The sequence below is a fragment of the Bemisia tabaci genome, chromosome 5 (genome assembly GCF_918797505.1).
Source record: "Bemisia tabaci chromosome 5, PGI_BMITA_v3".
NCBI classification, from domain to species: Eukaryota; Metazoa; Arthropoda; class Insecta; order Hemiptera; family Aleyrodidae; genus Bemisia; species Bemisia tabaci.
In genome coordinates this window covers 28,409,107-28,692,785 of record NC_092797.1, presented here as the reverse complement: position 1 = coordinate 28,692,785, position 283,679 = coordinate 28,409,107, and the positions used below count along the sequence as shown (strand labels likewise).

The following is a 283,679-nucleotide window of genomic DNA, read 5'->3' as shown; positions in this document are numbered from 1 at the left end:
ATACATTTATCTCCAGAAATATCGAATCGATTTTTCTTTTTTTCTTCTGCTGAGTTGTGTATTTTACACCTCGGAAAATCGGAAATTATGGTCAATTTTTCATAGTTCGAATTTCGGATTTCGCTGGCCAGGTTGTACAGACCTACGTCACAGGGTAAACAAACCTCAAGATGCAAATACCTCCTTTTTTTTCTCTATGTAGGTATAGGACTTTTCGCGTGGCTGCTCGACGGTTTGTTAATCTGTGGAGGTTAAGCTACACTCACGCGTCGCAAGCAACCTGGCGCGTCTGCTTCTTGCTACTGCGAGCGCGCCTTCATTTCCTCCCGCACGCAACAAGGACAACCGCGATGATAAAGAATTCCATTCGGCGAAATCGAGCCGAGAGCAGGCACCACGAGTATATACATATGGGATATTTTAGTGATGGGTGGGATTTTATTTAAAATTCCTATGAATCCTAGGTTTAGTATTTACTGTAGTAAACAATTATCAATTATTCCATCACTTCTTCGGATTATTTATTTTTAATCAATCTATATTCATGTGAAGTGTAGCTCATCTGCATTTTTCTTTCCCTGGAACCTAAATGTATATTATGAATTTGAATCCATCAGAAACTAAGTCAGTCAAAATCAAATTTAACTACATACGAAGTGAAAACGATTTGTACTTCGCAAATCAAAGTGATAGTTAAAGCAACCAAACTGTGTCAGAAATGTTCCCAAATTACTGGGTAAGGCTTTTATCAGCTCATCATCTGATCCAATAATTTTAATTTTGGCATTTCATTCGGCATGTCGCCGCACGACTTCTATGATACTCAAAGTCTCACATATATAATTTGAAAGGGGGGGTCTGGGGGGGCGGCGCCCCCTCAGCAGGTAGCTTTTGCTACTTGTTTGATCAACTACTGCCACTTGATAATTTTTTGCACCGGAAATCGTAGGGATTATAAAGGGGTTCAACGCTGATCAAATTACAGCTTTTTTGATTTGATGTTTGTTTTGACTTTTTGAGGACAATATGGTGGAAAAATTTTACTGTTTTGTTACTACTTTTCGGTGAAAATCAAGCTTGCAACGATAATTTCATATCATTTTACAAGGGTTTTTAGTGAAGAAGTGTTACTATTGTTGCACCACTGCTGTGACTTTTACTTTTATACAAATTTGTTTCGTTTGGAAGTTGATGCCAAAATATGCCGCACCCTGTTATCACTCCATGATTTTGGTTTTTTTCGAGCCAAAAATGAAAGAATACCAGTGTACACATCTCCAAATTGTGCATGTCCGTGGCTAGCACGGAAAAAAGTTTTTTTTTATCATCACCAATCTGGTGTTGCAGCACTTTTATTAGAAAATAGTCGGTGCTATGAAATTCACTTTTCACCTTTGCTTTTATCAAAATAGGCATTTTTTGCTTTAAAACTATTATCGATAATTCTTGTTTGTCAGCTGAATTGTTTATTATTCCTCTCAGGATCCCGACTGTACACAAAAAAATTTCATTAAAGATGCATCATTTGGAGAAAAATGCTGCCTTTACAAAATTTATTATGTAAATTATCCTGAATTTGAGCAGCAATAGTCTTTTTTTAAGTCGAATCAACAAATGAAAGAGTGCAGCTCATATACTTTAACAAAATTTAACAATATATCTCCAAGACTGAGTCAAATGCAACTTACCTTTTCATGCTACGCAATGAGCTTGTTCAGTAATTTTTAATTCTTGCATTTTTGAAAACTAGAGAGTGCACACAGTTCACAGGAATTTTCCTCGATTTTTTGAGCAATATTTACTCGTGAAATACGAGTTCAAAGTTCCATATTTTGAGCTCCCATTTAAACGCGCGTCGCTCGGGTACTCCAAGATGGCGTCCATTCTATCCGTCCGGGAAAATTCCTGTGAACTATGTGCACTCTCTAGTTTTCAAAAATGCAAGGATGGACCACTAGACAAGGTATGAATTTAAGCAATCTGATACATGTTCCTAAACCAAAATTTCACGTAGAACACGATTCGCGCAACGAAAATTACTGAAACTAACTCCTAACGAAGATATTAAAGTTTTTATTTCACACTGGTTACGAGGAATTTCAACTGCCCCCTCACAAGAAACTCAAAGCTCTACGTGAGTCAAATCGCGCACTACAACGGTTTCAGCAAGCTTCTCAATCGAGCAATGTTCATTTCCAGCCATGTGTTATTCAAACTACAAGCAATTTGCTATAGCTGAGCCGAAGCGTCAAGATTGAGGATGCCAGATTTTTATATCGCAGAGATTGTAATGATAACGTTTAGCGTGCGATGTGAATCATGTAGAGCATTGAGTTTTCATGAGCGGATGGTTTGAATTCACGCATCAAGAATCATTAAATATCTTCGTAAGGAGTTGATATCGGTAATTTTTGTTGTACGCATCGTGTTTTACGTAAAATTTTGGTTAAGGAACAAGTATCAGAATGGTGAAATTCGTACCTTGTCTAGTGGTCCACTACGAATTACTAAACAAGCTCATTAAGATCCACTGATTATATCGAAGTAAACAAGATCAATTTTGCAATACCTTAGCAGTGATACGTGATTCGCATGTGGCAGAAAGGAACCAATTATGAAATCGTGAATAGTTCATCTTCGTCCACAAGAAAAAAAAATTGCTTAGATTAGTAAATTTTTTGTTTCCCTACCAAGAAGTATCTAATTATAAAGAAAAGAGATCGTGTAAATCTTATTTCTGTATTTACCTTTATATTTATAAAGCAAAGGAGAGGTCGCACGATTTTGAAAACACTGTACAAAACTATCCTTCAATCACTTGCTTCTTACAAGCATCGAATGCTATAGGACACACGGAGAAATTTTGGTGCCACACTGAGAAGAGAAGAGTTTTAAAGACCCTTTTGCTTAGAGTTCCACTGGACCAAATTGGAAGCTATGCACCTGGTGCATTAGGAAGTTGAGAGTAGGGGCTTTGCGATATTTTTCATCAATTGTTTCTGTTAATGTACATATCTATTTTAGTTTATTACTTATATAACAGGTAAACTTACTTTATAAACAACTTTTGTATTTTCTGTTGAAGATGACAGTATTCTTATATTGTACAGCATTTTTAATTGATTGTTTTTAAATTAGAAAGTTTATCATAAAATATTGGTTTAATCAATCAAAAAACGTACATTTGTTTAATTCTGATAACTGTGAAATTCAATTAATTGATCGAAAAGTCACCTCGTGATTTCCCCATGTCATTTATGAGGTCCTTTAAACTCAATTGAAAATTTAAAACTTGCATGACATTTAGAATAGGTGACAAGTTTCTTCAGATTTTAAAAATTCCTGATTAATCCAAGATATTGGACTTAAAATTATTTTTCATAAGTCACGTCATTATCTTAAAGCAAAAGGGATGTAACTATATTTTTTCTGTTTCAAGATATCATAAAGAAGTTGTCTGGTGGTCCTACTGCTTTTCATGATTTTGCATGTGACATTGGATATTGCTAGTGATTGTTTTCACCAGAACAGAGCCCTTCCTAGCATTTTGAGAATGTTCGCAGCTTTCTTTTTCTTTAAATATAAGTTAAAATCCCTCTGCTCCAAACCCTATATTTGAAGCAGATTCCAAGTGTCATTAGAACCATAATTATAGCTGATGAAAAGTTTTGGGAAGATAGGAAACTTCAAGGTCTCATACTTGAGTGCAAATTGTCTATTCCAGGTTTCTCTTCGCATTTAAAGTGTGACTGTGGAGAATAAAATTATTAGGTAACAAGTTAATAGTCAGTGTAGAAGTAGCTATTCCAGTAAGAGGTTTTGCAAGATAAAACTGTAATTTTCATTAAAGGTGTCTGATTGTTTTGGTTAGATTTGTTATAAAAAATCGGTTTTATCTACTAAGGAGAGAAATAAAAATCACAGACTAAACCAAGTACAAACAACAATTTTAATTTTAATAAATAAATTGGCAAGATTACTGTTACAAAAGAAAGAAAATCATGAGGACATTCACTTACATTGATAGAAAAAAAGAACATAGGTTGGGACTATCAATTATATGGTTGCCAGAAACTGATTACTTAACAATTATGACTAAAATGCATTTGAGCCTTAAACACTGGATTTAAGAGTGAAGAATCTTTTATTGGTTGAGTTTGGGCGGGTTAGTCCATTTAAGATTTCATTTTGCTGTTACCGCTACTTTTTTTACAAAACCAACCCAGTGGCATGGTGTTTTGTACATCATTCCTCATGAAAATTTTGCGCTGAATCCGAATCCGTGCTTAAATTGCAGGAATTTTCTTTTTTTATAGCTCAAATTTGATCTGAAATGCTGAATTTGTCATTACCGTAACCTGTTACAGGTCGAAAGTCTCAACTTTATCGTTGAATTCAAGCAAATACATATATATACAAAGTCACAGGCTTCTGAAATCAAATATGGCTTCAGCATACTTTGAATTGATAATTCTTTTTTTTTAGAGCTATATTTTCCTCTAAGTCTTCGAAAAAATTGCTATCTTGTGCTTGTTACTGGATTTGGTGTCATTACCGTAACTCCTTGTTCTGGAGCAAATTTCGGCTGCTTGGCGGCAGAACCAGCTCGAACTTACATTCGTTGATGTTTGTGTTGGAAGGAGGACCCATGGTGAGTAGCTCTCTATTTTTTACTTAATCATACAGTAATATTCGTTCAATTTACAGTGATGAATTGAGTTTTGTCCAACTCTCAGCTGCCATTACCGTTACCATATAAAAATCCACCAAGGATTGAAGATATCATCAAACCTACTTCATTTATGAACGCATGGCATTCAACCAACCCCAAATATGAAATCTCACCTTCCTACAACAAGCCCATGTCTCCTTTTGGCGCGAAATTTGAATGTTTCTCATTACCGTAACTTCCACCCAGACCGTCTAGGGTGTACGGTAATGATGCAAGAGTTTCAGTTATGACCAACTATCTTTTTTAATGAATCTATAGCGGCCTTTTTAAGTTTTTTAGGAATAATTTCAGTTGCTTGAGATTACCTTGAAATATATCTCTGTCTTTTCCTTGTCCACAGACGTTTTAATTGGAGAAAAATGTCAACTGAAAGTCAGTCAGTTTAAATCAGCACAAGAAAATGGCCCATCAGATACCACCAGCAATACCGTCTCGTCCTGCCCAGAAAGTACATCAATACGATCCGAGATAGTCTTATACTATTTATTGCTAGTTTTGCTAGTTAAAAGTTCTATTTTCTCTTGACTATTATTATGATTATTTTGTTTGGAGATCTCACTAGAGATATTTTTGTTTACGTTACCTACATTTCTTCTCAAAGAAATTTTCTCTTTAGCATATAGGTGGTTAAATAAAGTCCTATTTTTCCTCTATTATAATTATTTTGTTTAGTGATCTCATTAGAGATACTTGTTTAATGTGAAATTGGTTGATTTCTACCATTTCTTTGACTATTTATTTATTTCAAATGATTTGGTTTGGTAATTTTTTCGAATTTTTGTACTGCTTTAATACAATGTTTCTTTAGAAATCAGTGCTTTTTTCCTTCAGCCTTGAGATCCTACCCCATAAGGCCGTCATGCATAACAATAAATCATTACCGTATACTTACAGTCATTACTGCTACTATTCATCATTACCGTAACCCGCTTATTTTTCTTGCAAAAAAATTGGAAAAAAGCTGTAAATTTACAATTTAGGGGGAAATTACAAAATATAAGTTTAGCTCTTTATAAAAAAATCTTTACATGCAACCTCATCCTTTTCTCTCGAATGTAGGGCAATTTAGAACTTAAAAAAAACAAAAAATTCCGAATTTGACATTGAAATTTGTTTAAATAAAAGTTTTAATCATAACTTATCCAAATATTTGTATTTATTTTGAACTATCAGACTTTAAACTAAACAAAAAAAATAAAAAAGATCAGTTTCCACTTCTTTTGCGTGTGCGGGACTAACAAAATAAATAGGTTACGGTAATGATGAGTTTTTTCAAAAATTCTCAAAAATCACAAGAAATAAAAAAAATGGTGCCGAAAAGAGCTATGCCACTGTCCAATAATTATTCTGAGGGGTTCAAAGGTCCCAAAAAATATCATATACAAGTCACTTACTGACTTCCAACTGCTGTGAAAGTCTGATTCTGAAAATGAAATCTTAAATGGACTGACCCGGGCAAGAATGTATTAATTTACCCATATCTAGAAATATGGTTGTGATAACAGTAAATGGGAATTTACAGAGAAAAAAGTCGATGACCCCACTTCAAGAAAGCATGTTTTGTTGCCAAAGATTTCCGACAAGGTAACGGGGACCGTACTTGAGCTCTGGTGGCTGGAACGGTGACTGTTCTAATTTTTTCCATGATAGCTTTTGAGAACAATCTATGAATGACTCACATGGATGTCATAAGTGCAGTCTTAAATGCAGATATGAAGAATGAGGTCTATGAGTAACTGCTAGAGAATGCACCAGAGATTATTACAGGGCTTACAACACTTTAAAAGTTTGTAAGGCTATAACAGGGACCTAAATGTTGGCATGTATGACCGTTCACATAAGTAAGCCATTGATAGAAAACAGATGCACATAGTTACAAGTTGATCTTTGTTTTTACTTCAAACACTTTAATTTTAATCCATGTTAATGAATACTTGTCATGTTACGAATGTTAAGCTACAGCTGAGATTATAACAGAAAGTTTATTCAGAGAGGTTAAAATGGTATTTCTTGATATGGGAGACAAGATCAAATTTCTTGGATTTGAAATTCCTTGAACAACGGATATTGATAAGAGTCCCCTCGGGGTTCTTGTTGGCTCACACCTGGGTGTGCTGGGTCTCACAGGCTAAGCGAACTACTTCGGTAAATACCTGCTTTCCCATTGGCCTTTGAGAACTCGGTACAACCAGGCAGCGGATTGGGCTCTTGAGCCCCCTGGATGCCCAGACGCCAAAGGTCATAATCCAAGAAATGAGCCCAAGGGCTTGTTAGACTGTTTGGGGAAGCGACCCAGTGCTTCATAAACCCAAGTGCTTAACAATGCTGACAGCTTTGAGCCTGCAGGAACTCGTAATGGATATGGACGACGTTACAATTTTAAAGAGCATCACTCGGGGAGATGCTCACCTCGGTGCGGGTAAAACCCACAATAGGTCCCTGACACGGTAAAATTCTGTAGAAGCAGCATCCAAGGTTGAGGCACTAGCGTCCTCCAACCTTTATTCAATTGCCGCCACCCCAAAAACGGACAACTAACTGAGAGGAGTGTCGAGGGCTGTGTCATTGGTGACATGGCTGGCGCCCTCGAGCTCCTAACCGACAGGGTCGCCACCCTGGTGGTTGAGGAGCTAGTAAAGCTCACCAGTGGCGCAGTCGAGGGGATGTAAAGACCACGGCGGAAGGTCTTTCAGGAACCGCCTTAACAAGAAGGTGGCTGATTACCGAGCCTCCTGTAGATCAGGAGAAGCAGCTGTTCATGAGGCAAAGCTTATTAATGCAATTTTCTCCCTCAAGAAGAAAGAAAACATGCCTAGATCTATGACACATATTTTTTTTTAACGAGATTTGGTCACAAGAAATCAATTGGTGCAGCAAAGGGTTTGACTCACAGACATAAAGAGATTAATTATGTCAAGGCGGCTCTGTTGAAATGTCTCCTTCATGTTTTTACCGATTCATTTCCATAGCTCCAATTTCTTTCATAAAGTATTTCGTTTCATTATGAATACAATGACCAGGCACAAAAATGAATGCAAATTGCGCAGAGAACGTTTTTTTTTTTAAAATTAAGCATGGAATAAAATCAAAATTAAATGCTTGCTCTGGGACGAATCCTGCTTGAAATTTGCTGCTTTTGTCCCCATCCTCATCTTAATCCTGTGAATCCAGGCCGTTTTCAACCACATCTCCTCCCATTGCAGCAGAACTCGAACACAGGCCTTCTATGCTGTCAGTGCGTCGTTTATTCATGTCTTGGGTTCACCTTTGACATTCCATAAAATCACCATTTACCTCTTTCAGGCTCCTATAAAAACAAAAAAGTCGAAACCGTTCTCCATTAGCTTATGCAAAAAATCATGAGAGATTCTTCTTAATTGTTTGAAGCTTGTGTTCATATATTAGCAAAGAGAAAAAGATAAAAAAGAAGGCTTAAGGGCTTAGTTTTTACGTACAATATTAACGAAGATATCGCCCTTTGGAAAACAGGTGTTCGGCGTTATTCACCACTGTTGTATACACTATGGATTCTTTCACCTTTGGTTCATCAATATATGATACACACATTAGCAACTGCTTGCGCCACTTAAGACACGGATAAACCTTGGGTGGAAGAAACTGCAGTATGCATCACTACGGTGGATGCCTTCATACACTGTATTTTCTGAGGGATCATGTCTCCGTCAGTATTGATTGTGAAAATTTAGTGCTTAGACAGATCTTGTAATTTTTTGCTAATCTTTAATCTGAGTTCAATACTTTAATCTGAGTTTCAATACAATTCTAAGACTGACACAACTGGGCCATTCTCTTATAAATTATTTTAATCATGATTATGATCTCACCATGTCAGAGTTTGGTTTTTTAGGGTGCAATGAGTTGATGAAGTATTACACCATGGGATTCTTGTATCAAATTCTCAATAACTGTATTAATTCTCCTGATTTGCTAAGTTATGTTGTCCTTAGAGTTCCAGTATGAATAACCACGAACTGTTCTGAATTATTTGGTTTGAGTAAGATAACTGAGTTCAAGTTATCGTATTTTTTCTTCTATTTGTTCTATTGTTCTATTTTCTTTCTACTTCTATTTATTGTCATTTGTTATAGCTTGGCAATGGGCCTGTTGCAAATTGTTGCTAGAGCAAAAATAAGAGTTGTTACTCATAGGAAGTGTCTCAAAAATCACAATGAGCGCATCGGCTAAGTCTAAAATGCACTCTTTAGTTCACAATTTGTAAAAGAAATTTGCGTTTTTTTCGAACTTCCTGCTTCAAAAACGATACCACGCACAGGTAAACATTTCGTTAGAGGAGCCATTCCATCCAATCCCTGCTTACAAGGATACTACGCAATATTCAACACAGCCAACGCCAATTCGCCAGAACACTTGTGACGGGACGATGATTCTAGCCACTTAATAACAGTCGGCGTGTTTACGTTCGCATTTTTCTCGCATTGATAGATATCCGCCTTGATTGACCTGGTGTTTTCCTCAACTTGCACACGGAAGCGTCAGCCATGTTGAGCAGGGATTGAATGGAACGACTCTTCTAACGAAATGTTCACCTGTGCTGTGGTATCCTTTTTGAAGGGGGAATCTTAAAAAAACACAAATTTCTTACCCAGATTGTGAAGTTAGGAGTACACTTCAGAGTTTGCCAATGCGCTCATCGTGATTTTTGAGACATTATCTATGAGGAGCAACTCTTATTTTTGCTCTACCAAAATTTTGCAACAGGGCCATTGTCTCCCTGAAACAATAGATCTTGTTTTTTTGTCAATTTTTTGTTTTGAGGTTTTAGGTAAGGCCAAAATTACCTTATTTAGCTTCTATTCTCGTTTTGTATTAGACTTTGTTATTTTTGCCCTGATGTTGTTTTCTTGTGTATTTTCATTGTTTCTTTGAAGAGTGAATGAATTTTTCCATGGGTTGTGGAAATACATAAATAAATACAAAAATAGACACCGAATAAGAGCCTCTACTTACATGAATGATACTTGTAAAGCCAGCAATTTGTGAAGCATTCCGTTCAGTCTGATGAATCATAATCTAAAGACACAAGAGAATTAGAAACAGCACTACTGTTCGGCTTCTTTTCTTCACAAGATGAGATGGGGCGTTTAGAGATAGGCTTCTTAACACCAACTTTGACTTTAGAGCAATTTGGAGAGGAGAAGTTCAGATTGTTCACTTTTGTTCTCACTTCAGCTCGCTTTTGTATTGCACCTGAAAATATGAGAAGCAAAAGTTACTATTTGAACAGCACACACGAACTTATGACAAGGAAGCTAAGCAGTTCATAAAGCAATTTTAGAATTTCAAACTTGGATTGCAGCCTCCCATCTGATATGAAATCTTGGTGAAAGAAGAAAAATATTGTCCTAATTTAGGACAATAGTCTTTTTTCTCTTCTCAATCCATTGACAACAGCAGCTATTTCGGGTGAATTTACCTATCTTGAGGTTCTATGATATTGAAAAATACATTCGCATTTTTCTCGCATTGATAGATATCCGCCTTGATTGACCTTGTGCTCTCCTCAACTTGCGTGCGGAAGCGTCAGCCATGTTGAGCAGGAATTGAATGGAACAACTCCTCTGACGAAATGATCATCTGTGCCGTAGTATCTTTCTTGAAGGGGGAGTCTTAAAAAACGAAAATTTCTTACCCAGATTGTGAAGTTAGGAGTACATTTCAGAGTTTGCCGATGCTCTCATCGTGATTTTTGAGACATTATCTGTGAGGAACAACTCTTATTTTTGCTCTAGCAAAAGTTTGCGACGGGCCCATTAGGTTGGACTGGGTTATGTGAAGTAAGGTTAAGGAAAGGTAGGCTTAATTAAGGTCGCATTACAGTCAGGTGGATTATAGTTGAATAAGGTGAGATATAGGAGAATGTTTCTTGAATAAGAATACAATTCAAGAGATATCAAAAGTAGAGTATACAGTTTTGTTACTTCCATGATCATTGACGCTATGATCAACATTCCGTAGGAAACGGTATGTGTATTTTTTGACTGAACATGATGTTGACAGTTGTTGACACCGTGCTATGTGATCTACATTTGTATCATGATTTCACAACTTACTCTTAGAGGGCTTCCGAGCTAACAAAGATGCAAGTTTCACATCATCTTCATGTTCAGGAACCAGAGATATATTCAAGGATGACTTAGCCAATAAATTGCTGTCCAAAATTTCCTTGGCTTTTAGTTGTTTCTTACTTTTCTGAAAGAAGAGGGAGGATAAATTCAGACATGTGCCAAAAACTTACTGAAAACAATCAATCTTCTTATGAAAAGAGCAATAGAAGACAATTGAAGTACACTGGAAATAAAATCATTATCATTACCATTAATAACAACTAGGACTGGTAACGAAGGAAATAAAATATTAATATTGAAACAATTGAACATGGATTGATTTCATGATACATCACTTACGAGCACCAAGCATTGCATAGTGCCCAGGAGTGGCTGAAGAAACTTTTGAATACAGAGTGAGTTTTAAGAACATCACTGTCTGAAATTGACAAGTTTGCAGTCGATGATGAGAACTTAGGAATAAAGGTTTCAATCTTGCACAGATACAAACGGCCTACTAAAATAAAGGTTGGGGAGTATGTGCAAAGAGAATGGATAAATTAACCATGTAATCAAATGGACAAGCCTGACTATGCAGTTCTTTCCGATACCTCACTCCCCATATAAGCCTGCAGATAACCCGCACCCTAGATTTTGAGAGGGTCAAAAGAAACAAAAAAATTCCTTGTAACATACAAGCACCCACAGTGATCTGTTTCGCTCGCATTGTCAAGTGGTCCCTGATAAGTATGCAATTTCCGTGAGTGTCCAAGATAACCCTCACTCTGATTTTCAATCTTGGAAATCGGGAAAAAGGTGCGGGTTGTCTGCGGGCGTATACAGTACCTTAAAATCTGCATGTAAAGGAGCACAATTATAGGATTAACTTTTTATGAAGTTTTAAAAAATTGAATTTAATGAGTATTTATGATGAATGAGAAACGCAAGACATTCAGGGAGCTAAAAATGTAGTGATCTCTTGGTCATTGTGTTCTTTCATTGGCGAGCAGACTGCCTGGAGGAGAAGAAACAATAAATAAAAAAGGATTGATTTCAAAGACCCACTTCCTAATAGGCCACCAAAAGTTTGACAATTATAGATGCCAAAATATCATCATCGGGAGAATATTCCTTGTTTGTAATCTGCTCCTCTGTTGTCTTTTAATCCTTCCATAATACAAAAGAAGAAACACGTCCACCGGTTTGCACACTCCCTCAACTACAGACGAGTTGAAACATACTTCCTGTAGCAGAGACTCCTCAAAATAAATAAAATCAGAATTCTTCAGTGCTTGGAGCCCTCCTCCAATGCAAGGATATGCCTAATTTCTATCATGAATATACCAGCATTATAATTCATATCCTCATCCAAGATACTTTGCACTTTACGGTGAGGATAGGAATTGCAATTCTGATATTTTCATGACAGAAAGTTGGGGGGGGAGGGGGGGGGCCTCAAAGTGTTCACAAGGTGTCATCAAGACCAATTTATATAGGTCCATCATTTCCGAAGATAAGTTTTGGAACTCTACTGTGCAGTAACGTAGAGCTGGCTGTTTTCATTGCTGGAAATTTAAACAGAATGTATTTCTCATGGGAGCAGCCAATGTGACAATTGTGACATCACACTGGCTGCAGCCGAGTGAAAGCCGAGAGGGGGAGTGGATCTCAAGGAGATGCACAATGACTAACCAGTATGGATTGGCCTTGGGTGTCATTATTTATCAGCGCCTGGTTTGTGGAGTCTCCATTGACTGGTAAAGGAAGGTTAAGAATAAATGATGGTTGATTTTTTAAAAAAAAAACAAAGTGACAGGAAGATTAGACATACCCTAAATTGTGCTCTCATGGCTTGATTGGCAGCAAAATCATCCTTCCACACTTTAGTTTGCCTATGCAAGAGTTTAGATAGTGCTGGTGCTGCTTTTTTTGCTGAGTTTGTATCATTAACACCATGCTCTAACTTGAACATTGCATCATCAAAGAGTCTACGACTGGTTGCTTTATCCTCAGGTACAATTTGTTCATTTTGTTTAGGATCCCATCGATTTTCTTGTCGCCTTGCTCCACTCACAATGATGTAATCCAAATTCTAGGGAATAAAAACCATTATTAAGCATTCCATAAAAAGATTCCAACAATGTTCTGCCTTCTCCAGGAGTCATAGGACGAAAATCGGGCATTGGCGCCTCAGAATTGGGGGAGGGGGAGGAGGGAGGCTGTGCCATTCAGGTGGATAGGAACGTTAATGCACCTCATCAATTTTTTCACACTATTGACCACAAATCAGCTCTCTGTACACACCATTTGAAGTGCAGCATCATAGCCAAAGACTGAGAAGATTCGAGGATGGGACAGAGCCACGGAGTGAAACAGCACAGTGTTCGAAAAAGTTGATTAGGCTTAAATAAAAGTTTAAAGAGGTAAAAAGGCTCCTGAAATTTTAGAGGGAAGGCAGAGCTTTTCCATCTTAACTTTGGTTTACTGGTGAGTGCTTTCTTTTTTTTCCTATTCAAAGGGCTTTTGAAGGTACGTCATTCAGAAAGACCAATTTGAAATGGATGCAAAATTCCATAAAGTGATATTGGCTTGGTTCATTATTTAAATTTCATGAAGAAAAACTGGAATTTTACTCTCATTCCATTTTATTGTTAATAATATTAACTTTGACTAGACTTTTAAGATACTTTTAAGATACATTTTTCATTGCTTTTACACATTTCTTTTTCTCGCCTCTGAACTAAAAGTATTTTCTCCAGGTCAGTTAGCCCACTGCAATAAAATGTATTTACAAGAATGAGAAGAGTGAAATGCAGTCTTTACATTTAAAATGTTCATTGGGAGGTTTAGTTTGTGTAGTCATTGTTTCAAGAATAAAGATCGCACTTTCTTTAGAACACATACGAGGGTCATCCAAAAAGTAAGTTTCCCTACCTTGTATTACCTGAAAAAAAAGAGATAAATTAAATCGGTAAAAAGACACATATTAGGCATACTCTAAGCTTTAAAACAAGTCCAGGTTTTGAAAATCTGTAAAAGGGTTCGCAAAAAAAGTTAATTTTACTCAGACAACCTCCTGTCGCCGCATGCCTACCTTCCGGGTCAGGATGCGCGGAGAGTCGATTATTTCAGACTCGGGCATTCGCCTCTAAACATCACATCAAAAAGGAATTTAAAAGTTTTCATTGAGTCTGTCTTACCTTTCTTTTTGAGGTAGGCTCCACATCTCTTTTGACATTTCTGGTATCATTAAAGTAGCTTTTTGATGCCGTCTGTGTAAAAGCTCTCGCCTTGGCTCCAAACCAGTCATCGACTGCGATCTGTACCTCTGAATCGGTTAGCAATCGCTTTTCATCGTAGAAGTTTTTCCGCTCGGGAACAGATGAAAGTCACATAACGCTAAGTTAAGAGAGAATGGAGGATTGGGGAAAATATCTCGGCGCAAAGCAACTGATTTGGAAGTGCAGATCGCTGTCAATGACATGGTTTCGGAGTCAAGGCGAGAGCTTCTGCGCGGAGGGCATGAAGAAGCTGCTGTAACGATACCAAAAACGTCAAAATGATGTGGGGCCTACCTCAAAAAGAAAGGAAAGGTAAGGTAATGCGCCGAGATATTTTCCCCAATCCTCCATACTCTCTTAACTTAGCGTTACGTGACTTTCATCTGTTCCCGAGCGGAAAAACTTCTACGATGAAAAGCGATTGCTAACCGATTCAGAGGTACAGATCGCAGTCGATGACTGGTTTGGAGCCAAGGCGAGAGCTTTTACACAGACGGCATCAAAAAGCTACTTTAATGATACCAGAAATGTCAAAAGAGATGTGGAGCCTACCTCAAAAAGAAAGGTAAGACAGACTCAATGAAAACTTTTAAATTCCTTTTTGATGTGATGTTTAGAGGCGAATGCCCGAGTCTGAAATAATCGACTCTCCGCGCATCCTGACCCGGAAGGTAGGCATGCGGCGACAGGAGGTTGTCTGAGTAAAATTAACTTTTTTTGCGAACCCTTTTACAGATTTTCAAAACCTGGACTTGTTTTAAAGCTTAGAGTATGCCTAATATGTGTCTTTTTACCGATTTAATTTATCTCTTTTTTTTCAGGTAATACAAGGTAGGGAAACTTACTTTTTGGATGATCCTCGTATTATTGGTTCAAGTTCAAAAATAAAAATATGCAGTTTTTGAAGGAAAACTGGCATTCATTTTTTTTTTGAAATTTCTGAAGATTCTTCTTTGCCTTACAAAATATAAGATTCCCCAGGGTCAAATAGCTCACGTTATCAGAAAAATTAAGCAAGTGACATTCTGGAAATCTCCAATGACAGCTCTAGGTGAGTGGAAAATTCGGTAGCCCTATTTTACACTGCTCATGAGATAAGTTTCAAAAATTACTTTTTACATTGGAATCAATGAAGCCAACGCACAGTTTTACCTTGATATCTCAAGATGAATAAAGGATTTTGGGATTCTAATAAATACATAAGGATATTTTGAAAACGTTTCAGATAGTAAGAGTGGTGGTTTTTTTTCCCCCTTTCAAAAAACTAAGTAGATGAGTAAAAATTAAATCACCACAATCAAGATTCATGACTTCATCTTTTATCAGCAATATAATATCTAAAATAGGTACCTCCATAATACTTACACCAGGGTCAGTCTTAATCTCAAAGTGATTATCACAGAGATGACACTTCATACGAAATTGATAGACTGGGGTGGAGTAATACATTCCAACTTTTTTCTTTTCAGCATTGTACCTGGACAAAGAGGAAAAATAATGATTGGATATATTTCCTGGAGCTGTCAAATTATCCTGAAATAGCTCATGTGAGGGGCCTAGAGGACAAGGCGTATAAATGCAGTTTTTGAGAAATTGAGTTATTAGTGATTTCAAGTAAATTAGTCTTAATACATATTCCGTGAAAAATTTGTTCCCAAATTCCAATTTTAAGCATCAAAGAGTCACTTTTAACTTTCTCTCCGCCATATGGATCCATGTAATTTTGAAACTTCTAGCACGTATTTTTCAAAATAGCAAATACTGCTTTTATACGCCTTGTCCACCATGCCCCTCATATTAAATATTTCTGAAACCTATTGAATTCAGCCATAAACATACTTTGAGGCTTGAGAAAGAGCCGGTTTCTGGTTCTTCAGTTTTAGAGACGAACATTTCAATTGATTCCGACAGATTTCTTAACTGTGATAATTACCATAAGGTGACTAGAATAAACGGTACAATTCCTCCAACTTAAGGTTAGCTAAAAAGGGGTTGTTCCAAAAATGACAATTTTGTCCCCCCCCCCCCTTCAGTTTTCTGCAACACTTAGCATATATGTTAGGATAGGTGTCTATAATGGCTGGGGCGAATTTCAGCCCCCGCGACTACTTACAGGGGGGCCAAGTTCCTATTTTTCCAAAACAAAAAACAGAAAGAACATGAAGAAAAAAAAAAAAAATCCCCAGAACAGTTTGCCAGTAAGTGTGGCAGTTTGTGTTAGAAAAAGTAAAAATATATTTTTACAAGAATATTCATAATGTATTGATGTTCGTATCATGTATCCTTGTCACAATTCGATTTTTTAAGTTTGAAACTGTAACGTTTTGCCTGTGACAACCCTGGCTTCCCGCCCCAAATTCAAAGTTTGACAGGTCGGTAGTTCCGACTACCTCAGCCAATAGCCTGGCGGAGGGAGTCGGAACTACAACGAGTCATTCTTCCCACTTGACTGGTGACTGTTCATGTCGCGTTCCCCGTACCCTTGCTTAAAATGTGAGTATTTTCAGTTGAAAGGCACCCCTCTTGAGGTGGTATTTGTTATTCCCCCTAGAATGTGAGTTGTGGTGGCTGGCTGGCCATAAAACCATCAAACTTCATTTTTTCTTCTCTCCTGAACTCATGGGTCAGACCAACGTCGATGGCCTACCCCACGCATTTCCCATTTTCTCCCTTTTTGTTTGTTGAGTCTCGTTACGCTTTAAAACCAGAAACAAAGTAGAGTTCTGAAAAAAATAGGGACTTTGCCAGCAACCCCCCTCCCCCCATGCTCCTTCCTCCTCACTATCATTGCTTAGGCATTAAAGTGGGGACCTCATCTTCTTATGATTTATAATGACCCAAATTATTCCTGTAAATCTTCAAATTCTTGCTTAAAATGGCCGATTTCTTGCCTTTTTGGACAGATCAGAAGGAGAATGGAGCTTAGCTTAAATGAAGAATGAGACAAAATAATATAAAAGGAAGGATTCATGGACAGCATTCATTAGCTAGCATTCATATTCTCTGACAGTACATTCTGAAAGTGAATTTTTCTCACCTAACACCCATTCCGATGTGATTTTTACATCCTTCACACCAAATGTTGTAAGGCATTTCAAATCTGATAATGATGATGCCCAAATGTATTTTCCTGGCTCTTTCTCGAAGTGCATGCGTGCCTCGAAATTTGTTGAGCCCCCCGACTGAGGGATCATAGTCGGGCGGGTAGTATTTGTTGGTTCCCTTACGTTCTCCCATTCTGCTACTTCAACCTGAAATGAAAAAAATTGATGATGTAAATATAAGACAATGATATTTACAACAGGGAGCATTACGAATCTCAAAATTATTTCTGTTCATATTATATAATTTACTTGACCTAAAAATTATGAATGAAATCCAAACGCTAGGAAAGGAGTTCTGTAGTGAAACTTTAAAACAATAAGGATGGATGTCAGCCATTGAAATAATATTGACAAGATTTTGTAATGCTCTGAATTTAGAAATTGATTGCACATAATTACATTGGATTCCATCCACATAAGGTGCTTGCAGGCCTATCTTATCAAGCTTCAAAATATGCTGAAGCCAATCAAGGCCTGCAGCCTGTCATAGCTGAAAACGACCAATTGATTACATGAGATCACTTAAGATGAACTTTCCTAAAATGTACCATCTTCACACTCTAATCAAGTTCTTCAGGGTTTCGAACAGTTTTCCAGTTTGAGTTTGGAATAAGTGTACCTGAGCACATAGCCGCGATGATCGCCCAAAGTTCGTAAGGGAAAACCCAGAGCCGAGGGAATGGGTATTCATAAGTACATCGCAAACCGATTAGCGCCTAGTTCGCTCCTCGATTGTGAACTGTGTGCGGATGCAGAAAATGTATTGAATACGGGTTGAGGATAAGGAACTCTGCCTTACGCATAAGCTATTGTCCTTTTTTATCTAAAAATTCAAAATCTGCCGAGACCTTCTACCTAATCGATGCGATATATCTTGTACCAGTTCGACCACATCACTTCAGCTTGACCAATCACCTTAGGGTCGTTACCATGGGAGCCTTCACATTCTGGGATGCAGCAAGCTAAGAAGCCTCCGCTCCTTCTCTTAGTGTACCATTCATAAGACTAAGAAGGCTGTAAACAAATATATTCAATTTGGAGCTACAGTCATTAATCAGAGAGAGAAATATGTAGGTACCCACTAAATTTTGCCTAAAAGAAAGTTCAACGGCATCAAATACAAATTTACTGCGGGAGAAAAGGGGAGTATAAAAATTGAGGCGGAAGATAGAATGCTATTGATCCACTTACTTCTTCACTAAACTTCCGAAGATCAGTGAGTTGGATGATTTTCAGAGTACCTGACAAAAAGCTAACTGGCCAACAGAGACAGTTTAGTTTCTAAAAGCCTGCAATGTAATAATTCGATACCATCAGAGTTTCTTGCCACAGAATACGATGAAACTTAGGAGTAGGACAATATATATGCCTTTGGGACTGAAATTGATACAGATGTGTGAGGAAAGGAAAACCGAGAGAATCAGACAACAAAATAACACCAATTATTACCCGACCCAAGAACCCAACATAACTGACATAACCTAACCCTCACCCAACCTTGCGCTTGCTGAGTAAACCGACTAATCTGTGAGTAAACCAGAGACAAGTAAACATGGCAAGGCAGCCATCTTGAAGATATCCTGTGACGTAGAAAAGTACACGGACTGGCGCGCTGTTCAAAAAAAAGTACATTTCTGCCGTGATAGAGAATATAGAGTGAGAGCCCATTTATGCACGCGATTCGTGTCGCCGTGTCGCCGGCGGCAGTTGTCGCCGCGACGTTTTTTTGAATCGCGCGATCTATATTTTTGTCGCCGCGGCACCTTTTTTCTGCCGCCGCGACACCGTTTTTCTGGAGCGCAAAAGGTCCAAAACACGTGCTCTAGAAGTTCAATTCCAAGCGGCGATCGCCGGAACTTGTCGCGCGCATAAATGCGCTCATATGACTCCGTGTAGTTACAAACCGCGGGCGGCAGGAAATCGCCGGGCGGTTTCTAACTACAAGCGACATGATCTAGAAATCGCCGCGGCAGTTTTGCCGCCGCAATTTGCTGTCGCGCGCATAAACGGCTCCATAGCTTCCCGTGTTGTTTGAAATCGCGCGATTCGTTGTCGCCGGCGACACGGCGACAAAAATCGCGTGCATAAATGGGCTCTAAGAGAGCCGTAAGTGCAAAAATGAAGTTTTGAGGATATGGGCCTAGAAGCTTCTGAGTGGAACATTTTATTAAAAGAAGCCTCCGTCCTTTGTCAAATCGCAACCAATCATTCTATAGACTCTTACAAATCATTTGGGGGATTAAAACTCCACCGATTTTATTTTAAAGTACATGAAAAAGGTAAAATTCAGTTTCATGTTAGGTTAGTATTTGGCAAGACAGCCGTAAGTGCTATCTTCTACGTGCTTTTGTGGTAGCGTGTTGGACACACAAAAAACACATTTTCAGGTTAGAAATTGGCAGATGAGATGAGGGCGGCATTCTTCTTGAAAGCACTAGTCCGGGTTCTTATGTTCCAAAAAAGCTTCTCGTGGAACGGAAAGTGATGCAAGTGTGGAAAATATCTTCATCTCTTCATTTCGATGCGTAAAAAAAGAATTTCGATGTTGTCAGGCTCAATTTTGCGTCTAACCCCCCAAAATCAAGATGGCGGCCAAAATGGGGGCTCGGGGGTGGAAATTATGGATTATGTTTATGGTATCATGATTGGAGTCCATTCTACCATAATTTAGGTCGTAAAATCCGAATTTGAGGTCCAAAATATTCTCCAACCCAAAAAGATGCCCCAAATCCAAGATGGCCGCCAACATTTCCATGATAGGGTCAAAACTGCGATAGGTATGTATAAGTGCCAAGTAGGGTGTCCTTGGTAGGGTTCTTTGGGTCGTAGATTTCACCTATGACATTAAAAACTTACCACGGATCCATTAAAGCCCAAAAAAATCAAAATGGCGACCAAAACAGCTGCCGTTGCGCAGTGAAATATTTTGTTGAAGCAAATATCGTCGAATGAGATGTCGCTGTACAGGTTTTTTGGGTCGTAGATTCCAAAAATGAAGTCCAAATAACAAAATAAGCTAATAGAAGTTCTCTAAAAGCCAAAATGGCGGCCATAATGGCTGCCGCCTAGGCATTGAGAGCGTTTGAACACGTATAATATACCTGATATATACACTGTTGATTCAGTTCATTTATATTTTTGGGGGAATATCCTAAAATTGAAAATAGAAGTTATCGGAAGACCAACTTTGGAGATATCTGATTGCAATTTAAGTAAATTGAATGACATATCTTGAGGCAAGACCTTATCATTAGTCTTTGGAAAGGTAATGATGTAGGTATTCACTTACCTTCTTCCCCGTTACATTCAGTTTATCACGACGAGAATCTTCCATCTCGGAGACGAAAATAAGAAAGTATTAAATTGAAAAATACGAAAACTGCATGGTAGAGTAATTGAAATAAAAGCTGTTGCTGAGAAATAGGTAAGTAAATGAAGGGACTCCACTTAGTTTGAACTAGTTCTTAGTATGTAAATCGAGCTAGGAGAATCTAAAACTGTCATTTCACCTCTATTTAGTAGTTGTGACCAAACGAACATTTTAATTGTTCCTTCCGTTGACAGTTTTAGTCCAAAATAATAATTTTGTTTTGAAATCTTGCAAAACGAATTACCGTTTGAATACGTTAGGATCACGCCAAATACGCTCGTTTAAACGGCGTTTTCAAAACTTCTTGGTTTTGGAGTAAGGAATTCGCGAAAATTTTGCCGGTTTTAAACTTTGACCCCCCGCCGCGTCTCCCCAAAATTTTTGGGGGGCTTGAAACTTTGAATACATACTACGGCACAGGTGAACATTTTGTTAGAGGAGTCGTTCCATTGTCCGCAATATTCATTATAGCCGACGCTAATCCGCCAAAACGCGTGTGATGGGACGAGATAACACCTGACCAGGATGAGACCAGATATCAAATCGACGTGTTTACGTTCATATTTTCCTCGCCTGCCTTGCTTGACCTTGAACACTCGTCGAATTACGCGCGGAACTGCGGAAGCGTCGGCCATGATGAATATTGCCGACGACGGAACGACTCTTCTAACAAAATGTTCACCTGTGCCGTACTATCGTTTTTGAAGTGAGAAGCTCAAAAAAACGCAAATTTCTTACGCAGATTGTGAAGTTATGAGTGCATTTCAGACTTTGCCGATGCGCTCATCGTGATTTTTTTTTAGATACTTTCTATGAGTAACAACTCTAATTTTTGCTCTAGCAAAAGTTTGCAACAGGCCCATTGCAAGAAAAGGTAGAAAAATTTAAGATGATTCGTCACGCTCTCATCGTGATTTTTTTTTAGATACTTTCTATGCGTAACAACTCTAATTTTTGCTCTTGCAAAAGTTTGCAACAGGCCCATTGCAAGAAAAGGTAGAAAAATTTAAGATGATTCGTCACGCTCTCAGACGTGGTCGAACTAGCATGCGATATTTCATAATCGATTAATTTAAAAGTCTCGGCAGATTTTGAATTTTTATCCAAAACAAGGACGATAGCCCCGGCGCGTAAACTTAAAGAATCATTTTAAACAAAAAAATTAGAAACATTCAGAGAAATGAAAGCAGAATCCTTTGGGAAAAACCTCGCGTTCGATACAGTTCGATTTCTATATCGAATGCGAAGTTTTTTTCTAAACAGAATTCTGCTTCTATTTCTCTGAATTTTTCCAATTTTTTCTTTAAAATGATTCTGTGGGCTCGAGCGCAGGGGCTGTCGTCCGCCTTTTGGCTAAAACTTCAAAATCTGCCGAGATATTTTACTCAATCGATGCGATACATCGCATGCCAGTTTCACCACGTCAAAGAGCTTGACGAATCACCTTAAAGAAGAGGCAAACTAGATATTAAAGCGGTAAACTGTTTTCAAACTGTTTTGAAAGAAGATTAACTCAGAAGATACACAAATAAGTGGATATAATCTTTATTCAATTTCATAACATATTTGCAGGGACGAATATTGACATTTTTCTTATCAATATTTATATTTATTGTATTGATGATTGTACATATGAGACTTCATTATACAAAAATTAAAAAAATCAGGTGCACATTGAAGCTTATTTCTTCCGTTCCATCGGAAAACCAATTTTGGTTGTTAGCAACATTTATGACAGGTCCTCTCCTCCATATCCTCTAAAAATATTATGCATAAAGTAATAAAGGGGGATACCAATAATTAGGAAACCAATTTGTAGATATGACACAGTAGGGAAGAGAATGGTAATTTGGGCTGTGGGGCTCAATGGATCATTTGAGACATTATCCCGCCTAAGAGGGATTCTTCCGTTTGCCAGCGTAGAAAGTTGGAAATACTTGTATTCTTCCAAAAAAATGGGGAAGTGACGTCATAGGCATCAGTTGTTTTTCTTTTGGAGCCACTACTTGCGGAGTCATCCAATTCGGTTGAAAACGGACGATTTTCTCAGGAAAAGTTTGTTCATATTGATAAGTACTCACTTTGGATCCTTGTGCTGTAAATTGTTTTAAAAAGTAGACTTATTTTCCTACATTTTGGTCTTTGGAAACGTAAAAAAGAATAATTTTGGAGCCTCTGCAGCATGATGTGAAAATCATAACCTTTTGGGGGCTAAATAATTCTTTTTTTGGAGGTGTAAATGAGCCACTGACCAAGGTAGGGTTTTAAGTGATTCTCTGAATTTCATTTGTTTTCTGCAGAGATCTAAAGAGGTATCATGACTAGGTCGTCTAAAGGGAGAGGGAGGTACCAAGAATTCTAAGAAAAACTCTTTTAGAAGCTATAAAGTTGCATTATGATCAAGGACTCAGCATGGAAAAATTGTTTAAACCTTCCAAAATTATTATTAAAGCCTCTAAAGGCAATTTCATAACTGTTACCAGAAAAGTGGGTTCTATTCTCCTTGTTATTCTGAATTTCTAAATATTCTTAAGCTCACTTTCATTAATCACTCCTTTCATATTAACCAAGAGTCATCATTGTTCATGTATCTATTTATTCCACGGCGCTGAACCTACCAGACCTCTATCAGACCAGCCACTGACTAACATGCCAGGGCATGCCTGACACCAGCCAAGTGTCTGGGCCGCCAACCGCAGTACATATAATACAACCACCGCTCTAGCGCTGCGGATCCATTACCCTCAAACTCCCAATCAGGCTTATATCTTTAACCGTTGAATCGCCTAAAGCAGCCCGGAACTTCACGACCAGTCTTTTTAATCATATTATATTTCTATCGTGTGTGTAACTCTTTTAGAGTGCCGCCTAGCACAAATTACATTATATTTCATTAGCAACTTCGACTTATTCTCATTGCTACCTTTCCTGCTTTTTATTCACATCGATATATATCGAATCAATATTTTTATTGACATTTATTTGGCGCAGTCGGTAGGATTCGCGAAAGGTCCCTTTGAGTGCGGTCCTTCTCCGTATTAACGGTTTACTCGCGAATCACCAAACTTTCTGGGCCGCCGCCCCGAGTTATACAAAGGACAAAACGATCCTGTTATTGTAAGTACCCTGCGATACTCTGCAGTGATTTAAATAACTTTTTGTCAAGTGACCACATTTATCCTGATCATCCTACCTTAGATTTTAGAAAAGTAAACGTCTAAAAACTGGTAAACATGGCCCAGAACAACCAAGGGGTTCTCCAACCTCCTCGCTTTAATCCACCTGTAGTAGCAGCACAGGGACAGAACTTACCGAAATTAAAGAGCATACACTTGAATACCATACCCGCATTTCATGGCGACCCCCAGCGTTTGTTAGAGTTTATAAAAATATGTGGAAAACTTCAAGAACACTTTGGAGACCGCGTTAATCCTCACAACTATCAAAACCAACTACTCATAACCAGTTTCCTAGCCAAAGTATTGGGAGATTGTAAAGTCCAGATAAGTAACGTTCCCATTGAAACCTGGGACGACTTGAAAGCCGCTTTCTTGGAAGCTTATAGTGATAAAAGAGATTCCTTTACCCTGACTCATGAATTAGCCAAAACGCGGCAGCAACCATCCGAAAATGCTTTTAACTTTCTGGCAGAATTTCGGTATCCAACTCCACCTTGTTTACATTGGAAGGTTAGGGATCCACGGCGGAGAAGCCATTCAGTGGTACCAACTTAACATGTTTTTCACTAGGGCGCGGGAGATTCGAACGCGGGACAATGACACCTGTCACCGCCTTCTTAATTGTTGATAAATTGATTGTTTTGTGAGGTTGCATCGCCGTAGGTGTTTTTCTTCCCATCGCCTTGGGTGTTTGTCTCCCAAGATTCCATTACGTAATTATTTGTGGATCTAATTTCCGTGTTTTCTTAATTGAGATTCGTTTTGATATGCGAAATGCCGTGTACTTTTCGCGAAATTCTCCGTTTAGAAACTTTACCTAAAGTAGATTATATTAAAGGATTGCAGCGGTTTGGTTTAGTATCAAAAGATGTTTTAAATCCAAAAAGCCGTAATTCTATGCAGCTCAAGCCGAAAAATGACCTTTCTGACGGGTTCGCTTGGCGCTGTAATCGCTCAGGGTGCAAGGTAGTCCGATCTCTTCGGAACGGCACGTGGTGTTCTAAATCTAAATTAACTCTCCGGGAAATAATGCTTTCAACCTACATGTGGTGCAGAAAATACACGCAACAGCTAGTTATCCACGAGACAGGAATTCGCTCCGAAGCTGTCGTTAATCGCTTCAATTTCTGTGGAGAAGTTTCCACCGAAATTGTTGGCCGGGAAAAAGTGGTTCTTGGTGGACCGGGCCGTATCGTCCAAATTGATGAGAGGATGTTTGGAAAGCGCAAGTACAATCGTGGGTCCCGGAAGAAAATCCGCCAATGGGTTTTTAGTGGGATCGAGAATGATTCTAATAAGTGTTTTCTAGTCAAAGTCGATGAAAGAGATGCGCGCACTCTTGTCGCCTTGATTAAGAAGTTCATCCTCCCTGGAACCACTATTTATATTGATTGCCGGAAAGCTTACGACAGATTGAAGGAGAAGGGCTACGAGCATCTTACCGTCAATCATTCCGTCACTTTTGTGGATGGAGAGGTCCACACAAATAAGATTGAGGGGTTGTGGCGTCACGTCAAAAGAAGTTTCCCCCAATGTCGGCGGACCAAGGATTTGCTCGACTCGTACTTGTCGGAATTCATGTGGCGACGCTTGAGAAGTGACAGACCGTGTATCTTTGAGGCATTCCTCCTCGACGCAGCTAAAGTTTACGTTCCGTACGGATAGTCTTGACTTGTGTATTTCTTGCTTTTTAGAATATAACAAAATATTTTTCCTTATAAATGTGTTTTTTTTCACCAAAATGGGGTGTGGGGTGAAAAAAGAAAATCGAGTGTTTTTAACGCCGGATGCAAGTATAATGCCTATCCAAAGAAAGGCAAAAGCCACAGCGTCTTATGCGATATCTCAAGCAATTGCTAAAGAAAATGATGAGGCAGAACGGTTTTGTGGAGTACTCTATGCATCAGATGACTCCCTAAAAGATGCCAACTACACCAGCCCTTCAACTTCAGATTCGAATTTGGATCCATTATCTCCTGTAGCTTCTTCTCCAAATGTAAGTACCTATTCCTCAGAAATTATTTTGAATCATTCCTTGTAATTTATAATGAAGAATGCATTGCGTTGTTTGGCTTTTTTGGTTAGATCGTCCTCAGATCCAGTGCTCTTACCCCCAAGCCGTAGGTCACTCCCTTCATCTTTCTGCACCTCCGACTCTTAAGCCTGATCTTCTTTTTTACCATTCACTCATCAGAATTTTTACTGAACCAGTTTGAGAAAGTCACGCGTATTTTATTTTTTGACCTCAAGAGTAGAAACGTCGAAGTGCGTGCAACCTGCCCCTGCGAAACTTGTTTCAATATTCCGGCTCCGATTACATTTGAGACCTTGGGTAGAACTAAACCAGACTCCTCGCTTGGATTTTGTTGCACCCGATGTCTGTAATACTATAATTATCTGTCAGAAGTTAAAATCAGCCCGTACTCCGAATTAATTTTTGGTTCTCCCCTTTCTAATAATGATAGACATAGGTTAGGTTCGGTAGATCTTCTAACCGTAATCTGAAACCAAAATTTTTGCGTGTGTTGCAGTTACCTACGTACCGTCTTACGTGAAGGTCGAAGATTTGAGCCACCGGTTAAGCATAGATATTTACGCTTTGAACGCAAAAAATGGCGTGTCCCCGTGGGTGGTCTGCAAAGAGGAACACCCGTTTCATTTCGATGTTTTGCAGATTTTGAATTCGTCCGTGGTCGAGGGCAATGCGGCATCAGAAACGGTGACATATTTCTATAATATTAAAAAAAATTTCATTACTGGTTGGTATGGTCAAAGAACTGCACACCAGTACGTCGCATTTTATTGTTGTTTCCCTTTGTTCAACGAGGAAGTAACCTTACAGAGACGCAAAGAATCATGTCAATCAACGAAGCCCTCCAGAAGTTTGATGCCGCCGCTCGATAGGAACCTTCTAAATTTCACTGAATGGAGCCACACGCGTTAATTGCCTTTCGTCATATATTCCAACTGGGAATGTTTGCTGAAACCGGTGAAAGCGGGCTCAAGGGCTGTGAGAAACGCCTATCAGGCACACAAATCGTACGCATTCGGATTTTTGGTGGTGAATGGCGATGAAGGATCTGAAGGCCCGCTCCGATTCAACGTCAGGCCCGACTGTGACTCTGTGTATTCCAGATGGCTCCTCGTCGAGGCGGAAAAAGTGGCGCGATTCTACGCCGTACGTCATCCCAAGTCAACGCCCACGCCCGAGGAGCAGGCGCGGTTCGAAGCGGCAACCGCGTGCTACATGTGCGGCGGTCCCTTCTGGGGGACAATGGTCAGGGGCGAAACCCGAAGGTTCGCGATCACGATCATTTGCAGCCCCCTCGCCTCAGCAACTTCTTATGTGCTTCTTGCTACAAATGTAACGTCAATTGGCGAGTACCCGATTTTTTACCAGGTTTCCATCACGGAATGCGCAGAGATAATAGCGATTCAAGCGCTTCTCGACGGTGAGATACAATTGAAACGGGACCGAAAAATCGCGAACGAGAAGAAGAGCGCGGAGCAACGGCTTAAAAATATCGACGAACATCCTGTTGGCGCCCCTGCGCCCTGAAAATATCGAACATCGAAATCGCTAAACGATTTATCGCTAGGCGCGGAAATCCTTGTTTGATCATGTTCGATAATGGCACGAATTTCGTCGGCGCGGCCAACGTATTCGCTCGGATTATGAAATCAGCTGATCCTGCCTCACAGGAATTTTTTTTGAAAAATAATATTCGGTTTGAGAATATCCCGCCCTCCAATCCTACCAGTGGAGGCCTGTGGGAAGCCGCCGTTAAGAGTATGAAATCGCATTTGAAACGAACCATCGGAAATGAGAGACTTTACGCCGCGGAATTCATAACATTGATATGTCGCATCGAAGCGATGATGAATTCGCGCCCTCTCACCCCTATGTCATCAGACCCTAATGACTTTCGCCCTCTGACGCCCGGTCATTTCCTCATTGGCCGCCCGTTGTGCTGCCCTCCGGAACCGATTTATTTCGATCAAGACATGTCTCGCCTCCGCCGTTGGAAGCTTGTGAATGGAATGTTTCAAGCAATCTGGCGGCGATGGAGCGTCGAATACATGCACACTCTCCAGCCTCGCGGCAAATGGGTCAAAGAGGCCCCGAACTTAGAAGTAGGAACTTTGGTCCTCATTAAAGATGACAATTTACCTCCCCTAGAATGGAAGCTTGGCCGCGTGTTAGATGTTTACCCTGGTAAGGACAAGCGCGTTCGAGTAGCTTCGGTGAAAACCATTTCCGGAACTTACGAGCGCCTGGTCCTAAAACTTTATCCCTTGCCTCGGCAAGAATGACCCCTAAAAGGACCCACATCTTATGTTTCAGCAGTGTTGCCCCCAGCAAGTATGAGCAACACTCCCTCCCCTTCAGCGTGGGACAAGATGAAGGAAGAGCTTCTTCGCATCCCCTCACCCCACCCTCTTGCGAGCTTAGAGGACTCAGCCTCTCACACCACCAGCCCTCCCACGACGCCCTTCCCTGATCGCCCTGTCACCCCTCCTCCAGATTTTCGGGATGTAGTCCATCCCCCTTCGCCCCCTCGACCAGGCCCTCCACCCCCCGCAACCACTTATCGGCAATTTCGCTGCATGGTCTGCGGAGAGGTCGGGCACATCACCTTCCGATGTGGCCACTTCGCGCCCCTCACCCCCCAGGAACGTTGGTCCTTAGTCAGGCGGGAAGGCAGATGCGCTAACTGCCTCAGCGCGCAACACGCCGACGGCGTTTGCGCGAGCAAAAAACGATGCGCCCAATGTGGCAGAGCGCATCACACAATGTTGCACCTCCCTGATGGGCACTTTGCTCCTTCCTCGAGCGGCCCCCACCCCCTTTCGCAATACCCGTTTGTGGAAAGGTGTAGAAACATGAAACGGCCGGCCCCCCTGTGCCAATCGCCGCCAGATCATGAGCTTTTTCGGAGACGGCGCCCGAACCGAATTCCAGCGGGGTACGAGGCCCCCTCCCCGATGCCCGGGCTTCCGCGATTCCCGCCACCCTCTCCGGCTCTCCCTCCTTACGGCCATGCACCTATGCCGCGGATGGAGGAGCCGCTAATCCCTTGCTCACCAGTCCATCCACAGTCTCCGCCACCAGCCAACCCGTGGTGGTCGGAAGACCCGCTACACGAATTTGGTTTTGAGCGGTTCTTCCCTCGGACCCCCCCCCCCCTCCGGCGCCATCCCCTCTGCCGTCAGTGTACGAGGTGGACCCGGGCACCCCCCCCCCCTCCGGAGCATTTGTGGAACCGCCACATCACCGATTGGGAGGAATTTGACCCATTCACCCCCCGACGATTTCGCCCTCCAATTCCACCACACCTAATCACTTTCAGCCCCCCTGGCTCCCCTGTCATCCAGTTAGAGCCTGAGGAAGTGGTCGAGGTCAGACCCCGTGGCCGCGGTTTTCCGGCATATGAGTCACCGCCGCCCAACCGCCCATCATACCGGCCCGGACCTTCGGACTCCCGGGAACGTCTCAGGACCCTCGCCCGCGGTAGCGAGGCCATCCGGCTGCGCGAGTCTTCCCGCGCCCGTTTCTCTTACGTCCTCATCCGGCGTGGTTAGTTTCAGCCAGCGCGTTGGCGCCAGTCCAATTTGGTCGCCCTTGTACTTTGTTTCACTGTTTGTTTTTTTTTTTTTTGCACCCCGTGTTTCTAATCGCCCTTGTAATTCATTCAATCGTAATACGCTTGCGTTTCTTAGTCGCCCTTTTTGTACCACTCATGTTTCGGCTGCGTACCGCCCCTTTGCCTCCCTTAAAAGACCTTGGTATCGCGGCCAGGAACCGAGTTTCCTCATGACTTCGCCTAAAGTGAAGTATTGTATCCTGTCTTTCAGAATGGAGCCCCTGCCACCAATAGAAGCTTGGGACCAGGAGGAGCCTCGCCCTCTCTCGCCCAGATCATCCCCGATCTGTCCATTTTGTGGCCCTTGCCACTCCCTTGGAGAGTGCCCCCAATTCATCAGGCTCTCCCCTGCCAACCGTTTATCCATTGTTCTTGGTAACGGTCTGTGTATCAATTGCTTGGCCCACCCTGCCGCCGTTCTCACACCCCCGCCCCATTTCAGATTTCTCTAAGTTCAAATTCTTAGGCCCCAAATATACAGTCCACTCAATTTATTTATATCGGAATCTGGCCCCAATATCGATTGTATCCTTCGATTTTATAGCGGCCCAAACACATCCGAAATTGAAAAATGAATTTGATACAGACGGCTCTAGCTGCGAGTTTGTTCCATCTTGATAAAAGGTTTGAACGGGCTTGGATTTAATTAAGACCAGCATTTCTGCCAGCACCAAAGGGTCTTTCATTTCTTTCTCTGTGCACGCAATTTTTCCGACAAGCGCCTTTCGTGCGAGCGTTTATCGAGCTGAACGCCGAGTTGCGACGAGCGGCAAAACACAAAAACGAAGTACAGCAGTATACGAATTTCGGAAACATCATTTTTGGGAAAACGATACAGAGTAAAAGGAACCATATTTCGTTGAAATTGGTGACGACAGAAGATAGTTTCAACAGTTGGTTAACGGTCAAACATTTAAACAAGCGACTGTACAGGGGGAGAATCTTGTGTTAGTGCAAATGCATACCGCGAGCGTTAAACTGGACACAGCGATATTTATCGGCGCCACTGTTCTAGGACCATTCGAAAACAGTTTGGTATGACTGGTATTATGGGTATTTAAAACCAAAGTTTCCGTCAATCAGACTTTGCTACGTTGATACTGATAGTAGCCTCGTTTGTATACGCGGGGAATCAGTATACGAAGCGATGAAGTTCGACGCTAAAAAATTTGATTTCAGCAACTATCCGAAAAAGTGACAGAAGGAAGGCGAGAGGGGATCCTGGCATTCCCCGAAGGAGGAGGCCAGGACACTCTCGCAGCTACCCCGAGGCGAGATACACGAGCCTTATTTCTTTGCTCCCGACTTGATTCTGCTCCGTTCCACTATCCATATTTTGATTTTTTAATATTTTTTTTGTCCCGATTTCGTTCATATATCTTTTTTCTGATTTTTGTCCATCTCTCTATCCATATTATACCGTATTTTACCGCATTTTCGGATTTCATATTTTCTTTTGCCATTCACCCCTCTTAGAGATTTTCTTTCCCCATTTGCTCATCACAAATTTGGTGTCAGGTGTGGGGTGATTAAGTATAATAATCACCCAGAGGCGAATCCGTGCCCACCTGTGCCTTAGTGCAACCGCGCCGCGATTTCTTTTCCTTGACCACTGGGGACATACAGTGAAGGGTTGGCCGAAACTGACTGAAGTGCTCCAGCTAGGACGACACCATCCCAGGAAATCGCTCTACCACCAACTAACTCTGCCAACCTGCGAGCGAGGAAAAGGGAGGAGAACGCCAAGCCGCTCGGGCAAACTCCTAGGTGCCAGACCGTTCGACCTCTACCATCAGAATGACTTACAGCCTTCGCCAGCTACTTGACTACCTAACCATCGAGTAACTAACACACATGGAACCGGATATGGCAAATGAATCGATATTAATTGTTCAATTGGTGGAGTTATTTTCAACAAAAAATACCCTCCAACCCAGACAATTAATAGAGGCTTTCGAAGACATCGTATACGCAGATACAAAGTGGATAGAGATATAGGAATTGCAAACGAGATTTCCGATTGGTATGAGGATCCCTTCCCTAGCGAGGAGCCTGTGAGAACAGAAATCGAAAGTCTGAAAATCCACTCATTTTTAACCACTCTAGTCTACGGCTTAGACGATGGTTATTTTTACCAAGACGAAGAGGAGGATTAGGACTGTCCACGAAGAAATTGCAGAACTTAGTTCTTAGAAATAATCAGATTTCGCTAAGTGATTTCAATTTTTCAACGTATAGCTCATGTGTATATAGTCGAATTCCCGTAATTTATTTCTTTATTGTAGGAATCATACAAACTTGTAACCCGGTCTCCGGACATATAATTTGAATATGCGCGGTTTGGTCCCTCCAGTCCCAGGGCACGTTGATTGGTCTCTCTCTACTGGCTGTCGGCCAGTGGGGAGAGGGCAATTGGCATTGCCTGGGGAGTGGGGGGCCCGGCCGCCATTAGTCTTTTGCCATCTCCTTAGGAGACTTCACGTAAGTTTTTTCATCATCCTTTTGAAAGGGTGGGGCTTCGGCCCCATCTAGTGTCTTTGTCCTCAATCATGTGCTTCAGGGTCCTTCCGCTATTTGAACTCTAAAAACCTACTCGTGTTCACTTTATCCACCTGTTTTCATTCTCTATCTCGTTTGAGGCTTACGGGCCCCGGCTTCAAACTTTCACAAAATAGGAGATAAAGATTTTTTCTGTCGAAGTTATGCTACGAGATGGTTCAGGATTTAGGTACTTCAATACCCGGCCAAGCCTACACGATACTCTGTACATAAACTCGCCTTATTTACTGTACCATGCGGGAAAAGTTACTTTTAATATGGCAGAAATAACGGGCAGAATTTTGCGGGGCACCCTGTGGATACCACGGCTAATCCGAGCTGAACCAGTATTACTACACGTTGCAGCCAAACTAGTGGGAGATAAGTGGACGATATTTCGGCCAGCATTCATCACCGAAAACAGCCAACTATCACCGAAAAACTGCGAACAGGAGTGGGACACGTATTTCTGCACGGAAGTCCACTTGACACCAACCAAATTGGAACCCTTGTACGATACTTATGTGTATGAACATGGGATAGTGGTGATAAATGAACACCAGATTGCAAACTCAAAAACAGCGGAGAATAGCACACTAACAAAGGTAATTGGCCCAGCAGTATGCTCGTCATCTGAAAGCGCGTTGGTGGTCATCGAAAACGACGACGGCGATGAGGCGTATTGACACGTGCCGATAATTTTGAAAAAAATAAAAAAAACTTTTCACACGTGGTATGCCAAACGATTGGAAAAGAGAATTTGGTTGAGATCTTTCGGTGGCTCCGAAATCATTATCGTTAATTTAGAGAATGAGTGCTACGATTGCCCCGCTCTCAGATATCTTGTCGATGAGCGGAGTTGTCTAATTAATCGCAACTTGTTACTCTACTTGATACTTGCTACGCGCAACGCTCTATCTTCCGAGAAAGAAGAAAATGTGATTGTTATCGACGACGACAACGACGAGCATAGCCCACGGCGCATGCCGCCTTCCGCTCCGATCAAACAACAACGGATTTACACATCGGTTCCCAAGCCTTTGGTGCACGCGACTTCGTATTGTTTGAGCCCGTCCAAATTGCTGTTGATCGGGTTGGACTAGCAGATCGTACCGGGTGAAAATTCATCTGATGAAAATCGGTACGTCCAGAAACGCAGTTGTCCTCACTCGCGACGACTGGAGTTTCATGAAATCGAAGATAACGGAGATCGACGCGTATTTCAAAGAAGGAGACAATAACGGCACTCTCATGCCGTCCGCATAGCCTGCCGGAACGCTGCAGATACTCATGACCAATCGACTCAGCTTCCATAAATGTCTCACGTTCGCTCAAAACGCCTTCTTGCAGATAATCCTTCAGGCACCGACTTGGAAAAATCTCACGCTTTTGGTGCTGATTCTGGCCGCTCACTTCAATCACTCGGACAGCATAGTGAAATATTTCTTCGTAAACAGTGACAAAGCCGTTCGAGACGACGGCGGTGACGAATCTGTACACAGAGCATCCGCAGCAGCAGCTGCTTTCATCGAATGTTCGAAGATTTTGATTGAAACCAAACTTTATTTACAAAATGTTCGATGAATGTAATTGTGAATGTAAATGTAAATTGTAATTGTAATTGTAAATGTTCGAGGTTATGGCAATAAAAACGTCGAATGGATGGGTCCTTACGGTTCCCAAACAAGGAATCATATCAATCGCCAGCAAAAATCAAGAGCCAAAGCACATCTGCGTCACAGGAGCAGTTCTCATCTCTGAAGCAAACGACTGCACCATTATGAAGAAACATCTAAAAATATACCCTGAAGAACACACCACAATAAAATTTTCTGGAGACTCTGGAACAGTAAAAATTCCCGAAATGATAAACAATACCGAATCACAAGCAGTTTCGAACACTAAACTTCACAGATCCTAACTAAACGAAAGCAAATAGAACTGAAGCACAAGAAAATGTTATGGCTCCTGGGTAAGCGTTCCAAATTAAAATTAAACAACAAAATTCTTCTCTAAAAATCCATGATAAGGCCAATCTGGGCATACGGCAGTCAGATGTGGGCCTGCGCAGCAAACTCCAATTTAAATCAAATCGAAATAACCCAAAATAAAATCTTGCGCCAAATGACTGGGGCCAGATGGTACGAGCGTAATAGTTTTCTTTGCCATTAACAGTCACGGATTTTTCTATTTTACTCCAATTAACTCTATTCAAAGTAGTTTCTGTTATCTCTATCTATCCATGTAGAAGCAGAGTATTTACATTTAGTATATAAGATACATTTAAGACTTAAAAGACCATATAGGTCTAGAGTTACATTTTGTACATCGTTATTTTGATTACACGAATAAAAAAATAAAAAAAAAACCAAACTTGACTTCACAGCTCAACCGGAACTTGCATCTCACTTAGATCAACTACTAACGAGGGAGAAGTCTGTACCGTTGGAAGAATTTATGGCAGAAATTAATAGCTTTAAAAGTTCCCCATTAATAGGAACAAACACATTAATTCAAGGAGGACTGAGTATCAGCAGTGTTATAACGACAGGCGCAATCGGATACCTAGCGTATCACATATTAGATATGCGCACGGACGCGGAAGAAAATGTAAAATCTCCGGACCGAGCGGCGTCGCCCGTCGATTTCGTCGCGACTCAAGCTCTGATGGACGACGAAATAGCTTTGAACACCGAAAAAAAAGCAGTTTCGGAGAAAAAAATCAGGGAACAGAGAATACAAAAAGTGGGAGAGCATCCGATTTCGAAAATGCTCATAGACCTGATATCGTTCGCACCGGGCTAGGACCTCTTCCGAGAGTGATAGAGCGCCTGACACTTATGATTGCAGCGGACCCAGAATTCTATGGAGCCCTGATGGATCCGGACCAGAAGAACATGACGAAAATATGGAGAGGATGGCAACTGATGATGAGGAAATTGAAGCGCGATGGAAAGAACCTCATAGACTGTGATTGGACGGATTTGAGGACCGTAATAATAAAAGATGCCTTTTACACGACATATATCAATACGGAGCTAGGGGATCCGATGAAGTCCGTATTCTGCGATCTCTGGCTAAACTTAGATCAGCCGTGTGCTACGTTGCAACCCACGGGAGGTACGTGCACGCCGTCCACCTCTGTGAATATGTCAACAGCAGGTGTTACATCACAAAAATTATCAGACGAGAACTTGGAAAGTGGGTTTCTAGCAAGTGTATTGCAACAAAATCAATCAACCGAAAAGGATAGAGTAATCTGTCAATATATTTCACATCAAGAGGGCGGTGCCCAATTAAAGTTGCTAACAGCCGGGGAGATTGGCTACAAAACGGCGAAGATTGAGATTTTTCCCTTCAATCAAATCGTAATGGAGGAACGCATGAACTGGTGGCGGACGGCGAAAATCCGAGCTCTCATTGATACAACCTAACACAACCGAACATACTATCATACAAGTAGCAAACCGTGTATGAATTTTTAAAAAAAACCGTTCTATAGCACATTTCAGAGGAAAAATAGTGCCACTCATAGGTGCGCGTTGTACCCATTAATGCGAAGCACTCATAAAGCGTAAAATTATGTGTGAAATTAAAGACAACTTAGTTAAGTTCTTAGATTATTATGTCATCCGTAATAGTAGTTTAGTAATTTAGCTGTTAGTATATAGTTCTTTTTGATTAAATAGTAAGTAGAAATTTATGGAGAAACAATTTTTTTTCTTCTCAATAAAGGAGCAAAGAGCAAGGAACCAATGGATCAATGTTATTTAGAGTACGGGGGAAAATAGATTAATAACCTCTCACATACTTCCCTCCACACGTTACTATAAACAGCGTTCTCAGCTACTCAGATTATTCGCTGCCGCAACAGTTTTTACTTGAAAGCGCCAAGCAAGGAGTAAAGTCTTCAAAATTTTCATCAGTGCTACTAATACCACATGCAAACTACATCATTCCATTTCTTCGTCAAAATGTCATGTTCAGAAAGTGCCATAATTCGCAAAATGATGGGAGAAGACGACGTAGATTGGTCAACATTTCCAGAGTGCAACGAGCCCCCCCAAAAAAACAGATAGTGTGTTTTTCAACAGTTCCCTATCGGGAAACCCCGAAAAATTAGATAATGCCGGAACAAAAAAGCGTATCTCGCTTTGCGATTCCCAACAAAGACGTCAAACATACGAAGAGTCTATTATTTATGAAGAAAACATCTGGGATATGCTAACTCCATTTGCGGGAAGTGAGGAAACCAAAAATCAAGCTTCAAATTCACCAAAGTCTATGCAACAGTCTTCACCACACACAACCATACGGGAAGAGCCACCGGTGTGGAAACAAATCAAGATAAATGTCGACAATAACAACATTAAATCTTACAGTCAGCTTCTACAGAGTCATAGGAAGAAGAGAGCGCAGGACGATACCTTCCCAGACTTTGTAAAAGCAAAGAAAGATCGAACAGAGTGTTTTGAAAAACTGAAAATACCCGAAAACTTTCTCACACCAGAACTTCGGGCTACAATCACCAAATCGGCCGAAACAGCCATCACACGAAACTTTCATCCACAACTGAAATTCCACCCGGTAGACTACAATATCACCATACTGCCTGCGTGTCCGAGTAACGTTCCAGCTCCAAAACGAAAAAGGCGCCAAGGGAAGGGAGCAAGGCAAAGAGCTCAAGAAAAACAACTAGAAAAATTAAAGGCAAAAGTAGGAGAAAAATATATTGAGGATTTTCTGTAATTAATTTTAAATTTCACGTACCGCACTAATCTCTTTCAAATTATAATTCTCATTGAATCCAATTATGGGCAGAAAATTCTTAATTCAATTCACATTGATTCTTAATCAACCTAAAAATTAAATCTGATATCATAATTATAATGTATAAATCCACAATCCAGGTATGTCAGTACTTCAACAGAGAAGTCCGAGGGATGTGGCAGATCAGGCGCGAGATATTCTGTGAGATCTGGACTCAAAGCAAGGGGAGCTCACTCTTGGCCAGAGGATTTCAGGTCACGATAGTATTGCTCAAGTTCGCGGAATTTTCGAATTTTCAATTTCCGTGCAATTGGATCGTAGTATTAAATCCTATATTGTTAATGTGGGCAGAGCTCAACGGGGATCTCCCGTACCTGACTGCAGCGTTTGCAAAATATAATAAATAATAAATATAATAAAATATAATATAATATAATGTAATATAATATAATAAATTCCTTTTTTTTGTGTTTCTCTGAAATTTAAGTAAAAAACATAGATAATCTTAGTTAAATTTGTGGCGTCCACGCCACACAGGCCACGCTCCTGAGCGTGGCTCACGAGTTGGCAACTACGCGCCCCGCCAAGCGCCGCGCGGAGCCTTTTCCCGGAAGGTTCTCGAGCCTTCCTGCATTGTTCCACCACCGCTGCGCGCTCCCGCATCTCGGCGCCTCTGGACTCTTATAGGATCCTTCTGACCCATATATATGCCACCGGCCCGACCGGCCAGAGTCAGTCTCGCATCTTTCACCTTTGCAGCTAGTTTCGTAGATTATAGTGCTGTTGTTCTTTTAGTGTTCTTTTAGTGTTCTTTTGGTGTTCGAATAAATATTCTCACACCGATCCACGCGCGTCTTATTTCCTTCGTCCCCCACACTGGTGACCCTCGACGTGATCTTGTTTCCCCCCGTTCCGTGAAATATAATGGCTACCGACGGGGACCCCCAGCCGACCAACGTCATACTCTCCGCCGACCAGTTCGCCGCCGTCCAACGTGTGACACTCCGCCCCATACCTATGCAGCCCGAGGACCCGGAGCTTTGGTTCGACTTACTAGAGCAACAGTTCGCCCTCCACAACATCACCTCGGAACGCACGAGATTTATCCACGCCAGCACACTCCTGGAGGGACGTTTCGCGCAGGAAGTGAAGGACATCATACGGAACCCGCCCGCGGACACTCCTTACACCACACTCCGACGTGAGCTTATCAGTCGTCCCTCCATCTCCGAAGCGCAGCGCATCCGTCAGCTTCTCGGCCAGGAGGACCTCAACGGCCGCTCCCCGTCACAGTTCCTGCGGCACCTCCGCTCCCTCGCCGGATCACTCAGCATCCCGGATTCCATTCTGCGGAATTTATGGCTCCAGCGTCTCCCGCCACAGACACAGGCCATCCTCCAAGGGCATAAAAATCAGCCACTTGACGAGCTCGCCAGCATCGCAGATGGCATCATGGACGTGTTCCCGCAGCCATCCGTCCCCGCAGTGCACGCCTGTTCCAGCACGCCACGCGCCACTTCTACTACCAGTCAACTCGCCGACATCGACGAACTCCAACGAAAGCTCGAAGCATTGATGACCTACTGCAAGCACATTTGCCAGTCACGGCCCCGCCACCGCTCGCCGTGCAGAGACCTATCTCCGCACCGCGGTTACCGCGACGACACACCACGCCACCGCTACCGGGACGACGACACGCCGCGCGGCTATTATCCTGCCCGCGACTACTACCAACCACGTGAGTACTCCCGCGGCGCATCTCCGTCCAGGGACCGCTACCGAGACCAGCCCTCCGAGCGTCCACCCAACCGCTACCGCTCGCCACCCAGACCTCGACGCCCCCTCCTCGAGCCGAAAGATGGGGCCTGTTTCTACCACACAAACTTCGGCGATGATGCTCGCAACTGCACCCAGCCCTGCAATTACCAGTTAAACTCCACCGGCAGCCGTTAAGGGCGGCGACCGACTGCCCCCCGCTCTCCAGCCGCCTTTGCGTCGTCGATCGAACAACGCAGCACCGCTTCCTCGTTGACACTGGTTCCGACGTCTGTTGTTTTCCACGCCGACTTCTCAAAGGGAAATTCACCCCCTCCTCCTACGAACTCAACGCAGCCAACAATTCTAGCATTCGCACTTATGGCCTCCTGCCATTCACGCTTAACCTGGGCCTTCGCCGCGATTTGACCTGGCGATTCATAATCGCCGACGTCGCGATGCCCATCATCGGTTCCGATTTTCTCGCACACTACAACCTGTTGGTAGACTGCCGTAATCACCGCCTCGTAGACGCGCTGACCAGTCTCCAAATTTCGGGCTTATCCGCAAACATAAACCAACTCAGTGTCAAAACGCTCAGTCAAGATCTCAACAACGAATACGAAATACTTCTGGCAGAATTTCCTGAACTCACTCGCCCCGCAGGGACGCCACGCGAGATCCGCCACTCGACGCAGCACTTCATCCGGACCAAACCTGGCCCGCCGGTGTCCTGCCGCCCACGGCGCCTCGATCCTGAGAGGCTCAACATCGCCAAACAAGAGTTCGACATTATGGTCCGTGACGGTACGGCTCGCCGCTCTGACAGTCCCTGGTCGTCCCCCCTCCACCTCGTCCCCAAGAAAGAAAAAGGCAGCTGGCGGCCCTGCGGCGACTACCGCGCCCTCAACGCACGCACTATCCCGGACCGCTACCCTGTCCGCCACATCCACGACTTCTCCAACAACCTTCGAGGCTGCACCGTTTTCTCCAAGATTGACCTCGTCAAGGCATATACTCAAATCCCCGTCTATCCACCGGACATCAAGAAAACAGCCATCACCACGCCGTTCGGCCTCTTTGAGTTCCCGTACATGACATTCGGTCTCCGCAACGCCGGTCAGACCTTCCAGCGCTTCATGGACGGAGTCCTCTCGGACCTGGATTTTTGCTTCCCGTATATTGACGACATCTTGGTTTTCTCCCGCAACCACGCCGAGCACAAAAAACACCTCCGTATCCTGTTCCGACGTTTGGCCGAGTACGGAATCCTCGTCAACATCAAAAAGTGCGTGTTCGGCGCCGCCTCAGTCTCCTTCCTAGGCTACCAGGTCTCCGCCGAAGGCATCCAGGCCCTCCCAGACCGTATCAAGGCCCTACAGGACTACCCACCTCCAGCAACCGCACGTGGCTTACGCCGCTTCCTCGGAATGATCAATTTCTATCGCCGTTTTCTTCCCAAGGCGGCCGAGTACCAGGCACCACTTAGCTCCGCACTAGCCGGCCTACGCGGCAATCAGCCCATCAACTGGACCCCGGACTTACAAGAAACTTTCAACAGTCATTTCTCAAACATGCTTAACTCTCAATGGGCAAAAATCAGCACGAGTGTACAAAATTCCCGCGTTATCTCCGCAGCAGTTTACATAGCAACGTAAATTTATTTCATGCAAGTGCGAGTAGATTTCATCATTCGGTTAGTAAAAAAGTTTTTTTTAAATTGTGGAAATTGAGGAGTTAGGGGGAAAAACGGCCTGAGTCGGCTCAGGCCATTTTTCCGGGGAATGTTTTTTCTAACTCAGCATATTCTCATTAGTATGTGTACAAAACTTCACTACCGTACATCGAAAACTGAGCAAGGTACGGTATATATTGTACGCGCGGGTCGACCATAACCTTAAAAAACAAAGACAAGTTGTTTATGTTTAACTCTGGAACACTCACAGTTGCAAGTAGCTTTCATAAGACCTCAAAAATATAGGGGCGACTTGAGCTACTTATATGAGTTTTCGATGGGAGTAACATCGGATAAGGCGCAAGGGCGGTGGTGGTTATGGAAGGCAAATGGCCACGCAAGGTAACAAGAAGAAACCTAACTGCAGCCTTCACACGGGGGCACCTTTCATATTTTTTTAAAGATCGGGGAATGTCGAAAGCTTGAATCTGATCCAATTTGACGGATCCTCAAACGCATCCCTACCTTCAAGAAAGAAATTCATGAGAATCGGCCAAATAGATCTCTAGATCTCACTGGAATAAGACATTGCTTCTCTCTTAATTATAAATAACCAAATGATAGATCAGAGGGGTTACTCGTATATTATTTGGCTCAAAACACTCTCACACAAATTTTTTTCCTTTGTGAACTTTTCAGGATACAAGAGAAATGCGATAATGTTTTGCCAAGTCTGTTGCCACCTTATGAATATTGTTTCATTTCAACAATATAACATCCTTATTGATACAAATAATGGCTTGGAATTTTGGCCTGATGCTCTTGACAGAAGTAGAAAGCGTTTAGCACTAAAAGCTAGAAATCTGTGCATTTGACCCCAAGTCGGTTTTTTTGCTCTAAGTATGTACTAAAAGATTTGAATTTTCTCCTTTAGACACATTTTGCCGTATTTCATCACATTTGTTATTAAAGATTATAAAAATTGTCATCACTCCATTTGTGCTTGGTCTACTGATACGATTGAATTGTGATTATTACAGATAGGTAGAGATAATTTTAAAGATAGTGTTCAAGAGTTGTGAATATTTAAGATGATTACATAAATCAATGTTGCTTCACAAATCAGTTTGCTTTCCAATTGCTCCTAACACTGATTAAATCTCTTAATACATTTTTTGTTTGTTGGAGATGTAGAGCATTAAAAATCAAAATATGTGGATTCTGTTTAAGATAAACCAATCATATCCCTCTGCTAATTCAGATACCATGGCTGTTACACAACCGAGCAGATGAGAGGGGTACAGCTACTTGCAACTGAGTCTTTTACGGTAGTGCGATAAAGATTTAAAGTACATGTTTCCACTTTCGCTCTCTGTGAATGAAACATGGATATTATTATGGATGAATTATTATTATGAACTTCAGAACAACGCATCAATAAACTACTTGACAAGTGCTAGCTGCTTTAATGTAAAACAGCTTTTATACACCAAAAAATAGTAATGAAAGGAATGGAATTAGACCTCATCACGTTTGTAAAATAAAAAATCTTAGTTTTTACATTTAGAATAGTATCAGGACATGCTCTCCTTTGGGATGGTACAGAATTCACTTAGCCCTGAATAGAATTTAGTGTATGTTTTTCATTTTAATTTTTTAACTGCTTACCTTGTTACAATAGATGAACGCAAAAACAATTTTCTGGGCAGACTTAGAACAAAAGTTGCAATTTCAAATTGGGAGAGTGAATATCTGCAGAACAGGGGGACTTGGATGACAGCAAGGTCCAAGGTATTGAAATGCCTTCAAAAATTAAATTACATAAATTTTTGTAGGACTCCGAACATGTGAAATTGTTTCAGGAGATACATTGTTTTTTCTCTCAAAGTTTCAAGTTCGAGAGAAAAGGATTCTTTGTATTGAGAGGTATTTTTATTTTTAGTTGCAACAATGTTGTGCAAATAACAATTCCAACTCATACATCTGTTCAGAGGTAAACATTAAGAGGACCTCTTTGCAGAAAACTGGGAAAAAACTAGTTACCAGAATGGGCACAGGAACTTTAAGATTCAGGCTTCTAATGATTGTCTTCCTCCACACTCTTGGATTGCTTTTTCCGTTTTGCAGCTTCATGTAACTGTCTAAGGACTTTGGTTTCATAGTCAGAGTCTAAAACTATAGAATCAGAAGTATTTTTTCTCTCCTCCTGAAAAAAATAAAGCGATTAGACAAGAAAAAAAAGAAAAAAAATCCAATTGAAAAAGTTGAAGAAAACTGAGAGGATTTTAGAAAGGTAAAAAGACTACTGCATAGCCACTTTGAGAAACTAAAAATACATTTTTGCCCTAAATTTAAAACTGACGCCAGGGCAAACAATTTCTGAATGCCTAGTTGACCAGATACATATGTTTCTTTAGAGGTGACTTTCTTTCTTTGATTTAAATTTACTTCACCAAAGTTGAGAAATTGGGCAAAAACTGCTAAAAATGCACTTTTTGTATAATTTGACAACTTGGGAAAACTATAGTCAAATTTAAAATTGATTTTGGCGAGAAAAAGTATGATAAATTCCCTTTATTAACAACGTTCTACATTTTCTAACACCAAAATTACAATTTGTCTTAGTTAGTAGATACGATAAATGGACAAAAAAGACAGTTTTGCAACATTGGCAACTTTTCCTCTCCGCGCACTCCCCCTAATTTTCAAAGGGGGCTAAAATTTTGCCTAGGCGTCAGGGACACCTACCACAACATCTGTGCAGAGTTTGGATTAAATCCAAAGGAGAGCCAAAATTGGCATTTTTGGAACAACCTCTCAAATATTGAAAGATTGTTAAATGAATTTGCCTACATACCTTTTTTCACAAGTATTGATGAGCAGATTTTGCAATGCAATAAGGAATATCTATATGAAATAGGACAGGAAAAGGCGGGGACAAGGCCAGAAAACACGATAATTTACAAAACAGGGGACGTTTCAACCAGTCTCCCAGTCATCAACCGTTAAAAAATAAAAAATGAAAAAAAATAAAAGCTAAAAAACAATGTGACCCGCCCCTGGTCATGGCAGTCACAAGATTTAAAAAATAACAAGTAGAAACTGATACATTAAATGAGCAAATCATTAAAGAGCACAAAAACCCCAGTGCAAGATATAGATAAATGTACACTATGGCAGCCTGAGAACATAGATATAAAATAGGACAGGAAGGAATATCTACTGTTTCATTTTCAAATCGCAACGTAAATGTCAAATATAGCAAAACGATCCAAAAATGTAATTTTACTTTTGATGAGAGATTGATTTAAAATGCTCAAAATATGAATTTTCAGACTCTGAGCTTAAGAGTTTGAGTCTGATGTACAACTGCCTTAAAGCTCCTGCGGACTGATTATTGAAATTAATAGACAACGCAATAGACAAAGGAGACAAAGGGAGAATGGTTCAGTTCTATCAATTGAGATGAGTGGTTCTTCCAGACTAAGGCGGGAAACGATGGACTAACTGTGGGGTCTCCTGTCAGTTGCCCATAGTTAGCCTATTGCTTACCTCCTTTGTCCATTGCAACCAATTGCCTTAACCATTAGGATTACTTCATTTTCTCTTCGTCCTCCATGTCTTTAGCTTTGTTTATCAATTTCAATGATCAGCCCAATAGAGAGACACGAATAGATTCATTTAAATTTATTCTTTGAAAAATTTACATGAAGGATATTTCTTTAATTATAAAAGTAGATGAAGAATGTAAATACATACCTTATCAGTAAAAGTCCTGTTTGGCTGTGAAGGGAAAAGGGGGAAAGTCCGATTACTATTACCATTGCACATGGATGGAAATAAACTAGATGATTTAGATATGGACTGTGTTGAGCTGCTTTTTTTACTGCTTTGGCTTGAGATGCCAGACATGGATGGAAAGAGATTGGATGAATTTGAAGGTAGGTTGTCAAAACTGACATTTGAATTTGATGATGTAGAGAAAAGACCACTTGAAGAGTCACCACATGATTTCTCAAAACTAATATTCTCACTAGGGTTAAAATTCGTCGACTCTCTTGGTTGAGGATTCGGATTCCCTTCTAGCCAAGAGACCTTCAAAGGATTTGTTGGTAACCCTTTCTCAAATTGCTCTGCTTTGATCTGAAATAGGAACAGAAATGCCAAACTGGTGAAGATTTGAGGGTTGACAAATTAGGTCATCTCAAAAAAAAAATATGTTGATTTCAAACCTTGAAAGGTTTTAAACCTTCATATTAAGCCTCTAAAATCAAAATTTACAGATGCAATAGGAATAGTTTAGGGTCTTTACACATAGTTCATTATTTAAAATAAAAATTAAGAGCATGAATGTACAATCCTGGGAAATATCAAGTTTTCCTTCTCATCAAAAATGAAAGAATTTTAAAAAAAATATCTTCAATTGGACGGAGTTAAACTGAAAGGAACCAAGCCACATCGGGATCGAACCGAGAAAAAGAGGCTTAAAGTTTAGCTCCTGCACAAGACTCAATGTAAAAGTTAAACTTCAAGTTCAATTTCTGCAAAATTTGCTCCAACAAAAACTTTGAATTTTTGGCGATAGATAGTAGAGCAGTGGTTGAGTTCAAAACCACTCATAACTTAATTTTTTCCAAAATGTGGGTTGGTTCCTTTCTGCTTAACTCAGTCCAATTCTTCTATGAAATACAGACTGCAAGAGGAGAACTAAACGCTGAGTAAAAATAAGGCAGGTTTTGATTTGATCACAGCACAAGTTGAGGGGAAATTAATAATGGGGCCAAAATGAATGAAAATAGGAGGTTAATAAATAAATTATGTTGACGATATCGAAGCAAGTGCTGGAAAAGATGAAAGGGTGCATTTACAGCAAGTGAATTTTGAAAATTAGTAGGAGGTCTCTACTATTTTTTTTTTTTTTTTTTTGAAAAGGTGTGTACAAAAATGCCCGTTCCTTTGTGTCATAAAAAATCTGCTCATAAGGAAATGAAAATCCTGCTGCAACAATCAAATCACCTCATTGATACAATTGGTGTTGATTTTAATGCTGATTTTCTTTGCATTCTGATCAATTGTCTTAATGGTTGGTTATTTACAAGTCATCTGTTCTGAAGTTTTTAGAGTTTGCATTAATTTTTCCAAACAAGTATAAACTGAAGAAAAAAAAAAAAAAACGGACAATAAGAAAAGAACTTACAGCAGAACTGGATTTGGCGAATTCAAGAAGTGCACTACCTTTTTTCTTCATCGATACTACTAAAACGGAAACTTCTCCATACTGAAACAGAGAGCAAAATGCATGAAAGAGAACTGTAAACTAGAAATAAAACAAGATAGTGAAAGTCAAAAAATAAAAGAAAGACTTAAAGAGGGAGGATTGATGTTTTAGCTTATAGAAAACCATTGAATACACAGCAAAATCAGACAGTGTTGGAGATTTTAAAGTGATAGATCATTGTTTATCATTTACAACAGTTGATGCCGGTGGGGAGGCGTGAATGATCAATTATCAATATTTCCCAATTTGTAGCTATGATAAAGAATCGATTATGAAGATGTTAGTTGTAAACACACTGTTTATCAATCCTTTTTCATGGGTTTGAATGGCAGATCAATTGATAAATCGTAAAGCACATCACGCCACTGGTATAAGCAAGTTGTACAAAAAAAAAGGGCGAAAGAAGAGTAACTCAAGCACAATGATGAAAGTTCACAACTTTTATAAACAAAAAAAAAAGTATAAAAGATTTCTCAATGGAGCTATCAAAAGCCAGCAAACCAAAGACTTAGCGACACATGCAGGAGAGAGCATTGCCAACCTGCATTGCTGAATTGACCACTAGACAAGGTGCGAATTAAAGCATTATAATATATGTTTTTACATCAAAGTTTCAAATACAACACGATTTGGACAAAGAATATTACTGAGAGTATATTATTAGAAAGATATTAAAATTTTTCAATGCATAGTTTTAGACTTCCTGCTCATAGAAAAAACAATAATCTACTTAAGTTAAATAGCACACTAAACATTACCATGACAGTCTTTGCAGTACGAAAATACTACAACCTCAATCTCGGCGCATCAGCTTAGCTATTGCACGTTATTTACTTTTTGAAAAACACGTTTTGAGGAAGAGGCACTTCTTGATTGAGAAGCTTGTTAAAACCATTGTAGTGCGCAATTTGATTTTTGGATTTGAATCGACTCCTGTGTTTCTTACCGGCTGGAAATTAAAATTTTTCGTGACCAATGCTGAATAAAAACGTTAATATGTCGGTTTGGATTTAATATTAGTTATTTTAATCGCACGAATCATGTTTTACAAGAAATTTTAAAGAGGAACTTACATCAGAATGCTTAAATTCATACCCTGTCTGAAGGTCCATTGCAATAGACATATCATATCTCACACACACTTGTTCTTTTGAAATTTGTATGCTTTCACACAAAATTATATGAGAAACAGTTGTCAGCATTATATAAGCTTCAATTTTAATGATAAGAGTCTTTCATAAAATATTCAGAGAATAAAAGTCACTTGTCACTGTGACGACTGGTTGTACCTAGAAGGTTTCTCAAAAAGTCAGCCTTACCTTTGAGAAAATTTTCAATAACTTCTCGTAATCGTAGCCACCATTTTCAGATTCATGTTTGTCAACATGCCACTTGACTTTTAGGCGATATCTAGCTGGGTTTTCATTATACTCAGTTGCTCTATTGGCAGTTTCTAACTCCACTTGCTTTTGAACAAACGCTATTTCTTCAGCCAACTGTTTTGACCCCTCTTCTTGTAAACGTTTGATTTCAGCCTGTGAAAGAGATGAAATTGAAAATGATAGTCTTCCATTCATATAATTCTTTGGTACAGAGAAAGACTAGAAATTACAGCATGATTTAGAAGTTTACATGATAAGATTACTTTGAAATTTTTGTAAGACTTTTTGCAGGATATTTTTTGTTATGATTTAAAGGGCCAGCAAAAAGAAAAGAAGAAGAAATGGGGGCACTGAAATTATTGCATTCTTTCATTCCTCCCAAATATTTTTCTTAAGAGGTTTTTCTATCAATGCTCATGGTTCATAGAAGCAAAAAAAAAGAAGAAGTACAGTTCATTTCAATATTTACTATGTATTTCTGAAAATCAAAAAAGGGTCTGCCATCTCATAGAGACATTTCAAGCACGTTCAAACTCGTTTTGTCCACTCTTCATGATGCAAGTCATTTTGCAGAGACATTAAGAATCATATCCTATATTTTTTTAAAATACAGTACTAGGAAACTAGGAAATCCAAACCTGGAGTTTTTCTTCATCTGTTCTTAGATCATACGCTTTGTATCCACTTGCTTTGAGATTGGCTTCTTTTTCACGCGCTTCTAGGTCTTCTTTTAATTTCTTTCTTTTAGAATCAAGCTCTTGGGTGCGCAGTTTCGCGGCAGCTTTTGCATTCAACACTCTGTCATATGCAGCCTGAAATCATTTAGCAGAAAAAAATTATACTTTTGACCTGAATGTTGTCCGAGGAGAAATGGGAAACCAGTCTACGGATACCTATCTTGATGAAACTCAGTGGCGTGTGGTCCTGGTAGGGAAAACAAGCACTGCTCGCCTTGAGTTTTCAGAGGGGCAGTTCGCACGGAGTCAAAGCGACACACCGCTTGAATGCAGCTCGCTTCTCTTGGCTCCTGATTGCACCGTACTACTCTCTCATTTCCTCTTTCCACTGAGGTGGAGATTACTTCAAATTCCATGACATGGATCTACATGGTTCTGAAAGATGCAGTCTCAATCCTGATTTAAATGCCAAGAGGTGGTACTTTTGGAAACTTCTATGATTCAAAACACATGTAATGCTCCAGGACTGGGACTTCTAAATCAATACCCTTGATAAGTGGGAAATTGGGAGACACAGTTAAGCAGCCCCTCCTCTGATGATCAAAAATAAAAACGTGACAAAGCAAGGAATAAGACCATATTTTATCTAACCATTTCATAAGATTTTTTCCCTGAAATTGAATAAAAAAATATTGCAGTAGATTTAAGCGTAACAATATTCCAGAAAGTTTTCATGGAGAGGGAGCTACTGTAGACTCCTCCCCAGATGGCGTTCGCTACAGCTTGCCATATCACTAAACCCAAAGAATACCACTAGGGAAACTGGGGAAAGATTTATTGCGGTAAACAAGGCTGAGTTGATATTTTAAAACTGTAGATTTCCTGGTGGTCTATGATTCTAGTAATAGAAAGATATCTTTAGCAAAACATGAAAGTAAAGAATATATATGTAAAATAGCATACAAAAAGACTTACCCGAGCTGATTCATCTAACAAGAGCTCTAGAGCCTTTGACAAGTTATGAAAAAGTTTCGCAGCCTCAGGATTGTCAGGATTCTTATCAGGATGACATTTCAGAGCCTTCTTGCGATATGCTTTCTTTATCTGTAAAAAAAAAAAAAAAATACAAGTGAGCAAAGGAAAAGAGAGAAGAAATAATATAGGTAACTGTGTGCCTCAGCATTTCTTCAAACTACTGAAGGGGTTGGTGAAAAATGGATACAGTGAAATCATCTTGAAGTATTTGAAAATAAAAAATGTTTACCGGAGGTTTTATTTCTAGAGAGAGTTTAAATTAAAATTACGTCCTTCCAATGCTTTGAACTTCCAGGGAAATTCAAATGAAAGGGAAAGAAAAGTGGTAAGTAAGTTAAGGGATGTTCAAATGAAGGAAAAATGAACAGACTAGTGAGGAGATACATCCGCAGTTTAAAAAGCCACTAGTGACACTAAAGAGCAACTAATAAAAGGAGTTCTCCATCAAAATGACTAGAGATTTTGTGTATCTTGGTCGGCCTCCTAGGGTATAGTGGTTGTAGCCCTGGCCCTCCCACTAAGAGGTCTTGGGTTTGATTCTGGGCCAGGTGACCGTAGTTTGATGGTCTCAGGCAATGGTTACCTAGGGCTGGGGTAATAAGCATGGGATTAGCCGACAGAATACTTAAAAATGGTTAAAGAAAAAAATCTTTGTACAGCATGCGCTTTTTCTCACATCCGTAATTGAGAGCTGAACTATAGGTGTAAGAACCTTAGGACAGAATCACCCTCTATTAAAAGATATGACTACCCAACATGTTTTAATTGCCATTTCAACTGCATTCTTACTGCCGGGAAAGTGTAACAAATGAACGTATTATTTTCTGACCTCTTGAGTTGTAGCGGATTGCAGCACCTCCAATATGCCATACACATCCAAATCCATGGTGAGTGAAATAAATTTCGGGAAAGTTAACTGATAAAAACTCCAATGAAGCTCGGTGAATAAGTTGACAACTTTGGAATTAGTGGTTGAGCTGGAAAATAAACACTAGAAGATAAAATCTTTACAAAAATTACCTATCCTAACTGATCCATGAACCTAACCATATTCCTAACGTCTTTTTCTTTTTCTTTCATGACCTAACCTAATTCTGAGCGTAAACAAACGTAAATGTGAGTTTCACCGTTTCACCACACGAGAGCGCTAGGGCAAATACAATTCTGTCTTGGCGGCATTTTTTGAAAAGACAGAGAGGTATCGATTGCCCGCAATATGCCATCACAGTTTCGCAAGAAAATTATAGTTGAAAAATACAATGCTTACTTTGAAAATCGCGTGGTTTTTTACGATACGTCATGTTGCATTAGCATACTTTTTCTCTTTTTTTTATCATTTGCAATTTCCGTCTTCTGATAGAGTAAACAAACCTATTTATCGAAACACGATATTGAACTTTCCAATAATGTAAGTAATTCAAAGCCTTTGGAAAAGATGGAATAGTTTTAGAACCATGCGTGGTTTGGTGTTCGATGCTCATATCAGATAGCTCGGAAATATTACATCAGCCCTAGTAACTATTTGTATAGGTAATGGTCGAGGGGTCTAATTTTGAATACCTACGTTGAGTTACCGTTCTTAAACGATGACAGTTGAAAAAACAATAATTCGTCACCTTCCGGCCTAAGTATTAAAAGCGCTATGCGAGGTTTTAAAATTATCGCCGCCATTTTGTTTTTTTTTTACAGAGAAATTGTTGGTTGAATCTGTTTGAAAATTTCATTGAATTTTAGGGGCAGCCCAAAGAAAATTCAGTGAAATTTTTGGACGCTCCGTTGAACAATTTTTCTGTAAAAAAAATAAAATGGCGGCGGAAATTTTTAAACGTCCCATAGCGCTTTTGATGCTTTGGCCGGAAGGTGACGAATTACAACTTATTGAAGTGGGTACGCAATTTTGTAATTTTGATTGTTTCATTGCCACTGATAATTGGTTTCTATACCAAGCTCCAAGGCTGGATTTAGGGGGTGGCCATGTAGGCCGCGGCCCATGGCGGCAAATTTTGCAATTTTTTTAAATGTAGGCATAAAAAAATATCGGATTCAGAAATAAAATTACAAACGAGGAGAGGCGAAAAAAATCTTCACTTCTTGAGAGTATAGTAAATACTAATTTTGTCGTCTTTCGGTAATGGAAGGCCTTGTCTCCACGGGACGTTTCCATGGGATTTGTCTCAAGTTAGAATCGCAAGAATGAAACTTCCGGGATTTTTCCCAGTTACCGTCTCCACGGGACGGGGCTCAAGGGCTCATACAGTCCTGCGACTAGTCTGCGCGGGAAGATAAATTAGTTAAAGTCGAGTATTTAACTGGGATTAAAATAATAATTACACTCAATCAACAATTAGACACATATTATTTTAACGAAACAAACATGAACAATGGAGTAATCAACAAAATATCGCACAATTCGTTTTCATTTCTTCTTCCTCTCTCAGTGGGTCCTTGGGGTACAAGCACCAAGCTTGGTACCTACTGGGAAAAATATTGATTAACTCAATATTTTTCCCAACTTCGTAAATGGGATTTTTCCCAGGGACAAATCCCGTGAAACATCCCGTGGAGACAAGGCCTAAGAGACATCACCTTTAATTAGTCGAGTAAAGATAGGAATTAAACATGCAATTTGGCCTGGAACGGCGCGGCGCAGAGAGCAATGATGACGAGGACTTGAGATGAAAAGGAGAAGCCCTCGACGCGGCGGTCGGCATGTAACACATATCAGCGCCTACAAGACCGCGTGAATACTTCACGCATTGCGTCAAACATAATGCGTTTAGCAACAGTCGGTGTGAAACGCATAGCGCCTACAAGACTGCAGAAATGCTTCACGCATTGCGTCATCAAACACAGTGCGGTCAGTTTGTTCTTTCATACTTTTTTCGTTCATTTCTTATAAATGGAAGGCCTTGTCCACACACAGATAGGTTTACGGAACTTAACTTTCGCGCAAAGTTCCGTGAACTTTTTCTAGTAATGTTTACAGGGCTTCGCAAAAAATGTGTCCAACACGAGTAAACGCGTCTTATGCACCCCTCCCTGCTGCACGTTCACGTGATGGTTTTTTATTGATGTGTCAAACCAAATGAATGGGAGGGGGGGGGGGGGGAGCAAAATACAGGCGGCCCATGGGCGGCAAGTATACTGCCGTGATAGCGAAGAGAGCCGTAAGTGCAAAAATGAAGTTTTGAAAAAACGGGCTCAGAAGCTTCTGACAAGAACATTTTATTGAAAGGAGCTTCCGTTCTTTGTCAAATTGCCACTAATCGTCCGGGAGACTCTTAGAAATCGTATGGATGATTAAAAATCGACTGATTTTATTTCCATTACTTAAAAGTTAAGGGTATTTTTCATTTTCATGCTAGGTTATTGTTAGGCAAGACAGCCGTAAGTGCTATCTACTGCATGCTTTCGTGGTTGCGTTTTGGACGCACAACAAACACATTTTCAGGTTAGAAATTGGCAGAAGAGGGCGGCACTTCACTGGAAAGCACTGTTTTCATTGGCTCTCATGCATCTACGGCTGTCTTGAAAAAAACTATGTCAGTTTATGTGCACTTACGGCTTTTTCATACGTCTCGTTTTCATTAAATTAGAATGAATTTTGCTGTTTTAGCTGTCTCACTAATTTCATCTTAAAGAGTTTAGACGAATTTTGAAGAAAACTCGATTTCGAAAATTTTACACCCACGGCTCTCTTCGCTATCACGGCAGAGTAGGTAAATCCGGCTTGCGATTGAGGTGTCTTAAAATTTCTCCCTCTCCTACATTATAATCATGTTGCGAGGTGTCAAATTTTCTGTTTTCCACCTTTAATTCCTGCTCGCTTGTACTCTACTGCCGTGCTAAGGAAGAACGCCGCATGAGCATTCGAGAGTTACCAAATTTCCTTCTGTAAAATGTTTATTTTTGAGGAAAATTATGAATATTTTTCCTTGAAATTTTCAGACACATTACCTCAAATTACAAACAAAATTTCCCGAGAAAGTGTCGGAAAAATATTCAAAAATTTTCCGGAAAATTAGTGATTTGCCAGAGGAAATTTGGCAACGCCTGAAGCCTCATACGGCGTTTTTCCTTAGCACGGCAGTCTACTCCCGAGGAATGTTCTCCGCTTACGCGTCACTCGTTTCACCCTGGCTATTGAATAGCGATGCACACTCCTGCAGTAATCACTTCACGTTTATCCATTTTTTAATTAAGGAAGAGAAAACCAGGTTAATATTCATTGACATTGGAGATGACGTCATTCACAGTGTGTTACAAAGAACGCTAGCCCCATCAACTAATGTCCGATGCAGGCAATTTTGGCTAACAGATATACTGACGAGTAATTTTTTACTTTTGCCAATGGGTCACTATTTACTGTGAACGAATTTTGACTTGCGAATTCATTTATTCAAAGTTCAATGACGCGTAGAACACGATACGCACATTGAAAACGCGAAAAAGTAACTCAATAACCCAGAAATACGCGGTTCAAATCGCTCAACTTATCCGCAAACTTTAAAACGCCCCGGCGACTACCGTCAAATGTCTCTCTACTCATCGTATGTGAGAACAATACTGAAGTCGAAATTAAATCTTTAGAATTAATAAATCGAATATCATTTATATTATCTGTTGTAAACAAGCAGAGGGCCGGATTAAGGGGGTGGCTATATGGGCCACGGCCCATGGCGGCAAATTCAGGGGGCGGCAAATTTTGCAATGTTTTTAAATGTAGGTATAAAAAAAATCGGATTCAGAAACAAAAATAATCAATGAGAAAAGGGAACAAAATCTCTCTTTCCTGAGAGTCGAAAGGTTGGATTTTTTTAGCCAACGTGCGTAAAAAATTCAGCTTAAAGCTGAAATCTCATTCCTGAGAGTATAGTAATTTCTAATTTTGTCGTTTTTCGGTGATACAAGAGACAGCATCTTTAATTAGTCGAGGCGAAAGAGGAACTAAACACGCAATTTCGCCCAGGCCCGCCACATCCCATCTCGGGCCCTGGCACCAGTTTTAACGTCCGGGCCCCAAGCACGGAGGAAGGAGGGGTCCGAGGGGCATCCCCCGAGAAATTTTAGAATTTACATGACTAATCGGCCGCACTTTGAAGCTTCTATAAAGAATTATTCCATCAATTTCTGCGGAATAATTATGTTTTTTTTTTTTCCTACTTTCAGCATGAAATACTTGCGAATTGTTGCATTCAAAACATCTGAAAATTTTTTATTTTTTTTTGGGGGGGGGCATATGATACTATTCTCAGTTCTAAGAGGGCCAGGCCCCCTGGACTCCCCCTTCGTTTGTCTATGGCAAATAGACATGGAATTGTATAGAATTTGTATAGAAATGGAAACAAAATATAATGAACTATGAAAAACGATTATTCCGATAGCGGAACTTGGCTGTTTTGAAAACGCCTTCAAATGCGGCGTGATACCTCACTCATTCCAGAGAGTTCAAATAGTTGTATCATTGCGCCGTATGAATGTGACGGAAGATTTAAATGGAAATAGCCTCCATGCACGCTGGACGTGTCGATTTCCTTTGACATTTTAGCAGTAGTGAATGCATAGCTGAAGTGCGCTTCAGCTAGAATTGTATTTACAAATGGGTGTTTTTTCTACGAGGATTAAAAATAAACAAGTGGTAGAAAATATAACAAAAGAATATGAACTATGCAAAACGATAATCCAGGCATCGGAACTTGGCTGATTTGAAAACGCCTTCAAATGCGGCGTGATACCTCTCACATTGCGGAGAGTTCGAATAGTTGTATCATTGCGCCGCATAAATGTGACGGAAAGATTTAAATGGAAATAGCCTCCATGCAAGCTGGACGTGTCGATTTCCTCTGAAATGTTTGCAGTGGTGAATGCACCCAAGTGCGCTTCAGCTAGAATTGTATTTAGCAAACGGGTGGTTTTTCTACGAGGATTAAAAATAAACAAGTGGTGGAGAGTATAACACAAGAATATGAACTGTGCAAAACGATAATCCGGGTATCAGAACTTGGCTCCTTTGAAAACGCCTTCAATTGCGGCGTGATACCTCCGCATTCCGGAGAGTTCAAATAGTTGTATCATTGCGCATTAGAAATGCGACGGAAGATTTAGATGGAGATAGCCTTCATGCACGCTGGCCTTTTCGATTTCCGTTAACATTTTTGCAGTTATAAATGAGCTTAAGTGCGCTTCAGATAGAATTGTATTTAGCAAATGGGTGGTGTTTATAGGAGGATTATAATTAAAGAAGTGGTTAGGAATTGAAACAAAAGAATATGAACTATGCAAAAGGATAATTCGGGTATCGGAACTTGGCTGTTTTTCAAACACCTTCAAATGCGGCGTGATACCGTTCCGGAGAGTTCAAATAGTTGTATCATTGCGCCGTATGAGTAAGAAGGAAGATTTAAATGGAAATAGCCTTCATGCAGGCTCGCCACATCCCATCTCGGGCCCTGGTACCTGTTTTAAGGTCCAGGAGGCCCCAAGCCCGGAGTGGGGGGGTGGTCCGAGGGGCATCCCCCGATAAATTTTAGAATTTTTACGACTAATCGGACGCATTTTGAAGCTTCCATGAAGAATTTTTCCATCAATTTCTGCGGAATAATTATGTTTTTTTTTTTTTTTTTTTTTTTTTTTTTTTTTTTTTTTATACTTTCAGCACAAAATACTTGCGAATTGTTGCATTCAAAACATCTGGAAAATTTTTATTTTTTTTCCGGGGGGGGGGGGCATATGATACTTTTTTCAGTTCTACGAGGGCCAGGCCCCCCTGGACTCCCCCTTCGTTTGTCTATGGCAAGGGAGTTGAGCCATGAGCCATTGAAGTCGAGGATGCCCAGAGTGGAGACCCTTAGCATCTGACGACGGAAGAAAATGAAACGCAGTTACTAAAAATATCCCTCTGTACTGAAAATCTTGAAAATAGATAGAAATTTTCCAAGAAGTATGCTTCTTTGAAAATTTCAGAAGAATTCTACGGTGCCCCAGCGTGTTTCTGAAAATCTATTCACCTTTTGCGAAATTTTTAGGGTAGATTTTTCACTTTTTCTTACGAAACAAGGGTTGCATGTGAATTCGTAGTGGTTTTTCACGGGTAACACGGGCCCCGGTACCAGGGACCCAGTATCCCCCCCTTGTGGCGGGCCTGATTTGGCCTGGAGCTCAGCGCAGAGAGGAATGATGACGGGGACTTGAGATGAAAAGGACAAGCCCTTGGCGCGGCGCGGCAATCGGCATGTAACACATGTTAGCGCCTACTAGACTGCATGAATACTTCACGCATTGTGCCAAACACAAAGCGATCAGCGCGGCGGCGCAGCGGCGGAAGTTAAAATTATTAAACTACATTTATGTTTGTTCTTTGATAATTTTTTGGCTCATTTCTTATAGATGGAGGACTTTGTTCACACAGATATAAGTAGGTTTACGGAACTTGACTTTCGCGCAAAGTTCCGTGAAATTTTGCTAGCAGTGTTGACAGGGCTTTCCCAAAAAATGTATCCAACATCGAGTAGGTAAACGTATCTTACGCACCCCTCCCCCTCCGGCACGTTCACTTGATGGTTTTTATTGATGTTTCAAAACGAATGAGGAGGGGGCGGCAAAATGCAGGCGGCCCATGGGCGGCAAGTGGGCAAGTCCGGCCCAATTATTAACAATTATTCCCCATTGAAATACGTTTTATTGTAACGATCATCAGTGGAAAATGAGAGAAGATTGCGATTTGATCACGACAGTACATCACCACTGTTAGTTTCTCGCCATTATCGGGTGCGCGTTTGAAATGTCTCGCAGTTTTTGGATTTTTCAAAAGCGGTTTTCTCCGCGATTTCGGCTCCTTAAAAGTGCGAAAACATCACTACATTATCTACTCGCCTAGTGCTTTCAGAATATTAAATGAAATAAACAAGGTTTAGTGACCCATTTCGAGGATCCAACAATCAAAAAATGATTCTGTGATCAGTAAACTGGTACATTGCTCCATTTAAGCAGATTGAAATATTCGTGATGCAGGTGATTAGGAATGCAAATAAGGGTGGCCTAAACCCTTAAGGGAACGTGAGGGTGACTGTGCCAATAACTTAAATGATTCGCCCACGAATCTCCGTGACTTCCAATATTTTTAATGGATGTTTGATTGTGTTGGCTGGTTTGCCGTCAAATTAGGAGTAGTGTGAATCGGAACGATTAAACTGACTGATAGCGGTAGCTCCGCCTTCTTAAAGCACGCGGAGCGGAGGCAACTATATGAAATGCAGCTTTGAGTTGTACCTTTCCGAACAGCCATGTGCTCCCGATGCGATCAAAATTACTTCTTGTTTGACCTCCTTCTCCTAGGAGGAAAGTAGAAGGGCCGCCAGTGTATCATAGAAACGAATCAGAGGACTTTTAGAGGGTACAGGAGAAATTAATCCGTAGTCCAAATAATTAAAAGTAATCCGGTAATTAATCCGAGGGGACAAGTCCGTAATTTTTAAACACGGAAAAACTCTTTAGAAACGTTTAAAGCATGCGAATTAGTGCTACAGATAATAATATGTGAAATCGTTAGTTTTTTTGTTCGTTTTTTACTTAACAATATCACTTTGCCTTCAACAAGTTTTTTTTATCACTTTGTTTTCGTAAATTTAACAAAATCTTCATGTAAATTTTTACTTTTGTATTTCGCATATTTTTCAGAGAATTTTCCGTTCTGTACCATCAATGTAAACGGTTCTTAGAATTCATCAAACTTTGATGATAATTTTTTTCACGTCTTTGTCGCTACTATAATATTGAAATCAGTAGCGACACACCCCATTGGCAGCGTAGAGCGGTGCATTGCAAGGTTACGCCTCCCGCCATCGCGCCTTCAATTTTGCAGATGCAACACGGACATCCATCAAGCACGAAAAGTCGTATCTCTGAGCCGTGATCAACACGCATCCTTTCCCTTGCTCGATTTTCACTTTGTGTTGGTTCCTTTTATCTTATTTGTGGTTCTGCTTCGAAGGCTACCACGCGAGCAACACATAGCCGCAGATGAGAGAGACGTAATTGGGCCTTGTTTTTTACTTTTCTCCCGAATTTGAGTGACACCTCATTGTTAGCATTGCCAGTTTACGTCTCTCATCGATCGAATTCCATTGTGGTTCGATGTATCGTTTGGTTTAAAACAGCAGACCGTAACTTCAAACAAAAATTTTAGGATCTAAGTTGGAAAAGCTGAAAATGGGAAAATTCCTTACACTTAACTCCACTCTTCATGGCCATTTCGTACTCATAAGTAGGTATCAAAAATGTATCACCAAAAACCGCTCCTTCAGATTAGGTACTCAATTGGCTATCGAGGCTATGTTTACATGTTGCACTAATCGATATCGATACAATCTTACCTGTTTGATGTATCAAATACGACCCGACACTCGTCTCTGATGTTGACCACGGTGTCACTTAATTAATTTTGAGTTTTGATGCACTGAGGTCTCTTCCCCAAGAGACGACCACGATCACATATTGTGAAAACTAATCAAATTATCGTGTGCATCAAAAACCTTTTTCTGTAATTTTATCAAAATTATGCGTGAAGATTCTGAAAAATATCGCCGCCTATTCTAATTCTCAGCGCACGTGTTCCGGTTCCTTCATAATTAGACGTCCTGGCGAAGCACGATGCGTCTGGGAAGATTTAGGTCCTCCCCGATTGCATGCATGTCATTCGATTATTTAAATATCAAAAGTGTGCGTATGGCTGCTCAAAAATATGCAGAATTTGTTCTGTTGTCCCGTGAAATAATGTGTGAGCACTTACCTACAACTAGAGTCCCTTTCTACTGAGAGTCAAGACAATTTGAATCCATTTCTGATTGGTTCCCGTATTTTAGGCCTTCACAGTGTCACAAACGGGAATAAAGATTACAGTTTCACCGATTGCAAAGATCATAATCTGGAATGGACCGGGGAATCACGGGTTCGGCAAGGAACAAACGGAATGAGGGAAGGAACGAAGAAAGGAATTCGAGAATGGGCCGATCAAAGATTACGAAAAACGTTCAATTTCTGTAATCTTTATTCCCGTTTGTGACTCCATGAAGGGTGTTGTCTTGACTCTCAGTATAAAGGGACTCTACCTACAACGTCCTCAGACTCCGCCGACGGAAGTCAATGCTCTCGACCTTTGAATGAGGTAACTGAACTTGATAAGCCGGGGAGAAAAGACCGAGGATCGATGGATCAAGTTCACGTTCCCTTTGAAATTCATTTTCACGCGGATGAAAAGTCTAGTCACCGGCTAGTACAACCAAAGCTTTTATCAACTTACTTGTTACTTCAAATACACCTCTAAGTTCTCGGAAAAGTCTGCTCCTGTTTATTTCAGTAAAACTCCTCACGAATCAGAATAGAAACGCACGATCTTAAAGCGTCCAGCCCACCTACAAACTAGGGGCCTCAAAGAGGCTCATCGATGGAACTGTTGACTGTTGCCTTTCAAAGATCGTCGGGCCGACGATCTTTGAGGGTAACCGATGTGTTCGGGATACATCACAGATCAGATCTTGAAATTTTCAAGGCATTCCGTGCCGAAATGGCTGAGAAATAGAAGAATTAGTGCCAGTTTGAGAGCCCCAGTTTGTACGTGGGCTGGATTCTTTGTTCATTTATCTGCATTTGAAAGAAGAAGAAGGAGAAGGGGAAGAAGAAGAAGAAAAAGGTGATTTCTTGAACCAGTGAGATCTGGAGATCGATCAGGCGGATTCTCACGAAATTTTTTCTCGAGTGTGTAGTATGCTTCTGAGGATTTGTCAAATTTGATCAAATTCGAGTTTTGGAAATCCCTCGATTGTTCAAAAAAAAGATAGGTTTCGTTTACGTTAATGTGCTGGTTACACGCTCAAATTTCCATCAATTCCGATCAAATAGTGACTGGTGCGCACCATCTACCATCAAATTTCTGCGGCCTGCACATTCATTTGGTTTCTGTCAACTCCTTACCTTGGACTTTACGCAGGAACTTTAGGCGGACTTCCCTTATCCCAAGTAGCAGTGATCGCGATAAATAGCGATTTTATCGGTTGATTATCGCGATCATATCGGTGGCAATTTATCGCAATATTATTGAATAAAAAATTGCGATTTATGGCAATTAAATCGCTATGCATCGCAATTTCCTGTTCAATAAAATCGCGATCAATTTTCGTCGATAAAATCGAGATTAAATCGCCAAATGTCGCGATTTTTGTTGCGATAATATCGCGATAAATTGCCGGGCGATAAAATCGCAATTTTATTGCAACAAGATCGAGGATAATCGCTCAGATGTTGATGATCTTAGCGATTTTATCGCCGACAAAATCGCAACAAATCGCGATTTTTCCGTTGAAAAATGCTACTGGGTACTTCATCACTGATTCGTTTTTCATTAACTCAGCTCACTGGTGCTCCGATTCAATGATCCTGAAGCAATCAGTAACGTATGAATTATCTGCTACCAAGTTTGGGTCTCTTTCGTCGCATTTCTGACTGGACTTTCTTCTAACTCCTCGGCGAAACAAAAATTACAAATATTTGAGATGAGCGCTCAAAGTGACCACGAAACGAATGTTTCGCATTCGTTAGCATTCTTAGATCAGAGAGGGTAGGCCCTACCCTACCCGGTAGGGGCCGCATTCCACATTTTAGGACGGCAACTTTGTCACATATTAAAAAAATGTATAGCCTTATTCAGAAAAATTACAATGTCGCGGTGAGAATCATTTATGGTTTACTTCATCGGCAAATTATTCAACGCTGGGATTAAGATTCGGAACAAGAAAAACAAGTAATGCACCCTTGCCTAGTGTCAAACTCCAATGTGAGGAGCATTGCACAAATTCCATTTTAACTCCCAAATGCAACTATTCGGGCTCTATGGATGTCCGTGTTGCATATGCACAAAAGCAAAGGCGTTTTGATAGTGCGGAATGAGACAATTTCATTTTAACTCCAGATGCAACTATTCGGGCTCTATGGATGTCCGCGTTGCATATGCACAAAAGCAAAGGCGTTTTGATAGTGTGGAATGAAACAATTTCATTGTAACTTCTGGATGCAACTATTCGGGCTCTATGGATGTCCGCGTTGCATACGCATGAAAGTGAAGGCGTTTTGACGGTCCAGTCACTCACCGCTTCACCCGCGGCGCGGCGGATTCAACAACGAGCTTCCCTGAAAATACTGCGAGGATCCAAAATATGGAAGAGAGCTTTCAATTTTTCCTTTATACCTACATTGAGGAAATCTCCTAAGCACGAGTAGTTTCATTCAGGGGTAGAATGTGACTATCTTTTTTGTGCTTTAGCTTTGATGTCGCGATGTCCAAGCATGATTAATGGAACAACCATTCATTCCTAAGAGATGCCTTTGAAGTATAAGTGAAAAATTGAAGGCACTCTGTCATTTCTGTAGGTAGAGTGGCCAACTCATAATGCCCGAAACTTGAATCAGTGCGTCAGGAAAATATGCAATCGTTTGACCTAGATTGTAATTATTATGAACCATACGTAGCATCTCTATCTATCCGAATTTGGCGTTAAGTTTGGACGTCATCATAAGTTCTTTGACCCTCTAAATTTTCATTTTTTGTCACATTCCGTTCCACCGCGCTACTGGGCCGATTTCCATGATTTTTGCGGTTATCAACAGGCGACAGTCTCTAGATGAGTCCGCTTTTTTAGTTTTGAAAAAATGTGACCAATGTTATTTTTATATTACGTGATAAAGTTCTGACACCCCCTCCCCTTATTTGAACAATGTAAATGTTTATTTTTTGTCACAGTTCGTTCTAAAGATTTACCGAGCCGATTTTTCCGATTTTTGCGGCTATCGATAGGAGATTCCCGTTCTACGCGTTGATTAACCCGCGGGGACCCGCGAAGCGCCTTCTGGGGGTTGGGCTACATAGCGGCCAGAGGGTGTACTATACACTGAAAAAAAATTTTCCGTGTTTTTACCAAGTTCCGTTGGTACCTTTACCATCTCACTTTTTTACCAATTATTGGTAATTTTACCGAGACAGACTGGTAAGCTTACCTAAAAACCGGTATTTTTACTGTTTTTTCAGGTAAGAATACCACTTTTATTGGTAATCAATTCCCGGTAACTTTGCCATTTTATCTCGGTAATTCTACCAAAGTCGATAAGAAATATTGGCGTTTTTACCAAAGTCCAGTAAAATTACCGAGAAAGCTCAATAATTTTACCGAGATTTCTCGATAAAATTACCGATTCCATAAATGGTAATTTTACCAAGAAAAAACTGGGATCAAATAGAACCCTGTATTCTTGGTAATTTTACCCGTTTATTAGTAACTACACCGATATTTTTTTTTTCAGTGTACAGTATTGTTTGTTCGCGAAATGCTATTTCAAGCTGCGTCCTTCGTGTATGAGTAGTAGGCACGGATCTGTTGCCGAGGGATTTGAATCGATAGATTAAACGTCTAGGTGTAGGAGAAGGAAGGGTGGAGTTGGTACAGTTTTATTATTGCATCGGTGGATGTCGATTAACGGAGGAAGGAAGGGAACGCGCTGCGCACCCGTGCCCACCGGCTCCACTCGAGGCATACCGGCTCCGAGTTTGAGTGTGACTGCGGCGCCGGAAACATTTAACCCGTCCTGCTTTGTTCCCGTCCAAGTCTTGACGGCCAGTTATTCCGCCGCTCTTCCTTCCAGTTTTCTTTGGGCAACGTGCCGTTGGATTTTGCCTTCAGTCACTGCCCTCCTCGTCAACTGCTACTGCTCCGAGGTAAAGCGCGTTGAAATAGCACACCCGCATTGAAACTGACAGGTGGTTGAAAATCAGCACATTTTTTTTTTGTAGAGGGACCTCAGCATTGAAAATTACAGTTTAAGTAATGGAGAATTTGCAAGGGTCTGAAATTTGATGAATTTCCTGTTTAAGTGGAATCCTCTGAGTGAACTGAACACGAAGATACCCTTGATTCATAAATCGAGCAATTATTAGAGGAGATATGACAAAATAACCGATTCTGCTAAAATACATGTGTTTAAATGGGAAATGCCGCCAGATGACGTCACAAGGCGGCACATTTTCTCACCTTTAAATCAATTTTTCTCCAATTTCCCATGTCAGAAAAAAATTATGAAAAATATTGCGAACTCAGCTCATTAGGCACTTTCAGATGAAGCAATAAAAAAATTGCGTGCAAATTCTCCATTCATGTAATGATGCTGTAAAAAATTGACCGTCCTCGAAAAAGGGAATTTTGTAATTTTCCAACGTGTTTTCTCATGTTCTGTAAAAAATTCGAGTTGTAGATTTCGACGGAAAACTCGTTTTCATGTATGACCTAGAATAAGTTGCATGCAATTGTAAAATTTTGTTTTCATACACTAGTTTTGCGCTCCACACATGGGAGATTAAGAATTTCGATAGAGTTTTCTCCACCGACTGAATTTCTTTCTTGTGTGATTTTTCTCTTAACGTGTAAAAGGTTTCTCAAGTTTGATGGTTTTTTTAAAAAAAAATTCTCTCTTTTACGAAGGAAATCCATTTTTTTTTATTTTGTTGCGAACCCTCTTCTTCATTGCCGAATGTTTTCAAATGAAGAGGGAAAAAGATTTAGACAGAAATTAAAATCAAATTATATGAAATGCAGAGTGCTCGCTGGTTCTTGGCCTACTACCTCAGTGCCAACTCGATACCAAACTTCTGAATACAGTTTCGTAAACAAACTCCTTCAAATTAATACATAGGCCAAAGGGCACACTGATCAGCGAATAGTTGACTTCTTTAACATCCATTCCTCGTCGTGCGTCGTTTCTTCCTCTCATGAATTTGGACTGATTTCTAGTTCATCAGAAAAACACTTATGTGCATAGGGAAACTAATGGTACATACGTTGTTTTTAAACTGGACTATAATTTATAGCTCCTAATTGCAAAATGTAGTACATTTGATTCTCCATTCAAAATTTTTAAATTTTTTGCCACTTTCGTCATGATATAAGCCTGGCGCATAAGTTTGTTTTCAATTCTTACGATTTATTTCTGTCTTGAGGAACTTCTCATTCTCAAGATAACAAAAATGCGCGCTCTAAACAATAAAATCGTATAGCCGATGTCTAATTTTAAGATGTACCTACGTTTCACTTTCACGCACAAAATAATAAAGAAGAGAGGCAAATTTTTTCAGGTGTCTAGTGGGACCGGTCCTCACTAATTTTCATCGCAAATGCTCTGAGTACCCTCCGTTTTCCAAGCGCCGTTTAAAAGCCGGTAGCATTTTTCAACGGAAAAATCGTGATTTTATTTCTATTAAATCGCGCTCGATAAAATCGGAATTTCATCTCAATTTATCACGATTTTTTGTTCGATAATATTGCGATAAATCACCGTCGATAAAATACGATTTTATTGCAAATCTTTGAGATTACATCGGAATTAATCGCAATTTTTTATCCGTAATACTATTCAATAAATCGGCGTCTTTATAGACGTCAACGCAATTTTACATTTTCGATCAAATCGCAATTCATTGCGATCACCGCTGCTTAGGAATTGAGTTTTCAAAAATAAGGGGGTCTGTCGAGTGTAAAAAGGCTATTCTATGAAAATCTGATTTTTCCAAAAAAAAACGTGGCGAGTGCTGGGAAAAGACTAGGTACAATTAACTTTTCGGCAAACCTACCCATGTTGACTAGTATAAGCTGATACTTTGAACACTGAAAAACCAGATATTTCGAGGGCTCAACTCACAAATCGTCGCTCCTCTGACGTAAGGGCGTATCCTAATTTCCACGTGAGCCCTATTTTCCGTATAGCTCCATGCGTTCCGGGGCTCATGTGGAAACTGAGATACGCCCTTCTGTCAGACAGAGGAGCGACAAAATGAGGGGCTTGGAGAACAAGGCGCATCAGCGCAGTTTCTGCTATTTCAAGAAATTCAAGTTTAAAGTTTCAAAATTGCATGGGGCCTGATGACGGAAAAGAGGTATGAACTCACTTTTTGATGCTTTAAAGTCGGATTTTAGTTGTGAATTTTTCATAGCATTACAAACTAGTTTTAGTTGAGTTTATGAATGTCTTCATTATTTAAAAAACTGCACTTACGCGCCTTGTCCTCCAAGCCCCTCAAATATAACTTCCTTGAGAAATTTTTCTGCGGATGTTAATCTTAAGGTGATTCGATGGACGCTATATTTTGTATCAGAACGGCATGCGATATATCGCATCGATTGGCTCTATTTTTTTAGTTACTAAAAATTTTTCTCGAATTTTTAGATAACAATTCTGTTGTCAGGAGAATAAAGCACTCACTTACCAATTTTAACAAAGAAATTAAATGTAATAAAGGCGCGGTTTTTTTAGAGAGAGAAAACATAGCATTCGATACTGATATCGAAACTGCACTCGAATGCGATATTTTCTCTCTAAAAAAACCACGCCTTTATTACGTTGAATTCTTTGATAAAACTGGTAAGTGAGTGCTTTAGTCTCTTGACAACAGAATTGCGATCTCAAATTGGAGAAAAATGACGAGTAGCTGAAAAAATGGAACCAATTGATGCGATATGTCGCATGCCGTTCTGACACAAAAATGGCGTCCATCGAATCACCTTAAGGTCTTTAATAGCCGGTGAAGCGCGAGACAGTGATTAAAATAGCATTGTGTCTGTTGGATGATGAATCGCATGTTTGATGGCTTCCAGATGACGACGATGTTCCAAACGCCGGCGATCGCTCAGAGACAAGAGTCCGAGCTGAAGAGCCAAGCCCGGCGTCAAGCAATGCAGACTCCAGATCCACTAGAAAAGTTGCGCCTCCTATGTTTAGCTCGGGGCTCAGACGGTATCCTCGCTTTGGGCAGGCAAGTTGTGCTTTCTTCCTTCGACATCAACTTAAAAAGTTCACTAGGTTTAAAATTTACCGGTGAAAAGTGAAATAAGTCCATTTTGCTGCGTGCATGTTACATTTTGGGTAGCCTGTATTAAGTTGTGTGCCCTTAACCAGGGCCGGATTTACCTACTTGCCGCCCATGGGCCGCCTGTATTTTGCCCCTCCCCCTCTCATTCGTTTTGAAACATCAATAAAAACCATCAAATGAACGTGCCAGCGGGGGAGGGGTGCATAAGACGCGTTTACTTGTGTTGAACACATTTTTTGGGAAAGCCCTGTCAACACTACTAGCAAAAGTTCACGGAACTTTGCGCGAAAGTTAAGTTTCGTAAACCTATCTCTGTGTGGACAAGGCCTTCCATTCATAAGAAATGAACGAAAAAATTATGAAAGATCAAACATAAATGTGGATTAATGATTTTAACGTCCGCTGCCGCGCCGCCGCGCCGTGCAGACCGCACCGTGTTTGGCGCAATGCGAGAGGTATTCACGTAGTCTTGTAGGCGCTATGAGTTTCACGCCGACCGCTGCTGAACGCGCTGTGTTTGACGCAATGCGTGAAGTATTCACGCAGTCTTGTAGGGGCTATGCGTTTCACGCTGATCACACTGTGTTTACTGCAATGCGTGCAGTATTCGTGCAGTCTTGTAGGGGCTAATATGTGTTACATGCCGATCGCCGCGCCGAGGGCTTCTCCTTTTCATCTCAAGTCCTCGTCATCGTTTCTCTCTAAGTCGCGCCGTTCCAGGCCAAATTGCGTGTTTGGTTTCTCTCTTAACTCGACTAATTGAAGGTGCTGTCTCTTGTATCACTGAAAGACGACAAAAGTAGAAATTAATATACTCTCAGAAAATTAGAGATTTTGTCGCCTTTTCTCTTTGTAATTGTTTTGTTCTAACTTCGAATTTTCTATATCTACATTTAAAAAGATTTCAAAAGCCGCCCGCTATAGATTTGCCGCCATGGGTCGCGGCCCATGTGGCCACCACCTTAATTCGGCCCTGCCCTGAACCGTGCACTAAAAAATAGGTAATGATGGAGAGCTAGGAACTCCCTCTATTACAAATAGGTACGCACATGGGTCCAGGGACCTCCCTTCTCCTTCTTCTTGGTTGGTTAGTCTACTACTTACCTCTTCTTTTCATTGCAACCACCTGCTTCCACCAATAAGATCCCTTCATATTCTTTTTGTCTTCTTTGTCTATTTCTTTGTCGAGCGAATTTAATAATCGTCCCGCTGGCCCTCTTAGAAAATCTGCACTATTTAGGAAACATCCTCAGGACCGGAGCATTTCATCGCTTCATTGCAGGATGTGATGGGGAATAGGAAGGGGTTTGAGTCCGTTTGAGGTGTTTTACAGAGATTTTTGGTAGAGTTGAGCCTTAAGTTTGTGCACGGTCAACTTTGGCGTAAAATACCTAAAATTATCTGGATGGGATACTTTTCAGAACTGATTGCATTTTGCAAAAGAACCACTTGCATGCAAGTTGCTAGATTAGCAACTTCTTTCGTCTGGAGAAAACCTGATAGTTTCTATTTACTCGCTAAAAACTGTAATTAGACAAAAATTACCATCTAAATTTCATAGTTTTCCACAATTACGCATTTATTGCAAGGATGAAGTTGCACAATCTTAGCATCATTGCAATGCTAGTGGTTCCTTTTTGCAAAATGAATCCATTGTCCAGAAACTGACTGTTGACCCCCCCCCCCCCCCCCCCTCTTGTCCTGAGAGAATCCAAAGCTCTCCTGCAAGGGCCTGTGCATGTAAGAGATCCGCCGCGTGAATAGACTTTTTAAAGGTTAAATGACACGGAAATTACGATGGTCACATTAAAAAGTCTGAAATACACTCCTTACTGCGCAATTTGCGCTGTTAGGAGCGCGCTTTTTCCAATTTCCCGCATCTGGGGGCAATTTTCTAATCACCGGAAACGAGCAAACGGCGGACTCGGTGATTTTCCGGAAGATGGCCGAGTCGTTGTTGTTGCTGTATGTTTGTTGTTTAGTTATTTTCCTTCAGTTTGTTTACAAACCCAACGTGATCTCTTATAGTATTGGTAAATCGTTCTGGATAATTGAAATTCATAGGTTGGCTGCATTTCTGGGCCCTAACTTATTCGCAGAAGCATCGGTGAAGGCTGATGGATTTTCGGAGTTTCACATCTGTCCATACTCTCGCTATACAGGTACTCTACTCTATAGTGTCCAGATACGCTTTATGCGCTATCCAAATCGATCAACTTTAAATATCCAACGCAATCCTCCTACATTTCATTTCACGATATCACGAGCTCCGATTTTAGGTTATGTTGTCAGTTTTTAGCTGACCGGAAATAGCCGCGAGTTGCCGTTAATTGTTTCCGTTAGAAAACTGCCCCCAGACGCGGGAAATTTGAAAAAGCGCGTTCCTAACAACGCAAATTGCGCAGTAAGGAGTGTATTTCAGACTTTTTTAATGTAACCATCGTAATTTTCGTGTCATTTAACCTCTGAAAAGTCTCTTCGCACGGCTGTATCTCTTGCATGCAACAGGCCCATTGTACAGGAAAGGGGTCATGTAAAAAGTACTTTAAGTTGCAAACTCAAATTACTGTCGAGTTCTGCGAAAAAAACCGATATTCGAGATCACAATTATAGATTTTTGATTTCTGATGCTGAACGCTGTCAAATACTCGCAGAAATGTTGAGTCAAAATTTCAAGTTATGATTCGAATTATTAATGATGTTTTAAACGTTCTTTCAAATTGGATAGTCCTGGCAAACTTATGAAAGAGCATTTTTCTCAAATGCTCCATTTTTCGTCCTTAAAGTTGAATTTCTGACATAGGATCGATTTTTGAGATTTTTCGGTAATATTTGCGCCAAATGATGCAGAAATAGCCCCTCTATCCCGTATTAGAGTTTGCTCATCTCCCCTTTCGTTCACGCCTCAAAACAAACGTCTCCTGACTCTATTACAAATGGACTGCGCTAAGCAGAAAGGAACCAAGCTACATCAGCTGTTGCCAAATTTAATCGGGCAATTTAATTTTTTACATAGAAACAGTTTTATGGATTTTTGCGCAAATTTCAATGCATTTTCTGCATAGTAAGAAGCATATTTCTCAACATTTTCCAAAGAACCCGCACAAACGTTCTCTTGTATACAATTAAAGCGTTCAGTTCGATTTGGCAATAGCTGATGTGGCTTGGTTCCTTTCTGCTAAACGCGGGCCAGATACCGTTACAGTAATTTCCATGTTAGCGATATTGTTAAAAAAGAACGAAATGCTTTTAAGTCCTCAGAGTCTTGAAAACTTTATTTTAAAATTTGAGCCTCGTGCTGTACTAGCATATCAAACGCTGGGAAGTCAGTGAGAAACGGAATGTGTGTCAGTGTGTCTTGCGCATAAAATTTTGCAAAGCCATTCGGCGGGACGAAATTGGTTGTCTGGCGCCAGTCATCTGGGAGAAAGAATCATCCCCTCTTGTCCCTCAACCTATTTTTCCACTCCTTTGACCTTCGTCCGGATTTTCCAAACATTCTGTTTCTTTATCTGAGGAAATAGCGTGTTTATTCATGGAAAAAGTAATTGAAATCTGCTTTCTGCATCGTGGCTCCTCAAAAACAATGCAAGAGATTACACATAGTTTTTTATTTAACGGAGACGAAAAATTCCAATATATTATCATTATGATTTCTGTAAAATAAAATCACCGAGGTACTTTCTTACATTACTATCAATTAAAACTAATCCTTTCTTCAAAATATAGGCTGTCCCATCTTGGGATTAAATAATTAATCGCTTTAATATTTCAGAGTTCTGAAATTTAGAATTGATCGATTAAAACGTGTTTCACATTTTTCCTCGTATTATAATCTCTGGAGCTCAAGTAGTTTTTCAAAAATAACCAATTCCAATTGGTGATTATCTCGACCCACGAATACCACACTGAGCGCGAGTTGGTTGTGGCGCCTTGATACAACTAAACGTGTTCCACGGATGTGCGCGTTGCATGTTCAAAATTGAAGGCACTTTCGATTTCCCCACCTCTTCGGAAATGCACGGGAGTTGTCGTTAATTGTAGCCACCTTGAAACAGAATGCTTTTGTAGCGGAACTAGGTATTGCATCTCAATCCTTTTATCCGCTCTCTGATTGGTCGACGAATTGCAACCTTTCATGGATTTTCTGATTTCTAACTTTTAAAATAATTTTTGAACAAAATTTGGTGGATATTCTCGCCGAGAATCGTCACTTTTCTCTACGTTTTCATTCATCTCTTCCTCGATAAAACGAATCTTTGTTAGGTAATCGGTTTTGCTCACTTAAACAACAGGTTTGCAAGAAAGCTCGTAATTTTTTATCAAAAATTCCTAAAATAAATTGAATATAATGAATTGTTAATTTGATTCACGTAACCTTTAATTTTTCATGAGTTATATTGGTTTTTATTTTGGAACTTTTAAGTTTCGTCAAAAATACCGAGAAATATTCGCCAGTAATCGGTCAGTGGGAGACATTTGTCGGTTAGCGTGTAAGGTGCAGCTAAAACTTACGATCGGCCGTTGGCGCAGTTTTCCGACTTCAGACCGGTCAGTTCGCTAGCTGGCTGCCCAGTTCTCGAGTTCTTAAATATTCTCTTATTTTTTCGGTTGTATTTGCAGAATTTTTCGCCGCTTGGATGAGGATGGAAATAAAATGCTGTCAAGAGAAGAATTTCACGAGGGTATACAAATAACAGATGCAGGTTTGTCGGAAGATCAAGTCAACGAAATTTTCAACAGATTCGACGAGGACCAGTCTGGAACGATTAGTGTGACAGAATTCTTGTTAGCTGTTAGGGTGAGTTTTTTCTAAGTCTCTCATTCTTTAGTAAAATTGCAGGAGCTTAACAAATACTCCTGGGTAAAAAATTAGGATATGTAAGGGAAGTCATTTTATTTTTCTATTAGAAAAAGTTTAGCCTCTAATTATGTGCATCTTGTTCTTGCTCTAGCGTTTACTGTAATGTACTCCTAGGCATTGAGCACTGTGGTTTTCAAAGTAATTTGAGAGTAGAATATTGAATTTTGATTTTATAAACTACCTTAAAAATTTACTACTCACAGTACAGGGAAAATCAGGAGATCAAGAGATCAGGAAAAATCAGGAAATATCAGGAAATCAGGAAAAATGAGGGAAAATCAGGAAATTCAGGAGTAAAAATCAAAACTACATACAAATGCTACAGCCTTAAGATATTATCCTGCCAGCAATATAGAACGCCACCTGTGCTAACGCATACTTCTTCAAATAGTTTTTCCTCAATTTTTCGTCGCACTGGAAAAAAAAACGCATTGGATCTAGAGTCCAGACTCTTAAAAATATCGACAAAAAAAGTACTCTTGATTCATTCAGAATCTAGCTTAAATCAAGAACCAAGCCTCTTAATTTAAGCGGAATTCGTTTTGATTCAAGCAAAAATCCGATTGAATCAAGAGTATAACGCGCTCAGCGCTCGAGCCAAGCAGCTGGCACGTAGTGGATCGCAGATGGGGGCGATGTTTCACCAGATAGGGAAACCTAGAAAAGGGGGGATGGTCTAGGGGGGCGTAAGAGCCCTATCACTCTGAATAAATGGTCACCTACCTCGAGAATGTATCCTAGTATCCTAAGGAAAGGAGGAGCACATAAACTAGGGGGTGGCTGCTCTATGTATTTGAACGATGTAACAAATACAATACCACTACAAATAAACCACACAAGTAGCAACTTACTACGGTATACACACAGACCGTACACACAGAACCACACAGAAACACACTACTACAAGGGGAGGGGGGAGGGAAGGTTTTCCCACGCAGGAAGAGCTGTCGGGGACGGACCGTAGGACGGGACCTTCGGCGAGGGGAGGGGTACTCAAAAGCTCAATCTCCGGGGTGAGACGCGGGACGGAGCGATCTGAGGAGCCAAAGACTCGGGAAGAGGGTGAAAGACCGCTGGGGCGAAAGAGAGGTCGGGGATGGACCAGTTGGACCAAACTTTCGTCCGGGGGTTACTCGCGGACTTGACTAGGGGTAGAGACGCGAAGTCGGGAATCCGCGAGGAGACGCTGGCAAAGGAGGCGAAACGACTAACTTCAGGGAGCTTCAGCAGGCCAGCCGATGGGTCCCCAGGCCGCTGCATGATTCCCACGGTTGGCTCGCTAAAAACCCCTGACTACACATATGTCACATCCGCCAGGACTCTGAATCGCTCGCTGTCGCCGTTCCGTGGATTCCGGGGCTCGGCGGTCGAGACTAGGGTAAACGCAATTGAGGGATTCCTCGGGCTATCTGACAAGGCTGTGTCTGGTGATGTCACCAAGTAATGTCACTGCCGTATGTGACAAGCTGTGTCATGAAAACTTCGCGGTTTGACCGATTTTGCTGCGCGAAACTAGCCCGTCTTTTCTAGGACCGCCGTACCTCCAATATTCCGTTATAAAGAGTATTTTTTGCTGTCAATTTTTTCAAGAGTCTGGACTATATATCCAATGTGTTTTTTTCCGGTGCGGGTTTAACTTTTAAGGTAAATCCCTGCATGTCTCAGGTCGTCAAAAGAGTCGAGTCTCTTTAAACATTTCTTGAATATCTTGATTTGTTGTTGCAGCCACCGATGTCGGCACAAAGGCAACGTGTGGTGAGGGAAGCTTTCAGTAAAATGGATCGAAGCGGAGACGGGAAAATCACCGTCGACGATATTAGATCTGTCTATTCAGTGAAAGCGCATCCACGATATCTCAGTGGAGAACAGTCAGAAGAACAAATACTCAACACTTTTCTTCACAATTTTGAAAAAGGAAGGAAGGACGGCATGGTGAGCTTCGATTATTTTTTCTTTCACGGCGAAGAGAATGCACGATTTTTTTTCGTCGTTTTACCTCTCAAAGAATTTTTCCATGGATTTTGCAATTGTGGTTCCGGTATTTGGAAAAAAAAAAATTGTGGTTGTGGTAGCTTTGCAATTTTTACAATAATATGGAGGAGTGAAAGTCAGAAGGGCGTAATTGAAGCGTTGGGTGCAAAAAGGGTATATTTCTTGATTGCGGTGTCTCAGAATTTTTGCAAAAGTTTCATCCATTTATAATTGAAACAAAATCATGGAATTCGTGGAATTTTTCATTGAATTTTCTCTATGATTTTACAATGCTGAAAAAGTGAAAAATTTCAGAATTTCACCCAATTTTTTTCTCTCTAAAATATATATTAGTAGTGGAGATTCTAAGATACCGCAACCAAGAAATACCCTTTCTCAATTGCATCGCGAAGTTTTATTAAACAATTTATCTTCATAATGAGGTAGGAATTAAATATTTCATTTTATATTTGTTGTGAATTACTGATACCTATAAGTGCTTTGTCGAATTATCTCTGAAATGTAAATCATGAATCCAATAATGAATAACGAAATAAGTTGTAAAGCGAAACTTTGAAACGATGTAATGCAATTAAGTACCTAGCTCCGGCTCTCACCTCTTGCTCATATATGACGTGTATGTAAAAGTATCCAGGGTTATTTGGACGTATTTCTACCAAACGGAACTACGTGCATTAAGACATGAGCCCTGAGACCCATAAGAATACATGCATAAAAGGACTCACGTCATAATGCACATAATTCCGTTTGGCAGAAATACGTCCAATTACTGAATGGAGTCCATTATTTGACTTGCATGCTTTCTTGTTCCAATCTGACATTCTCGTGATGTCGGTTATGTTCCTCCCTGAAGATCTTAGACATTCTGATGGCAGTGTGAGGGAGGTGAGACAAAACCGTCGATTTGTAAGGGGATTTGGTTCGTAGAGCGCGCTGCTAAAATATCTTTTTATTTGTATTTTTTTTAGGTGACGGAAGAAGAATTTTTGAACTACTATGCCGGTCTGAGTGCTTCCATTGAGAACGATGCCTACTTCGATTTGATGATCCGTCAAGCTTACCAAATTTAATTCATTGCCTCTTACGCTATCAAGAGACTCAGCAACATGTATAAAACTGAGTCTCGTTATTTTTCTATACACTTCATAGCTAATAAAAAGGAAGGGGGAAAAATGAAAGAAAAATCTGTAAAAATGTAGATCTTTTACGAAACTCAGAGTACACTTTTAAGTTTGAGTCGTGAGAAAGAAATAGTTTTTGCAAGTCCGCAAAGTTTAGAGAAGTCGAGGGCTGCTTATTGAAATCGATAGGTAGACAAAAACGGTGGGTAAAGTAGACAAATGGGAGCGATCCTATCGGTAAAGGCGCGGTGATTGGCGTTAGTAATCGATTATCGATAATTCCACATTTGAAGCTGTGGTAAAAAATCGATTATTAAGGTGTTCGTTACGAACACCCTGTTTATCGATCCTTTTCCATAGGTTTAAATGGCAGATCAATCGATATATTGCTGTATGATCAGTAGGATCGTTCCATTTTCCCTTTATCTTCTAGAACTTTTCTTTCAAGACAAATGTAAATAAAAGGAACATAATTAAAAAAAAAAGAAAATTAGACATTAAGTGAAACAGCTATACTTGTCATAATAGAATTAATGTACCTTTTTCAGATATCAATCAGGTATTTTGTAATTCTAAAGTCCGCAGGAGATAAAATGAACTTTCTATACATGAAAGCGGGATGCTTTTCAAATTTGTTAGTGTATGCTTGCTCTTCATAATGACTTCTTTTCGCCTTGTAACTCATTCCTAAATGGTCGACCGACAAAATAAATTAAATATGGTCACGTTCCTTAGCATGTGTATTATTGGTATATCAGGTGTTTGTGCCCATGAAGATTTCGGTGAATTGCGAACTTGCCAAATACTTGCAATCATATTTTTTCACCTATTAAGCCGGCTTCTCAGTAAGAACTGATGGAGTTTCAATTTTAAAATTAGGTATTTCGAGTTTGATCTGGAGCCAGATCTCAAAACTGTAGTCATTTTGACGAACAATTTTCATATTTTGCGATACTGCTGGATCTATGTGCAAAATTGTAAACTAAACTATGGTGCTAGCGAGTTTTTATCTGAAATATTCTGATACTTGGGTAAATTTTTATTTTCAGTGAATTTCAACCAAAATGGGCCAATCCCGCGATTAAAGTATGGTGCGTTTCGACAGTTGAGTGTTCTGTGCAAATTACAGATGTCTGCATCTAACATCAACGAAATCATTTTTAAACATCATCATCATCATCATCATTGTAAAAGATAAACATGGTATACCTATATAACGTGATATCGTGTTTTTAAAAATACGATAAGTAGTATTATTTCGCACCTATGGCGAGTTTTGGCTTTTAGATGCAGTTCTTTTCACTTGTTGCTCATCTTTTAGAATCGAAGGGCTCGGAGGACGAAGCGCATAAGTGCACTTTTTGAAAAAGTTGAGATATTAATAACTTCAAGTAAAACTAGTCTTAAAGCATATTCTGTAAAACATTTACTCCCTAATTCCAATTTATAAGCATCAAAAAGTCAATTTGAACTTTCTTTTCGCCATAAGGATCTATGCACTGGAAAAAAAAAAAAAAACACATTGGATCTCGAGTCCAGACTCTTAAAAACATCGACAAGAGAAAATACTCTTGATTCAATCAGATTTAAGCTTAAATCAAGAACTATAAGCCTCTTAATTTGAGTGGATTTCCTTTTGATTTAAGCTTAAATCTGATTGAATCTAGAGTCCTTTTTCTTGTCAATGTTTTCAAGAGTCTGGACTCTAGATCCAATGTGTTTTTTTTCCAGTGTGTAATTTCGAAATTTCAAGCAGGTGCCTCTCAAAATAGCAAAAACTACACTGTACTCCAAGCGTCTCAATTGTCATCCAAAACGATAATTATTGCTCTAACAAGTGTGCAGCTCTACTCAGACTTTGCCTACGGCTGAATCATCATCGAAATCCGAGTATTTCACCGACTGTGCGTTAACCCTTCTCTATCCCTTCGCGGGGTCAATTTACCATAGTGACGGAGAAACAGCTCCAAAACAAACATGCACGGCAGCGACTCCGGCCGTTAATACACGCGCTGACGAATGTTACACATTTTAAAAAGAGGCACGTTTTGGATGCGTGGAAATCTTTGCGCATTGAAATCCTCCACCTGCGCAATCTCACGAAGAACAAGATGTTGGTGTGCTAGTGCCTCACTCCGTGTCCTGTTCACGGTAAGTGACGTCAAATCGTCGCTCCTCTGACGTAAGCTCGGTTTCCACGTGAACCCTGCTCTCCGTATAACTCCATCCTCTCCGCGGCTCATGCTGGAAAAGAGATACGCCTTTACGTCGGAGGAGCGACGGAATGCGTGCCATCACACCCCTCAATTTGTTTTCGCTCGTTCGGTGACGACGACCGCGACGTTGTAATAATTTATTCGCTCTCCTATCCCAGAAAACATTGGTTGAGTTCTCCAGGCCCAATATCGATCTTTTTGCCATTTGCCGCGACCTCTGAGGGCGGCAATGGCTCACGCTCACGCAATCTGCTTCTCTACGGAGACGAGGCAAAGAGTAAGTGAGCTTGAGTGAAAACAGCTAGAAAAAGAGCGATAAAAACGGCGCTTGCGGTCAGTCGTAAAGTTTTGGGAGCAAATGTAAGGAAGATAGTGGCTTGATTGCTAAAATTTAGCAAATACTAAGGGGTACGCTCCCTGGCCGCTACGCGGCTCAAACCCTCCGGGGCGATTCACGCCCTGCAACCTGATTGTTTAAATTTTTTGTTTGTCGGGACGACATAGATGACATAGGTTAAAAGGCGAAGAGTGATTGGTCGGCTATGTCTTATCGCTGCCGTGTCGTGCCTTTGTCAGGTGGAATGGACGACATACTGTCGGAAACTTAAGCGGTACCGTTAGCTTGTCGTGAATTCAACCCGACATAGGCACGACAAACCAGCGATAAGACAACCCTGGGAAAAATTGGCGGTAAAATCTGTGTGCCAAAATACCATAGACCTAGGGCCGGCTGTAAGATTTCCAATAGCTTCTATAGCCGGCTACACAATTTCTTATAGCCTTTTATAGCCGATGGCGATTAAGCAACTCACAGCCAGGCGATAAAGTGTATGCTAAACGTCACTACTTACGGATGCTAGGACTTGGTGAGTTTTTGGACCACTGCTCTGTTTTTGGGCCGTAGTATCTTACTTTATTTTGCGAGGAAAGCTCCATACTTTTGATGGGTGCCTGCCATTCTTAATATATTAGAGCGCCTTCAGTTTCGTATGATACTGTGCAATACCTCTGGTGTGAAATAGTTGCTTCAAGCGCCGTGGCACGCTGCGGTGCGGCACGCGGGCAGCCAGCGCGAAACGCGCATTGGCGCCTACAAACCTAACAGGGATACTTCACGCGTTGCGCAATGCGTGAAGTATCCCTGTTAGGTTTGTAGGCGCTGGTGCGTCGCCGCTCCGCTTTGTGTTAGGATCTAATATTTAGTCCTGCGGAGTCAGCGTTATTCAACTCAAGATTTAGAAATGTTTAGCACATCCTGTATGGATTATTCTCGTTTTAATTGATGAAAAAAAATATGTATTAAAGGAAAATATAACGTGTGTTTTGTAAATATTAAGGTGATTCCGTATCTAACTTAATGATTTCCAAAGCTCACGAATTTCTACACAATTTCTCATAGCCTTATATAAGCAACAACCTAGGCGATAAGTGTAAAGCCCGGCGATAGGAGCTATAGCCCGGCTGCTTAATTTTTTATCGCTTCGTATAGCCCGGTCGTATGATTTTCTCCGCATTCTACAGCCAGCTATATGATTTTCTGTAGCCTTCTTTAGCCGGCTATAAGAATTCCTATGGTATTTTGAAACGCAGCTCTTATCGCCAATTTTTACTAGGGATAGCCGACCAATCACGCTCCGCCTTTTAACATATGTCATCTATGTCGTCCCGACAAGCAAAAAATTTCAACAATCAGGCGCTGCAAGTGATTTTCCAAATTGTGAAAGGAGATGAAGTATCAAACAGTAATAAAGTGTCCTGAGAATAATAAATTGAAGAAATCAATGACAATGCCACTTTACAACAAGGAGGAAAACATTCTCATAAATAGTGATTCACCGGGAAAAATTATGATCAGGATTATAAAGGGAGTCCAAATAATGTCCAAATTTTCCCTGTAATCGTAGAACACGATTTATACAACGGAAATTATTGAAAGTAACTACTTACCAAAATAATGCGTTTTCCGATGCAATTCAAAATCCCTGCTCATAAGAAAAACTCGAGTCAAACGCATACTGTTAATCAAACCGTTCATTGAACGGTTCAGCTGTTGCACATTGTTTACAATTTGGAGCTTTCAACTGCATGAGACGGGAACGGGGAGACGCGACGATTAGGGCGCGCACAGTGCCGTACACGCAATGCGTGAAGTATCGATGCAGTCTTGTAGGCACCGACAGCGCGCACCGTGGAGTACGCGTAATGGGTGAAGTATTCATTCAGTCCTGCAGGCGCTAACATGCGTTTAGCGCCAACCGCAGTGTTAGGCGCGATCGTTCAAACCGCGCAGCGTTTTTCAACTGTAGATTTGAAAGTATTTTGTTCAGGCTGTACACTCTGAATGGACCATTTGTCATTCACTCCAATAAAAAATTAAATAACTATACAAAATCCAACTGAAGTGCCAGGCAGGCGAACCAGGTTCGCGGGACGGCGGATCGGCTGTTCCGTGTGCTTGTGCTTGCTATGATATTTGGTTCACATGGGGGGGGGGGGGGGGTCGTCAAGGAGTAACTTAAGAAGAGGGTCTAAAAATAAAAAGAGGTGCTTGACGTAATTTATGGATGGCCAAAAACGAATAAATTTATGTCAAGTTTTTTTATCGTTGTAATTCTATTTTACCCTCTCTAGGGGTATAGGAGGCGGGAGGGAAGGTCAAGAATATCTTTTCTACGCAGCCCTATTTCAAATTTTCGCCCAAATGTATCCTAGGAGAGTTATTTCAATTAATACTAATTATAAACGGACACAGGTGCTCCGCTTTCGTTGAAGCCGTAAAAATGTCTCGGAGTGCCTTCCGATGCTTTCAAGGCCTCGTAAAATCCATTTGCGGCATCAATACGTGGTTCATAATTTCGACCGATCCTATTTTGCAGAAAGGGACGCCACGGGCTTGGCTGGACAATGTTTTTGTGAGTATATTTCTCAGGGTTGTTTAAAAGCGCAACTATTTGATGAAAGACAAACTCGTAAAGAAACATTAACTTGGTTTTTGTCAACTCCTTACTTCGAATTTTATGCGAGAACTTTAGGCCGACTTCCTTTAAATAAGCCACCATTGATTCGTTTTTTATGAACTTAGTCCCCTAGTGCTCCAATTCAATGAGTCTGAAGGATTGGAATGCTTGCTTAGTCCGTATATCGTCCGTATTTTTAGGTCAGAGAAGGTGGGGGCCACAGGGCCACACTCCACATTTAAGGACAGCTACGTTGTTATATATTTCACAATCAAATCATTATTTAGAAAATTGACAAACAATCCGCCGTCTTAAATTTTCAAATTCAGAAAATTCAACTTGAAACGCATCATACCCAAAATCTAAGCTCAGATTCGGCTTTCTCGTGAAAAATCGATGCTATTACATGTATCATATGTTACCATAGCATAAAGAAAAGAGGGTAATCGTAAGCGTAAAGATACTATCAAAGCCGCGGCCGGTATGCGGAAGTAGGCACAGAATTCAAACGTTTGAGCTACGCCGCCAGACGCCGGCGCCAAGCATTTGGTTCGTCCGTTCCCGACGTTTCCGAGAAAACAAACTTCTTCTTACTCATCAGCTGACCCACTCCGAATCACCCATGTTGCCACGTCGGACTGATATGTTAGAATCTACACGCCTTCGTTAATCTCTTTCCTTCATGATATGGTGACATACATATGATACATGAAATTGCATCGATTTTTCACGAGGAAGCCGAATCTGAGCTTAGATTTCGGATATTATGCGTTTTAAGTCAAATTTTCTTTTATCTATTTTAAATCACTCAGGAAAATTTGCGGAAACTCATTAGAATAACAGTGTGTATAGTTTTAAAAACATTGATCAAAAATAAAACATTGACGGTATTTGAATCCATTAATCTCCGAGATAACTTGAACACGGTTGTTCTACGACTTTTTACGTATGTTGTTTTCTTCCGCATTCGTTGTTGGCAGCGTAGCGGCCAAAGGCCCCTGATACTAATAATAGTTTTCAAAATCAATTTGTTTCTACATTCAAAATTCCAAGTAAATGGTAGAAATTTATCAATTGTTACTAATGTTTTAAAAATGTTTCTTGTCAATTGTATGCTGTCGTTAAGCTAAACATCCCAGGTTTACCAGTAGGCTAGGCATGCACTATATTTAACACCACGTCAACCAAGTACTTTAGAGGGGTAATTTTAGCGGCTCTGGTGCTAGCACCTAGAGCTGCTATTCCGGTCGGTCTCTGCAGTGGATGTTACCAATGGTACATCTACCATTGGTTAGAGCGCGCGTTGGTAGATGGGAATCGTCGTCATTTTCGGCTGTGGACCTTGCCGTGATTTTATTTTAATTCATTGTTTTTTCTTGTGAGCGAATGATATGTTGTGTAGTGTATTTTTGGAATCATGGTGATACTATCGATAATTCAAAACTGGTCTTTGCTTTAATCTCGTATTGAAAAAAATTTACTTAACGTTTAAAATCTGAATTTTCAAAACGACAAGTTTTTGCGCTTTTTTGAAAGAATGCCGTGGTTGGAGCCTCCTAGTCGTACTACTTCATGGACGAATTCGTCCCTAGCGGCGTTGTTGTGTATAAAATGGCTTAACAAATTAGATAGGTCGGTTACGACTACAGCACCTCACAATAAGTACTGTAGTCTCATTTTACTCGATTTCGAAATTTATTTACGCGATTAACCCTTTTCCACCATCCCTTAGCTGCGAACCCCGACATTGCACACCTTCGTATTCAATTTTTTTAGCTGTACGTTTCAAAAGAAAATACTCCTCTTTATGGCTAAAAACACAAAATATTAGGTTCTCCTTGCTTTCATGATTGATACACTAAACATCCGGATGGGTCAGTTTACCATCTTTCAAGGTCTATCTCAGCAACGTTGTGCGGGACGTCTACGGACGACGGCGCGCCCGCCCAGCAGTGTTGGTGCGAATTACCATCTTTGTTGTCAACGCCTACCTGATCGTGGTTTGAGGTTTCCAACCATCATACATTTGTGCTCGTAGCAAAATTGTTCTCAGGGGTCGAATCTGGGAATCCAAGATGGTAAATGTCACCTACTATCTGGCTATTAGCACCAAAGATTTTTTTCCGTGTAAATTGTATAGGGTATGTGATGACGTTATGATAAAAAAATGAATGTCTTTACTAAAGGGAATTTTACGGGAAAATCAATGAAATCACTATTAAACCTCTAAGTTCCTTATTGAAATCGACATGAGCTTTTAATGTTTCCATATTTTGCCCGACCCCTCTCATTGACTCGCTCCACTGAGGAGTCCATTGTCTGCAGTCAAAACGCCTTCATCTCTGTGCGTATGCAACACGGGCATCCATGGAGCCCGGATAGTTGGATGGATCCAAGCCCTGTAATGGAATTCGTTACGCATACGTCGTATGTGACACTAACTGAAGATTTGATCTTCTTACACCCTTACTTTATTCTAGCGTTGCCTACTGAGTCAATGAAGTAAATCATTACCGGTTTTTATTGCGAATCGGTCAATTTTTCGAGAGATGTATTATTTAAATGCAGTACCTAAAACCTTGTCGGCCCTCGAAAGTGCGAAGAAAATAGGTACCTAAGCATGAAATGTAGAGTTTTCGTATAGCTACTTTAATGAGTCGTTCTTTGTTTGGATGTTTTTTTCTTTCCTTCCGGATAATCAATTCTGACGTCAAGGTGCAAGAATGACAACTAGCCTACAGAATAGGTAACTCAATTTGCACATAAAAAATCTTCCGATCAACAATTTCAAAGAAAACTTTGAAACAGTTTTGTTCGAAGTAGACAATTTACAGTCATTTAGAGAGACTTCGTGAAGTGGTGTTTTTCACCACCTCAGACCAAATATCTCAATTCTTCAGGAATGAAAATTTCATCCGCGACGCGTACTGCATTACTGCATGGCTGATGAGATAAAGGAGAATGTCGTATGAAGCTCGCTCTGAGGAAATCCTTCCGTGTGCAATTCTTATCGGCTATTTTAGCTAATTCTTGAGGTTTATTTCTGCCGTGATCATACAACGAGAAAATTGCTTCTAATAGGTAATAAATTATATCAATGATTAAAAAAGACACAGCTAAATTCAATGCAGTGGATTTTCGGATAGGAGCACTTTTCTAAATAAATTTACAACACAGTTAAAAATATGAAGCGATTTATTTAACTTCAATCAGGTTTCAAATAATTAGAAAAAAGAAGAAAAGTTTAATGATCTTTAACAAATTACGCACAGAAATAATTTTATTACAATGCTTTTTACACCTTAATGAAAATAAATACAAAAATAAATATTTTAATAGTTGAATGCATCGGATTCAGTGTCAACCCTTAAAATCAAATAAATGTTAAATTTCAAATACAAATATTTCAACAAGTTAAAACAGCTCAGACTGATTTTTAAGCGTGATATCGTTCGTAAGCTATTTGCTGTAAGCGTTTCTCTGAAGATATATGTATAGAAATATGTATCTTCTGGAGTTAAAAGTCTAATGAAATACAATTTACCATTCAGCAGGGTTAAAATTTATGCTTACTCGCACAATCATAATCAGATAAATAAAATGCTTGACATTACTTTGGTTTTTGATAATTTTAATCCATACAATAAAGTCCAGCTAGCATGCAAAGGTTTTTTTTTACATTTGTTCAAACAGTCTCATTTTTATGAGGAAAGAAATCGTTCACCTATCCCAAATTTCATGGAAATGGGTTCAGGCTGAATGAGTCCCATATAAATTGAACTTGAGGGCTGTATGCCTTTTTTTGACTCACCTGAAGTCCAATGTGTATCATGAGACATACCTACTTCTTGTTGGGCAGATATTTTGGGGGACCGTTGAAATAGGGCCGAAGTTAGAAAAGAGCAAGGCCCTTCCTCTTTGCCATATGACGTTTACAAAACCATTACTATTTTTGGAAAAATACGGCATTGGATTTCCTACTATTGACTCGTTAGTCGATTACAAGCCCTGTAATAAAATCAATTTCAGCCCATCTGACTTTTCAGGCAATTATTGAAAAATTAATGAACCCATGTCGAGGCGTTATTCTGGGAGGCCAGGAGGGACAGTTGAGACCTACCCTTGAGAATCAATATCGCCCTATCTTGAGGGATGATTTTAGTTCATTCATTTAGCAAGACATTTTGGAATATTGTGAAGTTTTGCTCTCCCTTAAACAAATTTTGCTCGTACAAATTTTTGTCCCTCGTCATCCAGATTTGGCTAAAATGACGCGGAGTTAACCCAAGAGGGTTAACTTCTTTGTCCGACTTAACATCGGAGGGAATACTCCCCCTCATATGCATTGAACTACAAATAGTTTCTCTAAAACTCTTATATTTATGCCAGAGTTTCATTTTAATGAGAGATCGGGTTACGTCGATAGGCTATCGAGAACTGAACCTCAAAAGACCTAACCACACAAAATTTCAGCTTGAGTGAAAAATTTCAACGAGAAACTGGCTTCGCTCATAGCTTACGATCGAAGGCAATATATGAAAATGATAAAGTATGCTTTTGAACGTAAAGCAGAAAATTAACAGGCTAAAACTATGTAATGAATGATTTTAGTTATGAATTAGTTTACAATCCTCTTGTTTTTCCCGTTTGTTGCGGCCCGTCGGCAAAAGCTAAGAAGCATATTTAGAGCTGTTTGCTTACTTTCCTTGCTGCTTCCAGCGAAAAAAAGGTACCAAGACTGAAACGTCTTTGATGGAAGCTGTGGGGATTCTTTCATCTTATTTTCACATATGTAATACGACGAAGGGAGGCCATTTTACTAGTTGATAGAGGAATTTACCTCTCTCTCATATTTTGATTTTTTTATCTTTCCTTTTGGAATAGTGTTACTTAAAACACGTTTTATCACTTTTCTCGACTAAAAAGAATTTTCACACAAAATAAATGGCAATGTCGTGCTTTTCGTTCGGTTGAAATCAGTGGCGTGGCGAGCTTTGCGATATATCGATTGTTATGCCATTGAAACCTATGGAAAAGCGAACACCTTAATAATCGATTCTTTACCATAGGTTTAAATGGCATAACGATCGATATATCGCAATTCAAGCCACGCCACTGGTTGAATAATGGCATTAACGATGACTCGATTAGCATTAAAAAAAATCAAGGCTGCTTTACACTTTGGTGTGAGTCTCGACAGGGTGTTCGAAATCGTGCAAAAAAGTAGACGCTGTTATTTGGTGACAAAGCTAAATTTTAGTAGCTCCTTCGGCAAAAGGAACGTTGATAGTGTGGTAACTTATGAACTATACAGCGCATTGGCGGATCTAGCAAATTGGCAACATTGTTTTTCTCCGTTTAAACCTATGGGAAAGTATCGATTCTTGGAGGGGCCAGGTGCTCCGACAAGAATCGATTATTTAAGATTACAGATTTAAATGGAGGGGATCCGATGTTGCCAAGTTGCTGGATCCGCCTCTGATACAGCGTGCGTGCTTTCACTCTCTCATATTCTAGTGTGCCTTCAATTAAAACAGAATCAGTATCTTAGGAACGTTCTATGCTTTCGCTGTTTGTTCATACACTCTTAGAGAGATTGGAAGAATTTTAAATGTTTAGAAAATAACCGTAGGATAAAATTCATCATCGATCAAATTGGCTTAAATAATTCTTTTGCATCATTCATTTTTTCATTTTATTGTACATATTTTTATACAAACGCCATAAAATGGGTTATTCAAATGTTGAAATGTGCCCTCAAATTGCATAGGACCACTTCAGAATTAAATTAGTGGGAATGAAAACGTATCAATTCGGAAAAATGAAAATGTTCAAGGGACTTAAAAAACTGCGCAGTTGTTGCGGAGGTTGGCCGAAGAAAAAGCTTTCAGCGGACATAAAGGACTATTACTTTGGAACACTTTAAAGGTTCAAGTTGACACAAATCGCAATCTTCAATAGTTTTTATGAAATCTAGGCAAATTTAAGTTACCGAGTTGGTATGTTTTTATTCTCACAGATTCAGTTCAAATTCGTGGTTAAAACCATTTACACTTCCTCAACTTTTAAATATTATCACGATTGTAAACTACTAATTCAAAGGACAATAAACTGAATACTTATCTAAACATCCCTCTGATGAACATCTCTTCCAGTATGGTGGTTTCAGAGGTACATAACTTTTGGCTGTTAGTATGAAGGCAGTATTGATTTGTAGGTTTATGAGTCTCATAGTATGTTTGATAATTACTCTCATAATTTATGAGCGGGACCGCAGCGGGTGTGAGCGAAGGGAACGTATCTTGGTTTCAGCATTTTGGATTCAAATTCTTATTTGATTTTGAAACGTATTCACTAAAAACTGCCCAACTTTTTCATTTGAACTTCCTCCATTTTTGTTTGTTTGTTTGGCATAATGAGATATACATCAGTCTCCAAAAACTGAGATATAGATACCAAACAATAGAAGGGTGTTCTACAAACATTTCGACCAGGCGTGTTGGAGAACGATTCAGTTTTACCGGGGAAAAATGTTAAACAATTTTCGTGATGATAAACTGAAAGATTCGATAATTGTATACTGTAGCTAAATCGGCTTAAACGCAACTGCGGAAATCAAGATACGTGACATCACATCTCCTCTGACGAGATTGCTCTCCCTCTTTGAATTGAAAAATCTTTCATTTCATCTATTTAGTAATTGAATAAATATTCAGCATTCATTGACAAAATAAAACATAAAAAAGAGAAGTTTTTCAAACTTAAATTCAAAAACAAAAAATATCACGATAAAAATTCATTAAGCACTGGGCAAATAAAAGCTATGACTCAAGGAAAATAAGCGCTGTCGGTTTTGGCTCCAGATTCGATTTTTTGGCCTCTATCACCAGGAACTCGATATAATTTACATCTCTTCTAGCGAAAGATTCCGCTATCAGCCTTGCTACCTCTTGATGTTGCATCCCTACAAACATCAAACAGGAATTGAATTAGAGATAACCTCGAGATTGATCCTGTCAAACCTGAAAAAAATTAAGTGGGCGAGATTTCTAAACGAAACTCTGGACCTACATGTATGAATTAGTCGTTTTTACGGCGCCTAGAACGCTCTGCGACGCCTAACCGTACTTAGAATCTGTCAAGGTAGATATTTTTCGGAGGCTGGCATATCTTTGTCTCTTCTAGAATGCCCTCTTCCCATATTTTAGCCGAGCGCCCTCTTCGACGCCTATCTGGAGAAAATCATTCCAAAATCTTTTTTTCGGCAATCTGGTATCGGCCATCTTCTACACATGCCAAAGTTTTCCAGCACATACTCATAGCAAATCGCGTTTTCCGCCAATCGAAGGTACATGCAAAGGACAAATGGACGTATTTCTGTCAAACGGAACTAAGTGCCAATTTGAGTTCCTTTTGAGGAATTAGAATCCCGGATAGCACGTTCTGTCAAACGGAACTAAGCGCCATGGAAAAGCATTGCGAATATAGGAACAAATGAGCCCGACGCCCGGTTCCGCCGTAAATCCAAGTCCCCCTCTACCTTCCTACCCCGATGGCGCTTAGTTCCGTTTGACAGAAATACGTCCAAATGTTTGCCACTGAAGATCTAAAAATATCTGGTGTGGTTTGGCATGAGCAAATTTTTAAATAATAAGGTCTCCATTCGGCCAGCAACTCGTATTAGTCGGTACGTCTACTTTTCTGCCCTACGTTAAAGTCCCTGATATGATTTCTTCATTATTTGCCGTCTTGACTATCTTTCCTCTGATTCGGCATGATCAAATGTTTGAATAATTAGGTCTCCACGCGTCGAGCAACTAGCATTCGTCGGCACGTCTACTTTTCTGCCTTGCGTTAAAGTTCCTGATATGATTTCTACGTTTGCCGTCTTATTCGCAATCTCTTCTGGGATTCAGCATGATCAAATTTTAAAGTTACGGACCCTTACTGCCGTGCTAAGGAAGAACGTCGTATGAGCCTTCAGGAGTTGCCAAATTTCCTTCGACAAATCACGAATTCTCGGGCAAATTTGTAGATATTTTTCATCCAGTTCTTCAGTGAATTTTATTCGTAATTTGAATCAAACAGTCTAAAAATTTGAAAGACAAATATTCATAAATTTCTTGCAGATTTTTTCCGCTACTCTGCAAATGTGGCAATGTTCCGAAGGCGGGCAAAAGGTTCGTAAATAATTTTGGGGGAAAACTATGCTTGTCACGTAGAATTACGCGAAACATTGTGCGTTTGTGGACAATTTTCGGATCCTTGGAAAGCGGTTGTGCCTCGCGAGCCGCACTTCGATTGGCAAAAAACGCGGTATGCAATAAGTGCGGCTGATTACAGTTGCGAATGTGGCTACCTTGAAGTATAAAAAAGAGCGTTCAGAAAATTTTTTGAGGAAAACTGTACTAACCACTTGCAATGGAGATGTTGCTTGTGTGAGGAATTTGCGATTTGACTATTGATTCTTATGTAAAAGTTCGCGAGAAACACGATGGTGCCACTGGTTTTCTCTGAAATCAACTCCCAAGCTCAAAAAAAACTCTCAAGTTGGGGCCAAAATGGAGGGGATATCCCACACTACCCTGAGAGTCCACCTCTACATCAAAACATACTCTCCATGCAAAGATAGGGAGCAAATACATTAGCAGGGATGCCGTGTTTTCAGTTTTAGAGTCCCCAAATAAAATGGCAGCCCGCAGCCCTGTCAATGTATTTGCTCCCTATCTTTGCATGGAGAGTTTGATGTAAAGGTAGACTCTCAGGATAGCGTGGGATACCCCCTCCATTTTGGCCTCAACTTGAGAGCTTTTTTTGAGCTTAGGAGTTGATTTCAGAGAAAACCAGTGGCACCATCGTGTTTCTCGCGAACTTTTACAGAAGAATCAACAGTCAAATCACAAATTCTTCACACATGCAACATCTCCATTGTCCATTATGCCGAGTCTTGTGCATTTAGAAACATTTCCCTAAAGCCTGCCTAATTGCCCGAGAATGCGGTTTCAGCTCAAGTCGATAACAACTTTTAGAACCTCAGGAAATCTATTTATTGCAGAAAAAATTTGCTGCAGTTAAACTGTTTTTCGAAATGTTATATTTTCAAAAGAGTTGCTAAGATGCAGATATTGTAATTTACCTTCTACTTTACGGCCGTCAACTTCTAATATAAGCTGGCCAACTTCCAGACCACCCGCATCAAAAGCAGCTCCATTATCCTAAGAAAAAATTAAGATAAAACCATGAAATGTAGAATCGACAAATGAAAAAAAAAAAAAAACCTGAAATTAAACTTCGTTCGAAAAATGCGATTAATATTCAACACCGCCAAAACTTATCCAACCAGATTTTATTGTAAAAGAATTGGTTTCGTATTATTGTATATTTTCTGTGATGCAGATTGCTATTGATATTTACGTTTAAAAACATGGCTACTTGAACTGATCCCGGCAAGAATTTCTTCTAGAATTTATTGATGGTGTCATTAGGGGTAGGCACGAGAGAGAATGAGCGATTGTCCGCCTCTATACATGAAAAGTCGATCCATTTCGGAATCAGTTTTGGAGAATTTAGACAAATTTTTCTCGGAATTTTTGGAAGTTTTGTCCTTCAAAGACATTTTGTCTCTTCTTCCCAACAATGTCCCCTAACCCTCCAAATTTTTTAGAACACTATCCCTTGGAATTTATTTAGTGTATGATCGCTGTTTTTGGTCTTCAATAAACTCATAGCAGCTTCAGTTAAGTATGAAAAAGATAAAGAATAAGGCAAGAAAAAAATGTTATGACCCGAATGCGTATCAGATTTACAATATAAAACATATTTAAAGATGGAGATCAAGTAGAAAGTTCTTGCCCGTTCAAGAAAATAAGCAGGGGAGGAATTTACAAATTTGAAAGCGTAACGACGTACATGAATATTGATGATGCGAGGTAAAGGATGTTTCGTGTTAGCTCCTCCTTCTATGGCAATTCCTAGTAGCGGCTTTGTTTTCTTCACCTTAATTCGTAGGTTGCCTTGATTATCAGGTACAACCTAAAACCATGGAGAAATATAAAATTAATGAAAGCAGGAAGAGACTACAATAATTTGCGAGAATATTTCACAATTGTTCATAGTCATTACTTTGTATATTTCAAAATTATACGACTTCAGTTTTAACTTTTCAGTTTATAGGCGTTATTTTCAAATTTAAAGTTATGATTCTACTTAGCCCTACTCGATAGCATCATCTCGGAGTTGTGTCAACAATCGATTGTTATTAATCATCTTTATGGGAGATCTCAATTGGACGGATTAATGCTACACGTAAGCGAACAAATTAAATCAAAGGGAACTGCGAAACACACGAGTGCTGTGCACTAAGTTCCTTTTGATTTAATTTACTTATTTATACATATACATAGTTCATTTATAACATACGTCTAACTAACTAACTAACTAATTTTCGGACGGGTAGTTACATTAAATCACGACTAAATGGGAATGGAAGTATCAGATTGAGGTTGAACGGAGGTAGCGCCTCGGAAGCCGCTTCATAAACCAGCGGGCTGATTGTTGACATTGATGGACAAAGAAGACATCGGAGGTGAGGAGCGATCCTATTGGTTAAAATGGGTGCTTCCTATAGACTGGGGGAGAAAATGATGGACGAGCTATAGGGTCTCTCATGGGTTGCCGTTAGTTAGTCTATTACCTTCCTCCTTTGTTCATTGCGACCGCCCGTTCAACCAATGGAATCACTCCGTATCCCTTTTGTCTTCTTTGTCTATCAATTCAACAATTAGCCCGCAGGCGCGTAAATAATGCAGATTTTCTTTCTGTTCTGTTAAAAAAAGAAAAAAAAAAACCCCGAAATATCTTCCCTTGAAAAACACGGCGGATGACAATAAATATGACGTTGACGCGGATCCTATTGCTTTCCGTATACCTTCGTCTCATCAGCGATCTTAGAAATAAGTAGTGTAAACTTTTATTAAATTTGGATTGCTGAGATCGCTGTGGGGCCAATCACATTTATATTTGTACAACGTGTATGACGCCACAACCGAGTTTTCCGGTTAGATCCGGTTTCCGGTAATGCAAGAATCTGGTATTTGCATCAATGTAATTTTTCCTATCAGTTTTACAAATACCCACCATCGGAATACTTTTTGTGATACGTGAGAGGTGAGTCTGACCCCCCCCCCCCCTCCCCGATAGAATTGTGATTCGTACAATTCGGATCATAATTACAAGAGGAAATAAAGAAATTGGTACTTACGTGAGCTTCATTTTCCATAATGGAATTATTTAATTCGGGTCTACTGTGCCATTGATCTTCCCTTTTATCACCACCTAATAATAATTCCTCCTCATCACTGATACCGTAGTTGCGACCGTGCGATCTTGCCAGCTGCGCAGACAAACATTATTGTACAAATTTATGTTAATCATCAAATCTGATTTTTTTTTTTTAACGTGAAACATTATGAGATGCAAAGAACGAACTCTACATAGGCATGAAGTAATCGGGGAATCAGAGGCTGTGGGACATTTAAACTCGCGCCCATTCAATATTAAAAAATAGAACCAAGTATGAGATTATGTTTATTTGATAGCATTAGATAGCCGTTTCATAGTCATAAATCGACTTTATATTGTAAAATAAAGAAGAAAAAAATAACCGATATTTACCTTTCAGTAATGATCCGACTTACGAAGTAGGCTTGAATAATTTCCTTAATTACTTTTACTAGAGCCTCTCACAATACTACCGCTTAAAAATAAATATTTTAAAAATTATTTGCTTATGGTGGATTTGAGAGTGTTTCGTCAGTTGTGAACTGCTCCGAGACTTTTTTAACACTCACAAACTTTTCTTTCTACGTATTTATAGAATCAAGGCTTCAAACGTAACGTTGAATTAATCAGATAATATACGCAACGGGTGTTGCCTAGTCGAAAGTTTGAAGGCTTCTCTTTCGATCATCATATTTTACACTCATAGGATGAATATATCACTCGGCTAACACTTCATTTTGCGGATTTATTGAAAATTGTCTCTTAATCGCCTCAAACTTTGAAAAGTACTTCCTCCATATTCTCCACCTTCGACAAGGAGGCGTTCATTTCCACGATTTGTTCTTCCCTCTTCAGGCAGCTTGCCCCCAGTGGCGTGGCGTGCTTTGCGATCTATCGATATTTCCTCATTTGAAGCAGTGGCAAATAATCGATTATTAACGTGTTCGCTGCGAACACCTTGTTTATCGATACTTTTCCATAGGTTTAAATGGCCGATCAATCGACATATCGCAAAGCACGCCACGCCACTGCTTGCCCCTAACGGGACAGTTTCCATAGCTGAAGACGGAAAATGTGTATCGCAGATGTGGTAAATCCTCGATCAAACTTTATTTTTTTGAAAGAAAACTAACCTGCGGTTTCTATTTAATTTTTTTTTAGAATTTCCTTTGCTCAATCTAAAAAGTAACACATAATCGCGAGGGAAATTGTTGATTGGTTTCCCTTAAAGATAATTTAATCTAATCGGAGATTTTTAAACTTTGCAACTGAAATACACATATTTTGCATTTATAGCCATCGATTTACACAATTTCCAAAGTATGTCTTATACTGTATATTCTTTCATGAGAATCAAACATATCGACGGCGTACATCCGCAACCACGTATCTCGTTTTGCGGTGTTTAAAAATATCCGCCTCTATATTATTCTTTTAAAGGAGAACAAATTGACATCTTTCCTTGAAGTTTTCGCAGTTTTTTTCGCAAAAATCATGGCAGTTTTAGAGAATTTCCGTCGAATAGTTTTCCGTTTAAAAAATAAAGTATGACAGGAAGTTTGCGACGTCGCAAACCGACTGAGATACGTGGTTTTTGGACTTACACCGTCGATATATTGTGTATTTTCATTGGAAAATATAACTTCAGAGTGGATTTTGAACTTACAAAGCGAGAAAAAAGTATGGGGCTGTCTAATTTCGGACCACATGCATACTATGTTCCGAACTTCCAATGAGTACTAAAATTCAAGGCGACAAAAGTTTGGATACACTTGCAGTTCAATTGTGCTTCTATAGAAGACGAGCAGAGTTTCTTAGCATTAGCTCAAATCGCGGAGATGTGACACATGAATAATCTCTAATGTTTCTTAACGGAAGGCGAGTAACATACGAGTAATAAGATGAAAATAATAAAGGAATGACAGGGGCATGAACAAAGTATAAGCATTTCAGCTGTAGTAAGTAAAGCATTTCAGCTGTCCAGGGTCTATATTCTTTAATTATCTCTGATTAATTTTTAGTAACTTAAATTAACTTATGATTCCTAGAATTTATCTTAAAAGTGTTTTTCATACTTCAATTTTTAAAACCGTTCTTTACCCCGGTCATGTATGGAGTACCCTACTTTGTGAAGCATTTCAAGTGTCGATTATTACACAAACAAAAAAGCATTGTGGAATTGTGGACGAAAGTTTAAAAGCCGCATGGAGAAAAGTACCTATACGTGGCTGTTTTGCCATCAAATGATGTGTGATCGTAGGTAAAAAACCCTCAGAGGTAATACCACATAGCAATGCTTTTGTCAGCAAAACAAGTTCAAATAATTAGAACAACGACTTAGTGTCAAAACCTGATGTTCACCTGCAAACTCGGAATAACGCTGGCCAGCAAACTCCCTAAATTTTTTTTGTCAGAGTGTGGATTTAAGTACATGATTTCCAGGTCTGAGATAAATCGTATGAAAATGTGGCCAAGAATGTATTTTGGTTAACTTTTACTGATTTGCTAGGGTTCAGAACTTTGAAAAAATACGGCAGGCAGAGTACTTTAAAATTTTCAACCATCATACCAGATTTTGCTAAATTTAATTATATTCAGCTTTCATCGGATGAGCTAGCATGAGTACAGGCTAGTAAAGTTAATGTGCTAATTAAAAGTAGGTGATACTGTTCGATTACGAATGGTATCATGTGGTGCACAAGAGGTCTGTTATGCTTAAGGTAGCTGTGATTGTAACGTAGCTATGGAGGTTTGAGACTGTTAAAATATCAACTTGAATGAATAGAATATTTTGATATGGTGTTTTAATTCGATAAAAAGATCCAGGGAAGGAGTAAAACATCAACTAAACAAATGAGGGCATTCATGCTAAAATGAAACTGAAAATTGTTCAATTTAAAATTACACAAGTTGCTACAGCCGCTACCTTCAACTACTGTCATCTACAGAAAAATTTGTGCTGGGATAAAATATGGGCATGCAGGCTTTTCTAAGAGGAAGAACACTTCCATCCAATTCTCTTATCATGTGTCGCTATACATCTAATCAGATTAATTGTACTTCGACTAAGCCGTTAAAAATGGGGCAAAATGATGGGCAAGGCGGCAAGCACTGTTTTGATAGCTTAATGAGTTTTTCAGCTTTATTTAAAAGAGTTTAAATATTACTCATGATTAATTTGAAATGTTTCAGATCTGAGATGGAAAGGAACCACTTACACGTTGCAGATGGAATTGCGCACTCGAAAATGCAGTAAAAAAATAAGAAAAAAGTGTTCACTAATTTATCAGCCGTGAAATGTACTATGAAATTTCGATTGAAAGGTTTTGGTCCACCAGCATTTGGATTCCAGACTGAAAAATGTAAACTTATTTTTCCTGATCTCGACCGTTGTTCCCGATAATTTGGCTACCATATAAACAGTTAATATTCATTTGAAGAATCTCGTAGCTTAAAATTTCGATGATCGCACCTTGAGTGAGCGTTTTTAGGTCAAAATATTTTCTTCGTAAACTCATTTTTTGGTTTCGAGTATCTTTTCTTGATGATTCTCAAAGGTTTCTCCAATTTTTTTACATTTTATTTTTAAAATAACTATTCAAACCTAAGTTATCGACATAAAATGAGTTTAAATTCAAACTATTCGAGGGAAAAGACAAATTTAAAAATGTACAGGATCATTTGAAACCCATCGTCACGATGTTAACAGTATTTTTTGGTATTTATTAAAGGTTAGATTCTTAAAATGGAAGGTGGATTTTAGGTTGGTTTTTAGATGGGTATTAGCTGTAAAGGTGTTGATTAAAAGCGATAGAGTTCTGTCAAGGGATTTGCATGCCAAAGGATTCATCATCTGCAATGTTGAAACCGTCAAAGCATCGGAGATATAGTATGAGGTGCCTCAAGATTCTTGGTTGATTAAAAATACAAAGTCAATAGACTTGTCTACGGTTCAGAGATCTAAGTAATGGTTCAGTGAAAAAGTTGTTGGGATGTTGCAATACTTGAATGGAAGTATGGATAACTATTGGTATGAAAAGAAGAGAGACATCCGAAAAACGAAGAAGGTGCAATAAATAAAGTTGATGGACTAAAAGAGTGACTATAGGTATCATTCATCTAACATTGAACAAATCTAACTTACTAGAGGATTGCCCCAATACCACGACTTCACTTTCTCAGTCCAGCCCCCCAACTGAGATCGCAGCCCATCCAAATAGCCGCTCTGAAAAATTACTTTCTTAAATTATTGCCTCTCATTTGTTTAATTTTGTTCAAACTTATTCTATTCATTTTTGCACATAACTAAATCAGCGATATAATACATGGACATATTCAATAATCGAAACAATACAAATAATTAGCTCAGAGACTAAGGAGAGAAGAAAACACAAGGCAAAATGGGTACCGCGCCTAAAAATGGAGCAAGAAACGAAATTAAAAATGGTCATGATACACCACTTTCCGGGGGCTCTTGGTTCACAGTGACATTAATTTTAATCGTCTAGATAATCTCCCTATTTTTCAGATTTTTCTGAGAGTGTGTAATCATGGACAGCGGTAGCCACCTCCGGACAAAGTATAAACTCGGCAACAATGAAAGAGGCCTATAGAAGAGAGGTGGTAGCCATAGACACACATAAATCCCTTACTCTGAAATTTGATTCGGTTTCAAGTGGAATTTAGAGCAAACTTAGCACGGAGTATACTTACTTTGCACAAAAGAAAAAAGACAGGAAAAGAAACGCATTTCCAGATTATAATAATTACACAAATGATTATGTATTATCCCTGTGATGAAGGGAATGCGTGAATAAAGATGACGAATTTGCTTGACTTTTAAGTTCAGCTTTAGCGCATCCTCTTAAGTACTTCAAGTATAAGGGCAAGCGTGGATTTACAGAGTATTTGATATCATGCGTTCTGAAAAAAGAGATCTCAAGATTCTTCAATATGAGCTAAAGTTCACATTTTTAATTTGTTAATAAACCTCCTTTCTTACCTGTGTTTACATATCCTACCCTGATTACATGAATGGATAGGACTCAGCATATTGTCGACTCGCCTCTGAAGGCTCGAGGCCATGCGACTGAATTTTTCTTTTTTTTGGGGGGGGGGGGGGGACGGCATGTTGGCTCTTAAGTGGTTAAAACCATATTATCTAACACAGCATTTCCACTCTTTGGTACTTCATCTTTTGTCTTGTGTTTTTTTCTTCCTTCTAATGTCAACTTAATACTAAAATGAAAACTAAATACTCTAAAGTTTCTATCGTTAGATACGAGCGAAGTAGTTCGGATCTCTATTTAAAGTACGAGTAATTCTGCTAAGGTGTAGGACCAAGATAATAGAATTACATCATAAGAGATACAGTCAATCTACATCTAGGTGCTAAGTTCAATTACGACTGTCAAAATGTTAAAGTAAAATACTTTGAAGGACTTAGGCACTATGATGATGAAGTCAACGCTCAAATACTGAATAGAGTGGTTTCTGTAGTTACATCAAAGGCTATAAAAAAATCTATCACCGCGATTCCTTACTATGAGAAATCATAGCTAATAATGCATCGCTATTAGGACTCGGAATAATCGTTACCCTAAAATGAGCATTGTATAAGTTGTAACTTATACTAGAAACGTGGGCTGGGCCTACAGTTAGACATGAATATTGTCAGAGCTACGATATCCTATTCTCTCCATGTGAATCAATGGAAATTATCGGGCAGATTCAAATTGGCGACAAGAATGAACCGCATGAAAATTCGTGCTTTTGCGGCCCGCGGCGGTTCAGGTGTTTGAACATTTGTAGGAATACAGTGCTCTCTTGCTTTAAGGACCACTTACTGAAATGACACACAACTTTCTTATTTTCCGGGTATATCCGAGGAGTGACCGTTCATATTCATAATCGATGATTCAATCCTGATGGTACCGGCTGGAGATTGAGTAATTACCTGGTAGCGCGCACAATAGTCGACGCACAATGGCTCAGCATTTAGTTCGAACACAACTCATGAAATCTACAAGATGTCCCAGCGTTAAGCCACCAGACTGCGGGAGTGCGCTTTATAACCAAAAACACACTTTCTTCCAAGTTTTCTCAAACGCGCCCCTGTCGGAGCTAAGGCCCTCAAAAATTTGGGCAAATTATCGATTCTTTTTTCAATTTTGGCAGCGGTAATGGACCATAAACTCATGAAAAATTATAAAATACTTAGAGCTAATTTTGGCTATGGCCTCAAAACTATGGGCTCTTCAGTAAATGGAGATTTCAAGGGGTCATAGATACTTCAGAGTAAAAAACTTGCCTTCCCCCTAGACCTTTTAAAATCCCCCTGAGACTCGATATTTTTGAGGCAATAGATGAATTTAGCTGTAATAATTATGGGGTCCTGTCATTTTGCATGACTTACAGTCCTTGACGGTTGCAAAAACTATTTAAAATGATGATTTTCCCAAAAATTTGAGGAGAGTCTGTAGCTTCGACTAGACAGGGCTGTAGCCAGGATGGTATGATTGGGGGGGCAGAATTTCAACATGAGGGGGCGAGAAATCTGTAGGTCGCGGGGGGGGGGGGGGGGGCAAAAATTGATTTAAGAACAATGTGTTTTCGGACGCGAGGCATTAGGGAAAACATAGGGTGGGATATCCCCTCCATTTTGGCCTCACTTTGAGAGCTTTTTTTGAGCTTGGGAGATGATTTCAGAGAAAACCAGTGGCACCATCGTGTTTCTCGCGAACTTTTACACAAGAATCAATGGTCAAATCGCAAATCCCCCACACATGCAACATCTCCATTAAGACCTCGGAAATGATTTGATACGTGTAAGGAACAATTACATTTACCAGGACTCACTTAACCCTTAAATACCCAAGCCAGGTCAAATTGATCCGAGGCTTGCTGAAAATATGTGACCCGTGGGATGTATGATGTCGGCAAAAACGAGCTTTAGATACAGGTCCTCTAATACATCGTAAAAAAAGAATAATCAGACATGAACTTAAAAAAATAGGAAAAAATCTAGAGTCACTACAGCCGGAGATAGGAGAGACGCAATTAGGGTCTCGTTTCTTAACTTTTCTACCAAATCTGAGCGACGGCACCTCATCAGCAGCATGAGGCAGAGCGTTGCGAGTTCACGCCTCACGCCATCGCGCCTTCAATTTTGCAGATGCAACGACGACATCAATCAAGCACGAATAGTTGTATTTTTGCGCCGTCTTACCACAGGTCCTTTCTATTGCTCTATTTCCGTGTTGTATTGGTTCTGTTTGTCTTATTATTGTGGTGATGCTTCATGAGCTACGTGAGAAACACAGCAAAATATTTTAGAGACGAGATCGGGCCTTGATTTTGACTCTTTTCCCGAATCTGAACGATACCTCATTGAAAGCATAGAGCGGAGCATTTCGAGTTCAAGTCTCACGTTATCGCGCCTTCAGTTTTGCAGATGCAACATGAACATCCATCAAGCACGGATATTTGAGGAATGTGAAGGTTATGTTTGCTCAGATTATGCTATGATGTGTCCAAATCACTACTCATTTTTAAAAAAAGGGGGAAAAAGTAAAAACATATTTAGGGGTTTTCAAGAGTCGTGAAGGGCATACGTCTAAAAATTAGTATTTTGCCGAGAGTTATTGAATTTTTTTGACGACTATCCCTAGAAATCCCAAGCTGACTATCTCTTCTGGGGGAGTTACACATGGCAGATATGTAGGAGGGGAGTGAGAAAGAGTCGCTTTGACTTGACTTGGATTTTTGCGTATAAAAAAGTCTTGAGCATTTAAGAGTTCACAGAGGCTTATATGTGACTCGAATCGGATCGAATCCGGACCGAATCGGAAATCGATGATAAAAGTCGCTGTGCCGACCTACGTCATCAAAAAAATTCCAAGATGCCCGCAATGCAAAGACCTCCTTTTTTTCTCTATGCCCTGTCGCCTGTCGCCTCATCTTCAAAAACAAGCTATCTGCGATCAGCGTGTGCGCCCTGGCTGTAAGACAACTCCACAAATAACTTGTTGATAAGTTGATAAGTTGATTCACCAACTCTTTTAGGATTGAGGAATAATAACCGAACTTTTGACTAAAGTCCGGGACTATAAATAATGAAGTTAATTAAACCCCGCAATATCACTAGGGGGGGCGAAAAATCTCACTTGGGGGGGCGACGCCCCCTCTCGCCCCCCCCCCTGGCTACAGCCCTGCGACTAGAGGAATTTTTTGCGCAAAAATCATTCATAAAACTAATCTTTTTTTGACTCCTAGAACCCGCTCTTGCACTCCGGTAATTGAACTTTGGGGTTCGGTGTAAATGCTATTTTATAATTTAAGCAAATGACCCTGCCAAGAATGATGATATCATTAATGTATTGATACGAATTGATTATTTTCCTTCAGTGCTCGGCTTCATGTTACTGATATCAAAAGGAAAGCAAGATAGAATTAGGCTGATTATGTATCTAACTTAGTAATCCATGTTTATAAATAAGCGCTGAAGATGGGGTATGTTCCCCCGAGAAGCTTTCACGCACAATTTAAGTAATTTATAAAACATTAACTACGCAATGTCTTGGCTACATCATCTCAATAAAATGATTATGAAGTCTTACAATGATATACTGCTGTCACATATTGAGTTGGTGACAAACATTCTATTTTTTTAAACCAATTCGTTACCGGTATGATATCATTATTCAAAAATTAGAAGATAAAGAGAGAGAGAGGAATTAGAGGATAAAGTTTTCCGAGGGAAATTTGAGGAGGGGGGTTGGAGGAACCTTCGAACTTTTTCATATGTGCTTAATAAGGATTAGGACTTTTATTAGGAGTTTCCTTTAACTGGAGCCCTCAACGACTGCTAGGTGGTACAACTTCACGATCAAAGAGAATTAAGGGATTTTTTTGTGGCTTATCACAGCCACCGTGCGACGGAGTGAAACAAAGCGAGCATGAAACCAGTCGAGCGAATAATAGCTCAGCTTGCACAGGTCCCGCTTTTTTAGGCCACACAAATTGGTATCAATTGTTCTCGCGCGTATGATAACTTCGGTATGCATTGTCATGGCGTAAGTGCTTATCTTGTTGCAAGCAACGGAAAAATTATACACTCTCGCCTCGGAACTCATAAAGCTCAGCCGCTGCGAAACAGTTCCGCGAGTCCAGCAGAACTTTTAAAGGGTTTTTTTTTATTCTTTTTCGAAGGCAATTAAAAATATATTGCTTGCAGACGGTATGCAAACAGAGCTTCATTCACAAAATTATCTCCCAGATACTACCGTAAAATTCAAAACGCACTACATACTCTCGAATTTCTCATGTGAGGTGGTTGGTTTCCAATCAGGTTCAGAAATATTGCAGGCAAGTTTGCGTCAATCTTTAAATTTTGTTGTTTCTTTCGTTGTGATATGTATTCGTAATTATGCGGGGGCTGGGGTACACGAAGTACCCCCAAAAAGACGGAGTTCGGGGATCCCCCTGGCTAATTTTTAAAATTATTCAACCCTGACAAGTATTTGTTTGTGTAAAAGTGAGCACAATCAGGGCGTCTAGTAATCTGAAAAGTCGAGAACTGTACGGGACTTTTTCATGATCGGGAAAAACTTGAATAATATCGTGGATCTGACTTTCACTCATTGTCAGTGGCGTGGCGTGAATTGCGATAGATCGATTGTTATGCCATTTAAACCCAGGGCCGGATTTACCTTCTTGCCGCGCATAGGCCGCCTGTATTTTGCCGCCCCCTTCTCATTCGTTTGGAAACATCAATAAAAACCATCAAAAGAACGTGCCGGAGGGGGAGGGGTGCATAAGACGCGTTTACCTACTCGTGTTGGATACATTTTTTTGCGAAAGCCCTGTCAACACTACTAGCAAAATTTCACAGAACTTGCCTTGAAAGTTAAGTTCCGTAAACCTATCTCTGTATGAACAAGATCCTCCATTTATAAGAAATGAACCAAAAAATTATGAAAAAACAAACATAAATGTGGTTTAATAATTTTAACTTCCGCCGCTACGCGCGCCGCGCCGCGCTGACCGCACTGTGTTTGGCGCAAGGCGTGAAGTATTCCTGCAGTCTTGTAGGCGCTATGCGATTCACGCCAACCGCTCCTGACCGCGTGACTGCACTGTTTTTGGCACAATGGATGAAGTATCCATGCAGTCTTGTAGGCGCTAATATGTGTTACATGCTGACCGCCGCGCCGAGGGCTTGTCCTTTTCATCTCAAGTCCTTGTCATCATTTCTCTCTGCGCTGAGCTCCAGGCAAAATTGCGTGTTAGTTCCTCTCTTAACTCGACTAATTAAAGATGCTGTCTCTTGTATCACCGAAAAACGACAAAATTAGAAATTACTATACTCTCAGGAAAAAGAGATTTTATTTCCTTTTTTTATTGATAATTTTTTTTTTTCTGAATCCGATTTCTTTTATACCTACTTAAAAAAAAAATTGCAAAATTTGCCGCCCTCTTTTGCCGCTATGGGCCGCGGCCCATGTGGCCACCTCCTTAATCCGGCCCTGTTTAAACCTATGTAAAAGGATCGATAAACAGGGTTAATAAAACACCTTAATAATCGATTCTTTACTATAGGTTTAAATGGCATAACAATCGATATATCGCAATTCACGCCACGCCACTGCTCATTGTCTGTTTGCCCTCAGTTTTAAGTGTAAGTAAACGAGCTTGCCATACAGTAGTATCACCCACAGATGTCAAGATTGCACGAAGAGGGATTATAATTCACGAAGCGTAGCGTGAAGCGGTGAGTTTACCTCACTGTCGGAGTGCCTTCAGTTTTCAGTGTAGGCAACACGAGCTCGAAAGTCAGTCACGAGGCCGAATAGTGGTATCACTCTCAAATGTCCCGAGCAAGCAGGGATCATTCACCAAGCGTGACGTGAACCGGCGACTTACTTCGTATTTCCTTACTTTTTTCCGAGATATTTCGCTGCCTGTCACTTTAAAATCACTCTGTGGGAAAAGATACCTACCTTAATTGATGACATTCGTACATAGATAAATAAATACAATTAATAGATTTAATATTTAAATTAATTGAAATCGATTAACGTATTTAATTTTTTGTATAACCAGAGCCGAACTCCTAATTTTCCGTCGTTTGAGCCTAGACCCATCGCGCAAGGGGTCATTTTTACTTATCATGAGTCTCACAGAAATACCTTCAATTCAAAATGATGCCCGATATACGGCTATCTGGGGCTTATTTGTTGTTTTAAAATCTACGCATAGTGTCATGTGAGGTATCATTTTCTACGTAATTTCAATGGTATTGTTCAAATATGAATTGAAAAATACCTGCTTTTCCGGTCAAATTGGGGTGCCATTTAAGATGGCAGTTCAAGTTAAAGGCCAGAAGGTAAACTTGATAATATTCAGTTAATGAGTCAAATCAGGTATCGTCGCATGTTTAATTTCGGTCGTATATTTTAAATGCGAGATAGAAAATTTCCTCTGATCAAACGAGGCCGTAAATCCAAGATAAAGACCACAATCGGAGGCTAGGATTTGATGATGCGTAAGAGAAGAAAATTTTCCAGTGTTCACGTAATAAGGCAAGTGGGATATATGAATCTCTGCGTAATTTTTTTAATTTCACTCATTGCATCAAACTTTTGTTACGCACTGTTTTCAGGGGTGCAATCACAAGCCAATTTCCTCGAGAACGTTCGAGAAACGCTTAAATAAAAAATTCAGAAATATCCGAGGCAAGAGTTCTCCGAAAATCTCGAATGGGAAATATGCATACTTCGCAATAGCGCATATGCCTGGTCCATAATAAAACGTGGTCAGTAATTAGCGGGTTAGAGGGATCTTTATTACTCATGGCTCTATTCCGGATATTCCTCGAAATGGTGAATGAAAAACAGCAGAGAGAGGAGGGCTGGGGGAGGGGGCGTAATAAGCGTACCGCGCCGCCACCGCACAGTGGAGGGCGTCTTCGGGAGAGGTCGGGCAAGGAGTTTTCGACAAATACTGGAAATGGTAATGCTAATGGAGATGTTGCATGTGTAAGGAATTTGCGATTTGACTATCGATTCATACGTAAAAGTTCGTGAGAAACACGATGGTGCCACTTGTTTTCTCTGAAATCAACTCCCAAGCTCAAAAAAAGTTCTCAAGTTGAGGCCAAAATGGAGGGGATATCCCACGCTATCCTGAGAGTCCACCTCTACATCAAGACGAACTCTCCATTCCAAGATACGGAGCAAATACATTGACAGGGCAGCCACTTTATTTGGGGACCCCACAACTGAAAACACGGCAACCCTGCTAATGTATTTGCTCCCTATCTTTGCATGGAGAGTTTGTCTTGATGTAGAGGTGGACTCTCAGGGTAGGATGGGATATCCCCTCCATTTTGGCCTCAACTTGAGAGCTTTTTTTGAGCTTGGAAGATGATTTCAGAGAAAACCACTAGCACTATCGTGTTTCTCGCGAACTTTTACATAAGAATCAACAGTCAAATCGCAAATTCCTCACACATGCAACATCTCCATTGTGTCAAAATATAAATTTTAAGGGATGCTCATGCGAGGAAATTTAACGAGGAAGTTAATGAAAACACTTTGAAATCCCTGCATTTTATACTTCCGATGAAAAAAGCGTTTTAAGTTTCCATGACATGTCCGACTTCTCCCGTTAGCTCGGTTCATTGTGCGCCGCGCAGACACAACGAGCGTGGATAAATTAAACCAACTCCGAAGATTGAAAAAAAAACCGGTCTTGGAGCAAGGTGGGCGTCACATGTGACAACACCGCGTCAGCAGCAGGCAGGTACGGAGATCCCACCACGGATGAGTCAGTCCATCGCGAGAACAGCGAGATGGGGGCGATCTTTAGATTGTGACGTCACGTGGGCACAGGAGAGGAAAAAAGTAGAGGATTTTTCCCCTTTACCTAGTGACGTCAGTTTGGCACGGTGCTGTTCCCTCATCGCTGGTTTCGGCGTGGATCGTGGACCTCGTGTTAGTATCGGATGCATGCATCACGCTCAGCTCCATTCAGACAGGTAAATGATACGTTGGCGCTTGTGTGGTGCTGGCGCTTCTGGCTCTCCTGTCTAGTCGCGACGACGTGTTCGTGTTTGTAAACAATAGTTGGTTCCGATTATCCTTCGCCGATACTATCGCTTGTCGTCTTGTCCAGTGTCGTGAGCTTCTAACGGTTGGATTTTTGTGACTTCTTCGGCGATCAGGAGCCCTCGCACTTTCCTCAGGATTTACGTGCATTGTGTTCAACGGTGCACCTTATCGGAGAGAACCGGAAGAAGTTTCGAGGTAAGGAACTTGCGATTAGTGTAAGCATTCTAAACGATCCCAGGATTTCATGACTTGGCGCGCATGCTGGAAAAAATCAAGGTTTCGAAAAAGCAAAAGTCGCGTTTTGGGAGCTGTTCTAACTATCTTCTTTTTTCGAACATTTCAACATTTCTAATTGTGACTCAGGACGCTGCGTCGGACGATTTTGATTTTTTGTGTTCAGTTTAAGTGGCGTGTAAGCGCGGGGTCGATACCTGACGTGCAAAAAGTTGCTTTTTCTCTCGAAGCTAGGATTTCTTGACCGATACCGCGGGATGAGACTTCGATGTGTAAGATTACTTATGAAAAAAAAAAAACAAAAACATTTTAGGGTACGTAACGCAATAATTTTGTTTCGTCGTAATTATTCTGTTAACTTTCTAATTTTAAAACCACCGCAATAAAAGTATATTTGCTAAATATGAATCATGGTTCTAATTCAACTTATAACGGTACAGCTAAACGAAGTTTGGGTGTTTTTTTTTTTTTTTTTTTTTTTTTTAAACAAATGAAAAGTCTTAATATTAAAAGTTATACATGAGCTGTAGATCAACTACAAGCTACGCCACAGTTTTTAGGAATTTATTCAATTTGCTGTAATATTCATAGATTCGTTGCTGTTAGACGTATTTTAGTGACTTAGGTATGGATCGGACACGTGTTTCACCCTCGAATTAGTGATGATTACAATTCATACGTGAATTAATGATTTCTTTCTTTTAAAATAAGAGGGAGAAAATCGATGTGTGAAAAATAAGTGAACAACAGCTTGAGATTAATCGACTTTTTTTTGAAGTTATGAAATCGTAAAACATAAATGGTTACAACGCTTCCCTCTTTTTATCGCCCTCAACACACACGGAGAATTTTATTTAGTTAGCAGGTTGGGGCAGAAGGATGTTATATTTGATGAAAACTAAATCTGAATTTTGAATATTAATCGGTCTCATGTTTTTAATTTTGATTTACGAGAACATCGAGTAGAGAAAGAAGGGAAATAAATTTCCGTTTCTACAACGTACGTATTTCTTACCGATTATTTTATGCTTTCGATACCTATTATCGACTGAAGTGTTTCATTGATTGGAAATCTATATTTAGGTACTTATATCCATAAAAATGAAAAACAAGTTGATAATTATTAAAATACAAGTTGGTAAATGCGCTCCTGGGAAGGCTCTGAAACTATGTCCTAACAACTTGCCATCGAAAATTACGGAAATACCATTTCTATATATTATCCAAGCGCATTTTATTTGTGTAGGAATGACTCATCCGTTTTGAGCAAATTACTCGATTATATCCGCATGGGACTATTCTCTAACCAGTGTTTATGACTCATTGATATTGACATGCCTCTTTTGACTCGATCTGCTTAAAAACAGGTTCAGTCTAGTGACTCACAGTTAATTTTTTTTTTTTTTTTTTTTTTTTTTTTTTTTTTTTTTTTTTTTTTTTTTTTTTTTTTTAAATGGTCAAATATAGCCCATATTATTATAAACGGACTGAAAATGATCACACTGCAATCGTGTCACGTACTTCAAGCTGTGCTTTGGGAATCAGAATGTTTTGTCCCAATCGTCAAAACTCTTCAAAACAGTATACAAAATCCGCTAAAATAATGTAAGAATCAGGCCGTAAGCGGCAATCAATTTGTCGAACGTTGCGTTCAGAGAACAGAAAAATTGAAATGGATACCACTAATTCCAGCTCTAAAGGACTCTCGTTGCTTATTCTGTTTAATGAGGGCAAATTAAAAGATCAAAACTTTTATCAACCAAATTGAATCTATTAGGGTGAATAGGTAACGAATGGAAGTACCACTATTCGAGCTTTTAGGGATGCATTTGGCCTAATCTTTCAAATGAAGGCGACTCGGTCGAAGTCCCTTCTGCATAGCTTGAGATCATTGAGATTAAGAAGTGATAACTTGATACTGGACATGAAATCGTATCCAGCTGTGACTTTAATAAAAATGTATTCTGCAGGACCTAATGTATTTATGTTTTCCTTATACTTTCGCCCATCGGTTGCTACTTGGGAGTGGCTAGGGTACCAATAGCTAGTGCCGGTCTGGCTCGAAAATTCTTGGGGTGTTGATTCGTTTTCGGGGCCAGTCATCTCAGGCGGGACTTCCCTAACCAACCAGTGGCGTGGCGTAAATTGCGATCTATCGATTGTTATGCCATTTAAACCTATAGAAAAGGATCGATAAACAGGGTTATATAACGCCTTAATAATCGATTCTGTACCATGGGGTTAAATGGCATAACAATCAATATATCGCAATTCACGCCACGCCACTGTAACCAACCAAAATTCCTCCTTTATGTTACACTGAAAAAAGGGGGTATAAAGACACACCGTCCGTTCCAGGCTCAGAGGCCAAAACCTACGATGTGCTGGAGCCGTAGCTTCGATGTGCTACGCCCGGAAGTTTCGGCCACTGAGCCCGGCAGTCTCGGCCTCTGAGCCCGGAACGCGGACGGTATGTAATTATAGCCCGTAAGTACGACTTCCATGGCCGTTATTTCAGTGCAGTTTTTGAAGTGTTAGGGGCTCATACATGAGTCCTGCAAGGGCCCCCTGAGTCACCTGTCAGAACTTCTGAGGTGCTGAACTGCTGAAGCACCTTAGCACCCCTGGCCGGACCGCCACTGTCAACAATGGGAGCGAGGTGCGATCCTACCTATTCGTACCTGGTTTTGACGGGTTTAGAGTTTTTTATCCGAAAGATTTGACCAATTAGATCGAGAGAAATACGAACCAAAAGAAATTAACCGGAAGTTTGTGCTATTCTATGCTCTACCTCCAGTGGCGTAACGGACTTCCGCTGGGCCCCCCCGCAAAATTTTTTCTAGCCCCCCCCCCCAATGTCGATAAAATTTCAAAATTATCCTCTCCTCCCGCCCCTCTCCCTCCTTCGCTCCTTCCCGTTTTTCCTCTTATGGCCGGGGCCCGCAGCACGAAAATTTATGCAAAAATCAGCCTTAACCACCAAAAATATCAAAATGGCAGCAGCTTACATATATATCTTTTTACCTTTAGGTATGGTATGTGCAGGATTTAGCCTATTTTTCCGTTATGTCCTTAGGTTGAATTTGACTCATCCCTCACCGTCCCGGATCCCGTACCCGATTAAATGGGGCCACTAAAGGATCAATGATCTAAAGTGGGGCGGAGGCCCGGCCGAGGCCCAAGAATCAAAGGGCCTTGGGGCCATTAGATTCTTGGGCCTCCCCCCTCCCAAAGCCCGAGAAGTGACAAAAAAAAGAGAAAATTATCTAGTAATCACTGAGTAGACATTGGAAAGCAGGGACCCTCCAGCAAACAAAAAGTTAGGAACAGTCCGAAAGAAGTATGAAAAACCCCGAGCTAACAATAAAAATCAGGGAAGAAGCCCCATCTTTGTAAGTAGTGGCCAAAAGTTTGAAACCAAAGTTGAGCATCCAAAAGAGACAGAGAGAAAAAAAAATCCCGGTGGCCGAGGGAGGGCCCCCTAGGCGCCTGGGCCCCCCTGCATAGCAGGGTCTGCGGGGGCGCCCGTTACGCCACTGTCTACCTCTTATCTTATTAAGTAGTATTTTCGTTTGAATTTAGCCTCATTCTTTGAACAATATCGAGACGGAACATTGAGCTTTCACTAACTCGAAATCCTCGAGCGCCCTTTCAAGAGCATCAGCGTCATTTTCCTGACGAGTCACTTGGGATACGAGAATACTGCCGTGCTAAGGAAGAACGCCGTATGAATATTCGATAGTTGCCAAATTTCCTTCAGTAAAATGTCTATTTTTGAGGAAAGTTACGAATATTTTTTCTTGAAATTTTCAGGAACTTTAGGTGAATTAGCGAACAATATTATCTGAAATATCGGAAGAAAAATATTCCTAAGTTTACCAGAAAATTCGTGTTTTATAAATGGACATTTGGCAACGCCTGAAGGTTCATACGGCGTTTTTCCTTAGCACGGCAGAATAGTGGGTTGGTGACTACGCCCGGCTTTCCCCCCGAGTCTCGGACTTGACAACGGCGCGGTGCGGTGCGGTGGGTAGACACGTTTTGGGTGCCGCGAGCCGCGAGGAGGTTGCGGTTGAGGTTATAATCACGGTTCATCGCTCATCACGACCGCGACCGAGTGTGGAAGTGCGAACTTATTATAGCGTCGTTAGCCCTCCTTGTTTCACCCAGACATGGAAAGTAGGTGAGCAATCGAGGATCAAGCTTTGAGCAGTCAGCAGAGGCTTCCTCTTGTAATGTTCCTGCCCCGCCCCGCCTCTCCCGCCGCGCCACAATGGCTCTCAGTCCGACTAACACTAAAGTTCAAGTTCTCCTCCATTTTCCGTTCTATCCGCCGCATAAAAGTGGGCATTCACACATTTGAAATTTTAACACTGTATGGAGCGTCCTCTTTCTTTAAGATGTACAGTAGATCCCCGGTATCCGCGAGTTCGGCATATTCGCGATTGGCTTTTCGCGGCTTGACCTCGGTATCTGCAAACTCGTGACTCGCCTATTCGCAATTCGGTTGACAGACAAGCAGTCAGGTCATATGGAAAGGGTGTTAACTGTTAACTTCTCAATGTAAGCTGATGGCTATTTTCCTCACTTACCAGGAGAGACAAAAAGACCTGCGCAGAAATCTAGCACAACTAATGCTGGCAACATTATTCACCAAAAACTAGGTTAAAATTGACTCTATCCATTGAATCCGTCCCTGATCCTCCTATTTCCCGTAAAAACAATGCCCCAATATCCGCGAATTCGGTATCCGCAACGTTTTCGCGGAACGCACCCCTCGCGGATACCGGGGAGCTACTGCATCAAGAGTGCTATCAAGAATGATTCAGTGGTTAATTTTGCTCGACGAAGTTCCCTCATGTGCGGGGGGTTTTGCGATTTAAGTACCGTTTCGTGCGTGAAATTCCGCGAGAAACACGCTACTAGTTTTCTCTGAGACGAACTAAAACTGAAAAGGCTCTTTAAGTTGATTCCGCAAAGGAGGGAATATTCCACGCTTCCCTGAGAGTTCACCTCTGCTTATATCAAGTCCAACTCTTTATGCAAAGATAGGCAGCAAGCATATTAACAGGGTTGCCGTGGTATTAGATTTGGAGTCCCCCAAAAAAGTGACCACCCTGTCCATGTATTTTCTCCCTATCTGTGCATGGAGAGTTTGACTTAAATTAGAGGTGGACTCTGAGGATAACGTAGGAGGATATCTCCTTCGTTACGGGCTCAAATTTGAGTTATTTTTTTGTTTTGTTTTGGAGTTAGTTTCAGAGAAAACCAGTGGCACTATCATGTTTTCCGCAACATTTCACATAGGAATCGGTACTTAAAAGTGCAGTACAATACTTTCAAAGAGCGTCATTTTGTTGAAGTCAAACGCACCAGAAATGGATCACGTTAAACATGAAAGGAACTACGCCACATCTGCAGCCATTGCCAAATTTAAAATGGCAAGTTAATTTTTTTTCAGGAAAACGGTTGTGCGGATCTTCGTGCAAATTTCAGTGGAAATTCTCCATAGTGTGAAGGAAATTTCTTCAAAATTTCAAAGAAATCCGCACAAACGATCCCTCGTAAAAAATTGAATAGCCCAGTTAAATTTGGAAATAGCTGATGTGGCTTGGTTCCTTTCTGTTTAACTCGGTCCCTTTCTGTTAAACTCGGTCCCTTTCTGTTAAACTCGGTCCAAATGAAGCAGCAGTTTCTGTCCCTTGGTTGTTTGGCTCGTCTTCACATTTATCGATTTTGAAGGAGGATCTGATTCCTATTCGGTGAGGACGAGAGAACTAAATCAGGTCTGCTCGAATACCAGTGTGAGGAATATGAGGTTATGAGACGCTGGAAGTTCCTTATGTGCTAATGACACAGATTATGTGCACGTCAGAAGCTGTCAACCAGCTCATAAAGTAACGGTTAATGATGTGCGTGCATTGGGATCTCATTCGCACTCGTAAGTTATATGTGTGTGAACGAGTTTAGTTTGATGTATGTTGCGGCGGATCCAGTTGTCGTAATAGGGCAAAATAAGGACTCCGGATATATGACCGCTGCGCGGGTAATCTAAGAGAACCGACTTGAAGATGAAACCAACCGCGTCATAAACTTCCCGCGCGTTCGTGGTGTCACAGTTCCCGCTGGTTTTTTCCGACTGAAAATTTAAAGTAGGAAGTATTGACACGAAGGGGCTGTGCTGCCGTGTCACCGAAGTGTACCTTTTGCAAAAATGGTCCTAGAATACTGCCTGCTAAGGAAAAACGCCGTATGAACCTTCAGGCGTTGCCACATTTTCTTCGATAAAACACGAATTCCCCAGTAAACTTATGGATATTTTTCTTCCAATTTTTCAGGGAATAATCTTTGTACTTTGATCTGAAGTTTTTGAAAATTTCAAGGAAAAATATTCATAATTTTCCTCATTAATAAACAGTTTATTAAAGGAAATTTGGCAACTCTCTAATGTTCATACGGCGTTCTTCCTTAGCACGACTGAATAGACCTTTTATTTTAAGAAAATGGACCTAGTCGACGTCAAATTCGTTTTTCTCACCTCCAGATACCAATTTTTAGGCAAATTCATCAGCACAAAACCGAGGTTCCAATTTTCGGCAATTTTGAAATTTAACCGGCCGCCATTTTCAAAAACTTTTTTTTTTTTAAATAAAAAAACCCTAACGTCACATTAATTTTTCTCGCGCCGAAATACCCTCAGATGCCGAGTTTCAGACAAATCGATAGACAAAAATTGAGGTGCCGATTTCCGGCCATTATGACCGTTGGCCGGCCACCATTTTGAAATGGCTGGAGATGATTACTTCGGGTCTGTGCGGAAATTCGTCTTTTTTAAGTTCTTTCGAACATGTATCATAAAGAGGGTTTTTTTACGAGGAAAAAAAATGGGGTCCATTACTCCGCCAAAAAGACCTCCTGATTATTTTTGGGAGCCAAAAAGTAACTCTCTTTGAACGTCTTTCAAGTATCAAATCTATAACTCAATGTGGTAAAAAGAGGGGAGAGCTTTTTAGGGCATCCTGTTGTGAGTTTTAAAAAAATTATCTACTCCTAGATTTTTTGTGGGAATAGTGCTACCTTTACTTGGAAGCAAAAAAAGTCACGGATAGTTCCTTATGATTTTTTGAAATCACAACGGAGTAAGTGTAGATTTTTATAAGTCCTAATATCGCGTAAAAATTTTGAGAGTCTCGCTGATCTATATTCTTCATATTCAGGAGTAGGTCCTGAGCGAGACTCCTATAACCTCAAGAAAAAACGCATTAGGTAAATTTTAACTTCATCCTGCGTCGTGTTTGTTACGAATTACACGCCTCCTCTTTAGATTGCGTTGGATAATTTTCGTTGGCAGAGTTCTTGTGATGAAGATTGATTTTAGCTCGGCTTCAGCTACGCAAAATTTGTAAAAATAGAAACAGAATCAAGTCTCGGCATCTTAATTGAAGCGTGAGCGTGATTTTTATGACCTTTTAGAATTCGTCGATCAACCGATTGAGGCCCATTAAAGCAAAGCCTGAGTGATGAGCCTGAATGCGTGTTTTAAGGCCTTGATGTTTGACAAATTCTTCGAACAGGGACCTTGTATGAAGCAGCGTCGATTTTCGTTTTCGGCACTACAACCGCGGAAGGAAATACGCCTCCACGCGTACTTACAATAAGACCTGAATATAATCTACCAAATAGTCAAGGACTTAAATGTAAATGCTGCTAATTCGCTCGTCATTATGTATTCCTATCACGATGCGTTGAACAAATACGTCACTGAATGTCATTTCTGATTCGGGTACCATTTATTGGTATAGATCGTTCAGTTCACTTTTAGTATGAAAACGTTTAAAGTGCTTGTGAGACCATCTTCAATTTTTGGTAGCTCATCCGATAGTGAAAAAAAAACGGGAGGGGAAGGGTTACATAGAATGATGAAGCTGGCTAATGAACAGAGATAGATGAAACAATTGAAACACTGTCTCTCCAAAGAAGCGTCAGGAATTTATTCATCGTCGTTTATATATACTTGCTGGCTTCTAATATGGTTGGATTGGTGTATATTTTGACCTGATTCATTATAATATCCCACTACAGTAATAAAAAGCGTATAAAACTGCCAGTTACGAAGCATGCATGATCGATTATCGATATTTCACCATTTGAAGTTATGGTAAAACATCGACTGTGAAGGTGTTCGTTGCGAACACCCTGTTTATAGATTCTTTTCCATAGGTTTAAATGGCAGATCAATAGATCGCAAAGCACGCCACGCCACTACTGTTCAAAGATGGATTAATTATTTGTATCAAATTTTAAAGATGGAAGAACAGTATCTTCAACTTGCGGGAATCTTCACCGGCGTTCTTAAATTGTTATCGAACTCATCAGAAAACGAAAGAGTCGAGCTTCCGTAACGATCTATTCAGATGCCGGTCACGTGTTCATTAGAAATGCGGAAAATGGAACTTTTTAACGGCCTCGTTTTCGAGCGGGCGGGAGGGGGGGGAGGTCGGACATCGGCGTCCGAAACTTTCGCTCTCGTGCCATGATCAAAGTGCGTTACAGAAGTTACGGAGCTTGGCACACGAAGCGTAGCGCAGTCGGGAGAGGGGTAGGGGGGCGGGGGCGTGCTTGCGAAGTGCAAAATCGTCAACCGGGGGGGGGGGGGGGGGTTACGCTGCCGTTCTAGGGAAAAACGCCGTATGTACATACAAATGCTGCCGAATTTCCCGCCAAAATATACTTAGTTTGTGGCAAAAATTATGAATATTTGTTTTTAGAATTTGCGGGTAGTTTAGATTGAGCTATGGGCAAGTTTATATGGGAAATTTGAAGATGAATTTTTTCGAGTTTCTCCGGAAATTAGTGTTTTTATCGGTGGAGATTTGGCAACATCCGGAGGCTCGTGCGGCGTTTTTCCCGAGTACGACAGTATGTGCGCGTTGCATGGACCAGTGACGAGCGTAAGTGCCGCGTAGCCTGGACTCGCCGCTCATCCGGTCGAGGTGAAAGTGTGAGAGATCTTGCGGGTCTGCCCACACCGCATTACCCTGTGCTTATTACAAAACCCATGCTCGGGAACCGCGTGAAGCATGTGAAGTGCTCGGCTTCCATTGGCTTTATCTGTTTGTTAATTTTCAAAATTACCGCGGCTCGCGATTCCGCCGCGGCTGGCTTCCGGCTCACGACCCCAAGCACCGCGCTCGTAGCTTGGAAATGAGTCGCAGGGATCGTGGTTTGCTCTTTGGATCTTTTTAGATCAACGAAAATGATTGAATCTTTCTGAAAAAGTTTCTGCGTTTCAGGAGAAAAACAAGGGAGAATTAAGGGGAAAAAAAGGTTAAAACGCAACAACAAAAAACCCGAGACGTTTCGACTCAATCCTGAGTAATTTTCAGTCGAAAAATGACTCAGTTTTGAGGCTCAGATTTTCTGTTATTGCATTTTAGCCTCGTTTTCCAAGGAATCGTGGTTTGCTCTTGGGATCTTTTTAGATCAACGAAAATGATTAAATCTTTCCGAACAAGTTCCTGCGTTTCAGGAGAATAACAAGGGGGAAATGGGAAACAAGGCTAAAATGCAATAATAGAAAATCTGAGCTTGAGTGCCTTTATAGGGAGAGTAAGGACATGTCGAAATATTTATCTCTTAGGGCCCGAAAGGGTAGGTAACCTTTGAAAACGAAAAATGTCACTACCAATCTCCAAACTCCAATATCAGACCAAAATGGAAAAGAATGTTTATACATGAACATTCTCCTGCAAAAATTACTAAATGTATGTAAAAACTAAGTTGACTTAGTGCTTCATCAACGACACTTGCTTACAATGGAGCCCTAGACAAGGTACGAATTTCAGCATTCGGATACATGTTTCTTGACTAACATTTCACGTAGAACACGACGCGCACAACAAAAATTACCGAAATCAACTCCTTACTAAGATATTTAATGATTCTTGATGCGTGCATTCAAACCACTCGCTCATGAAAACTCAATGCTCTGCGAGATTCACATCGCGCGCTAAACGTTATCATGACAGTCTCTATGCGATATAAAAATCTGGCAACCTCAATCTTGACGCTTTGGCTCAGCTACAGCAAATTGCTTATAATTTGAACAACACATGGTGGGAAATGAACATTGCTCGGTTGAGAGGCTTGCTGAAACCGTTGTAGTGCGCGATTTGACTCACGTAGAGCTTTGAGTTTCTCGTGAGCGGGCAGTTCAAATTCTCTGTAACCAATGTGAAATAAAAACGTTAATATCTTCGTTAGGAGTTGGTTTCAGTAATTATAGTCGTGCGAATCGTGTTCTACGTAAAATTTTGGTTAAGAAATAAGTATCAGATCGCTTAAATTCGTACCTTGTCTAGTGGTCCATTGTAATAATAAATCACTCTGGATAATTTGAATTCATAGATCGCCTGCCCTTTTGGGCCCTAAGAGCTTTAAACCTCAAAAATTTCCGACAAGTTCATACTCGCCCTATATAGGTACTCTAATCTGAGCCTCAAAACTGAGTCATTTTTCGACTGAAAATTACTCAGTATTGAGTCGGAACGTCTCGGGTTTTTTATTGTTGCATTTTAACCTTTTGTTTCCCTTATTCTCCCCTTGTTTTTCTCCCGTCACCATTGTATCGGGCTGCTCCGTGATTTTTTTTTTATCTATTCCTGCATTTCAAGATCATGCCTCTAAAAAGCGCCCCATGCAAATGAAACTATTCAGTGATGCATAGTGCATATTATTATCTGCAGTCAATGGCGATTCTCTGGCGATGCTGTTTCTCCGCCATTTAAATATACGTACAAGAATCGGTTCTTGGTGAGCAGCTTGCCTCACGTAGGTGAGGCAATCTGGCATTGAAATGGAGTGAAAACAGAGGTGCCAACTTGCAGAATTGTCATTGTATGCGGCGGAATGTGAATGCAATGATTTTTCAACCCTGCTGATGAGGTTAATTTAAAGGAGGAGCACGCGTTTTTGATCTGTCACGATGAATGTAGATCGATAAAAAATTTGTGAAGCTATCTTATTTCCAAGCAAGGTTTAATTTCACTGAGTTATGTCACATTGCTCATCCGTCGTCATCAAGCAAAATTTATAAAACATTGTCTAATGTCACTTTTCTCAACGGATTCGCGGTTACAACCTTCCGTTTTCATTCGTACCGCGGTGGTGCAAAAGATATTTGCTTCGATATCCCATAGATTGCCGTGCATTACAAAATGTGAAAAAAGCGAATCCAAAAAATTAAAAGAGAACACAGAAAAAGAAAATCATATACGCATGACTAATCGTGAAATTGGAAGTAAGAACATTTAAAGCAGGGCATTTGACTGACTTGAGAGGAGATTTGAGGTTATTCAACAAATATTTTACAAATTTTCGCGAAGATCAAGTGCTTTTAATTTTAGTAATTATTTTAAACAAAATTTTAATCAACACTTTATTCACGGCACATGCGTTGCGAAATTGAAAGTTAATAGGGCGTACTCACTGGCTGGTAGAAGTCACTATGAAGTAAACTGAAGAGGGGAAATACGTTAAGTTACAGTCTAATTTTTTAAAAATAGGAAGTACTCGTGGCCATCTTACACCACTGGTTGATTCTTACACGACTCGTTTCGACACTAATTGTCTAACACATAATATAGCTTCCTTAGAGTACTTAGTACGGAAAATAGAATTATTCCTGCGCTTTGATATCAATTTAAGTTTTCCTTTCACAGATGGCACTCCTAATTTTGTCGATTCTCAACGTTATAGTTAGCTGAGCGAGTTGAGCAGAACTTCTTATATACCACTGGTTGATTACTACACGACGCGTTTCGACTGTAATAGTCTAACACAAAATATAGCTTCCTGAGAGGGCTTTGTGCAAAAAATAGAATTATTCCTGGGCTATGAGATCACTTTAAGTTTTCCTTTCACAGATGGCACTCCTAATTTAGACGGCCAATTTTGACGACTCTCAACGTTAGAGTTACCGGAGCGAGTTGAGCAGGACTTATGAGCGGCTCATCCAACTCTGTTCGTTGCTCCTGAAGCGAGTTTTATCGACCGAAGTTTGGAATTCGGCAGCGTGAATTTTTATGAAACTTGGAGAATTGCGTGCAGCGCAGACATTGGGGTCGAGTCGGGTCGTCCGACAGCGGGCGAAACTACCCTTCGCTCCGTCCCGACTTGACGTGATTCGGCGAAACTCCGACGACGATAAACGATTTACAATTTTCTACACGTAGCGACATGACACAATCGATGGGACCGGATCGCCGGCCGAGGTAATGGGGGATAATTAAATGGATTTATTGGCTACGTCATCCTTGTAATATTCGACGCATCGATTTTCGATGGTTCATGTGCTGGTTACACGTTCAAATTTCCATCAATTTCCGATCGAATGGTGACTGGTGCGCACCATCTACCATCAAATTTCTGCGGCCTGCAAAAATTTGATGGTATATGATGGAGCTGTAAGGCTCATCCTTCATCTAATTTCCACACAACCGTGCTTATTTCGTACTTATTTCAATCAACACGCTGTTTTAATTAATTTTACTCATCAATATAGATAACTCTCGACCGCCATCTTGGTCATCATTTTGATCGGAATTTGACGGAAATTTGAGCGTGCGTAACCAGGCGATTAAGTTGAAACGGTAGCATATAACCTCAAGTCCAAATTTTGTATAGTTTATTGTGTTATTCATCACAATGCCACTGTGTTAGGAAAAAATGCCGTATGGGCCTTTAAACGTCGACAGATTTTCATCAATAAAAACCAGATTTACCGGGAAAATGTTGAATATTTTTCTTCGAAATTTTCAGACGATTTTGTTCGCAATTCGATCGAAATAATCTAAAAATTTCAAGGGAAAATATGAGCATCTTTCCATCAAAAATACATATTTTAATCAGGAAAATTTGGCAACTCTCGAATGTTCATACGGGGTTTTTCCTCAGCACGGCAGAATCGGTCTGTTGCACGCACGAGACATGTCGGTGGCTCGGTGCGAACGATCGTCGCAGCCATCGAACGAGAATATCGATTTCACGAGTCAAGTTGGGTAGGTTTCCTCTTTTACGTTCTTGAACAGGAAGAATATATCGATTGCAAATATTGAATCAGTTGCGTGGAACATTTTTTATCGATCCATTGATGAGTTATCACACGCACTTTTTTCAAACGGTGCGTTTAAGTCTTTGAATGACGCGTATTTCCTTTAAGTATTTTCAGTTGATGGTCAATAAAATATTTGGGTTGCATCAAAATTAGCACTATCGAGAAAAAAGACCTGACTGCACATTTCTGTTTCTATTTTGTCTGCATGAGCGCAAAATAGTCGACAAAATAGCTCATGTTATTCCATTTTGGCATTTGATCTCATACACTGGAAAAAACACATCGGATCTAGAGTCCAGACTCTTGAAAACATTGACAAGAAAAAATACTCTTGATTCAATCAGATTTAAGCTTAAATCAAAAGGAAATCCGCTCAAATTAAGAGGCTGGGTTCTTGATTTAAGCTTAAATCCGATTGAATCAAGAGTATTTTTTCTTGTCGATGTTTTCAAGAGTCTCGATTATAGATCCAATGTGTTTTTTTCTCCAGTGTAATTACTGGACACCTCATTTTTACGATAGTCAGAATATACTTTTTGATCGAGATTCGATAAGTTATTGCGCGAGAGGAGAAAATTTTGATCGCTGTATATTGACCCAAGAATAAGCGGTCATTGATAGCATTTTTTTCTGCCAACGGTGACGAAAGAACGGCAACATGACCGCTCGATGCATCCGTCCGTAGGTCAAAGGTAGGGCGAGGCCTCGGCAAAAGTCACCGTTTGAAAAATGGAGATGGTGAAAAACACCGCCCAGGGAGATTTCTTGTCGTTTATGATTACTCTCCTCGCGTGGTTGTCATGTTGTGGATTGTACGTAGAGTAACAGTCAAACTACTAAAAACCACAAAAAGTTCATTTATTGTGGTTATTCACTGCGCGTCCATTTCTTTAACGCAATCACCGAGAGAGACACGGGAGAGACGTGACACGTTCTTACACGTGAGAGACGTTACACGGGAGAGACGTGACACGTTGTTACACGTGAGATACGTGACACGTTGTTACACGTGAGAGACATGTCACATTGTTACACGCGAGAGAGTAAAAATCACTAGAGGATCTAGCTTGGCATTTCGACTTTTTTTCGTTTACAAAAATAGAAACATTTCTGCATATAAATCCACGTTTTTGGTTTTACTTTTTTTGAAATTCGGATTTCTTTTAAACCGTTAAAGTCGGCTAAAATAGTGAGCAATTGGGGAAGTTTGTCCTAAAGCCTGGAAAGAAAAAAAAAAAGAAAGAAAAAAAAAAAAAAAAACTGGTTCTTTTCTCCTTTGATGACGAATGAGTCAGTTGAAATGTGCATCAATAGATTCAGACCCGACTTTTCTCGGGAAGCTTGTACTTATGACGAGAGGATAAAAGTGATCTGACGCGTAAAATTTATTTTTGTATTATCGTTTAGAAAATGGCAAATCACGCTCTATTTCTCAGTTGAAACCATGTCCTACGCCATGAAACACCATCCGCTTTTACCTCTATGTTCAAGCAAAAACAGTCCCCACGCGGCAAAATATAGTCTTATCGTCCGGTACGATTGACTTGCGTATGCGCACGTTCTTACCAGCGGCATGGCGTGCTTTGTGATAAATCGATTGATATGCCATTTGAATCTATGGAAAAGGATCAATTATCAAGGTGTTCGCAACGAACATCCTAATAATCGATTCTTTACAACAGCTTCAAATGGAGAAATATCGATAATCGATCATTCATTCACGCCACGCCACTGGTTCTTACAGGAGCACGAAGAGTGAAAGCTCTCGTGCTGGTTATAGGCTACGATAGCTTGCGTAAGAAACTTACATCAGCTATATTTTTCCAATAAATCTTTTCATTTCAATCATTCTTTTCTCGGATGTTTGCTGATTACTTCCCCATCTGCAAGATCCCTCTCTGCTGAAAACATCGCAATTAAAATGCAACGTGTTCCAGATTTGGGTTTTTATCTCTTTATCTCTATGGTCCTCACATATTGGTGTGACGGACACAAGTCCGTCATACCAATATGTGTTTAACACATTTCTTTCCAGGGACGGCTGTTATACATGACTCAATTCAGGTAACTCATGATGGGTAGCATGAAACCTAAAGAGCTTTCGTGGGCATAGACCAGTGGCGATTTTTGAGAGTTGGCAGAATTGCTTTTCCTTTCGGTACTAAAATGCACGTAAAACAATCGATTATCGGTGACGCAGCTTACCTCACTTAAAATCGATATTTTCAATGGATTTTAATGGAGGAACAATAGTATTGCGTACTTGCAAAATCGCGACTGACACAGACAAAAGCAGTAATATTCGCAGAGACTTTAACGCGTGGATAAGAAGTTCACCTGCTATTGATCGTAGTTTCAGTCTAGGAATTGATCAATTTGGTCTTCCGATCTTGACCACCATCATGCTTTAGGGATCCAAAATTGACCTTTATTATATTTTACTGTCGGTCTATGACTTTAAATTCCCTAAGAAATCTCAGAACTCCAATATTTGAAAATTACTAAATACCTCCAAAAAGAAGCTTCGATTGAGAGTATATTTTTCGGGGTTATTGACTCGTATGAACTGATGGAAAAGTAAAAGGACACGAGTAGTCCACAAGAGTATAGAGAGTATAGCTTGTAACCTGATTTGAGCTCTTTTAATAAATGATCCGGGTAAAAATTATGATGATGATACGATTCGTGGCAATGAAGCTCTAATCTGACCCTACAGTCCATTGAAGGATTCATTGATGCACTGAAAACCGAACATTTTATTTTCTGTTGGCTTAAAGGCTTTAATCCCTGTGGAAGTGGGAACTTCAGCCAACTATCACGCATTTCTGATTAGGCAACTGTCTGTAGAACTTCCTTACATGAAAGTACCGTGGAAAATGGGATCCAATTGAAAATTAGACGACAGTTCTTGCAGAATGGGTGATTTTCTGCCCGGTGTTCTTTTTAAAGACACCTCGTTCGATGGCCCATGCTGCCTTAATGGTATTATATCGACAGCAGGAGTCACGGAAGTGGTGATAACATCGAACCATTCACCCGATCAAGTTGAAAAGGGAGCTTTCAAAAGGAATTCTATAGATATAGGCCAAAAATCACCGAATTGCAATCATCATGAATATCTTTCGAATTATTCCCAACTTACACGGAGAAAAAAACTTCGTGCATCGGACCCGAAGTTGAGGTCATATGGATCTCTGAAGTTTTCGCATCACACATCCGAGAACTTGAGGTTCAACTACCGAAGTTCGGGTCAGACATCTGAAGTACTTGGAGCTATGTACTGGAGCTATGTCTGGTATGTACTGGAGCACTTCAGATGTGTGACCCGAACTCTCCGGTATATACCGAAGTACTTCAGATGTCTGACCCGAACTTCGGCAGCTGGACCTCAAGTTTTCAGATGCGTGATCCGAAAACTTCAGAGACCCATATGACCTCAACTTCAGGTCCCGTGCACGAAGTTTTTTTCTCCGTGTACTTCCAGAAAGCAAATATTTGCGAGTCATCACGAGTTCTAAACGATATTCGATACTGTTTGAGCAAAAAGTTGAGTTCTTTCTAACCGAATTTTTGCCAAAACGGCAACACCGTGTACGTTGGCGGCGCGGCGCGGGACGATACCTCCGGTAGTGAGCTGAGAGCAGCGGCTCAAGAGCAACCGCCATAAAATCGAGCGCGAGAATTATTAAAAGATTGTTTACAGAAGTTTCTAACAGCCGTGAGTGATTAGCATGTCAGGTCTAAGATGTTCTGCCTTGCGACGCGCGACGCGCCGACGACCCAATCTTGGTGGTCTCCGCGCACTGGTGTCAAGCTTCCGGAGTTTTCTAAAATTTCAGCCGAAGAAATCAAAAATTTAGAAAGGCACTGGCAATCTTGGCTCAATGCCGTGCGGCCAGTAAGTTTTGACTCGCAGGTATTTCATGTATCAATAATGGAGAATTTGCAAGGGTCTGAAATTTGATGAATTTCGTGTTTTCGTGGAATCTACGGAGTGAACTGAACACGAAGATACACTTGATTCATAAACGAAGCAATTATTAGAGGAGATATGACAAAATAATCGATTCTGCTAAAATACATGTGTTTAAATGGGAAATGTCGTCCGATGACGTCATGAGGCGGCACATTTTCTCACTTTTAAATAAGTTTTTCTCCAATTTCCCATGTCAGAAAAAAGTTATAAAAAATATTGCGAACTCAGCTCATTCAGCACTTTCAGATGAAGCAATACAATTTTTGTGTGCAAATTCTCCATTGTGTGGTTTTTTTTCTTTCTTCAATTATTTTATCATTTCAGCCGAAATTGTTTACGAAATGAGGTGAATTGGTCGTATTTACGACGTGTAGAATTAGGGCGATTCACAACTGCAAGTAGAATAAAATGACTGTGAGGGAATTTAGGAGACTGCAAACCTACGAAAGCTCATAAAATAGGATTGAGTTCTGAAGAATAAGGACCAAAATGATAATCTTCGAGCTAGCTTGCTGCAAGTCGCCACCAGTGTTGATTTTATTGATAGAAGTATCACGTATCTCTAGGATTTTTTGAGTTTGACTCATTTTTCAAACATTTGGAATTTTTTCATTGTAAACGTTCCTTCAGGTGCACGCAAAGATGTCTCCGTATTTTTCTTTTTTTTTTTTTTTGCGCTTCAGAGTCGAAATTTGCGGAGATTTTCAGGCTACAATCGATTCTATCAATCGCAAGGCAGTTGGACCGAAGCTGGAACTCGGGATGAATCGCCTGAAATCTCGACCTCAACATTTCCTCATCCGTAGTGAAGATCCGCAAAATGGGATGGCAACTCGGCTGCGGTTCTATCGAGTAACCCGTGAGATCGGCCACACATGTAGCCCATAGTCGGTCCGGCCGACCAATCTCGGCGTCCAGCCTCTGCAGCGGCACTGCGCCTGCGCAGTGCGGCAGTGCGCACCGCCACCGCGCAGCCGGCCCGAGTTCAAGGACAACCCCCTCCCGTCTCTTCTCCGCGGAGCCGATTGTCGGAACTTTGATCGAATTTCGACGTTATTTCGAGCTTTGCGAAATTGGCACTTGGGAGTTCCGATACGGATGCAAGGCATCACGGTGCGGACCGTTCGGTCAGACCGTTCTGGATTTTGTCTTCCGCTGGAGCCCCCCAGCCCTCTCTTCCTCCCCGTTCGAGCTCGTTTCATTGTCATTGTTAATATCAACTTCCAAATTCGCGGAGCGGAGCGACTGGCGCTTCCTCTCATATATGGACTTGCTGACAGAACCTCTTCGGCGCACAGTGGATCGAGTCAATAGGAGAGGTCGGACAAAATTTGGAAACTTTAAAAGCTTATAGCTCCGTTTATACAAAATTTTGAGGTTCTAAAAGTGGTTCCATTGGTTATCTCGTAGAAGTTTCTTCTAAAAACACATCTTGAAATTTAAAATTAGGCAAAATAGACATCAAAATTTGAAGTTTTAGTCAAAAATGTCACGTCCAATCTCAAAGTGACTCGATCCACCGTGCGGCGCGCGGCGTACCGTTTCCAGCCTGCGTCGTTGATCGATGCCGTAGCTGTGGGTCAATAAGAGGATAAGGGGGCTTGTTACATGCATTTCCCCCTTTTTTTTCTCAGTGCCGGTCGCTCTTAAGTTTTAAATTTCTCACAACTAATGGAGCTTAACGCCCCAAAATGTTACTTTTTCTCTCTCTCTCTCCCCCCCCCCCCAAGCGGAAAATTAAAGCCGAATTCTCATCAACCAATCTTCTGTGGTTAATGATACATCAAATATGAACCTCCCAAACCACGCATCTCATTCACGGCGTTTTAAAATCTCCGCCATCATTTTATTTCTTCGAAGGATAACAGATCAACTTTTTGCTGTGAGGTTTTCCAAGAATTTTCTCCGAACGGAGAAGGAAAATCTGAGAAGGAAAAGCAATAAAAAATTTTAGTAGTTTTGTTTTTTTGAAATAAACTATGGCAGGAAGTCTTCAGCATCACAAACCGTGATGAGTAATTGGGAGTTTCCGTCGACATGTATGTTGAGATGGAACACTGGGAAGAATAAGAATCAAAACCCAAAGTACATTGATGTTATGTATTGACTGTACTGGATATACTTAGAAATTCCACGACTGCGAGCAGGCAATAATTTTAAAGTTAATATCTCCCGAAACTTTAAACATGCTGCTTGCCAATCAGTATCATTAAGTCTAAAAAGATTTCGCAGAACTCATAAAGTGTCCGCGTACTAAATCGTTCACGTCAAACTGACCGCGCCTAATTCTTGAAATAATTCACGGCAAATTGACCGAAGAACGCGTTAACGAGTTTATCAAAGTTCCAAATAAGCTTTCGTGATTGAATTACGTTTGTCTGAATCAGCGAACAGTATGGACCGGTCACGGATGGTATTGGGCATAATTTATAGAGCCAGAACTACTTCATACGAAAGGTTCTTAAACAATGGACCACTGGACAAGGTACGAATTTAAGCATTCTGATACATGTTTTTTAACCAGAATTTCACGTTAAACATGATTCGCGCAACGAAAATTACTAAAACCAAATCCTAACGGAGATATTAATATTTTTATTTCACATTGGTTACGAGGAATTTGAATTGCCCGCTCACAAGGAACTCAAAGCTCTATGTGAGTCAAATCGCGCACTACAACGGTTTCAGCAAGCTTCTCAATCAAGCAGTGTTCATTTCCCACATGTGTTTTTCAAACTATAAGTAATTTGCTATAGCTGAGTCAAAGCGTCAAGGTTGAAGTTACCAGATTTTATAATCGCAGAGGCGTTCATGATAACGTTTAGCGCGCGATGTGAATCACGTAGAGCATTGAGTTTTCATGAGCGGGTGGTTTCAATTCACGCACCAAGAATCATTAAATATCTTCGGAAGGAGTTGAATTCGGTAATTTTCGTTGTGCGCATCGTGTTTTACGTGAAATTTTAGTGAAGAAACATGTATCAGAATGCTGAAATTCGTACCTTGTCTAGTGGTCCATTGGTTCAGAAAAAAAAGCCGAGTTCCATCGTGTTTCTTTCTTAACAAAATAATTGATTGTCAGTCACAAGTTTTATCTTCGCGCACTGACGTTGAACGAATACATTTCATTGGATGTTGATGGAAGTCATAAACAGTGCCTCTTCCATTCACGATGACTGATTTACCTACATTTCTCCCCGCAAGTGGGATGTGAGGGTAAACCGAGTTAGGAAGGGCGTGGGTGAATTAGAATCGCGGTTTCAATAAAAATAGCAAATGATTAAAGGTAGAGTTGACATTTGACCTCATCGTCGTTGGCCTGAAACAAGAATATTCGATGGAGGTGGAGATGACAGTTATCGTGCGATCGCAGTTGTCAACTTGAGTAAGATATATCCCTGCACTAAAGGGCCATGAAAGGTATAAGAGAAATTGAGTCTTTTGGAGTATATGCGGAAACTTGGAGCTCATTTTCATCGAAGTTCGGGGTGGCGCGGCGTCCTTATAAGCAAGGGAATCACTGCTTCTCCTACTTTTTTTCAATACATATAATGTAAAAGTAATTATTTTCAGAGTGATAATTTTAATGATAGCATAGAGAAAAGCACTGGGACAATTTTTTTTTAAAACAAAATATCACGCTTTTTCTTGACAATACGTAAAGTTTATTGTTGTCATTAGGTGAACGGTGCCCAAAAGCGCGACCCCCAAAGTTGAGGAAATAAAGCATAGCCCGATAGCGTAATGGGAGAATATCGATCATCCCAAAAGCGCCAATCCTTGAATAGAGGAAAACTTGAGATGGAACATTTACATGATTTTTGTTGCCTTGGAATTAAAATGAGGAACTTTAGGCCGGCTCCGCGGGTTGTTCTTTGAAAATTTCGCGAGTAAACGTCAAAAGTATTAAAAAAAAACACAAAAAAACCGGAAAAATCCGAGCAAAGGATGACTTGTTAATGTATGTTGAAGGAATCTCTACATCTTGCTCACAAACCTATTTTTTTTTATTATTATTATTATTTTTTTTTTTTTTTTTTTTTTTTTTTTTTTTTTTGCAATTTCGAAGAAGAACAATCAAAGCATTTTTCCAAAAACTGACAATGTTGTGATAAGAATTACTTGTAGTTCACTTCACTGGCACACTATACTCGTATAGGCGACGCTTAAATTTAGTTAAGGTGTAAGAGAAAGAAACAGTGCACTCTTAGTAGGTGTTGCATGTGACGTATTACCACTATCAGCGAATTTCATTATGACGCCTGGCATGGATGCAACTATTCGAGCTCTACGGATGTCCGTGTTGCATACGCACGGAAATGAAGGCGTTTCGATTCTCCAGCTTGTCGGCTCCTGTTCAATCGTTTCTTGTGAAACTCGGTACTAGCGGGTATTTTTCAACGGGAGACTCGAATTTTTGGTCAGATTTTTAAAATTCCAAAATCCAAGATCGTGGCCGTGGCCAAAGTGGCGAAGATGTTGTCTCCTCACTATTATTATTTCTACAGTTACTCTAACTTCACCCTTGGATTACGACAAGTTTTTTTTTTTTTTTTTTTTTTTTTTTTATTTTTTTTTTATTTGCCAGATGTAATGGCAACGCCGCGTTGGGCGACAAAAGTACCAACATGGAATAAATATTATGTATGTGGAGGGATCGTAGTAATTTGCCGGCCACTAGGTGTTGCGACGCGGCGCGGCGGAGCGGGCCGGGTCTTCCCTATAAATCTTGGTCGCAGATGTGTCCTCCTCTACTGGAGAGTGAACTTTTGACCTGGCTCGTCGCGCTGATCTCGGTTAAAATTATTATCCTCCTCGGGACACGCGGTGTGCGGCGGCTCGCGCTGCCAAAATCCCCCGGGACCCCTGTCCCGTTGAATCGGGGATCCGGGCGGTTTGGCAACACCGGGCGCGACGACGCATGCTAATAGAATCATGATTTCGAGGAAATGCTCTTTGTGAGCGGCGTGGGCTCGCGACGCTTTCCAGCATGATATGGGCGTATTTATGCTAAAACGAACTATATTATACTGGCAAACCCCGAGCACATAGTTCCTTTAGCATAAATGCGTCCATATTATGCTCCGCACTGATTTACTAGCTGCATAATAAACGGCCGGCTGGCAAGCGTAATTTGTTTGGACCATTGACGCTCCGTCAGCCGCTTATATTGTAGATTTGTACACGCTCAATTTTACGTACCTGGAATAACGGCATATTTTCAATATTTCAATCCCTACCAGTGCCTATCTCTTGGCTCATCGGGCGACTCGGTACAAAGTTCAGATTTCCATCAACTCTTTCAGGGCTTCCATTCTGTTGAGCGCTCAGTCAATAGGGAGCATTGGCGGATCTAGCAAATTGGCAACATTGTTTTCCTCCGTTTAAACCTATGGGAAAGTATCGATTCTCGGAGGGGCCAGGTGCTCCGACAATAGGGTGGCCGTTAAAAATGACTTTTTCGAATTTTTAATGGGAGAACCCTGCAATAGTTTCCTTTTAGTGTGTAAAGGAAGACCAAAAAAAGAAAATCGAAAAAAAAAATTTTTTAACCGTGCCGCACGGCCGTTGAATGTGGCAAGCTTGCAAGTTCGATTTCCGCAAATCGCGCATTTTGGCGTTTCGAAGCGTCGCCGAAGGCATGATGAAATTTATCTCGACATCTGAAATCACGGTTATTGACTCAACTTTTTGCGTACTTTCACGTGGTGTTAACAGAAATTTTGCAGAATTTTTGCAAGTACAATTTTTTTGCTCTCAAAGTAGGGCAAAAACACGATATCTGGAAAAATATTGTCAGGTTTTTCTTGATTTGAATTTTTATAATTATTGAGTTGTAACTTAAAATTAATCAGTGAGAACAAAAACACACCAACTCGAATAAATGAAAATAATCAAGATAAGATGTTTGGTGTCTTAAGGCAAGTACTTTTGGACGTTTTAAATATTTAAGTTGGAACAGATGCGGTAACTTCAATGCCTTTTATGGAAATTGACTGTCTTTAATGAAAAGATAACATTTTCGAGTTACCGAGTTGGTGTGTTTTCGTTCTCACTGATTCAAGCTAGGTACCTACCTAGTCTAGAGGTAGACTCAGCGCTGGCTTTTGTACATTTTGGGTACTTCTTCCGGTAGTCTGCTACCACTTGCAGCATGTACTGCTGTTGTTCATGACTTTTGGTTAGGCTTCCGTTATACTCCTCTTTAAGTTTGACCCCGCGCTCGGCCACATCATTAACAGACTTTAATTTTACTAGTTTGTTGAAATTTTCGTTATAACTTGCGTCATGCGCCCAAGTTGATGGTTCGCTCTTAAGAAAATCAGTGGATAAACCAAGACTTTCAAAAAATTTTATCGTACCACTATTTACGAAGTCACACAACTCTAATCCCTCCATTTCAGCGATCCTTTTAAACGCGATCCGTCTTTCAAAAGTCGCAATTTTATCCAGGTTATCAATCATTTTTTTTTTCATTTCATCAGATACGTTACTGTCAAAAAACGAGAGGGCACACATTTGTGGCATCAAATACCATAAATGATTGCTGAACTTATTTATGCATGCCTCTGAAATAAAAGGATCAATATTGGCATACTGATCTAGCTCCATCAAAAACTTCAAGTCGTGGTTTGGCGCTTGAATTGTTAGAGGTGCCTTGAACCAAGCTCGAATATATACTTTTACAATAAAAATACACAAGGCCTCAATACTCTCCCTCTCATTATCTTTGAAGTCGAACTGGTTCCTAAAAAGATATATTTTCAAACAATAAATTGCCTTTGCCATCCATCTGGCATGGTGGATGGGGCCAGGTGACCACTTTGAGCCGGAAGGCTCAAAGTTAATGGCCAACATCATGACGTGTTTCACAAAGCGATTTCTAAGTTGCCCGGACTGATTATAAAACTTAATGAAGCCAAGATATGACTTAACATAATTTTTTTCCAGATATCGTATTTTTGCCCTACTTTGAGAGCAAAAAAATTGTACTTGCAAAAATTCTGCAAAATTTCTGTTAACACCACGTAAAAGTACGCAAAAAGTTGAGTCAATAACCGTAATTTCAGATCTCTGCATGAATTTAATCGTGCGTAAGCAATGCGCCAAAACGTGATAAAACGCGATATGCGAGTTTCAATTTGCGCGCATCGTCTTTTCGCCCTACTTTGAGAGCAAAAAAATCGTACTTGCAAAAATTCTACAAAATTTCTGTTAACACCACGTGAAAGTACGCAAAAAGTTGAGTCAATAACCGTGATTTCAGATGTCTAGATAAATTTCATCATGCCTTCGGCGACGCTTCGAAACGCCAAAATGCGCGATTTGCGGAAATCGAACTTGCAAGCTTGCCACATTCAACGGCCGTGCGGCACGGTTAAAAAATTTTTTTTTTCGATTTTCTTTTTTTGGTCTTCCTTTACACACTAAAAGGAAACTATTGCAGGGTTCTCCCATTAAAAATTCGAAAAAGTCATTTTTAACGGCCACCCTACTCCGACAAGATTATTTAACACAGGTTTAAATGAAGGAGATCCGATGTTGCCACATTGCTGGATCCGCCTCTGATAGGGAGCGCTTTTTGATTTCAACCTGCCTAGTGGCATTGCGTTCAAATGACACACCAACTCAACAACAAGATGGCGGAGAGGGGCCTTATTAGAATAGATTCATTTTGGACACCTTTATTTCATGCTATTGATGTCAAAGCACAGTTTATTTTACAATGTTTTATAAAATTATTTTACTACGCCTAAATTAATCTCGTTGATTTCACTTCAGTAGACTCGTAGTGGGTGTTGCTTTGATGAAAATTTCGTTTTCAATGATAAAGAACTTACATCGAATATTCCACGAAAAAGAATTTCAATGGAGATGTTGCATGTGTGAGAGATTTGCAATTTGACTGTTGATTCTTATGTAAAAGTTTGCGAGAAACACGATGGTGCCACTGGTTTCTCTGAAATCAACTCCCAAGCTCACAAAAAGCTCTTAAGTTGAAGCCAAAATGGAGGGGATATCCCGCGCTATCCTGAGAGTCCCCGTCTACATCAGGACAAACTCTCCATGCAAAAATAGGGAGAAAATACATTAGCACGGTTGCCGTGTTTTCGGTTTTAGAGTCCCCAAATAAAGTGGCAGCCCTGTCAATGTATTTTCTCCCTATCTTTGCATGGAGAGTTTGTCTTGATGTAGAGGTGGACTCTCAGGATAGCGTGGGATAGCCCCTCCATTTTGGCCTCAACTTGAGAGCTTTTTTTGAGCTTGGGAGTTGATTTCAGAGACGACCAGTGGCACCATCGTGTTTCTCGCAAACTTTTACATAAGAATTAATAGTCAAATCGGTAATTCCTCACACATGCAACATCTCCATTGCAGTGGCGTGGCGTGAATTGCGATACATCGATTGTTATGCCATTTAAACCTATGGTAAAGAATCGATTATTAAGGTGTTCGCTGCGAACACCCTGTTCATCGATCCTTTTCCATAGGTTTAAATGGCATAACAATCGATGTATTGCAATTCACGCCACGCCACTGCTCCATTGTTTTCAAAATACTTCCTTTTAAATCAATTGAGCACTGCTTCATCTTTTTTTGAAACAACCGTAATTCTTTCGCAGAGAATACTTAATGGAAGTAGCTCTTCATTCAAACAGAAATTTTCTTCAGTGCGCGCAGCACTGGAAAAAAACACATTGGATCTAGAGTCCAGGCTCTTAAAAACATCGATAAGAAAAAATACTCTTGATTCAATCAGATTTAAGCTCAAATCAAGAACGCAGCCTCTTAATTTGAGTGGATTTCCTTTCGATTTAAGCTTAAATCTGATTGAATCAAGAGTATTTTTTCTTGTCAATGTTTTCAAGAGTCTGAACTCTGGACCCAATGGGTTTCTTTTCCAGTGAGGGCAGACGCGGAGCGGGTATGGGAACCACCTCTGCCGGGCTGCCGCCGTGCCAACGGTTCGTCTCGGCAAACTTGAAACAACGAGTATATTATGCAAGCACTTAAGATCAGTGAAGCAAAGCACCCATTTTTTATTCGTTTATTTATGTTGCAGGGTTCTCATCACAGCGGTCAGGATGGAGTCGTGGATGGTGGACATAAAACGAGTAAAAATTCCGCGACCGAAATTCCAGACGGGAGGATGCCGGTACCCGACGGAGCCACCAAAGGACTACTACAGCGGGAGCGAAGATATGGAATCGGTAAAAAATAAACAGAGCCTTGCCAAAGCCACCGAGGAACTCCGGAGAGCAGTGCAGGAGAAGTTATGAAACCACGCGATCGATGTAATTGTACAAAGTTATTACTAGCCACGAAGTCCAACTCTCGGAAAAGAGAGTGTGTGGTGTTTGATGTCCCTCGTAAATTGTTTATTATTACTGTCCTTTTGTAGATATTTCAGTCCCTTTTGGAAGCTCGCCGTGACGAGAAGACGCCAAATTGTCAATGCGGTGATGTGACCATGAGGGCGTGTGACAGGATTTGTGTGACTGGACCTCATCTACCGAAAACTGAACAGTGAGTTTTGAGTGGGGCCACCGCAAGGGGAGATGAAATTGAAAATTTTAGCAAATACATGGATAATAAATATCCGAAAACTTCAAAATTTATAAAAATGTGGATGCTTTTGGAGGCAACAGCTGGAGAACCGTTGTTTTTTTTTTCAGAAAGAAAAACATGGGGTCAAATATGAAGATCCATTTCATTTTTCGACTGATCTCAAATGAAAACTTCAGTAGTCTCTTGGACGTTTGATTCAAACTTGAAAACAACTTATATTGAGAGTGTCACACGCGAGGGAGGGGAGAGGTGTTTTCTCTCAACAATCAATTGCGGAGATTTTAATTAGAGCCAATTCCCTCAAAACTTTTGATTAAGAAAATGAGGCACCAGTTCACAAATCTAGTCGTAAGTCGTATATTATGCGCAGTGGATGTGAAAATGAATGAGAGGCAGAAAATTTTTCCAAAATAATGAAGAGGCTACGGGAGCACAGGAGCAAAAAAAAAAAACCTTTTTCAAAGCGATTTTAACGACAACCCATTTTCTCAAGTGGAAAAATTATTTTGAAACAGTATTTATGTCGTTAAAGAATCCATCGTGCTACCGAATGTAGTGTTACTGGCAATTTCGAATTGCAATTTCACCTGGAAATCATGGATGATTTAACGTATCAATTAAAATTAATCAGAAGAATTCCTCAGTTCATTATTCGCAAAACACAATAACTGTCAACAAATTAAACGACTGAATTTTTGCCTTTCAAGTTTCCTTCTTCTTTTCGATAGCTTTGATATACTTATAGGTAACGTCTGAAACTGAATCTTTAAATCTGTGTTGTTAAGTTTCCTTTTTGTTTTCTTCTCCTAAAATACACTGTTTCGGGATATCTTTGAGAAAGCGAAAGCTTTACAAGACTGATGTGGAAAGATATATGATACTGAGGATCAAAAATAATAGTGTTTTATTGTGTGCCTTTCGCATTTGATCCCAGCACAATCTGGAATCCACAGTAAATATCTTTTGGATATTGTTGACCATGAGGAATGGGTCAAAAACTTCAAAGCTGTTTATTATTATGAAGGATTAAATCATAACTCAAATTTGAATCTAAAACAGAGTGCGCATGCAGCTAAAGGTACATAAATCCTCTTAAGCGAATAGTTTGTTTAAATTATTTAGTTCAATTTCCATTTCCTGGTTGAATCCTTTGATTTGTAAACTTACTTGGAGTGATATTGTGTGAATGCAGTCAATTAAGAAATAAAATGCTCATTTCACGTGTACTTGTCCACTACCTTTCTACTACAGTTGTAATTTTCCATAGATGATTCGACTTTCATCTCATTAAATAGGTATTTTGTACGTACATTAACTTTGTGCTCATGATCGGTTTATAGAAAATTGTCAGAGACCAGGGCCGGATTAAGGGGATGGCCACATGAGCCGCGGCCGATGGCGGCAAAATGTTGGGGGCGGCAAATTTTGCAATTGTTTTGAATGTAGATTGTAGGTATCAAAAGGAGAAAGAAAAAAATCTGATTCAGAAAAGAAATTACAAACGAGAAAAGGCGACAAAATCTCTCATTTCCTGAGAGTAAAAGTACAGTAATTTCTAATTATGTCGTCTTTCGGTGATACAAGAGACGACACCTTTAATTATTCGAGTTAAGAGAGAAACCAAACACGCAATTTGACCTTGGAACGGAGCGGCGCGGCGGTCGGCATAAAACGCATAGCGCGTACAAGACTGTATGAATACTTCACGCATTGCGTCAAACATATACTGCGGTCAACAGCAGTCGGCTGGAAACGCACAGCGCCTGCAAGACTGCATGAATACTTCACGCATTGCGCCAAACAGTGTGGTCAGTGGCGGTTGGCGTGAAACGCATAGCGCCTACAAGACTGCATGAATACTTCACGCATTGCGCCAATACAGTGCGGTCGGCGCGGCGGTGGAAGTTAAAATTTTTAACCACATTTATGTTTGTTCTTTCATAAATTTTTCATTCGTTTTTCATAAGTGGAAGGCTTTGTCCAAACAGGGATGGGTTTACGGAACTGAACTCTTGTTAGTGTTGACACGGCTTTCACAAAAATTGTGCCCAACACGAGTAAACGCGTCTCATTCACCCTTCCCCCACCGTTATTCACTTGATGGTTTTTATAGATGGTATTCGACAGATCCCTCAGGTGAGATTATGGTGATATCGATTGGTTCACTGTGTAACCACAGCCTTAAAAGTCAATTTAGAAATCCGAGGTAATGGGTCTCATGTGATTGAATTTTTATTCTCTCGAGTACCAAATGTGTTTATGGCAATGTGTGTATGTATGAGCCGCTTTTACGGCGCGCTAGGGCGCTCTGCGACGCCTATTCTCCACAGGAATCTGTCATGGTAGAGATCCTCCGGAAGCTGGCATCTCTCCATCTCTTCATGGATGCCCTCTACCCACCGTTTGGCTGGACGCCCTTGGCTGCGCCGCCTGTGTTTATGGCAATGAAAAGTGAAATTGTGAGGAATTTTGTCATTCTCAGCTTTTCTAAATTAAATCCTAAAATGTTTGTTTGAGGTTATGTTCTATTGTTTTGAACCAAATGATACATCAAACCACTGTCGAATACGATTGATTGATGTTTCAAAACAAATGAGAAGGGGGTGGAAAAATACAGGCGGCCCATGGGCGGCAAGTAGGTAAATCCGGCCCTGTCAGAGCCACTGTAAAAACACAAATTTCGACAGGCGATGTTGAAATTTTCGGTCATACTTGTCCCTTTTTCAGAACAATTTACCGACGTCATTATTCTTCGCAACTTAATAAGTCCCCCCCCCCTCTTTTTTCCTAAAAATTTCATTCGAAGATTTCAAGTGCCTAATATCCTTTTGAGAGAAAGACATATGCTCGAAAACTTTGCGATCGAGTCACAATGTTTTATAGTTTTATCAACGATGCGTCTCGTGGAACAAAACTATCAGTTTTCTCATATGTATTATGTTTTATTTTTTTCATAAATACCACACTGACAGGAAAAATTAAAATTTTTAAGGCAATTGCTTTGTAACTGAAATGAGAACGCGTTTAAAGACTTTTAAAAATGTTAACCCCTGTTTTATTTTTCGTAATAGCATAAATCAAAGTATACCTTCAAATTTCTCAAAAAATTTTATACAGTAAAGAAAATTCCTAAAATATTTTTAGAATAAAGTCATCCCCCTTTAAATACGTTTTCAGTAGAGACTTGCAACACTGAAATCAAAGATACGCATTTTTCGACAAAAGGCATTGGTGTAAGTTTAAAGATGCTAACTACCTATAAATAAGAATTGTGACCTTAACATTTCTGCAGGCTGATTACCTCTTATTCGAATTCATTACATATTGAATTATTATGCAGATGCCGCTTGCTTGATCTCCAGATGCATTTTGATAAATGGGAGTGGAAACGGAACTCAAGGAACGATTCTCAATCTGGTGGTAATAAGCGTAACTAACTGTAATCAGCTTTCGAAGAGCCACGTTAAGTTTTGCCAGAACGCGCCAAATCGTTATAACTGTCAAAAATTACCGATCCAGCAGAGAAGTGCTGGAGCGATGCAGTTTGCGGTCCACCGATACAAACCTCGACACGTTTCTCATGACGAGTCATTCCTTCACCAATTTTTATTGCACCTCGACGACGCGTTCAGAAAAGTTAATTCGAGGAATAAGAGAGACGAAGGTCGTTTGATTTTGAGTTTATTGATCTACGAGATGTGGCCGCAGGTTTTGATATTTTTCGGGGGCACATAATTATGTACTAAAAAATCTCACGCATTCGGGCGCTCGGCATTCGGCATAGTTGCATGTTCTGATCATCGATAAATTTGGCATGAAGGCTGCACCCACGCGCTAACCATGGTGTTCCAGATTTTGCGGTTTACGTAATTAATAGCCACTTAGCTGCGTGTGCATCCTGAGGGCAGTTTCTTGGTTATAGTGAGGAAGCGAGAATCTTACGACGAATAGTACGTTTTAAACTTAGTAGAATGCTAAAATTTACAGAATTTCCTCATTCACACCTCCAAATGTAAAACGCCACGCTCTCAAAACATGCTCACTTAATTCACAAAGTTTGAACGTCGTACATTACTTACGCGAGAGTGCATTAAATTGCCACGCAAAAACTCTCTTCAGAGGCAATAGCATGATAAAAATGGACATTTCTGGTAATGAAAATTTGACGCTTGAATTTCTCAAACATCGTGGAATGATATAGCAGAAAAAAGCAACTGCAAATGCATAAAATTCCTGATAGCTAACAATTGCGTGACCTTTATGCGAAGAAAATGAAAATTCCATTCACGAGGTACCAAAAAATGTTCAGACCCGATAACCGAAGTTCTTGGTAACACGAAATGTATTCGGTTCAGATAATCATGAGTTTTTGTTAGCTGCACCGAAACTTGCATTATTTATCGAAGACCTCGATTTCCTGAACTAAAATTTGGCTGTCGTTACTGTAAAAACTTTGGGTACCTACTTGGTCCGAAAACTTTAAAACCGAGGCCCGGAACTTTTATAACTGAAGGTATTCTCTGCATGGAAATCTCAGCTTCCCAATCGTTACAGAAAGGCCGGTCGATTATTGAAATTAATAGACAGCTATAAACAAAGAGGACAAAAAGGATACGGAAGGATCCTATCGGTGGATGCGGGTGGTTGTGATATGGACAAGGGAGGTAGGTAATAGAAAAACTAACGGCAACCCACGATAAACCCTACATACTAAGTTAGTTCATCATTTTCACCCTTACTCTACGGGAGCCACCCATTTCAACCAATAAGATTGCTCCATACTCCCTGCGTGTTCTTTGTCTATCCACTGAAAAAAAAAATATTGGTGTATTTACTGAGAAAAGGGTAAAATTACCAAGAATTCAGGGTTCTATTTGATCCCAGTTTTTTCTTGGTAAAATTACCAATTAATGGAATTGGTAATTTTACCGAAAAATCTCGGTAATTTTACTGAACCTTGGTAAAAACGCCAATATTTTTTATCGACTGTGGTAGAATTACCGAGATAAAATGGCAAAGTTACCGGGAATTAATTACCAATAAAAGTGGTATTCTTCCCTGAAGAAAACAGTAAAAATACCGGTTTTTAGGTAAGCTTACCAGTCTGTCTTGGTAAAATTACCGATTAATGGTAAAAAAGGGAGATGGTAAAGGTACCAATGGACCTTGGTAAAAACGCCGAGAATTTTTTTTCAGTGTCGTTTTATCTATCAATTTCAATAATCAACCCGCTGGAGGCATTAAAAAGAAGGAGCTTTTGTTCACGTTGAGAGGTCCGGCAGCTTTTTCAATGTAAAATCACGATTGAAAAGTGTGGATGATTAGTGAAAGAGATCCGTCGGAGAATATTCTACAAGGTTGTGCCGCGCGACACACGTCCAGTTAATGACTAATGTTCCCGAATGTATTAAGTGTTAATTGCCTCTATTTCGGGCATGCACGGCTCTTCCCATTACGTCTTTCATCCTGGAGCGCTATTCTGTATCTCATCCCGCTGAGCCGCGGCATTGAATCCGGGATCCAACTTAAATGACCACTCATTCGTCGGAGCGCCGTGTTCGATGACCCACTTTCTTTTGAGACTAAGCTCAGAAAGTTGCTGCTGTTAAAAGTTTCGGGTCAGTACAGGGGCTCCAGTGGAGTAGGTATAAATAAAGCGGTGCTTTCCGCGTGTCTATGAAAACATTTTCATAAATAGGATCTGAAGCATTTAGGAACTCTTTCAAGAATATATGTGCAATCTTGAATTCTAGAGTTAATCCATTTCGTACCTTCAAATGGATGACGACGATTTATGTCCATTCTTACTGCTTTCCATTATAGAGGATGTACGATTTTTAACCGATTTTAACGATTTCAATTATGAGATAAAGAAAATGAATTTAAGGCAGGACAGTTTCTGGGTCTACTTTACGGTGTGAAACATTTAAGTTGAAAGATGGCATGGTGCGTGATATGAAAATTACGATAGTAAAAGGGAAGAAAAGGATTTGTTGCCGGCATGAATTGCTAAGAGACGTATCACGGTTTCAGTCATACACATCTATATGTGTGTCCTTTTCAATGATATTAGTAAAAACGATAAAAAAGGATGTGAAAACAAATTATTAGTTGTTTCCATCCTCGGTGATATGATGAAAGATTTGTTTAAAAGAAACAATTCACGTTGGCTATCATGACCGAGAAAAAAGGCTAGCCTGTTATAACGATCGAAACCACTCCATTCACTATAGATCGAAGATATTTTAGTGATGGATCTAAATAATTTTCATCGAGGTATAAATCACAAATAAACTCGAAGCTCTTTTGTTTTTTGTCATTGAAAAAAAAACAAACAAACAAAAAAAAAACATTGGGATGATAAAACCATTCTCATTTGAGCTATTAGTGGATATTTGGCCTACTTAAAAATTCTGAAAAATCTACATGATGGAATCAGGAATTTTCATTCCGCAACAATTTATCGAATTAAACACTAGAAAACAAGAGCGCAGCATAAATCGGGTTCTCTGCCTAAAAACTGTTTCTGGACCGAATTAATGGATTTTCACTTTAACAGTTACATTATTTTGACTTGATTTTGTGCTGAATTTGATTCAGGAGTCAGGTCAGTTCTGAGATCAGGTGCTTTGATAAAAATTATCCATAAATCACCGACTTTCTGATACGTGTCTTCTCTGTACTTGTTAAGTATCATAGCGCTGATTTCAGTTAGAGAATTTGAGGGATCTCTTAACTCTAAGTCGGAAACAGATTTTAGTCTGCTTAGAGAAACCATTACCGGCTACGCTCTGTAAGAACAAACACATTTACAAAAGATTTTAATTGATTTATCTTACCATGTTGGCATCGCCATGAGGAGAATCTTGCAATCTGGATAAGCCTTCATCTAAACTTGACCGTCTTCTTGATCTATTTGAGGTAAATTCTACACCATCTAAATCACCAAAACCCTGCCAAAAGAATTAAGACCCATTTTATAGACCGATTTAGAAAGCTCTCTGAAATCTTTAGATGTTTTCCTTATTCTGCTGTGGAGTTAGGTATTATGTAAGCAACTGATAAACGAATCTCTCCAGTTTTTTGACACACAGGGTGAGCAAATCTTATGGATACTTGTATAATTATCTTGAGAACGGTTGCAAACATTGACACGGAATTCGAACGAAACGTTCTCAAAGTCTTGGGAGGAGGAAGTTTCGTCTTAATCTCATGTCAGTATCTGCAATCGTTCTCAAGATATTATTAAGTATCTATACTTTTTGTCCACCTTGTAGAAGCATAAGTCAGAATTTATTTTCTACAGTAAACAGTAAAGAGTAAACGGAAAGAATATGGGTAAACTACCCTCGAATTTCCCTCTCCATAATATGTATTTCTGGGTATAATTCAGCTAGACTCATTTTTTCTCGAAGTGAAGGGATAAAAAATTTAAAGTGAGCATCAGGCAGATAAAGATACCAAAAATAAAGATTCATAAAATCTGACTTTCGCCTCTACATCAACAGGCTAGGGAATTAGATGAATTTTCCACACTCAGAAGCTTCTGCCGAAAGTCTGTTTTATGTTCCGTTTGATGTTTAGTTGGGTACAGCATGCCTTTATTCATGAAACTGATACTTTTAGCGGCACACTTTTCAAGTGATATCTTTGCAATTTAGTGAGTTTACACTCTCAGTACTTAAAGATCTGGCCCGTGATTCATGTCTTGAAAGTACAAGAAGCCTTAGAGGAATTCTTGTGCTAAGGACGTAAGACTGATTCAGAATCTTTGGGGTTATGGATTCCCGTTCAATGAAAATCAATGAAGAATTCTCAATTATTGTTCATCCTTCGATCCAGTGTTCGAGGTACAGTGCGCTGTCTATGAGCCTCCGCAGAAGGAATCACAGTTTGCTTCTCTGAATCTCATTTTACAAATGTTCAGAGTACATATTTTTGAAACAGCTAGTTAGGAAGTTTTACTGAGAAAAATATTTTATAGTTCGGCACCATTATATCTTTAAGCAATATAGTTTCCGTGAGGCATCGAGTCCTAGAAAATATCCCTTACTGCCTAAGCATATAACGCTGGAGTCAAACCTAACATTATTTTTGCTTTCACAAATGGTTACAGTAAGATAAAATCGAAAATAATGTGGCAAACGGGAGAATCAAGAACTCTAAATCAAATGAATGAGATGTGCTAGAGGAATGGTTTTAAAATAAAAACTAGAAGTAGTGGTACCTGTGGGTCAAAATCAGCTTCATTGGAAAGAGCGAGATCTGACGTACGCCTACGTCCAAAATATGAAGAGGGAGATTTCCGCGTGTCACCCAGGAAATTAAAGTTGCGACCACTAACAAATCAGGGCCCAATCGTTACAAATCAATTAATTATATAAATCGTAAAATGGGAGACAATTGATGAGGGGAGAATACTTAGTTTAGAATATTTAGTTAGAAGTCTTTTCCCCCATCACGGCAAGATCTTCTAAATAATCGAATTTTCTGATAAAAATTCCGTTATCCCAGCGAATTTTGGGTTTCCAGAAAATCCTCACGTGATGGGGAACAACTATTTGGATGTAGCCCCAAAAATTCACCCTAACAGCACATGCTGCAGTGAATTTCGGTTACATGGTAATATTAATGCTGCTACGGCAAAGCGTCGCGTATGTTGCCTATCTACTTATTGAAGGGGCTCATCTTGTTGGAGTCGAAGAGGGAATCATTCGGTCATTGTTAGCATGAATTTATTGATTTTCCTTCTTAGATTTATCAATCAGTACTGTGTAGTATTACAACTATAAACTTGGTGTCCTGACAAATTCAACATTTTCTACACAACACGATTTTGTGGATGGTAAAACTGGCTCATTACCTATTGCAGATTTTTGCTCCTAAATTATTTCTTGAATAGAACATTTAAAAAATCGGACGAATTCATTTAAATAAGTTGCGTCGAACTTTAAGGTTAAGTGAAACGATACCTAACAGACAGACCGGGAGGTCGCTGCTATTCTGGTGTCCCTATTCAAAGTGTACATTTTTTTAGAAATCAACAAAACTTCTTTTCCTGATCTCCAAACCCGTAGTCGGCCCAAGTGGAACTGGGGCGTTCTACCACGGTAAGGTTCTGAAGGTGGCGATAATGCCGAAAATTGCCTCATTTCAAAATAAGGTAGACACAGTTTTAACTACTAGTATCTCCCGAACCAAAAAGACGTTGTATAAAAAAAGTAGCGTCAGGTAAATATTTACCGGAAGTATTCAGCATTTCCGATTACATCAGCTGATCGCCGGAAACTCTATCTCATTGCGCCCCCAAGTTAAAGCGCCAAGTGAATATGTACCGGAAGTATTCAGCATTTCCGGGTACTTGAGCTGATCGCCCGAAACACTTTGATAATGTGCGTAAGCTATGGCTGTGGAAGTGTATCACAAAGTGAATCACTTGACGCTGAATACTTCCGCGCACAATTAGAAAGGGTTTTCCATGATTTGCTGATGTGATCGGAAATGCTGAATACTTCCGGTAAATATTCACTTGACGCTGTAACTTTGGCGCGTAATCAGAGAGTGTTTCAGGCGATCAGCTAATGCAACAGGAAATCCGGTAAATGTTCACCTGACACTGTAATTTTCGACACTGCAATCAGATACAATTTTCGACTATCAGCTGATGCGACCGAAAACGTCGAGTATTTCCGATACGTGTCCTTGAGGCTACTTTTTCAAGACAACATTTTCGGGGATCAGGAGGTCTTTATTTTTGAATTAAAAACACTCGGTCGGCCTCATTTTGAGATGAGCCATTTTTCCGGCAATATCGTCACCTTTGAAGTCCTTTTTCCGTAAAATACGTCAACTTCGGTTGGGGCAACAGCACGTTTTGAGGGCAGAAAGAATGGTTACATTAGCAAAATGCTGTCGGCCTCATTATGGGATGGATATTATCTCGGCTCTCTCCACCTTTAGAGCCCTAGTTGAACGCTCCAGCACCGGTCAGGCCAACGACGGATTTTGAAATCAAGAGAAAAAGGTCAAACAATTTTCCACTTCAAAGTGGGACGCCAAATTGACAGTGACCTCCCTGAGTAAGAACACGAAAAAATTCCGCATGATAACATTTCGATTTTAAAATAGATAATTTTACGTGAGGGAATAAAGATAAAGCATTACTATAAAATACGTAAAAAAGAGAAATATAGAAAGTCAAGAGAAGAGAAATAAAGGTAGAGAGAGGGCAATGTAAAATGAAATGACTCTCACCTAATATTATGGCCGTTGCCTAACTCATGAGGACCAAGGCCTAGGCCCGAATCTTCACTTGGAGTTCGAAATTCATCAGGCTCGATATAGGCAGCTCCAGTCATTGAGTCAATAGGAAATTTCGAGGGCCTCGGAAAGTCCGACTGGAACACATACAATCGATCTGACTCAGAATCTAGTGATTTCCATAATTTAACCCTCCTTATTAGAGATAGGAGCGTGGTTGGCAATTTTATTTTATACGATACCTAATACGAGATAGACGTTAGATTTATCGATGCAAGTTTGATTTAGATCTCGAACTCAATATGTTTACTCAGGCAGAAGGATAAACTCAAAAACCAGTCTAAAATTGGTGTTTAACGACCAACTTCATCCCGAGTCCAGTCCGAGACTTTGGTTATAAACCTTGCCCATGGATCCAAAGAGTTCTTAGAAAAAAGGGATAAATTTCCCGGATATATAGCTCCCCCCCTCCCAATTTAGTTTGTTACCCCATGATATCAAGAGGCTAAGAAGGGAATGGAAACTATTTTTGGAAGTAAAATAAAACTTTAGCAAACGGAGCGATTGAAAACAAATCAATATTAGCGGAAAGGCAAAGATTACGGCAGGATCCAGCGTGTTAAAATATTCTTGGTCGATATACACGCTACATCCGGAAATTCGAGATGATTGGACAGCGAGACGATTAGAGAGGAGGTCTCACACGAGAGGCAAGGAATAGCAGAATATTTATACACCTATTATTCAATAAGCATGAGTGTGGAAAAATCAACGTGATGATGGAAAGCAAATGAGTGAAAGATAAAACATAAACATCTTTCCAAAATGGATTCTTGATTGAACCTCATTTCGTTTGATACAGATAACAGATTACATATTACCATAAAAGTTGAAAGTGTTTTATTTGTTCTCACTTTTTTTTTTATAAAAATTACAATTCAGTCCCTTCACAATCACGCTTATTTACAGAAATCAAATCGAAATGTTTCCTTTTTTCTCGGGTTCTGATTACTTGCAACGGAAGTGTCCTATGGAGTTATGTGGAATTATTACATTGTACTTGGATGATTGCGAATTTTAAGTGATCACTTACCAGCCCAGGAGGATTCTGCAGCTGTGCAGGTAATAACGAATGAGTAGCATCTACTCTGTTCTGTAATAAAAAAAAGACAAAACACATATATATGGCATCAGATTTTGGAATTTTTTGTTATAATTCGTGTGTTTTACCGGTGAAATTGTACATTTTTTCAGGAATAATTCTACCGAAAAAACTTTTTTGCTTCAGTACGAACTTTAGTCATACGAGAATCTTGACGAAACTTTACCTAATTTTTAATGAGACGTGTTCCCAGTACTCCAACTTGAGGGACTTATTTACCTGAAAATGGAAGAATAGTTTCATCGAGGGTGACAAAAACTCACATTACGTTCTTTTGAATAAATATGTCTACCTTAGCCACAGTCGCGAAACCGCTCCGTAAGTGTTTGATTTCACAAACGCCTGCTAGTTATGCAACTATTCGAACGTTGGGGAGAGGCAGTTCATCCCAGGCGCTAACGAAGAGGAATCTATCAAGAGCAGAGTCATTGAAATTTTTAACGCTCACACATATTGATGCTGATTTTATCGCGTAATTTGGATGGATTTGACCAGAGTCAGCCTAATTTCACTACACGTTGCCACATTGTTTCTTATGTTTTACTTGTTCGACGACAGAAAACTAAGCGACATCAAACTTAGATATTTTTTTGCACTTTTAGGATTCAATGAATTAAAATGATAAGAATCTCGGTTATAACCTTTTTAAATACAAAATTAAACACAATACTTCAAAAGAAACTTACCCTAGAAAGTGAATTTGTGTGACTACTATCCCTGAGACCTTGGCCATAAACTAATTCATCAAACATAGTTCGATCCTGAGGTGCCACCACCTCCCGCAGCTCCGTTAGCAATGTGTACTAAACATTAAAAATAAAAAAAAATGAAGGTTTAAATTAATAAATGTAGCTCCAGAATAAAAGATTAAAGGTTTCAGACGCAAATGAAAAAGAAGCGATAAAAATGGGATATATAAGTAAGGAGGGAAGCAAAAATGACCATCACATGGAAACAAGAAACATTGTAGTGAGGACAACAAGGAAAGTTGACACTGGCTGGGACTGGGATTGCTTGGAGTTCAGGGGAGTCAAGTGTTTCAACAATTTACCTAAAGAGTTGAAAGAGATCTTCGTCAAAGCTGAGTCGCCAAATTTGTTCATTAATAAATGAAAAGAACCCTTTTAAAAAACGCCCACGGCACCTTGCAAGAACTTTTTAATTTGTAATATTCATCTGTTTCGTAACTTTTTCTACTTCGACTTGAATTGAGCCTTTCTGTTCAGGCTAATGTACTGATCTTTAAAAATAAAATACAAGAACTAAACAAGTTGGTTTTTGCAATCGCTAGCGATAGCAATATTCGTCATGGGAACTTTAGCTTCTGGGATATGAAAATTTTAAGGTACAGTTCGTTTGCAGTATCTTCAGAATTGAAGGGGCTATGTAATTTTGTGTCAACATCTCTTTTTTAACATTTTTAATTTTTTTTCTTTGCATACAAGAAAGCTGTTATTTACCAATTATTTATTTTCGTTGGATTATACATGGTTTTCGGAAGTTAACGCATTTAACTTTCAGTTTCGCTTTTTCGGCGTAAAGTATGATATTTTTACTCTACACATATGCCCGAATACGCATCATAAGTGACCTATGTGCCTCCTAAGTTGCCATTTTTTCATTCAAATAGATGTAACTGAAATGTTCGATGTGCACTATACTACTTTCATGTCATTGCTTTATTTATTTTTTGAAAAAAGAAAATACCATCATTAATTTGGGCGAACAGAGAAAATATACATCAATATTTGGGTCAACATCTCCCTGATTATATAACGGATGAATATATTAGTATTTCTGTATCAAAAAACTTAGCTTTTGTCTTCAGAGATACACTGATTCTAGTCCAAGGCAATTTGTTTTATTGAAAAGACAAAAAAACAAAAAATAAAAAAAAAAAAAAAAAAACAACTGAAATGTTAGACATACTATTTTCATGTCTTTCTATTTGTATCAATAGGTACATCTTGCTTAACTTACGAACGTTGAATGCAAATAAACTTTATTGAAAAAAAGAAAATAACGTCATTAATTTGGGGAAACATGTGGCTGATTATATGAAGGAGGTATATTCCAGTATTTTTGTTTAACATATTAACTCACGAGAAAATGTTCGTACATTTATCATCTAGTATTAATTATTTTTTGATGATTGGTCTAAAACATTCAATACAACCATTAAAAATTAACTCCCATCGCCGGGTATCGAACTCCCGATCACCTATTGCCCGCACCTTATCAAAAAATGGGGCGCCTCAGTCAACTAGGCTATCACGGATCCGCGGCACTCGAGAAAAAATAGCATTTAAAAGACTCGGACGATGGGCGGGACTTATCACAAGAGTTGTCCTTGAGCGATTCGCGTCTTCGTAGCTCTGAGATATGAAAGAAATGAGCTAAGCGCCTTTCTCTGTGAGACATTGTTTGCCTATGCTATCATGTGTCTCAAGGTTCATCCCAGCATGCATTCGCGATCGCGGCAGTAGAGCTGAGGCAATATTTGCTGTATCCATGAATTAAATCAATCAATCGAGGTCTGATTTTGACTTATTTGTCCGTAACGAGTCCTCCAGAGCAATTTTCCACCTTGTACGATGGTTATTATTTCTTTACTTCTATTTTTAAAATTTGAGGTGGGATAATGGCGGCTTCTCAAGAGCAACGAGGTAGGCGATCTTTTGCACCAACGAACAGAAAACTGATGGCGAAAAGTAACCAATCAGAACCTCCCAAAAAAAAGAATTTGCCCAAAATCGGAACTTCGTGGTTCTGCGCAGATTTACCAGTCAGACACGACATCTCAAGGTGGAAAAAAACTCGCTGAAAGCGAATTTTAGAAATCAACACAACTTGACGTAGAGACATGATTGGCTAAAAAATACAACGGTTTTTGATACATCGGAAAATCAACCAAAAATCGAAGACTGGGCGAAACGCTCAAGGTCGCAGAGGCATAGGGAATCCCATAGCGATAGCATCGGAACGATTGTAATATCATGGGGAACTCCGTTCCCATGACAAAATAAAAATGAATCTTCTGCCTCCTTCAAGTTCTGTATATTCAATGGTTTAAATGTCTCCAAAAAGTAAAAATGTCTCCAAAGTAAAAATTTTAGTTTTTATTCAATATTTCATACTAGGGGGCTACGCCCCCTGGCCGCTACGCGGCCCAACCCCCTGAAGGCGCTCCGCGCCATCAATGGGCCGCTTCGCGGCCCTATTTTTACCCTCCTATCAGTGTTAGTTTTATTTTTCCCCTAAACAATTACGATATGAGGTATACTTTAATTTTAAACTTTACATAAAATTACTTTAAAATTAAAAGGACGCGTTTTGGAATGACTGCTTGATGAAATATTGCAGTAAAACAATGAACTATGATAGTCGGGTAATAATTAAGATATCGGGGGTCGGGGATCGAACCCACACCGAGATCCAAGTGGACGTATTCGACGTCTTAGACGACACGGCCACCGCTCCGCATGAGAACATCAGTGCGAATCTTGTGTAAATAAGTGTAGAGCTGATGCGCAGGCTACCCATCTACTGCGCAACCTCCTCGACCACTGCGCATCCTCCCGCGCATAGCGGTAGCAGTACCGGAGCATTCTGTAAACTCACTCACTTTTATAACGTGATTTTAAAAAAACCTGGGTCCTTTTTCCAAAATCTGATTACAGCGGGCTCATCTAGGGCCTATTACCTGTCGATTTACCTAAGAATCATGGAAATCGGCCCGGTAGAACGCTCAAACGAACTATGACAAAAAGTATAAATTTACATTGTTTAAATGGGAGAATTCGCAACTTTACCACGTAATATAAAAAAACCTGGTTCATATTTTGAAAATCTGAAAAGAGTTGGCTAATCTAGAGACAATTGCCCGTCGATAGCCGCAAAAATCATGAAAATTGGCCCGGTAGAAGGCTGGAACTAAGCGTCACCAGTTACGCAAAATTAGGAGGTCTCGGAGCTTATAGTATAGATGGGGAAAATAAAAAAAAAAATTATTGTTTGAAAATTTTACAGAATTCATTCTAGAAAATTAAGAGAAACCACGGAATTCGTCAACTAATTACATTGATTAATATGCTATTTAAAACGTAACGACGGTGAAACTCCCAAACCACGTATCTCGGCGTGCAACGTTGCTAACTTCCGGTTATAGGTACTTTAAGCTTTCAATTGGAAAGTACTTCACGTCAACAGGGCCGGATTAAGGGGGTGGCCACATGGGCTGCGGCCCATGGCGGCAAAATGTAGGGGGCGGCATATTTTGCAATCTTTTTGAATGTAGGTATCAAAAAAAGAGAGGAAAAAATCGGATTCAGAAAATAAATTACAAACGAGAAAAGACGACAAAATCTCTCATTTCTTCAGAGTAAAAGTATAGTAATTTCTAATTTTGTCGTCTCTCGGCGATACAAGAGACAATTCCTTCAATTAGTCGAGTTAAGAGAGAAATACCAAACACGCAATTTGACCTGAAACGGAGCGACGCGGCGGTCAGCGTGAAACGCATAGCGCCTACAAGACTGCATGAATACTTCACGCATTGCGTCAAACACACTGCGGTCAGCAGCAGTCGGCTGGAAACGCATAGCGCCTGCAAGACTGCATGAATACTTCACGCATTGTGCCAAACAGTGTGGTCAGCAGCGGTCGGCGTGAAACGCATTGCGCCAACGCGGTGCGGTCGGCGCGGCGGCGGTGGAAGTTAAAATTTTTAACTACATTTATGTTTGTTCTTTCATAATTTTTTCGTTCGTTTTTTATAAATAGAAGGCCTTGTCCAAACAGGGATGGGTTTACGGAACTGAACTTTTGTTAGTGTTGACAGAGTTTTCACATAAATGTACCCAACACGAGTAAACGCGTCTCATACACCCCTCCCCCACCGGCACGTTCACTTGATGGTTTTCATAGATCGTAATCGACGGATCACACGGGTGAGATTATATTGATGTCGATTGGTTCAATATGTAACCACACCCTCAAAAGTCAATTTAGAAATCTGAGGTAACGGGTCTTATGTGATTGAATTTTTACTCTCTGGCAATGAAAAGTGAAATTGTTAGGAATTTTCTCATTTTCAGCTTTTCCAAATTAAATCCTAAAATTTTTGTTTGAGGTTATGTTCTATCGTTTTGAACCAAACGAGACATCGAACCACCGTCGAATACGATCTATTGATGTTCCAAAACAAATGAGAAGGGGGCGGAAAAATACAGGCGGCAAGTAGGTAAAATCCGGCCCTGGACGTCAAGTTTTAAAATATTCCAAGATTTTTTGTCTCTGGGCGAAGTAAATTCTTAAACAATTTCATAAAACAATGTTAATTCGTTCTCCCCTCAGAAAATAAAACAAGAGCGTTGATTTTTTAACACCGCAAACGAGATACGTGGTGTAGGAGTTTCACCGTGTATATGGTGCTCTGATACAAGAAAGATAATTTGCAACGTCATCTTCCGAGATCCTCTTTTCCAAAGTTTATTCCACGAAGTCGCATATTTTTTAGGTACTAAAAGTCTCTGACTATGGGCTCGAGAAAGAACTGGTTACTGCGCAGTTGCCTTGAGGAAAACAGAGAGATGGGTTTAACAGGAGAAAGCGCGAGAATAATGAGAAAATTTGATGCCAAGAACTTCGAACAACAGACAATCTGAGCTGAATGTAATTTTCATTTTAGGAATTGAAAATCGGAATGGATTAAAAAGTTTGAGCAGATGGCGCTTGTTCATCGCTTTGAAAGTTTCTTCACAATTCTTTGTCTTTAAAAATGATGAAGATTCAAGCCTCTCGGTTGACTTTCTCAATTGTCAGAGACACAGCGCGGCGCGTGCTTCTGAATCGCACAAAAAATCTGCCATGATAGCGAAGAGAGTAGTGAAAGTCAAATTTTCGACATCGAGTTTCCTTCATAATTCGTTTAAACTCTTTTAGATGAAATCACTAAAATTGCGAAAACAGCAAAATTCATCTTAATTGTATCAAAATAAGACATGAAAAAGCCGCAAGTGCGCAAAAAATGACGAATTTTAGGCTAAACAGCCGTAAGTGACATTATTCTTTCAAAGAGCCAATGAAAACAATGCTTTTAAGTAAACGGCCACCCTCTTCTACGAATTTTTAACCTGAAAATTCGTTTGGTGTGTGTCCAAAACGCAACCGCGAAAGCATGCAGAAGATGACACTTACGGCTATCTTGCCTTACATTAGCCTAACATGAGTATGAAAATGCCCTTTTCGGGTACTTAAAAGAAATTCGGTCGATTTTCAGTCATCCAAACGATTTCTAGGGGTCATTCGGACGATTAGTGGCAATTTGACAAAGAACGGAGGCTTCTTTCAATGAAATTTTCCGGCCAGAGGCTTCTGAGCCCGTTTTCTCAGAACTTCATTTTTGCACTTACTGCGCTCTTCGCGATCACGGCAGAGATGCTGTGTCATCTAACCACAGAGTATAAGGGTACACACGATAGTTGCCTCAAGATAAGCAATTTCAATATTCAAGGCACGCCGGTTTCGAAGGTCACAAATGCCCAAATGTCTCCTTGTAAAAATAAAATTAAAGGGTGGAAATTGCGCAATGTGGAAACGAGTTGCGCTCATATTCACTGGCGGATCCAGCAAATTAGCAACATTGTTTTTTCTCCATTTAAACCTATGGAAATGTATCGATTCTTGAAGGGGCCAGGTGCTCCAACAAGAATCGATCATTTAACATAGGTTTAAATGGAGGAAATCCTGTGTTGCCAAATTGCTGGATCCGCGCCCCTGCCGCCTGGGGAATCAGTACACTTCCATTCAGATTCACAGATCTGGACATCGCCTGAAAATCGCTATGAAAACAGACCGGATCTTTACTTGGACTACTTACTTTGTCTGGTGTGTTGAGTAACTCTGTCAAAACCGAAACAAACGATTCGACGGACATTCTTTGAGCATTGTATTCTTCTAAGTAATAACAAAGGGTTGAAAACTCGCTTTTTCTTAACACTATTCTTGCTTTTTCGTCCACCATTTGACTAGCTGCAGATTTCCCACTCAGCGTGCTGTGCCTAAAAAACAAGACCTATCGTTAGAAACATATATCACATCTTGGATATCATAGAATATCTAGAATATCATGAATGAAGGCGGCGAGGTTCTTTTAGGACTAAACTGAAAGGTAAACAATTAGAAGGTACCTCGGCGTCTATTTTCGATTTCTGCAGAACATATAGGTGAATATATAGTGTTTAAGTGTGCTGTTGGTATATCCTGTATATACAACAAAACCTACTTCCTGCCATAAATTATGTCGTACTTATACAGGGAGTTGCACTAATAACTGTTTCTAACTGTCTCTTCGTCGTGCGATCATTAAACATCGATGGTGAAACTAAATTAACGTGAATCTAGATTTAAGGTGATTTGATGGACGACATATTTTGTATCAGAACGGCATGCGATATATCGCATCAATTGGTTCCATTTTTTCAGCTACTCGTCATTTTTCTCCAATTTTGAGATTAAAATTCTGTTGTCAGGAGACTAAAGCACTCACTTACCAATTTTAACAAAGAAATTCAACGTAATAAAGGCGTAGTTCTTTCAGAGAGAAAACATCGCATTCGATACTGATATCGAAACTGCACTCGAATGCGATATTTTATCTCTAAAAAAAAACCACGTCTTTATTACGTTGAATTTCTTTGTTAAAATTGGTAAGTGAGTGCTTTAGTCTCCTGACAACAGAATTGCGATCTCAAAATTGGAGAAAAATGACGAGTAGCTGAAAAAATGGAACCAATTGATGCGATATAGTGCGGGGGCATACGTAATCCCGTGTACAGGTTCGTGAAGGCATATTGTGTGATACATCAATCTCTTCGTTTTGATGTCTAGAAAAAGAAAATCGATGATGGCCATCTCAAATTTCATACAAACCCCCCCAAATTCAAGATGGCGGCCAAAATGGCGGTTTTGGGGTAAAAAAATTTAAAGTTTGCAAATACGTCGTGTCGGGTGTCGATTGTTATGTATTTTTGATCGTAGAATCCGAATTTTCAGTCAAAAGTTAGTCCAAAGGTCATTTTTAGGCCAAAATCCAAGATGGCGTCCAAAAATACCTCTTACGGGTACTAATTTGCCTATTCGGGTCTACATGCATTGTGAGGTATCAATCATTAGGTTTTCAGGGTCGTAGAGTCCGAAAATGAGGTCCATTTTCCGCTGCGGCTCTCAAGAAGCCCTTAAATCAAAGATGGCGCCCAAAATGGCCACCGGTCTTGCGGATGAAACTGCCATTTAGGGCAGCTATAACAAACAATACGTTCAAATTTAAGTTTCTTGGGTCAATAAGTTCGAATAGGAGATCAGATGTTTACTCCTACAAAAAATTAAGCCTCCGAATCGAAAATGGCTGCCAACATTGTTGCCAGTTAAAGGCGCAGACCGGTAAATGACTGATATTAAGGGATTTGCCAAAGGAGGGGTTTCGATAAGAGCCGTTGTTGGGCCCATACCCTGAAATTCTTCAATTCTACGATTGTTTGCTCATTTAAAGTCTAAAGTTTGCGGAATGTATCATAATTTGGTCATTTTCGGTCTATTTAGGGGTCTCATACTGGCCTGAACATGAGACTAAAGGCCGATTTTGGCGACAAATGCGGGTTTTTTTAACATTCGACGTGATGCTTTTTTATAACGATCTCATCATCGGAGGAGATTATTATCCTTCAAGTACGTTCATTAAGGATGTAAGATAGTTACTTTGGCCAATTTTCGTTGATGGCAAACCTTGCGCTCAGAGTTAAAACGATCTTCTTAGAATTTTCTTGTTTTTCATCATGATTTTAAATGGCATAAATAGGGCGACTCATCTTAAACCAGAAATAGATTCCTTGGTGGAAAAGGTACTTTCCTCCAAAATATTAATGGATTAAAGCCTCCCCCCCCCCCCCAAAAAAAAAAATAAAAACCTGTGTTGCCATATTTCATTGCCTAACATCACAGAAAACCGCGTAATTATTTCAATATTTGGAGGCTGTTCTTAGTAGAGCATATTCAGCAAAGCTCAAAACCCTCGATTTTTCATACGTTACGATCACATGATTAGTGATTATATAAATGCAATTGGACTATTGATTCTTATGTAAAAGTTCGCGAGAAACACGATGGTGCCAAAGGCTTTCTCTGAAATCAACTTCCAAGCTCAAGAAAAGCTCTCAAGTTGAGACCAAAATGGAGGGGATATCCCGCGCTATCCTGAGAGTCAACCTCTACATCAAGACTAACTCTCCATGCAAAGATAGGGAGCAAATACATTAGCATGGTTGCCGTGTTTTCCGTTGTGGAGTCCCCAAATAAAGAGGTAGCCCTGTGAATGTACTTGCTCTTTATCTTTGCATAGAGAGTTTGTCTTGATTTAGAGGTGGACTCTCAGGATAGCGTGGGATATCCCCTCCATTTCGGGCTCAACTTGAGAGCTTTTTTTGAGCTTGAGAGTTGATTTCAGAGAAAACCAGTGGCACCATCGTGTTTCTCGCGAACTTTTACGTAAGAATCGACAGTCAAATCGCGAATTCCTCACACATGCAACATCTCCATTATCCCTCATTATTTTGTTTATTACATGTATGTATCTATAGAGACTCCCATCATCGTGGCGCGGCACTCGCACATAATACCTATCATCGGTAAAAATCGAGAAAAATCCGAGTTGGCCGAGGATTTCAGCAACTTTCTCGGAATATGAGCATATTGAAATAAATATGTAAGACTCGAATTACAGTATTCAGAGATGCAAGTAGATTACATTTTGTGTTGGTGATAATTGCTTTAAAATTTTGGGCTTGCAGGTGGCCCATTATCTTACGAATTTCGTACACGATATTTACAAACGAAGATGGAACTTTGAATTAGTAACCGTGATCTGAGATCCGAAAAAAAAGTAAGCCATGTGTCAGAATCACGAGTGCTTAATGCTGATTTTTCACCACCCTGACAATCCCTACCCCCCGCTTTTCTTATGCCTGCGATCGATCAGAATTCCGCTTTCTAAAAATAAGTTGAAACCCTGGTTTCCCTCACTCCTGACCAGCCACCTCACAGTTTCCCTACAGTTGCTTCTTCATCAGGTTCCCCGTCTCCTGCATCAAACCTCTTGTTTTGAGCTGCCATTTCATAATTTTGGAGAAATGACGTATGCATATTAATCTTGCAAACGCTTCGATCTTCTGACTCAGACTTATGTCTGTAAGGAGTGAGGCACCAAAGGAGGAATGCAACATGAGCTCAGCAGTCGACGACTCTATCGCCCACTTTGCACAGGTGATGCCGCCCGGATATGACCATGTTCTATGTTGTTTTGCCTTTTAACCAATATTACACTTTTTATTGCAATGAGTTTTCAGTTTTGTATAAGGCTAACATTCTCAGCGCGATGATAGTAGAATTCTCATTTTCGTTTCAATGTTGCATTTTTCTCGATTTTTACCAATGATATGTAGGAATGCCGCGCCACGGTGGGAGTCTCTAAAGATACATACATGTATTAGAAAAAATAATGATGGATAATTGCATTTATATAATCACTAATCATGTGATTGTAACATATGAAAAATCGAGGGTTTTGAGCTTTGCTGAATATGCTCTACTAAGAACAGCCTCCAAATATTGAAATAATTACGCGGTTTTCTGTGATGTTAGGCAATGAAATATGGCAACACAGGTTTTTATTTTTTTTTGGGGGGGGGGGAGGCTTTAATCCATTAATATTTTGGAGGAAAGTAATGACCAGCTGCGTACCTTTTCCACCAAGGAATCTATTTCTGGTTTAAGATGAGTCGCCCTATTTATGCCATTTTAAATCATGATGAAAAACAAGAAAATTCTAAGAAGATCGTTTTAACTCTTTCAATATGCTCATATTCCGAGAAAGTTGCTGAAATCCTCGGCCAACTCGGACTTTTCTCGATTTTTACCGATGATAGGTATTATGTGCGAGTGCCGCGCCACGATGATGGGAGTCTCTATAGATACATACATGTAATAAACAAAATAATGAGGGATAATGGAGATGTTGCATGTGTGAGGAATTTGCGATTTGACTGTCGATTCTTACGTAAAAGTTCGCGAGAAACACGATGGTGCCACTGGTTTTCTCTGAAATCAACTCTCAAGCTCAAAAAAAGCTCTCAAGTTGAGCCCAAAATGGAGGGGATATCCCACGCTATCCTGAGAGTCCACCTCTAAATCAAGACAAACTCTCTATGCAAAGATAAAGAGCAAGTACATTCACAGGGCTACCTCTTTATTTGGGGACTCCACAACGGAAAACACGGCAACCATGCTAATGTATTTGCTCCCTATCTTTGCATGGAGAGTTAGTCTTGATGTAGAGGTTGACTCTCAGGATAGCGCGGGATATCCCCTCCATTTTGGTCTCAACTTGAGAGCTTTTCTTGAGCTTGGAAGTTGATTTCAGAGAAAGCCTTTGGCACCATCGTGTTTCTCGCGAACTTTTACATAAGAATCAATAGTCCAATTGCATTTATATAATCACTAATCATGTGATCGTAACGTATGAAAAATCGAGGGTTTTGAGCTTTGCTGAATATGCTCTACTAAGAACAGCCTCCAAATATTGAAATAATTACGCGGTTTTCTGTGATGTTAGGCAATGAAATATGGCAACACAGGTTTTTATTTTTTTTTTTGGGGGGGGGGGAGGCTTTAATCCATTAATATTTTGGAGGAAAGTACCTTTTCCACCAAGGAATCTATTTCTGGTTTAAGATGAGTCGCCCTATTTATGCCATTTAAAATCATGATGAAAAACAAGAAAATTCTAAGAAGATCGTTTTAACTCTGAGCGCAAGGTTTGCCATCAACGAAAATTGGCCAAAGTAACTATCTTACATCCTTAATGAACGTACTTGAAGGATAATAATCTCCTCCGATGATGAGATCGTTATAAAAAAGCATCACGTCGAATGTTAAAAAAACCCGCATTTGTCGCCAAAATCGGCCTTTAGTCTCATGTTCAGGCCAGTATGAGACCCCTAAATAGACCGAAAATGACCAAATTATGATACATTCCGCAAACTTTAGACTTTAAATGAGCAAACAATCGTAGAATTGAAGAATTTCAGGGTATGGGCCCAACAACGGCTCTTATCGAAACCCCTCCTTTGGCAAATCCCTTAATATCAGTCATTTACCGGTCTGCGCCTTTAACTGGCAACAATGTTGGCAGCCATTTTCGATTCGGAGGCTTAATTTTTTGTAGGAGTAAACATCTGATCTCCTATTCGAACTTATTGACCCAAGAAACTTAAATTTGAACGTATTGTTTGTTATAGCTGCCCTAAATGGCAGTTTCATCCGCAAGACCGGTGGCCATTTTGGGCGCCATCTTTGATTTAAGGGCTTCTTGAGAGCCGCAGCGGAAAATGGACCTCATTTTCGGACTCTACGACCCTGAAAACCTAATGATTGATACCTCACAATGCATGTAGACCCGAATAGGCAAATTAGTACCCGTAAGAGGTATTTTTGGACGCCATCTTGGATTTTGGCCTAAAAATGACCTTTGGACTAACTTTTGACTGAAAATTCGGATTCTACGATCAAAAATACATAACAATCGACACCCGACACGACGTATTTGCAAACTTTAAATTTTTTTACCCCAAAACCGCCATTTTGGCCGCCATCTTGAATTTGGGGGGGTTTGTATGAAATTTGAGATGGCCATCATCGATTTTCTTTTTCTAGACATCAAAACGAAGAGATTGATGTATCACACAATATGCCTTCACGAACCTGCACACGGGACATATGTTTTGTTACGTATGCCCCCTGACTAATATGTCGCATGCCGTTCTGACACAAAATATGGCGTCCATCGAATCACCTTAAACATCGATGGTGGACCTAAATTAACGTGAATCTAGATTTAACATTCTGAAGTCTTGGAAAATTTTTCAGACGCTGAATATCTGTAAAGTAAACCATACTCCACGATATACAATCATGAGAGTAAAGCGTACCGCATAACGCTTGAGGCGTGAAGCGCTTTCGAGGGTCGGACCGCGAAACAATCAGGGGGCGTACCATGTGTTAGAAAAAAATAGGTAATGAAAACGATACATAAAATTGACGGAAATTTAGGCAATCTGCAACATTGTAAGCTGCCATAAAACTATTTATTTATATCCATTTTAACAAAGTAAATTGGACCGCTTGGATCTGGTTTTAGGTAATCCAGAGGAGGTAAGGACGGGTAATCGTAGCCTCGTCGCGAAAGATCCCCTTTAATCGCTGCCCTCTCTAAACGTCGCACACGTGTGGATATTAAAGTTCTCTGGCAAACGTCCCGATAAGCTCACCGAGATCTCTCGCCTTTTGAATATGCAATAGACCAGTAGACAAGGTACGAATTTAAACGTTCTGATTCATGTAGCTTAGTCAAAATTGCACGCAGAACACGGTTCGCGGGGCGAAAATTACTGAAACCATTTCCTAACTAAGATTTGAGCCATCTTATTTTATCACAAAGGAGAACAAGCCCACGGCAAATTTTGTCTACAAAGGAAAAACATACATATATTCCTTAGGTCCTGATTAAGTCAAATTAGTTATAATTATTTGATTCATACTAACTCATTAGCCATTCTATTTTGTCACAAAGGAGAACAAACCAACATCTAATTTTGTCTAAAAAAGGAGAAAAAAACATATTTCTAGGTCCTGCTTAAGTCAATTATTAGATTCAAATCTTCAATAAAATATCTGTTGAATACCTACAACAATTTACATTATGCTTATCACTTAGACAATAAGTTTAATTAATTTTGCTTGTAGATATCAATTAGAATTGGCTTGGAAGTTTCAAAAAGTATTCTTCAAACAGCTGAGAAAAATCAGAGAACATCGATTCCAAACATGGCGGAAGATCGAGCCTCTACTCAGCAATGGCGTGACGTGCTTTGCGATGTATCGATTGTTATGCCATTTAAACCTATGGAAAAGGATCGATAAACAGGGTGTTCGCAGCGAACACCTTAATAGTCGATTCTTTACCATAGGTTTAAATGGTAGAACGATCGATACATCGCAATTTACGTCCCGCCACTGCTACTGAGCGTGGATACTCTTCCGCTACTTCGACAATCTGCCGGATGAATTTTGAGCGCTTCAAGTTCGCTGCAAAACTCGATTTTGTGTCGCAGGAAGACGGATGGATTCGCGGAGCTTCCCTCATCAACGAATTAGCGACGAGCATGGAAATTGCCTGTCATTGCCAGATTAATTTCGGTCGTTGAGAGGAGACTCCTCATCAACCTCTGGCGCATGCTCAACAAGGGATGCCCGACTGCAGCAAAACCGTCCACTTCGGGCCTCAGTACCCCGCAGCCCGCACATTATTCTCAAAATCAGTGAGCCAAAGAAGAATCCCTGGCCAGGAAGAAAAATACCCCCTAGATTTCCCTAAAAATCCCTGAATGGGTCACTGAACTTTTTAATATTCTGAAAGTACCACACTGGGGAAAAAAAAAAAAAAAACACATTGGATCTAGAGTCCAGACTCTTGAAAACATTGACAAGAAGAAGGACTCTTGATTCAATCAGATTTCAGCTTTAATCAAAAGGAAATCCGCTGAAATTAAGAGGCTTGGTTCTTGATTTAAGCAAAAATCCGATTGAATCAAGAGTATTTTTTCCTGTCGATGTTTTTAAGAGTCTGGACTCTAGATCCAATGTGTTTTTTTTCCAGTGCAGGTTAGTAAATAATGTGATTTTTCCGCATTTTTACGGAACCGAAGTCGCCGAGAAACCCGCTTTTGAATCATCCAAAAACTGAAAGACATTTTAAACGCACCCGAATGACGGGGAACTAACGGTTGTGACGTACTGCGGTAGTCAAATCGCAATCTTCTCTCATTTCCGAACGTTGTTTGTTAAAATAAAACGTGGTTTCAATGTGGAATTGTTGCTTGTTTACTACAGATAACAAAAATGAAATTCGACTCATTAATTCTAAAGATATATTTCGATTCTAGCATTGCTCTATACGAAAAGTAGATGGACATTTGACGGAAGTCTTAGAAACTCGTGCTTGCTTCTGATAAGTGCCGGATGACATCATTTGGTTCGGCGCGAAACCGGAGCGTTTTAAATTGCGGATAAGTTGAGTGATTTCGACAGAGCACAGGGGAGAATTTCATGAGCTACCCTGCGGCGTCCGCAGCGCGCATGGCGCACGACCCGCCTTTCATTATTTCACTTCATATAGCGTTGAGAGCTCACTAATTACTTCAAACGACCAGCATGTAATTTTAAAAGTTAAACATTTAAAAAAAAAATTTGAAAAAAAAAAAAAAAATTACATACACGAGTTTCTCTGGCAAGGAGCTCTCCCCGCAAAAAATCGGTCACCACCCGCCTGATGCCGGGAGAGTCGCGGCGCGGCGTGCTGCCAGCTCGGAACGCGCACTGACGCCTACAAACCTAAGGGACTACTTCACGCATTGCGCAATGCTTGAAGTACCCCCTTAGGTTTGTAGGCGTCAGTGCGCGTTTCGAGCTGGTAGCACGCTGCGCCGCGACTCCTACAAACCTAAGGGGCTACTTCACGCATTGCGCAATGCTTGAAGTACCCCCTTAGGTTTGTAGGCATCAGGCCGCGCCTCGACGCCTACAAACCTAAGAGGCTACTTCACGCATTGCGCAATGCTTGAGGTATCCCCTTAGGTTTGTAGGCGTCAGTGCGCGTTCCGAGCTGGCAGCACGCCCAAACTTGCCCAAAATTTCTCGGTCAGGGCGTCAAAATATAAGCAATTTGACATAAAATTCGAAACTAGCGACTCCAAAAAACATCAGTTACGAAACTTTCGTGATTTTTCAGTCCTTATCGGACTTACTTCTTCCTATTCTTGAGTTTTGGACCATAGCGCGCCGCGGGCAGCGGCGCTCATGAGATTCTCCCCTGTACTCAATCGGAGTGTTTTAAGCTGCGTATTTCTCGGTTATTGAGTTACTTTCTCGCATTTTCAATGTGCGCATCGTGTTCTATGCGTCATTTACCCTCAGACAAAAATGAATTCGCAAGTCAAAATTCGTTGATAGTTAAGTGACCCATTCCCACTTTTCTTTTAAGATTTCTAACTTTATCGAAAAAACAAATATGTTGGAATGTGAACACGAAAAATTTTTTTCCGAAGTTTTCACGAAAAACTCTGCCTCATTCATCGTCCTCAGATCCGTCAATGCAGAGGCCGCGGCTAATACTGCCGTGCTAAGGAAAAACGCCGTATGAGGCTTCAGGCGTTGCCAAATTTTCTCTGGCAAATCACCAATTTTCAGGAATATTTTTGAATATTTTCCCGCCACTTTCTCAGATAATTTTGTTTGTAATTTGAGCTAATGTGTCTGAAAATTTTAAAGGAAAATATTCATAATTTTCCTCAAAAATAAACATTTTACTGAAGGAAATTGGCAACGCTCGAATGCTCATACGGCGTTCTTCCTTAGCACGGCAGAATAGGTCAGGAGGGCGACGTTGTAACAGATTCAAACAATCAAAGTATAGTTTTCGGAAAATTAACAATGTCGCGATAAAAATCAAGAATAGTTTACTCGGCACCTCCTGTGGCATTTCATGTTTCCGAGTAACGAATATTAATCGATTTTGCTCAAACTCGGTGCGATTAATCAGGATTCTTCTTTAATAATTCTCAGTTGAACGTCAAATCAAAAGTATGTACCGTAAAGTGGAAAAAGCAGATACAAATCCATGGAGAGGACGACTCTTAAATGAAGGTTTAGTGAGCCTCTACAAATCATGCTTAGAAACGTAAATACTTGCAATTACAGGACCGGCAAAGTTGTAATACGTTTATAGAATCAAAGTATTTTTCGGAAAATTGACAGTGTCTAAGATGTCTTTGCAGTGTAAACGAAGAATTGAATGCGCTAAGTCCTTTCAAGTCCTCGTAGCGCTGCCCGCTAACACCGCGCCGCGCCGGCTGCAGGTGAAGCGGTGCCTGGACACACAAAACTCCTTCGCTTTCGTGTGTATGCAACACGGACATCCATGGAGCTTGAATAGTCGCATCCAACGTTATAATGAATTTCGTTCATGGTGTTCGTCGCAAACGACACTGACCATGGACGCTTTGCTTGTGTATCTTAATTCTAACGTTGAATAATGTACCGCGGATGAAATAAACTACTCCTGATTTATATAGCGTCACTGTCAGTTTTCCGAAAAATGATTCGATTCCTCAAATATATTACAACTTTGACAGTCCTCAAAATCGCAAAAAATTTAGGTTCCTGAGCATGATTTGTAGACGCTGCTTCGTTAATGAGGCGTACTTTATTTGGTTTTTCCCTTTGCGGTACATACTTTGGACGTTCAAGGGCGAATTTAAAAGAAGACTACGTATAATCGCACGGACAACAAATAAGATAGTCATTCGCCTCTCGAAAAACTGAAATGCGAGATCTGTACATCATAAAAATACACAAATGATTTTCTAGTTTCACTATAGCAAAGAAGTAGCACAATTCAGCTATCTAATCTTTTCTTCTTGAAATGTGGGATGCGTCCCGGGTGAAGAGAAAATAATAGGTTATCTGTATTTTCTCATTTGAAGCTATGGTCAAGAACAGATTATTATTAAGGTGCTCATCGGGAACAACCTGATATTCAATCATTCTCCACAGGTTTTCAAGGCAGATCGATCAATTCATCGCAAGGTACTTGACGCCACTGACTTCGCATCCCTTGCACTTACTGACCTAATAATGACGGATGCGGCAGTCATTTCATGGACTCTCCCGGAAATTTTTTCGAGCGTGATTTGTTTTTGTGGATGAGTTAGAAAAAAAGTTAGAAAGGAAATATCGACGGTGAAAGTCGGCAATCACATAACTCGGTTTGCGACGTCGCAGACTTCCTGTCATACTTCATTTTTTAAACGGAAAACTACTCAACGGTAATTCTTTAAAACTTTCATTCTTTTTCTACTGCCGTGATTGTTCTTCTATGTGCGAGGAAAATTCTGCAAAAACTTCAAGGAGTCATGTCCATTTGTTCTCCTTTAAAAAAATAACATAGTTGCGGAGATTTTCAGACACCGCAAACGAGTTATGTGATTGCCGACTTGCACCGTCGATATGTGCATTAACCCTACGATCAGTTCAGAACCCGACGAGGAAGGACACAGCAGGGACGGAAAAAATATCTTACATCACTGATTGCTACAGATTCACTGAGAAAAAAAACACATTGGATCTAGAGTCGAGACTCTTGAAAACATTGACTAGAAAAAATACTCTTGATTCAATCAGATGTTTGCTTAAATTAAAAAGAAATCCGCTCAAATTAAGAGGCTTGGTTCTTGATTTAAGAAAAAATCCGATTGAATCAAGAGTATTTTTTCTTGTCGATATTTTTAAGAGTCTGGACTCTAGATCCAATGTGTTTTTTTTTCCAGTGTTCATCGAATTGGAACAATAGCAGAGCGAGTTCACAAAAACGGATCAATGACCAAGATTATCACGTGTTAAGTGTATGTTTCCTTTGAATGCTTACCGGACAGATGTTTGGCGAGTGTCATACGAGGTACAAGAGTGAGGAACTTTACCGCAGTCGCGGACTGTGAGTGTCATCCTTTTGTAGTGCTTCAGAGTCCCAACAGCTTCATCATGCGTTACTTCACAAAATGACTGTCCGTTCACCTCTAGGATCTGATCACCGACCTGTGCATGCAACCAAAACATCATTGTAACATCATATCATGATGATTACTTATTCATATGAAAGTCACACAAGGATGGAGTCGCGCGCGTGGTAAATATTTCCTTCCTACTATAAAAAACCGTACAATAGACTGATTTAGTGGCTATGTCTTTCGATGTAATATCGAACTCTCGGTTCAAATGTAAACAAACACAGAACCATTATTCTGGTTCGCGCTTATTCGCGCCCTTTGCACCATGGTCGTAAAATGCGTCCAAATGTTCTACACTGGTAAGTTCTCGTATATAATGAGTCTTTAATTGATTTGTAACCGGTCAATGACTAAATTTTAATAAATTAACACAATTAACTCATGAAGAATTCGCACATGAGGTTATGTTAGTTTGTTTTGATTTGAACCAAGAGCTCAATATTATATCAAATGACGTAGTCGCACTAAATCAGTCTATTTGTGGAGTTGTAAAAAAAATCAGCGCCAAATCACCAACACGGAAAAAACAACTCAGCGCTGAGCCCTAACACTTTAGGTAAAATAGCGCCAACTAAGGGTAGTAGGGCTGGACCCTAAAGCTGAAATGCTCTGACCTACTGTCTTCAGTTGGCGCTATTTTACCTTAAAAAGTTAGGGCTCATTGTCAGTGCTAAGTTGTTTCTTTTTGGTGTTGGTTTGCGGGAAATTTGAATTGAAGATAGGAAATGCTTATCTCACTTTTCAGTTGATTTTGGACGTAGCTCATATTTGACATGAAATTTTGGGGAGGATGTTGTAGTGCCTAGTCCCTTATATCCCATCTAGTCCAATAGTCGCAAGTCCACCAGGGTGTCTACTAAAACAGGCTGGTCAAAAATAAGTATTTCTACAGTACTTTTTCCGTACATTCTCAAGAAATTCAGTACCTCCTCTGACAGAAAAATTCCGTGCTTTTTCAGTACCTCCATTTGACGAAATGCGATAAATTTCAAACGTTGGCGATTGCGCCAAAACTGACAAAAAATTAAAAAAATTCCGGACCTTCTTGCGGAATTTCTGCACTTTTTCAGTACTTCCGGATCGCCCTTAAAAAATCAGTACTACTTCCGGATTTTCCGGAAATTCCGGACTTGTAGACACCCTGCCCACGGTTTGCGCTGAATCTTTTCAAAGCTCGTCCATCCTTTCTATACTCACACGAGCCCTGAAATCATCACTGATACAAATTGTTAACTCTTCTCCATCACGAATCATCGATGACATCGATGAACACATCGGTGGCTGTATCGGCAAAAAAAGGGCTTTGGCGGTGTTGCTTTGGCGCTTAGATACGTCATTACAACGTCGTTGGAATGACATAAATACCGAACAACTGCATTTCCCGACAATCAATCTCTCAAATCCAAGCAAGCCCACGGAAATATCCGTGAAATTCCGTCATATTATATCGTGACCGAAAGTGTCGATCGCAAAAGCTGCAAAAGCTGGCTTGTTGCACAGAACGGAGTTCGCCTCCCTTCGACAGAGGTTACACCTGCGCGGACCCGCTAAAACGGAGTGAGCGAGGGGTCAATGGAGAAGGTGAGAGCAAGAGGTTGTAATTGCATTGCAATGTTGTTAAGTTTTGCTCTAAAATGTATTTGCGTATTCAAGAACTGTTGCAATTTTTTTTCTTAATTGTTAATGTTTTTTCGTGATTTGAGGATATCTCCGAGAGATTTTCGATACAAAACATCTAACCACACATGAGTTTAAAAAAGATTTGTCTAGTGGCATTTTCGCAGCTTTGCAATGCAACTTATTGTTAGCCCTCTAACACTCACTACAGAAACTACATAAATTTGTAGTTTTTCAGAAAAGATAAATTGTGCCGCTTCTTGATTGGTCTACGAATTTCAGACTTTCAAGAGGCTTCTACGACTGGACGTAACCGAATGTTTTCATGGGTCAATAGAAATCAGGAAGTCTATGCCAACCCTTCACCAAAAAAGAAAAAAAAAAAACCCTCAGTAACATCATTACCAACTTCCTCTCCGGATCAATGCAATTAACGACTTTCTTCGAATTTCCATGTTATTACGACCAAAACTTTATAACTATGAAGGAGTTGCTTATTTAAATTGTTTTCTTTTTAGGAGGGATTGATGCGAGAGACGAGCTTTAAATAAACTATTTAAAATTTTTTCAGCCTCATCTGAACTATTTTACTTTCACGGAAGGGTGAAAATGTATTATACAAGTAAAACGTAGTAAAAGCACACTTGTCAAGAGCTTTGGATGAAAACTGTGTTTTGTCTCCACCCTTTGAGGCATATGCCGGGAAACTTCATCTCAATCACAATCATACGACTAATCTCAGAATCTGTAGTGTTGAGAATATAACCATTCACCCCTAAAACATGGCACCTGTGGATTAGCCTTTCCGCTTCATCGCGCTCTACTGGCGTTGAATAACGTATCGCGAATTCACCCGAATCCGCTTTAGTTGCAGCTTGCAGCCGGCGTATTGCAAACGCTGGCTGTAAGCATTTTCGGCCCAGTCGCACACTACCACATCAAGAGCGTGCAAGAATGTGGACTCCATATCGAGCAACATTTCACGTGCACTCTTTTTTAAAGGCTACCTCCTCATATGAAAAGAAAAATAGTAGATTTATACATTGAAAACAAAAAATTACGGGCTATGGAGACGTACCGTCTGTTCCGGGATCAGAGGCCGAAAATGGAGATGTTGCATTTGTGAGGAATTTGCGATTTGACTATCCATTCTTACGTAAAAGTTCGCGAGAAACACGATGGTGCCACTGGTTTTCTCTGAAATCAACTCCCAAGCTCAAAAAAAGCTATCAACTTGAGGCAAAAATGGAGGGGATATCCTACGCTATCCTGCGAGTCCACCTCTACACCAAGACAAACTCTCTGTGCAAAGATAGGGAGCAAATACATTTGACAGGGCTGCCACTTTATTTGGGGACTCTAAAACTGAAAACACGGCAACCCTCCTAATGAATTTGCTCCCTATCTTTGCATGGAGAGTTTGGAGCCGTAGCTTCGATTGCTCCGGGCGCTACGCCGGGAACTTTCGGCCTCTGAGCTCGGCACGCGGACGGTATGTCTATATATAGTCCGTAAGTACGGCTTCCAAGGCAGGAGTTTTTTTTCAGTGTATGAACAATGGTAAAAGTAACTTAAATATTTATCTCTGAAATCGAAGGAGTTGAATCAGATTTGAGGGCCTTGAGGACAGGGCGCGTAAGTACAGTTTTTGAAAAAAATCGAGATATCAATGATTTCAAGTGAAACTAGTCTTAATGCATATTCTGTAAAGAATTCGCTCCCAAATTTCAATTATTTTAAGAGCATCAAAAAGTCAGTTTCGACTTTCTCTTCGCCATAAGGATCAGTGTAATTTCGAAACTTTCAACACGTATTTCTCAAAATAGCAGAAACCGCACTTACTCGCCCTGTCCTCCAAGGCCCGCATTTCTGGTGGCATCAATTATGGGGAATGCTGATACAGCATGATAAACATTTTTCACAGTTTGTGTAAATACATTCTCATATTAGCAGTGCGTAGCACTACGCATCAGAGTGTGGTAAAATCGACCAAATTTATTTTCGATGGAAGCATTTCGTGATGGTGTGCGTTTTTTAGTATGCACATACATTGTCTGTTACGACTGTGGTATTTTTCGGTAGCCGATAGGTCATCAGCAAAGGAAAGTCCCTATCCCATAACGGTTCATTATGTGACAGCTTATCATGGAACGTGTTTGCGTTTCCTCCCTTATTTTACATTCAAACAAAGGATCCTATTCCTCTTTGAGATTGTTTGCAAAATGAGATATGCATGTCCTCCAGTTTTTGCTCCTTATTAACGGACTAAACGAGAAGCTTCTGAATCATCTGCACAGCTGTTACGCCCCTAATAAAACTTAGCCAAACGGCGCAGTTAACACTGCCCGAAATGCAAGACCAAAAGGCTACAACTCTGCCGCGCCAAGGAAGAACGCCGTATGAACATTCGAGGGTTGCCAAATTTCCTCTGATAAAATGTTTATATTTGAGGAAAGCTACGAATATTTTCCCTTGAAATTTTCAGGAACTTTAGGTGAAATTGCGAACAAAATTATCTGAGAAATTATAGGGGGAAAATATATTAATAAGTTTGCCGGAAAATTTGTGTTTTACCAATGGAAATTTGGCAACGCCTGAAGGTTCATAAGGCGTTCTTCCTTAGCACAGCAAAACTGTAGCCTGCGATGAAACAATATGGATGCTCGGTTTACACCCAGCTAACGTATAAATTCATCCTCCGTCCATGCCGATCTTTCGAGGGATGCTGATATTCCTTGCGGCAGCACCGGGAAGTGCAAACGAAAAGCGCAAAAAACGCGGGGTCAGACCTTGGTGAACCAGGGCAGAGAAAGGGGAGCAGGGGAGGCGGTCGAGCCAAGTAATCAATTGCTTGTGCTCACAGGAGAATAATATCCCTTCTTTCTCGATCTTGTTCTCGTCCCACCATCCTGGGTGCAATTCCTTCCTCTCTTCGCGACCTTCTAGAAACCCTTCCCCGTCCCACCCCCTCATCGACCGGGGTGCTTTCCCTTTTCAAAACGATAGTGTTGCGGACCCCGAAATTTAGGGGAGCTCCGCGGATTTATCTGAGAAATTCTGGACAGAGTTCAGGAATTTGTACCCATTATGTGACGTCAGGAATGAGGGTGAGACCTATATATCTCTCTGAGGAGGGAGATGTGATTCGGGGGGGGGGGGGGATTCAACCCTGCGACCAAGGTTGCGGATGCAGGGTTGTTTGATTGTTACGAACAGTGGCGTGGCGGGCTTTGCGATATATCGATTGATCTGTCATTTGAACCTATGGAAAAGGATCGATATATACCGGGTGTTCGCAAAAAACACCTTAACGATAATCGATTCTTCACCGTAGCTTCAAATGGGGAAATATCGATAATCGATCAGTCACGCCTCGCCGCTGGTTACAAAACTGTTTGCAACTAATGTTTGATGAAGGAGCAATTAACTTTATAAATAAGCTTATTTTTTTTTTTTAATTAGGAGTATATAAAATTATAGAAACCGAATAAAAATTTCAATTTCAATTGAATAAGGTAAAGTGAAAACTTTCTCAACGCTTTCTTAGCTTTCCTTTCTATACCTAACACTACAATAGACAGAGTAGAAAAATGCATCAGTAATGTAATGTCTGCATAAGTCCGATTTTATATTTCAAAAGAAAACTAACGGAAAATTTTCTGTGAATATTTCTGAATGGACGATGAAAATTCACAGGAAGTTCATGGAAGATTGTCAGCTAATTAAAAAAAGGGGGGAAAAATTCGTGAGAAGACTAGCAATATGGACTGAGTTAAGCAGAAAGGAACCAACCCACATTTTGGGAAAAATTGAGTTATGGATTGGTGAGGGTGAACTCAACCACAGCTCTACTATCTATCGCCAAAAGTTCAAAGTTTTTGTTGGAGCAAATTTTGCAGAAATTGAACTTGAAGTTTATGTTTTACATTGAGTCTTATGCAGGAGCCAAACTTTAAAACCTCTTTTTCTCGGTTCGATCCCGATGTGGCTTGGTTCCTTTCTGTTTAACTCCGTCCATATGACAATCGCGCACACGCATTTTTTGATGGTAGACATAGATTGATAATTAGATTAGGCAGGTTTTGGTGTTTTTGTTTAGTTTCATCATTGATTTAAAAATATCTATAGCTATATAAAATTTAAGAAAGAGACGAAAAGGTTTAAGTCACTCACCAAGACTCCCGCCCTGTCCGCTACGGAATCCTTGTCCACGCCTGTTACAAAAATACCTAGATTGTATTCAACTCCTCCACGAATCATCAGACCAAGGCTTTGACCGGGCTCGATAATTAATTCAACCTAAAATTATAAAATAAAGATAAATCATAACTTTAAGAAAATCAAAGTTATGTATCAAAACACAGTTATAAATCATAACTGTGTTCAACTAAAGGAGAGGGGAAAAAGAGAGAGAAAGAGCAGACAAAAATGAAAGAGGAAGAGGGAATGATATGAATAATAACACTGTCTTGGTGAAAATGGAGGTGTTAAGCCAGTAGTATTTGCCTATGAAACAGGTTTAAATCAATAATCTCAGTGATTTTAGGATTTGACCTTAATATTTTTAAGGATTTGGCCTCAGTGCTCTCAGTCACTAGGATGAGTGTTATAAATGTGTTCCAAAAGCAAGTGCTATTGACCGGACACTTGCCCCCTTTACTATTAAAGGGGGCAAGTGTCAAGGGGGGGGGGCAAGGTGGTTACGTCACAAATTGGTCAAACAAAGTTTGTATTGAATTCCCTTCCGATAAGTACCTTCCATGGTCCAGTGAAAGTTAAATGACACGAAAAAATCAATAAAATCTACACACATTACTCTCAATTTTTTCCTCCAATTCCGTAAAGATCGTTTTATCTCTCACAGAGATTTTTATCGGTTCTGGGCGTTTAAAAAGATAGGACTGCAACCTGAAAATTTTTAATTATTCTCTATATATACTATGGATAATCTCTATTTTTTTTGAAACTGAGCAGACGCTATTGTCATTAAAAAGGTTATCAAAATATGACACTTCAAGGACCCATTTGCTTGTGTTTCTCAGAAGAATCCAGCTGTGCTTAGAGAAAAGGGCTCACCCACAGAGAAATCCCTAAATTTAAGCGTTCTGGTAATTGCAACTCTTTCAAAATTTCAGCAGAATACGATTACGCAACGAAATAACCAAAAATTGACGCCTGAACGAGATACTAACATTACTACTTAGCACTAGTTACAATGAAATTTGAAGGACCCGCTCATAGAAATCCCGTAGAACGCTCCGATGATGACCAAACAGCACTGGAAAAAAAACCATTGGATTAGAGTCTAGACTCTTGAAAACATTGACAAGAAAAAATACTCTTGATTCAATCGGATTTTTGCTTGATCAAAACGAAATCCGTTTAAATTAAGAGGCTTGGTTTTGTTTAAGCTAGATTCTGATTGAATCAGAAGTACTTTTTCTTGTCGATGTTTTTTAAGAGTCTGGACTCTAGATCCAATGTGTTTTTTTTTATCAGTGAGTCGGAAAGCCTCAAGCAGTACAATTTTTTACAAATTTATATAGCTTTGGTTCATTTATTCACCACGGAAGGTAATACTGCAGGGTCTGAGACTGAAGTTTCATTTAAAATAATTATTTTATTATGTCTCACAATTCCATACGAACTTACCTTTCTAATCTTATCCTTATGAGGTCGAGGGTAAAATTTCTGATGACTTGGCTGAACTGGTGTCTGATATTCCGGAGGCGGCGAGCAAGGCCTGCCTTGTCGATCCATCCAAGAATAACTTTGTCTAAGTAAAAATAATCCACCTTGATTGCTTCCTAATGAATTTTGTACTGGCGTGTTCGGACTTCGCACGGTCATACTCAGGTGTCTACTCGATTTCAACATCTGCCAACAAAAACATTGTTCTGATAAATTTCAACAAGAGACAAACATTTTAGAACGATAATTACACCCACGGAATTTTCAATCAATCTGAATATCGACGATCGAAAGAAAACAGCACGTATCTCTATTGCGGTGTTTCAAAATGTTTGATCAAGTTTCATTTTCTCGAAAGAAAATTAAGCCATCTTTCCAGCTTGCAATTGATATAGAATGTTCTGCTACTGGAGAAGAAATATCAAGGCACTTTTCAAAAAAAAAAAAAAAAAAAAAAGTTGACTGGTTTCCTAAAATAAAAAAAAGTATGATTGGAAGTTTGCAATATTGAAAATAGAGATACGTGGTTTCGTACTTTATAGTCATCGATGTATTGAAAGAAAGGGATGGGCATATTGAAGATACCCAAGGGAAAAGGTATTGAAGATGAGTTTGAAGTAAACTTTGACGCCAATAGTTAAACTTTACGATTCTTTACACTCATGGGCTTGATCGAAAAAAATACCGAAACATTTTTCCAAAATGTATGCGCCAGAAAAGAAGAGTCAGTTGGCGAGAGAGGGGCGAAAGAGAGAGAAAGAAATATGTAGTCGATGAATTCATATTGAAAGACGCCCGGCCACATTGGCTATTTACACCTTATTTGTAAAATACAGTTGTGTTGTAAATGAATGTGTGAGAGAGAAAAACGGAAAGGAACTTTTGAAATACACTTCAATTTTGAGAATAGGCTCAGTAGGCTACACACGTTCATTCGTATTCAGACACGTAGTCAGAATTCTGTTTCCGAGGCTTCTGCGGCAGGGTGACGCGGGTCTGGGGGAGGAATCCTTTTCTCCTACTGGTTTTTTCTTTCTTCAATTGGTGGGGGGAGGGGGATTGAGCCCTCCAAAAGAGCCCCTACTAGCAACGCGGCTGTTTTGATAAAATCTGATTAAAAGGAATCAAGCTCTAGTGGCTATGCAGCTATCTTCCGAGAAATGACGGTTTTTAGTTTAAAAATCACAGAAAGCTTAATTGCGCGAACCTCCTTGTGCCTTTTTTATGTCTAAAGAATTAGACATAAAATGGAATAAAAATCGAGTATCAACAAAGCAGAAGTTAGGAAAGACGTATTTGGGCCTCGTTTTTTAAGCTTTTCCCCCGCATCTGAGCGACATTTCCTCGGCAACATAGAGCGGAGCATTGCGAGTTCATGCCTCGCGCCATAGCGCCTTCAATTTTGCAGACGCAGCACGGACATCCATCGAGCACGAATAGTTGTATCTCTGCGCCGTCATCATCACTCGTTGAGGTTTCTCTTATTTGTGAAAGTTAAGGTTTAGTTTGCTCAAAATATGCTATGGTGTATCAAAATCACAATTTATTTTACTTGTTTATTTATTTGTATTTTGCAATTTTTTTTTGAATGTTTAGAGGTCACTCCGGCACTCTAAAGAGCGCAAGTCTAAAGACTGGAATTTTGGTGAGAGTTGTGTCGTGTTAGGGAACTTAATTTGTTTCGACGACTACCCCTACAAATCCCAAGTTGAGTCAAATTGATCCGATTTTCTCAATTCATGATTGAACTTTCAAAGCTCTTGTGTGATTTTAAACAATCTAAACATAATTATGCTGCTTAAAGCTGAAACTTACGAGGCTTAGAATTTAAGAAATCCGTGGTAGTATTAGAGTAATCATCATGATTTCGGAACCAGAATTTAGCAGTGCAAAAATGTGATTTTTTTTGGAACTAGCGCTGAAGAATCACCTCACGGTTTGCTTATCGTTCAACAATATAAATTATAAATACAATGCTAGTTACATAACGAGTGATTATCTTATGGGGATTAGCTACTAAAACTTTAATCTGCCACGTTTAAGGCACGAAATCATCGGACTGAAATGTGACTTCACAACCTCCGCTCAGACAAAAATTAACCGAGCCTCTCGTAACTTATCTTCTTCAGGAAAGTAGAGAAAGTTTTGCGTCGAAATCTCGGGTCCGATTCCTCGCCAAAAATAGCAAGGTATATTGAAAAGTTGGCTCCATAGATTAAGGTCCTCTTTCTCGCGAACGGTCGGTTATTCAAACAACTCTTCCAGCCAGCGGCGCGGCGTGAATGATCGATTTATCGATAATTCCCCATTTGAAGTTACGGTAAAGAATCGATTATTAAGGCGTTCGTTGCGAGCATCCTGTTTATCGATACTTTTCCATATTTTCAAATGGCAGATCAATCGATAAATCGTAAAGCACACCACGCCACTGTTCCCAGCCATTCCAAAGCACGAGGAGGAAAATTCAACCCCCAAATCGCGCTCATAGCACCCACGAGGAAACGTTTCTGTGATGACAATCAACTTCATTTCGGAGAATGGCTTTAATCTGCGGCTATTTTTGGATGTATTGTCCGAGGGAGAAGAGGAATAGGATATACGATGAGGTCTGAAAATTGTTCTCTTCTGAACGCCCACTGCACCGAAAAGTAGGATAGTCGTCAGAACCAGCCAGTGGCGTGGCGTGTTTTACGATTTATCGATTGATCGGCCATTTAAACCTATGGAAAAGGATCGATAGACAGTGTTCGCAGCGAACACCTTAGTGATCGATTCTTTACCATGGGTTTAAATGGCGTAACACTCGATGTATCGCGATTCACGCCACGCCACTGCAACCAGCGGCTGGTTAGATATGAGCCAGCTACAGTGCGGTAGTTTCGATACATACCAAGGTAGAGGACACAACTAACCCGGTAGTTACAACAACTACCACGGTGGCTACTGGTTGTGACGATTATCCTATTTTTTCCGTGTAGAAACAATAAATGAAGTCATCATGGGGTCCGCAGCGCCGGACTGCTAGATTTTCTTATTCAATACGTATTCACGGTGACACTCGTACACTGCCGTGCTAAGGAGGAACGCCGCATGAACATTCTAGAATTGCCAAATTTCCCTAGATAAAACATGTATTTTTCACAACATTCATGCATATTTTTCCTTGAAATTTTCAGATATTTCAGATTGAATTGCGTGCAAAATGGTATGAAAATTTTGGAAAATAATTTTCACCATGTTCCCAATAAATTCGGTTTTTATCGGAGGAAACTTAGTGACGTCGGCATGAAACGCATGGCGCCTACAAGACTGCATGAATACTTCACGCATTTGCGTCAAACACTCAAACAGTGCGGTCAGCAGCGGTCGGCATGAAACGCATAGCGCCTACAAGACTGCATGAATACTTCACGCATTGCGACAAACGCACTGCGTTTAGCAGCGGTCGGCGTGAAACGCATAGCGCCTACAAGACTGTATGAATACTTCAGGCACTGCGCCGAACGCAGTGCGGTCGGCGCAGCTGCGGAAGTTAAAATTATTAAACCACATTTATGTTTATTCTTTGATATTTTTTTCGTTCGTTTGTTATAAATAGAAGGCCTTGTCCAAACAGGGACGGGTTTACGGAACTTAAATTTCCGCGTAAAATTCCGTGAACTTTTGTTAGTGTTGACAGGGCTTTCACAAATATTGTGCCCAACACGGGTAAACGTGTCTTATACACCCCTCGCCCCACCGGCAAGTTCACTTAACGAATGAGAAGGGGGCGGAAAAATACAGGCCACCCATGGGCGGCAAGTAGGTAAATCCGGCCCTGCTGTAAAGCATTAGTAAAACTTTGACATCAACATTTTTGAAAGCTTTCCTGAAATCCCGAGGAAGGACCAGCAAGGAGCGCTGAGAAGTCCTTGAAACGTAAGACCTATGTTCGTTGCCAACGAATGCTCATTTTCAAGGATCATAGCATCATAATTATTCTCGACACCAGCCCTATAAGCTGTCTAGGTGACAAGGTAAGCCACCGGCAAAGGAAAATGTCCTCACGTAATGAGTCGCAGCAGGAGCGGCGAATGCTTTTTACCTCTAACCTATGTATTACGTGACGCTATCAGAGAATAAAAGCTTTGATGACCGCTGAACACGGATTGATGCTTCAAAGGCATTACAGTGTGATAAAGAGCGAGTGCGATTTTGAGGGCGGACTGACGAAGGCGCCGCCATAATAGCACCGAGATGATAGCAGGATTACACTCGCTATTGCGCCCTAAAAAAAAAGTAAAAAACTCGCAACCTTGACCAAAATCTTGGATAAAACACTTTTATCCCCCTCCCCCATTTCCAATACATCTTAGATGGAGACGATACATGACATATTTTTATTTGTGTGTAAAAAACTCGCAACCTTGACCAAAATCTTGATAAACACTTTATCCCCCTCCCCCATTTCCAATACATCTTAGATGGAGACGATACATGACATATTTTTATTTGTTGTGCAGATCCTCGGTCTGACTTCACGGGAACCCCTAACAATGAGCTAAAAAGTTACGAATTTTGAGAAGTACATTTTAGCTAGAAATACCCTGAAAATTTGACCCGAAAACCCTCAATTTTATTACGGCTGAAAAAATATCCAAAGTCCGAAACCGTGACACATCTCCAACACATTTTAGATAGAGACGATATGACATCTTTTTATTTGTTGTGCAGATCCTCGGTCTGATTTCACGTGAAACCCTAACAATAAGCTAAAAAGTTACGAATTTTGAGAAGCACATTTTAGCTAGAAATACCCTAAAAATTTGACCCGGTAACCCTGAATTTCATTACAGCTGAAAAAATATCCAAATTCCGAAACTTTGAATGCGAGATTCCGCCACATTTCGCATTCGCAAACTTTCAGTTTCTTGGCGAGTCCCCATCTTTTTAGTTTGCTTAGCCAACACGCAGTGCATGATCAGAAAAACAGATATTGTTGGAGGGCTGGAAGGTAAACAAATGACACTTCATTTCATTATTTCCAAAGTTTATAAGATAAAACATGACAATAGAAGCTATACAATAAACACTACTCGACAAAAATAATACCTGATCTGTTTTTTGCATGTGCCATTAAGCACGATGGACATTTTACGAAAGTTTTTACTTGGATTTCATGTTGTCAGAAACAAGATCAAACTTTTACATTGTCCCTTTGATTATAATAGTCATATACGCTATTTTCAAGTGATCCACCCTATTTGAGCAGATTAAAAATAAGTATTTTCTATGTGCGAAGTGGTGTAAAGAACACATGATTTTTTCTTCAATCGACCTGTCATAAATGAAGTATTTTAGGATGCAGTTTAAATTGAGAAAGCAGCAGGAATATAGTTCGCTGAAGCCATGTAAGAAGCATTTATTTACGCTACACAATTTAGGCTTAGCTTGCGTGTTTTGCATGTTTGATTGGGATGCGACAAACTTATGAAATGGCATCAAAAATAGCTTTGATACCAGCGTTGCTCAGCAGATTTTAAACTGTACGATACCACACTTAAAATTATACCAGGTGCTATAATCTCATATAAAACAAGAATATTTGGTGTAATTGTTTGTCATATTTTGTTATACAGCAATAAATACAGCACCATAATGTTCGATGTAGCCAGAGAAGAAGCGCCGAACAATACATTACATCATTACCCTTGATTAGTTGAAAAATTTTATCAATTGGGCTCAATATTTCATGCAAATCAAAATGCGTCAGCGATATTTGCGAGATCAAGCCTCCTTGTGAAAAGCCTCCGATCATTAGCAACCACAACTTACAGGACAAAAGAAACGATTGAAAATCAAAGGAGCCTCTTCAGAACCAGCGAAAAATTTGCAAATTGCGGAGGAACAAATGAAAAACTGAAAATAAAAAAGGAAGCACGCTGACTGCAGAATGCTATTTAGCGGGAATGTAGTTTCTAAAATTTCACCTGATCAGAAAGTAATACACACCTCAGCAATTTTCGCTTTGAGACTCTCCGAATTGCGAGGTTTTGAAGCGTAACCTGAATCGTCCACGTACTCCTAAAAAAGAAAACACAGTTTGTTCAACGGAAAGGCATCATCTGTACGAAGGAGCTCGTGCAACAGAGGTTCGGGAAGGGTTAAACAATCGTTTGATATCCTTTCAAGATGCGAGGTGAAGTGCCTTGAGGGTCTCAAACCACACACTCATAAGCCGGGGTGATTTCCGATGTGCTGGAAGGGATGAATCAGGAGACAAAAACTCGAAGAAAATTATTATGTACATCCCTCCTGAATGCTCTGAATTCGCTACGTTGAACCAAAACATGCATTTCTAGTGTGACACCATTCAGGATCCAGGCTACAATTCCTAAGCGGCTATGACGATAATGCAGAGTTTTCTACTTCGTGGGAACCCGGATATATATTCATCGACTTCTTAGTTCCGTTGCAAATTCTACGACGATTGAAAAAAAGAGAGGTAAAAACAAACAAAAAACAACTTCGAAAGAAACGGTACTTGTGGGAGGGCAACACACACAATCATGCTCTTACAGATGCATACCTTTATCAACGAAACAAATGTTCTTACACATAAATTGTTGCATAAATACCTGCTAGCTCCACTCCACCCATCTTTCTCGAAGGAGTATATAAGGGCCGTTTTGGGGTCCACTAGCTGAGTTTTCTCAACTTGACGATTTTTTGCGCATTGAAGGTCTAAATTTTACGGGATGCATCATAATTTAGTCATTTTTGGTCTCTTTTTAGGTCTAATACTGCCATAAACTGGCAAAAAGTGGGGATTCTTTAGCATTCAACAAATCCATGTTGAAGCCAGTATTAGGTCCAGAAAGAGACCGAAAACGACCAAATTATGATGTGTTCCGAAAAATGTAGACCCTCAATGAGCAAAAAATGGTAGAATTGAGAAAATTCAGGATGGGCCAAAAAACCAGTGCTAATCGATACTCCTCCTTCCAGCTATTACTTCCAATTATTTTAGATTTAAAAATAAAAAAAAAAAAAAAAGCTTTCTTTCAATTTTTTCAACTGATTTGAAAATTGCAAATAGGTTCATATCATGTTTCGTATGAGAATTTTACTGAAATGAAGAACAACACCAGTTACTAGCATGTTTTCATGCCAAAATTAAAAGTTTTAGAGCCCCCCCCCCCCCCATATTAAAATGTTGATTTGTCTCCTCTGTACGATTTCGATTGGCTAAATTCACTTGTGACGTACTCTGAAATTGCTAATTGAAAACGTTTCTTCAACGAACTGTTTCTACAAATACCTGACGTGCTACAGCCTGATGTATTGCTCGATAATCTCAAGGAGTGTCCTAAAATTAGAAACTATCAATTCATCGATCTGCCATCGAATTTTTCTCCATAAGGCGGAAAAACGGCCTTAAAAGGATATGAATTTTAATTCCTCTGTATGAAAAGAGGACAAATGATCTAAAAAACGATTGAAGTCATAAGTGAGAAAGAATGATAACAGTTTGCAGTTTTATCCAGGTTCAGTTTCCTTACACCTCTCGGGAAAACTGACTGAGGGCGACTAGGGAAAAAAGTACCCACGGACATGAGAATTTGAAAATTCAGAGTACGAATTTTGGCGAATTGTGCGTTTCGAAGTATACTTTAGGCGGTTGGAATGTGCTCAACGTAATTTGGGTTCAACTGTATCCACCCACAGTGGACTCCTACTCAGTCCTGTCGGCTAGACCTCTTGTGTGTAATAGATGATAGATCCATTTCAGTCAAATCGTCGCTTGGCTGGCACAAGGGCGTAACTACACTTACAGGTGATCCCGGAAAAGCATTGAGTTGTATACTCTGCCGTGCTAAGGAATAACGCCGTATGAACATTCGGGAGTTGTCAAATTTCCCTTGAAAAAACATGTAATTTTGATAACATTCTTGCATATTTTCCTTTGAAACTTTCAGATATTTTGGATTAAATAGCGTACAAAATTGTCTGAAAATTTTAAAAAATAATATTCACCAGTGGCGTGGCGTGAATGATCGATTGTCGATATTTTCTCATTTGTAGGTATGGTAGAGAATCGATTATTAAGGTGTTCGCTGCGAACACCCTGTGTATCGATCCTTTTCCATAGGTTTAAATGGCAAATCAATCGATATATCACAAAGCACGCCACGCCACTTATATTCACAATTTTCCCGATAAGCCCTGTTTTCATCGGAGGAAACTTGGCAACGTCTGACGGCTCGTACGGCGTTCTTCCTTAGCACGGCAGTATTGACCACAGGGTTCATCGCAAAGTGTAGTTAAGCCTTCGAGTTAGGAGGGCGACGAAATGAAGTAGGGATGCTGACGGCACATGCATGGGATTGTGGCATTATGGAATGCCGCTCGCGATTTCGGGAGAAGAGCAGTGCTGGACAGGATCAATGGAAGCTTGACCATAGGTGAGCTAATCCACGTCACTTGAGGCCAACTTCACATCAGTTGGACAACGGGCATTAGGGTCCTATGACCCCCTAAAAATGCATATCGACAGTGAAACGGTATCTCGGTTTGCGACGTGGTAGACTTTCTGTCATAATTTATTTTTTGTGACTATGTTTATGTTTTAAAAAGTTATAGAAACTCTGATGATGGCGTCAGCCGAAATAATTCTTAGTAATTAACAGGTTCTAACCACAACACCTTGGTTCTTATTCACCTACATTACTTCAAACACGGTGTCTACTAAGACAGGCTGGCCAAAAATCAGTACTTTTACAGTAATTTTTCAGGACATACCCAAAAAATCAGTACCTCCTCATCAGAAAAATTCAGAACTTTTTCAGTACCTCCATTTGACGAGATTTGAAAAATTTCGAAAATTTGAATTTCTCGCTCAAATTGCGACAAAAATGTCAAAAAAATGAAACAAAATTCCGGATTCCTTGCAAAATTTCCGCACTTTTTCAGTACTTTCGGAAAGCCCTTAAAAAATCGGTACTATTTCCGGACTTTCCAGAAATTTCGGTCTTGTAGACACCTTGCTTCAAACAATGTTGCAAGTGAAATCAACACCTGCAAATCTTTCCCGCAGCCACAACGAGTTTGTCGTTTTGTACATGAACAATGAACATGATTTACACCCAAAATATGGTATGTTTATCCTCTATGAATGAGATTTCTAATAATATCATTGAACAATTTTTTTAAACTATTGTTTCAAAAAGCAGCTACAGCCAATTGGTATGTACGAGGGGCGTTCAATAAGTAAGTATCCCCCCTCTCTAAAATTAATAGGAATGAACCAATTTAAAAAAAAAACTTGGGTTCAAAATATTCCTTAGGATATACTGAGTTCAACAAAACAAACCGCAACAAAATCGGACCATGTGCGGCCGAACGCGAGCCGTTTGAACGCGCCGAGGTGCGCGCCGCTCCCGCCGAATCCGCGGAGATTTGAAGTCCGCGACAAAAGAAGAGCTTCTTTGCCAACGCTTCAGTCGTTCATCACTGACGAAAAATCAAAGAAGTTTTTGTAGAATAAGGGGCTTACCTCACCTCCCTACATAACCAGCTCGATCCAAGCAGGTCTGATACTGATTGTGAGACTAAGAGAACAGCTTTTGGATACCACGCGTACAGAAGTCTTTCAACTGGCTGGGGATGAAAGTGTTGACGGCTTGTTTGACCTCTTCCACTGATTCAAAATGAACTCCCCCGAGTTCAGATTTTAGATACGGTAATAAATGGCAAAACAGACCACCATTTATTTCCCTTTCTGGAATCTAAACTCGGGGGAGTTCATTTTGAATCAGTGGAAGAGGTCAAACAAGCCGTCAACACTTTCATCCCCAGCCAGTTGAAAGACTTCTATACGCGTGGTATCCAAAAGCTGTTCTCTTAGTCTCACAATCAGTATCAGACCTGCTTGGATCGAGCTGGTTATGTAGGGAGGTGAGGTAAGCCCCTTATTCTACAAAAACTTCTTTGATTTTTCGTCAGTGATGAACGACTGAAGCGTTGGCAAAGAAGCTCTTCTTTTGTCGCGGACTTCAAATCTCCGCGGATTCGGCGGGAGCGGCGCGCACCTCGGCGCGTTCAAACGGCTCGCGTTCGGCCGCACATGGTCCGATTTTGTTGCGGTTTGTTTTGTTGAACTCAATATATCCTAAGGAAGATTTTGAACCCAAGTTTTTTTTAAAATTGGTTCATTCCTATTGATTTTAGAGAGGAGGGATACTTACTTATTGAACGCCCCTTGTAGAAATATTTTTGCACTATTGCACTCTCTGATTATCATCTTCTTATTTTTGATTTTTAAGAAACTTCAAGACATGAGATTACCTTCACCTACAAAGTGAGGAGCATGCAGAACACTGAAAGAACAAACATTTATTCATAATACCGAGATCATGCGGGAAAAATTCAATTTGATCCGTGCAGGCTTTTACATCATTCGATGCGACGCTGCACATGTTAAAAATTATATCGGCGGTGAGACTTCCAAACCACTTATATCGTTTGCGGTGTTTACGATCTGATGCCGCAATCACACGCTGAATTTAGCAGCTGAATGTGGAAGTCAACAGTCATCGCCCAACGGCTGAAATTTCGCAAATTCGAGTTATTTTCATCCAGATGTGTATCAAATCTACTCGAATAGTTCAGACAAATCCAACATAAGTCCGATGGTTGCTGAGAATCGCGTTGCTGAATTTTGCGCGTCACGCGCAAAATTCAGGCATTGGGCTGATGACTTCCACATTCAAGCCACATTCAGCTCCCGCATTCAGCGTGTGATTGCGGCATCATCTCCCATTTTGTTTTTTCACAGGAGAACAAACCAACATTATTTCTTGAAGTAGTCATAGAATTTTCTTCACATTGAGCAGAAAAATCGTGATTTTTATGTACTTTTCCATGGGGGTTTTTCCCAGTTGACGTTTAGAAGTTGACTATTTAAAAAATAAAAAATGGCATGAAGTCTGCAACGTTGCAAATCGAAATACGCGGTTTGGGATTCCACCGTCGATATGCCTTTCATGACCGTCATCACGTTTGAAATACTCTCTGAGCCATCTTATGCGCTTTAACCCCAAGTCAAAGTGTCAATCAATTATCTGGATCAAAACTCGCCTCTTAATGCACATGTACAGATTCTCAGACGCGCATTGTAAGAATTGGAAAGATAATAATTATTCACCGATATTCATTGCATTTTGATTGTATGATTCAACAAAAATAGATCTCATGAAATTTCAGAGCTAAAGGCAGCACTTAAACGTAGAGTATAGAGTCGTCGTAATGTAAGTGGGAGAGCTGGCGCCATGTTCTGCTCGACGAGTTCGGAGCCCGGTTCGCGGGGTCACTTTTTCGATACATATTCGATCCAAAATGGCGGTGTGGAGTATGGCCGGATCCCCGTGTATCGCAAACAATCGATTATGTATCGAAAAAGTGACCCGGCGCCGCACAGGAATCTCACAATTCGGGACCTGGAAAATGCTTAAAAGTGGCGCCAGCTCTCCCACTTGCATTACGACTCTATGTATTCTATGCAGTTAAAGCGCTTTCATTTTGTAGGTTATATCTCCCGCGCGCTGCTTTGAATATTAAAACAGTGGCATTTCGTTGACTATCAACGCGCAGTCAATGTTAGTTGCTGAAACGCGATCGGTTCTTAATTCTGAGGGACCCGCGACATCTCTGTTAATTAGCGAATCCCGGCTCCGAGTATGAATTGGATCGCCGAGAAGGCACCTTTTCCTATTCTCGGCGGAAACTATGACGAAACGGGGGGAGGTGCAAGGAATCGACGAGTGACACGGAATTGAGTTGGCCGAGAACACGGGAACGGGGGTAGCGGGGGGGCGTGTTTACAGGCCGCTCGGAATCACGCGGCGCGCCACCCCTGAAATCGCGATGCGGGGCGGAAATTGATGCTGCTGGGTCCTAATTTGTCGACTCGATTTTCAACGGGAAGCGGGCTCACGGGAGCGACAGCTAATAATCGCTCGCCGTTATGATGGGGAAAATTACAATGGCATGTAGGTAACCTCCAGGTCGCACCAACGCGGCGCCGCACAATGGAGAGTTAATTGAAGAGGTCGGACAAAATTTGGAAATTTTAAACGGTTATAACTCCGTTTATGTAAAACTTTGAAGTTCTGTTAGTAGCTTCATTGGTTTCTTCGTAAAATTTGGCTCTAAAAGCACCCCTAAAAGTATAAAATGTGATGAAATAAACATTAAAATTTTCAGTTTTGGTCAAAAATTTCGTGTCCGACCTCTCCTATTGACTCGATCCACTGTGCGGCGGAGCCTCCGACAAGTCTCTGTTTCCCTTGTCACAGTTGCAACATCAGAGCATCCGCTTCCTTGATAATTTGTAGATCCATTGATTCTGTGCTGTGGTTACAGCATTCCGACGATATTCGGACCGCGTTTAACAGAAAGGAACCAAGCCACACCAGCTATTGCCAAATTTAACTGCACGGAGAAAAAAACTTCGTACGTGGGACCCAAAGTTTAGGTCTTATGGATCTCTGAAGTTTTCGGATTGAGCATCCGAACACTTAGGGTTCAGCTGCTGAGGTTTGGATAACACATCTGAAACTTCAGTTCTTACATCTGGAGTACTTCGGTTTTCACATCCGAAAAACTTCGGTTCTTACATCCGAAAAACTTCGGTTCTTACATCTGAAGTACTTTAGATTTAAGAACTGAAGTTTCAGATGTGTGATCCAAACCTCGACAGCTAGATCTAAAGTGTTCAAGACGACTCCATTTTTTAAAAAGCTCCAGGGAGGCCCCCGGGCCCCTTTTGATGCTGAAGAAACCCCCTTAACCCTACTTTGGAGCTATAAAAGCGCCTCAAATTCTCCTTAACGCGGTGTTTTTTATCAGTGTCCTTAGACTCCCTATGACGAGGAGTCCTTCGCTCCCTCCCCTCCCAAGTTTCTGGTTTCTCTCATGTGCTCAGATTAGCCTACTGGTGACTGATGGCTGAGCACTAAAGTGTTGAGTAATTGGTTCAACAAACATGATTGCAAAAACTCACGTATCAGCGAGCTCACCCCAAAATTTGTCAATCATCATTACGTGGATTATATATGTATGTTCAACAACAAACGTTACTGGGCGAAAAATCGAAATGATCTCCCGAACTTAACTTTTGCCTCGCCTTATTTTATAATACTGTACCTATAAGGGGTAATATAGTAGGTGTCTCATTATGACAATAATTTCCCCTAGCTAGAGACTAACAATAACTCTTCACTCTCTCTTAATAACCAACCTTCCAGGGAGACGCCCTACTTTCTCTCAAAGACAACAACCCAAGCAATTGCTGTCCCATATTTATCCCTCCCCCAAAGCCCCCCATGGCCCCCTGTACTCCCAGGTATGAACAAACATGTAAATTGTAAACATTGTAATCATTGTAACATCTGTAAATTTGAACCCTGTCCCAGTGTTCAAACTCACAATAGGGCTGTGCTCAACCCACTAATTAGCATAATTATTCTTAATCTCTTTATTAATCTGTAAATTTCTTAAAATTGTGAAATAGGCGAAATGCTGAATAAAATTTAAAGAAAAGAAGAAAAAAAAGGAGAATGATTTCCCCGAAGACATGGAAGAGGAAAAAGGTAGCCTGAAACGGGGTTGAAGGACCTACCGAGTCTCAGCGCTATCTGCAGGAGCACAGGCGACGCAAATATGCAAAAACTTGAGTATTGCAAACTCAAATGATTACTTTTCTAACTCTCATGACTCATGGAATTGAAACTTGAATTTAAATGAGGCGCGGGACTTGCTCAGGTTCCCTCTGTACTTTATCATGCTTATTCCGAATATCATGATTTGTGCCGTGACAAACTTCGGTAGTAAAAACGTGGGTTAGTTTGTTTCTCGGGTGCATTATCTCTTTTTCACAAACAAGTCAGGAAGCAAAAGAAAGTCGATTCGACGCGCAGTCAAAGGTCTGCCACAATCAGCATATACATAGAGTTCCTATCATAATAGTCTCCTCTCTCTATTAGAGTGGGGCGGGCCAGGGGTGAAACTTTCGAGATTACTTTCATTTTGATTCGGAGGAGGAAATAATTCACTGCGAGATTCGATGTGGAAAAGGAGGGTACACACGTGAAATAATTATGTCGAAAGAATTTTGAGCAGAGATTACTTCTAGACAACTAACGGAAATCTATGGATCAAAGATTTAGTCCCTGAGAAAGTGAAAACTGAACTGATGGCAGGAATACAGCCGTAACGTCCATAATATTTTGTACTGGCTTATTTCTTAGTGTGGATCCATTAGATATCAAAAACTTTTTGCCTCAAATAAATTTTGGAAATAAATCGAAACTCGTGATGTTTGAACCGATGATTTTGACATTGTAATTATTAAATTTAGTTGTGTTGATTTGAAAACATCAATTATTTTCACTGAAATAAGACCATGAATGAAACATCGATGAATGGCATGTCTTACAACGTTTCGTTCGGGTAAGTTCAAAATTGCGGAGCGAACCCGGAAATGCTACTTACACGACGAAATGGCGGTCGCGGTGTAGTAAAAAGTATTCAGTATCGGAGCCAATCAAAAACTCCGGACACTGATCGTGTTTCATCTGATTCAGTCGAAGAGCGTGACGCCGTTCGACCGATCAGAAGATTCTAAACGCACGTGAACAACACGGAGGAAGGTCAGACGTAGTTTTTATACGTAAAAAAAAGAAAGTAAAAATCGATGAAGTATAAAAAAAACTATATTACACGAAATAGCACAAAACTTTAAGCACATACGGGTACTTAGAGTCCTCTCTAATCAAAAGGAGAATAAGTAAAAGTACAATTTTGTTCTTGTGCTAATACATATAGTATTGTCAGCATAATTATGACTGATTTGTTCTTGTTCCCGTGAAAAAGTTTTAAAATGACCCTAGAATGAACTCAAATCGATGAGACTTACGTTCAGGGGTTCATGAGTACCTGATACAATATACATTTAATTAACATTGGCATTGATAAATTTATCATTACATTCCCCATGAAAACTGTGAAAATATACCAACTAAGAGGAAAGCATTTGCAACAAAATGTTTACATATTGGTTATTCGCTATGATTTATAGGGACCATAAAAGAAAAAGAGGAAGGAAAGGGAAAAGCGGGCGTCGCGACGCGTCGGTTGTATTATCAAGATGAAAGTGAAGCTCCTCGTATGAATAAGGCCATTTAAAGTTTCTTCGTAAACCTGCATTCAAATTAGGTCAGGCAACTCGCTAAAATCCATTAAGGCAACTTATAAACAAGTTTCGGAATATGTGTCCCAATAAATTTTTAAGGAACGGAAAGTTATTTTCTTTTTTTTTTCTTCTGTGTCTTTGCACGACGTTAACTGCACGACTTCACAGCATTAGGTACCCTGCTTTTTTGGAGTGCTTCCAAAAACTCGGTGGGATACGTATAAAAGTCTGTTGCACTGTGTATTCAATAACCGCAGTTTTATAATAGTTGTAAATTGCTGTCAACAAGTTGTTTTTGCTGTCTTAAATAATTAAATCATTCGTATTCAGTTGAAATGAGTGCACCTCTGAGTCAAGTTTTAATTTGTTTATTATTAATTTACGGGGAGTCAGATGTTCCGATCCCCGCGATGTCAAAATCAAACCACTTTGTGTAAATTTACTAAATAAGATCTACTGAGTGGATTTTCAATGTTTTCTTTCCTTTTCTTTTGCTTTTTACATAATAGGAACATCTCGCTAAAAATAAAGAAATCCATTTTATTTGATCCATATGTAAATATTTGACTCATTTTATTTTTTCAAGGGCTAAATGTCCATTTTTTCAGAGTTTGTGCGCATTTTTTTCGCTCTCTGCAGAGTATTACGAAGTAAAGGAATATTCTGCGAAAAGTCCGAAGAAGTCCCTTTTTTCTTAAAAAACCAAGCGACAGCGAGGACTCTGAAACGTTGCAATTAAGACAAATGTTTCTCAGCCAAAAGGGGCGTAATTTGTTGGATTATGAGGGTCGTACGGAAGACGAAATGCGTAAAGAATGATCATGTATGTACATTATGTGGGTTTCTATTTATCACTGTGCAACACAAGTTAATACACGCGCACGCGCATACTATTGCGCCTTCATTTTCGTCTGATACTGTGCAACACTTCGGTGCTGTGATAGTTGCCTGAAGCGATGTGATCAATCTTGCTCGATATTGATGGCATTGATTTATTCTTTTTGGTGGAATAGCAACGAGGAGGATGTTTAAAACAAACCTTTCCACCACCAACAGTGAAATTATAAACTACATAGGTGCCTATCTGAAACAGAACTTTGCTGTTTTTTTTTTTCTTTATTTTTTACTTCCTCTTGTCTCAACTTTAGATAAATTCTCTAACCTTCTAACCTTCTTCCTTTAGATAAATAATATTCACAATTTTCCCAGTATATTCGGCTTTAATCGGAGGAAACTTGACAATGTCTGAAGACTCATACGGCGTTTTTTCTTAGCACGGCAGCATACCAGCGGGTCGATTGTTGAATCGTTATCGAATGACCTTGATCGATATATAGCATTGTGAAGATAGGGAGTTATCGATCAGAATCATTCGATAACGATTCATCAATCGACCTGCAGGCTTGCTTGATGTCAGAGATTTACAACACCGAATGAATAATGCTTACCGTTATTACTTTACGCCTCTTTAGGAAAGAAATCTATGAGGATAATTTCGCAAAATATGTCATCTACCAGTTTCCTTTAGATAACCCGTTTTAACCAATGGATTACTTGATTTTTTTCTTCGTCCTCTTCGTCTATTGCTTTTTCTATCAATTTGAACAATCAGCCCGCCGCGCCGTGTCAAACCATCGTTTGGCTGACAAGAGGATGTAACTATACACTTAGATTTGAGCCCGTTTAAGCATTAAGTTATAGGGACGGCAGGGTCCATCGCCAAGTTTGGCAATTACGCCAGCGTCTGGATAGTTGAATCGTTATTGCATGAACTTGATCGATAAATTCCTATCTTAGGAATGCAATTTATCGATTCGGGTTATTCGATAACGATTCAGTGCTCGACCCGCAGAGGCCAACGAAATTATGTCTCTGTAATTTTATGCTTTTTTAGGTGGAAAGCTCATGAAATTCGCTTTCCCACGCAGATCGTAAAGTAAGGGTGTATTTCCGACTTCGCCATTGGGCTCGCCGTGATTTTGAGCAAAATAAAATTCCTTCGGAAAAATCCCTTGCTTTTGCTCGAGCTGAAGTATGCGACAGAGCCATTCTTATACGGCGCCTTTAATTGGCAGAGGAAAATAACCCGTGGGGATTCCGTTCGTAAACAAATAAAATCATCCCAGACATTTACGACGTCGTAAATCCGGTACCATTATTTTCGGTCCCATCTGGGAAATACGATTTCGAAAGTCGACTTGAAAACGCTGAATTTGCGCGGGGTGCATCGGGTACGTATTCCTAGCAAAGGTCGGACTTCCCGGAATTATTTAGTCAAAGCGTGAGTTTAAATAAATAACCAGTTCAAGTGCGGTTTACGCTGCCGCCTCTCGCGCCTCCACCCTACCAGCAACGTTGTCGAATCGCTCGGAAATTCGGTTTATTTAATGCCAGTAGTTGAGAGAAAATTTGGAATGTCCTACCGTGTTGGCGTCGCTGCTTGGGGTGGAAATCAGTGTTGCAGACTTCCGTTTAAAAAACCGCTTTTTATGTTGTAATTTACGGAAAAATTGCAATTTCTCGGCGAATAGGCAACGCTGCACACGTTCTCATCCCACCTCCAACGTGATGAGCACGAGATGGACGGGAATCCAACGAGAAGTGTAACGAGCATGGCGCCGAGACCGCGACTGCCATTATCAAACAAAGTTGCCGATTCTTCATTAAAAAAGTGGAAATGGGGGAGGGGGTGGCTATTCAATTTTTATCCATTTATTTTTGTCCACTTATACCGTTGAAAATTACTGTCTGCTCCCACATGAAATATATGCCCCAGCTGAGTGGACCACAAGACCAGGGCCGGATTTAGGGGGTGGCCACATAAGCTGTGGCCCATGGCGGCAAATTGGGGGAGGGGGCAAATTTTGCAATTTTTTTAAAAGTTTATCTATAGGTATGTTAAAAAAATTGGCCAGAAAAAAAATTACAAACGAGAAAAGGCGATAAAATCTCTCATTTCATGAGAGTATAGTTTTTCCTGGTTTTATCGTCTTTCGGTGATACAAGAGACAGCACCTTTAACTAGTCGAGTGAAGAGAGGAACGAAACAGGCAATTTGGCCTGGAACGGCGCGGCGCAGAGAGCAATGATGACGAGGACTTGAGATGAAAAGGAGAAACCCTCAGCGCGGCGGTCGGCATGTAACACATAGGCGTAGCTAGCCATTTTGCTGGGGGGGCCTGGCCCCCCACCACCGGGGGGTCGGGTAGAATACCCTCCCCAGGTCTACGGGGGGTCCCGGGGTGCCTCCCCCGGAAAATATTTGAAATTTATTAACTCTATTTGAAGCGCATCCTCGAGGCAACTTGTGGCTTAATCTTCCTTCAATATCTGCATAAAATTCACCCAGTTTTTATGCATTTTAAGGTTAAAATACTTTGAAAATTGTTGCATTCAAACCAGGGGTTATTCCCATTTAATTTTCTCACTTTTAACCACTCATTTGTGTAAAATTGCGAAATAATGTTTATGAATGCCAGAATCATTGTTTCTGTATAGGAAAAGCCCATGCCAAAGTAAAATATAATATAATGAGCAAGACTGAACTATAACGAATGAGCATTTGTCAGTACCTAAAAAATAAAGCAATGAATTATGATTAGAAAAAAATCGATTGCATCCAGATTTTTTAGAGCAATTCAACTAATAAATGAACAAGAAGAAAAAACCTAACCGTTTCGAAGCGCGAGATTTTAAGTAAAAACTATGTTCATTAAGAGTGATAAAATTTTCATGAATTCATAATTTTATTTAACACCTGATTTTTCCTCGTTAATTAGAGTTAATTGACTAAACAAAGGCCGGATGCATTAAGGTTTAAAGATGTTAAAGATGTTGTTTTTGCACCATCCAGAATTTCTGGGGGGGGGCCAGAATATACTATTTCCAATTTTGGGGGGGGGCCAGGCCCCCCCTGGCCCCCCCTTCCTACGCCACTGTAAACACATATTAGCGCCTACAAGACTGCATGAAAACTTCACGCATTGCGTCAAACACAGAGCCGTCGTCGCGTCGGCGTGAAATGCATAGCGCCTGCAAGACTGCATGAATACTTCACGCACGGCGCCAAACACAGTGCGCATGCGGTCAGCACGGCGTTGCGGTGGCTTAATTAAAATTGTTAAACCACATTTATGTTCGTTTTTGCAAAATTTTTTCGCTCATTTCTTATAAATGGATGACCTTGTCCATAGTTAACAAGGCTTCCGCATAAACTTGTCCGACACGAATAAACGCGTCTTATGCACCCCTCTCCTTCCGGCACGTTCACTTGATGGTTTTTATTGATGTTTCAAAACGAATGGGAAGGGGGCGGCAAAATACATGCGGCCCATAGGCGGAAAAATACATGCAGCCCGTGGGCGGCAAGGAGGTAAATCCGGCCCTGCCGGTATTAGCTACTACTACCCTTACGGTATAGTATATATATAAAAAAACAGAATCAAAATTTGAAAATTTGAGAATAGCCTTTTCATTTAAAGATTTTAACCTTCAGTTGCTAAAAATGTATGGAGATTGTTCCAGTAAATATGAAGGTAGAACTCTATGAGAGGAGGGAGAGAAAACGCGTGTAGAAAAGAGAAAATCGAGAAACGAAGAGCTTAAAGTAATGGACTTGAATTCCTGGCGCCTTACCACATTCCACCGATGAAGAGCCTCAGCAAAATCGTGAAGTGCGGCTGTGGGAAATTAATTTTTTCTTTTTAACGGAAACGGAAGGGTGTGTGCAAGGCGGGTCTTACCTTAAGCGCCTCTTCGTGGGATATGCTCGTAAAAGGTGTTCCATTCACTTCAAGAATTGAGTCGCCTGGCCGGAGTCCAGCTCTTTCTGCCACGCTTCCCTCCTCCACCCGTGAAATGTAAACGCCTACTCCTGTAAACATAGTTCAGAGAATTGAGAGGACAGTTGGAATTGAGTTCGAGAGCAAAATATAAACTAGATCACACTATCAAAAAGCATACCGGGAGCAGACTCGATGGGATTGAGGCTCCGCTGTATTCTGTATTCGGATCGAAACAAACAGGAGGCAGTAACTCACTTTGACCTAGTTCGGAGAAATGAGGCTCTCTAGTTTGAAAATCAAGAGTCTGGGACACAGAAACGAGAAAATGCGCCTCGTAGCTGCGATATCTCGCCGCTGCCTAGCCACATGAGATAGCAGTAAGTAAATTCTGGTGCGAGATTTGAATTTTATGAGAGTACGAGGGTACGTGCCAATGGCGGGTCTGTTGCATGCTAGAGATATACATCCAAATCATACTCTTAACGGATAAAATCGCACGAAAATCACGTTGGGCAATCAAAAAAGTCTGCAATCTATTCCTTAGCGCGCATCTGCATAGTTTATGACGCGTTTTTTTTAAGTTTCCCACACCTGCAGGCTGTTTTTCACAGGCACCGCTGACCAGCTGGTTCGCAAAGGCAGAAAGGTATTCTGCCGTGCTAAGGAAGAACGCCGTATAAACATTCGAGAGTTGCCAAATTTCCCATGATAAAACATGTATTTTTGACCAAATTCATGCAAATTATTCCATAAAATTTTCAGTTATTTTGGATTAAATTACGTGCGAAATCGTCTGAAAATCTTGGAAAAAAATATTCACAATTTTCCCTGTAAATTCGGTTTTTATCGAAGGAAATTCGGCAACGCCTGAAGGTTCTTTCTTTAGCACGGCAGTATTGGCTGGAGTGGTTTTTCGTCCACGTTCAAATAATTATGGAGTTTCTTGATGACAAGTTAGGAGGAATGAGGGTATGCCCTTTCCCTGTTTAAGCACCTTTAGACAAATTTGCCTATTGAGAAAGGAGGGCCACTATGAATCAAACGTTGTAGAGCTAGAACTCGCCTCGGGAAAAATTGGACCGGTGAAAATGAAATATTGCAGAATTGGAACGACCCTGTTTTAAACGTCCCGCCAAGCACGCTCTGACTTTAGTCCGATAAGTCCGATAAGTGACTTAAGTCCGGTTCAAATTCCAGTGGTGGCAACAAATTTTCACGTGAGTGACGAATGGATCTGTGAGAACAGACCCCACTCGGCCTTAATACCTGAAAAATTTGAAAAAAGCCTGCAGCATGTATTTGCCGATATCTTGATGTCTACAGACAATAAAGAAGGTCTATAAATGGCTGCAATAGGCTGTAAGTTCCTGACAGAATATGAGTCAATAAATCGATAGGAGAAAAACACGACTGAGAGTTTTGCCGATTTTGGGTGGTCTGAATTACATATACCTTCATTCCACTTACCATGTCTAGATGACTATTTTAACACCGCTCAAGAAATTGCATAATTGACTCTTTTATGGCGATTTTACGGTGAGATGAGGGGAGCGGAAGCCATAGATAGAATAATTATGAAAAGGAATCCGAAGGAATGAAATAATTAGAGTGATTGCCATTGTTCACATTGAAAGTCATTTCAATTGTTTCTTTTGCTTCATTACTCGTTGTTCACGCGCAATAAGAATAAGATACCGCGAATTAACAATGTTGAGATCGGAGGGACAGTGATTCGAAGCTATTGGGTGCAACTGTCAAAGAAATGAAGTGTGATGGGGAATTTTTTAGAGACCTGAATATATGTAAATGACCGAAGTACGCAGCCATGTACCTTCATTGTGGTCATTCAAAATTACCTCTCCCAGTTTATTTTCTCAAAGAGAAATGAGACGACTGTGTAGCTTGAAATTTTAACAGAATATTCTGCTGATCGAAAAGAAAAATCAAGATAGTTTTCAAGAAATTGTGCCGACTAATTTTCCGAAGAAAAGTTGTTTTTTTTTTTTCTCTCTGAAAGGAAGTCAGGAAGTTTGCAATGTTGCAAACACAGATACGTGCTTTTGCATGCACTTTGGCCACCGATATACTATCGTGCGAAGGAAGAACGCCGTATAAGCCTTCAGACGCTGCCAAGTTTCCTCCGATAAAAACCGAAATTACTGGGAAAATTGTGAATATTACTTCCTCAAATTTTCAGACAGTTTTTGACACAATTTAATCAAAAATATCTGACAATTTCAAGAAAAAATATGCATAAATTTTGTCAAAAATACAGGTTTTATTAAGGGAAATTTGGCAAGTCCCGAATGTTCATACGGCGTTTTTCCTTAGCACGGTAGTATACTCGGGAGCTCTTACTCCTAGCGAGATAGGCAAAGTGTTTTACTCGTAGGTGAATTTGACTTCGTAGGATCGCACGCTATGCATATTTAAAAGGAGTTTGCTTGTCTGTTGGAGGATTGCACACATCGCAAGATATGGCTCCGCTTACTGCTCTGTTTCACATACCCGAGGAAATCATATTTTCGTGATCTTTATTTGTAAAATAGTGTTTCAGAGAAAGAAAGAAACGAAAGTAGGTATGCTAAACCCGATTTTAAACGAGCTTCGACCCAAGTCTAAAAATTACCATACCTACTCCAAGACCAAGCTGGATTCCTACGATTGTTGTTAGAAGTTCCCTACCAGTATCATTTTGATGGATTCAATCAGAATCAGCCTTACTACATTTCATGTTGTCTAACTTCCTCTCATGTTTTAAGACTTTATTAGAAAAATAAACAACACATCGCCTGGGAAAATTCTGAGAATTTTCTTAAATTTTGATCGGTTCTCTGCGAAAAAGATAAAACGTGATAAGAAATTAGTAATTTGATGTGGTTGGACTGACTCTGGTTGAATCAGATCTGGACTACATTTTGCAATTAGGAACTATTATGTCTGGCTCAGTTTAGAAACAACGCATGTACCATCAGTTTCCTTATGCACATACGTGTTTTTACAGATGAGCTAGAAATTATAGTTCCGAATTGCAAAATGCAGTCCAACTGGTCTGTTTGTTACTCTGATTAAACTAGAATTATAGGTACAAATTTTTAAGAGCAGCCCGAGACAATGATAACAGTGGAATAAAACAAGGAGGAAAAACTTTTTTTTTAAACATTTTACGTAAATTTTTAAAAAGAAGTTCAAAATAAGTAAAAGTAAAGTAAAGTTTAAATTTTTTAACGTCTTCGTTTCCTTTAAATTTGTATTGTTTCCGACTGAAAATGACTCAGTTTTGAGTCGAAACGTCTCGGGATTTATTAATTGTGTATTTTTAGCCTTGTTTCCCGTTTTTCCTCCTTGTTTTTTTCCACTAATAAACTAGAATTAGTAACAATGGAGTAGAACTCAGCCTGGTCGGAGCAACAAGCGAGGAACGGGCAAATATTTTGCCCGACCGAAGATGGGTGCGGGACAACTAAAGCAGTTGTTGCATGAAAATAGTGGGTTAAGCACCTTTTGAAATGGCATCAAAGAGACCAGAGGGAGGAGCGGTGCATACGTCGTCGCTCGCCTGACAAGAGGGCGTAACCACAATGAGAAATGAGCTCGGGAAAGCATCGACGTATATAGATGACAGGGCTCATCGCCCAAGTGCAGTTACGTCCTTGTCGTCGCTCCTCTGACGTAAGGGCGTATCTCGATTCTGACATGAGCCCTGGAAAACATGGTGTTATATGGACAACAGGGTTCAAGTGAAAATCGAGATACGCCCTTACGTCAGAGGGGCGACGTTATGTCAGGAGGGCGAGGACTTGAGGGCCTCGTCTGATTCATAGTCTGTGCAAAAGAACAAGAAAAGGACGAGGAGAGGAAGGGAGAGAGGCCTGATGGTAAAACCGACAGAAGAATGGCTTTCACACTACTCGACCTAATTATGGCGAAATTATTTTGTTTTGTCTGGGGATGAGGTTCCTTTCATTAGCGTGTGTGATCCCGTGGCTTTACTCTCGAGTGCACTCATTCCATGATTTCCCATTGCTGGACCGGCTCTGGAGTGGAGTGACAGTGGGGTTCTTCGGATGACAGGTTCTTTAAGAGTCGAGGATGACGTAATTAATGCGGCCGTTAATGCAACGATTAAGGTAAGTCGTCGAGTGAGCATTGGTCTACGGTCTCGTGTTCCGTTCCGTTGACAAACACATCTGTAAATCAACTGTTGAATCCGGCGGGCCACCGCATAAAAATCTGTTGAATCTCGGGGTGGACAAGGGAGCTCGGGTAAAATTAATGCCGGGGTAGATCGGTATCACAGGTTTTGCCCATTAAATTTCAGAGACTACTGGCACGATTGCGGACTTCAATTCGCAATTGTACAAAAATGGGTCGTTCACGAAACACTCGTGGCGTGCGGCAGTTTTTTTCTCCGTTTCCCTTGACGGGCCCTTCCTCCTACTTCCACAATCCACAATCCTTTTGAGGCGTTTGTAGGAACGTCATGCACTCCCCTCCCTTACATGCCTTACGTAATAAATGGATTTACTCAAACTGTTTTTTACATACATACATATCAAGCCGCTACCTCAGCGCACTAGAGCGCTCTGCGACTCCAAATCGCCATCGGAATCGATCCTCCCACAAATCATCGGGCAGATTACACCGTCTGATCTCCCCCTCCACTCCCTCCCGCCAACCTTTTACTGGACGTCCACGCCGCCTTCTTCCGGGAGGAACCCAATCAAATACCTTTCTGGGCAACCTACTATCTGCCATTCTCCGCACATGTCCATACCAAACCAGCTGCCTGGTTTTGATATCGTGCGCAATATCTTCCTCAACTCCCATTATTCCACGCACTCGTTCATTACGAACGCGCTCTCTCCGCGAGATCCCTGCAGACCTTCGCCATAAGTCCATTTCGGTTGCCCGTAAGATATCCTCGGATCCTTTCTTCAATTGCCAGACCTCACTCCCGTACGTAATGTACCTCAAACTGTTCTTTTACCTTCAATTTCCGACTATATTGAGACGGAATACTACAGTTGAAAGGATACCGTTACCACTTTTTTACACTCTTGAAATCCAGGCGGATCCAGGGGGGGGGGGGGGGGGGGCGTAAGGGCCGCGCGCCCGCCCCCGTTCGCCAAAAAAAGAGGAGGAAGGACAGGGGAAGGAACGAAGAGAGAAGGAGGGGAAGGAGGAAGCTTATATTTGGTAATTATTCATGACAAAATTTACTCAAATTGCATATCACATACCTTAAAGTATCGAAAATTTTCCGAGAGAGGCCCACTGAAACACCCTCATCAACCCCCCCCCCCCCCTTGTTCAAAATGTCTGGATGTGCCTCTGTCTTGAGAATTCTTTTTGGAAGAAAAATTTTTGACGAATGTGTTAAATACAAGTCTTGAGCGAGGCGCTCATACTTAAAAATGAGGAAGGAGACGATGACAAAGGATAACGTCATGCATTATAACTGCGATTAATTAATTAATCCGGTTCGGAGGTCAGTTTCCGATTTTTTCGTCATCCGTGCACTTCTCCGACTGCACTTAAGAAGCTTGTTGCAGCGCAAATGCACAAAAAGTAATTATTCCTAAGCTCTGCTAATTGGGTCTCATTTGCGGTCCATGCAGGTCTTTATCGTGGCGGAACCGTCTCGACTATGTGGAGTGATTTTCTTTTCCAGTTGCTCCGATAACGCTGACTATCAACTCAATTCTGCGCGCGCAGACTGCACAAAGGGATTTTCGCCATTCGCCAAGCACGCAAGCCCATTTGTTGTAACTAAATACACTGCCCTCAGGAAAACGCATGGAGAGCAATATTCGCTCGGCTCGGAATCGCCCTTCTCCTCTGCTAAAACTTTAAACGGGGTTCCGCCGTAGGAGTGAAAAATGCAAAGATAAATAAGACTTAGACTGATGATGTAGTAGACACTCTGCAAATCTCATAACACTTCTCAGCGCATTTGTACGTTTTCTGTACATGCAATCGTTGCACATACATTACAAAAATGTTGCCGCGTTTTTCGAAAAAACCACCCTAGTTTGCGTATCATTTGACGTTAAAAGCTTGGATTGTCCCTCGCCGGTTGGCAACCTTCCGTAAACAGTGCATTTACGTTACGAACACTTCGAACGGTCTTAATGGAGCGTTGTTACCTGACACCTGGCTCCTTCTGCTTGGAAATTCTTGGGGCTTATGAAAAACTCAAGTAGGGATGGAACGTGTGAGAGGTGACCTAAGGTGCTTGGTTAACAGTGAACAAAAGAGAAATGTGATATTTGTTGGGGGAGGGTTGGGGTTCAATAGACTATTTCATTGTTTCAACGTTTAAAATGAAGAACAACACATCATACACATATTTACTTTTCTCATAAAATAATAATGGTGATTTGATGGAAGGTATACTTTGTGTCAGAACGACATGCAATATATCTCACCGAGTAGTTCAATGTTTTCAGCACCTTGTTTTTCTTATCGAATTTCGAGTTCGCGTCTCTGTTGTCACGATACTAAAGAAATCGCACTTTCGATACTGATATCGAAACTGCACTCGCATGGGATATTTTTCCTATAAAAAACCCTGCCTTTATTACGTTGACTTTGTTCGTCTAATTTGGTACTTGAATTCTTTAGTCTCGTGACATCAGAAATGCGATCTCGAAATGGAACTAATCGATGCGATACATCGCATGGCGTTCTGACACAAATATTGCGTCCATCACGGAAAAAACGAGCTTAGGGTTGGGACCTACATGTTAGTGCTGGACACTAACGAGGGTTAGGTCAAATGGAGCCACCAAGTCAGAGGAGTGCTGGGCACTAAACAGCTCGAGGCTGGGTCACTAAGGAAGAAGTAGTGTCAAGCCCTAAAGTGACTTTGGAGCGAGCGTAAAATATGAAACGCCTCCGCCTGGAATCGAACTCGGATTGCGCCGGTGGAAGACCAGCGCGTTACCACCAGGCTATGGTGACACCGACGTCTCATGGGTGAATTTACACCTGTTAAGCGCAACTACGTCTCGCGGCATCTGATTAGCACTACTCATGTTCAGTGCCCACCTGTACTGCCTTCCGGTGTTGAGCTGCACAGCGCTTAGACGCCAGCCCTCAACTACTCCCCACTAAACGGCCAGTAGTGCTCAACACTAGTCTTGTTTTTTCCGTGATTGAATCACCTAAAGGTTAATATTGGTCTCAGTCGAAATGGAGAGACCATCGAGCTTTATCCATTAGCTCCATCAAGTAACGAAGGTGAAGCGCTTGTTTTTTAAACTATTAAAACATACTTGCTAATCAGAAGCAGATCCAGCAGTCTGGCAACACCGAATTTCCTCTATTTAAACCTGTGCTAAATAATCGATTCTTGTCAGAGCACCTGGCCCCTCTAAGAATCGATACATTTTCATAGGTTTCAATGGAGGAAATCCGGTGTTGCCTTTCTGGATCCGCCGATGTTGCTAATTTGAGGCATATAATATCGTAATACGGAGAGGATACGATCACAATTGGATCTGCAAACGTTCGTCTCAGAAAAAGAAATAGAAGAAACAAACCCGGACAAATTTTGATGAATCAATGAATTAAAAGGGAATCTTGGATGGACAGAGAGTGTTGAAGTTTCTGCCACAGATAGTGATAACTCATTGACAAATTTACCACTTAGGAATTGGGCAAATTCCCAATAAAGGCCCAATCTACTTTGCTCTCTCAATAAAAGTAGTCCATTTGGAACTTTTCCAAACTGACCGATTCGATAATCTGCGCACGGGTGACATTTAATCGTGAACCGCGGGACATTTGAGCCTTTTCTGGCTTTGCAAGGACCATACGTACCGTAGCGCTATGTGTTCCTCAACATTGTAAACTTTTACGAGCGATGAAAGATTCTTTGAAACGTTGGGAGTGTAATCATTATAGTGTTGACTAATTTTCGTGAATATATGTATTTACTCTACTCCTATAGAGGACAGAGTCTTCTATCTAAAGAAATACTAATTTAATGAAATTTCCACCATTAAGAGTATCTATCTCCATGAAAATCATTTTTTCGCCTACGAAAGGAAAAGGAATACTATGGGACAGTGAGCAAAAACTCGTGCTTTTTGTCAGTAAAAATGAACGGGCACATTTCTTTTGCTGACGAAGAAAAGAGATAAAAATTTAATTTCAAAGGTAGTAGTACAATCTGTTCAAAGATGTGGACATTGGGCGAAAAAAGGCCTTGATAATTATGCCCACAAACTGTCAAAATAAGCGAACGGGAATGGAGATTTGGGAACCGACGTGATGGCACGGCGAAATCAAAATAGAATAGAACAAAGCGCAATGCGTATGCTGCTTTGGTCAAAAACGAGTTTCTCAGCGCCTTCAAATTTTTGCATATGCAATGAGGACATCCGCCGAACACGAATAGTTGTATCCAAACATTTGTCTCCGCGTTTTGTCCCGTCACTCTGCGCCGTGAATAATGGCACAAAACGCTTATCATATGTTTGTTAAATACATCTCTAGAACAATAAAATGTTTCAGAGAAGTTTCTTCATAAAACGAGGCAAAACTAAAAGATCTCAATAACGACTTCGTGACGTTTAAAGAAAGAAATTATTAGACCGGGAAGTCGAAGTCATTTTGGTGTCCCAATCCTAAATGGGGGAAGAAAAATTGAAAATTGACACACATTTTCTTCCTGATCTCAAACCCATTGTTGGCCTAACCGGAGGTGGAGCGTTCTATCGTAGTAAGGCTATAGAAGTGGCAGAGAGGCCGAAAAAATGTCTCATTCGAAAATGAATTATTGAGAACGAAAATAAACGAACTCGAAAAAATGCAAATAATCAAGGCACACGTAAAACTGTACAGTAGTTGAAGAATTTAGCACAAGGAAAATATTTTGGGTGCTAAAAGACAAGTACTTAAGGACACTTTAAGGGTACAAGTTTGAACAGATGTGTTAACCTCAATGGCCTTTATGAAAACTGACTTTCTTTAATGAAAATTGAGCATTTATGAGTTACCGAGTTGGTGTGTTTTCGTTCTCACTAATTCAACGGAGGTAGAGATCGTTATTCTAATGTAAATTTACTCTCTGTTCTTAAAACCTATATTGTCGTCCGAACGAAAGAGGTAAGTGGTTTGGGAGTTTTACTGTCGATGTGCACTTTTGAAAAACGGTATGAAAAATGAGCGAAAATAGGTCACTTGGAGCAGTGGAAAATGGCAAGAATAAAGATAAAAAGAGAGTAGAATAGAAGAACAAGAAAACCGAAAAGCGTCTTCGGAGCAGAACGGATACTCCTGAGGATACCTCCAGTGATGTAAAAACCGATCACATGAGAGCTCTGTGTTGCTGTTGCGCGACTGTTTCAATATTCAAATGCACTGTGGATGTCTCGGCTACAATATTAGAGACGCTTGGAGTTGTGCAGATAGGTAATGCTGATCGATAAATCGCAGGCCAACTACCTGGATTTAAGCATAAATTTAGCTTTCCTTATTTTGATTGATAGCCTGTCTAGCATTAGTGCAACATTTTCATTGTAGCTATATTATGACATCAAAAATAGCAGTTTTGAAAAAGAAGCATCGCCCCTTTTTCAGCATACAATAATTTCAAACCACGCGCTACGCAGTGTGCTCCATACTTTCCAATCCATAACCCGAGGTAGCGCAAGAATCTCTTTCTGAAGAGGGTTGTCGCACGCCACTACGACATTGGACAGGATTCAATTAGCAAGATAGGCAAAAAAAGGTACTTCGGTGCCACAATAGTTGTATTCTCTAATCGGACGTATGACAAGACGCACGTACAAGCACATAGATAGCTGGTAACGCGATGCCGGGAGGCACAATTTTTTTACTTCTGTAGCTAATTTTCTATATAATTAGTTATGCAGCGGCCACCCTCTCATTTTTTACTTTCTTGTAGGAATGTTTTGAGGATTGGGCCTCAGCAACCTAGAATGAATTTATTCAGCCCAAAAGGAGTGCCTTTTTTCAAGTTTTTTCTTCCTTGATTTATGAAAAAGAGTTTAAAGAGTTTCCCTGCGGTAGCACTTGAAGATATTTTTTTTTATTATTTGTATGTTTCATCCGAAAAAAGGTTTACTCTTAGGGCAGGAAATCTAACCATCCATGAGAGTGCCTTAGGGAAGCTATCGATCATTCCACATTATGGTTTTTAATGCGTCTCTCGCATTACTTGAACAGGGTTCCATTCTGGGCAAAGGTAAGGCTCGACCAAATGACGCTCCAGAGAAGTTGGAATGGAACGATAAAAAAAAGAGGGAAAAAAATCAATTTTATTTAAGGGCCCGGAGCAGACGGGGCGACCCGACGGTGAGTTCAATTTACCCTCAAGTAAGCGATTAATCATTCGGCGTCTGATCAGCCGTGGCGACGAATACGTCATTGGCGCGACAGAGTTGTCACTCAGGTTAATCCGTCTGATGTTGGAAGCAGTAAAAAGAAGGGAAAAATCGGTTTTGCATCGCAGTTTGGCGTTCATGGTAGACGCCATTATAATTGATAGCGTCACAAATACTGTCACGTCTGTGGGCATGGTTGTCAAATTGCCATTCATGAGATGCCAATTTTTGAGGGTGAGTCTAGTCGCCACAATCTAACGCACATTTAATATTGGTGCTTGTTCATGGTGTCTAGAATTTTTGATCAGGCTCATTTTCTGATTTTTCCCTGATTTTCTAGAGCTCATTCCCTGATGAAAAACCGAAGTTTTCTCCCACTTCTTCTGGATTTTCTGGGGGAAAAATATAACTATCCAATGTTCCATACATGAATATAGATTGTAATTAATCTTTCAGCCATTTCTTTGGCACACATTCAAAATTTTAATTCCGGTAGTGTTCCTGATGTTTATGTTGTCTGGTCAATGAAGGCTTCTCTGTTCTTTTGATGATTTGAAGCTTCAAATGTGTCATTCAAAAAGTTGATAATATCGCTCGGACAGATTAGGCCGCCAAATTCGAAATCGAAATAATCCCTAAGCGGTAGAAGAAGAGATTCCCGGTTTCTGGAGCAGATTCTCTGATTTTTCCCTGATTTTCAATGTAAATTTTCATTCCCTGATGAGTCCCGGATTTTCCCGGTTTTTCCCGTTCTAGACACCATGTAGCTTGTTGCTAAAGAATTATAATTTCAAGTTTCTCTTTTTGATACTAGTTTCATTGCATCTACAATTGGTTATAAAATCCCCATTATAATCTTATTCGGACTCTTTCGAGATGGTAAAAATCAAAACTTAAAAAAAAAAGAATACATTGATAATATTACTTTTGATGAAAATACCAAATTAATCAATTTTAAAATCACGAGTTACTAGTGCGACGTTTCAAATTGATAATCATACTTAATTTTGCGATGAAAAATGAGAAAACGTCAGTTGCTTAAAACGTCCACGAGTTTCTTTTTTATATGATGAATATTTCGTAAAAAAATTAAAGGTCAAACTTAATTCTTATTCCTCTAAGATGGATGAGAAAAAAATAATTAAATATTTTACTCTATGCTATAAAATCATTAGAATAACGCGTAACGCATAATACTTGAGGAGGCGCGATACGCTGCAGGGATTGAACTTCAAAGCGCTTAGAGGCCCCCCCCCCCCCCATCTGGTATTTTAAAATGAACATTTTGAGATACAACACCTTTGCTACGCTTTTCCTCAGATTTACCTAAAAACGAGTTAGATAGGCCGTTTTCTTTCTTTGTCTTCTGCTGAGCATTTAACCGTAGGTTCGAGTAGTAAAGAAAACACAAGTGTGTTTTCCGATTTGTAACGTTGCCAAGTACGACAAGACCTTACTGCGTTCATGACCTTGAGCGGTTCTTCCTCTTTCCATAATTCAAAAGGATTTAAATGAAGATTGGAGAGTTCTCATATGAGCTGCTTGGTGAGAATATTGAAGAGTAAAAGATTACATTTCAGCGATAAAGATATGTATTTTTTTTCTTTCACGGTCATATTACTTGTGTAGATAAATGGCGGCGCCTGCATGCTTAGAACTGTGACTGTCCCAATACAATTTACAGTTTGCAGGGTTAGCGCAATGTTAAAATGTGGTTTAATGTCACGTTTTTAGTTCAAACCTTCATCTTTTAAATGAACCCTTGCTCAGCTTATTTGATCATGGACGAAACTACTTAATTTCACGGATACGTGAGTAATTTACGTAGGTTTCCATGATGAAAATGAATTATCGAGTACCGAAATTGGCAATACAGCATCGGATGCCAGTATTTTCGAGCCATAAACTAGAGTCGTCATCGAACAGAAGCTTTTTTCGGACTACGCCCAGCCAATTAAATTTGCCTCAAATACACCTGTATTGATTTTTCATCGGTTACAAATCCCTCCAAGTTGCCCCTGAGACCGAGCAGTGCGGACAAAAATAACTGCTCCGGAGATTTTGTGAGTTAGCACGAGAACGTGGGACCTCCCCGGCACGAGGCTAAAACGCCCTCACAAATTTCCTGCTCTGAAAGGACGTCATACACCGATAAAAATGCTCTAACTTCAATTTAAACTTACGCCGCACAGATTTGCATCCTCCTTGAATAAAGATTGCGAGTCTTACTTAATATGATGCAAGGGATTTCAGTTTTTTTTATCTATTTTTATCGAAAAGTATCTGCTCTGATTTTAGGCAGGTCACGATTTTTGTGGCTCTCGTATGGAGGATACGCAAGAAAATTATCTTTGCACTTTCTAAAACACCACAAAACGATTCAAGCTGGAATTCTATTTGTAACTATTTTGAGGTATAAACTCTTTCAACGTATGCCCGATTTTTTAGATGTGAGAACTGGACTTAAAAAGTAAAAGCTAAAGGAAATTCAAGAGAGGAAAATATGGAGGTGCAAAGTTTCTCAATACAACACCTGTACCGAAGGTTTTCGTGTTATTACATGCACTGGAAAAAAAATAAAAAACACATTGGATCTAGAGTCCAGACTCTTAAAAACATCGACAAGAAAAAATACTCTTGATTCAATCGGATATATGCTTAAATCAAGAACCAAGCCTCTTAATTTGAGCGGATTTTCTTTTGATTTAAGCAAAAATCTGATTGAATCAAGAGTATTTTTTCTTGTCAATGTTTTCAAGAGTCTAGACTCTAGATCCAATGTGTTTTTTTTCCAGTGTGTATCTCTTTCTAATAGTGTATGTGGACGGAGTGTATTCTAGATTGAGGAAAATATTCAGTAGGTATTAATGTCAAAGTGAAGGGTCCTCTGTGACGGCTCTTCATCTTCCAGTTAAACTAATGAGTACATTTGCATCAACTTCACGAGGTAAGGACTTGGCCATTAATATTCACACAGGCTATCACATGGACTAAAGCGTTGAAGAAAGGGAATATAATTAATGATGAATCATTGAACCGCATGCATCATTAACCAGCAACAGTTTGGTGGTTGTCTAACCATTTAATTCGAGAACCCAACATCATGAAAGGCGCCTTTATAAACTGTTTTCGGTAATCACCACCGTTTTGATTAATGGTCACCGTGCATCCTTGCCTTTCATTCGTCATAATTGTCATTCAGACTCATGGACCCTTCTAATTAAATACTTCAAAATCGGATTATCAGTTGAAAAACGTCGAAAGGGAAGGATACTGATGGAAAACAAGTGTCGGTAAAAGACCTTCCTCTGAATTCAACAAGTTCAGTCGTGAAATGTATTACGAGATAAATTAGAAAAAAATATGAACGAAAAATTAGGACTCTACAATCTGCATACCATCCTTCAACGAACTGAGAGAGTAATCTCGTCTCAGAAACTGTTGGGACTAATAATTCAGTAATTATTTGCATTTCTCTTGATCTTTTTCAAATGCATGGGTCAAGTGGAAAATCCTATGTTACCTTGTAAATTTCTAAAGCACTAGTGTTTTTGAAGAGTAGAAAATTGATATTTTACTAATTTTGAATACGATTCATTTAAAATGTTTAATTATGTTCTTCGTATCCGTATTATTTTATTTTATTCTTTTGTTATTGTTTATTTATTGATAAATGAGAGGACTGGGTATTCAGTGATAGGGTTCATTTAATCTGAGTAGAAGATGGAGGGTTCACATGAAAAATTTCTATTAACCCTTAGTCGCAAAAACCGGGTCAAATTGACCCCCAGTTTGCTAAAAATACGTGCTCGACGGGTGGTACGAAGGAAGAAAATCAAGTGTCAACACATTCGAGGATAGAAAAGACGTAATCGGACCACATTTTTTAACTTTTCTCTTGAATCTGAGCGACCCTTCAACACTTCATTGTCAGCGTAGAGCGGAGCACTGCGAGTTTACGCCTCGCGCCGCGCCAGAGCGCCTTCAATTTTACAGATACCGCACGGACATCCATCAAGCACGAATAGTTGTATCTCTGCGCCGTCACCAACGATTATCGTTCCTCTTGCTCTATATTCATGATGTATGCGTTTCACGGTGCGTTTTAAACACTCTTAATGCGGTCAACATACCATCCGCGATTTTTTTGCGGAAATGTCAACTAGAAGGCCTACTGATTGAGGAACAACAAACCGTGAAATCTGTAGTTTGGCCGTTTTTGAGAAAATGCGATTTTTCGCTTTTTTGGTGGGAATTTCGGATAAATAAACATAACTATATACACTAGAATATATTTATATTCTAAAAAATCTAAGGGATGTGTCCTAATCCCATTTAAGAAGGCTATTTTGGCTCGGTTGGTCGAAAATTGAAACAGCTTAGAATAATGTCATGTATGGTAAAAGCGACTCTTAATCATTTACCCCGTGAGAACTTGTCCTTGTTTGAGGTGTTTTTGAAAGGTTTCTGCCTGATTTATTGGCGGAAAGTAGAGCAATTTTGCGGTTTTCTCGAATAATTGCTCATTTACGGTTCAAAATTAGATTGTTTTTGTATGAGCACAAGCGACTAGGTACCACTTTCTCCTTTAAATATGTTGCAATGGGTGCACTAAAGATTGACATATTTAAAGGAGAAAGTGGTAGTCGCTTGTGCTCATACATAAACTATCTAATTTAGGACCGAAAATGGGCGATTATTCGAGAAAACTGCAAAACGTCACTTCGACGATGACAATTTTCGACCAAAATTACGGCCAAAATACCCACCTTAATGGGACACATCCTTAAGTTTTTTTTGGGGGTCCAATTTTCTTTCTTGAAGGAAACCTAGGTTTGTAGAGATAGTGGAGTGATGGGCGCTCTTACCTGAGTCTTTGATGCCTCCCTTGACGCAGATGCCGAAGCCGTGTCCGGCGTCGGCAGAGCGGGACATGTTCACTGTGCGCGTGGTCAGTTGATCCAAGGTGGGCGGCGGCGGGAGGATGGGTCTCTCGCGCTCGGGGGGGCTCCCAGGGGGGCCGGCAGGGCCGGGGGAGCCCTTGTGCGAAGTGCTGCCCCCGAGGAGCTTGATGACTTGCTCCGGGGAGAGGGCGCTCTGTTTGTTGGGCTTGCTCTTGGTGTGCGCCGTTGAGAAGGCGGGCGGCGGAGTGTGGTGAGCTGGGGTGGAGGCTCCGGTCCCGGGGCCGGTGGCGGTGCCGAGGTAGGAGCCGCGGAGGTGCTTGTTCTGCGGGGCCGGCGTGGCGCGCTCCACGATGGTGTAGGAGGTGCCCGGCGGGGAGTAGTACATGCCGGAGCGCCGGGCGGCCGCCCCCCCGTGGCCGGCCCGGTAGGACCCTAGGATATCCTCGGCCTCGGCCGCTCGGGCCAGCTGCGGTGTGCATATCGACGTGCAGCGCTGGTGCGAGAGGGAGCCCGTGTTGTTGCTCGGGCTCCGCCCCCCGATCCCCAGCCCCAGCCCGAAGCCCCCGCTCCCGCCGCCGCCCCACTGCGCCTCCCGCTCTCGCTCCCCGTACGGTTTCGACAAGTGAATCTCCGCCAGTTCGGCGAACTCCTCGTCTGCCATCCGACGTCACGTCTTCTCCTGAAACAAACAACAAACGCAATCTAAATCATTTAAATAATCACCAATATCAAAAATATACATTAACGTATCGCTCACTTCATACAAATGAGACAACTCCTGTGAAAAGGGAATTTGTCTCTCGAAAATTCAATAGTTGAGAACTTGTATGTATGTAACAATGGCGGATGTGAAAAAATACTTTTTCGAAACAAGTTCAAAAAACTGTTTTGGCATCGAGAAAATTTTGAGAAAATACTTGAGATGTCATCTTCGAGATCTGTACATTATGTCAGAGCCGAACCTATTAGATTTTTGTGTGACCAAAACAGTTTTTTAGGTGTGTTTCGGAAAGGTAATTTTTTACATCCACCATCGTTACATATAAGGCCTCATTCAGCTAAAGATAGATTATGTACCTATATAGAGAGAGTATGGACATGTCTAAAATTTTGAGGTTAGGTGATGGAGCTATTAGACCCCCAAAGGGTAGGCAATCTATGAATTCAAATTATCCAGAGTGATTTATAATTACAATTATTGGGAACTGTCGTTAGTAAAGCACGTATTTGACTTGGTTTTTGCATAAACTTACTCATTTTTGCGGCAGAATGCTTACTTGAAAATGATTACTAAGAATTTTCTTGTCAATTTCCGTTTGATATTGGAGTCTAAAGATTGACAATGACATTTTTCGTTTTCAAAGGTTACCTACCCTTTTAGGCCCTAAGAGCTACATATTTCGAGTTGTCTATACTCTCCCTATGTAGGTACTCCAGTTAAAGATACCTTTTCACAGAGAAAGAAGATCTGGATGTTTGGACGCTTCGATCCCAAAAGCTAAAAAATGTAAAGAAATATGACGTCTGAAAGTTCCAAGACAAAAATTTTTTTTTGAGGTTCAAGTAATAAAGTACATTTAGAAAAGGGATTCTGACACGTATGTAGAAACGGAGCAGTTAGTGCTCTCTGTGGTGAGAACTTTAAAATTAATTCCCAAGCTTGGTCCCAGAGCTTCGAGAGAGCGTTCCCCGTGGAGAACTTAAAATCGCCAATTTGGACCTTTCCGCCTAAATTCGGCTCTGCATGAACAATGGAGATGTTGCATATGTGAGGAATTTGCGATTTGCCTGTTGATTCTAGTTTAAAAGTTCGCGAGAAACACGATGAAGCCACTGGTTCTCTCTGAAATCAACTCCCAAGCTCAAAAAAAGCTCTCAAGTTGAGGCCAAAATGGAGGGGATATCCCACGCTATCCTGAGAGTCCTCATCTACATCAAGACGAACTCTCCATGCAAAGATAGGGAGCAAATACATTGACAGGGCTGCCACTTTATTTGGGGACTCCAAAACTGAAAAAACGCATCACTGCTAATGTATTTGCTCCCTATCTTCGCATGGAGAGTTTGTCTTGATGTAGAGGTGGACTCTCAGGATAGTGTGGGATATCCCCTCCATTTTGGCCTCAACTTGAGAGCTTTTTTTGAGCTTGGGAGTTGATTCCAGAGAAAACCAGTGGCACCATCGTGTTTCTCGCGAACTTTTACGTAAGAATTAACAGTCAAATCGCAAATTCCTCACACATGCAACATCTCCATTGGCGCCGGGAAGCTACAAGGCCCCTTTTCACAGATTCTGTTACGATATTTGCATCTATCCACGAAAGAATTTCAAGATTTTTGAAAATCTAAAAAGAGGAACAGAGGACCGAAAAAATCAAGAGCAACCAAAATTGAAGTATGGCAAAGATCTGATGAGATTGCGAGCAGAGAGTATGTTCTGAATGAAATAGAGCGTACACTTTAGTAGGGGTTGAGTTTCATAAGGTCGTGTCCGGATAATCTTAATTCTCCTACGGCGATGAGGAGTTTCTCGTTACGAAAAGTTGCCACTTGATACGTCAATATTATCCTATATACCTCTCAGGGTCTATATTTCGAAGTGGCAAGGCTGGGCCCCAGAGTTTCCGTGTGAAGGACTTCCGTTGATCAACGAACGCACCAATGCACCTTAATTTGCCATGACTTACAAAGCCTTAAGCATCAAAGGCAGCGAAAGGCTCCGCCGCCACAATGCGCACTGAGTTACATTTTCGAAGCATTTGATTGTTAGTTTCTCTTGAAGAAAAGCTTTGTTAGTACTTTTACGACTTTTCATGAGATCGTTCAAATCAGTTGGTTGCTACAAGTAATGTTCATCAGTATTTCGAGAGAAATTGGGGAGTTTGAAAATCTAACTGAACGATGTTTCAATATGAAGATGGGGTTGGTCGTTGCCACAAAATCAAAACAGAATTAGGCCGGATCCAAAACGAATCAAGTCAATTTTTGCAAGACTCATCGAGGAATAGACCAACAGCTCTATTACTCTCATAAAAACAACTAATTCAAAGTAGAAAAACAAAAATTACGTGACAAACTTTTTTGGCTTGTATTATACTTGCTGAAGGGAGACGTTCACATAAAACATGTAGAATTCTCAGTAATTTCATGAGATCTACTACTGCAATTTTTTTTTGTCCTCGCAAAACAGGGCAATTGTTAATGTCATAAAATCAATTCCAGAGGGGAGATATGCAACAAGTGCTTGTTTTTCTCGTTATCGTCACAAGGCCAACGTAGGCTGAAGTGCAATGAGTATGCATATCGATAATTACTGCGAAAAAGACTATCTTACGACGGAGAAATATTTCCTGAGTGACGACGAAAGTACGACGAAAGCATACTGATGGTGAAAGTACGCAACCACGTAGATCGGTTTGCGACGTTACAGATTTCCTGTCATGTGTATATTACTTCATTGAGGGGTGATCAATCATTACTGTACAACATTTCCTGTAATATTTTTTGTCCTTTAAGGTATATTTTCTAACAATTGCGAGTGAAAAAAGGTGGATTTACACTCACAAAGTAATGCAAGAGCGAAAATTTCTAGTACCACGATCGGAATACGTCTTGGTTTCCCTGCCAATATAGACTACTTATAAAAAATACCGCCGAAGTCACGTGACCATCAAACATTGGAGAAAAAGTCTCTTGAATCCAAAGTCAAGACTCTTGAAAAACTTTGTCAAGAAAAAGTAAACTTGATTAGTCAGTATTCTTGATTTTTGCTTGAATCAATTGGGAATTCGCTTAATTTAAGAAGCTTGACTTTCGATTCAAGCGAAAATCCGACCAAAACCAAAACCAAGGGTATTTCTTCTTGTCAAATTTTCAAGCGCCTGGACTTTAGATTCAACCAACTTTTATTCCAGTGAAGAAGTAGCTTCTCCGTCAATAAAACAATAAAATGGTAAACAACAGTAAAAAATATGAGGGTTGTAGTGTGAAAAAGAATGAAGAAAATGTCGCGCGATGGAGGGGCAGTATTCCAAATTGAGCTCGTGAGAACAGTGGTGATGAAATAATGGCGAGGAAAGAGAATAGTGGGGGGAGAGCGAAAGGAACACATCAAGGTATACATTTTAGGTATATTTTTCAACAATTGCGAGTGAGAAAAGGTGGACAATACACTCACAAAATAATGCCAGAGCGGAAATTTCTAGATACCACGATTGGAATACGTCAGAGTTTTCCTGCCGATATAGACTATTCATAAAAAATACCGCCAAAGTCACAGGACCATCAAAGAAGTAGTTTCTCCGCCAATAAAACAATAAAATGATAAAAAACAGTAAAAAATATGAGGGATGTAGTGTGCAAAAGAATGAAGAAAATGTCGCGCGATGGAAGGGCAGTATCCCAAATTGAGCTCGTGAGAACATTGGTGATGAAATAATGGCGAGGAAAGGGAATGGTGGGGGGAGAGCGAAAGGAACACATCAAGGTATATTTTTAAGGTATATTTTGCAACAATTGCAAGTGAAAAAAGGTGGAAAATACACTTATAAAATAATGCAAGAGCGGACATGTCTATATATCACGATCGGAATACGTTGTGGTTTTACTGCCAATATAGACTCTTTATAGAAAATACCGCCGAAGTCACAGGACCATCAAAGAAGTAGTTTCTCCGACGATAAAAAAATAAAATGATAAAGAACAGTAAAAAATATGAGGGATGTAGTGTGCAAAAGAATGAAGAAAATGTCGCGCGATGGAAGGGCAGTATCCCAAATTGAGCTCGTGAGAACAGTGGTGATGAAATAATGGCGAGGACAGGGAATGGTGGGGGGCGAGCGAAAGGAACACATCAAAATGTACGTAATCGAATCTAGAGATGTTGTGTGCGTTGCCTCCGAGGCTCCAGGCGTCGGTCGTCCTCGTTGGCGCCACGAATGGGCCCCTTATTGATCTCGCCCACCGCGGCCCGGGGAAGCTTTAAAAAGCTTCACAATAATAAACTTGCACTAATAGAAACTTAGAAACGCTCGGTTGGTCCCGGGGAAGCAGTCCGCAAGTTGAATGTTCCTTAAATGAGCGCCCATAAATTCCCTCGTAACTTTGTTCTACGACAATCACTGACTGGGAAATTTCGGACTCGGTTGTCAGATTAGGAAAAGCAAACAGTGACAAATTGCTCGCCTCTCCGAGTTCAGGGTTCAGTGCCTCTATTGATCCCGCCAAACATCAAGAACTTCACGTTTACTTACTCGTGCAAAGAATCGAGAAAATGCTCCAGCCGCGCGCCGAGTTTTGAGTGGGCGCGCACTTTCTCGGGCCTCTGAAAGGATAAAAACACTCCGACTTCTCCGAGACAACCATTTCAAAGTTACAATGGAGTTATCCCCAGTCAATCGGAAAGTATTGAACAGTGTCAAACTCAAGTTCTTTCAAAAGTTTCCCGATGATTTTCTTTCTCGGAGCTGAAGTTAGGGTGCCTGACTTTAAAAAATTGCTGGCATGACGATTGGGTAGAAATTTTTGAAAGTGCAAGAGTTCATACACTAAAAAAACCGAAGTTAATTTAACATTCTGGATGTAAAAAAGGTGTGCGAGAATTTACTAATTGCTGAATTAACTGCTGCAGCAGTCACTATAGCAATGTCAAAATGTAAATTAACTGCCGTAGCGGGTAATTTAGCATTTTGTGAGTTCTCGCACACTTTTCTTACATCCAGAATGTTAGATCAACTTCACTTTTTTTTCGGTGAGTTTTTTTACACGGCGTGTTCGATATCGTTGTGACACAATCCGAAGTCAATGGAGGAATACAACTATTCGTGCTCTAGTGCGAGCGGGAGAGGTATTAGACGGAATTGAAGGAACTTTCGATTCCATCGACCGCGATACGTCATCTTACATCGCGTGATTGTAAATCATTGAAAGTGGAACAAATGTGCAAGCTGATCACTAAATTGGATGTCGAGGCGATAAGACATCGAACATCGATATATTACATGGTGGAGAGGGGGATTTCTTTTGTTTTATCGTGCCGAGATAGCTTCAACCAGAGTCTGATTAGAGACTGATTTCGTTACTACGTCATTCCATATTTGATACAGATGATTCCACCCAGAACTGACGAATGGACTGTTCTGAAATCGATAGCTTTGCCGCGCTTTGTAAGGATAGCATAATTTAATGGTGATATCGAATGACGAAGTCACAAAATCAGTCTATGGTCGATCCGATGGGGCATTTATTTTAAAGTTTGTTTCATTGTACTCTTCAGCTGAGAATTTTGGTAACTTCAAAGCTACTTGAACATGCATTACATGTCTTCATGAGTGATAGCAATTCCTTCTTCCTAATTGATCGGAGGAATTCGTTTTACTTAATTAATATTCTCGTGTGATTTTAATCCTGAAGGAGCAGATTCAATGAGTTTGATCCTACTTTTTTCCACCACGAAAAACATAATTTTTGCAATATTCAGAAAAATTGAAAATCCTAGCGAACTGAAGAACGTAGATTGCGGTTAGTGTTGTTCTCTTTCAGCGCAATGTGCTGATCTACTAATTCAGTGGCGATGAGTGAATGATCCAGTATCGATATTTCCCCAATTGAAGCTATGTTAAAGAATCGATTATTAAGGTGTCCGTAGCGAACACCCTGTTAATCGAGCCTTTTCCATGGGTTTAAATGGTAGAGCAATCGATAAATTGTGAAGCACGCCACGCCACTGTACAGATTAATACCTTCCACAGTGAATTGATGCTATTTATTCCTACTCGAGTCAATATACAGACTGCGCTAGGTATTTTTCGAATAATCCCGCAATGTTTATTATTATGAACTTGATTTGAATAAAGGTGAGAAAGTAGAGTGAAATATGGAACCATAAATTTGAAAACGAGCTGCCTTTTAAATCAATTTGGCAAAAGGGGCACCGCAAATATTTTTTTCTGCACTGTTTCTTACGGAGTTGACTCGGAGACAAATGACATTACTTTATAGGTTTTCTCAGTTCTATCGGGAGTGTTTATTCCCCGCGTCTTTTCTCCCGCTTAAAGCGCGGATTGTCAGCTTTCGCGAGCGGACTGATCCGGCAGATAATCTACTCTCGGTCTTCCTCTTCGAGTATTTTGATTTCTATTTTCCGAGCAAAGAGGCAAATGTGGCTAATTACTACGAGCTAATTACTGGAGCACGATTTTGCTGCTTTATTTTGAACATTAAGGAACAATTAATGCCGGTTTAATGGTAACTCTTTATGGCGTGCGCCAACGGTTCAATGTTTATTACTGAGAAGATAGTGGAAGCGACTTATTTTCTGAGCTCATTATGAAGACTTTACCTTGATGGTTAGATAAGAAGGAATTGATGTTTGGTTTTTACCATTATCAAAAACAAATTAGGTTTTTCTGAAAATTTCTGGGGTAAAACAATTTATTTATTTTTTCTCCCGACCTCTCTCCTCCGAGAAAATTGAAAGGATAAAGATGTAGGTTTCTATATGATGAGATATTACGTGAGATTCAAATGATTTTTCCCTCCTTTTAAAACGTGTAGTCTGCTCGAACAACGCCGTTGGGGCCATATAAATTAAGTACTAGAATTGTTGTCAAATAAGCGTTGTTGTAAGATAATAAAAATCGAAAAATATTCATCTTTAAGTGAGGTTTCTCATGTGCGTTGTGCGAATATACGAAAATCTGAGGATTTGAGTTGCGAACGCTGCTTTTTAAAAATAGACTTAGGATGAAAGTATTTCTAGTATCATTGCGAATTAAAATTTGTGGAACTCCTACAGAAAACTAGCTCTTAATCTTTAGAGTTGAATTACAAATGAGGAAAACTGGATTCTAAAACCTGGTAAATTTTTAATTAAGTTTAAAAGGACTGAAACATTCAGGCACTGAGCCATGAGAGAGAAGAATGCAATAAGAATAGCTAATGTTTCAACAGTTGGAATAGGAAAGAGGAGACACCTTATCGCTGCGCTGCGCTGTCGCGTCGGCGAAGTCGAAAGCTCCTTCAATTTCTCCTGATACATCCCGCCCGCACGAGAACACGAATAGTTGTATCCAGCCGTTTGTTCAGTTCAGCAATCAAGTTTTGGGTCGGATAACTTGTTTTCTCGTAAAATCCAACCGCAGTTTCACCTACTAAAGTCTTTAGTTACTTTTAAAGATATTTACAGCGTACATAGGAATTTAGAGTTGTTTTTTTTTTTTTTTTTTTTTTTTTTTTAATAAAGAGAAATTTAAAGGAATTTGTTAAAGTGCAGAAAGCAAAAACGAACCGGATTGCGAAGAAAGAGAGAGTTCAGTTCACACGAAAATCACATCGAGTACACAGCAAATGCCTGAAATCATGCGGCAAGTAAAAATAAGGAAACCACAGATATGGTGTTCTCTGCAAATCTGAATGAAATCGAACAGATAGATTCTGAGATATCGCTGTGGACAGATTTGGGGGACGCCGGACGGACGCACAAACATTTTTCAAGTATGGCCATTTTGACTCCAGGGACCTTAGATTGTCTAGAAATGATGAAATTTCAACTTTTTTTTCTTTTTTTTTTCTTGGAGGATGACAATACTTTCTCTACCGTAGGAGAGCAAAAAGTAAAAACTTCTCGTGGACGAGGGTACTTGAAAAGTGTTGGAAAACACTCATATTGCATTTCAGTCTTTTTTGGTATGCTCATTGTGATTTTCATGCGGTTTTACTCGAGACTATCTAGAGCCTCCAAAAATGCTAGCAACCTCAAAATTAGTTCGAAAAATGTTCGTTTCCTTGCTCAAGTATTGTCCAATAATTTTGCTGAACTTGGAATTCGCAGGAGAGCAATAAGCGGGATAAATTTGGCAGCCAGTAATTTTGGCGGTGGAGCATGATGCGGGCGTTGAGGGGTATACGTATGTTATTAATTTATTCTCCAGCCGAAAGGAATTGATTAGGATCCAGCGGGCTCGGAACTGATGATATTAGAAGGAAATCACTCTAGGACGGCGGAACGCCTCCGCAACCCGGGTGGCTCATTTTTTATGGCCGAGAAGGTGTTTCCGATTAGTCGGGTCGAAACGATGCTACAAGAGATTGATAGAGGCTCCGCTATTAATGATTTTCAGGCACGCGAGATATGTTGCAAAAGTATCGCAAAATGCTCGCGCTGTCAGAGGTACTAACCGTCCGCAGAAACTCACATGAGTGATGAGAAAGAAAGTGCATCTTGTTTTTAATGGGCTCGCGAAATTGTATTCCCTTGTAAAGAACCATACTGCTGTGCTAAGGAAAAATACCCTAAGAATATTCGAAAGTTGCCAAATTTTCTCCAATATAATGTTTATTTTTGAGGACAGTTATACATATTTTCTCTTGAGACTTTCAGATGATATAGATCTAATTACGAAGAAAATTCCCTGAAAAATTGGACGGAAAATATTCTCAAGTTTTCCTAAAAATGTGTGTTTGATCAAAGGAAATTTGGCAACTGACGAAGGTTCATGCGGCGTTTTTCCTTAGCACGGCAGCATAAGACGTAAGTAACTCTAAGAGAACAAATTGAGTTAAGAGCGTATGTAAACGGGTACAAAATGCACCGCATCATACAAAGAAACATTATTTCTAGTTTTCACTGATTTCGAAATTGCATTATTATGACCTGTAAATGTTAGGATGCGAATGGGGGGGGGGGGGGGGAATTTTTGTTGAAAAATCACATCAGTGATAGAATGTCATTCTTAAGGTCCTTCGATGCGGTGAGGTACGAAAAAACATATATGCAATATAAAATTGCGCCGATTCAGCAGCTCACGATTTCACCATATTGTCACCGTATATTTCAATTGCACTTTTGTTGTCTTGAAAAGCAAGAGCTTGTTTGGGCTTTGCGTTGGCCAAGAACTTTAAAGAAACGAGAGCTATACATTTATCAGAGGGAATAATCATGAATTCAGTACATTCATTAGAATAGACTGTCTTTGTCTGTGTGAAGCAAATTCTGAAAGAACTTCAAGGAATAATGTTGATTTCTTCCCTTTTAAAAAAAGTAGGAGTGGAGATTTTTTACACGCCTCAAATGAGATGCGTGATTTGAGAGCTTCGCCATAGTTGTGTCGATTCAGTCAGCCTTAAACTTAGTGGAACTTGACTTGACTAAAACTTAGATGAATAAAACATTTTTCAGTTTCATGCTTCATCGAGGCGACACATCAAGACGCGAGGAAAATTAAACATCTCCTTTATGATTTGATAATTTAATAACGTATGTTCCGAGAGGGCTGAGCGAACCGCTAAAGTTTGGTGGATTATAAAGCAGAACCTACATAACTATCTTCATTTCCTAAGTTTTCATTAAGAGCACATCGTAAATTCACGGCTTTGCGCGAGTAAGTTTGGCACCTGGCGAAGTTTATGAGTCTTCACCTCTTACGAAGTCGTTTATCGTCAGCGAACCAAAAATCCCAGGCGGGGAGCACATCATTTTTGAAACTTCTCATCATCAAAGTTGGAGTCTCGATGGCTAAAGTAAAAAAAAAACGTATCCTTGATTGCAACGTTGTAAAAATCCGCTTGTTTTAATCATGAATTTTAAAAACTAAGGAATAATTTTGGCTAAAATTTTACGTAATTTTTTTGCACTCGCGTCCTCCGATAAGCTCAAAAAATTTTCAGAAGATACTTAGGCTGGTCCATTAATAAAATAAAATATATCGACGGTGTAAGTCGGCAATCACATAACTCGTTTGCGGTGTCTGAAAATCTCCGCCTCTATGTTATTTTTTTAAAGGAGAAAAAATTAACATCATTTCATGAAGTTTTTGCAGTTTTCTTTTTGAAGTTTTCTTCACATAGAGAAGAAAAATCACGGCAGTTTTAAAGAATTGCCGTTGAGTAGTTTTCCGTTTAAAAAATAAAGTATGACAGGAAGTCTGCGACGTCGCAAACCGAATTATGTGATTGTCGACTTTCACCGTCGATATGTAGAAATTCTGGAACTGTGCGATGGATACGCTTTTTTTTCTTCAGCTATCGATTGTCTTTTAATTTTGTATTTTGGACGTTACTTCAGTTTTGTTTCATTTCAAAATCATCAGAGATAGCCACTGACACCTTAAGTCGTCACTCGTAAATAATGAAAAAGGGAATGAGCTTATCTTCCAAGTATAATGATTCCAAGTATGATTGCGATTTTTCACAGACTGACGGCTGTCCTGTAAGTCGAGATTAGATTGATAAAGTGAAGGAAATCGTCACGATAAATCACCTATCAACTGAATAAGCATCGTGAAAAGTTTGGAAGTCGTAGCGAATTTTTAATCGGTGGAGTTTCTGAAGTTATTTGGTTTGGTAGAATATAAGCTACACCATCCCTTCTCATCTCTTTTTTTAAAATTTAATTTACGCCGTAAATTTAGCTAGTTTTCAAACATATTTTTAATGAAAAACATACTGTTTTTTTTTAATTAATAATTTGTGGAATTATGATAAATTCATTAGTTGTTGTTAAAATCTCACCTGCGTGTTAATATTGTCGTCGAAACTGAAACACGTGAGAGTTTCAACGATGAAAGAAATGTAATTTTTGAATTGAAAATGTTAAGAATGTGCGTAAGTTTATATTTTTAAACAATAATATTCTTCCCCGCCTTTTTTAGGGTGAACTAAAAAAAATTAACATGGAAATTAAGAGATGAAAAAACGGGTGAACCGTTACGAGACGTTAATTATTATTGTAACTGAGTTTTACATTATTTATGAGAGCTCAGAGGTGCGCACTACTTCCCCATCTGCAAACTTATAGAAGAGACCTGACAATGGTTTCTCGTGGGTATCCTTTACGAGAAACGAGAATAATTTTAAATTTTAAATACTTTCATGACCTTCGCTAGCCGCATGAATGACTTGCCCAAGATAAACACTTTTTCTTTTGGATAATGTTTTGATAATTCAATGGCACCGAGCTTTTAATCTGTCGCCCCATTATCTCTTTCAGCCTCTCTCCTTTTTTTTCAGTGTTAAAGTTCAGAACTTCATCAATCAAAAACTTTTCCGTCATTTGACATCCAGCAGAATAATTTTTTGTCCTCTTTGTTCCAGAAATGGATGATCCTAAATTACTTTAATTAATGACGCTTTCATTCTTCATCGCTTTAGGCCTGAATATTGAATATTGAATAGATGAGTACTGAAGTTTCTGTGCACTTTAAAGCGTGGCTCAAGAAAAAAGAGTGCAAAGTATGAAAGGTTTATTCGTACCCTTATTTAAATGAACTATACACCAAGTTGAGAAATGAAAAATAAAGAAAACCATGGGAAAGCTACACAAACAGACCATTTTCTCTCGTTTAGCACTGCGAAGGTTCTTCCTGTCAAACTCATTGGTATACTTTTTAAACGTAACGTTAAAAACGTAAATTACGTTAAAAACGTGACGCTTCATTTGACCCTTCCCCTCCCATCAAAAGAAAAAAAAATCACTGATAAACCTCAGTTATTCCCTTCCTTTTTTGAATGTGGAAAAAATGGAATAGAAGGAAAATGAAAGAAAAAACGGGCAAAATAATTAGTGATTCAAACATTTTGAAATTTTAAAATCCAAAGGAAACAAGAGAACAATGAAACAAAAAAGAACATTCATCAAATTCACATTAAAAAAAACTATCATCAAAATAAATAGAGGAGCAACGAATTAAAATAAACCTTATTAATGAGAGTATAAAAAAAAAAGCATTAAAGGTAACGTAATGCGACACAAGACTGAACCCCTCAATCCTCCCGTAACGCATCCGTTAAGTAGGTTGGGACCTCTCCCCCTGCAGAGCTTTTCGTATTTTATGAACGGTCTCTTGGATCAATTCAGAGCAGGGTGTCTGTTTTTAGTGTATTTTCCGAGGAAAATTCACCCCATTTTTAACATGAAAAATTTAACACACAGCAAATTTTAAGGGAAGTGTTTGACCATTCACGAAAACACCATGCCCGTCCTTATTTTACCGCGAAATGTAGAAGCTTAACGCAAGTGCACGTTTTCATGGCGAGGGTGAGTCGGGCATTCAGGAGTTGTTGACGCTAAAGACGCACCGGAAAAAAAAAAAAAAAAAAAAAAAAAAAAAAAAAAAAAAAAAAATCAGTAATGCTTTAAGAAGCCCACCAGAAACGTTACTAAGTAGAGGTACATAGATCAGGGCTACAGCACTGTCGTGCTGAGGAAGAACGCCGTATGAGCTTTCAGACGTTGCCAAATTTCCTCCTATAGAAACCGAATTCACTGGGAAAATTGTCAATATTATTTTCCAAAATTTTTAGACAATTTTGTGCGCAATTTGATCTAGAATATCTGAAAATTTCAAGGAAAAATATGCATTAATGCTGTCAAAAATACATGTTTCATAAAGGGAAATTTGTCAACTCTCGAATGTTCATACGGCGTTATTCCTTAGCACGGCAGAGCTCCTTTTTTTTAAGACATGAGGACACGCCGCCGCTTGAGGCGCTTCCGTGTGTTCCTGAGTGATTGGAAGGCAAGCATTCAAGCCATGAGACGGAGAGTATTACATAATAAGAGGGAGGATGCCATGCCGCTGCGCTGGACCAGTGACATGAAACCCGTAAAAATGAAATGACACAAACTCAACGACGGAATTTATTGATGAATCTATTGCGAAAATATATGTTAGTGAGAATAAACCCAGATATAAGAAGGTCGATCTCTGGAGTCGGAACTAGGTCAGGGCCGCCCCACCCTCATCCCTCATGGGGCTCTCTTTCCAACCCTATCGCAGTGTAACCTTTTGCTCTCTCGCTCTCCTCCATGAAGTGCCCGTCCCTCTCAGTTCCTGGCTCTCTCTCCGTCTGGGGTCTGGGGGTGGGTGAATGGGTGATGTAGTCTGTGCGCGCCGCGCCTCCCCCCCCCCCCCCCCCCCCGCTTGCCCCACCCCCTTTAACTGCTCTCATGCGATGCACCCCCGTTTGTTTTCACCAGACCGTGCCTCATTAAACAGTACCGACTCCTCTATTTTCCTCTTTGCTCATGTCAGTTATCCTTACCAATAATCCTCTCTTCTCTATTCATGTTGATCTCCTTGTCACGAAGACGTAATTTTTCTGCCTCATGTGGAGGAAGGGTAAGCTCTCAGAGAAGACATTTAGAGTCCCTTTGTACTGAGAGTAAAGACAATGCGACTTCATTCCTGATTGGTTCCCGTATTTTGTGCCTTCACAGTGTCACAAACGGGAAAATAGATTAAATTTTCATCAATTGCAAAGATCATAAACTGGAATGGACCGGGGAATGGGGGGGGGGGGCGACAAGGAACAAATGGAATGAGAGAGGGAACGGACATAGAAATTTGGGCACGGGTTGATGGAAGATTCCAAAAAACGTCCGATTTGTGTATTCCCGTTTGTGACATCCATAAGCCGCGTTGTCTTGACTCATTTTCTAAAGGGACTCTACTCTTCAAAAGCTAATGTGTTCTCTAAAATTTGCCTCCACGTCGAAATGAGTGAAAGTGAAAAGATGAAAACTAGGAGGCTTTCAATTCATTGCTACGTTGTTTCATAGCAAGAGGCATGTTTTCTTATAAAGTTCATGGAGATCCCCAAAAATATTTAAAATCTTCGAAGTCTCAAGTCAGGAAAAAAATAATTCTGTAGTTTCCTGAGGGAATATACTGGGGGGGGGGGGGGGGGGGTACATATCTTGTGATGCTAAGCTCCTAGCTGCTCTTTAGCTGGTCCAAACGACTGCCACGTGGGAGGTACTCAGCGCGGGTTATTGCGATGATCCTTGGTTAATTTGGAAATTCTCTCTTGAAAGTAGCTTTGGCGAAGAAAATAAAAAGAAAGACGGTTTAGAGTGGTGAATCTAAAGTTGACGGATTTCAGTCCCACACTGGAAAAAACAACACATTGGATCTAGAGTCCAGGCTCTTTAAAACATCGACAAGAAAAAATAGGTACTCTTGATTCAATCGGATTTTTGCTGAAATCAAGAGCCAAGCCTCTTAATTTGAGCGGATTTCCTTTTGATTCAAGCTTAAATCTGATTGAATCAAGAGTATTTTTTCTCGTCAATGTTTTCAAGAGTCTGGACTCTAGATCCAATGTGTTTTTTTTTTTCAGTGCATGGCAAATTCGAATGGCAATGACGTAATAACGGAGAAGTGCCGGTAATTACTTCTTAATTGCCTGGCACACAGGATTTATTAGCCCACAGCAAAGTCTCAGCAGAGGCCGATTATATTATTCCATATTTTACAACAAGATGTATCACACCTTGACGTAGCAACATTAGTGATATCAGTCTAATTCTTGCTATTTTTATGTTCTTGGACTGGAGACCTCGGTTCATATAGGCTCATTAAAGACAAGGTCTAAGTTTATGGGTGAATCTTGCTAGCCCACGTTTGTAACCCACCTATATTTGAGAGGTAAACGATGATCGAAACTTAAGAAATTATGGGGTCAAAGAAGCTGAGCTAGGAGTGCACGAAACGTGCATTCGAGGGATCGGGGGGTTGGTTTGCATGTCTGTTTTTCAACATCGATCGACGGGTTCAAGGCCGGTCCGCGCTGTAAGTTTGATGAGCGCGGGACCGGACCTCCGGTGTCACCAACTGTCACTGAAATATCGAGGAAAGATCAGGAATGATTTGAAAAATCGACGGAGCGCAATAACGATAGAGTTTCAATACTTTTGAGGTATTCAAGAGTCCCCTTCCGATCAATATAGGACTTTAACAGTGGACAGGGCATATTATTTGAGGGGCTTGGAGGACAAGGCACATAAGTGCAATTTTTAGAAAAATTGAGATATTAATGATTTTAAGAAAAACTAGTCTTAACGCAAACTCAGCGAAAAACTCGCTCCCAAAATCCAATGATTAAGCATCAAAAAGTTGGTTCGAACTTTCTGTCCGCCATAAAGATCCATGTAATCTTAAAACTTCGAACTTGTAATTCTCGGAATTCCAAAAACTAGTCTTATGCGCCTTGTCTTTCAAGCCTTTCATTTGTGATACTTGGGTCAATTGACACTTGAAAGTTAGTTGAAAGTGTCAAGTAATCAGGTTATTGTGGTTAAATGACATACAATAGCAGCGTATTTATAAATATAAGACCTGATTATAAACAGAAGTTCATCGCTCAAAATAAATTACGATATTGCCTTTCAAAATATGACGAATGACGTCATCCGTCGCTTGTTAGACATACAATCGTTTCTTCAATCTTAGATACCTCAGTCTCAGTACTGCATAGGCATTCACCGCCCGAATACCTATTGTTTTCTAGCCTGATCTGTTTACACCTTTGCTTTCTGATTAGTTTTTTAGGCATGTTAAACGCACGTTAAATAAGGAACCTTTTAATCTTAAATTCGTAGAAGCGTTACATACATTTACTGTCCGGATCAGGATATAAGGAAAGACAGGGCTGCTCGGTAACCAGTCATTGTTGAATCGTTATCGAATGACCTGGATCGATCTACAGAATGGAGATGTTGCATGTGAGAGGAATTTCTGATTTAACTATCGATTCATAGGTAAAAGTTCGCACGAAACACGATGGTGCCACTGATTTTCTCTGAAATCATTTCCTGAGCTCAAAAAAAGCTCTCAAGTTGAGGCCAAAATGGAGGGGATATCCCACGCTGTCCTGCGAGTCCACCTCTACATCAAGACGAACTCTCCATGCAAAGATAGGGAGCAAATACATTGACAGGGCTGCCACTTTATTTGGAGACTCTAAAACTGAAAACACGGCATCACTGCTGATGTATTTGCTCTCTATCTTTGCACGGAGAGTTTGTCTTGATGTAGAGGTGGACTCTCAGAATAGCGTGGGATATCCCCGGCCATTTTGGCCTCAACTTGAGAGCTTTTTATGAGCTTGGAAGTTGATTTCAGAGAAAACCAGTGCTACCATCGTGTTTTTTGCAAACTTTTACACAAGATTCAACAGTCAAATCGCAAATTCCTTACACATGCAACATCTCCATTCTGTAGATCGATCCAGGTCATTCGATAACGATTCAACAATCGACCTCCTCAGCACAGAACAACGCGGTAAATAACACGTTCCACACTGCCTTCCAATCAACATTTGTTTGAAACGTAGAGACATGTGGCGTTTTTTGTTGCATAGGTAAACAGCCAACATCGGCCAAGAAAAGCTACATGACGTAATTGCAGTACCACTGTGATTACAGCGCGGCGCACGGTGGATCGAGTCAATGGTAGAGGTCGGTCATGGGCGACGAAAAAAAAAGTCTGATTTTAAATATTTTTTCTTGGTTTTCTAGTAGTTAAGCTTCCAAAATGAATGTATCCACGGTTCTAGGATCTTTGAACCCTTCCGCTTTGACATGCGGGTTGCCTAAAGCTGACATTGCAGGTGGTATCAAATTTGCCGTCTAATTCTCAAGGTTTTATTTCGCTTTTGCATGAGTTCTGTGGCAGATTTATCAAAATTTCAATTAAACATGCTTATTCTCCTCCCTTTAAGGAACATTTTGGTATATCATGAATGTGCATTGGCATATTTTTAGGAGGACCAAAACCACCTCCAAAGCTTGCTTTAAAAAAAACGCCCAAAAAAATGTTAAAATAGCTCGATAAAAAAATGTCCACAAGTGTCCGCAAAATCCTTTGTTGGGTTGCCTCCTGTACACTATCAGGAATGATATTATGTAATAATTAGCCGCTAATATCCGCTAATCTGCGAAAACGGTCCATTTGAATGATAGGAAGTCGCGCCTGCTGGGAATCCGATCTTGCTCTATTGCCATCAATAAAATCGTGCATCACACGATATCCTTCAATCTCGATAATTTTTCTACTGATTACTGATTTTGGCTTATTTGTTGATATTTTTGGACGAGACATTAACCTTCTGTTAGTCTTTGAAGTTGATTCGATCAACGTTATACTGTGCGATAAAGTTTAAGGTGTATGTTTTGCGCATTGTATATTTCACACGTCCCGTTTCTTGCAAAATGTCTTCAACATACCTAGAACTCTTTCATGAGCTCCATACAAATAAAATTTCAACTCCCCCCCCCCCCCTTGGAGGATGACAATACTTTCTCTACCCTAGGGTAGCGAGAAAGTAAAAATTGGTTGTGGGTTGAAAAAGAAGAAATACAAGAAATTTCTTCAAGAGACAATAGTCCTTCTCAGAGGTTCTTCAAGGGATCAGAACTTGCATGAAAAATAAATTTCCTCTTATTTTCATATTTATTCAATAAATATGTTTCAAACTTCACTCCAAACATTGAGGAACAAAACGAAATAATGGAAGATGATATAATTTTTTTTTTTCTCTGCACATTCAATTTTTTTATCTGGTGATGATAAGTACCTATAATAATCTTCTAGGATGACTCGATAAAAAGAAGCTACAGTATATACATCTCTTTTTTATTTCTTTAATATATTGATCTATTTTTTGAAATATGCATATTTGTTGAATATTTGAAAGAGTAGAGAGTTCATAAAAATGAAAACGTCTATTGACTGGCTGGAGGAAAAGAGAAGAAAAATGAACATTATCAGAATGTTCCGTATATGTGTCAGTATGCAATTGCGAGAAACCAATTAACATGAACAAAAAACGATGTTATCAGAAATTGAAAGAAATATGGCAACCTTCGTAGTGAGGGGGCTGTAAAGCCGCCCTCCCTCACTCCTCAAGTAATGTCCTTGAGTCAAGTTCTGCAAAATTATTCTTTATGGAAGATGCTTACGGTCCCATTCGCCGAAAGTAACGTGAAAAAACAGCTATCAAGGATCCCAATTTCAATAGTCATGAAAAAGTGTGTCAAACTCGTATTAAAACTCGTTATTCGGCTGAAAAATGATGAAAAATGGAATCTACGACGAAAAATACCATAGGTGAGTGTAATTTGCTCTATTCTAAGGGTGGGAAATCTCCGTAATCAGAGAAAATAAGACGCGTGATGCGCGATGACCGACCCCTCCCATTGACTCGATCCACCGTGCGGCGCTTTTCGCAATACCACCTCGTGAGACACGTAGCTTTACAACACATACACACCATCCGCACGCACACAAAGTATATCGACGGTGAAATTACCAAACCACGTATCTCGTTTGCGGTGTTTAAAAATCTACGCTCACATTTTATTTTTTTGAAATAGACCAAATCAATATCATTCCTTGAAATTTTCACAGAATTTCCTTCGCACGAAGAGGAAAAATCACAGAAATTCTCAAGACTGGACATTACGTAGTTTTTCATTTAAAAAATAAAGTATGACAGGAAGTCTGCGACGTCGCAAACCGAGATACGTGGTTTGGTAGTTTCACCATCGATATGTTGGCTTTTCATGTAGAGGTATGCTGTCATGCTAAGGAAAAACGCCGTATGAACCTTCAAGCGTTGCCCGATTTCCTTTTGGTAAATCACGTATTCTCGGGAAAATTTGTAAACATCTTTCTTTCAATTTTTCCGAAGAATTCTGCTCGCAATTTCACATAAAGTTCCTGAAATTTTCAAGGAAAACTATTCATAACATCACTCAGAAATAAATATTTTATCGAAGTAAATTTGGCAACTCTCGAATGATCATACGGCATTCTTCCCTAGCACGCGGTAAAATGGAGCAGGGAGCACAGTGGCACGGTCAAAAGCAGAGTCATGAGGATCGGACTCTGTTCGGAGCGAACACAAAGTCTCAGAAAAAAATGAGCCCTAGAAAACTGCGGAGGTAAAAAATGAATCATCTCCAGTCTTTACACCTGCGTCTCGCTCTGATGAAGCAGTGCCCGACGCTGCTCAAAATTCAATTATAATTTTAATTCCATCCCGAGAGTCACCACTCGGCTGCAAAGGCTGACCCGGCTCCAACTCCCGCGAATGAAATGTAAATCTGCGACGCGCTCCATACTGGAACCACACGATTCTGTGCGAGTGAGAGACCTTTCATCATTGTCATATTGCGGCAGAAATATACTTTTCTCTTCGTTTTCACGATCCGGAATGGGTGGATTTAACCGAGCTAAATTGCAAGCCTGCGAAACGAGTCGAGGCTGGTCACGTACACACACCCCTGAGGTACGAAACGGTTATACTGTTTCTTTGGTTAAGGATGTTTTGCCCTCGCTAAAATTGCCGCTTCTTTGAATCCAAAATATTATTATTTCCTAAGCTACCTTATCTGCACTGGACACTTGAGCTTTTACATTAATTGATACTCCTTAAAAAGGGATGTATGGCTGTGTCCTTGGTTGTTCGATTTATGTAGATTGTCTAGTCAGATCTAGGGACACCATGAGCGTATACATAATGCTTTGGTATCTTACTTGTCTATTCATTATTTTTATATAATTCTTTATAATGTAGGTTGTGCCGATGGTATACCATAGGGTAGTTCCGGCGTGGCCTTAGCTCTTGGGGCCACCTGAATCTGCTATTTTCTTATTGCTTTGTATTACTTACTCATTCTTCAATTGTTTTTACACCGTTTCTATTAGAGAAACGTCGTCTTCCTGTCTTGGAAATGTTTCTCGTTTATTCTTATTCTTTGTTCAATATTGTGCATCTCTCTCTTGTAATCTCTTTGTAATGAAAAAAGGTCACGATAAAAAAAAAAAAAAAAAAAAAAAAAAAAAAAAAAAAAAAAAATGCAGGTTATTTCCTTTATACAAAAGGGGGCGCGGGGGGGGGGGGGGGGGGTCGGGGGTACAAACATTTTCACAAACAGCAAAATTTCATAGTGTCGAACATGACGCAGGCGTTGCTCCGTACCAGCGATTGAAACATTAATTGAAACCAAGTGTAAAATGAATCGATAGGGCAAAATATCAAGAAGGCAAGAGAAAAGGAACTTCTGAGAACAAATAAGTTGAACGACTTATCGGCAGAGACAGACACTGCATACAATTGAAATGAGAACGACGAGTGACACATTGAAAGGATCGTGTTCAGTATTCGCGCTCCTCTTTCGAGCTAGAATAATGTTACACGTCGCGGAACATCGTGCTGGCCCATACAGCTCGTAATTTTAAAAGCTCTGCAATCAAGCAATGTAATTTCAATTTCCGCCAGCGGATAGCAAGGAATCTCGCAAGCTTGGAGAACAATTGTATTTTCAGTCTTAAAAGGAGTCACTCTGTTGCCGCTCAGCCAGCTCAGCAGCAGTGATAAAAGAAGAATCAGACATCGAATTGAAAAAAAAAGAGAGAAAGAAAGAAATCGGATGTTCGGGGCAGGGTGGCATGAAACGTAAGAAAGAAATGAAAGATTGGAAATTTCAGTGAAATATTTCATGGAATTTCATGAGGCTGGGAAATATTTCATATTTTTGAGGGGCTAGAGTGTGCAACTCGCACTCAAACACACAAAAATAGAAGAAAGTCACTATTTTTAAATTTTGTGAGACATGAAAAGGAACCGGTATTTTTCTATAACTTTCATAAATTTCTGAAATTCCCAGATTATATTTTTCATGAAATTTTGCCACCCTGACGGGGAGTTTTTTTTCACAACCACTTTCAGGAATTCCAAGCGACAAACTTATCTAGGGGAGTTGTGGGGCCAGTGCATACAAGTTTTCGATGTAGGTCTTCAAATACATCCTAAAAAAGAATCAGACGTCAAGTTGGAAAAAAAGGGAGAACAATCGAGTGTCAACACAGCCTATATAGGAGAGACACACTTGGACTTGGGCCTCGTTTTTTGAACCTTTCTCTCGAATGAGCGCCACTTCAATACTTCATTGGCAGCATAGGCCCGAGTACTTTTGCGCCGGCCATAGCGCCTTCAATTCGGCAGACGCAACACGGACATCCGTCAAGCACGAATAGTTGTATCTCTGCGCCGTCATCAACGCGCGTCGCATCGTTTCCCTTGCTCGTGTTTGTTTATGTTTTTGTTTATGTTTTGTTTGTTTTTGTTGCATTATGTTTATTATGTCGTGTTTGTTTTCGTTTATCTTATTTGTAGTGGAGCTTCAAAAGTTCCGTGAGCAACACAGTAGCCGAAGATGGGAAAGATGTAATCCGGTTTCGTCTTTCAACTTTTTCTCCGAATCTAAGTGACACCTCACTGGCAGAATAGAGCGGAGCATTGTGAGTTCACGTTTTGCAGGGACAGAACTCCGGTATGTATAACCAAAAAGGTGACATTTTCACAAATAATATTTCTTTCCTACCGACTTTGGACTTCACGCATAAAAAATGTATTGGGCATCATCTAAGGGTTTATCTGGTAAAATTTACATGTACAGTGTCTTTCATGCAGAATCAACAAAGGAAGAATAAAAATTTGGCGAGGACCATGCATCAAAAATTTATTTGTACGGGACTGTTTATGATTGAACATATATGTGTGCACGCTTATACATCGAACAAAAAAACAAACCTCAACATCTTATTCAATGCTTCGACCACGCAGGAATTGCCAATTTTTTTAGAGGCGAGGATGCGCACTCGATAATCTGTGTTAAAATGCACATGAAATCCAACGATGAACTATTAATAGCCTCTAACAAGGACCATAATATTTGGCTAGCTTCAATTTTTTTCTTTTTCTTCTTTCACTTCAAATATCCCACGAGGGATAATCTTGCGCTTTGCCGTTCCCAGAGTCCCATCTCTTCTCTGTACCTAATCAAACCAGCCCCAGATAACCGTTGTTCGAGACCATCAAACTTGGATCACCTGGCCGGGAATTGAATCCAAGACCTAGCAAGCATAGATCAAGCGCTACAACCACTACACCACAGAAGGCCGACAAAAATATGATTATCAAAATTTGATTCGCCAGAAATTATGTATGCATTAAAAAAATCTCGGATCGCAAATCACTGTAAGTTCTGTTTTTCATGAATTGACGTTGGTTTAATTAAGCTAAAAATAACATTTTACATTTTCTTCGTGTGTTCTCGTATAACTCCGTATTTTGACGGCCTGGCAACTGGCTAGAGACAGACGTTTCCTTCCACCTCCTCAAACAAGGCTTCGAGAACAATATGCGGCATAGTTTTTCTCTCGTGGAATCATAATAAAAGCATCGTAGCAATTACTCATCTCAAGGCAGAATCTCTCTCGGAGGCAACACCACTTCTACTCTCCTCAATCTTCCTCCTCCCATACAAATTGCGAACAATAACACGTCACCGTGAAGCAACTTAAAGCGCCAGCAGAGTGTAGCGTGAAAAAACATAATGCACGCTCACCAATTCCCTCTCACATTTATTGCAAAAACAGCAAAAATGTTTCGCCCTGAAGATATTTTAGTATCTTGGTTTAAAATCACAATTAGTCGCACTGAGAATTTCTATTTCCATCTTGTGGAGTCTCTATTGGATATTTTCTACAAAGTAATTCCAGTATAAGAGATATGATGACCAGTTCATTCAATTGTCCAGTCTAATTGTTTTATGAACGACTTCATTAAGTGCTCAGTCGAAAGGAATTGCTTTTTGATCCCAACCGACCTCTAGAATTCTGGTATACTGTGGCAATGCGTTCAAATGAAGCACCAGTTCAACAACAAGATGGCGGAGAGAGACCTAAAAAATTTAGAATAGATTAATCTGGGGTACCCTTGATTAGTGCCTCTGATGTCAAAGCACGAGAACGATAATCATTTTTCTATAATTTATTTTTTCACCAAGCGGCACTTTAGTTTGCTAAAAATTGAGAGTGGAAATTTTGGTGAGCGAGTTCTTTCATCTTAACGGTGCTCATCTTTTTCGGGAAACTTAAAAACGCGCTTACATCGAACACAGCTTAGCGTTTCTTAAATACGAACGTATCAGAGCTTTCCCGCTTGTTTTTTTTTTTATTTTTATTTTTTTGTTTATTGTTTTTTAATTAAGTATTTTTGTGGCGAAACCTGGCATTATTTTGAAGGAACTATAAACAGGATGTTCCTATCGATTCGAACAGAAAAATTTCTCATGAATCAGACGCGAGATGGAACGTAAATTTTAGGTGCATCAATGCGCAACTTACTTCATCATCGATACTGAAAGCGTCACACCGTGTCTCTTCAAAATGCCTGCTTTGCAGGAGAGCCAATAACCGTTTTCCGTTTCTATTTGGGAAGATAAGGTCCAAAACTGGCCATGACAAGAGTTAAAAGCGTCCTCCAAGAAGATAATGCACCTCAATTTCCAATGATGCTCTGGTTGCTGCGTTTGAATCCTAACTCTCATTGCCCTAGAAATTTCAAAAGCAGGATGGTCTAGGACGCTGGAACGGATCGTAATTCCTGGTGGGTCTTGGCAAGGGTTGGCCGAGGGCGGATGGACGAAGATAAATTAGGAATCGTGAGTAGCGAATGGGGCGAGACAGGTGGATTGAGCGCTGACCGAGAGAGCGGGAGCACGAGGTGGAATGTTAGTGATTTAAGAGGGCGGTTAACAAGCCACTTGCGATTTGTTCGCAAGACAATTACTCGCTCGCAAAACGTGCTTTGAGCCGCTCGCGAGATAAAACTGGGAACTCGATAGCTTTCCAAGTTCCGAGAGTTGCCGCCCGTTGATGAGACCACCCCTCCGCCCCGATCCAACCATGCAAAACAGACGCGTCGAGGTTCGATGTGGCAACGCTCCTGTGGATTTAGCCGGGCAGTTGAAAATAAAAGCCGCTTATAGTGACCGCTTTCTGCCGGGCTTAATTTCGTCCGATGCATTTAAAAATCACTGCATCGCATTGATGATGGGCATTATGATTTACGCTCCGTAATAGGCCTAACTGGAGGCTAGGTCCTGCCGAATCCAAATTAGTCATAATTTTCCCCGTTGAAGCGCATATATATTGTTCTCCTCACCCTTTCATATACAGGGTGTTTCAGACCACCCGCGCCACTTTTATCTTGGTTTCTGGGTCACACGAGGTCAGCGAGGGACCGCGGGGATAAATAGGGAATCGACCCTAAGGATTCCGAAACACCTCAGCCCCCCGTGGGGAGATAAAGAGGGGGCCATGATCCTAAAAGTTGCGATTCGCGACGGAATTAGGTACGATCCAATTGCATTAGACTTGAAAAGGACTGAACATCTCATTTTAGATTGCCACTTTCAAATCCAAAATCGGGTCACCCTAAGTCCAAAAATTACCCTCTAAAAAGCGGGTACTTACCCCTTCCAAAAATTTTGCTCTTTAGTCGCAAAATTGAGGTGAATTCTTCGGGGAAAGGTGGTATCAAAAGTAATTGACACCAATGAATCCGAATTTCTTAGCTTTTGAGCTCCCCTAACTTCTCTTGGGAAGTTGAGGTGGGCTGCACCTTAAATTCGGGTTTTTGGGGGTCTCGAGGGGGGGGGGGGGTGTTCGGGTTCAGAATTGAACCACATCTTACTTTGGTAAGTATGAAGTCAGGAGTCCTTCCATGATTATTTATTTTGATGGTAAAATTTCAAAACCTTGACAGAAAACCTGGATTTAAAGTAATGCATAGTGCTTGAATAGTCTGCCGCCTGAGGGAGGATGCCTGTGTGCTGCCGTACATATATATTCTGGTAGGTTTAACCATAGGGATTGACTTTTCTCTGCATTGCAACAAGCAAAGGGGAAAAATTGGACTGACAGAAGGTTGAACTCTTAGCAATTCTGACATTTAATGAGAATAGGTACGTATATTCAGGGCAGCGCTATAAGTAATGCATTTGGTCTTCTCTGCCTATCTGTCGCCAGATCAACTTTTCTGTTTTCCCTATCTAATAATAAGTGCTTAGGCTACAAGGATTCAAGGAAAATTTATTCCATCCTGTTACCAATCCTTGGGAATATGTATGGGTCTGCAACACCCAAGGCATGAGATCAACCATTTTGTAAGAAAACCAAACTTCGGTCGGCTCCTAGTAGACACTACGCAATAGATTAGACCCGGAATTTCACCCACACATTCTATAGTCTCATTTCTAGGCATCAGCTCAGCTCATCTCTCTGCTACGGAAACCCTCTTTAAGGTGACTCAGAACCTAAATAAACTGGTGAGATGCTGACATGAAAAGGCGTATGGAGTAGGTAAGTATCTAGATAAGACAACCGCATTATGACAAGTGATAAATAAGCAGTATATTGATGAATGAACCAAAGTGGAAGGTTTGAAACTTCCTGGAATTTGTAAACCTTAGTTAGAACAGTATAGTGCTAGTGAAACTGCGAGGAGGCAAACGTTGACTATGAATATAAGTGAGAACTTACAGATACTTTGAGAGCATGGAGACTGAACGAGGGCACACCGAATTGAATATTCTTTGGAAGGATGTGATTAGGATATGAAAATAAATACTGCTCCACACCTATACAAAAAATCAGGAACCTCGAGCGACTTTAAATATTCTAAAGACTCACTCACAACACTCACAAGAACATGAAGAACCACGTTTGTTTACAACTACAACTTCTTTATCAAAGATATCAGGAATGTAAACAAATCGAGACCTCCCATCCCATTGGTTTCCGCCAATTCCATGGCGCGCTCGGCAAAATTTACAAATTGACGCGCCACTTTTCAAATTAGCGGGTGGTCCACTTATTGCGCGCAAGCTGAAAATAGGCGATGCGTTGCGTGTTGTCGCCTTTTATTGTTGTCGCACGAAGTCAAGGACCGCGGGGTTGAATAGGGAATTGACCTCATGGAATCCGAGTAACACTAAGGCCGCGAAACCTTCCCAGCTCTCCTTGGGCGGTAAAGAGGGGGGGGGGGGGGGGGGAGGTGCCATGATCCTAAAAATTGGGGTGCATCGATCGAATTGCGATTCAATTGCATCGGACTTGAAAAGTACTTACGGGAAATTTCCTTTGGAGCTGACGCGTCTAAAAATTCAAAATCGGCTCACCCCCCCCCCCCCCCCCCCCTCTTAATTTCTCTTCGGTCGCGAAATCGACGGGAAGGTAATCGACCTAAAGAAATCGAAATTTCATGGTCATGAAAGCCCCCCTAGCCCCCCTTGAAGGGTGAATGGAAAGGGCTCATAGTCTTATAATCGGGGCTTCCCTCCGAATCGGAAATTGATTGTATCTAAATTAAAAAGTACAAAAACTTTAAATAATTTGACCCAGTCAACCCCCAAAAGTCCCTTCCAAAAATTGTTCTTGGGTCGCAAAATTGGCTTATATTATTCTCCGGGAAAAGATGGTTACCTGGGTAAATTGACACCAAGAAATGAGAATTTCATGGTCTCTGAACTTTCCTGACCTCCCTTAGGAAGTTGGGGGGGGGGGGGTGTACACCTAAAATTTGCCTTCAAAAATTAGACTATGCAATATCCCAAGCGGACTGTTAAAAATTTGCACTCGTTTAACTGGCGGTTAAATACATTTAAGATTTTGGGTAAATGGAGAATTTGCAAGGGTCTGAAATTTGATGAATTTCCTGTTTAAGTGGAATCCTTTGAGTGAACTGAACACGAAGATACCCTTGATTCATAAATTGAGCAATAATTAGAGGAGATATGACAAAATAACCGATTCTGCTAGAATACATGTGTTTAAATGGGAAATGCCGCCAGATGACGTCACAAGGCGGTGCATTTTCTCACTTTTAAATCAATTTTTCTCCAATTTTCCATGTCAGAAAAAAATTATGAAAAATATTGCGAACTCAGCTCATTAGGCACTTTCAGATGAAGCAATAAAAAAATTGCGTGCAAATTCTCCATTGTTCACTTTATTACAGATGGCTCTGTTGTTCTTCCTCGTTCCTGTCATGTTTTCCCGATGTTTCTTTCGGGATTTTAAGTATGACAAGTTTTTATTAACTTCTTCAGGGTACCTCAGCATATCGTAAGCTCGGTATTGAGGGTTTTTATTTTGTGAAATCAAGTTTCTCCATTGGATACGATGCAGTCCTTCGTGTAGGTAAATATTTCCTCAGGGTACGAAGGCTGCTAATATATCTTACGCCGAGACAATATTCCATCTTTAATGTTTTTGCTGTATTTTTAACAGGGGCCTCGCGATGCAGACTCGTATTTCAATCGGTCGCATCATTGCTTTAACCAGTCCGGATGCAATATTCAGGAGTGGAGGGTGCAAGGAATCTTCCTCGCGCAAAATTGATGTCGGTTTGCGGAAAAATGGAGAGAAAAGTTTTAATGGCGGGGGTGAGAGTGGAGGAGGATTTACATTTTAAGACCACCGCCGAGCTATTTGTTATAGCCGCCGTTTTTCTCTCGAAACTCGGGGGAGGAAAGATGGTATAGGGCGACTGGTTTTAAAATTGACGTATTCCATTACCTGCGCGATGGATTCAATTTTTACTGCACGATGAACATGAATTACGATGTAAATGGGCATGGAAAGCGCAGTCCCAGGCGACGGTGACGCAACATCTAAACGAAACTCGTTGGCGCAAGGGCGTATCTCGATTTCCGCAAGAGCCCCAGGAAGCATGGATTCATATGTGAAACAGGGTTCACGTAGGAATTGAGATACGCCCTTATGCCAGGGAGGTGACGAACTGAGGACATACCGTCGTTTTCCAGACGAGAGGACGTACCTAGATTTCACCTTGAGAAATTTTCCACTCGCACGTTGCATTTTTACTAAGAAACTCTTGGGATTTTCAACTGAGATTTTCACCAACCTCTCCTCTGCTGACACGTAAAAATCAGCAAAATTTGGGACAGAAGCTTCGTTCTTATTTTTGTAAAAAATTTCACTTGATTGTTCTTTGCTCTTTCAACAATATTTTTTGAGTATTTACCGCAAAAATTTTGAAAGGTATCCTCTCGAAATATGAAACTTTGGCGGAGTTTCTCGGACATCACAATCAAAATCCATGGTTTGGTAGTTTTACCTCGATATAATGTGGGTCAGTCAACCATTTAATTAGCACGTACTTAAATAGGAATAATGTACACCCACTCAGCGCAATTTCAACGAAGAAATTCTTCATTCCGTGAACGTTGTGTCTGTGGGATATTTGCACAAAGATTTGCCAAATTTACGAGAATTTTCATGCATTTCCTCCGTGAATCGATGGAGAGAATTCAAAATTCACCGTTCGATTTTGCAATGATGGGCCGATCATTACTGCTTTCGCGACTGGAGCTGGGAGCCGTCTCGTGTTAAATCTAGAATAAACAAGTCTTCAGTAGGTCATTCGCGTTTCTATAATCAATATCGTAAAGAATCCGAACGTATTATTCATTCATTTAAACGAACCAACCGCCCCTTTACCCCTCTCCCCTCTCCTCGTCTTCACCTCATTCTGAATGCCCGCATTTCAACGGTAATTGAAGAGACAGTCACTAAATTGAGTCGTTTCATGTACACAAATTGGATGTCTCCAAAAGAAAACAAATCCACAACCATTGTATTCAAGATTGTGCAATATTTCTACTGTCACCAGTAGAAATTTCACGATCCAACCGTAAAAGGAAAAAAAATTCTAAAAGGCATGTTGGGAAATGAATGTCAAATTTATGATTTTCTAATAAATATAGGAGTTTCAGATTTGTCATTATTTTATCTCATTTAATTATTGAGATTACTCTTTGAAAACATCATGGGAAACTGTTGATGCATCCCATACAGGATAGATCTTATTAAATTAATGCGAGAAAATGTTACAAGGCAGTGCAATGGAGTGGTGTACAAGAGATGAAGTAACTAAATTGCAAATTGAGAAATCGAATCTTCACTTAAAAATCCATCTTTAAAGAGAATCTGGACGTTAACGAATAGAATAAAACGTTTTTCGTGTGTCAAAAATGAGGTTCATCTGTTTTTGATGAATGAACATTTTAATAATTTATCTCTCACATCCATACCATGCGAAAATTTTAAAATATTTTGTTGCTTGCCTCATATTTCTAACATTAAATAAAGAGAATATTCGATACATAAAACTCTCGAAAACAACGTGGACAGTTGCGAGCAACATGCGACGATGACGCTCCGTATTAGATGTGGGAATCGAATAAGGCAAAGTGCCTTCATTTTCATCTGTATGCAACCACGGACATCCACTGAGTGCGAAAAATTTTATTTAGGCGTTGAACCAACTTGCAACCAACAATTCGACGTCATCAGGCAGAGATGGCTCTATTCACAATAGAAGTGACCCGTGTCCCCGTGACCCTTGGTCCCGTGTTTAAATAAAACACGGGATCAAGTGAAGGTGTATGAGTGAGGGTATGTGCGTGTGTGTTTTGGAGAGCAAACCCCCTTTTAGTTCCTCTTGTGGTTCTCATAAATAATTGATCGACCACAGCGTATAGGGTACTTTTTTGCGCTAAAATCTCTACTTCTCTCACCATGCCGTCCTTTTTTCAAACTCGTCGGACGGATAAGCTTACACTAATACTTTAACTAAAAACGGAAGCCTCAAAATCAGCAAGAAAATAAAGTTATGGATGCGCTTTTAAAGTCTCTCCCGCTAATGGGAGGGCTGAGTGAGGCTTAAATTTCATAAACGCCTCAATAGACGCCCGTCAGCTTAAATAAACCTTCGATGGCCCGCGAAAGTTTACTTTGCTTTCCTGCGAGCCGCGCTGTTTGAGATATGCGTGGTTTATAATGCCGTGAATAAACTTGGCCGTTTCAGGCTCGAAAATAAATTTGAAGCTGTGTAAACAGTGCTTGAAAGCATCCAGCCCATAAAGGTCAACTTTGTTAGGACGGAAGTTTGGGTCGTTATACAGACACCGCGAAGAAAATTTTCAGGGGCTTATATCATTTCACGGTCTGGGGGCAAGAGAGAGTCATCAAAATATGTCTTTCATGTGAGTGCTTTTTTGAATTCTTCTTTCCATAAATCGGTACAGTCCCTCGCTTTTAGCTTTTAGCTGAGATTACGTCATTTCAGCCGCGAATTGTGGAAGAAATAAATCAAGTGACTGCGCGAACTGATTTCTCATGTTAAATCCTGCAATTTCGATTCCGAAAAGGTTCATGTGGATTTGGTGGTATATCAAAGCGCGTGGATGTTTTAGTACGCGGAGACGGTAACTCGCCGTTAATAAAAAGGCGTTATTTCCAAAAGTCGGTTGCAATCCTCCAGTTTGATTGGTATTTATTATGATCCTTCTCATACCTCCTTATACTTTCCTCTCTCCTCATCGCAAAAGACATAATCTATTGCAGTTGAGAACAATGTAGTCTATCTGGAGGAAAATATCTAAAGCTGAGGGGGTGGGGGGAGGAACATAGTGAGTTGAAAATATTAAAATTAGACGTATATTTTTGCCGTATCAAAGTGCACAGAACAGATCGGCGCTAACAATGAAGTAACGCAACAGAGGCCTTGCTGTAAAGGTGAGCTTTATGGCCGCATTTGACACTTTTCTTTAATAAATACTGGAAAAAGAAATGTACTGGACGATAATTAATTTCGAGATTAGATTTTCAGTCAGTAGTTACTCCTGATTTTAGAAATTTCGCGAAATTTTCATGGAAAGAAATTTTCAAGTATCGTATCGTTTAAAATATTCTAAAAAAACCCACGGGGAATAAAAATGTAAATAAATGTATGAGGCCAGTACATACAAGCATTAGATATAGGTCTAAAAATTCACCATAAAAAAATCAGACATCAAATTTAAAAAAAAATACTTCCTCTACCCTAGGGTATAGAGAGAAAGTAAAAAGAGATAAATATCGAGTGTCTAAAAAGTCAAAGATAGCAGGTGCTCGGGCCTCGTCTCTTTAACATTCCTCCCGAAGTTAAGCCACACCTCACTAGCAGCATGGAGCGGAGCATTGCGATTTCACGCCTTCCGCCATAGCGCCTTCAATTCGGCAGACGCAACACGGACATCCATCAAGTACGAATATTTGTATCTCTGCGCCGTCATCAACGCGCGCCCGTTCCCTTGCTCAATCTCCATTCGTGTTCACATATTATGAAAGAGATGAAAAGAACTTTGAATCGATTGGATACCATGCGCAGCAAAAATGATGTAAGTTCACTGCAACGTTTCAGAATCTTTTCTCAAAGGTTATCCTTGTCTTCATCCTTTCTTTTACTTTTTCTTCTTTTACGAAAAAGTTATCCAAAATGGGAGAGAGGGGGCGGTTGAAGTATAAGTGGTCACTTGAATCACTTATGGCAGAAATTCTGGTGAAAAAAGGAATTTCCCATTTTAAGCCTAAACAAAAATTGCTGTGGTGAGAAAATATCAAATTTTATATAGAAACATTGACAGTGTCACGTCAAGTAATTAGCCATGTTTGATACTTCCACGCAATATGTGTTTTGATGGGATTGATAAGTTATACCTATAGAACTTGTTTCTCGAAACCCTGGCTCAGCTTGAAATCTCTTGGATAATATTTCTAAGCATGTTTAATGCATTTTTATAGTTTTTGCTGTGTACCTATACATGTGTACTTTCATCACTTATTAAGTTTGTTTCTAGAAAAATTTTGAAATCCAAGTCTTAATTGGGGCTGAATCATTGGCAAGAGATCTACCGCTCTGATACGTATTTTCCCCCTAGAAGATGGCTTCAAGTTAGTTGAAGTGAGTGCGGAGGTGGAAGAGGGCATAAAACGGCGTTTACGGTCATTCAGACTGAAATTAATATAAGAAGAAAGTTAATTTAGCTACATTAAGAATAAAAATGAATAAAACCACTTGAGCTCGAATCTGATGACATGCTAATGATTGAATTCCAACCTTGTTGGTTGGTCCATATGTGAAGCTCTTTTTGATAAAGTTTGCAATGATTTCTTGAGTTAGAATTCCTGGTTCCGCTGTCCCCACGGGTTCAGATTTCATTTTTTGGGGGGAGTAAAATTTCCTATTCAAAAGTAAAAGCCCGTTCAAACCTATTCTAAGCAGATTTTGGTAGCTGGAGATACTTCCGGTTCGTGCAGGGTAAAACATTCATATCCTGTGGTTCACATTCATTAGAATCACCTCGGGAAAGTCAGGTCCAGATGAGCCCCCACTCCCCTACTTTGGGTCAAGATACTTTGCGAAATGAATTCCAGAGGGTGTAGGATAATCACAAACTATTACAATCTATTTTTCCCCCGCATATTGTTATTAAAATATGAAATAAAATGATTCTGTTAAACGTATTGATACATTTTAAATCTTTTATGCTGAAATGTGTCTGGTTGAAAATTTCGTGTCCCCTGAAAAAATCCGTCGAGAGACAGATTACTTTCACAGAAATTTGTTCCAAAATATTAAGGTAGCATATAAATAATTGTAAAAATGATATTATGCGAGCTGGATTGAAGTGGAAAGGAAGCGCTCCTTAAGCATTCTTCGATACTCCGATTTTTCCGATGGTAAAATGAGCTTATCCGTCACTGCGATCAGGAATCCATTGCATCTAAAAATGTGAAAATATAATTTTGGTTTGACGATTTTGCTTCCATGCATACTGGATCTGAGGAGATGAGGATCCCTTTGAAAACTGGAATAGGTGTTTGAGGTTAACTAGACTTACGGCGAAAACTTTCTGGAGCATTTCTCTTGAGGCGGAGACACGAGTTGCGGGACTAAACTACGACACGCGGTGCACATCTAGCTGACATTTCACATCCGAGCGAAGCAAGAAACATAAACAACAGGGGCGTAAATAACGGAGCCTGGCCGAGCGACACAACCTCTCGAGGGCTGCCTGCGATCCGAACTAACGTTCCCCGGAAAACGTCACACTCGGGCAGTGGTGCCAACCGGCGGCGCCGCCGCACACCGCGCCCTCAGCCGTGAAAAATGTTCCCACATTGATTTTAACTGCTCCGCCGTTCAAGGGCCGAATAACCTAGAAAATTCACCCGAGACAAGGCTTATTTCATCCGCGAAAAGGAAAGTCTCGACGACGGAAACTTGAGAAATATCAACGACGGATTCGGAAATGAGCGGGGGATGCTTAGATTGGCAACGCACCTTCTCTATCGACCAAGTTGCAAAGGTTACCCGTGGCCTGTCTGCAGACGGGTGTTGAATAATGAAAAAAAGGAAGGAAAAACGGAGGCAGAAGCGCGGTCGAAATTGAATTTATGTTATTTAAGGGCAACAATAACGGTTCCAGCGTCTGGGGAGGATTCATTTCGGAGTTCCTGGTCATTTGTCCGGCGAGGGACTAAATAAATAAGTGTAAAATATTGATTTTCCTCCGCGGTTGTTTACATAGGAGTTGGATTTCATTCAATATGAACTTGGGTGCACGCGAGGGTTTACAACCGCGCTGGCGGGGGCTGGCAGGGGGGTGTTAGCCGTGACCGAATTTGTGGGTAAATTAATCCCTTCGTGGAGACGAATTCCGTGCCAATCAGACGGAGCATTTTTTTCACCCTCATAAAAGTTGGCATGATTAAGCCGTCATTAGTTAGCACTAGACGCTGAACAGATCCAACTATCAAGTCGATGAAAGTGCGAGAAAAGTCAAAATCAGTCAGATTAAAATCAATGAAAGGCGGAATCAGGGGTGTATTAAAGTGTAATGCGCCCATTTCAAGTTAAAAAAAGAAAAAAAATCGAAAGATTTAAACAAACAAATTAATGTCTAAAACTGTTTTTTACACATGTCTCACGACATTTTGAGCCAGCCTGGGCTTGTAATCTTTATACACGAAGAGGATGAATCTTTTCGTGGGTATATTTATGTTTCAAATTCGTTCATCATCGTCAATCTGAGCTTCAGTGTGGGTTCATCGGTCAATGACCGATGTACCATCCCCTATCATTAACGCACGGCCTAGCACTTTTTGCCTACTATAAATAAACATGGTGACAGTAATAGAGACTGTATAAACCTACTGATTATCAATTAGGCATGGAGGTAAACTCATTTTTTGGTGTTGTTTGATTGGACGGCCCTCTTAAGTCTCTCGTGCCAAGAACTGTTAGTATTAATTGCGATTAATTTTATTTTACGCGTGAAAATACGTTCGAGAGGCTTCATGCTCCTACATCTTGACGGTTATGCAATTCAGGCAACTTAGGTGCCAAAATATTTGTATCATGCAACATGGTCTTCCACCGCAACGTTAAATAAGCGAGGCGCGGCGCGGGGAGCAGGGAGTGATAAACTGCAATTTTGTATGCGTTACGCGTTGCTCTTATGATTTTAGATTATGGACTATGATTTCAGTTATCTGTACCACGTAGCATGTGGTTTTTTCTTCAGCCAAAAAAGAGGAAAGAAAAGCAAAAAAGTAAAAAAAAAAAAAAAACAAAAACAAATGATAATCCTACTTTTAGATATCAATCCTTTGAAATCGTGCTTTTTGACTCCATCAATTTTGAGGAGCATTCACTGGAAAAAAAACCGTATTGGATCTAGAGTGCAGACTCTTGAAAACATTGACAAGAAAAAATACTATTGATTCAATCAGATTTTTGCTGAAATCAAAAGGAAATCCGCTCAAATTAAGAGGCTTGGTTCTTGATTCAAGCAAAAATCCGATCGAATCAAGAGTATTTTTTCTTGTCGATGTTTTTAAGAGTCTGGACTATAGTTCCAATGTGTCTTTTTTCCAGTGTTCATGACCTCCTACGATATAGTGGTTTAAAAGACGGCGAAACTGCAAAAACTCGTAGCCCGATTGCGGTGTTTCAAAATCTCCATCTCTATTTCATTTTCTAAAGGAGACCGAACCAACAAAGCGGCTTTAAATCTTACCAGAACATTTTCGCACATAGAGGCAAAATTAAGGAAGTTTCCGAGAAATCACAATTTAAGTAGTTTTCCGTGTAGGAAATAAAGCACGACAGGAAGTCTGAGACGCTGCACAGTGGATCGAGTCAGTAGAAGAGGTCGGACAGAATTTGGAAACTTTAAAAGCTTATAAGTCCGTTTATACAAAATTTTGAGGTTCTAAAAGTAGTTCCGTTGGTTTCCTCGTGAAATTTTCTGTCATTAGCACCCCTGAAAATTTATAATGTGACGAAATAAACATCGAAATTTGCTGTTTTCGTAAAACAAATTCATGTCCGACCTCCTTAATTAACTCGATCCACTGTGCTCCGCAAACCGAGGTACGCGTTTCCAACGCAAAACGACCACCACGATGCGCATATTTGTGCTCCGGAGTGATGTTGTATTGCATTGCCCAAAATAAATTACAAATATTACTAAAAATATTACAAACTACAAATATTACAAACTACAAATATTACAAATATTACAAATATTACAAATATTACAAATATTACAAATATTACAAATATTACAAATATTACAAATATTACAAATATTACAAATATTACAAATATTACAAATATTACAAATATTACAAATATTACAAATATTACAAATATTACAAATATACAAATATACAAACGACAAGGGAAAGGACAAGCGTTAATGACGGCGCAGAGATACAACTATTCGTACTTGATGGATGTCCGGGTTGTATCTGTAAAATTGAAGGCGCGATGGCGCGAGGCGTGAACTCTGAATGCTCTGGTCTATGCTGCCAATAAATTTATTATCGAAGTGTCGCTCAGATTTGGGAGAAAGAAAAGTTAAGAAACAAGGACTAGGTAATTACGTCTATTCTATCTTCGACACCCAATTTTTTTTTTTTTTTTTTTTTTTTTTTTTTTTTTTTTTTTTTAATATCAATTTGATGTCTGATTCTTCCTTTGATGTAAACTGTAGACCTTTATCTACGGCTCGTGTATACCGGCGCCATAAAACACGCGGGGCACAAGGTTTTTAGCCAGCTTTGGGTCAATTTGAGACGGCTTATAGTTATCTAAGGGTTAAAAAACGAAGTATGACAGGAAGTCTTAAAAGTCTCAAACCAAAATACGTGGTTTGGTATTTTTACCATGGATACTTATGTTGTTCCCTAGTGTAAGTCGGGATCGCCCAATTCCCTCCCGGCTGAGAGAAAAAGAAGACAAATTAGCAACGTCGCAGCAATTATAAATGAGAGTTAAAAAACATCAAAAGAAACTTAGCAATTTGAAGTCCGTGTCAAAATTGTTGAAACGTAAAAATGGATTTAAAATAATTATGAGAAGATGTTGGGTGAATTTTTGTGGGAAACAATTGAAACAAAATGCAGGCAGCCCACATGGAAGGGGGAAACATGGCACTTTCCGAAACAAAAAAGTCGCATAGATAATCCATGAATTTGTCTAACTTGTCGCTAGCTGGCTGATCTGACTTAAATGCAGCAAAAATATCACCAACCTCACAAGGGTGCAGAAAAGGTAGACTGAAAATGTGGTGCAGTTTGCCAATTTCAGAGCCGGGGTCTTTAAAATCCTAGAGTACCTGTATAGCGAGAGTATGGACAGATCGCTTCATGGAGGGCTTAGGGCCCAAAAGTGCAGCCACCCTTCTAACCAACTTCTAACGCACAAAATTTCACTGCCAGTCTGCAGGTTTCAATTCTAAACGAGATGGCCAAGAATGTACATAAATGAGCGCTCTTCCGCAAAATTGAGTAAATTTATGCAAAAACTGAGTCAAACACGTGCTTAATAAACGACGGTTCGTAACAATAGTATTAGTAAATCGTTCTGGATAATTGAAATTCATAGGTTGGCTGCATTTCTGGGCCCTAACTTTATTCGCAGAAGCATCGGTGAAGGCCTGATGGATTTTCGGAGTTTCACATCTGTCCATACTCTCGCTATACAGGTACTCTATAAAATCCAAAGCCAAACCAACCTTATGGATCTTCCTTCAACAGGATTCCTAGACATAATTGCTGCGAGGTTACCAATTTGCCTTCTTTTTCTCTCGCAGCCGGGAGGGAATCGGGCGACCCCCACTTACATTAGGAAACAACATAGGTAAGTATCGATTTTAAAAATACCAAACCACGTATTTTGGTCTGAGACTTTTAAGACTTCCCGTCATATATCGTTTTTTAACCCTTATAGATGACTATAAGCCGGCTTAAATTGACCCAAAGCTGGCTAAAAACTTGTGCCCTGCGTGTTGTATGGAGCCGGCACACACGAGCCGTAGATAAAGGTCTACAATTTACATCGAAAAGGAAGAATCAGGCATCAAATTGAAAAAAAAAATAAAAAATCGATTGTCGACACAGCCGAAGATAGAATAGATTTGGCCTCGTTTCTTAAATTTTCTCCCAAATCTGAGCGACGCTTAGATAACTCATTGGCAGCATAAACCAGAGCACTCAGAGTTCACTCCTCGCACCATCGCACCTTCAATTTTGCAGATGCAACACAGACATCCATCAAGTACGAATAGTTCTATCTCTGCGCCGTCATTATTAACGCTTGTCCTTTCCCTAGCTATTTTTATGGTGTGGTTGTTTCCGTTTGTAATATTTGTGCTTAGTGGTGCTTCAAGGGATACGAAGCAACACAGCCGCAGGAAGGAGAGATGCTATCCGGTTTCGTTTTTTAAAACTTTTCCTCCGAATCTGCATGACACCTCACTAGCCAGTATAGGTATTTAAACGGAGCATTACGAGTTCACATATTATGTCATCGCGTTTTCGTTTATCGGTGGTGAAACTACCAAACCACGTATCTCGTTTGCAATGCTTAAAAATGTCCGCTTCTCTTTTACTTTATCGCAGAAAAACATGCCTGCATCATTTCTGTCATTATTTTTCAGCATTTACTCCGCTCGGAGTAAAAAATTCACGGAACTTTATACAAATTGACGTTGAGTAATTTTCAATTTAAAAGATAAAATATGACAGGAAGCCTGCAACGTTTCAAATCGAGATACGTGCAGTTTTGGAGTTTTACCGTCGTAATTTCAAGGAACGGTGTTGATTTTTTCTCCGTCAAAAAAAAAAAAAAAAAAAAAAAAAAAAAAAAAAAAAAAAAAAAAAAAATCGGACAGGAGGTTTCTAAACACTGCAGATACGTGGTTTAGGATTTCACCGTCGATTAAATACAAGTTCCAACTACTTCAAAGGCATGGCCGGATTTACCTTACTTGCCGCCCATGGGCCGCCTGTATTGTGCCGCCCTCTTCTCATTCATCTTGAAACATCAATAAAAAACCATCAAATGAACGTGCTGGAGGGAGAAGGGTGCGTTCACTCGTGTTAGACACATTTTTTGCGTAAGTCCTGTCAACACTACTGGCAAAAGTTCACGGAACTTCGCGCGAAAGTTCAGTTCCGTAAACCTATCTCTGTGGGGACAAGGCCTTTCATTTGTAAGAAATGAAATAAAAAATCAAGAAAGAACAAACATAAATGTGGTTTAATAATTTTAACTCCCGCCACTGTGCCGCGCTGACCACAATGCTGTGTGGCGCAATGCAGTGCTTGGCGCAATGCGTGAAGTATTCATGTAGTCCTGTAGGCACTGTGCGTTTCACGCCGCGCCGACCGCTGTCGACCGTACTGTGTTTGACGCAATGCGTGAAGTATTCATGCAGTCTCGTAGGCGCTAATATGTGTTACATGCCGACCGCTGCGTCGAGGGCTTCTCTTTCTCGAGTTGTGCACGACTGAAGTTGTGCGAAACTCAGCTTTCTTTTTGAATAATCAGAATTTTTCGCGCGTCGCAACGGAAATAGTTCTCTGTTCACCGGTCATCGTTACCGATGTTGTTGTTGATCCGAGTTGTTATCTCGGCGACGACGAAGCGACCGAACGAAGCCTCGCAATTATTTTCAAAGTTCAGGATCGTTTTTGAGAATATTCTGCCTGTAGTTTATCAAATACTTTCTGCTGGATCTCGTTCGCGAAATTTAATCATTCCTCGTTTCGTCCTGGACGTCCTTTAGCGTATTTAAGTGACAAATCAGCGGTAATTTCTCTACTGTGTTTGAACGCGTGTTGATGCACCGCTAGTGAAGTTGTTACCTATCCATTGGAATTTGAGAAAAGTGTTGTTAATCATGCCTAAAAACTTTTCTCCGGTTGCCGGTAAGTATTTCTCTTACAATGTCGTAGAAATTACCACCAATATTTCTTGAATAACCTCTTCAAGTCTTCGTAGTCTGTTGGCATTGCGTACCATTTGGAACTCATGATGCATTGAGGGAATGGTATTGGAGGTTTTTTTATGACCACAATTAACCTTCTCCATCAAATAAAGATTTACAAAATGAACATTTGGATGAGATATGGTGGTCAAAGTTACCGTGCTGCACAGTTTGCTTCTTTCACAGAATATGTGATCTAAACCATTGATGTTGAGATGCTGCCGTAAGAATCTACGGTTTCATCGAATCATGATCGTATGTTTCCCTGGTTTAGGCACCATACTTTTTTCCGGATCCAAGAATAAAAATTTGTAGCCTTGTAAGTATCAATCAGCTGCACGGCTGACTCTTATGTTGATGGATTTGATGATTGATCATTATCGCCATCTGCAACCTGAATCAAAGAAGGCATTTTTTTGTAAATTTGAGTTCAATTCCTGAACTAATTGCATCTCAGGAACTGACTTTTAATTTTAAATTTATGCAACACTTTGGAAGTAGCCAAGATTAGGCTTTCTTGGCTTAACCCTGTAGCCTACTGTACCTCTTAGTTCCGAATTCCATCGATAGAACATCTATCACAGTTGCTATTTGAGGTTATATCATCATAGATTTTAGGTGTGTTGTTGAAGTAAACTTTCCGTTTGTGTTGGGCTGCTCAACGCTAACAGATATCACATGACCGTCGATTTACCCGTTGGGAAACGCATTGTCGGACGTCTCCGTTGACTAAAAACTGTTTCGTTTTGAGTGTGCACAATTACATTTAGAGGTTAGCTCAATGCTCTCAAATACCACCCGAGACCGATGACTTGCCGACTTCCGTTTGGTAAACAGTCCAGGACATCGGGCAATCCGAACGGAGTCGAACAACGCCGAGCGTTCGGAATCGGGTAATTCCGTTGTCCAACGGTCCCAAACTGTTTACTTCGACAACGCAGCTATTCTCTTTTATACTGAACTGAATCCAAATAATCACAATAATCCACTTCAATGCCACCTGCGAAATTAAATTGATGTTCATCACTCCTCAGTGTTGCTGCGTCCAAACTGTCTCCCAACTGTCCATATTTTGTAATTTTCTCTAGCCCTGTGATAAAAATGAAAAAGAAGTTTTGACAGTATACATTACAGATTTATTATTACTGCTATCATTGGAAATTGATAGGCATTTATTTAAATATCTACAATTTGTTAAGTAAGGGTGTTATTACTCACATGCCGTGCACATCTGAAATATCAAAAACATTATAGCAGCGAACATGTACTTGATAGCATATCAGATAGGAAGAGCTGCTTTGCACCTATCTGAATGCATAAATACGATGTAAATCTGTTCAAGGGGAATCTTAGAAAATTTGTTCTTAAGGAGTCTTCTTGATTGCAGCCTTGTTTTTGCTCTTAGCTCGCTTAAATTACTTGAAACAAAATTATGAACGGTGGTGAGGCAGTAATATTTCATAATATACTACAATTACTACATTGCATTTTAGTAAACTAGTAAAATTGTGGTCCAAGGTGGAAAAATTGACAGTAAAGAACCAGATACACCTGCGCGCTACACGCGCGTCTTGACCGGAAAAGTAGGATCCGATCCTACTTTGGGCCAACTGCGACCTGATTGGCCACAAAGATTGCCGAATACGGCCGAAGGCCAACTCGCCGCTCAAGACGCGCGACTAGCTCGCAGGTGCATCTGCCCTTTAAGTAGTGGCCTCCTAACGGCAACATTGAAGTCTGGGAAAGAAGTACATGTGAAAGGGTACCATGCTGAATGCTTGTTTTTAGCCAACATAGCCGGCCATTTACAGTTTTTGATTGCTGGAAATACACAGTGAGATCAATGACAATAAAAGACAAGTGTTTATTTGCCCTGTTGTGTTTAGGGTGCTTCCGTTCAATCAAGGTTTTAAGGAATATAATTGACGAAGGCCTGTTTAATTTTTTTAAATTTTCTTCTGTTTTCAGAAAATGGGAGAGTGAGCAATGGCAACACAGGTTTCAGGATTCCGAAGAGATCATTTTCTGAAATGAATGATGGTTCTTTTCCGAGTGGTAATCAGAGCGTACCTGAAACACCGGCTCCACAAAATACTGCTCCTCCTCCCTCGCCTACCCCTGCGATAAAAGTCGCAAGTGCTCCAGTTCCCGTGTATAACCATGGTTTTGTACATGATCAAGGACAGTCACCACCTGGCCCACAAGATTATTTCAAATGTGCAGAAATAAAGAGGGCACCATCTACCACGCCGCTAGAGCCATTAAAAGATTTAACCCCTATGCAACAGCTACTGGAAACAGTTTTACCAGGTATTGTTCAAAGTGTTTCAATGTTTCATTTTAGAAATATATGATTCCAGAAGGAGGCATGTTCCCACTCAGGACTCCTCATGCCTGTAAATCAAAAATGTCAGTTTTGGCTGTAGTTGATGAGTCTCATTGCCATGGCAACAACACTGTTGATGGTTTATGGGAAAAATCTCATGCTACAGTGGTCAAACTGACATTTTGAGAGTGGACTCGTTGGAAGGCAAATTTTCAAGTTTCCATTACAGTGCTCTCTCGTGAAAGTCACAAGAAGTCAATTCATATATTTGATTTCAAGCATCAGAAGCTCTTTTCTTGCTGAGTCATGTTCTCGAAAAATGTCAGGTCCACTGTACTGGTTTTTTTCCAAGGATTCCTACATAAAATTCTTCAAATGTATCGCTGCACTCTTTGTATGAGTGACTTAGAAAGCTAGCACAACGCTTATTTTATGAGTTTTATTGTCAGATCATTACCTATCTACTTAATACGACTTTGCACAGCTTGCTTGGTCAATAATTCACTGATTTTCAACAATTTTTCTGCATTACGTTTGAATCCCCTGAGGAATTTTTCAGACTGTTTTTGGTCTGCGACTTCAGGTCGCCATAGAACGTATCATTTCATAGATCTTCCTTCCTTCCTTTCTTTCTTTCTTTTTTTAAACCAATTTTCAAGTATCCCATAGGGCTACTCCGATGTTTAATATCCCAATCCCAGATGGCCCTTGCCTGAGACCATCAAATTTGTATCACCTGGCCTGGAATTAAACCCGGTACTCCTTGTTTGTAGAGCCAGTAGTAACTACTACAGCCCACGAGGCCGACAGGCCACAGTAGGACATTATCAGGCAAACCTTCGGTTCTCGCCTACCTCCTATCACCAACTTTTTGTCCTTCCCAACACTAGTTTGAACAACCAACCTTCCATCATCCATCAATTGCTTGGTTTTGATATCTTGCACAGTATTATTCTCAACTGCCATCATTTCATGCACACTTGGATAGTAGTTTGTGTAATAATATTTTGCCCTTTAGATCTTTCCTTACCCTATACTGCCAAACATCTTGTGTATTCTTCTTTGTCTTCATGATATTTTACCTTTAACCCTCTTGTATTTTCTTCTTTTTTACAAGTAATCTTTTTTTTCTTTTTAAATCTAGAAACAGCAAATTTTGTTGTGCTGCCAGCCAAAGTCACTGAAAAATTCAGCGTGGGCACGTGCGAATTGTGTAAAGTTAATGTAAGTGAATTCCACAGTCACTTTACTTCCATCAGACCTCTCTTTTTGTTTTTTCAAAAATTTCAGGCATTTAAAGTCAGCTCAAGTTCAGGCTTGAAATTTTCTTAAAATCCTCAGCTACTGAAGTTGAATTTTTTGAATAGTTGTACTTTTGAGCTATCCTTTCATTACATGTGAAGTCTTGGAGGGTCAGCTACAATAAAAACATCAAAACATCTTTTCAGGGAAAGTTAGTACCCTCCAAAGTAGATCAATACCTCAAGCCATCTACCTACATTATTTGAAATCGGAAATTCCTCCAGTATGGTGGCTGCACCTTAGGTCCCAGGTTTTATTACTTGCATGGGATAGCTTGAATGGTTATTTTTTTATAAGTAGTGCAACAGACCTATTGTTGAAGTCTGATGGTCACCAGATCAGGATAAGATCACCCTTTTTTGATAACATGAGGTAAAAAATTTGTAGGAGGCTATGTGTAGTAATCAAAAAAGGACTAAGTAAAAATGGACTAAGATTCTGAGAAGACCTCTCTTGCTCCTAAAAGGCAGCATGTCTTGTAACCGCAAGTCGAGTTCCATGAATTATAGGTTTGAGCATGTACTGAATTAGAGCCTGAAACATAAACACAATAATTTAATTTAGTACCTCACTATTGCTCTTTGTAAATTCTTATTTTCTTAAGCACTTTTCAAATGCGTTCTACTTGCATAAACTGAACAAATGAGTGTTGTTCTTTCTTGCTGTGTGTGTAAATTTACATTTCCAATTGTATTTATTCTCTGTTGGTAGATGCTATCCATGATTCAAACTAAAATGCACTATAACGGCAAGCCTCATTTGAAGAAAGTGAAAAACTTCCTGAAAAATGAATGTGGGGTGAATGATGAACCTCCTGTGAAAATACCCAAGATAACAAAGCCTGAAGATGTGAGTATATTTTTATGAGATCACATCTAGTTCCTAACACAAGGAAGTGCCAGCTTCTTGACAGGCTGTGGGAGTATAGGGAAACAGGGTGGTTCCTTATCGCAAAGCCACAGAGAGCGTTGTGGAAGAGGCTCCTACGTATGATGTTGAAGATGATACTAAAATACACAAACGCTATGCTTCTACACTAAAACTTCAAAATGACGAACGTCGATTTAACAAATTCCTCTAATTAACAAATTTTTTTCGTGGCCCAGAAAAAATCCCTATCTTTTCAATGTAAATTAAATTCTATTCAACGAATATCTGTTTAACAAAATTCGGTTTCCTGAAGGAAATCCTCGGTCCAGGTACAATCTTTACCATGTAAATCGAATTCTATTTAAGGAATGCACGGAAATTTCCGCACGCCGGACAACAACGCAACGCAACAACGTCTGTATTTCTCTCCTAAAGTTTTTTTTACTATGCAAAGACAAGCTAATATTTTCTCTCACCAAAATTTTCATGATTCGAAACATAGATATTTTTATAATCTTAATGTTGTCTTCAATTTGCTAGGAAATCATGTATCATCTCATTAGGTGTCTGTGTCACCAGTGGCGTAACGGGCTTCCGCTGGCCTCCCCCCCCCCCCCCCCGTGCAAAATTTGTTCTAGGGCCGCCCCCATGCCCACAAAATTCCAAAATTATCCCCCCTCCCACAACTCATCCCTTCCCCGATTTGACTTGCGTTAATTTTGGTTTTTTTGCAAGCAGAAAGTTTTAATCCTCTGATTCTAATGTAAACCATGAATGTTAATTTTTCCCTCATGAGTGAGTTTTAAACATTTTTGCTGGGTCCAACTTGTTCTGCAAGAGATTTTAATGAGAAAACATTTCTCAAAAAAGCTCAATTACTACCCTGTCTAGATGTCCACTTTACTTATAAAAAGTCTACTCAGTTGGCCCTATCTTTTATGTGGGAAAGATCCATTCGAAGATATTGTCAGCTCAGCATTCAATTTGCTCTGTATTTTCACATTCTTATTTTATTATTTTTTTAGTTTCTCTTCAAATGACTGATAAGTTTCTTGTTTTTTTTTATAACAGGACCTGAAAAATGAAGAAAACAGAGAGTGTAAAGTATGCAAGGTAATCTTCAATAGTTCTGTTCATGCCAATCAACATTATGAAGGGAAGAAACATAAAAAAGCGATGGTGAATGCAGCAAGAAGTGGTATCTTGTAAGTTTCTATCTTTTAATTTTTTATCATCCGTTTATTATAGTGACAGTCCTGAACCATTCATCTTTAAGGGATTTCCTCTTAGTGAAAGTAGATGAAATAAATCAAAAGGGAGTGAGAAATTGGAAAGGTATATTTCTTTAGTGCTTTTGTAAGTTTGGTTTTGTCATCTTTATAGCCTATGTATAGCAGTAAACCTAAAACCTGGAAAAATATAAGAATTATCCGTAAGAGAAGTAAAAGCGAAGTTATCAGTACAATTTGTCCGAAAATGTTTCTAATTACATAACAGGACTTCTGCTTACTTTCGGATTTCTTTAGTTTGATTATGCTTAGGTTCAGGGAAAGTGATTTTTTCTTTAATGTTTTCTCATCTCGTCATCTTTTTGTAACAAGGAAAATCTTACGTATTGTATTTATCTATTTATTTTTTTTCACAGAGCTGATGGAAGGTTTGGCATTGGCACAGGATTTTCATCAGCATCTGAAACTAAACCCATTGATTCTGTACCAAGTATCTCCAAACCGTAAGTACAAAAATGAACTTGCTATTTTTATAATCATTGTTGAATGAAAATTTTTTTGTGATGAACTCAACTTGAATAAGCTAATGAAAGTGTCCATTTTTTTCTTTCATCTATTCGACAAATTTTGGCCTTTGTCCATAATTTTTGGCAAAATTCCATAGCTGTAATGATTCTCTGAAAAACGTGAAAGCACTATTTTCAATCAATTGATCACTGAACATCTTCAGGCTCTAACCTATTGCTCTAAAATTAATATTCATTTTGTTTCCTGTCAACAGATTCTTCTGTGAATTATGTAATGTGCAGTGTAGTTCTAGTGACCAGTACAAGACCCACATAGAAGGTGCCAGACATAATAAAAACTTGAGGAAAGTTGATCCATGTGCTGTCACCCCAAGTAAGTTCCGCAAATATTTGTCAAACGATTTGTATTTTGCTCAACTGAGTCTCAAGTTGCTCCCTTTCAATCACAATTTAATATTTTGATTTTTAAGGTTTAGAATTAAAAATTGTCAGTAAGATGTGTATGGTCGAAGAAAACATAGATGCAGTGAAGGTTTGATTTAAAAAAAAAAACCAACACTAATTAATAATTTAAATTAAAGTGATGGACCTAAAACTGTTCTTTACAAGAATAAATGTCGAGTTCTGCCCGCGCTATCTAAAATGAGCTTGCTATCACTCTTCCAGGGAAATGGGTCCCTATCGGCTAAATGTTGCCCTGCTTATCTCCAAAGTCTCAAGAGCAAGGAACTCTCCTGAGCCAATCATGAAGGCTGACATCTTCAATTTTAGAAAGCTTAAGATTTGTTGGTATAGTAGATTGTGCTAGGATATGGAAAAAATGCAAAATTTTAGAAAAACTTACATTTATTTATATGTATGCAAAATGGGTCCCGAGCTTCTTGAATAGGCACCATTGTAAGGGATAAATGCTTTAAGTTAACACGTAACTAGTAGAAATAACAGCAGTGGTATCAGTCTTTTTCATGTAATATTTATCTCAGATCAGTAGCTGATTTAAAAAATAAAAAAATCGAGGTGATACCCTATTTTGACTAGAAATGTCTGCATAAGTTTCAATTGATTTATTTTTGCCAAATCTATTTTGATTTGGACTCTTCATCTTGCAGCATTGGCTACTATACCAAAAAATCTTACAAATTTAGTGCTACTACTCAAATATCTACAATTTCTTTTTTTAAAAGCTTTTTTCCCAAGCTGCCATTATATGGAATCTATTTTTTGTCTGCTCGCTGTGTTGATGTCGCAGGCAAATGGTCAAATCAGGCATTTTATCAAATGCCTGGGCAGATAGTTAAATTTTTAGAGTTTACAAGGTTTTTCACGTTTTTACAAAGACCTCTCTAATTTTCAATTTTTTGGGACAAAAAACCCGCTCAAGTACAAACTGTCATCTTATTTTCCGTTCAAAACTGCTTCTCCTAATTCTTCATCTGTCCAAATTGTGAAAACTTTTTATTTTATGAAATGCTGCATATTCTGAGATAAATTCGCATTAAAGGACCAGAAAAAACGTATTTATGATCGTATGGAACAAGTTTTTACAGGGAAGTCTTTTCCACATGATCAGATAATTATTTCGTCTACAGTTAGCAAAATAATCAGAATTTCAGTCTAAATACGAATATTTAACTATTTGCCCAGGCATTTAACAAAATGCCTGACCTGTCTATTTGCCTGCGACATTGATACCATTTTTAATACCCATTTAACTTCAAAGGCATGTCTATTGGTTTTGTTTTTGTCGACAAGTTGCTCGTCAAAGAAGACATTTTATATGCATTCTAAAAGTGTAATACTTCCTGGTTTCTAATTGCAGTTCCAAAATTTTTTGTTGATGATTCGGAAGCTTTTGCCATGTTTCGTACACCTTCAGGTACTTTTTCAGTCAAATATTTAAATTTAACTGTTTGCTCTCCCAATAATCCAAAAGTTACAGTTAATGTTGTGTGATATAAGTGTAATTTTTCATAATAGGTAGTTCATCATAATTCATAATATTATAGCACACAATCATTTTTCAATGAATCTCCCTTTTCAAAATGTACGCGTCTTGTTGAGTCTGAGTAAATATTATAAATTCTTGCACCCGAAAATTTTAATGCTATATTATATTTTCCTCCCAATTAGAGATAAATCAAATACATTTTGTCACAAGGGGTAATAGAGGATAATAGATGCAAATGGATTAAAAAAAAAGTCTTGTGCTCCTTTTTCTAATAAACTTCAAGATTATTAAAAAGATGAAATAAAACATAGTAGTTCCTTCTCGCTAGTCTCTGTCTTAAGTGATTTATCAGGAGTTAATAGATAGCCAACAGTGTGTTTCTTAAGATCCTGGTTATCCTTGGAATCCATAAAGAAATAATTTCTGACTTAGTTTTAAGATCAGTTCTATGTTATCCTGACAGCCTTTGAAGTTAAATGTTGGTTTACTTTTCAGGTAAGTTCTACTGCCATTACTGTAATTATCATGGTCAGACTCGTAAAAAATTTGCATCGCATGTTCAAACAGATAATCACGGAGCAAATGCAAAGAAATTCAAGCAAAATAATTCTAAACCAAAGGTCACTGGATTTGATCTCAGCGAGGACGAATATGTTTCCAAGTATGAAGATTACTGAAGATGGAACTCCTCATTGCACCCGGCACCACCAATGTAATTGGTAGAAAAACATGTATTAACGGACAGGGAAATTTTCTGCAATTTTTGCAATGGACAAATTGTACAGACAAATATTAGTATTTAAACAATCTTGATTGGTTGTACTTTATTCTGGGTAAGTGGGTTTTTCATCATCCTCAAAGTTTCCAAAAGTACCAAACATTTTTCTCCCTTTCAAATTTGCAACTCTGTTTTTTTTTTTCAGTTCATCATATGTATATTTTTTTGTCTAAATTTACTGACTGTTGTAAATTCTTTCGGTTCCAAGGAAAAGTTATCCAGATTATCAATGCTTGACGTTTAACTGTCTAAAGTGGTGGGCATTTTTTTTCACTGTCAATCAAGTTACTGACAAGTACAATCAAGTACTGACTGTTTTTCAAGTTTTGCCATCTTCAGCTTTAGGTACAGGACATGCAGTTCTCTGTGATTTATCTTGTTTCACAATTATTTCTTTTAGCTCATGGAGCCAAAACTCAGTTTGTCTGTCAAGTACTGAATGAATCAGTGGGCTAGGTATGAATGGAAGGATGAAGTCAAACGTTTAAATCCTTCTTAAATTTTCATGCCAGAATGATTTTTTTATCTGTTTGGTCTGAAATAAATTCTTGGAAACTGTCAATTCATACTCTTTCAATTGGTCTGCTAGTGACTCGGTATATTGCCATTCTAGCATGCCAGCTGAGATTGCAAATCATTCAAATGCATTTTCTTGAAATTAGTTCAGGCTAGGGTAACCTAGGTCTTAACAGTGAAACCAGACAATGTAGATCCGAGCAAGGTTGAGTGTTCATAATCAGACTATGGGAAAACCGTTCTTCCATTTATTTGGTAGACCATTTGAAATTGCCTTGTATTTACAAGGCAATTTAAAGTGATTTAAAATGCTCCACCAGCCGGCTGATATCACAACTTTCTACGAAATAGGGTTGTCGCATATTTTCTTTGTAATTCATTTTCGGACAGTGAGTGAAAAAAAAACAACACCTACATTTTTCTGGGTTTTTTTTTTTCCCCAATTTACATAGCCGAGAAAGTGACTTTCATACTCACAAATCTGATTTCATTTCTAATGGAAAAGTATAACACCAACAGTTTTTAGAAAATTAGAACAAGAATTGACCTCTCCGTATCCTTTTACCTGCATTTGTTTATTTACTTTGCAAATGTATCAAGAGGTTATGTATCCGGACCATGCTCGCAATATCATTGCTGCTTTTATATTTTTTTTTGTCATATTCTTAAATTATGTTGTTGGTTCTTGATGTGCATTGTATTGTGGCCATGTTACATTGGATTGGCAGTAGTTAAAACCATGAGTTGTTCCTTCATATGCTTAAGCCTCAGCCCAATGGGAAATGTTTTTGAAACTTTCAGTCTCTTTTTTCTCAGTCAAACAAGTTGTTTTCAAGGTAGAAAACTAGTTTTTGCTAAAATTGTCTTTCCTAAACTCATGACAATTTCTGGATCATGCAACAGCTTCATTCACTTTTCATTTCTTTCTCCTTTAACAAACTTTTTTTTTTTTTTTTTTTTTTTTTTTTTTTATATTTCCACCGACGATCAACTCTGTTGACTAGAACTCATGTCAAATAAGTTGGCCATTGTTTACTTTCCTTATGCAAGCGACTACGCTGCGGTCGTCCAATAGTCATCAGGGATTAACTGCTGGCAACACTGCAATGCACAGAGATGTACATTAGTTTATTGCGCATGACATTCAAAAGTATTTGACTACCAACTTATCTGACATGAGTTGTACTTTTTCTGACGCTTCTAAAGATGTGTCTCCTTGTTGAATCAACAAAGAGTAAAAATGCTATCAGTCAGAAACAGACATTATTTGTACATTGGTTGTTCCTCTCTTTTGCCACTTATACTGCTCAGTATACTGGTACCTATTTTGTACATTGGTTTTTTCTCCTTTTTTTCACCAATAATTTTGTTGTCATTCAAGAAAAATTATTTAACCTTCTTCATTAGGAAGTTGCACAATTTTGAGCTACATTCCTGAATTTAGTATGCTTTTAATCTGCATCACTTGAAATTTTGATTACATTTTCTTTTTATGACGAATTCTTCATGTTTTGATGACTTGAAGCAAATCTGAAGTTTGTATTGTATTTGATGAAGGAAAGTACCCATACCACTGTGTTCGTTGGTCTGAAAACTTTGGAAAATCCTTAAATTTTCTTGCGTCAGGGAAAGCACTAAAAGAAGAGAGAACTTTCTTTCTTATTACACAGTCTATCAGATAAAACCTTCAAGGAAAAATTTGTATGTGTAACTTTTATTTTACCCACAAATGTTTGTACAGTAATCCTAGGAATAATCAAATGTGAGTTCGAGAAGGCAGGTTTTTACCATTTTAGATGCTTTTTTAACTTCAGCTCACTGGTAAAGTTCCCCCAACCAAAATAGTTTGTGGATCAGACAGAGAACAGTAGGTGATAAATTAAAGATGTGAAGCAACGATTGTGAGTTATAGGTGAAACAATCTCAGTTTTTTCTCATCTCCTTTGTGTTGCATGCACCTATGTATTCCTATTCCAGTAAAATGCACTCTTGTTTGACAATAATCGTCGTTCATTCCTTTTGGAGGCGTTTTAAAATGCTGTATTTACGCATGAAAAAACTCATCTGAGTTCATCATACAATTAGTTTGATGTACATATTTTGCGTAATGATAATTCCTGATTGCAGCTCAATTGAATTAGCCATCTATGCTAAACTCAGTGATATGTTAGAACCACAGAAGCATCACGAGGCCCTTTTATGAAGCCAGTTTATATCTTCAAGATGTTTTTAAGTTATAACCATTCTAACTTTAATTTTTACCCTTTGTTATGTTAAAATTCTACTAGTTGGAATGAGTAATTTCAAAATTTTGTGTTTTAATCGTTCCCTCCAATCTTAGAATAATATTTCTTTCATGATTTTATTCTGTTGTTGGCCACTTTGAGTTTTTATTTGAAAATGAACATACTATTATTAAGGTTTTTTGTTTCCACCGGTTTTATAATTTTTTAAAAGAGAAAGAGCAAGGAAGTGAGAGAAAGCGAGAAATGATCCTAGATTAAATGTTTTCAAGAGGAAAGTGTCCGTTTATGCCAGTTAATTTCTGGCTCAATAGATGTAGTGGCTCTGCACTGCATGATCTGAATCTTTTAAATTATTGAACTTTTTTGTAAATCAGATTAAGCACTTTCTAGTTTTTCAAAGTTTTACACACTGTAGTCACTTTCAAGTGTAGAACTGTATAATTTTGTCAGTTCATCTAAGTCTATAAGTAAAATGAGGGGTATTGAAAGATCGTAGTTTGCACTTTCAACTTCCTGCTTGTGTTCCACTAATTTAATGAAAAATGAGTATCTGAAAGAATATTCCTTTTCCCACTTTCTCTTAGTTTTGTCTGTATGTAAAATCTTGTATACAAAAATGGAAGAATAAAGTTTTTGATTTTATCTGAGTCTCATCGTTTTCCACCCCTTTATTATGCACAGACGAAATAAGTTCTGACTCAGCTATGACTTATTCCGTCAAAGCTTCAGAAACTCTGTGCTTGTTGACAATGCCTTATAGATTAAGACATCAATCTTATTTTGACAAGCATGACGAAACTTGCAGCTGGTTGGTCTCTTCATTTCCCTTTACAACATGCAGGACTTGATACAGTGAATCAAGAAGAAAGGGCAATAACGAAGGTCATGTATCGTATGTGTACGCACCAAAAATACACTAAAATCTCTTGAGTGAAGTGCATTCCTCACTAAAGTTGTTCGGCCCCTCAGGATCTAATCAATTTAATATTTCTCGACAGAACTATGATGACTTTAACAGGACTCTAGGAGAGAATGAAAATGTATATTATGCCGATGTAAAAATTTAAGGCTGTTGTAATTCATAATTTTGTTTCTTTTTATTTCCATTTATAAAAAATAATGTTAGCCTAAAAATATAAACATAAGAAATTACAATAAACTATCTTCATAACGTAACTTAGAATGATGATAACAGAAATAATAAAGTAGAATCATTTGAAATTAAAAACAAAACTGCAGTACCTAAAACATTGCACAGTATAAAATCAACAGAGAAGGACGGGTTGATGTTCATTGTTAAACACATCACTGTTTTTGAGGGAATCTACTTTTTCAAAGTTTCAAATTTTTGTTCCAGCACGGATCGCATTTACACACAACCATTTAATAAATTAAAAACGCAGAATTGTTAAATTCTTGGATAAATTTTCTGAAAATTTAACTAAAATTCATATTAAGTGTATATAATTACCTAACATAGCGGGTGTGGGTTCTGCTATGACTCCAATTATCCAAATATGAGCTGAGAAGCTCTAAAACTCATACTGAAAGTGATTTATGGTGAATACAAATTAAAATTGATTGAGAGGATTTAATACCTTTCTGTAAGACCACCAGTTTTAAGGGTGGAAAAAACATACAAAGGAGGGATAAAAAACCACAAAGGAATTGCATTTAAATAGAGAGCCAAGAAACTTTCACCTACTCCTGTATTGTCTGCGCTTGTGAGCATTGAAAATATTTTATCTCTTATAAACCTAAGACTATCTTTAGTTTTAAAACCTCCTTTAAGAGGGTACAAGTAAGTCTATTAGGGAAAAAAACTGAGAACCATCCATTAAAAAACATACAGACATGCAGACTTGAGAGATCAATAACCGACAGATATTAATTTTAAGGATATGTAGGTAGGAATCAATACTGGGTTGCTTTTGAGTAGAATGACCAAAATTAAATCCAGCCTAAAGTTTGGTCATGTTAGTTCCCTTAAGAACACTTGTGATCTCACTGGCTTCAATCACTAGTGGTAAAATAAAAACATTGTTAGTCAGACCTTTACAGTAACACATAACAGATCATGAATCTCTGCCGCCATTCCTCGAGATGAATTCATGGGCACTCGAAGCAGGAGCATCAAGGATTGAAAGAAAATACAAAATCTTGCGTAGAGCCTCTCTCATCATAGACCTTGGCGTATGGCTCCTTTCAGATTCGCATTTTCCTTTACTCTGAGCTTGGAATGTTAAACTTAAAAAACCTTGCAGTACACTTCTTTTTAAACAGATTATTAATTCATGCCTGTGACAAGTTAATGATGCGTTTAGGCACTAATTATGTGACAATTGCTCTTAGAGCAGTAGTCACAGACCTTGCTGTTCTTGAGCCTTTAAAAATGCTGCATACTTCGAGTGGTCCTAATTGGAGCCTAATCAAACTGGAATTTTCTCCCGACAATCGATGACTTTCCTTCAAACAAGGAGAAAAACATGGATAAATCATTACGAATTATCTAACCTATATTAGCTCTTATTCTCAAAGTCCTACAGTAATTTTGATTATTTTCCAGAGAGAAGTTTACGCTGACATAATTTATAATCCAAATCGAAAGCAACATTATTAAAAAGTACTGCAACTTATACTGAAGATTTGAAGGTGAACTCAATATAAGACTCACTGATATGAGAAGAGCAACAGGCGACATGGCAACAAAAATAATCCTAAGAATAAATCAAACTATACAAATCATAGAATGTACAAATAGAGAAACTTAAGGATTACAAAGAAGGGAAAAGCCTAAAAAATTAAATTAGATTCAGTTCGAGGAGGTACAGCCTGATAAGAAATTTCTAAAATTTCAAAATCAAAGGGAACACTTACAAATTTGTCTACAATGGTGTGCTTGTATTTCTTGAACGAATGTATAATCAATCAAGATATCTAATTTTATGATGGAATAAGTATTTTGGTTTGAAATCAAAGGTGAAATTAGAGGATTAATTTGATATAAGAACTTTGAAAGATTTTGTTGGAGAATCTTGAGAAAATTAAGAATTTTCTTAAATTTATGAGAATTTGTGTAAAAAAAAGAATCTGGTTAAATTTACGAGGTCTTTCCAATGACAGTTTGAATGCATTTTTCTGCGAACAATAGGAATGAAAGAGTGGTGATGTATGTTACGACGGTCTTTGTAGGTTTAAAAACACATGAACTCTCTTGAAATCAGAACAATGAACTGAGAAAATTTTTTGTATTGTCAAGCAAGTAAATGAGTGAGCTTTAAAAATAAAATAAAAGACAAATTAAGAAAAATCAGGTTAAAAATCATCATAACCGATAAAAGACTAAAAGTACATACATTTTAGTGTGAGGGACTCACGCACAGTTACAATCAGTTGATCTTCACTTTTTAGTGATAGTTTTTAAGGTTAAAAAGACTGATAAGTAGATGATTTAGGATTTATAGTGGACTTCTAAGAGAATTTGACCTAAAATTTTCAACATTCCACGTGTGATTAGAAGAAAGAAAATAAAGGAAGGAATACATCACTTTTAAAATTTTGGAATAAGTGAGAAAACTAGTAGTAGCAAAACAAATTGCAAAAAAATAACTGTAAGAATAAATGCTCTTGTATAACCTGAAAAAACACTTTCACTGACCAGTAAGCAATGGAATGAGGTTAAGATCGTATGGGTCAGTGGCAGAAGAAAGTTTTATTACTTTACTTTACACTAAAGTAGTAAATGAGCTGAGTTTAGAGTATTTTTCACAATTTTTTCCGGTCAGATTACAGAGAAAATTTGCTTTGCAGTTGAAAAAATAGACCACTTTGAAATGCCATTGGGCAGCATTTGCCACTTAAACCCATTTATTTCAACTTATTTACTCATTTATTTTCAACTTGCTTTCAGCTCTTTAATATTTCAACAAACGAGACAACATTGCGACCTCTGCCACTGATCCATTACACACATTTAATATTTGAACTCTAAAATGTCGCGAGTAGAATTTGTTCAACATTTTTTCTCCTGATTCAATGCTATTAAGTATGTAAAAAGCAATAAAAAATTAAGTACATGAAATATCAACTAAAATTAAATAACTGATACACACGAATATTGTCATCAAATGTTAAGATTTTTCCCCCTTCCACCTGCTTTGAAAGAGAGGAAGATTCGATGGCAAAATAAGAAAAATACAGAAACATAAAAGATGGTCTGATTGTTTGAATCATAACTCAACTTGCGGTAATGACAAAAGTATGTGCTATCTATATAAAAAAAAAAAAAAAAAAAAAAAAAAAAATGATAAAAAAATAAAATAAAAAATAAAAAAAAATTTAAAAAATTAAACAAGAGAAAAAGAATCACTTGTACAAAGGGAGGCAAAGTTTCAAATTCTGTAAAACCCTAATGGGAGAGATATAAATGCAAGGATCAACATTGCACTTCATACACTTGAAGAAATCTCAGCTTTGCTAATCTTTCTTCTTTTAGACCAATGTATGGACTAAGTATTGAATTTGCTGTTTACTTGATTGCAATTAATCAAATTTGATTTAAAAAGCAAATAAAAATTGAGACACTTATCAAATAAGATTTGCAGCCTCTACGATATGATAATAGAAAATTGCAAACATTCTTTTTCATGAAGATTTCTGAACAAGAATTAAATGTTTCATTAATTACTATTTGTAGAGATACTATTAATTTCTTCTTGTCAACACAAATAATACATAATGAAAAAAAGTTTTGAGTTCAATGAGAAATCAGGTGGAAATACGAAGGTTTTGGCCACAAAGGCAAATTTTTGCAGAGTTTCAGTTGAGCTAGTTTAGCGAACTTGGTTGAATCAGTTTAATACAAATTTTCAGCACAGCTAAGGCTTGTGTGGTGAAACCAAGTGATGAGGATATTCTTGACATCTGTTGAAACATTTCAGCAGAAGTTTGCCCTGTGGTTAAAGCTTTCAAAACACTCCCTAGTTAGCAAATTAAGATCTTCCTTGAGGTGTAACTTACATTTTTCTTTTAAGGCTATATTTTAACACATCTTCATCTTCATCTTCAATTTTGCGTACGAATTATGAAGCTCTGTTATATTTTCTATGAGTACATTTGTTCTTACTGAAATTTACATTGGTTCTAACTGAATACATAGCAAGTCTTCAGTAAGTCAAGAGTAAATTTACCCGACAAATACAAATTAAAACTAAATAAAAATTAAAGGCACTTGAAGCTCTGTTCAACCATTCAGGAATTAGTACATCCATGATATTTAAGAGTAACAAAAATCAACAAAATGCACGAAATATTCAAAATATGTTGCGACTTATCCTTGCAAAATATTTGAGCGCTAATTAAATTACGAAAAAAAAAAAAAAAAAACCTATAGAAAAAAAAATTAAAAAAAAAAAATATAACAATATTTCAGGAGTATTACTGAGTACCTAATTGCAGGATAATGGCAAAAACATGGTATTTAAATAGAAAATTGAACATTAAAAGTAGAAGAGAGGATTCACAGCCCGATTAACTACAGTTTAAGTGGAATGTATTAACTAGCTTGCCACTGGAAATTGCTCTGTGATGTACTTGCTTGCCACCGAAAATTCCTCTGCATTGTCCATTTTTGTCCGAGTGACCCATCACAATTCCTTAACAATGGGATTGATGTATCACTTGGTGATGGCTTCTGCAGGCATTGCTTTGTAGCTTCGTGAGTTATTTCTTGAGTCTTGAAACAAAAAGAAAATAAATGCAATGAAAAATTCTGCCTATCACTCACTTCATGAGGAAGAGGGTAGTTGCGCAGTGAGCAAAATTAGGTTACGATAGTTGATACTTGTAGGTTGGAAAATGTGTGTGTTGGACCTCCGTTAGAAGGAGACTGCTGTGATACATTTTTTCTGATTATTGGAGACGCTGTTGCATTGTCCGTTTGAAGAAAAGCAGAATTGTTTTCTTTTAGAAGAAAAATATGCCAAAACATTGAACCGGACTGGCGCCAAGCTGCAACTCTCAGTGCAGTCAGGGTAATGTTTGCACCTGGCGAGTTCATGTATTTGGCTAATGAAGCGCGGTGGTAAGAAAACGATTCCATATTAAAACACAGGAAAACAAGCAGCGGGGTACCTTTGCAGCTATTTCTATCAAAAAGAAATCCTAGCAGAGCAAATGCTGCTATTAAGTCTTCTTTTTATTTCTTTTAGGAGCCTTGGATTTTTGTCATTCAGTTAAGTTATTTTGTGCTAATGAAAAGCAGAGAGGTGTATCATAATCGAATAATTTTGTGTCTGAAATATGGCTTATAAAATTGTCGATCACGGCTCTTTTTAAAACTTACATGTATTGAATTGTAACCTTCAGTCCAAAATTTTCCATAAAAATGAATTTAAAATGCGCCTCAATACAGCTGTACAAATTATCTCAAATTTTAATTTATCAGCACTAAGATTCCTTTGATCCTAAATGGCCACAGTAAAACAAAAAAATTTGAGAAATGAAAATTACCTCTGTGTCATAATGCCACTCTTGATTACCCTTCATTCCGTGGCAGCGTATGAGCATGACAGGGCCATCATTACGAGCTGCATCAAGGCAGTTATCATCAGACATAATTTGAGCGCGTTTTGTGTAGGCAAAGACCTGAAAGCATGATCCAAATTAATTTTTCATTGACAGACAAAACATAGAAACATACATGCAACTATTGTTTTAGTCCAAACACAACTTTATGTTAATATAATCAACAATCTTTTGGGGTTTGATTTTATATTCAGTGAGGTTCAATTGCAACAATTTCAAAACAAAAGTTAATAATTTTTGCGAGATTGAATTAAATTCAATCTATTTGAAACTAAAATTGGACTAAGTGCATTTTTAATGAAACATAGATTGTTGCGATAAAAACAAGCACACCTGGGTTTGGAACTGAGAGGTATATTCCTGAAGAAACATCGAGTGAAATCTTTGCGGAATTTTTTTGACAGGTATTTAGCTAAATCTGCAGCAAAAAAATTTTAAAACTCCAAGAAATCGAAAGAAACATCGGGTGCATCCGGTGGCAAGAAAATTATAGTGACACAGTATTACAGAAGTAAAACTATTAAAAAATAATGTGTTTCCTGAGATCGATTTTCACATGATTTGCTACCAAGCCAACTGTCTCGTTCAAATAAGCATAAAAAATGTCCACAGGTGCTGTTTTAACTCAACTGTCAAAGAGAGGCATAGATTTTCCCTGCCTACTGGCTGAAGTCCATTCTTTTCTCTTGGTATTTCTAAACCTCTGAATAAATCCACCTTTCTACATATAAGTAGGATAAGAAACTGTGTAAAACTTGTTTGCATGAAAAAGAAAGAAAAATAGAGAAAATGAGTCTATTAAAATTGGATATACACTTTGTTTACAAAAAGAAATTACTTTTACAGTTTTATTTAGTGCCAAAAGTAAAGGCTCACACTAATTTAGCACCATTTTTGGCCCCTGCAGTGTAAACATAAAGTACAATTTGATCAATCGAATATGAATTTCCTGAAATTATGGGAATTCATTGAGTTGCATACATTGGATGAATTAATTTTAGGACTTTTCAATTATCACTAAATTTTGCATGGTCATTGCCCCTCGACATACAGCAATAGATTGGGCAATATGAACAGGACAAAATAAAACTTACCTGGTTTCCGCCAAGTCCATGACAGTAGTTCATGCCAAGTTTTTCTCCACTTTTGTGCCCAAGGGTATCCAAGCAGTTCTCTGTTTCTGCATTTTTAATCTAAAATTCAAAACGTACAATTAAACTTTTATTTCCGATTCATAGTCATAGAAATAGGAACTTATAAAGCTCTTAATTCTGGTTGAAAATAAAATAATTCAGAGAGGTCGGAGAGGCAGAATAATTGAGCATTAGTTTTATTGATCAAACTTGACAAAATAGTTAGTCTCTAGTATCATGCAATATTGTCACTTGAGTTTTGCCAATGGGTTTGAAATGGGATTTGAGGGCTCTAAAGAGTGATTTACTTATTAACAATCAGTTATTATTGTCATGCTGCAAAGCGTTAAAACGACAGAAATATTACAGTTGCTATCTTCCATAACAGTATTTTCTTTAATAATGTAGATCGCTGAAATTTTTAAGATAGAGATTGATGCGATAACTTGACGAACATATTAAAGATAGTAAATTTTTTTTGGAACATTAATGGCACACTCCAACTATAAAGATGGCTTTTAGTGTGTATACGATTATAAGAATGGAAATCTTTTAAATACTGCAATTTAACGACAAGATCATAAGATATTGTTCAAAAAATTGTTGGACAGACTCAAACTAATCTGACCAGGAATTGTAAAATGAACAAATAAATTAAGCTTAGAAAATTTTGACTTACCTCTCCAAGATAATAATAATCTAAAGGCATCTGAGATTCAGGATATATGTTCTCTAAGTACCATCGGAATGATTTGCACTGCAAACGTTTCCGCAGTTCTTTCCTCTCAGTTAAGTCGCCAACATCAACATTCCCTGCACCTGATATAAATGAGTGATCAGAAACAAAGAAAAATAATAAGAAATAAACATCTAATAGAAAAAGAAATCACACAGAATTTTTGAAAATACAGCACGGCAATGTTGATTTTTGATTTCTAGTCATGTAGGATAGCTTCCATGGGTTAAAATGTATAAAAATATGATTGTCTGGGTGCTAAATTTTAAAAATTTGCTTAAAATATAAAATTGAATATTTTCTTTACTGTTTCAAAAATTCTTAAAAAAATTAAACCTTTTTTGTAGGTATTCACAAATGTGTTTTATTATGCACAATATCTGATAAAAAGAAGTATATGATCTTACATTGCAGGGATTATTTCATATAATGATGCTCTCTGAAATCACATATACTTTGACTCGAAGACTCTTCTAAACATTTTGAAAGAACCTTAAAGAAGGAAGTTTAAAGTTACTCTTCGGTTAAAGCTAATTTAATTTCAAGTCAAGAAGTGATCTCTATGTCATAGATTTCAAATAGAGTCTTAAAAATGACTAAAGCCTTCAAAATTCAAAGTATAAAATCAAATATTCAATGAGATGTATTGCTGTTCACCTCATTAAAATTATCGGATGATCAAAAAGATGATCGGGGTTTAAATTGCTGATGTTTTAAAACTGATACTGGCTTCTTTAGGATATTTTGAGTAGTTTTTTCAATCATAAGTGATCATTCCTACTTCAAAGGCAAAACGTTGGTCCTAAACTTTAATTTCTTTAAATTAGGTTTCTGTATTCTGAGAGATTGGAGTAAAAAGTGCAGCCCATGCAATATTAAAGAGATGGAGGGGGGAGGGAGGGGGTTGTAGTTTTTTTTCTAGCCTCCTTCAGGATTTGATTCTTCTGATATTGTTTATGTTCAGCAATTATATGCCATGAACTCTAACCTAAAAATAAACGGCGAGCTGCTCAAGGGGAAAATATAAATGTTGAGTATTTTATAGCCACATTTTTGTTAGAGGGGAAGAAAAGAAGAAACGATGGATGACAGATTTTTATCCCTTTTCTTCTTGTGAGTACTGAGTAGTGACGACTAATAACCTTTCATAAGAAAGAAAAAACCAGAACACAACATAAAATGAAAATATAAAAGGCCCAGAAATTAAGTAGACTGTAAGCTTGAAAACAAAAATGACACTTCACTGAGTAATTACGAGATGAGCTTGATGAATAGGGGCTCAGCTACAGATTTGGGCCCACTAAATAAATAAATAAATTAATAAAATGACACCTACGTAAATCTATACCCTTCACAGCAAAGACAATTATGTAGAAGCTACAAACCAAAAGAGATATATGATAAATGAGGTGAGGAAACTTCCCATCACCAATTTGAAAAAGTAAAACTTATGGGTGGGGTATAATGAAAATCCTTCCATAAAAGTTCATAGTATTGCTAACTGTTTACAAACTTACCCTGTTGGGTCAGTATCTGTCATAAAAAATACTAATATGAGATAATTGAAAGCTTTGCCGGATATCCAAATTTTAATGACTACAAACTGGCACAAAAGCATATGAATAGGGCAAAACTAAAGGGCAGGGATATTACAGATAATTTTGGAGGCTGTGTATGCATGACTTAATGGATCTCCATAATTGGATCTCCATAATTTCTGTAAATTCTTGTATTCACAATACAGGTTATGTTGAAACTGTATCCCCCCCCCCCCCCAAAGCTGCAAAAAATTACTTTTTGCTTCAGCAAGGGGACAAAATTGCCAGAAGAACAGGGCATACCTGGGCTGATGGCAAAGTAGAATTCTTTCCATTCATCTAACCATACATGAGCCAAACGGGCATTGTTATGGTTGACAATCCTAGCCGTTCCACCAGGAAATGAGTAAGGGGTTGCTTTGCGGAACACATGACCGACATGAGAGCATGGGTGGATTTCCAATGACCCCCCGCACATCCAAGTCTAAGTACCAATCAATCTTACTTAGAAAAAGCAGTTAAAAAGCTCTTGGCAAAAGAAATTACAGTCCATTTTCCATGCAAACATTATTAGTACAGACAAAAAAAATGATGATGATAATGAAAAAAAAGAAAGAAAGAGAAACAGGATTCACAGCAACAACATTAGAAGCAACTAAAAACACCCCAAAACACTGCTCTCTTTTGTGTGGTATGAGCATGATCTAACGTTTTCAGAACTTAGAGGGTGGAAAACATTACAGAGACATTGAGAGGTGTGAGACATTACAGAGGTATTTTTTCATGTTGACATCCTTAATAAAGCATCTTATACTTTTGCCTTGGTGGTTAAATTCAAAATATACTGTTAAATTACAATGATAGAGTTAATGAAGGTTTTTTTCATTATTTAAAATGTTATAAAAAGTAAGAATTTGGATTCAATGGCGAAAATTATGAAATTTTATGAGAGTCTGAAAGGCTGATGCTGGTGAACTGAGTGGACTGTAAAACTGATTCTCTTTTATTTGGTTTTCCCCCATCTAAGTTTTGAAAACAGGAAAAGAGCTGAAGAAATAAAATTAATAAAGGCAAATAAAACCACAAGGAGAAACTGCCACCATTGATATTTATTTTAGAGGAAACTTTCACTGCAAAAAGCAACAGAAAACTTCAAAAAAAAAAACAAAAAAAAAAACCTATTTTTGATGAACCAAGTTAAATGAACAACACCCATTTCCTGCAAAAAATTTATTACAACAGGCTTGCTATTAAATTTAAAAATAAAACTCTGAAAAGTAGGTAACATTTAGTTAGTAGTAAAATGCTTCAATGTGAACTAGATTATTTAGTTCTAGTGCAGGCAAGCCGTGGAATACCACTAAAAGAACCAGCTGCAACCCACAAAGTATGTTAGTTAGTAGGCAAGAAGGATAGAGCAAAAAAAAAGAAGGCTAAATTTTTTCTTTAAATGGTAAATTAAAGGACCGGTATGAAATATCGATTAAAAATTAAATTAAACTTGGGCCTACACAAGTTATACGTCAATACAACTAAAAGTTTGTTTACATTACGGAATGTGCTTAAATGAAACGAAATAGCTCAGAAATCCACTTCCTTTGTTACGGCTACTTCTAATTGTAGAGCTATAATGTCTCTAGGAAACTGTTACTTTGTACTGATATATGTATTTAAATTAATGAGAGTTGAATTCCATCAAAAGTCAGATCACCGATTTGAAATCCTCAACTTTAATTTATAAAAAGTTCTTGTAAAGTTGAAAAATGAGGCTGTATTATTCTGCTTAATTTTTTAACCTAGGGTAACTTGTACCTAAAAACTTCATAGACTAATGTGCACATATGTCACACGCAATGACTAGGTTTCGGGCAAAGACTGCTTTTTCCAACGCTCACCAAGTTTTATAGTCACTTTTGGTCACACAATCAGTGTTTGCCAGTGTTTTCCTTGGCCATGGAAACACAATGCAAGATGTTAATTGTAATTTAATAATGCACTTGACCAACGGAGCATCATGAAAAATGCATGAATGTGGCTGATTTTTTCATCATTGGTCAACAAAATTCCACATAATTAACGATTCCTAGTAATTGTTGATGATGCATGGCTGATTTGCCCCGGCACGGTCGATGATGCCCAAAACTGCTCATTGCCCATCCACATAAATACATATAGAAGAGGGAGGGGGAGGGGAGAAATTAGGTAGAGAAAAGTTGATTAGGTATATCCTTTAAAGATATTTGCCCATGATGTACAGCCTGTGTGGTAAATTATTCTTTCTGGTGACATCTCCCGTGCTTTCTAACCTTCTCTTTCTTGTTTCACAGACAAACGCAAAAACAAAAAGATGACCTGTTATCTACAGAACAGTGACATGAAATAAATGAAAATGATTAGTAAGCTTGTAAGTTTGCGGTATTGTTCTTAAAAGTAGCACAACTTCTGAGATCTAAAATCAGAGTAAGTTAGAGGAGGTGTTAATTAGCAATTGGTTAGAGTAAAATCATTCTTTGAGGTTAAAATGAGGAGCAATGCTAAGAAAAGGTAAGAAAAGTTAAATATATTGATAAAAAATTCAGTTAAAACTAAAAACGCTGACTTTAAATGCAAAATGTACTAATTTGTAAATTCAGATACGGCAAAAATAAATAACATGACCATGACTGATGCTTCAGCGTTTATTGAAAGCATCTAATGGCAGCAGAAGCAAAGCTAGATGACCATTTTGTACTGTAAAAGAAAACTGTAAGACAAAACACCTGCACTTGGCGGCAACTACTTAATGGTTTGATAATGCTGCCAACAGGTTCTGGTGTTGATGCAATATGTATTTCACTGTCCATTTAATTTTGCAGAGGTCAAATTACAGGATGTAAACCAGTCTATAATATCCTGTAATAACAGGGGAATCGAAAGCTTTGGATTGCCTTGGAGCTACAAACGGACAATTGTGGGGTGTATTATCGGAATATGATGGCTTAAGTGAAATTCCAAGGGATATTCTTCTAAATCGGAGCATCAGTGTACTGTGAGTTGGCCCATTGATAAATAAATTGGGAATGCTGATGTTGATGATTGTTCTAATTTTGAGACATAACTGCCAATGGTACTTTTGGTTTTGTAGAAACACAATAATCAATCGATTTGCTCACAAGTTATATGCTTTTATGGTTTTGAAAATAATTTTAGTGGAGATATGTTTTGTAGTTCCAGTTCATGCAGAGATTTTTGAAACCTTAATGGCAGAATAAAAAATAATGCAAACATTAGTTGGATAATAACTTGAAACAGTCCTCATGCCCAGCTAGTTTCACCAAAAAATGATTCCATCACCAAACGATTATTGGGAATTACAGCCACAAACAAGATCCGTTTCATACAGTTTTTCAGTTACAAACGGCAATATACATTCTGATAAAAAAAATCTAAATTGTGTGATATAGAGAGAGACTAATACAAACTGAAAGACATAGTACACAACAAAATAACTAAATATGTATATAGAAAAGAATTGCAAAGCATACTGTTATAACCCAGATGATACAACATTTAGAGGCAGTTTGAGCAGCTGATTTTAAAATTTAGTGCGAAGTCTGTGACCCATTATGAAAAAGAAGAAAAACCACAACCGATGATTGAACAAACAAAAGGAGACGAACATAATACAGAGGACCAAATACTTTAGATGGGTCACATTTTACCTGGATTCATTGCATAATAGAAATCTCTCCACTCATCCATCCAAACTTCAGCAACACGGGCAGCGTTATGTAAAACAATTTTTGAAACACCGCCAGGGAAAGTGTAGGGGGATTTATCACGAAAAACATGACCCACGTGAGAACATGGAATTATTTCTAGGATGCCACCACACTGCCACACCTACAGATAACATGTATTAATGACACAGTAATGCTCAGATACGGACAAAAGTAGTTTCCACCAACAAATTAGCTTTCAAGTGTTAATGAAACAAGTGTTCCTGCATCAAGTAAAAAAGAGAAGAAAGGTGTTGCGGCACAAAAATCTTCAGTTCCTTAAATAAAATCACTCGAATTACTTCCCATAAACTTTCAAACTACCTGCAAGTATGGACCACTAGACAAGGTACGAAGTTAAGCATTCTGATACATATTTCTTAACAAGAGTTTAATGTAGAACACAACGCATGCAACGAAAATTACTGAAATCGACTCCTAACCAAGATATTTAATGTTTCTTGAGGTGTGAATTCAAATCTTCGGCTCATGAAAACACAATGGTCCTTGTACATTAGATTGCAAACTAAACCTTACCGTGGCAGTCTCTGCGATATGAAAAATATGGCGATCTCCATCTTGACGCTTTGGCTCAGCTATAGCAAATTGTTTACACTTAGAACAATTAAGGGTGGGAAATGAACAGTGTTTGATGATCTCCATCTTGACGCTTTGGCTCAGCTATGGCGAAATGTTTACACTTGGAACAATTAAGAATGGAAAATGAACAGTGATTGATGGAGAAGCCTGTCAAAACCGTTGTAGTGCGCGATTTGACTCACATAGAGTATTGTGTTTCTTGAGACCGGGCAATTCAAATTTCCCGTAACTACTGCATAAATTAAAATGTTAATATCTTAGTTAGGAGTTCAGTGCAGTAATTTTTGATGCAAGAATTGTGCTCTACATGAAATTCTAATGAATAAATATGTATCAGAATGCTTAAATTCATACCTTTTCTAATGGTCCCTTTTCCAATTTGTTACCATATTATGGAAGTTGTTATCTCACCCGCAGATAGACTTCTTCGGCTGGATGTAATTTCTATATGAAGCAACACTTTGCAAAACGACTCTATTTGTATGAGAATTTAGGGAAAAACCCTTCATCTGCATCTTGCTCAGTAAGTAATATTTTTCTACTGCTTTGATTCCCCTTCATGATAGCACTTGGGCAAAAATTTAACCAGCTTCCCAACTCCAATCCTACACTTTGATTTATCTATTTAACAGATAGGTTCTTTCTTAAATCTTTCAATGTAGATGAACCCGTTTCACTAAATACGTTTAGTTAATGAGCTGTGATTAATTCATCAAGTTCACATATAAAATGAGGTAAATTATAGCAAAAAGCAAAAAACCCACAAAAGTTGATGCATTCATCAACCATGTAACACCTTGCAAACCACAATTTGAGAATAAAGAGGAAACTGCAACTTTTTGAGACGCAACTATCACTAAAAATAAAAATTAAAATATAAAGGATGAGAATGAGTAATGAAGTGACCAAAAAATTAGCTGAAGAGATGGAACTGTGAGATTCGCACAACAGCAATCATGGGTAATGGAAAAAGATTAGCTAAAATGGCAGTAAATGGCTACACAATGACTTCATTTTAAAGTGCATGTAGATATGTATATACTCACAGGAGCGAACAGAAATTGAGTGAAACATTACGTAAAACACAAAAAATTTGTCATTAATTTAATCAGTGGGAATGAAAACACACCAACTCGGAAAAAAGAAAATTATCAAGACACACATAAAACTGCACAGTAGGTGAAGAAGTTAGTTTAAGAAAAAGACTTTTGCTTCCGAAAGACAAGTACTTATGGACACTTTAAAGGTCCAAGTTGGAACGGATGCGCTAACTTCACTGACCTTTATGTAAATTAATTGTCTTTGATGGAAGTTGAGCATTTTCGAGTTACCTAGTTGGTGTGTTTCCGTTCTCACTGATTCAATTATTAAAGATACATTTAACATATTTTAAACTACAATACCTCAACAATCATTTTAATAATTTGACACTGCTTTTAAAGGCAATATTAGTGCTCTTACTGATCAAAACAAAAGCTTTGCATTACACTATCACAGGAGTGTATCAATGGTGAAACTGGGAAAACACCTATTCAAATTGGCATTGTGGCAGATCTTTGGTCATACGCGTTGTATTCTTTGGAACAATGATGATATTTGTTGAAATTCGTTGTGTTCTCTTTATTTTATCATGTGTATTCTCCAGAAATCTCACCCAATGTCATACTGGTTTGAAAAACTGCAAAAAATGAGTTATTTTGAAACAACCCAATTAAGGAACACCCGTCTCCAGTTTCACCATTGATAAGAATTAGAAAACGATTTGAAAGGGCTCAGTAAGGATACGAGATCTGGCAGAGTGAAAAATGGGACTTTGAGCTGAACAAAAACACACATATGGGGAAAATAGGTTATTGATCTAGAGTAACCTCTCAAGCCAATCTTTGAATCTTTTTCACTTTTTTCTTCTTGCATTTCTATGAAGTTTGAAAGAAAAGCTCATACTTTCAGGCTTGAACTGAACCTGAATAAATTCTATTCAATATGGGGATCTAAGAACAAATTTTTGCCCCAAAATAAATTTTGCCCTGAGAGCATTTCAATTTCAACGGTTTTTGGTTACATTGAAATGCTGATCCACTGAACATTGGATGGAAATGAGCACAAACAAAAAGAACAAAAGCAAGGTAAAAAAAAGGTCTAAATAATTAAGGGTTATTTGTGTATTCAAGACACTAAATGTATATGTATGGACAGATTTATATGGGTATGAATAAAAAATCGCCACAGAATTTAGAAAATGAAGTTCCCTAATTTCCTTGACATATTGTGGTAAAATTCTCTGACAATTGAAAATATGCCAGAAAGTTTCGAAGACATAATTTGAAGAAGTGTTCAGGCAAGATTTGTCGATCAAAACGTCAAACTTATCCCAGAAAGCAAGTAAAGATAACTTAACAACAATTTTTCTCTGAAATTGCCAAGTTCTCCCTCACTTTTTAGCATTCTCCGAGATTTCCCAAAATTCCCTGACTGTGGCAACCTTGTGCAAAGGTTTGCATTCATCAGAAGCAAAAACAAACTTCAACAGAGAAGGTAAATTCAAAATAATTTGAAGTTTTAGATTCACAAAAATTGAGTTAAATTTCAAAGCTGCATGTACTGGTAATTATGCAATACTACAATATTGGCCATGCTTATCTAGATGATTTCCTATCATGATCTGCTTTTCAGTCTTCTTTACATTTTTCCCAAAATTTTTGAAGAACTTTTTAGTAGTTATATTAGAAACAAAATGATAGTTAAAAAAGTCCACTGGCGTTTTACTTAAAATTTCCTGGCCTTAACTTGTAGAATTCAGATAACAAGTAATTGCAAAATAAAAGTGACTAATAAATAAATTACTCTTATCAGAACTTACCCTAAAAGACATTTCTAGATTTTCGCCACCCCAGATGTCCATTCCTTCATCGTAAGCTCCAAGTTCATAGAAAAAGTCTTTGTCAATAGAGAATAATCCACCAGCCATTGTTGGAGTTCGTAGAGGAGCAGTGCGGTCGTTCTTCCTGCGCGCCATTTCTCTTTGAGGTACCCGATACCTGGATTGAAATAAGCTATTTTAAATAGGAGAATGGAAAATCAAGATGAACAAAATCGTAAAAAATTGAACAAATAGATTTTGAGATATGGCTGTACACAGAAAAAGGACCGCCTGACGGACCAACATACTTTTTTTTTTAGTAGGGTTTATTTGACTCTAAGCACCTTAAAAAGCCTAGAAATGATGAAATATCACCTTTTCTTTTTGGACAACGACAATGCTTTCTCTAGGTGCCTGCGAGGGAGCAAGAGAGTAAAAATTGAAGGAAAGGCTTTCTGTTTGTTTTTGTATAAACTCTGTACCTGGATAAATATCCTAGCTACATTTAGCATGAGTTAAATAATTTGGTTGCCTATAATCTAATAATGAGCCACAGTGGTCTAGCATGATGGATTGCAAGAAAAATAAGTTCCAGTGACGAAGGTATGATGCTAAATGTTTGAGGTTACTGAGTTGACACCTTTTATAACCTTTACGAATGTATAGTAAGCTTACCATCTGAAGTTAAGTTTCCAATTGAATCCGCCCCAAGTCATGTCAGATGCTGTGATATATTCAAATGTTTCATCTGATATTACATCAATTATTGGGCAGACAACTGTTTTTCTGAAAGGTGAATAGGACATATGATACAATAATGTTCATTTTCATGGTGCAAAGTACATAACAAGTCATGTTAGATATGCCGATATTAATTTACTTTTTACTGCCAAACACAGTAAAATGTCAAACATATCTTTGTACAGTGTTGTCATTACTTTCAGTCACTGCTTGACAGCAAAAGACATCAGTAGCATAGTCAGTTGCAAACGTAGAGTAACAAGTGTCATCTTATCCTCACAAGTTTTGACTGGTCAGAAATGATTGAAAAAATTCACCGACATTTTAAAGGACTAAGAACTAACGAAAGAGAATTTACAGGTACTTAAAATTGACTAGCTTAAATTAAAAATCAAAAGTTAAGAGACAGATGCAAATTAACTTTTTTTTTATTATATTAAAATAAAGAAATACTACTCAAAGAAATGTAACAGAATAATCACATTTACAGATAGACAAATCAGGCATTTTTGAGGTGAACTTTGCCAAAAATTGGATTTTTCAGGAGAGACAAAAACCTCCTCAAAGGCTAAGAAGATACTTCTGAGCTTAGTATGTATTTGCACAAGTAAATGTTAACTGTAACTCTTTTAAATAACAGAATCTGTCAAAGTATTACACATTTTCTGAATATGTACTGTTTAAGTTAAAAATTTTGTGGTTCTGTTTGCTATGTTGCAAATCTCCACTTGCATTTTTTTTTTTAGAGAGAATACTAAATAACAGATTTTCTTTGACAGAATCTGAGAGTGGATATATTTTATTTTTTAAAATGAAAGCAAACTAAACACATCTTTGAAATTTTTTGTGAATACTTACCTATTTTTGAATGAGAAGAGAAAATTCACAAAAGACGTATAAGAGTTATTTGGTTCATTTCCTTTAAAAGTTAAAACATTCTCTGAGATTTTCAAAAATTGCAATGGAATTACCAATTTTTCTGCTTTACCTGTTGACAAGCTTTTCAATTAAAAATTACTCTGCTTCTCGAAGTGTAATAATGATAAGTCTTTGTCTAAGGTCTTGAGGAGTGAGAGATTACGAAACAGCACGCTGGCTTTTAAGTTTTCGTAGTTTTACCACTGAATTTTTCACTATCCAAAGATGTGATAAGAGGCATTGGTATTAAACATACCTATTTAGAGCAATTCGTGCAAGCAATGGCTCTAACCAGCCTTCCGCACACTCACAATGGGCATCCAGGAATGTGATGACACTACCTTCAACATGCTTTGCACCTAGTAATCTAGCTCGTATTAGTCCAGAGCGTTTAGGTGTTCTTAAAACCTTGACAGGCACAGGGAGGGTGGCAACATAATCATCCAGTTCTTTACCAAGATGATCTGCAAGAAAAGAAAAAAAGATAACGTTTAAAAAACAAAAAACAAAGGTGCCATACAAAAAACCAATGCTTATTTCATATTGAACTATTACTGCTGTCATTAAAGGTTATTTACAAACATATCCCACTGTTGGCAAAAAGCGTCAGCTGTTTTTAAAAGTAGTTCTCTTTTCTTAGTTCAGTTCGGTCTGAAACCTTGCCAGATAAAGGTGATTGAAAACGTCCTCAAAGTGTTCTTTTTCCTCCTATTACCTTTAGCCTTTACCTTTATTCCTGTTTTAAAACTTTTCTTCACTTCTTTTGTGCGAATAGTTCTTGATGGTACCTAATGTTAAAATGATATTACCACATTATAAACCAGAAAAATAAAAGTTGACTAGAATGTTTATGTAAAAGATGAGTGATATCAAATGCCTACTGACCTAAACTGGTGTTAGGGAGAAACCAAACTGACAGGCCAAAATACGGGTCTCTGCGTTATGCATTCACAATCTAAGTACATATTTACCTATGAACATATGATCTCAATGTTTCTACCGTAAACTTCAAAGTATATTCCATGGCACCAATGGTTGATGAAATACTTACCTTGGCATTTTTGAGATTTATCAAAGGAAAGTGTGCCACACTCAGCTCAATTAGTAAAAATATTTACAAAAAAATTACCTCTTTCACTAGCATCGTCAACCAGAATAACTTCCTCTAATAATTCCCTGGGTGATCTGTTGATGACACTCCAAACAGTTCGTAGCAAAGTAGACCAAGCCTCATTATGAAAAACAATGACAATGCTTGTGGATGGTAATTTGGTGGGATATCTTTTATGTTTGCACCTGTAAAAAAATAAGGATATTTAAAAACTATCAGTTGCTGAAATATTCTGAATAAATTTTTCTTCTCCGTGAACAATACTTTATTTACAACATGGTTAACTAATTTTTCCTTGGAGAACCTGTGATAGTTATGAAAAAATTTCAATGCAAGTTATGCAAATAAATAATAGATAGGTATTTTTCTTTCTTCGTACTATTTCAATTTATCTTTTAAAAGAATATACTTCACTATCTGCGATAGGATTCTTGCAGTCTATTTACACAAATGAATATATTCTGACTTACTGTAATTCTTTCACTCCACTCTAGCTTATATTTTCCTTTATTGAAAGCTGTACAGATTCTTTTCATTCTTAATTACTTTATTGGAATCAGCGGTGCAAAATTAGATGCACTAGTCAGCAAGGAGCATGATAGATTAAAATAGATGAGGAGATACATTAGAGGGGCATTTTAAAAATAAAGAGTGAACAAAGAGAATATATCTTACATTTCATAGCGAACATCTTTCAGAGAGCGATTCAAGGCTATGGCATCACTGGCAATAATGTTGAACTGGTTTAATTTGAACTTTTCTTTCGCAAGCTCATCGTTTTTGACATGCACACCTTCTCCTAGCTCTCCAGGTAGTTTTTTGTGCGGAGTAACCGGAGGGGCAGGTTTCCATGACCTTAGTCGCTTTGATTTGTTCGCAGAGATAACTACTTTTGATTGTTCTCTATTAGAAAATCTATCATCTGAATCTTTATGGTGGCCATTTGACTCTTCATTTTTGATTTCATTATCTATTGATCGTCTTCGGAGAGCATTATCAATTCCATCATTGTTGAGATTATTGGTGACAAAGTTATTGTTACCATTACTATTGCAACCTGGCCCGATACAGTCAGAATAAAATGTTAACAAAATTACATCTATTAATACCCATACTAGTGATGTGATTAGAATAACTTTACAGGTGTGAATTCGAACTTTAGTTCTTAACATTTTATGGCAGGGTGGTTACTTTCTTATGTTTCCAAAAGTAAAATAATAGTTGCTGAGAGAAAAGGAGATTAAGATATAAGTCACAGGTCTTATGTTTAGTTTCCACATTATATTCTCTGGAAGCAGATGTTAGTTTATCCTGCTCCTAGGCCAAAACAAAACTGCGGGCACATCAGCTCCAAATGCCAGATGATACACTCATGAAAGGTTATCTGCATTCTTGATCAAAGGCACCTTTGATATCTTCCGGCCATTTGAGAAAAAAATCTGAAAGAAAAAAGATTGAATTGGTTTCTGGGTGGTTGGATCTGGACATGAGAAAAATAAACACATATGAAAATAATAAAACAAAATTCTAAGCATTGATATCAAGAGAAGAGGAGAGGAATTGACAAGCATGAGAAATTAGTTCCCCCCATTCAAGTATACAGCACCTTGATGCTAATTTAAAAATAAATTACTCGCAGTACGGGATATCACATTAAAAATAGGTGTTAATTTCAGAAACTCTCTGCAGATGATAAATTAGCTGGCTCAAAATGATAAAACAGTGAACAAGCTGTGACTCAGCAGTGTGCATGCAAAGGTTTCAGACGGAGTAGAGAATTATTCATAGGACTGCAGAATATTCAGTTAACAACAAAATATTTATAGAAAAAAGCCATAGTGTGTAACTTTAAACTATCTTGATGAGCATATTCAATAATGAGTCTATTGGAGCGGGTGTGCTTGGTTAGGTAACTTATGGCTTTTGAGATACTCCACTCCTTAACAAAGTTTCCGCCTAGTAGGTAGTGTAAGAAAGGAGGTCCGTTTTGATTGTAGCTACGTGATTAATAGCATTGATTGTTAACCAAGAATAATTCTTATGCTGGAATCCGGATGGCTAGATTCTGTGATAAGTACGTTAATAGGATGGGTACTTCGTAGACAATTGATGAATAAGTGAAATATTTAATCGTCATCCGAGGATTCAGCAAAAACGATAAATAAAAACTAAGAAACTCTCTCCTACTTCTAATGGAGTGAGTAGTGAAATCAGTAAGAAATAAATAATTATTTGGAGAGGACTTAACAGGCAAAGCGTGAATGGTGTTGTGCACAAGTACTTGCCTGCATGAAACAAATTAAATAGAAACTGAGCAGTGCGGATACATTGTTGAAATTGATGATGCGAAGTCACAGAATAGAAACTGCCAAAACTAAAAGAAAAATATATGTAATCCCAGCGTCAAAGATAAACTTGAGCCGCAATATTCATTACGAGAAGAAGATAAAGGGGATCTTGAGAAACTGACAAAACGTCAACAAAATTACTTACACGTAACGTAAGAGGTATGTTTTCAGCTTCAATATCAGCTGACCTATATTTTATGAATGAGTAGTACACCAACCACCCGTTGCCCACAACTTGCTTGCCAAGTTGTTGATATTATAATTAAACTTTGTTTATTGTTTATGCAAATCCGACGTTTCATTCAATTTGAGGGATTAAATTCAGTGTTTGCCTTCAGGGTTCCTCCCAGTGTTTTTCATTATTTGTGTAATAATGCGGTGAAGTAAAAAATCGTAACCACATAATCATTAATAGAGAATTTGCCTAGGTGTCTGATGTTTGTGTTTAGGTATAAGTGGAAACTACAGAGTGAACTGAACACGAGGATATATTCTTGGTTCATGACTTTAACAATTATTGGAGAATATATGACAAAATGATCAAATCTGCTAAAATACATGTGTTTAAATGGGAAATGCTGCCAGATGACGTCACTGGGCGGTGCATTTTCTCACTTTTAAATCTGTTTTTATACTATTTCCAACATCAGAAAAAAATTATAAAAATTACTGTGAAATCAGCTCTTTAAGCACTTTCAGATTAAGCGATAAAAAATTTGCATGCATTTTCTCCATTCTGTCTCCGGCTAGGGTCAAAGATGCGCATATGAGGACATAATTATACCGGTTTTCTCATATACTTACTTCCGGTATTCACCTTCCACTTCCGATTTCCTCCATCCACTTCAGGTTTTAACTTATTATTTCCTGTTTTCATTTTCCCATTACTGGTTAACAACTTCCATCTCCGGTTTCTCTTCCCATTTCCGGTGCCCCTTGTAAAACAGTTTTCACCTTCAACTTCTAGTTCTCACTTCATATTTCCGGTTTACACTTTCCACTTCGGTTTTCTCTTTTCTTTCGGTTTTTCGGTGATACGAGGGACAGCATCTTTAATTAGTCGAGTTAAGGGAGGAACTAAACACGCAATTTGGCCTGGAGCTCGGCGCAGAGAGGAATGATGACGAGGACTTGAGATGAAAAGTACAAGCCCTCGGCGCGGCGCGGCGGTCGGCATGTAACACATATTAGCGCCTACAAGACTGCATGAATACTTCACTCACTGCGCCAAACACAGTCCGGTCAAGAGCGGTTGGCGTGAAACGCATAGCGCCTACAAGACTGCAGGAATACTTCACGCATTGCGCCAAACACAGGGCGATCAGCGCGGCGCAACGACGGAAGTTAAAATTATTAAACCATATTTATGTTTGTTCTTTCATAATTTTTTGGTTCATTTCTTATAACTGGAGGATCTTGTCCACACAGAGATAGGTTTACGGAGCTTAACTTTCGCGCAAAGTTCCGTGAAATTTTGCTAGTAGTGTTGACAGGGCTTTCGCAAAAAATGTATCCAACACGAGTAGGTAAACGTGTCTTATACACCCCCTCCTCTCCGGCACGCTCACTTGATGGTTTTTATTGATGTTTCAAGACGAATGAGATGAGGGCGGCAAAATACAGGCGGGCATGGGCGGCAAGTAGGTAAATCCGGCCCTGACTATACCCTCTTCCTATTTAGTTCTCCAACCTCCTTTTTCCTCTCCTCTAACCTCAGTAGTCCCTCCTCCGTAATGTAACCATGTCTAAGGCGGCAGAAATTACCTACTGTTCAGGGTCAATGTTCAGAAACAATGTGCTATGCAACATTAGGTACACAGTGAGGTGTCAATGGTCAGGTTTTCAGCGGGTCGCAGAATTTGAAATCCCGGTCAATTTTCCGCTCTCATTACAAAGAAATTCTTAAATAAAATTTGCGGCCATTTTGAATATGTTGTCCCGGGGAACGGACATTTTGATTGTTGGAAAAAGGTGTCCCAGGGACCCTTGGAGATACCCTGAAAGTTTCAGGGCGGCACGCGAAAGTGACTATTCGTGGCCCCTGGACTAGAAGATGAAAGATAGAGTACCTGTATAGGGAGAGTAGCGACAGATCTGAAACTCCGAAAGTCCATCAGGCCTTCACCGATGCCTCCGCGAATAAAGTTAGGGCCCAAAAGGGCAGCCAACCTATGAATTTCGAATGTCCAGAGCGATTTACAAATACAATTGTTACGAACCGTCGTTTAGAAAGCATGTATTTGGTTTACTTTTTGCATAAATTTACTTATTTTTGCGGAAGAACGCTCATTTATGTACATTCTTAGCCATCTTGGTTAGAATTGAAATCTGTAGGCTGGCAGTGAAATTTTGTGTGTTAGAAGTTGCTCAGAAGGGTGGCTGCACTCTTGGGCCCTAAGCCCTCCATGAACCGATCTGTCGCTACTCTCCCTATACAGGTACTCTAATGAAAGATATGTCTTGTACTTCAAAATCCCTCACATTTCTGAGGAGCAGGGGCCAGGTAGATTTCTAGTCGGCAAACCCCCACCCGCAATTTCCGCCCATGAACCGAATTTAGAAGCGATTAGATCTTCAATGAATGCGTCGGTTTTTCGGCAATTAACTCGTGTTGTGAACGATATATTGCTTTCCGGTCCAGTGGCTAATTAATTACCTAATCCTTGGGAGGTGCCGGTGGTAGCGGCTGCGGCGCTGCGGATTTCTCAGCCGAAACTGTGACTGCGAGACGCATTGCGCGGTCCAAATCGGCGGGGTTACTGCCATGTCATCGCCCGAAAAAGAAACCGGTTTCAACATAGCTACAACCGAGACGGAGCTGATCCAGTAGGTCCTGCCGTGGATTGTTTCCTCAGTGACGTCACTATAGGGATTTTCCATCGAGTTTAGACCTTATGTGCGAATTTGATACCAAACACTAACAAGATCTAATTCAATTCCCATTGATGGGAATAAGATACCTAGATCCCTTATTTATCATTTTGCATTTTGATCCACTTGTTTTAGATCTTTGATGAACTTGTCTTTTTATCATGACATTGAGATAGAGTCATACGTAACCTGCTTTTATTATTTCTAATATTCACACATACATGCACGGAGAAAAAAAACTTCGTGCATGGGACCCGAAATTGAGGTCATATGGATCTCCGAAGTTTTCGGATCACGCATCCGAAAACTTGAGGTCCAACTGCCGAAGTTCGGGTCAGACACCTGAAGCTCACGGTATTTACCGCGGAGTACTTCAAATGTGTGACCTGAACCCTTCGGTATGTGCCAAAGTACATCAGAAGTCTGACCCGATTTTCGGCAGTTGGACCTCAAGTTTTCGGATGCGTGATCCGAAAACTTCAGAGATCCATATGATCTCAACTTCGGGTCCCTTGCACGAAGTTTGTTCTCCGTGTAGGAAAAACCACTTCAGCGGGCCAATTATTGAAAGGACTCGTAGGTATGTCAGCACGACAAGACAAGCCATAGACCTATCTAAACCATGCAATAAATCGCATTTCGATGTCTTATCCAGTGTTCGAAACTCACCTTTGAGTTTTAGGAGCCATGTGACGCATCAAGCCCGATTTTTAGGCGCCATTGAAGATTTTTTTAGGAGCCAAATTGACTTTTTGCCTATACAGGGTGAGCGAAAAGTCCCCGACCCCCCCTCTAACTTTTGAACGAATTGAGCTAGGGGAATGAAACTTTGGGAATGTTCCTATCTCAAAGGGGACCATCTTTTTTTTTTTGGGGGGGGGGGTCAAAATTTTGGTCCCCCCCTCAGGGGGTGACGGGGGCCCCCAACTTTTTTTTTTTCAAATAGCAACCCCTATCTTGTGATACCTCATTCCAAAGAGCATAAAAAAATAAGAATTTTGGCGCAAACCGCAGATCCATATCTTAATTTTTGACCGAGTTATGATAGGTTAAAGGTCAAATTTGACCTATTTTCAAAAAATCATAACTCCGGTTCAAATTATCGTAAAGAAAAAAATAAAACGGGGAAATTTACCAAATTTTGTCCGCTTTTAAGTAAAAATTGCAAAAATCACTTCGATTTAATTTTAAGGGGGGGCTCGGACCCCCAAATACGTCAATTCACAGGTCATTCAATTTTCCCGCGAAATAAGCCAATTTCCCCTAGATTTGCCTCCACATTATCTCAGTAAGGTCAAATTCAGTTCAACATTACGTTGGCAAGTCCCCAAATTTCGGGAAAAGTTAAAAAAACGAAATTTAAGGTAATTAAATTTGACCGTTTAAATATAATTTTTTTTTAACTTTTCCCGAAATTTGGGGACTTGCCAACGTAATGTTGAACTGAATTTGACCTTACTGAGATAATGTGGAGGCAAATCTAGGGGAAATTGGCTTATTTCGCGGGAAAATTGAATGACCTTTGAATTGACGTATTTGGGGGTCCGAGCCCCCCTTAAAATTAAATCGAAGTGATTTTTGCAATTTTTACTTAAAAGCGGACAAAATTTGGTAAATTTCCCCGTTTTATTTTTTTCTTTACGATAATTTGAACCGGAGTTATGATTTTTTGAAAATAGGTCAAATTTGACCTTTGACCTATCATAACTCGGTCAAAAATTAAGATATTGATCTGCGGTTTGCGCCAAAATTCTTAGTTGTTTATGCTCTTTGGAATGAGGTATCACAAGATAGGGGTTGCTATTTGAAAAAAAAAGTTGGGGGGCCCCCGTCCCCCCCTGAGGGGGGGACCAAAATTTTGACCCCCCCCAAAAGATGGTCCCCTTTGAGATAGGAACATTCCCAAAGTTTCATTCCCCTAGCTCAATTCTTTCAAACGTTAGAAGGGGGGTCGGAGACTTTTCGCTCACCCTGTATATTACGGCGCATTTAGTGAAAAGTTGGACGCGTGATGTTTTCGTAACAGAACTAGTAAGTAGCTGTAACTTGGGGAAGACAAAACTACTAAGAATGAAATCGTGAAGAATAGAAAAAGCAAGCTTTCACTTCTTGTGCTGAAAATTCTGAGTTTTTTCAATTCAAATGTTTCATGTTTCTATTTCAACTATGTGCGAAACTATGTCCATACTGACAAATTAGAAAATATGTATGACAAGGCCTACGTCATAACGGAGATGATTCTTTTTGGTTTAAATACGTCCAAACATTCTGCCTTTAGACTAAATTTCTTGGCACCTTTTAAACAAAGAATTAAACGAGATCAACCCCTTCCACGCATACGCTTCCCCACCTTCTCTGGCCTTATCCCTGTAATTTTTAATAAATTTATGATGACTATGATGGAAGCATACGTCAGCTGTAAGCTTTTGATGCAACTTTGCCAAATGACGTAAATTCTAGTAAATATTATCGCCAGGACCAATAAAAAGCGGAGGAACTTTCAAAAAGGGATCGACAACGTGGGAGGCGCCGTGACCTAGAGAAGTTTGCCAAAGCTTGATACCGCAGGATGCTTCGTATGTGTTAGCATTATTACGCGGGAAGTAGTCTTTTGTTCAAAATATATCTCGTGCGCAATTTACTGCATGCAACTTTGACCTTACGCAGCACGAACCCGCGCGGTTCAAATTTCACCACAGGCTGATAGCAGGTTTGGAGTTTCATATGATGAAATTACATTTTGCTTGCGGGGAGGCTGCATAGGGGTTGAAAGGATCATCGCCAATGAAATTATGTTCATCGGACGTAATCAGATATTTGCGTCTATAGTACCGACAGCATCCTGAATCAAGGGAATTGTGATGCATTTCTCTCAGCCTCGCTCAAGCAGATATCGATTTAACTTTCAAGATGCATTTTTAGACAATTGTTGGGTCAATTATCATCATAAATTACAGTTAATATTTTACAAATTTCCTCTTAATCTGACAATCCTGATCAATTGAACATTCGGATTCCAGTACTTGAAGGTATGAGGAATCTTGATTTTCCATCAATTTTTCACAAAGAAAGATGCCCATCGCAAAGTTACCATATCGGCAAATACAGCTTTTTATGAACGGACAACTGAGCGAATCTCCGGGGCAAAAATAAAAGATTCTCCTTCTACAGTCGACCTTTGGTAAAATTTCCAGGGAGATTTCCTAGCAAAAATGCAAAACTGTGTGCAATCTGATCTGTGCAAAAATGCACCATACGTGGCAATTTTGAAATACTAAACTTTCTCTGGGGAAAACGAGAATTTTTCGCCGATTTTCTTTAAATAATCAATTTCTGTGGCAAGAGATTTAATTTTCGATTTTTCCCGTCCATTTTTTAATAAGCAATGTCCTTCTTTGATAAAAAGACTTTGAAAGTGTTTGTTTGCGCACAGGAAAAATTCGAAACTCTTCGCAGTTCAATCAACCAGAGTTGGAAGCATACAGTTGGTCAGAATTCCGAAATATCCCTTCTTTTTTACACCTGGACAGACAACCTGACTCAAAAACTACTCACTCCAATATTGGGGTTTCAGTGATGATTCCAGTAAGTTAGCAACTCTTTTAATACGCCATTTAAAGCCATTGAATATATCGATTCTAGGTGAGACAGGCTGCCTAGAATCGATAGTTTTACACACGTTTAAATGGACAAAAATCAGTATGTTGTCAACTTTCAAAAGAATCGATACTTGGTTTTCTGGCGTAGGGTCGTTCACCGGCAAGTAAGCCTACTGCGTGCATTCTGCCAGACTTGATAAATTTAGGGCTGAAGTTGCTCATCGATAAGGAAAAAAGAGGAAGCAGGAGAAAAAACCACTGAGACGCAAGAAACAAAAGATGACGGTCAAAGAAAGCAATCAACTAAATAAATAAACGCTCCGTGCTGGGAAGTAAATACCGGGGTAAATTGCACCGTGGAAAGGACAGATCAAATACATTTATTGCACCACACGGAAGTTCTGCCGTGTTAAGTAAAAATGCCGCAAGAGCATTCAAATGTTGCCAAATTTCCTCTCAGAATGTATATATTTTTATAAAGAAAGTTAAGAATCATTTTCCTTGAAAATTTTAGACTTTTTAGATCAATTTCGAATACAATTCTCCAAAAAATCAGCGAGTAAATATTCACTAATTTTCCTGAAAATTCGGAATTTGTCGAGGGAAAGTTGGCAACGCCTAATAGCTCATACGGCGTTCTTCCTCAGCGCGGCTGAGTTGTTGCGATATCAAGTGCCTTAAAGATGAGTTTCTAGTCCGTCTACGATTTTCGTCCATAGTCAGTACGTGATATC

The 283,679-nt window shown here is 39.4% G+C and overlaps 7 protein-coding genes and 1 long non-coding RNA gene across 18 annotated transcripts; 4 read left to right on the top strand and 4 right to left on the bottom strand.

The window, feature by feature from the left end:
• Positions 1–6,703: 6,703 nt before the first annotated feature.
• On the bottom strand, positions 6,704–18,700 carry LOC109037872 (coiled-coil domain-containing protein 130 homolog). Of its 2 annotated transcripts, none has more exons than XM_019052724.2 (7): positions 18,395–18,700; positions 17,137–17,350; positions 15,465–15,576; positions 12,650–12,910; positions 10,825–10,963; positions 9,722–9,961; positions 6,704–8,039 (listed from the first exon to the last, which is right to left on the bottom strand). In XM_019052724.2, exons 2-6 carry the CDS (start codon positions 17,334–17,336, stop codon positions 9,765–9,767), a joined length of 909 nt encoding a protein of 302 aa, XP_018908269.2. In that variant the 5' UTR covers positions 17,337–17,350; positions 18,395–18,700; the 3' UTR covers positions 6,704–8,039; positions 9,722–9,764. The 2 variants fall into 2 exon arrangements, with proteins under 2 accessions (XP_018908269.2, XP_018908270.2); XM_019052725.2 differs by having other exon boundaries at positions 18,573–18,684.
• Positions 18,701–22,104: 3,404 nt separating this feature from the next.
• LOC109037870 (dnaJ homolog subfamily C member 17) lies at positions 22,105–49,598 on the bottom strand. 3 transcript variants are annotated; one of them, XM_019052722.2, is made up of 8 exons: positions 49,337–49,598; positions 48,448–48,576; positions 47,434–47,607; positions 46,733–46,948; positions 45,333–45,413; positions 43,895–44,278; positions 42,179–42,341; positions 22,105–22,668 (listed from the first exon to the last, which is right to left on the bottom strand). In XM_019052722.2, exons 1-7 carry the CDS (start codon positions 49,391–49,393, stop codon positions 42,213–42,215), a joined length of 1,170 nt encoding a protein of 389 aa, XP_018908267.2. In that variant the 5' UTR covers positions 49,394–49,598; the 3' UTR covers positions 22,105–22,668; positions 42,179–42,212. The 3 variants fall into 3 exon arrangements, with proteins under 3 accessions (XP_018908267.2, XP_072156607.1, XP_018908266.2); XM_072300506.1 differs by having other exon boundaries at positions 22,105–22,330; XM_019052721.2 differs by lacking the exon at positions 22,105–22,668 and having other exon boundaries at positions 40,950–42,341.
• Positions 24,527–25,417, top strand: LOC140224642 (uncharacterized). The gene has a single exon (XM_072300687.1). It carries the CDS (start codon positions 24,527–24,529, stop codon positions 25,415–25,417), a length of 891 nt encoding a protein of 296 aa, XP_072156788.1.
• A 12,355-nt stretch (positions 49,599–61,953) lies between the features above and the next one.
• On the top strand, positions 61,954–74,114 carry LOC109037831 (calcyphosin-like protein). Its single transcript, XM_019052653.2, has 5 exons — positions 61,954–62,266; positions 65,193–65,350; positions 70,031–70,208; positions 71,997–72,203; positions 73,232–74,114. Exons 1-5 carry the CDS (start codon positions 62,018–62,020, stop codon positions 73,331–73,333), a joined length of 894 nt encoding a protein of 297 aa, XP_018908198.2. The 5' UTR covers positions 61,954–62,017; the 3' UTR covers positions 73,334–74,114.
• A 7,620-nt stretch (positions 74,115–81,734) lies between these two features.
• dysc (whirlin protein dyschronic) lies at positions 81,735–236,170 on the bottom strand. Of its 6 annotated transcripts, XR_011899896.1 has the most exons (19): positions 235,965–236,170; positions 202,547–203,261; positions 187,279–187,409; positions 173,296–173,367; positions 167,266–167,490; positions 165,787–165,912; positions 159,858–160,024; positions 148,146–148,326; positions 141,952–142,068; positions 141,197–141,256; positions 140,098–140,240; positions 138,071–138,182; positions 136,683–136,796; positions 93,982–94,062; positions 89,818–89,949; positions 88,467–88,589; positions 87,694–87,772; positions 86,500–86,646; positions 85,307–85,521 (listed from the first exon to the last, which is right to left on the bottom strand). XR_011899896.1 is itself a non-coding variant. In XM_019052730.2 (18 exons), exons 2-18 carry the CDS (start codon positions 203,241–203,243, stop codon positions 85,379–85,381), a joined length of 2,703 nt encoding a protein of 900 aa, XP_018908275.1. In that variant the 5' UTR covers positions 203,244–203,261; positions 235,965–236,169; the 3' UTR covers positions 81,735–85,378. The 6 variants fall into 6 exon arrangements, 5 of the variants coding, with proteins under 5 accessions (XP_018908275.1, XP_018908277.1, XP_018908276.1 ...); XM_019052730.2 differs by lacking the exon at positions 86,500–86,646 and having other exon boundaries at positions 81,735–85,521; positions 235,965–236,169; XM_019052732.2 differs by lacking the exons at positions 86,500–86,646; positions 93,982–94,062 and having other exon boundaries at positions 81,735–85,521; positions 235,965–236,169.
• On the top strand, positions 102,104–131,069 carry LOC109037878 (uncharacterized). The gene is made up of 2 exons (XR_002009512.2): positions 102,104–103,144; positions 129,338–131,069. It is a non-coding gene; the product is annotated as an uncharacterized lncRNA (long non-coding RNA).
• Positions 236,171–242,034: 5,864 nt separating the features above from the next.
• LOC109037869 (zinc finger protein 346) lies at positions 242,035–254,789 on the top strand. 2 transcript variants are annotated; one of them, XM_019052718.2, is made up of 9 exons: positions 242,035–242,346; positions 244,374–244,715; positions 245,876–245,955; positions 246,745–246,882; positions 247,975–248,108; positions 248,549–248,635; positions 248,914–249,032; positions 250,479–250,535; positions 251,103–254,789. In XM_019052718.2, the coding sequence occupies exons 1-9, from the start codon at positions 242,319–242,321 to the stop codon at positions 251,282–251,284; spliced, it is 1,167 nt and encodes a 388-aa protein (XP_018908263.1). In that variant the 5' UTR covers positions 242,035–242,318; the 3' UTR covers positions 251,285–254,789. The 2 variants fall into 2 exon arrangements, with proteins under 2 accessions (XP_018908263.1, XP_018908264.1); XM_019052719.2 differs by lacking the exon at positions 250,479–250,535 and having other exon boundaries at positions 242,036–242,346; positions 251,175–254,789.
• Positions 254,790–255,219: 430 nt separating this feature from the next.
• On the bottom strand, positions 255,220–276,621 carry Pgant5 (polypeptide N-acetylgalactosaminyltransferase 5). Of its 2 annotated transcripts, none has more exons than XM_019052716.2 (11): positions 276,413–276,621; positions 274,803–275,566; positions 274,146–274,312; positions 273,273–273,480; positions 272,033–272,143; positions 271,358–271,535; positions 264,443–264,623; positions 262,545–262,684; positions 261,827–261,925; positions 260,658–260,792; positions 255,220–259,881 (listed from the first exon to the last, which is right to left on the bottom strand). In XM_019052716.2, the coding sequence occupies exons 2-11, from the start codon at positions 275,297–275,299 to the stop codon at positions 259,702–259,704; spliced, it is 1,896 nt and encodes a 631-aa protein (XP_018908261.2). In that variant the 5' UTR covers positions 275,300–275,566; positions 276,413–276,621; the 3' UTR covers positions 255,220–259,701. The 2 variants fall into 2 exon arrangements, with proteins under 2 accessions (XP_018908261.2, XP_018908260.2); XM_019052715.2 differs by lacking the exon at positions 264,443–264,623 and adding an exon at positions 267,841–268,021 and having other exon boundaries at positions 276,413–276,619.
• Between the last annotated feature and the right edge of the window lie 7,058 nt (positions 276,622–283,679).

Excerpts from the sequence above, each read along its gene's own strand:
- LOC109037869 (XM_019052718.2), top strand. The coding sequence starts at position 242,319 with ATGCCTAAAAACTTTTCTCCGGTTGCCG. Across the intron at positions 245,956-246,744 it reads GCGAATTGTGTAAAGTTAAT|ATGCTATCCATGATTCAAAC; the intron begins GTAAGTGAATTC and ends CTCTGTTGGTAG. Across the intron at positions 248,636-248,913 it reads GTACCAAGTATCTCCAAACC|ATTCTTCTGTGAATTATGTA; the intron begins GTAAGTACAAAA and ends TCCTGTCAACAG.
- LOC109037831 (XM_019052653.2), top strand. The coding sequence starts at position 62,018 with ATGTCGATTAACGGAGGAAGGAAGGGAACGCGCTGCGCACCCGTGCCC. Across the intron at positions 62,267-65,192 it reads TCAACTGCTACTGCTCCGAG|ATGACGACGATGTTCCAAAC; the intron begins GTAAAGCGCGTT and ends GATGGCTTCCAG. Across the intron at positions 72,204-73,231 it reads AAGGAAGGAAGGACGGCATG|GTGACGGAAGAAGAATTTTT; the intron begins GTGAGCTTCGAT and ends TATTTTTTTTAG.
- LOC140224642 (XM_072300687.1), top strand. The coding sequence starts at position 24,527 with ATGCCGTGTACTTTTCGCGAAATTCTCCGTTTAGAAACTTTACCTAAA.
- LOC109037870 (XM_019052722.2), bottom strand. The coding sequence starts at position 49,393 with ATGGATTTGGATGTGTATGGCATATTGGAGGTGCTGCAATCCGCTACA. Across the intron at positions 47,608-48,447 it reads TGTTAGATGAATCAGCTCGG|GCTGCATATGACAGAGTGTT; the intron begins GTAAGTCTTTTT and ends AAATGATTTCAG. Across the intron at positions 44,279-45,332 it reads TCGCCAAATCCAGTTCTGCT|ATCAAAGCAGAGCAATTTGA; the intron begins GTAAGTTCTTTT and ends TTCCTATTTCAG.
- dysc (XM_019052730.2), bottom strand. The coding sequence starts at position 203,243 with ATGGCAGACGAGGAGTTCGCCGAACTGGCGGAGATTCACTTGTCGAAA. Across the intron at positions 138,183-140,097 it reads GGCAACGGCCATAATATTAG|TGGTCGCAACTTTAATTTCC; the intron begins GTGAGAGTCATT and ends CTGATTTGTTAG. Across the intron at positions 136,797-138,070 it reads AAGCTGATTTTGACCCACAG|GGTTTTGGTGATTTAGATGG; the intron begins GTACCACTACTT and ends TTCTTTTGGCAG.
- Pgant5 (XM_019052716.2), bottom strand. The coding sequence starts at position 275,299 with ATGTTAAGAACTAAAGTTCGAATTCACACCTGTAAAGTTATTCTAATC. Across the intron at positions 274,313-274,802 it reads AAAGATGTTCGCTATGAAAT|GTGCAAACATAAAAGATATC; the intron begins GTAAGATATATT and ends ATTTTTTTACAG. Across the intron at positions 260,793-261,826 it reads ATGGACTTGGCGGAAACCAG|GTCTTTGCCTACACAAAACG; the intron begins GTAAGTTTTATT and ends TCATGCTTTCAG.
- LOC109037872 (XM_019052724.2), bottom strand. The coding sequence starts at position 17,336 with ATGGGAGAACGTAAGGGAACCAACAAATACTACCCGCCCGACTATGAT. Across the intron at positions 12,911-15,464 it reads AGATTAAGACTGACCCTGGT|AATTTGGATTACATCATTGT; the intron begins GTAAGTATTATG and ends TTTATTCCCTAG. Across the intron at positions 9,962-10,824 it reads AGCTCGGAAGCCCTCTAAGA|GTGCAATACAAAAGCGAGCT; the intron begins GTAAGTTGTGAA and ends TCATATTTTCAG.